General features: G+C 38.8%; 6 protein-coding genes across 25 annotated transcripts in view; 4 read left to right on the forward strand and 2 right to left on the reverse strand.

Moving 5' to 3' along the window:
* Window positions 1–28,005: 28,005 nt before the first annotated feature.
* On the forward strand, window positions 28,006–42,007 carry LOC308196077 (acyl-CoA (8-3)-desaturase-like). Its single transcript, XM_080594563.1, has 12 exons — window positions 28,006–28,395; window positions 31,861–31,971; window positions 33,666–33,863; window positions 34,611–34,712; window positions 34,876–35,004; window positions 36,369–36,429; window positions 36,754–36,830; window positions 37,629–37,726; window positions 38,342–38,438; window positions 39,404–39,483; window positions 40,165–40,290; window positions 40,474–42,007. The coding sequence occupies exons 1-12, from the start codon at window positions 28,105–28,107 to the stop codon at window positions 40,523–40,525; spliced, it is 1,422 nt and encodes a 473-aa protein (XP_080450689.1). The 5' UTR covers window positions 28,006–28,104; the 3' UTR covers window positions 40,526–42,007.
* A 17,764-nt stretch (window positions 42,008–59,771) lies between these two features.
* Window positions 59,772–100,578, forward strand: CPT1A (carnitine palmitoyltransferase 1A). Of its 5 annotated transcripts, none has more exons than XM_080594070.1 (20): window positions 59,772–59,949; window positions 63,049–63,236; window positions 72,599–72,753; window positions 73,839–74,025; window positions 74,419–74,590; window positions 77,781–77,882; window positions 78,732–78,869; window positions 79,717–79,794; window positions 80,436–80,543; window positions 81,891–81,978; window positions 84,039–84,234; window positions 85,234–85,422; window positions 85,666–85,771; window positions 87,541–87,657; window positions 88,505–88,669; window positions 90,131–90,265; window positions 92,705–92,857; window positions 93,820–93,924; window positions 95,966–96,058; window positions 97,480–100,578. In XM_080594070.1, the coding sequence occupies exons 3-20, from the start codon at window positions 72,726–72,728 to the stop codon at window positions 97,564–97,566; spliced, it is 2,247 nt and encodes a 748-aa protein (XP_080450196.1). In that variant the 5' UTR covers window positions 59,772–59,949; window positions 63,049–63,236; window positions 72,599–72,725; the 3' UTR covers window positions 97,567–100,578. The 5 variants fall into 5 exon arrangements, with proteins under 5 accessions (XP_080450196.1, XP_080450193.1, XP_080450197.1 ...); XM_080594067.1 differs by having other exon boundaries at window positions 59,775–59,949; window positions 73,886–74,025; XM_080594071.1 differs by lacking the exon at window positions 59,772–59,949 and adding an exon at window positions 61,277–61,399.
* Window positions 100,579–100,712: 134 nt separating this feature from the next.
* On the forward strand, window positions 100,713–118,405 carry TESMIN (testis expressed metallothionein like protein). The gene is made up of 10 exons (XM_080594072.1): window positions 100,713–105,243; window positions 106,455–106,513; window positions 107,398–107,518; window positions 109,297–109,373; window positions 111,137–111,222; window positions 111,883–111,954; window positions 112,588–112,690; window positions 113,724–113,861; window positions 116,099–116,274; window positions 116,997–118,405. The coding sequence occupies exons 1-10, from the start codon at window positions 105,210–105,212 to the stop codon at window positions 117,151–117,153; spliced, it is 1,023 nt and encodes a 340-aa protein (XP_080450198.1). The 5' UTR covers window positions 100,713–105,209; the 3' UTR covers window positions 117,154–118,405.
* Window positions 118,406–141,338: 22,933 nt separating this feature from the next.
* Window positions 141,339–149,146, reverse strand: GAL (galanin and GMAP prepropeptide). 3 transcript variants are annotated; one of them, XM_080593382.1, is made up of 9 exons: window positions 148,971–149,146; window positions 148,731–148,841; window positions 148,342–148,636; window positions 148,099–148,179; window positions 147,362–147,416; window positions 146,263–146,334; window positions 145,752–145,838; window positions 142,512–142,589; window positions 141,339–141,618 (listed from the first exon to the last, which is right to left on the reverse strand). In XM_080593382.1, exons 4-9 carry the CDS (start codon window positions 148,177–148,179, stop codon window positions 141,566–141,568), a joined length of 426 nt encoding a protein of 141 aa, XP_080449508.1. In that variant the 5' UTR covers window positions 148,342–148,636; window positions 148,731–148,841; window positions 148,971–149,146; the 3' UTR covers window positions 141,339–141,565. The 3 variants fall into 3 exon arrangements, with proteins under 3 accessions (XP_080449508.1, XP_080449510.1, XP_080449509.1); XM_080593384.1 differs by lacking the exon at window positions 146,263–146,334 and having other exon boundaries at window positions 148,971–149,117; XM_080593383.1 differs by having other exon boundaries at window positions 148,342–149,146.
* A 33,938-nt stretch (window positions 149,147–183,084) lies between these two features.
* PPP6R3 (protein phosphatase 6 regulatory subunit 3) lies at window positions 183,085–242,130 on the reverse strand. Of its 14 annotated transcripts, none has more exons than XM_080593850.1 (27): window positions 241,972–242,129; window positions 225,799–225,963; window positions 225,281–225,390; window positions 221,158–221,242; window positions 220,703–220,830; window positions 216,413–216,645; window positions 214,759–214,945; window positions 213,898–214,035; window positions 213,492–213,557; window positions 212,925–213,037; window positions 212,085–212,198; window positions 211,258–211,387; window positions 209,575–209,727; window positions 208,173–208,322; window positions 207,597–207,661; window positions 206,399–206,514; window positions 205,928–206,013; window positions 203,190–203,276; window positions 199,687–199,784; window positions 197,610–197,664; window positions 196,815–196,945; window positions 195,604–195,722; window positions 194,043–194,196; window positions 192,718–192,824; window positions 191,647–191,797; window positions 189,176–189,298; window positions 183,085–184,605 (listed from the first exon to the last, which is right to left on the reverse strand). In XM_080593850.1, the coding sequence occupies exons 5-27, from the start codon at window positions 220,712–220,714 to the stop codon at window positions 184,554–184,556; spliced, it is 2,640 nt and encodes an 879-aa protein (XP_080449976.1). In that variant the 5' UTR covers window positions 220,715–220,830; window positions 221,158–221,242; window positions 225,281–225,390; window positions 225,799–225,963; window positions 241,972–242,129; the 3' UTR covers window positions 183,085–184,553. The 14 variants fall into 14 exon arrangements, with proteins under 14 accessions (XP_080449976.1, XP_080449983.1, XP_080449970.1 ...); XM_080593857.1 differs by lacking the exon at window positions 221,158–221,242 and adding an exon at window positions 224,012–224,111 and having other exon boundaries at window positions 199,687–199,733; XM_080593844.1 differs by lacking the exon at window positions 221,158–221,242 and adding an exon at window positions 224,012–224,111.
* Window positions 242,131–271,517: 29,387 nt separating this feature from the next.
* MUC6 (mucin 6, oligomeric mucus/gel-forming) overlaps window positions 271,518–288,358 on the forward strand; it is an 82,113-nt gene continuing 65,272 nt past the window's right edge. The window contains exons 1-3 of the mRNA XM_080593831.1: window positions 271,518–272,288; window positions 272,519–274,294; window positions 280,324–280,465. Of these exons, the coding sequence (XP_080449957.1) occupies window positions 280,357–280,465 (109 nt within the window). The 5' untranslated portion in view covers window positions 271,518–272,288; window positions 272,519–274,294; window positions 280,324–280,356. The remainder of the gene's footprint in view (window positions 272,289–272,518; window positions 274,295–280,323; window positions 280,466–288,358) is intronic.

Below are 288,358 nucleotides of genomic sequence, written 5' to 3' on the forward strand. Positions count from 1 at the left end.
AGACAACAATGTGCCTTGAATACTAGAGGCTGGATAGTTGTATGCAGAAGTCTGAGACGAGCTCTGACTGAGAAACAATGAAACTGTTGAAAAGACTACAGATGCTTGTGCAATAGAAAGTGGCAACTTCTATGACACTGCTGTAAGAGCCAGCTGGAAACTAGTACGTGATGTCTTAGTGCTTCCACTCTTACACAGTACTCGTTGTGTCAACTACCTGGTAGACTCTGAACGTACAAGTTGGAGTAGAGGCTGAACGAAGACAACTTGCTAATTCCCTGGTTCTCAACAATGTGTTTGGTGCTGAACATGATGGCTTTGCCTGTTTGCAGCAAAATCAAGAGCCATGAAGGAGCTCTCTAACGAACTGTTGAGTGCAAGTGGTCGCATGGGCACAGGGGAATAAAGTGAGGAAGAGGCCAGAGTGATGATTTGGCATTTTGCATGATATGTCATGCAACAGCCAGAGGAGAAGCATTACTGGACCTGCTGATCACCATCAGGTGAACTGATTAAAGAGATCAAGATTGGATGCAGTCTGTGCTGCAGTGATTACTCCATGGGTGGAGTTTGTGACCTTGAGAGATAATGAGCCTGGCAAGGAGTCAGGACCCTGAATTTTAGGATAGCAAACTTTCAGTAGTTTAAAGAACTAGTGGATGGTATTCCTTGGGAAATCGTCCTTAGAGATAAATTAACTGATGGCAGCTCTTTAAGGACGCTTTTCACAGACCACAAGAGGTATTGGTTCCCATGTGTAACAAATCAAGCAGGGAAGACAGGAAACTAGTACGGCTGAGTAAGCACCTGCTGGTCAAGCTGAAGTGTAAGAAGGAAATGCATAAGTAGTGGGAGCAGGGATATATGGCCTGGGAAGAGTACATGGATGGGATCAGGAAAACCAAGGCACAGATGGAGCTGAACTTGGCAAAGTTCAATATGCAAAGAATAACAGGAAGGGATTCTACAGGTACATTAGCCAGAAAGGGAAGGGTGAAGAGAGCGTACCCCCTCTGATAAAAAAGATGGGATAATTAATGACAGCAGACATGGAGAAGTCTGAGGTACTTAACGATATTTTGTGATATGTTGAAAAATCAGAATGTTTACCTGAAAACATTTATAGTGAGCCAAACAGTCTTTTTGTGCCAATTAATCAAGTTGATTTATTTGAAGGTGTTGACACAAAGGTATTGACTAGATCTGTTATTGTGATCTTTGATGTGTTAGAAGACACTCAGACTACTGAATTTATTATCCAAATAATAACAGGGGCAATTTTAAAAAACATTATTCCTTTCCCTTTGGTTTTCTTTATTGTATAAAATATCCAAGAAATGTAATATGAACCTTTAGAATCTCCAGTATCGTACTCCAGTGTGAATTAGTCTTAGATCTGTTTTAGAAACCCCATTTCTTAAGGAAGCCATCCATGTATGGTGACTGGTAATGTGAGTTCTCTCACACGTAAGATCATGTTGGCTGGTCTGTATCAAACTTTACAGTACAGTAGCAATATTAATAATTGACAGATGAACACAAAAGAGACTGTGTAAAGAAAAGCTGCAACAGAAACTTTGTTCTTTATGTTATGCGATATCAAAGGATCTCTCTGAATCTTTAAGTTTGTGAGAGAAGCTTCACTCTGCTTTCATTTAAATGTCTAGAGTAAAAAATACTGTGAATTTATTTTAGAATTACCTATTTATCACTGCACAGTTCTTGTGCCAAAAAATGATATGCTGGTACACGCAGTTTTTTACCAGCACAGTATGGAGAGCATTGTGTAAGAACAAGCTAATTATGCAAATAAAGCCTATAAGCTCTGCAAGACTTGCCACATTCAGAAATCTACGTGACTGTAATTTTTGCCCTGACTCATAATTCCACTTTTGTGAATAGAATTGCGCTTGGTAGTTACATACCATTCAGTATGTAACTGGGGCTTGCTTACATGGGCATGCTTACCCATTTACAACCTGCTATATCAGCATCACACAGTCAGGTTAAAGCTTCAATTACCTATGTCTTTGGGGCTATCTGCAATGACATTTGTTCTAGACACTCTGAAAACTGTATCTAATAAAGGTAGATGCCTTAGCAAAGCAATACTGATAGCAGCTTTTCATTTTAATGTAAAGTATTTTACAGTTAGCATGTGGTAGGTGATTTTAAGTGCCTTATCTCTCACTACTACATAATACTACTATAAGGCATAATATACTGCTTTATACTTGTTACACTGTTCTTGACAGGGTCCTTTGAGTTTTACAGTGAACAATCTAAAGGAGATCTTTCCATAGTTGTTATACATTCTTAGCTGTTTAGACTTTTAATCCACTGAATATATTCTTTAGAAATTTAGGTATACACCCAGTTCTAATATAACTCTGGTGCAGCTTTGTCCTATGCATGCATGCATCACTCATAGAATTTAGGCTCATATAGGAAGATATAAAATCAGATTCAGTACTGATTAATTACAATGTCTATTTTATTTTCATACTTGGACTGAACATGCAGTGACTTATCTAGCGGGGAAAGAGAATAGCAGCAATTCTGGCAACTGAAACTGTTGTTGGCGATGATTTAAATGGTAGGTTTTCTCAGAATTTAGTCATTCCTCTTCCATCAACCTACTAGGACCTTTGCAATCACACCCTCTCCAAGTCCTAGTCTTTCTTCTATTCCTCTTGAACTATGAATTAGCCTTAGCAACTTTGGCTGGTTACAGTAGATATGACTTTACAAGGCTCTGGGTGCTCATGAAGCTGAAAAAGGATTTGTCTTCTTTTCCTTTTTTTTTTTTTTCAACACTTGTTGAAATGGGCACTAGGGTTATGCACACCATAAGGAAAAAAACTCATAATATATATGAAAACTAATAATATATATGAAAAAAATAATTACCGCTTTGTTTCTGCATGATTTTTCCTTCCTGTGTTTTGAGAGAATTCACATCCTGTTAAAAATGTGACTTCAAGCTGATTCCCTTTTTTATCACCATTTTGTCAGGATGAACAGAGTCAACAAATTTCAGAATGTTGTATCTTGCCTTCCATTGGGGCCTGCTGATATTTCTGATGCAGTGTTTCAACACACCATTATGAAACTCCAATTTGCTGAATCATAAATGCTTTTATACATCACCCATACACATGAATGAGCAAAGGAAGGGAGGCATGTACAGATCGTAAAAATATTCATTATAATAGCTTTAAATGTCAGTTGTGGGACATAAGCTAAAAGTTTGATATTGCAGCATACGAAATTTGCTCAATCTATGGGATTATGTAAACTAACCCTACGAATATAGTTGCAAACTGTGGGTGTGTGAAAATGAAAGAGAGGTTCTCAGGGTACTTTCTAAACCTTTTTTTCTTAATTCACTTCTTTTGACTGCTCTTACCAACCTTGAAATAAAAAACAATCTTCTGTAAGAAGCTGTGACAACTGATAGCCAGTGCGGTAAAACTCAGCCTTCCATCATTGCGTATATTAGTTTAAAAAGTGTGTACCCTGTTTCTTTCTCTCTGATCTTTAAAATGTTTTGCTAGAACAGCATGGCAAGATTATTTATTTATTTACTGGGGAGTGGGTGGGTAAGGGAATGGGGTAGTGGTGTGGAGAGGGTGCTGTTGCTACCTTTTCTTTTTTTTCTGCTCTCTTGAAATCTGTGAAGGTCATGGCAGAGAGAGGAGCAGAATACCTGCTCTGTCGTAGCGTATTAGAATAATAATTCTCTTGAGAGATGTGAAGGAGAGAAGGCTTTGTCCTTCTTGCATTTCTTGGATATATGCTTCTGCTCAGCCATGCTGTCACCCAACGCTACAGAGGCTAGAGAGGTTCTTTAGGGATTGTTGGCAGAATGAGGGCTGCCCACAGGGTTGTGATTATAGTTAGGGATGTACTATTACATAAAAAGTTAGCAATCACTGTAGTGAATCTTCTTTTTTTTTTTTTCAGAACTTCTAACACTTACCACAGCTTACAGTTACAATGAATTTCTAGAATTCTCGGTTACGTGGAATTTTCAGTCACCTGGACCTTCTGCAGATTGGGTCAAATCCTTATTTATTAGCATGCAGTACAGTAATCATAACCTAGATTCCAACTTTGCCTAAAAGAACATGAATTGCTCCCTCAGTCCTTGGAGGAAACAGACAACAGTGGAGGCATCCCTGACCTCTGGCAGGTCATGAGTTTTGCCATTCAGCAGCAGTTCCAGTCCAACTCCCACTTTGGGCTTGGAGCTGCCTAATTGTAGAGGCAGCAATTAGTGTATAGCATAACAGCACTGTGTACTATTATGCCTCCCAGTTCCATGATGGGTGTTACTACAACCTGGTGACCCAGCACCTGAGTTTTGGTAATGCTATTGGATTTACAAATTACAAGGGGTCAGGAGAAGGGATATCCTGCAAGCTCTAGGTAGGACTTAGACACAAACTGGAGTAACATGTTGCAGTTGTTAAGAGATTAAAAATCCATCCAGCAGCAGTCATATTGCTAATGGTATTAGTGCTCCTTTTATATCTTCTTTCCACAGAATGAAGACAATGAAAAACCAAAATTTAGACTTTGAACTTTACTTATGTTACTCATAATTTGGGACTAATCTTTTGAAAAGAAAAAATAAATACATATCCATTTTTTTCTGACTCAAAAGGCAAAAATGCAAACACTGTTCAGCTCAGCCCAACCACCAAGCACAGGTGAACCTATTTTTATTGTTATTACTTCCTGGGACTGTGCCTAAATATATCTGGAAAGGTATATACTATATCAATTTTGGTGGAGGTAGGACGATTATAGCATTTCAGATTGTAGCATATGATTGGTAAAGATGATTGAACAGCTGGGACAATCATAATTAAGAAAGGAGATTTAGATACAGTGTGAATACACATTTAAAACTGTCTCTCATCTCAAATTTTCAAGTAATTTAGTTTCAAATATAATCAACCAATCTTCAGAAGATTAGTCTAGGAAGGCTATAATTGCTGCTAAGTTCTGGTTAGCTAGCACTTAACAGTCATGATAATCAAACCTTTACTTATTTAGTAAAGTCACAGCATCTATAATTATACAAACATGTTACAATCTAATTTTTGAATTTAAGAAATCAGCTCTCTAGTCTTGCTTTTATTTTCAGGCTCTCTTGCTCAAGTAAAGTTTAAATATAACCCAGAGACTTACAAAGAAGGCAGCAGATAAGAACACGAAGCTGGTAAAGTAAATGTCTTGGTATATTTCTAGTACAACCACTATTTAACCTCCCCCTTATTCTCTGCTCCAAGCTAAATTGAAATTTATTTATCTATCTATCTTAAATGAATAGATGTAGTAATGGTTGGAGATTAGCCACTGGTACTTGTTCTATACTCAGATCTCAGAGAGAGCTGAAATAACAGTGAGTTGTGAATTTGCAGCACTGGCCAAGAGTGAAAAGGGCTGTAACATAATAAGTTCAGTGGTAAACAAGGATAAATGGAGCTTGTTTCCTTGTAATATGAACAGTGTATAACTTATTCATTCTTCCTTTTCCAGTCTTATACACTAAAAACTAGTTTATTTAATATATTGTTTTAAAATTATTTTTATTTTTCAGTTTACCATTTACAGTAAGAAGCCACTATTGGCAATAGCAAGACAAAATATTTGAAGATGGTAGGCTGTATCACAGTGAAATAATAGATTTGTATGTGTAGCTTTGTTTATAGCTTTCTTTGGCTTGCTGGTTTTGTAACGACATGGGTTGTCCCTACTATTTGCCTCCTGGCAGGTTAAAACTTGCATTATGATGAATTAAGTGTGTTTGAACTTTATTTTAGATTTATAAAATAAAATGAAAGATGAAAATCATCCAATTAAAATTGTTTCAGTCCGTGCTTCTTAATCCTTTCTTAATCCACGGAAGACTCCACTTGCCATTAGCTGCTTCTACGACATGTTGCATGACAGATGAAAGGAGGTCAGTGGATTGAAAGCATGCAAGTTCAGCGTTGACATCTCAGCTTCACAGGTGTTGCATGAGTTTGGAGAATTTTACGTTTTCTATCAATACCTATTGTTTGCAAGCCTAAGCCATGTATATTAATTTTATTTAGTGTGCAGTTACACTTGCAAGCAGGGTTGTATGCACGTTGAGTCCACAGCAATTACCTTATTTATAGTCTGTCTAATGCACGCAGTAAATGGCCAGGATCAGCATACTGCTAGGCAAAGCACCATACGCTCACCAATGCCAGTGAATGTCATGGCCATGCAGTCATTATCTGGGTGGGGAAATGACAACTGCTGCAACTCCTTGGAATGGGCAGATCCCCAGTCCTACTGAGCTATTGTCTTCTTTCTCCCTGCTTTTATTCCACAGGTCTTTATTGTCTTTAATGTCAGTAATTTCCTCTTGAGTCCTTGAGGTACTTGCTGCTACTGATTCAATGAATTCTTCACTTCTGCTTCATTTTTAGTTTTCTTAGTTTCTATGAGTCTACTTACATACTTGCTTGCATCATCAGCATTTTATTTATTTATTTGTTAAGCAAAATTCTACAAAGAAGAGAAAACTAAGGTTCAGCAAACTGGGGCCTACATCACAGACTGCTCAGTCTCACAAAATTGAGCCATGGGCTGCAATTTCCTTCCTTGGTCTCAACATTTTTTTTGATCCTTGACAGCATGCCCAATCCTGGACTCCAGTATCTGTTGTAAGCCTGCAGAGTAGGTGGATGGTGGTCACCAGCAAGATCTGGTGTTCTGGAAGTAGTAGTTATGCTAAAATCCTCTCTTTCCTCTCCGGGTTCACTCAGAATATAACACTGCTCTGTTCTAACAGCATAAAAGGACTGTTGTCTATACTTAGTAAGCAAGCTACATCAAGGATAGAAATAGTAGAACATGTAATGGTAGAAGAACTACTAGAGGATAAACTACAAATATGAACAATGTGCAAGTCCTTGGGTGGTGTTATCAAAAAGAGTTATTTCCAGTGATGACTAGCTGTAGAGTAACTTCAGGTATGACTTTAAGTTATTTTGGGAATGCTGTATAATGACTGAAGTTTCTCTTTATTATTCTGCAACTATGGCAGCTTAAGGTATTAAACATGCTGCTACACTGCACAATGAAAACTGAGATCTGTACCTTAAGGTTTTAGCAAGTCTGGCTTTGCGTTTTCTTAGGTCTCATTGTGAAGCTTTGCTTTACTAGTATCATACTGTATTAATAACCTTAAAATACAAAAGGTGATTTCATTAGGACTGAACATTTGCTCTTCTTTAACTTGCAACATTTCTGTACAACATTCTAATACATATTTTTGTCACACCAATAATTAAAAGTTATAGTATATTGGAGAGCATATTGTTATGTATCATTCTTCAAGCATCAGTGGTTTGTAATGACATTAGCACAGGTACTAACTGCCAAGGTTTCAGCACATAGAAACATCTGTTGTTCGATAGTGATTAGGTTTGGATTGATACACCTATTGCAACTGAGATCTGAAACTAATATACTTTTTTTTTTAATCTGTTTTGCATAGGGTTAATAAAAGGCTGAACCTTATTATCAGCTCAAATTTTGCAGGGGGTATGACTTTGATGTTGTTTTCCAAGACTGGAAAGTCTGTTGCGTTTAATTTGTCAACTGGTTTAATTGTTTTGTTATGTTTTTAGCAACATTTTTAAAGGTTAGCATTCATCCATCTATAAACTCACATGCCACCATCATCATGTGCCACTGCTCTTTGTTACAAGCTGATGTAACTGAGATATTACCACACATGAAAACAGCAACATTCAATGTGACCTATTTCTTGTATATGATGAAGTTACCTTATGAGATAGCTTTTTGCATTTTGTTCAGTTTTATAAGTTCTCTATTACACATGATCTACTTCTTATAAAAATATCTTACTCCATGTCAATTACTAGTTAATCTTCTTGGCATTCACTAACCTTAAGCTCATTGCTCCTAGGTGACTGGACTTCACTGCTGTTGCTTTGACTGGTTTCTCTGATTTCTATGTTAACATGCTGCTATTAATTAATCTGTCCTGTTGTTACTGTTTTCTAGTCATTCAACAGAAGGGAGAAATAATCTTTCCCATTTTTTCTACGTATCTCAAATTAGCAGCCGTCAAATCTAGGTAACGTTCAGTATAGTGGAATTGAGATCAGCAACTGATAGAACTGTCACATCTCTTAACACAATCTGCCTATCCTGTTGCATAATTTGCTAACATTGTTCTTTCATTCTTTGCCCCAGCTTACCTGAAAAGTCTTCTCCTATCCTCGGGAGTGTGACCAATGGTCTATGATATAATTAGAGGAAGTATTTGTAACTACGTGAATAAGAATCTCTACTATTCTTTCTCTTGCTGTAGAGGACAGGTTGTTTCTTAGAACTCTATATTTTATAGACTTAGCCCTTCAAAATGCTTAAGTGTTAATAGAACTTACTATTAACACTTACTATTAACTCCTTACAAAACAGGTGTTATAATCTAAATAATTATAGACATCTCCTTTCCTTCAGGGTAAGCTTTGCACATTTCAGTTGCAATACTTATCTGTTCTCATATTGAACATCTGACAACATGTTCTTGTCCTGTGATTATCTTCTCAGTCAGAAAGGGAAAAAGCAAAGCTAATGCACTGAAAGGTTGCTGTAATAAATGGGCAACCGAGCTATACATTGTGCTCACTGTCTCCTCTAACACTAACTAGTAGCTCACTGAGTTTCAGCATTCTCACTGGAATCTCGCTGTTGATTCATCCCCGGGGGAAATGGAGGTAATTTATGGTTTGTTGGTGGTCCCCAGAAATGATCCTCCCAGGTTTTGCTTGGTGGTGGTGGTCAAGATTCTCCTACCTACGACAAATTTCACTTAAGTACTAACAGCACATAGAACAAGGGCTTCAGTTTCAACTGTTTTTCATTCTGTGATTTTTTTTTTTAAGGTGCTGTATCTGTAGCAAATCTATGATTTCCTCTTGACTTTTATTCACACCATTTTACTTGTATATATTTTTAGTAGCATAGCCTTACTGCAGCTAACATATAAAGACAGACACAGTTTGGTGCTATGAATTGTCCTTGCCTCCTAAGTGATAAAACGTATTGTATGATACATTCATCAGGAACAATTACGGTCTTTGCATTGAATTAAACCTTTAATTGATGACCTGCAGTACTCTGTACTTGTTTGGTCTTTTTCTGTGCAGTTTGTACCTTTTGCTGTACAATGCCAGCTTTGTTAGAGTGAAAGAGACTTCTTACATCTTCAACTTGTGAGGAAGTGCGCTGGAAAGTGAGGAGACAGCTTTGAGTGAGCTATTTACTTATGAGGCTATTACACACATCATAAACGGCTTCTCTTTCTCTATGCTTTTTCTAATAAAGATGGAATATGTGAGGGCCCTGAGTACACTTACAGGCCTTAATGACCTTGGCCAGCTTCACTTTTGACCTTCACCCTGCCCAGGGGCTCATATATTTGTCCCTGCACAGTTTGTCCCATATAAGCTTAGTGTTCACTCTTCTCTCTCTCCCTGAGCTGCATATTAGGAGTGCTGGGCTTCAGCTCAGCTGGCCCTAGCCATGCACCCCCTGTCCCTGACCTGAGGACCTCCCTTATAACCACAAACTATTTTTCTGGTGATCTGGCCTCAGTTGAACTTGGCTGTCATCCCAGGTCTGTCCTGCTCTTGGCCTTGAGATAGACCCTGGCTGACAAGACCCTGCTTGGCTGTGGCCCTCCTGGCTCCCCATCACACGGGGAGCTGCTGGACTTTGCTGCATCCTGACAGACTTCTATTCTATTTCTTGATCTGCAGCTATAGCTTGCACCTTGAGTGCCACCTAGGTTTTTCTGTGATTAGCCTTAGCAGCTTCACTGAATATTTGCAGACTTCTGAGCTGACTTATGTCCTGTTGTTGACAGGTCATTTAACCTTTTTACTTGCTGAAGTGTCAGAACAGGTGGGTGATCCTGGCACGAATTCCACAGGAAAGTTTGGTGGTTTTTTTTTGTTTTGTTTTATTTTGTTTTTCCAGTCTGAATAGAATACTATATATAGGTCCATCCCGTATCAAAGAAAAGCTCTAGGAAAAATATTGCTAGTTTGCCCCCTTGTGGTACTGTCGTGCTGTTAGTCCTAGAAATGGATTGACCTTTTTTTTTCCTTTTTTTTCTTCTTTCTTTTCTTATGTATGTATGAACACCTTTCTGTTTACTGCTCAGGCTGGACCATCTGTGTTCATAACAGATAGCTTAGTTCATCCTTGGCCTTATGAACACTGTCAATGCCAGCCAGTGTTATTCAGCCAGGACAAAGACAGAATGCAGTTTTACCTGCCTTTGAGACACTGATAATACACAATACTAGTAGTCTTGTGTTGCTTAACATGGGAATGTTATCCAAAAAATGTACTGACCATCAAAATAAGTGAGAACAAAATACAGTTCAGTTGGAAGGGACCTACAGAGATCCAATTCCTTACCACATTAGTGGTCAGTTAAAGCATATTAATGAAGGTATAAGTGCCTCTTGAACACTGACAGGCATGGGGCATCAACCACCTCTCCAGGAAGCCTGTTCCAGTGTTTTTCCACCCTCACAGTAAAGACATTTTTCCTAATTTTCAGTATGAATCTCCCGTGGTGGAGCTTTGTGCTGTTTCCATGTGTTCTGTCACTGATTACCAGGGAGAAGAGATTGGCGCCTCCCTTTCCATTTCCCCTTCTCAGGAGATTGTAGAGAGCAATGAGGTCATCTCTTATCTAATTTGGAGAAAAGGAGGCTAACTCAAGTGTCCTCACCCTCTCCTCATAGAACATGCTTTCCAGCCCTTTTGCCAGATTTGTTGCCCTCCTCTGGACACTTTCAAGGACTTTAACATCCTTTTTATATTGTGGAGACCAGAACTGCACACAGTATTCAAGGTTAGGCCACATCAATGCTATGTATAGTTGGAAAATCACCTCTTCTGACCAGCTTGCTATGCTGTATTTAATGAACCCCAAAATGCAGTTTGCCCTCTTGGCTGCCAGCACACAATGCTAGCTCATGTTGAGCCTGCTGTCAACCAGAACCTCACTTCTCTTTCTGCAGAGCTGGTCTCTAGCCACTCATTTCCCACTCTGTACCTGTGTCTGGCATTAATCCATCCAAGAACCTGGCATTTACCTTTTCTGAACTTCATGTCATTGTTGATTGTCCAGTTCTCCAAGGTATTTAGATCCCTCTGCAAGGTCCCTCATCTCTCCTGGGAGTCAGCAGCACCTCCCAGTTTAGTAACATCAGCAAACTTGCAAGTGATTCATTCAACTTTTGCATCCAGATCGTTGATAAAAATGTTGACCAGGCCTGGCCCTAGAACTGATCCCTGATGAATATCACTAGTGACCGGCTGCCAGCCAGATGTAGCCCTATTTACTACAATTCTTTGAGCTCTGCTGTTGAAATGACACATAGCATGAGCCTGTTTATCTCAGAGGAGGATAATTTGTCCAGAAGGATACTGTGAGGCACGGTATCAAAGGCCTTATTAAAGTCCCAAAAAATTATGTCAACTGCCTTCTCTTCATCCACTGAGTGGGTGACTTTATCATAGAAGGAAACCAAATTACTAAGGCAGGACCTTCCTTTCATGCACCCATGTTGATTATGCATCATAACAGCTTTGTTCTTTAAATGATTTTCATTAGCACCCAGGATAATCTTCTCCCTAACTTTTCCAGGGACCGAGGTTAGACTAACACATCTGTAGTTTTCTGGGTCTTCTCTCATGCCCTTTTTGAAGATGGTTATAACATTGGCTACCTTCCAGTCATCAGGGACTGGACTTCAGACTTCTAAAACCTTTGGTAAATTGTTGAGAGGGGTCCAGCTATAACATCCACCAACTCCCTCACTACACTGGGGTGAATCCCATCATCTTGCATGGAAAATCTATGACCCGCTTTCCACAGCCAATTGCTATGTGTAACCTCTGCATCAGCAGTGGAAAAAGAAGTGAATATTTTAAAAGCTGTGTGTAGTACTTCTGCATATGGGTGCTTAGCAGAAAGTACTTAAGCAGGGCAGTGGCTTGTGCTTACTGTGCCTATTCAGTGCTTGGCCTTCTGCTTCCAGGGTAGATGAAGGCTCTGGTTGCATAAGGAAGAACAGCAAGTAAAGTGAGGTGACAAGTCACTGGGTCATGTTAGGGTCCATAGATTCCCTATGGTGTGACGCTGGCAGGACATCAAAATCTGGTTCACTGTGGAAAACTAATGGCAAAATCACAGTGACTGCAGAAGGTGTTTCCTCTGAGGTAAAATTATAATATCTTAACCTGTTTTGTTCTGTCTCATGAATGATGTGCAAACACAGGGACACTGTCAAAAGTGGATTCCCACTTCCTCATGCAGGATCTTTTCTGGAATACTTCTGAAATCAGTTTGTCAAGCCCCAAGATTCAAGTGACAGAATTCAGCTAATAGCATAAGGCTTTTTAAAGCTTTAAATACTATAAAAATTAAGTGAATGTTTTAAGTACTGAAGTACTCCCACTCTGACCCCCCAAAAAACATCTTTGAGCTCTCACTGATTTCTGGGTTCCTCTTAGGCACTGAGATCAAAGTTTCAACATCATCTGACCATGCAGAAGACAGAAAATTATTGCATCTCTTTCCCTTCTCTCAATTCTATTCGTAAATACAGGATTCTACTCATTTTTGTGACTACTGAGGGCTGAACTGTTAAGAACTCAGAACTGCAGAGCTCACAATAGAATAACAAATGCTGATACCACAACTGAAAATGCATCCACAAGGAAAAAAACAAACAAACAAAAAAACACAAAACAACTCAGGGCAGTGCCTTGGGCTAAATGCCAAGACATTAGAAGTAGCAGGAGTGTTTCACCTCTCTCCCGATTAGGTTAATGTCTAGTGGCAGACTATGGAGAGAATGGATATGGTGTCATGGCCTTGGAGTAGTTTGCATCTCCTTTCCTCCCTCTGTATAATATACCCTGTGACACTCTAGTAGTGGTGGTTGGGACTGACTCCAGCAGCCTAGGCTAATGAAGTTCATTTCTTTGCCTCAATCTGCAGCTCACAAAACTGTTGTATGCCTCTTACGATGGAAAATGTAATTTATGTCTCTGATATATTCAAATTAATTTAATTATGTTGCCTGTAGCCTTCTGTCTAAGGACACTGGGAGATCTTGTTATATAGGTCTTACTTCAAGATTCAAATTACCCAGGTGTAATCCCAGCTGCTGTCAAGCTCTATGCTTAATGTCCAAAAGACAGCACTTGCAGCACTGGGCCAACCAATGTGTTGTGGAGTGCTTTGCTTGTCTGGCATCACCTCTTCCTTCGGTTTATAGTCTGTGAGCAATCAGTATATAAGCAACTAGTAGCTGCCCAGGGCTAAGATTAAACAATTAGTACTCTGCTTGGATTTTTAGAGGTATCCCCCAGGTGTAGTCCAAGGCCTCTGTCTGATCAGGCAGGATTAGGAGCAATTAAGAGAATTAAAATGAAATACCTGTATGATAGCCACTAATATCCATCATGCTGGGCTACACTTATGAAGACTAAGCATTTTTAAAATGCTATCAATTTCCTCCCAAGGTTAACCATCCAGGTGGATCACAGTACATCTGAGGAAAAAACATTAGAACATGGTGTCTATAGATATAAAAGAAAAAGAAAACCGTTCCATCTCATTAACCTATGTGACAGTAATCCACAAATCCAAGCAAAGATCTAGGGTTTATGCCTCAGTGAGCCAGATTCAGCTAGGATAGCTCTTGATTCATTGGTTTCAAGGATGTAGAACCAAAAAGAAATGGACTGCAGTCCTGTGCCTGAAATTCAGTGAAGGACTACACCCAAATTCTGCTTCATGTTATGTAGGAAGTAGCATCAGCTATTTTGTGAGTCTTTGCAGAAAATGAAAAAGAGGCACATAACAAGCGTGTTGTTGAGGACAAATTATATTCTTTCATAGTTATGTTGTTTCTCCCATATGTTTATAAGGAAGTTTACAGTGTCCCTTCTCTGTCTATGGCTATGTATGGATTCACCCTTTTTGAATCATACCAGAGCAGAAGAGCATACAGCTTCCCATGTTCGGTAATAAGGCTGGTCTGTATCATATTAACTCTATAGAGCATTTGAGAATGGTAGCACCTAGTTGCAGTGATTCAAAAAAACAGAGAACAGCAACAAGAAGAGCATGAGTGGCCTTGGGCCTTTTCAGATATGGAGGTCACAGGTTTTTTTTTGAATTCCAGTTCCCATTTTAATTGATTCAAATATCCTTTCAGAGATCAGTGGTCCATCCACAGAGGACTTCCAGCCCACTAGATGATGGCCTGTTGCTGTAATGGTTTTAGGTGTTCGTTTTCCTAACAATATCACTTATCTGTAATATTGACAAACCAGAAGGATAGTTCATCTGTGTGTTTCCTATGGCCCAGGTGTCTGCTGGACTAAATGGATCAGCCTTACCTAAAGCCCATGGATCTTGCCCAGTTCCATAGAGTTTGGCTGTATGTTCAAGCCTCTGTTTTACAATCTCACTTACAGCAACTGAAAAATGACAAATACACTGAAATCTGACCTCATGGAACCAATGCATATATAAACGTGGCATTGTAAAAATGCCACGTTTAAAACATTTTGGGACATAAGACTATGTATCCAATCCAGATACCCTCTATATCTGGTTTTATACCTTTTTTTTTTTTTAAACCATTCTGTGAGTTCACTAATCTCAATCATTTTAACACCTCTGTGCTGTTTCTTTTGCAACATCTTTGAGCAACTTCTATATTGCCTGTAGATGCTCAGGTGTGAGCCTTTCACCTTCATTGCTTGGGGCTCCCTTTTACCTGACTCCATTAGAGTATGGAGAGGGTCTTGTGAGACTGTTTGTTTCTAAGATATCTGATGAGCATCTTAAAGTACTATCCGTATTGCACTCTGGTATAATTGCTTCTTATCTTCATAGTATCCTGGCTGACAAAATGTGAGAAGCATTCTTCTGAGACACAACAACCTATCGCTAACCAATGCTCATTACACAACAGATATTTTCCCAGATCGTTTTTTGAGTCTGGCTTACCTCAGTAAGCTTACCTTTGCTTATCTCAGTAACAGCTTTGTAAACCTCTTTTTTTTTTTTAAGGTTGCTTCTTTTACCTTTTTACCAAAATCTTTTAAGATTTTTTTTTGCTTAGATATTTTCAGATTATGCAATACTGTTTACAGTACTTCTAAGAGTTAGGATTAGTGTGGAAGCCAGGCATAATATGGGGGATAGCATGTACCTCAGAGAAAATTTAACTGCTGCTATCTGCTGAGCCTCCGAGTCATTGCATTAGGACAAGTCTTTTTGAACTTCTCGCCCAACAATCTTATCTACACACCTTTGTGTTGTTCCTAGTTAGCTTTAAAAAAAAGAGAGACACATTGAGCAGGAGTCTGCTAAACATGTCATAAAACTTGCTAAGGCAATGCACATTGCCTTAGGGAGAAACAATTTTGGTTTAGAAACATAGTCTTTAGAAATAGTGGTGGAATACGTATCAATATTTTAGCTGTGCTTCAGCATTTGTTGTCACCTCTGATACACGGAATCAAAATGTAAATTGAAGCAAGACAGCAGAAGTACTGTGGATTTCTTTGGAAAGGTGATGGTATGTTGACTTCTGGTGGAACCATGTGAGTTCTTGAAGGCGTTATGATGCAGAGCAAGTATCTGAAGTGGCTACTCCCAAGTTTGGAATATGAGAATTAATAGAGAGTTGTGGCTAGGTACCTAACTTTGAAAAGAATATGGGTAACTTGATACATCTTTATTCACTGCAGAAGTGAAGGCTGTTCCCCAGATATGCAGGGAGTGAAGAATCTGTTTTGCTTGTAGTTACCAGTGTTTAATATAGATTTTCCCAAGATAAGATTCTACACGTGCTTAGTAACATGATTCTTCTATAATATCATCAGTTCTATTGGTTTGGTGGTCATATGCAAACCTAAGCCTGGAGTGTCTCACAGCAATGCATAAAGTCCTTTCAGAATACAGCTCCTAGCTCTACTTAGTTAGCCTTACATATTCCAGCATAATTGCATAAGAAGAACAGAACTGAGCTAGACAAATTAATTTAATAACACTCATTCCATACACAAACAAACCTTTCTTTAATGCTTCATTTCCCCTCAGATCATTACTCACAATTCTCAGTTGTCTTTTAATGTATTGTTGGGTTAATTCCTACAGGAAAAAGAAAAAGTATTTGCCATAATTTATTATTTTTTTTTCTTATGCCTGCTTGAGACCCATCAAACTTTCCATAAATGACCACTAGGACCAGAGAGTTGAGCTTAAACTCTGCATAGAACAGCATACAGTTAAACTTTATGATAAGGGGCCTCGTAGCACAGCCATGACATTAAAAAAATTACCATACTAGTTATGAAACTCATTATAAATACAATAAAATTGGAGCTATAGCTCTTGTATTATTGATTCTAATAGTAAATTCAATTTGCTGTGTTCTACATCCTCACTTAGCGGGGAAGCAGAAGATCTGAAAAGAAAGGATGAATTGTGATGAAATGTGGATCCAATCACTTTGGGTTACACCTGGCAATGAGGTAACCTAGTAGGTGCTAGGCAAAGGTTGTGCAAGAAACCAGTCCAGCTACAAAATACAGATCCTCCCTTTTAATCTTGATAGTGGCTCCAAACTGACAGAATGAATTACTTTGCACTGCTTTGCTCCCACTTGTTTCCCTCAAATAAAAGTGACTAAATTGTTCTCACAAAGTGAGTAGGTGTTTAGGATTTTGTAAGACAACTCTTAAGTGTTCAATGCACCAGTTCTCAGCTGAGTTTGACTGAATAATTGATCGTGATTTAAAATATTTTATTTTCCTTGTGGAGAATAAGAAGAATCAGACTCATTACTACAGTTGAGGTGTGATGAGTGCACATTGTAATTGTAAGAGGGCAATTCTGCAAAAGTTTGATTTGTTTGATTTTTCTATTTCTTTAGACTTTTCCTGAAATTTGTTTTGATCATTCAGGAAAAAATAAACAGGTGTGGTAAGAGCTGAAAGTACAGTTCCTTAAAGACCTCTGTAATTCCAGTTATGAAAACAAAGGTGAAGAGGTAAGATCACCTCTAGATCTAATTTATGCTCTCCATTTTTCTCAAATGATTACAGAGAAAGAATAAATAAATCATTTAGACTATGTGGTTTTAGGCAACTAAAGCTAAGTGAATGAATTCATTCTTTGTATCTGAATTATTCCAACACTCACCTTATCCTTTTTTAGACAGAGCAATGCCATGGAACACGTTGTATCTCTGTACCGCTATAGAGAAAAACTTTCCGATACTGAAGAGCTATATTCACTAAAGCACTAAAGGATTCTTTTTTAAGAAAAAAAAAAAAAAAAAGAAGAAGAAGAAAGAAACCACTACCACACACACACACACAAAAAAAAACCAACAACAACAACAACAAAAAAAAACAGATTTGTTCCCTGGATAATGGGGTAAAATTCATTCAAAATTAAAACTGGAAGTAGCATTCAGTCTGTAGCATGAATATTATCATGAAATAAGGTCATTTTGCCTTATAAAGCCCTTAAATCAAGTCCTACTTGAAAACTAGTCCTACTGGTATGCTTAAGTCTTCCTTTTTTTGCTATGACTTTGTGGTCGCATTTTTCCATTATTTCATTTTCAGGTCGTTCTGTTTCTATATTAGTCAGTCATAAAAAGGGCAAAGAGAGCTGCTCGAAGTACTTATCCGATGTATTTATGCAGTCTGCAAATTCACTATCATTCATATATTGCCTGAGCGCCCTCTAGAGGTAGAAAGTTATTATTATTATTGTTGTTGTTATTATCATTATTATTATTATTTGTAGTGTTGCCATACTGGATAAATTAGCCCAGGAAAATGTCATGTAGCTATACTTTTTCCAATGCCTCGATTATCTAAAAGAGTTAACTCCAGAGCCATATGAGCTCAGCCTCGCTCAAGCTAACACATTTTTATTCGTTTAGAGTATGCATACATGTACGCTGAGTTTTTCCTCTGTCAACATGATCTGTCTGGGATCACAGAGGAATTCAAAGTCTGAGGAAGAATGTAATAGATTTCCAAATTGGGGAATCAAATCCTAAGTGCTGTCTTTGTTAATGATATCTTAAGATGGACAGGGCTACAGTCTGATAATCACCTGGAAGCAAAAAGGGGGGAAAGCCTTGGGAGAGCAATGACGCCTGTGATCCAATACTGTGTCGCATCTCTGAAAAACAAAAATACAAACTTAGAAACTATCAGACAAATAATTATCAGCAGTGAAAGACAAATGCTAGGGCTCTTGTACAAGACTAGGAAAATCTCTTCTAGATGACTGTACAAACTGTTGGTTGCCAAGACCCAAGAAAGACTAATTCAAAACTGAAAAGGGGCCTCTATTAGGTAAATCAGAGAAATGCAGTGTTGATCATATGAAAGGAAACAAAAAGAACCAAGCACATTTTCAGGTAATTTTTCTTCAGTATTTTTCTTCAAATATTCATATGTGTGTAAGTAGGTATGTATTTAAATTACGTCAAAAACCAATATGATTTTCAGCTGTTCTTTGTAGGTGTAAAGAGATACTACATTTACTCTCACTGATGCAGTGCTTAAAGAAAGGTAACACCTTTCACGAGATCTAGTGAAAGAAGCATGTATTATGTCTTTATTGTAGCAGAAGTGACTTCTCATGAAGATAAATTATAGCGTTATGCAATGTGTTTTCACCTACTATTTGATGTGACTTGTCTGTACCTGTTGACATACCTCAGATGGGAAGGCAGGGTGGATCTTTACCTTGTGGGTCAAGTTGTAGTAATCGGTTTTCTCCAACTACTAACACAGTACAAGCTTTCTCCAAATAATATCTGTGAATCTATGCAGAATGTGGACACCAGCTATAAGCTCCATGTGCAGGAAATCTTTACTGGATTACTAGCATTGCGCTGTTTCACCTCTTGAAATTCACAATTCCTGTCCTTTGCAGGAAAACAAGAAGGTGCAGTGGCATGTATGTAAAGAATACTCCTCTTTTTTTTCTTTCTTTCCAGAAGAATATGCACAGTAATTGTGGACACTGTCACAACTTTCTCTCAAGTGCTTCTCTAAAGGCACGAATAATTCCAGGCTTCTTAGCACTTTCCCATCCCTGCCACTGGTGTGATGGCAACAAAACTATTATCCTCAGGAAGCTTCTCTGCTGACTGTCCTCTACCAGTGAGAAACATATTTCACCTTCTACACCATATCATTTGAGATTATTTTTGTTCCTTTCCTTTCATCATTTTTGTTATTGTAGTAGTTGTTGCTAGACTCTTTTTTTCAGCCTTTTCCAAATACTATACCCAACAGAACATCAATCTCTGAAGATTAGGAAAAGAAGTAATATGGTTATAAGACACATTTCTGAAAACTGAGGACTAAGAAAATAAGAACTATGCAATAGTAATCACTTTCTCCACAGACTGGCAGTGTGAAGTGGAAATCAGCTGGAAATTTTCCAGGTACACCTTCCAAGTTAATGTTATTATGATAATAACCCAATAATTAATCAATAATTAGTCAATAATCCAGTTAATGAACTGGATAATGAGAGGGCATCTTAGCGGCGCTGTGATAAAGGATTATGTGGAAAGACCAAGGTTTTCTATGTGATTTCAACCCCTCTCTCTGATACTTTGCTGAACAGATGACAGTGTTATGTGCTTCCTTTGAAACACTCGGTCATAACCCATATTTATGCTGCTTTGCATAGATTATATCAAGTAGCAGGAAATAGGGATTCTCGTGCTGTGGTGATTACCAGTTGTTTGGTCTGCATTTCTGATTCTAGAGAGGTGAAACTGTGGTGCCAGGATCATGGCCAAGAGGCTAAAGGTGTCCAAATTTTGAGTCAGTGTGTAGGGTAAGATACAGCCTGCCAAAAATTGAGTCACCCACTCAAGGCGTGTATTCTCATTGCACTAGTCAGGGAGAGTCTAACTGGCCTCTTAATGCGGGAAGTTAATTGAAGTAAGACACCTGAAGTTAGGTATGAGTCTAGACCTAAATATTTGTCCTGGTATGGAAAATATAGACAAGTTCTGTTCAATGTAATACAAAATTAAATTAAGAGTATGTGTGTATGCAGGGGTAGAGAGGGAGACAGAGAGAAGAGTTGGCAGAATAGGACATCATTCAAATAATGTAAAGATCTGGGTATAACTTTAACTCTTTAATTTTTTTGATTTTCAATCTTTTCAGATTTGAGTTAGAAATACTTCAGCATCTTCTTGATTTTCAGGTGCTTGAGTCTGTAAAACAGCTATTGTTACAGTGGGAAAAGATACTACAAAACAAAGTTATCTAGACTGATAAATATTTCAGTTGCTGAATTTCCTATTTGTAGTTCTACTAAAAAAGGAATGCTTCCTGTAGGAATAGAATAGATCAGTTGGAAGGGACCTTGAAAGATCATCTGGTCCAACTGCCTGACCACCTCAGAGATAACCAAAAGTTAAAGCATATTTTTGAGGGCATTATCCAAATGCCTCTTGACACTAACAGGAATGGGGCACCGATCACCTCACTAGGAAGCCTCTTCCAGTGTATGACCACTCTCACAGTAAAGACTTTTTTTTAATGTACAGTCTGAACCTCCCCTGGCACAGCTTTGTGCCATTGCCATGCATCCTGGAGTAAGTAAGTTATCATGCATGTAATTTTGTGTATAGGTTTGAGTAGAACTGGTATGTGATTCTTTATTATGTCTTCCTTTTCTATGTTCTTTTGTATTAGTAAGATAATTATTGTCATGCACTGTAAAGTTTGAGGTGTGAAAAAGAAAGCTGATAAGAGAAATCGTATCTCCATTAATGTTACAACGTCTGTTATCTTATGCATCTTTAAGCACATGACTACAATAATGTCCATAAGTTTTGGTACTTGGCTTTTTTTTCAGCATATCTTCCATTTATCGTATTAGCAGCACTAGAATTTATTCTATGTTAACATACCCCAGGAACCAGAGTGTTAGAGGAATGTCCATTTCCTTTGCCATGTTGCATGAGTTGGACTGAGACTTGAAAAATATTCAGACTGTTTGAGTACTCACTGAGCTATCCTTCCCAACTTGCAACATGTAGTGATAGTCCCCCAAACCACCATGCCACAAGGAATATACATTCTTTGTATATTTTATTCAAGTTCATCTCTTCTCCTATTCTGACAGTATTCAGAGTTTGGCTCAAATGAATTTTAAATATGTTTCTGAGTTTCCATCACCTTGAAATGCTTCTCCTTCATCTTGACATTCTTAAGTGTTTGTTCAGACATGTAGAGACACATATTTAGTAATTCTTCAGCACTGAATTTGTGACAGGGAACTTCTGGTCTGATTTAGATAGAAGTACGACAAGAACGTTTTAACTGATCACCTGGTGCTTTGACAAGCAGTCTGGAATGAGGTAAATGAGAGCAATGCAGGGTTTTCTTAAGAGTTTAAGAAGTTAAAAGAGAGGACAAAGTGTGAGAATGATCCTTATGATTCCATAATTTCTTCAAGGGGTTAAGGCATCCTCCCAGTGACTGTGGGTGCAGTTATCACCAAAACAGAGCATAATCAGCTGTACTAGCCAAAAAGGGTGTAGCATGGTGTGACAGAAAAGAGATGATATCACTCTTTCTATTCAGCATATGTTTGTACTGCAAATCTTGAGTCATACACTGATGCTTTTTGGGGGGCAGTAGATAAGATCTGTTATTATGAAAGAACACGTTGCATCACATGAAGATGCAAGGTTACAGTGTTGTCAATATAATAGGATAAAATAGCATAGCATAAAATAGCTTAGCATACATTAGTTTAAGAGTGGAAGAGACCTACAGAGATTATCAAGTCCACTGCCTGACCATTTCAGGGTTAACCAAAAGTTAAAGAATATTATTAAGGGCATTATCCAAATGCCTCTTGAACACGGACAGACATGGAGCATCAAACACCTTGATAGGAAGTTTATTCCAGTGTTTGACATCTCAGAGGAGTGGGCAGCCCAAGTTCTGTCATTACTATGAAAGACTGAGGCAAAAAAGGCATTAAATGCCTCTGCCTTTTCCTCATAGTTAGGTGACCGATTTCATCAAGTATCAGTCTAATATTTCCTTAGACACCTTTCCTATAGATGTCCCATGGAAACATGAGAACCATAGCACAACTGTGTACGTGACCATCTTGACTGCTGTGCAGCAGCAAGTTAATAGGTGTAAGCATAACAAATCTGTCAGTCAGAATATTTTGCATATGCTTTGCCTCTTTACTGACCCCCACTGGCTTACTTTATTTAGTCTTTCAGAAATTTCTGCAAAGTAGCACAAACAGAAACAGACTTTGCTGTGTCATTAGCAAGAGAACCTCTCAACACAGCGCTAGTTAACCAGTTGAGCACACCCAAATTGTGTCAAACATCTGCAAGGAATATGTCAGCATCAGCTCTGTGCCACATCAGCTGCTCTAAACACTTGCTCACTTGAGTCTTTTCTAAACCGGTGATCAGGACCATGAAAAACGCTCAGTGAAGAATTTCTAAAGATGTACTACAGGCCACTGCAGAAGTGGTGCAGAATGTGCTTCTGCTGTGTGGCTCTAGAGGAGCTGTTCTGATCAAGCTACATGCCACTGGTAATCTCTTCTCTAAAACACGATCTTCAATTCACAGCAGAAAAAAATAGAGTTCATGGTCAGCATTTTGAACTGGAGGGGAACATGGAGCAGCCCTTTTAGGACCTTCATGAAAGCTATGAAGAGTTTAAGAGATGTTCTCTTACACTTTTATATGAGTCCACCACTACTGACATTTATCCTCAATGAAAATGAAAGCTAAAAATCACAGGATAAGGACAAGCTGTCTTGAAGGTGAAGGACATAATTTTTTGGTGAGTTGTCAATGACAAGTCATATTCAGTAGATGTCAATTTGTGCAGCACTCAACAGGAAAGGCAGAGTGGTTCTTTCTTTGTAGAGATTTGTTCATAGAATCACTCACACTGGTTATTTACAGAGTTCATCAGCATTCTTCTAAGACTTAGAAATACTTTGAAAATAATATTTATGCAGCTCGAGTCCTTGATACTTGAGTAGCTTAGCTAATGAGCAGATCTTGCTGAATCGCTTGATAACAGAAAAGATTCTGTGTTCATTTGTGTGCTGCACAACTACTAGACTTTTTAGAAGCTCCTGGTGAGGCTACTCTCTCCTTCCCACTTAGAAATATTTCACAATATTTACGTTCTTACGTGCTACCTTGCCTGGAGCCTAGACACGGCGTCTTGTGTCTAAAGACATTAAGGCATTTAAACCTTCAACATCTCTTTCTCTATCTTCTCCCCACCCCGTAAAAAATCTGCTCTGTCCATTTCACATAAGCCCCTGGCTTTTTCCACGGGCACTCCTGGGGAAAGAACCCTGAGTCTGCCTCCTTGAATTACACTCCCTGGAGCTCCTGCAGCAGGGAAATCAGGCTACCAACAAACAATTTGATGCTGTCTGTGCAGACAAGGTATCCCGGAGGGCAGAAGGTCTTTATCTTAGTCTACAGACCCACCAGTTCCAGTAAAAACCACACTGTTATGGGCAGCCCAGGGCAGCCAGACATGACAGTATAGGCTGCATTGGACCTACTGGAGACAGCACAGGACACTGAAGCTGGCTCCCAGGACCAGGAGTGAAGCAACCTGGCTTCCATGCTCTACCTGGAGCTCTACCAGAAAATATTGTGACCTGACATTGCTGGCCAGGCAGAAAAGGCAGGTCTAGGAGGACAGCCCCCCTAGTGCAGACCACAGTGGTCACAGCAGTTCTAAGGGCTTTGAGCAGTGTTTCCTGCTGGCTAACAGGAACTGGAGCATGGGCGTCACACAGCTCCATGCCAGCTCCAGCCACCAGCTGGTGCAGGTGGAGTGAACATAGCAGACTTCCCTATGCTATGGGTAGTGAACAAGCTGATTTTCTGCCTGACTTCTACAGTTCAAGGATATCTGTCCCACTAACTGTCACTAATTAAAAAGAGCAGCTCCAACACCTTCCTGCAAGGTGAGAACCTGCTGCAGTGCTGCAGCACTTTTGTTTGTTTCTGTTGTTATACTTAAAGCTTTTTTTTTTTTTTTTTTCCCAGTTCGTGCATCATTTTGCTGTGTTCAGAGATCCCTGTTTATGGAGATTTTGGTGTCTGCACTGTGGCTGGCTGTTCTGGCTATACACATCAGTTAGTTGTGTTGTTGAAATTCATAGCAACATAGTGCTACTGAAATTGTTACCATTGCCCACACAACTGTAATGAAAGAGTAAGCCATCAAAAGATTTTACTCAGTTACAATAACAAAGGAAGCAGCCTATGCAATACATTGAATTGATTTTCTACCAGTCCAAAATAGCAAATGGAGGAAGGCACATTGAGTCCGATATGCTGATTATCAAGCAAATCAATACCTTATCTTCTTTCTTGTCATTCATAACAATTCAAAATATTTGTCATAGGCAAACTGTTGCAAATATATTGTCAGTTGCCCTTCCTGCCAGAGTAAAAGAACATCCCCCCAGATAGTGTGTTAGCAGGTAGGGATATATTTAGTCTAAAGCATAGCAGAAATGCAAGCATTATAGCTCGAATCATCTTGGATTACTTATTAGGACATTTTCCAAAAGTAGAAATTGATTATGGAGTCCATCAGTATTCAAGTCGTACTCTATGTGGGAATACAAGACTAATTTTTCAGCATTTGTGCATGCTAAAGAAGGCTAAAGATATGACTTTGGTGTCATTCATCTAGCTAATGTTTCTCTGGTGTTCAAGAATCTGCCATGTGGTCCATGGCCTGCAGAAAGGGAACTAACCGAGTTCCTCTGGGAGTCAGCAAGTATCTTAATCAATTATGAGGTGCAACAGTTCAGTCTGGAAAATCAATGTTCAAACTCTAGCCTGTATTCAAGATTCATTTAGCTCCACCCCAAAAACTCTTTTTACTTTTAGGCTTGATGATTTACGCATTGACATAACACAAGAGTTTAAGAGAGGACCATGATGCAGGTTTGTTCCACTTCACCCTGACGAAAGGAGAGGAAGAATGGATTACAGAACAAGATGTGGGATACGTGAGAGAACTGGATAGCAGGTAGGTAGATTCTCCAGTCATTATTTGATGTTTATCTTTTTAGCAGCTTGATCTGTTATTGTGAAATGACATTGCAAAATGTGAAAACAGACAGCAGCAATACTGGAAATACGTAAGTTTAGCTTAATGGCGGGTGGGAGGGTGTTCCAAAAAAAAATTGAGTAGCTGCATGTAATAGATAGCTGTGGTTCAGATTAATGACCTGTTTGTTACCAAATGTATTGTTCAATTGTATCAGTTGGCTGATACATTAGCTATTATTATTAGCATTTTTTTCAGAGTAATGTCTATAGACCGAGAGGAATGGTAAAGTCATGAGTTCCATACAAACCATATGACAGTTTGTTCTCTGACTGGATTATGTGGTGCATTCTGGAGTAATTAAAGGTTCAGTTATCCAAGGGTTCAACATACATACATACATACATACATATGTGAAAGTACTTAATAGATTGGCTAACTATCTCCTGAAAGAGGCAGGTTCTCAGTGCTGCTTAATACCTCTCACTAAAGTTTCCAACCAACAGTTTCTGACTGAATCATGTTTTTTTTTATTATTTTATTTTTTTGTTTTTTTACCTTACACCTGTAGGAGACTAAAGGCATACACATCTTCTACTCTGGTCTCATTCAAGAAGCTTACTAAGTGCAGCTAAGCACTTAGTAACACTGGGTACTCAGTGTACTAAAAGCCATAGTGTACAGGGGGTAAGGGGGGTCTTTTCCACACCCATCTTAGTGATCCAGTGGTACCTGCAGCTTTATGTAAAAGATTATTAGGGAAAAAAAGGGTACTTTCTCAGGTATTTTACTTAATAACCTGTGAATCACTAAAAAGTTAAAGTATCAAAGGGATGTGACCTTAATTCTCTTGTGTACTGCTAGATTTCCCTGGCCATCTCAGTATCCTCAGAGAGGTAGAGATAAAGATGAAATAGGAAAAATAGGAAATGTCTCAGTCATATTGTTGAAGCTATTTAAATTCCTGTGGAATTTATGGTCAGAAAAAGCAGATAAAGAAGTATCAGCATAGGGCAAGGGGAGCTGAATTCTGTCTTTGCTGAATATTCAACATTGAGTATTCAATGTAGGAGGGATGTTGAAAGGACAAGTCATGCTGTAGTCCCAAAGGTGTGTACTGGTGCACTGGAGATGGCTTATCTCAAACATAGTCTGTAAAAAGTACCAAAAGTAAGACTGAGGGATGGCAAAGCCCAGGAACAAGAAGAAAAAGATGTTTTCTGACTGCCTACTTCAAAAGGGGAGAAGAAACAAAACACACTGCAGAATTATTACCGAGTGAGAACTTTATTATCCCAAGCAGACTCAAAAGTAAAGGAAAACAAAATGCAAGTAAGTGTGTGAGAAATGTTGCAAATGTGTAGGAATTAAATCAAGCAAATTATGTAATGATAGTAACTCTGACAAATTAATTTTTCAGATTTGATAATATCCTTTGAAAATTATCTTAATTGTGTGCTTCTCTATCCTGACTGATGTTGATACGGGCTTTAACATGAGTTCTCTTTATATGGAACAATGAAATCATTGATTCAGGTGTGTTTTTACAATATTTTCATGACTTTATGGCCTGTTGCTAAATTAAAAGAGAAAATTACGTGAATGTTATGACTTTTTAAGAAACATAGGAAAAGCTGAACCAAGTGCTATTTTGTAATTAATTCTAATTTCCTGGAGTTAATAGTACTATTTTTCCCCCAATAGTTTACTTAGTAATTTTACAAGTGGGAGGGAAGAAAAGAACAGTTTCATAGCCTACCATCACAACCTCACGTAACATTTTCTGTTTGCCATCTAAGGCTTACCCAAGGTAACAAAAGCATAAAATGTGGAGGCCTGAGGAGCCTTTTCAGTGCAAAGGGCACTGTGGAAGCCTTCTCCTCCCTGCCTGTTCTTAGTATATAAATCATCTTTTTTACAAAGGGGTTCACAGGCTGTAATATCCCAACAGAGATGCAGAGGGATATTTTGGGGGAAATGTAACAAGTTACCTCCTAAATTTCTCTTTATAATGTGAAGCCCATGGGCCCAGTTGCTCTAGCCAAAGTATCAGTTCTTCAGCCATCCATTTAGCAACCGGGCTGTGGAAAAGAAGATCATCCTCAAATTCTCTGCCACTCCAGTGATACCTAAGTAGTACTACTGCTACAAGTTAAAGCTGTCAGAATGCCTGAGAAAAAAAAAAAAAAAAAAAAAAAAAAACAGGATTAATTCATCCTGTTTGGAGCTGTAGAAACCTGATCATTCCCATATTTTTGGAAGGTTGCAATGCTGTGTGCTACATCACTGTTTTGCTGAATATCTTCTTTTCTTTGTTTGATTGCATCAGAAAATGTGTTTTGATTATTCCTGGGAATATCCTGACTTCTCCGTCCCTGAGAAAAATGTTGATTTTGGGGAATCCTTCCCATTTTTCTCTGCATTCTGGACATTCATCCTTCTTGGAGGAGGTAACAAGAGGTATATTTTAAGCAAAATTTTCCCTGATTGTTGGAGAGCACAGTAAGCACATCTTGGGAACAAAATGAGCTAGGTGAGAAGAAACTAAGAGGTCTGACACTCAATAGTAGTGCATTTTTTTTTTATGTCTGGATTGCAATGCAGTGGTCAGGGCAGGGAAGAGGAGGCAAGTCTGTCTGCCTGCTTGTTTGGGGAACAGGTGAAGCCCGGAGGGGCTCTGCTTGCATCCAGGCACACTCTTCATTTCTCTCAGGGCTGAAAAACTGAGGGAGGCGTGGGCTGGGGGGCGGGTCGGGGCTTGACTCAGCCCTCATACACCTGGGGAGATACGGGGCAGGGTGGCTGCCTTTGAGGAGAAGCAACAGGAGGATGGTGCTGCTGCAGGGTGATGGGGACTGGGTGGCTGCGGACCGGGACCAGAAACGGGACCAGAAACACCAGGACCAGGACCCGGACCCAGACCCGGTGGTGGCTGCTTCAGCCCCGTGGCCCTGTCGCTGCTTCACCTGGGAGGAGATCGCACAGCGCTCAGGTCGGGGTCCCCCACCCCAGGACCGGTGGTTGGTGATCGACAGGAAGGTGTACGACATCAGCCACTTCTACAGGAGGCACCCCGGGGGTGCCCGGCTCCTCGGCAGCCACGCCGGGCAGGATGTCACGGTGAGGGATGTCACAGGCTGGGGGTGGATGGAGAGGGCAGTGAAGGCGGGGGGCACCAGGGTTGTGGTTGTAATCCAGACGAAGACTTCAGGATGGCTCTTATCTCTTGAGCTCACTTTGGAGCTACTGGAAGCATACTGCAGTGGTTGCACACGGTGAGGAATCTGCAAGTGGTACTGCAGCAGCCCTGTGGCAACTTAGGTAGTTGCTCTCCTTATATTAGTAAAGGAATCTCTTCCAAAGTGCTTCCCCGACTTAATTTGGAGGGGAAGTGAAGGTGGCATGCTCTCCCAAGCAGTTTTCCAGGAAAGTCGCTGCAGTTATTGCCCATAGTCCCTCTGATCCTTGGCATGAACAAAATTGGAAGAATCAGATGGCTAGCTGATGTCAAACTGCTGGTCAGTTAGTCTGGGGGCAAAAAGGCATCTGCTCATCACCTTTCCTGTCTGACCACTATCTTTAAAGCTATGGAAACCTGGGGGAACACAGAAAATTGTTCAGCAAATTCTCTGGACTTCTGGTGTTCTGGTGTATACAGGTTATGCTGAAAATAGTGGTAAATCGGCATCTATACAAAGATGCGACAAACATGATTGCATCCTTGCTCTGTATTTTGAAAAGCAACCCAAGGCAAATAGTTTCTGAATCTCTCACATGTAGGGGATGACTGATATTCATGAAAAAAATAATAATAATTTTCAGTCCACTGAGTTTAAACTTCAAATCTTGTATTAGCAACACTTTGCATTCCATATTTTCCATCATTCATTTGCTTTAGTTAGTACTGTCAGACTTCTTTCATCTTAGGATGCTGGATATCCCCAGATAACGGATGAACATGGAAAATACAGGCACTTTTTTTCTAGGATCTGAGCTGGTTCTTACTGGTTGATGCCATATCCAAACAAAAAGCCCTATCTGAATTCAGCCAGTTTCGTGTGACACAAGCTCAACTGTCTTCACACTTGCGCACGTGAAATAGGCTGCACACTGCAATGGGAAAACATGTGGCTCTATGTGTACAGAAAGAGGCAGGGGGGAATATTATGAAACTGTAGCTCGAGGCCTCCAAATAAAATTAATAGGAAGGGTTTTCCTTTTGCTTCTGAGAGGCTGAAGAACAAATATAACTGTAGCATCATTGTTTCTGACAGGGCAGAATCTTCAGATTTTTTAATTCCAAAGCTAATTGATAGATGTGATACTGGAGTATCTTGTCCTGCTTGAACTCTGTGTGCTTGCAAGCTGTGCAGCTCGGCCTCAGAAAAACCCATGAAAGCAAGTAAAAGACGGAATATTTGCTATAGGCATGCCTAGACTACAGGATCATGTAGCAGAAAAAGCCAAGTTGGCATTGGTCAATCTATAACAGAAGCAAGATAAAATAGAGTTTGTGGAATTCTGTGCTCTACTGTGTATCCTGATTATATGTGAACCTGAACTATCTTGTTTGGAGCAAACTTTATTTCCACACTGAGTTACAACCTGAACATTGTAAATGAAGTAAGAAATTCCTCTTCAGTATTCAGTGGAGTTCATGAGATGGTATGAATCTCACAAGCCCTTTAGTTAGCAGTGGATGCAGAGAGAAAAAGTGGAAGGAGCATTAATTAACAAAATTGAGAAGAGGAGTGGAAATACTGAGTATGATTAATGTCACAATATTAGCAAGGGTCGCACTGCACAGAACTGTAAAGAAGAGTCCTGTTAATGCTAATTTTGTTGAGGTGTTTTGTCACAAAGTGTAGAAAAGCAGAGTTAAGGATTGAAGTGACTTAGGAAACAGGAACAACTGTCTTGAGGTTGGGTTGCAGTTTAACCAAATTTGCTTGAGTTTTGAAGACTGTAAAAATGTGTAGTGTTGCAACATCATGAAGTACAGTTACTTGCTGTAGACTGTTTTGCAGAGACGCTTCTTGCTTGTTGTTAAAACTGGGATTTATTGCTGAATTTAACTGCTGGAACTGCTGGCAGAGATTCACCTGTGATAGCGACTGTGTGCTCGGTACTTAGTCTGAGGCATATATGCAGCATAGTTAGTCATGCAGTTGCCCAGGCCTGTGTTATTTCAGAATTATTTCAGAATATAGGACAGATTCTGTAGCAGTTTGCTCAAAGGGATTAGCTGAACAAATTTTTTTCTTTTTTTTTTTTTTTTTTTGTCACACAACCATTCTTAATACACACTTGCACAGGGTAGCCCTGCAGGGTTGGAATGCAGTAAAACACTTACTCTGGTCTGGTTAGACTGACAAAAATTGATGCAGATGAAAGATGGTGCAAAGGCAGGCATGTCAGCAGAGCAGTAAGTTGAAGGTGTTTGCTTGGATGTATAAAAGCAATTTTCCACAGCTGGAGAATCTTTGGGAGGAGTTTCGTTCCCACAGAGTGAATTCACAGCTCAGCTCAGCCTCAGCTGTGGCATATCAGCGCATACTCCTGTTTCTTTCAGGGCTCCAGCTACTCCCTACGTGCTCTCTCTGTCAGTGAAGTTGTTTCCTCCTCTGTATTTCTGCCCTTTCTGTCCCCAGCCCTGCCTGGAAGCTATCACACTGTTGTTTTTTCATGCTTATATCTTTGTGAGAGATCAGTAACACCTAACCAGGCCTGTTCATATAAATTGCATCCTTGCGTTCATTTCTGTACGAATATCTCCAAGTGCTAGAAAAAAGCTCCCTACATCACTTAGACCTCAATGAAACCCATCCTGTATTCGTTAATTTGGGAGTGGATTTCTCTATCCAGGGCTGGTTGGAATGTTGCTGTGACATGTTTCCTAAAGCAGGCTTCTCATTGCTATCACCTGTCCACCTCCTCCTCCAGAGCTTGTATTACTCGTAGTTTAGTTTTCCATCATTACTTAGCCTTAATATAACAGAAGTCTTGTTGTTATTTGACTAGTTGGGGAAAAGTAAGAATTTACTGTCTGAGAAGGGTGTATTTCTGAAAGGTGAAAATCCCTCATGTCTATGAATAAGAACCACCAGATTTTTTTTTCTTTTAAGCAGTTGGAATTAAAAGGCAAACAGTCTTCTGATAAATTTACAACAAATATGTTTTTAGTTTGCTGATGAAAGGTATTTTGGACACCTGACTGTAAAGGGTGATTGAAAGATCACTAAAATTGGGGTTAGAAGGGGAAGAAAGGCAAGGAAACTAAATTCCACTTTAGGCATGTAATTGAGTTAAATTCAATTTTGTATTATGCAGCTTGCATACCCATAGTAATTTCAGTCTTTGAAGCCAGACCTCCTCTGTTTGCCAGTTAAATAATAAAATCTCATTTAAGAAGAGATTAGGGTAAAGGTGACAGAGGGGAAGGTGAAAAAATGGGGAGATAGAAAGGTCTTTGTCACTGTGGTTCCTCCACCATGGATGTTTTAGCACGCACAGCGTATTGAGGAGATCGAGGTTAGTAACACAGTGGTTTTTCTTATCTCTATCTTTACTCTTCTGCATTTTCAGGATGCATTTGTAGCATTCCATGTTGACAAGCTGCTGGTGAACAAGTACTTGAAGTCACTGCTGATCGGGGAGCTGGCACCAGATCAACCCAGTATTGAGCCCACTAAAAATGTAAGTTTATCCTCATAAATCAAAGATTAAAGGCAAATATTCTGAGATTAGAACTTTATTTTCTAGATCAGTGTATTTTCTAGAACAATGGGATCCAGCTTCTTCAAAATTTTTTGTTACTACTTAGAAATCCTAAATGAGTATTAGTCTAAATCCACATTATTTGTCAGAGAATGAGATTCCTAAGAAATTTTTATCACAGCAACTACATAAATTATAGAGGCTTTTTTGGCTCTCATGAATATTAGTTACCACCTTTTCTTTCCCCTGCTTTGAGAAAGAGCTAACCAACCACTTAGTAGTTCTCTTCAACAGATAGTAACTTTTCAGGCTGTATTTCCTTCTGTTGTAGGTATCTGTAGGGATAGAATGCAGGTAGAGTGCATTAGCCTTGACAATACACTGTAAAACTTAATTCGTTGCCCTTTTGGACAGCCTATGGTAGCAGGCTCAGGGTCAAACTGTGACATCAACAGTGCCTCTGTGGATGATTACAATGTGTGAATAACCAATCTTGCACCCCTCTCCTTTCTTTGGCATGCAGACAATAGACCAGAATCACTCTTAGAGTGCAATTGTCCACAGGGTTGTATGCACCTAATTGCTCCCCTATATCCAAGACTGTTTTCTCCTGTTCCTCCTTGTCTGCCCTGACTCTTCCTTTGCATAATTCCTTGCTGAAGGGAAGCAAGGTAACACGTGGCGTCACGTAACCCAGGCATTAGAAACAATTCCCAGAACAGCATGTTCATAATTCCTATATATATGGGAACCTCATGAACTTTCTATCCATGTGAGGCTGTGCCTTACTGATTTCCCACAGCTGGCCTGCACTAGAGCCTGCATGTGCCTTGCTCCTTGCAAACTCCATTTTCCAGAAATGACTGGCAAACTAGTCTGGCAGTCTCCTTTGGGCTGGGCTTCGTGGAGACAGGAACTAGGCTTGTAAGGTATCTGCTGAGCTGGTAAAGACAAAGGTAGGTTGGTCTAGCACCTGTACTGTGGTCACTTCTTCCATATTACTTCCTCAGTGCCCAACGTGAGGTCAGCTGGGCTATGAGTTCAATTTTTTGTACAGATGTTTGACCCTCCCCTGTTAACTGTGGGAAGGGTAAAGTGAAGGCATGCATTGATCTGGTGAAAGTGATGGCAGAGGAGGAATAACGTCATCATATGCATACAGTATGCCTTCCAGTAGAGGTGCTTTACACACACACACACACACACTTTTTCCCCCTACTTTGACTCTTTGAGGAAAGGTTCTGGATGCCAATTCAATCTACATGTCTTCACTATTGCCTGGCAATGTCTGAGTAGTGCTGGGCTCTGGTGACTATGGACCAGTAGCATTCAGAAGATATTACAGCCTTAAACATCTGTTGCATGAGCCCTATATTATTGTCAAGGAGATGATGGAAGAAGCACAGGTGCTAGACATAGTCTTAGGGGGTGGGGGTACAGACATTTTGCTCTGTAGTGGCTTCTGCTTGCTCCTCTGCTCTGTGTACTTTATTGGGCAAAGGCATTGAGTAGCTGTAGGAGAGCAGTGATGAAGTTTACTGGTGTGCAAGTCCAGCTCTTGTTCATTTGAACAGACTGATCTTTCTTTCCTTGCTTGAAATGTTTATTAGCTTTTAAGGCTGCAGCACTACACTCTAGGAGCAGGGAATGTGTAACACTTGTGCTTTCCACAGAAAATGCTCGTAAAAGACTTCCGTGAATTGCGTGCCAGTGTTGAGAAAATGGGACTTCTGAAGCCAAATAAACTCTTCTTCTTCTTGCACCTTGCTCACATCCTCCTGTTGGATACTGCTGCTTGGCTCGTTCTCTTCTACTTTGGAACATCCTTAATGCCCTTTATTGTCTCTCTGGTGATGATGACCATTTCTCAGGTAAGCAATAGAGTCCACAACATGTATGCATGGACTTATGTCAACTTTCATACACATACTATTGCAGTTTTGTAGCTCTCCATTGCCTTACTTGGTATAGTTCTCCTTTGCTTAACATGAAAACTTCTACATGACTTTTGTTTCACAGAAGGTGCAAAGAGGAAATTTTTAATTGTGGAGAGCTCCCAGTATGCCTCATCTGTAGCTTTTTTTTTTTTTCCCCTCAAGATCTATTCACAGACTCATAGAGTGTTTTGGGTTGGAAGGGATATTAAAGGTGATCTGTGACTTTTTATACAGGCAGATAACTTAGAACCATTCCCCCTTGTCCTAGCACTGAAAGAGGGGAGACTTAGATTAGATGTTAAGAGAGAATTCTTTACTCAGAGAGTGGTGAGGCACTGGAATAGGTTGCCCAGAGAAGCTGTGAATGCCCCATCTCTGGAAGTGTTGATGGTGAGGTTGGATGAGGCCCTAGGCAACCTGATCTAGTGGGTGGCATTCTCCCCCAAGGAAGCAGTGCTGGATTTAGGTGGTCTTTAAGGTCCCTTCTAACCCAAGCAATTCCATGATTCTGTGATATGATTCTATGATCAGGCCATTGACCACAACTATAAGTGTGGCTATCCAACTATTTCCTTATCCAAGTGGTCCATCCATCAAATCCATGTCTCTCGAATTTAGAGGTAATGATGGTCTTGATTCCTCTTTTGTGCTACTCCCAAAATTTCCTTTTTCCTCTTTCAGGTCCAGGCTTCATGGCTACAACATGATTTAGGACATCTCTCAGTCTTCAGGAAGACAAAGTGGAACCACTTGCTGCATAAGTTTGTCATGTGCCACTTGATTGTAAGTGATTCATCCTGGAACAACTTACTTGATTTGATGGCCTTCATGCAAAAGTGTGTGTTCTGAAGATTCTGTAGAAGTGTGCTCAGCACTGGGCGAAGAAGGGAGAGAATCTGGCTCTGAGAGCGTTGTGGTTCTCATGCTCTGTTCTTCACTTAAACAGGGAGCGTCAGCCAAATGGTGGACTCTCTTGCATTCCCGACACCATGCCAAACCCAACTGCTTCCAGAAAGATCCTGATATTGATATGCACCCGTTCTTGTTTACTTTGGGGAAGAAATTCTCTGTGGAGGTCAGTGTCTGTGTGTGCATGTGCAAGTGGTCATGTACTAGCAACTGAGAAGAACACCCTACTCAACAAAAAGCACACTATATCATAAATATCTAAAACCGTGATTGTAGTTTCTGAAAAAAAAGACTTTCATCTATTTTCTTCAGACATTGCGAGCAGGTCATAATTTATATTATACTATTTAAAAATCGCTCAAGCATTTGAGAAGTTGCTGTAAACAAATAAGAGACAAATGTGCATTACATATGGGAGGGAAAATCCAGCAGGAAAAAGACTACTAATGGTTATAGCAACTTAATGACCTACTGGGTTTTGTAACAACTCAGTAATTAGCGATTATTAGGTAACTTGTGAACATTAATATAAAGCATGTATGCAGTTAGTCTGGGATTATTTCTTAATACTAATGTCTAAGGCTCATAGATGCAGGCTGCTCTGGTTTGTGTATGCCTTGATGTGAAAGGCAGCTGGCACAACAGCGCTGAAGATCCAGTGGCTGGCTGTTTCTGCAGTTTTCTGGGACTGGTTATTGTCAAGTGTCTTTCATGTGCAGAAGTCATTTGACTACATAAAATGCTCTCAGCTTGTACTGCTAGGCCACTGCCAGGAGCAACAGCAGAGGACAATGCTGCAGCCCTTTTACTGCACAAGTTAATCAGTTTTTGAAGCCTTGTCGGGAGAACTACAGCAGTGATTTTATTTTCTCTTCCATTAAATTGTCTCTTAAGTTTACGAAATCAGAGAAAAAAGTAGAAAATGAAAACAAAGAAAACAACTGGTTTTGACTGGTAATATAATTTAGTACTGTGGTATATAAGCTTGTGCCAAGTGACTTATGAATGAACAAGGAACACAAAACCAAGAGATTCAACAATTAAAATTCACCTCACTTTACTCTTAATTTTTATCATAACTCATGCTTATGTGTCACACCATCTTTTAATGGGTAAAACATTCAGGTATAGCGTTTACTACCTTATTCCTTTCCAACACAGATAATGGTGGTATCTGACAGTAGCTTATTTCCTACTATGTCCCAATGTATGTCTTAAGTATATGTAGACCTACTTTTCAGCAATCACATTTCACTTTTCTCCTACTGAAGAAAAGTCTCAGGCTTGCTTAACTGCTTATTTCTGAAGGACTTCACAGAGTAAAGCATTAAAGCAATCACTGGAGTGAGGATTTATAGCAAAAGCATATGTATGTAAAGTAGTAGGACAGGTACACAAGAAGGAGACAGTAATGATGGCTGTGGAAAGTGTGCAAGAAGGGTGCCTTTTGGGGAAGAAAAATGGAAAATGGCAAGCTATCTGTACAGATTACTTAGTTTCTACTCATTGTTTTATTGTTTATTTTCACAGCTTGGAATCAAAAAGAAAAAATACATGCCATATAATCACCAGCACAAATACTTTTTCATTAGTGAGTATCTTCATTCTCCTGCAACACTGATTACTAATGGGGCTTATATATCTTACTTTTGAGCTGCAGTCAAACTTCAGAGAGCTTCTCGTATTATCTCTGTTTTACCTCCCGAGACCAGCAGGCTGAAGGATCACTAAATGTTAGTCGTCTTTGATGCATGCTGAGATCATCCAGAAGCTTCTGAATGATAACAGCCCTAAAATGCTTCAGACTACTATCTATATTAAGTAGTTGTTCAGGGATCCTTTGCTTCCAGTTTGTGATTTGGTATCGGTCATTCAGGAAATGATATTACCAGTGATAATGATTTCTCCATTACAGCTCTTCCTCCGCTCCTGTTTCCCACCTACTTCCAGTGCCACACATTTTATATTGCATACACAAAGAGGTATTGGGTGGTAAGTATTGCTGTTTGTGAAACCACGGGGTTAGCTGTGGGCTTCCAATCCTTCTCCTGAACATGGAGTCAAGAGCTCAGGCCCTGCTGCGTGACCCAGCGTGCTTGTCAGTTAGGCCTAATAAGACAGTCAGGTTTGTGTAGCATTTTTCAGTGGTTATGTATCCTTTCTGCTAAATGCGTTATGTTCCCCAGCTTGCTGATAAAGGCCTGGAAACAATCAGTGGGCTATTTGACCTGCACTGCCTTGCCTTGCTTGCAAAATCATGAAGTGCATGTCCACAGTGTTCAGAAACAGGAGAATGTGGATTTGCAGGAACTGCTGTCCTCTGTTTGTCAGCAGTATGCATATAATTTGCATTGCTTCCTATGCCAGGCAGTGCTTATGCTTCATTTTTCCTTCTCTTGCATGTGTTATGAATATAGAAAGGTAGAGCAACTTCCAGGCAAAATGAAATAGCTGGTCTGGCACTTTGCTCACTGTGGAGTCATAGTCAATGATTTGATACAAGTCTTAAACTCGTGTTTCTGAATGCCTAGTTATTTGCTAACATATTAATCCATTTAATAGGAGTGAATGCTAAAATTTATTTCAATTACAGAATGAAAAAAAAAGTATTGATACCTTATTGTAACTTGTTTTTTTCTAGATCATTCAATTTAGCAAAAAACTACAGCAAAAACCTACAGAAGTGGAATGTAGAAAGTTCTCTTGTACATAAAACATGATGCTTAGAAAAAAGAGATAAGAAATGCAATTTTCAATGATTTTCTTTTCTATTGTTTTTGGGTTTGGTAGGACTTGGCCTGGATGCTGACCTTCTATATCAGATTCTTTTTTACCTATGGATCATTATTAGAAATAAAGAGTCTCCTGGCATATTACTTTATTTTCAGGTAACATCTTTTTAAAAGATTCTTCAGCCTTCCTTCGTGTATTCTTTCCATCTGTCTGCCTTTTCCTTATTCTTCCGTGTTCTCTTTTACCAACTCTTTAAAAAAAAAAAAAAAAGGGGGCAAAAATAAAAGTTAAACTCTGCTTAATCATTTTCTGTGAAAGCAAAGAGCCTTAATTGAATGATTACCAAACTGAGAAATGCTCACCTTATGTAGTGTTCAGTGCTTCGGGAATTGGTTCTGCTACTCCTTAGAGAACATTTAACAGGAAAAAGGGTTACACTGGGCTTGCAAATGTTTTAACTATCATCATAGCCTTCAGTGGATGTACTATGGTTAGATCATTTTAATGTTTCTATCTAGTTTGGTCCTTAGTTACAGATAAAACAGGATGAATGCAGGGCTATTTCAGTTTTATACCAAAACATATCAAGTAATGATGAGTTTTATAAGGAAATATGAAACTTCCAGGTGCTGGAGGTTCTTCCAGGTGCTGGATTAATCAGGCCGGTGTTCTCCCATGCATTTGTAAGCCTGGCTCTGCTGTCATTTCTATGGCTCCTCATTGACTCATTTACTTGTTACTGAATTCTGGCCTCTTGTCTGGTTGCACAGGATGCTGGAGAGCAGCTGGTTTGTCTGGGTTTCACAGATGAACCATATCCCAATGGATATTTACTACGACAAGAATTTGGACTGGGTGTCTACCCAGGTAAAATATTTTCACCTTAAGAGTTGTGGCCATACAGGTACAAATTCTAACCACAAGACAAGTAGCTACTGTATTGCACTAAGGGTGAATCCTGCTGGTAACTGGGAAGTGAAGGTTAATAGGATGACTGCAGTAAAAAAAAAGTTGCTGGAACACGTTTAGAGAAAAGCAATGAAGCTGGTGAAGGGACTAAAAAGCAATATGTGAGGAGTGGCTGAGGGAACTGGGCTTCCTTAGTCTGGAGGAAAGGAGTCTGAGGGGAGACCTTATCAGTCTCTACAACTACCTGACAGGAGGTTGGAGCAACGTGGGTGTTGGTCTCTTTCTCAGATGACAAATGATAGGACACAAGGAAACAACCTCAAGCTGGGATAGGTTTAGATTAAAGAAGAATTTCCTTATGGAAAGGTTGGTTAGGCCTTGGTACAGGCTGCCCGAGGAAGTAGTGGAGTCCCCATTCCTGAATGTATTTAAGAGACATGTGGATGTGGCACTTAGGGACAGAGTGGTGGACTTTTTCTCCTTCTGCAGAGATGGAAGTTTGTGTCCTCCTCTGGCTGAGCTCCTTTGCACTGATAGGATGTCAATGTAGTATCATGTCTTTGCACAGTGACCTACTGGAGGCTAGCAGTAAAGCCATCACAGAAGCACCTGTCCGTCTCTGCTTTTTCTGCAGATGTAGGTTTGAGAAGACTCAGAACAAACTTTTGACTGTGTTATTCAAATGCATTCATGGGAGCACAGAGCCAGCTCCTAGTTTTACCATGGTCTATGCTAGCTGGTCTGTATAACTCTGCTGGTGCGCAAGGGAAGGAGGATTATGATTCCTGCCTTGAGGTAGCTCAGCTTGGGCTGAAAGAAAACAACAGAACAGAGTAGCACAGTATAGTGTGCTCTTGAGACAAATGGAAAAGGCTGCAGTCACAAACATGTACTAATTCTGCCTTCCTTTTCCCCTTCTCCAGCTCCAGGCAACATGTAATGTTGAGCAGTCCCTGTTCAATGACTGGTTTACTGGGCATCTGAACTTTCAGATTGAACACCAGTGAGTATACATCCTGAGAGGCTGTTTTTTTTTTTTTAAACCCTATTCTATGCTCTGAATCCTACAAATTGTTGTTGGCACCGGTGAGTTTGTCTAAATCTAAAAACCATAAAGAGTATGATAGCGTTAATTCAAAACCTTCACTGTGGACCCACAGGAAGATTGTAATTATGATTGAAAATGGAATATGGGCAGGATCTGTTAATACATACAGGTAGCAACAAGTCTTATTCAAAGTGGTAGTTAATATGCATCTGTGAAATGGTAGTTCATATGCATCTGTGAAAATGTGCCAAGGCACCCTGTTTATACCCTGATGGAGTAGTGAGATAAGCAACTGAAGGATGGACCCATCTCCATTCCTGTGCTGATTAGCTATGGAGATGATTACTGCTGGAGAAAGGGGGCAAAAGTGGATTCTCCTAGTTTATGGGATCACTTAATTTGGAAAAAACAGATATGAGAGACAACAGTAGAGAAATAAGGGAGGGGTAAAGCAGGAAAATATTATGAGTTCCTTGGGCTACAAGCACACCATAGGGAAAGAGGAGACAGGAGCAGCAAAAAAAGCTCTGTTTAGTGTGGGCTGTAAGAGTCCTAGGAAGTAATAACGAACAGGAACATGTGAAAGGTAATATTTGTTGTGGGGCACTGAAAGAGAACTTTGTCTCCTGTTCACAGCCTATTTCCCACAATGCCAAGACACAACTACTGGAAGGTGGCTCCTCTTGTGAAGTCCTTGTGTGCCAAGCATGGCATTGAGTACCAATGTAAGCCGTTGCTCACCGCCTTTGCAGACATTGTGCAGTAAGTAACAGTTAACACATTGGGAAGAAAATTGCAGAAGGATATAGGAGAGACTGGGGCTTTAAGAACAGGGGTTGGCTTGTTCTTTCTTACAAAATAGCACATTAAAATGCTTGTTTCCCTTGTCCTCACCAACACTCCTTTAAGCACCTACATGTAATGTGTCCATTCTCTCTCTCTCAGCTCTTTGAAGAATTCAGGAGAGCTGTGGCTTGATGCCTACCTACACAAATAGGAAGACAAAGTTTGATGGTGCCACATACAGCCTACTATGTCTTTGCATCCCCAGTAAGCTGAGGAACAGGGACAACGAGGGACTCTAAGGAAGAATAAAATGGATAAGAACTGAAGGAAGTGATTCCAATCGATATGAAGTTATCTGAATATTTCTTTTGTTCTTTCCTGATATTTTGGTTCAGATATGTTAAAAGTGAATAGGACCAGCAGGAGCTGAATGGTTAGATCAGGGAGAAACTTTTTGTTAACAGTGTCTGAGTAAAAAAGGCCAAGAAGCAGTTCTGAGCATGTGTTCAGGTCAGATCTATGGACTGGTGTAGCTGCACACACAAGTTCATGCCAGTCTCCTCATGTGTAATGTTTAACACCTAATACAATGTTTCCTTACTTGAAGTCATTTGAAATTGCACAGGATTTTGAATTAGCACAGTGTCCCAACAATGCACTTACATCATAATAAACTACAAATTACACTTGGAGTATAGCAGTTGTAATATGTAGTTGAATAACATCAGCGTTGCTCCTATTATTGTTCTCTTGAGTATTCTCTTTGCTGTAATACTAGGCGTTCCCAGTTGCCAGGAAAAAATGCAGTTCAAGCTCAATTCTCTTTTCAAAATTTCTTTATTTCCTTTTTTTAGCCTCCTGTTTAGGTACTCTTTGGAGCATTCCTCACGTGTGTTTCTTTGATCTGTTATATTTTTACAAATCTGATCCAAGCTCTTTGATAAGTAAAATGGCTAACTTTCTTTTGTATTCCTTTTTGAAGGATTTTTTTTGAGGAATTATAGCAAAGGGGGCATTAGTAAGTAGTAAGAGCAGTGAAAGTCAGCTGCTAATATAAAATATTCAGATTGGTTTAGTGTTTTCTGTCCATGAGCTATATTTATGGTTATTAGCCATAAAGATAAAAATAACAGTATTATTATCCAGTAGCATGTATGAGTAATAAAGTAAGAAGTAACGCAACTGAATTCCTGGAACTGTGCACTTGCAAGCAAATGTGTACTAGTATTAATAATTTTCTAGTAAGAAATAATCCTAGTTTCTTTAGGGAAAAAATTCGCATTCTCTTCTGTTTAATGAAGGCAGAACCAGAACAGATTCTAGAAGCTGGTATGCAGCAATACTATATTTCCCTCTTGATAGAAATGCTGTGATTATTGGCATTCTTAGTCCCCAGTACAATTCCAATATATTTTCAAACTAGTACAAAATGAACTATGCATTTCAACACAATCATCTTGGAAGTGTGTGTGGGGGGTGGATACATTACATGTATCTACATGTACGCCTCTAGAAAAATACCATCTTTGGTTCTGTTCCTGGAAAGTCAGCTGAGAATTTCTTGTAATAGATAAGAATTGGAAACATGCCCTGTAAGTCCTCAAAGTGGCACTGGTTTGAGAAATCTAAGGGAGCCTTCATTTAGGGGTGGTAATGATGGTAAAATATAATAAAGGTATGGGCTAATTGAAAACACTGAAAATAAAATTATTTTTCCTAGTTCTTGGAAAAAAAAGCATTGATTAGCTTAGACAAAAAAAAGAAGTCTACAAATCAACTGCGCCTTCTGAATAGATTGCCTTCCACTCAGCTTTCCATGTTGGAATGAAGATAAGAGGTTTGTATTACAGACAAAGGACTTTGGAAAAAAAACGAAGTACAGAGATCATTTGCTTACTGCAACTCTGGGGATGTACAGGGGCTAACAAGGAGGGGCACACTGAAGGCCACAGAGTATGTGAAAAGGCACATGGGTGGCCCTTAGGTGCATCAAAAGGCAAATCAACTGCTCTGGTTTAGACCACCAGGCAAAACAAGGACTCTGGGGGAGCCAATAAAAGAGAGATTCTGGGATCTTAACCCAAGACTTACCAGAGCCTTGGCTGAGGACCACCCCCCTACCCTGATAGCATAGGGGAAAAAAACTTGGGGAAGAAACTTTTGCAGCCTTGCCCTTCTTCTGGCAGCTCCTTTGCACCTACACATCAGTTGGTGCTCTAAGCCCAACCCAACCCTTGGCATCAGTTGAGCTTTGTCCAGAAGCAGAAAAGAGCTAGCTGGGGTGAAAGATTTTGCAGTTTATCCCGTACTTCAGCAACGTGCAGATGACTCTAGAGTCTCAAAGACCTGTAGCGGACAAGAAAAGGCAAAAATATATCTGGGGTAAACTGAAAACTGCACAGAGGACTCTGGGTCTCTGCTGCTTTACCTGCATCCTCAGGGACAGGCCACCAGCACCTGCTGTCAGTACAGGTCAGGCAGGGCCAGAAGAGCTGCAAAAAGAGCAGTACAAAATGCCTGAAGAGTGGAAGTGGCCAAAGGAAGAAGAGGCAGCAATGACGTTGCTGAGGGATGGAAAGAATACAGGTGGTGCTAGCTGGAGGGAAGAAGCTACTTGCACTCCCTGCAGAGATAAAGCTGTTTGTCTTAGTGCCCCAGGTAGCAGAGGGGTGAGGGCTCCTGGTAGGCAGCAGCAGGGCCAGAGACATCCTGCTTAGATTGTTCAGCCCAGAGCAGGCTGAGGGTAGGCCTCATGGCGGCCTGCAGCTCCCTCACGAGGGGAGCGGAGGGGCAGGCACTGAGCTCTGCTCTCTGGGGACAGCGACAGGACCCGAGGGAACGGCATGGGGCTGGGACAGGGGAGGATCAGATTGGGTATGAGGAAAATGTTCTTCACAGAGAGTGGTCAGGCACTCGAACAGGCTCCTCAGGGAAGTGGTCACAGCAGCAAGCCTGACAGAGATCAAAAAGCATTCAGACAACACTATCAAACATGGTTTGATTTTTGGGTTGTCCTGTGTGGAGCCAGGAGTTAGACTCAATGATCCTTTTGAGTCCCTTCCAGCTTTGAACATTCTGTGGTTCTATAATTCTCTTACACTTCAAACAAATATTGGATCTTCTGCACAACAAATTACTCACAAAGCCATGGAGAACATCTGAAGGAACTTGTTCACAACTGCAAGTGGGTTAGTGTTAGGGTTAGGGCTGGTGTTAGGATTAGAACGGTGGTTAAGGTTAGGATAACGGGTTAAGATTTAGGGTAGGGAATAGGATTAGGGATAGTGTTTGGTTTAGGATTAAGGTTAGGGTATGGGTTATGATTGAGTTTTGAATTTGGGTTAGAGTTACAAATAAACATTAAGATGGGACTGGAGCACACCAAAGGCATTCAGAGGGCCACGGTGCTGCACAGAAGGCCCTCATAGAACACTGGGTCTTGACTATTTTTAGTCTGTGAGTCAGGGTAAGTGCTGGGTATAGTGAGAAGGCTTCATGTTAGGATAGGGGGTTCACAGTTGGAGTTCGAGTTAGGCATTGGCACTCGGAAGGGCCTGGCACCCACCAAAGACAGGTGTAAAACCATGCTGCACTTGAGCAGATACTTGTAAACCATTGTGGAGGGCAGAAATGTACACAGATGCCCCTCCTGCACTTCAGTGCCCTCTCATATTCATGTGAAGCATACCAGAAAGTACTCAGAGGGCCACAGATGGCACTTAATCCACCGGAAGTGGATCAGTGGCCTGGTTTAGGATTAGGTTAGGGGTTTAGAAGTAATTATGTTTGAGATTTTCCATAGTATTTGGATTAGTGTTAGGGATATAGTTAGGCTAAATTATAGGACTAGATATTGGTACTCTGAGACGCCTGGGGTGTATCAAAGGCACTTCCAGATTCCTTACTTCCAATAAAAGATACACAGAGACCCCTGTTGGCATACCTAAATGCATTTGGAGATTCCTGGCATGCCTAGAAAGTCACCTGAGATCCTGGTGCACATCAGAAAGCACCAACAGACCCGTCTGGAGCACAGAAAAACCCTCTAAGGCCACACATGTGCATCAAAAGATTCTTGTTGATCGCAGTCCCCTTGATGCAATTCAGAGCTCTCTCAGATTCAGGTGAAGCACACCTAAAAGCAATCAGAGGCTATGGTGCTCACGATAGAGATGAGGCACCTGGATTTGGTTTAGGGTTTGTAGTTTAAGGTTAGGGTTAGCATTAGTTGGGTTAAATTTAGTTTAAGGTTCAGAGTTTAGTGTTCCTTTTGAGGTTTAGGGTAAATTTTAGTATCAATTTAGGCTTAAGATAATTGTCAGGATTAGATTTTGCAGTCCAAGGCACCTGGGCAACACCAAAGACATTTCTGGGCTCTTTAATTCCAATGAAAGACACACAGAGGGCTCTGTTCCCATACCTAATTTTAGATTCCTGGCATGCCCAGAACATTACTTTAGATCTTAGTGAGCATCAACAAGTACTCATAGGCGTCTCTGGAGCACAGAATGTCCTTCCAAGTCTGCAGGTGCACATCACACGACACTTGTCTGTAGCAGAGAATCAAAACAGATATAGATACCCCTGCTGCTCTTCACAATCCTCTCAGATTCAGGTGAAGCACACTGAAAAGCACTTGGATGTCCACAGTGCTCATCAGAGGACACTTGAAAATTATTGGAAGTAGGTCAGTTTCTTGGACACAGGTTTAGTACACATTAAGGGTTTCATTTAGTAATTCAGCTATTTTTAGGGTTAGGATAAATAGTAGGTGTAGGGATTAGTACTCTGAGGCACCTGGGGTTTGCCAAAGTTACTTCCACATTCTTAAATTCTAACAAAAGACAAAGAGAGGCCCCTGCTGGTATCCAAACTGCATTCAAAGTTCTGGTATGCCCTTAAAGTCACTTCTGCTGCACGTCAAAATCTCTCCAAGGCTCCTGGTGTCCACCAGAGGGCTCACCTTGACAAAAACAGAGCTAAAACGAACACAAATTCTCCTGTTGCTCTTCAGTGCTCTCTCAGCTTCATATGAAGCACACCAGAAAGCACTCAGAGGGCCATTGTGCTCATCAGAGGGCACTTGAAGATTCCCAGAAGTGGGTCCATGTCTGGACTAGGGTTAGGTTAGGGGTTTAGAAGTAGTTGGGTATTTGAGTCTCATTAGGATTAGGGCTAGAGTTAGGGGTTAGGGTTATGATTAATGACAGGGCTAGGGTTTAGTACTCTAAGGCACCTGATTTTGGTTTAGGGTTAGAGTTTAGAGTTAGTGTTTAGTGTTAAGGTTAGAGTTTTGGGTTAGGGTAAATTTTAGGGTCAGGGAAAGTTTAGGATAATTGTCAAGAATGGGCTTTGGCACCTGAGGAATGCCAAATGCACTTCCAGGTCTTTTTCATCCAAACAAAAGCACACCAAAAGGCACTCAGAGGGCCATTGCGCTCATCAGAAGGCACTGAAAGACAGCTGGAGTTGGGATCTGTCAGGTTATGCTGCTGAATGCAAGGGCATGTGTACGCTGCTGCGGGTGAGGTGTCCAAGCTCCTGTCTCCTGGTCCATGCAGCCGGCCTGAGAAGGCTGGTGTGCAGAGTCTCCATGCCCAGGCCCTGCAGCTGCACTGAGCACACTGCAGAGGACGGTGTCTCCACAGACATGCCACTCACGCAGGGCTGGGCATGTTGCTGTGTGACTTCAAGTGCTTTTCTGTGCAGTCCGGAGACCCAATGATCTCTTGAGGTCCCTTCCAACCCCTACAATTCTGTGACTTCCTAGGCCTTCCAGTGAGGCCTCCAGGGCTCCTTCTGCCTTTCTGTGGTGCCCAAGGGCCTCCAAGTGCGTTTTGGTGCTCCCCTGAGGACTCCAAGTGCCTTACTTTGCAGCCTAGGGGTTGTCCAAGGAAATTTCTCTTCACCTTTTAGTCCTTGGTGTTACTTTCCTCGTGGTCCCAGAGCATTCAAATACCTTTCAGTGAGACCCATGAGCCTCCTTGGCCTTTTCTGTGTGGCCCAGTGGTTGTTTTGTGCATCTCAGTGAGGTCCTGTGGCCTCCAAGTGCCTCCTGGTGCCTGTCAAGAACCTCCAAGTGCTATTCTTTGCTTCCCAGCAACCCCTGAGTGCGTTCGTGTGTGGCCTGGGGACTTCCACATGCCTTCCTGGGTAGCCCCTGGGACCTCTGTGCTCCTGTGTGTCCCAGGGGCCTCCGAGTGCGTTTCTGAGTGACCCAAAGGCCTCCAAGTTCATGTTTGTTTGACCCATGATCCTCGCTCAGCGTTTCCTAGGACAAGACTTTTGAATGGAAAGCACTGAGCATTTGGGCTGCTTGTGAGGACAAGCTGGGCATGCAGCCTTGAGACTGCTGCACGAGATGGCTCTAGCAATTTGATTCACATGCCAGTCTTGCTCTTCTCTTTTCTAAAGCTTATTTTGTCTTTAAACTGTTGGATTTTTCTGTTACAGTCAACTGAGTTTAGTTAGAGTAAAGTAAGTATTTCTGGGAACACTTAAGTACTTCCAATAAGTAGATATGCTACTAACTACCACCTGTAGTCCATAAGCACACCTTAGTTTACAAGAGATTCTTGCACAATTTTGTGCCTTTGGTGCTGACTATGGGTTGCTCAGCAACCTGCTCTGTAACTTACACTGTGTTACTTCTCATCCCCATACCTTAATAATATATATATTTGTGGAGAGGATTGTCATGGTTTTGACCAGGCTAGAGCTAATGAGTTCACACACTTTTACCTTTCTGATTCTCTCACTCATCCCACCTGGGGAGAGTGAGCAAGTGGCTGTGTGATACTTAGCTGCTTGCCAGGGTTAAACTACAACAGTGAATTTGAGAAGTATCTGGTGGCAGCATCTATGAGAGAAGGGTATTTCAAATACTAGACATGCACCAAAAATACACATTCTTGGACCTTTCTGTCTTATTTGTCACTCCTGCTTAGGTGGTCTTGGAAATTGAGCCCTAGATCACATTGTTTGTTGCTGTGGAACACAGTAGGCTGCAAAACCTAGAAGCAAATTTTAATATAAAAACTACTACTGAGCGTGGTTGTTTAAGCGATCTGTTTTCACATTGATAAATTTGGAAACTGTCTTTTGGATGGAAGGTCTGAAAATCTTAAAAGTTAGGAGTTTAGATACAGTATCTTGTATTAATGCTTCTCTGGATGTTATATTCTTGGCATCCTCTCCAGCCACCATCAAAATGTAGGTTCGTCTTTAAGCACATGAACACTGTCACTTAATGCACATGTAAGTGGTTTAAGTGCCTTGTTGGATAGGAGCCAGGGATTCAACATCTCACAGAACAGACCTCTCTTTGGATTGAGAAGAGGAAGGATCTTCTACTGACTTTGCCTTTGTTCTTGATAAGAATCCATCATTACAAATGGCAGGGTCCTGCCCCAGAAGTCAGACCGGACTATGTACATTTAAATGTGACCAGGGTGCAGGTGTAATAAGGACAACTAGTAATTTTAATGAAATGCTGCTGTGCATGCACTATGATTGTAACTTAGAGGAACATGGATGGGTTTGAATGAGCTACTTGTGATACGCAAGGCAATCAGCTGTAGGAGTCAGGAGCTCAGCAGGCTAAATTAGCAGTCTTCCAGTGTGGGTGTACATAGAACCATGGAACGGCTTTGGTTGGAAGGGACCTCAAAGATCATCTAGTTCCAACCCCCTGCCATGGGCAGGATTGCCACCCACTAGATCAGGTTGCCCAGGGCCTCATCCAGCCTGGCCTTGAATACTTCCAGGGATGGGGCATCTACAGCTTCTCTGGGCAGCCTGTGCAAGGGCCTCACCACCCTCTAAGTGAAAAATTTCCTCCTAATCTCTAATCTAAATCTCTCCTCTTTTAGTTTAAAGCCATTCCCCCTTGTCCTGTCATTATCTGACTGAGCAAAAAGTTGTTCTCCATCTTTTTTGTAAGCCCCCTTTAAGTATTGAAAAGCTGCAATGAGGTCGCCCCTGAGCTTTCTCTCCTTCAGGCTGAACAGCCCCATCTTTCTCAGCCTTTCTTCAGAGGAGAGGTGCTCCAGCCCTCTGATCAACTTCATGGCCCTCCTCTGGACCCGCTCTAACAGCCCCATGTCCTTCTTCTGCTGGGGGCCCCAGACCTGGACCCAGCACTCCCAGTGCCTCACGAGGGCAGAGCCGAGGGCGACAATCACCTTCCTCCACCTGCTGGCCACTCCTCTGTTGATGCAGCCCAGGATGCAGGTGGCCTTCTGGGCTGCAAGCACGCACTGCTGGCTCATGTTGAGCTTTTTGTCCACCTGAACACCCAGGTCCTTCTCTGCAGGGCTGTTCTCAATGAGTTCTTCTCCCAGTCTGTGCTCATGCTTGGGATCGCCCCAACCCAGGTGCAGCATCCTGCACTTAGACTTCTTGATATCCAAAGAGCATCCCTGTACTCTTCCCAGGCCACATGTCCCTGCTTCCACTGCCTGTGCATTTCCTTCTTGTGCCTCAGTTTGACCAGCAGGTCCTTGTTCAGCCATCCTGGTTTTCTGCCCTCCCTTCTCGCTTTCTTACACAGAGGGATGGAGAGTTCTTGTGCTCTAAGGAAAACACCCTTAAAGAGTTGCCATCTCTGTTCAGCTCCTTTGTCCCTAAGGACAGTGTTCTAGGGGATCTCGTCCACTAGGTCCTTAAATTATGTGTCTGAGAGCGTTGTCCAGATGCTTCTTGAATTCTGGCAGGCTTGGTGCCATGACCACTTCCCTGGGGAGCCTGTTCCAGTGCCTGACCAACCTCTTGGTGAAGAACCTTTTCCTGACATCCAGCCCGAACCTCCCTTGTCGCAGCTTCAAGCCATTCCCTTGGGTCCACTTCAGCAGGTATCAAACCACTTCTGCCATGTCAATGGATAGTATTTGGTGGGATTCTGCTGAACAAGATGTGATTGAGCCACACTTGCCCACCCCCTCTGTCAGAAGTCTGGAGTGTAAACACCAGAATAGGTGATAGTGTCCTAGCACCAGTATTTACAGAGGGAGAGATAAATACATTGCTAAACCTTGAACCATATGTCTTGTCCAGTTCAGGAGTCCATTCTGGGCAAGGATACAAAGTGTTTTTGTGCCTGTGTCCTTTTTCAAAAGGACAGGCTATTTGAAAAAGACTTCCTCCCTCTATTTGTCCCTGCCATTTGCTTTCAAGGTCAGACTCAAAAGTATCCACCAACTCTTGACTGCAGCAAGCAAGTCTGGTAGGGAGGAGCAGGAATGGGAAACATACCTAATTTTACTCAGTAAAATCAGGTCATGCAGCCCTATACCTACTACTTACCCTACACTTATACTGCCTTATGCGTACCACACCTGCACAGGCCACATGCATTAATTAACATCCCTCCTTCAGCTGAGGAGGGTGGACAACTGACAGCACCCTACATGCATAATTCCAGGCAAGAACAGCCTTGCTCGGTGCAATGAGATGCAATACTGGCATCTCATTACACTATAGGTTGATATTTCCACTTGGAGGCTGCAAGTACAATGTGGGAAGGCCGATCATGAATTCACAGGGCTGATAGTGTTCTCAGTGTACCCACCCCATCAGAGGAGGATTGTGAAAGCATGCACCCTATAGAAGAAAAACAGAGATTGTGCAAGCTCATCTGTGTTTCATTATTGGTATAGCTGTTGAAAAGTAGTGATGGATGTGGCCAGGAGTCCCTCTACAAAGCCTAGCAATGAAAGGGGTGAGAAATGTTACCAAATCTCCAAATATTCCAATCACATCTGCATATATATTCATGTATTTTGGATACTTTCAAAGGAAGTTCAGCAGAACCACACATTTTTCTCTTTGGAAGGCATGTCCAGCCCAAATCCTGGGATGGGGTTGGGGAGAATGGACAGTGATAACTGCAGATATCTGTGGGGAACCTGCAATCTCTAGGAGTTTGTACAAAAATAAATACAAACAAACAAAAGCCTTAAATTTTCAAAAGGCCTAAGAGAAGTACCTTGTGAATAAGGATGAAAGAAGATCTCTGCATTTAGCTAGTTTCTCAAATACAATAATCAAAAACTATTTAAATAAATTTCAAGCTGGTCTTTTTAAGAACACTGACCTTCCTACAAGTAGTTCTGAGCAAATTAAGAAATAACAAAAGATTAGTCAGAGAAAACATTGGATGAAAAAAATGAATCCACAATTTGCTTCCTCTCTACAAACAGAGGAGCTAAAATACCACCTCAGATTTAGAAGAGCACAGAAATAGACAATATAAAATTGCTGGGTCATCTAGTCAAGAGCTAGGGTATGACAAGTCACAGCTGCTTCAAAGGCAAGATCAGGAAGTTTCACAATGAGAAAAATGTGCAATCTGTGCTTTGTGAACGCCTGTTTCTAGTAGTTATGTTGGATTAAATCCTAGAAAATAAATTTTCCAAGGCCTTTTTTTTTTTTATCAATAGCCACGCGAGGGCAGTAAGCCATATTTTCTATTGAAGAACGATTCTTCCCCGCTCGGGTACTGAACATGTTGCACAAAATGCTTGTTCAATAAAATAACTAGCTGGTATCTGTGCACTAAGGACCTACTGTGAAACAGTGAAATAACTCACTAAGTTTTCAAAGTGATAATTTCAGTGCCTTGAAATTTTCTGACATCAAATTCAGCATTCATGAAAATTAAAACATTTATGAAAGACCTAATATTATGGCCTTTTAAAAAACTGTACTGTTTTAGATGTACATGTAATTTTCCCATATGTGTTCTTTCTACAAAGTCATTTTCATATATTTATTTCTAAAACCAAAATCTTCCTGCATAAAACTCACAATTCAAATCGCATTAACTTCCTAGAAAAGCCTCCTAAGATCGGTCACAAGCAGAGTCATTAACACTTTGCTACAAATATTAGGATTGCATTAAGAAATCCTGAGAAACACTGTTCTGCTATTTTCATGCAGTTTGGTAGAAAGTAGTCAGTTCTTGTATTCTGTGATGTTTAGAAATATTACTTTTCTCCACTATTTGTCATTTAAAATCATTCTAAAAAATAATACACTTTTTGGAGGAGAGGTTTAATTTCAGTCCCTTCTCTGACAAATTCAATTACTTGTATATTGTCATATAGGAGAACACTAAGACTTCTTTGCACTCTGTGCTTTTAATAATTCCCCATTCTAATGGCTTTCTAATCTTAGTGATTTTTCCCTTGATACTTCTGTTCCTTCATTAAGGTACAGGAACATATTTATGTGTGGTGGTATTCTACCTATCCAGCATGTCATCTGTGCACTTCCTAAATTCATTAGCTTCCCAGGGACAAATGCAAGCAAAACTAATTCTCACAGACGATGAGAGTGCAAAGGCTCCAGCATGCAGAACAAGGAGTTTTGCAATAGTAATTCCCTGGCAGACAGTATTTTGAAAAGCAGCCTGGCAGATACAGCTTACCTAGGAAGCTGACCTGCCTAAAGGTCAGTAAATAGCCTACAAAGTCATGTATATTATTTTTCTTTAAGTTCTGAAAAGCTTGTTTGCAAAACAGGTCGATGATCTTTGCTTTCATTCACCTTTCTTTATTGTCCTCATCTCTTCCAGTGATTTGGATGCATATTTTAGATATGTATAGGTAGAATCTGTGCTTGGTGCATGATCACAAAACTCAGCAGATCTACACTGAATTGAACCATTCAGTCACAAATACGGACAAAGTCCACTGGATGCTTACATCACTTCAAAAAGTTAGCCAAACAGCACAGGAGTACTTCTGCACTGCTTGGTTTACTTTCTGTTGCCCATCTTGATAGGAGCTGTAGTTAATGTTTGTAAATAGGTCAAACACTTTGCTTTCTGTAGCAGTTTTTATTACTTATTAGAATGGTTTGATGAACACAACAAGACTGTTACACATGACTAAATACTTTAATTCCTCCAGAAACTGGAAAATATTAAGGTGCTTTTCTTAGCTATTTACCCACAAAGCCAATCTTTCACCAAAGATTATAGAGATTGGCCTCACAATCATGTCTGCCAGCTCCCTCAGCACCCGTGGGTGCAACCCACCAAGGCCCATGCACTTATATATGTTCAGTTTGCTCAAGCATTCCCTGATCTGATTCTCTTTGGCACATTTTCCTTGCTCCAGCATTTCACTCTGGTCTTGATTAGCACCACAAATCCGCAAATCAGTAGTGATATTTGCTTACACAACAAGCACACGGGATGACCAGGGAAGCTGAGGCTGTGTCCCAACAGCTGTGTCACAGCCAACACGCAGAGTATTACGGCATGCTGTTGCAGGTGAGGAGCTGTGTCTGTAACCTGGAAGTGCAGCATCCAGGTTAACTAAGTAGGGAGACTTTAAGCTGCTTTTCTTCCAGCACAAACATTGCCAATACTTAGCTAGCCAGAGTTTCTATTTCAAATTATTGTAGGCTTCTCCCTTCTGGGGCTCCCAGTGGAACTTCGTTTGAAAACTCAAAGCTTGGAGCTGTGCTGTTGCAACATTGCTATCATTGGCTTCACCTGTTGCCCCTTCTATAAGCTGTCTGGCACTTGCTTTCTCTCATCTTCCTCCAACTACTGAAGGTTTTTCCTCCCTTCTTACCACTCAGTACTCTGCTTCATTTGAGTTGGTGGTACTATGGAAGGTAAAGGAAGCATGTAGCAAATACATTATGTTTTATTATGGCTGCAGGTATAGAAAGATAAGGAAATTCAATAGAAAAGGTACAAAGGTAGATTTTAATTGTATGTGTGCACTCAGCCTTGACTGAAGATGAGACTTGCATACGTTGCAAATCTACAGGGCCTGAAAATCTCTTGGTTATGCATTATACATCTGAAACAAGGTCTGTAGAATTGAGTTCATATTGCAGCCTGTTTACGGAAACCTACTGGTGCAACAAAAGAGCAACTACAGCACAGATAGTTTTTATGCTGGCATGAACACTATAATGAAAAGGAGATCTCTTTGGGGACTTTGCATAGTAAGAATATCCCTTTCTTTCCTGAAAGAGTGGTTGGTGAACAATCCTTGTAAAGGGCAGCACTGTGAATTTCAGTTTGCTGACTGTTACTGTGATGTTCAGTACAGGATATTTTCTCTGGCTCAATTTGCAAATAGCACTGGCACTGGTAATAGATGCCAAAAGAGGCTCCATGGGAGGTGGGGTTGTCCTGGTCCACATTTCCTTTATTTTCTGGGAGGTATTCTGAAATGTGGAGCAATACAATCACAAAGCAATGGGCAGAACGATAAAATGTGTCCTCACAAAGCTCTACTGATCATTAAAGAAGGCATACCTGAGTAGGCATGATAATTCATAAGGAAAATGACATGAGGAATTGTGGACATGCTTCAGTTGCCTATGGATGAACTGCAAGCATTTAAAGGGAAAAGACTTAGACTGACATAGCCATGCTACATAAGCGATAGTGGTCTAGTGAGTGTTGCAATGCCTTTTTTGTTTTGTTTTGTTCAAAAGCTATGAACAAAGTGAAAGAATAATCTAATCCATTCAGCTGGAGGCAAGTAGTCTGCATTTTTTTATCCTGTCTAAAATGGTAAGATCATGGGAAATAAAGGAGTCTCTCTTCCCTGCTCCTCACCTGCACAGATTATTATTATTATTGTTTTTTTACATGGCGTTCCCATGGGTTCTGCTTACCTTGAACGATGGATAACATTGAGGAACTCAGCTGATGTGCTTTGTCCCTAAAGTCCATAGTGCAGCAAGGAATTGAACTCACTTCCTTTGATTTCGGCTTGGACTCTAAACAGCAGATCAATCTCCTTCAGTCTGGGAATTACTGTAAGGCATATAATGGTATACTAGAAATGAAGCAAATATTCACAGATACTTGACAATGCCATTGTCCTCCCAGACCTACGTGGGTAGCAAACAAGTAGAAAATAGTACATACAGTATCTCTTACCCTAGGAGCCCAAAAAATCTGCAGTACAAACCCCTCAAGTTATGCCTAGTATTTGAAACCGTTAAAGGAAATTATGCTATTAATTTGTGGGTGAATGTTAGTCTGAGAGGCAAATTTTCTAGTGACAGTGGATTACTTGAAATGTTTTCCAAGTGGATGTGATGTCTTCCCAAAAGTACCTGCCAGATTCTTCAATTTGAACGAATACACTTCTAAATGAAATTCCAAATAACCTCTAAATAAACCTCTAATTTTGCTAGAAATAATGGTATGTATTTTCAGTCCAGATGATTTTCTTTCTCAAAGTTTTGCAGAATTTAGGGAGTGTCCCAAACACAACCACTATTAGGTTGCGACATTCACTAAAGCTTTTTCTAATTAATATACATGGACCTTTGGTATTGTATTTTTGACTTTTCCCTTACTTTAGATAATGCCTGACTACATGCTTCCCTTTCAAATCTTGGCCAGGCTCCATTTTGCTACTGTCAATATAACCTTAGGCACATGCTGTAAGGCTGTAAGTAATGCCCTTTATACCTGGGATGCCATCCATTTTCTCACATCAAAGATAGTATCAGATGATCCATATTCCTCACCCAATGTGACTGTGAAGGACAAATACTCAAATTCAGGGAAAAGAAACATCAGAAGGAGAGTTATGAAAAACAGATAATTTAAAAATCTCTGTGTGTGGGAGATCTAACATGTGCTGTCAATGTTCCTTCCAAATAGGCTCTTTACGTATTTTTCTGAGCAGAGGAATTCCTATGAGCTTGTCCAAAAGGACAGTCTCATCTGTATGGCATGGCAGTGCTGTTCATTTTGCTCTCAGTGTTCAATATGTATTAAAAATATATTAGAGAAGCAGTGCGCTGCTTGGAATGTAGTGTTTTAAGCATGCAGATGTCATGATTTCTTTTGGACTTTTTCTCAAATATTCTCAGGCACTTTTAAAATAATCTCAGTGGGTTCTATCATCATTACTTGATCATAAATGTAACCCTTTCTGTAAAACTTCTGTCAAAAAAACTTCAATTTTGACTGAATTCAAAACTTCAATTCAGTCAGCAACATGTTAGGCTTACATTTATACATTTCTCAGTGGGTATTGATTAGCTTTTCTGTTCACTTGGTCCAGGTCATATCTTTGGAGGTCATGTTGCAAAAGGTAGGAATATCTCATACGTACAAAATACTAAGGCCAGGCACTGGGAGCACAACCCTGGCCATGGAGAATTCTTGGGTCAAATCTGGCGAAATTAGGTGGGTTTTCACCACCTGAAGTTATCATTATGAAATTTTTAAAGCAACACTGTATTGCTTACTCATTGAGTGGCATCTGCGAGTGTTGACTTTCCAAAGATGCCCTAAGCCTAGTTTGACAGCCTAAACCATGGGGTTAGAGTAGTGGAAAGGTACTCTAAACAAAACCTGTCACATGTTCTGAGCAACCATTTCACAGTTTGAATGGATTGTAAAATCAAAATTCTCATCCCACTCCAGAAGAATTAATATACTAGAAGTTCAGTTCAAACAGTGGTATTGTTTAAGAGAAGAAGAGCATATTTATTTTCTTAGAACTTCTTTCTGCTGTTGAAGTCACAGATACGCATCGTATGCCTTCTGCTAGGTCTGAATGTCACAGGATAGGCTGATATCCCTGTTGACAATGCAGTCAAGCCATGTCAGTAGTGTCCATTTTATCTGGTTTAAAACAAAACAAAAAAAAGGCAGGGTAAGACATGACAACTCACTCTTTTCTGTTTAAATATCAGTTGGACTGCTACTATATCCTCATGAGAAAGTATTTAAGAATGAAAAAAAACCAAGCCAGATCAAAGTCTTCCTTTCCATTACTCTGCTGGTAGAGTTTAGCGTTAGTCAGTATTAACAATATTGGCTAAGATGGTTGACTCATAGTAGTAAGGGCCTGGGAGTCAGGATTGGTCTGAAACATATAAGAAAAGAAGGATGTGGCAATGCATGGGCATTATTTCTGGTAGGTAAAATCATTCAGGGATTTTCACTAGTCAGTATATGTGCTGTATGCAGTTCTGCAATGGCATCACATTTGATTTTGACATAAAATCCTGTACCTTTTGGCTACTGTATTTTGTAAAGACCTCCACTTTTCCTACGTCACCTCTCAGGTAAATGCATCTATTCTGTGAGTGTGTACGTGTGTATACTGTCAGGACCCAGAGCAGGCTCCTCAATGCCTCCGTGGCTTTTGGGTGCAAGGCCTCAGATACAGGGTGCAGGTTTCTGGCCTTGATAAGAGCTGTTAGGGGAGGATCTAAGGGCCCCAGGGGGGCTCCCTGCTTCACTTGGAAGGAGCTTTTCAGCTGAGGCTTTTGTCCTTGATGCCCTGGCCTTGCAGCCAGTCCCCTACCTGGCCACGCTCCCTGTTGATCTGGACCCTGACCCTGACTCAGTTTTCCAGCTTGACAACCTTGGACTTCCTCATTGCTGCAGACGTGTCAAATGATCTGGCTGACCCTGTTTACTGTCACTGGACCTGTTCTGCTCGCTTTGCTCAGGTGCCATGGGACGGTGCCCTTGTCAGGGAGGGCACTGCCTTGCCTGCCTTGCTCTCACCCTTGACTCCTGGCATACAAACATGCATGCACTTACCTGTCTACAAAAGTTGTATTTTGGAGCTGTTCTTCAGTTCGCTTACTACTGATGTGTTTTGCCACTCAAATTATCAGTGGTAAATTGCTGTGGGATGCTGGGTTACCTGTGGCTATGTGTTCTAATTATGAAATGGAAACCTTCATGTTCAGATATCACAGGAGATAACACAAAGGAAAATAAAATAAAAAGTCAAAGTATTGGTGCTGTTTAAAATGAAACTTTCTGACCAGCAAGCAAACTGGGACAATATCTGGTGAAGCAACTAAGACTACACCCAGTAATTGTGTGCTGAAAATATTGAACAATTCAATTCCAATAAGCAGAATAAATCAGTTTCAACACAATTCAAGACAGTTGGTTGTCTATATTAAAATTGCTTGACTTGACCTATTTGAGAAACTGAATGAATAAAACAATAATATTAATAAAAACAAAACAAAAACAAACAAACAAACAAAAAACACCAAAAGGGAACAATACAAAATCATGTTGAGGATAACCAACTTCCGAACATGATCCAAGCTTAAGGTTTAGTGATTTGACATCATTAAAATCTGTTAAAAAATAGATAAAAGCAAAAATAATGCCCAGAACAGTACTAGATAAGAAAAGCTGCTGCAAAGAAGCCATGTTGTGTGTACAGAAGTGAAGAAATCTTGAAGAACTGGGGTAAGCTGATCAGAAGGATTTAATTCGAGAGGTACATATCTATAATGATACACTTAAACTATTTCAGTCTGCCTAGGCACAGATAAATGTGACCTGTCATTGATTATTTTGATTTCTTTGGATTGTAAGAATTAGACTTAAATACTAGGAGGTCTTACGGCACCAAGCACATGTGATCAGTGCTAATGGTACTTCGTCTTTTTTTTTTTCTTTTTAGGAATTCAATATGTAAATTATGGGAAAAAAATTGACTTATCTTTGCTGGGCAGTGAAAGGTTAGAATTTCAGGCCGCATTGCAGGCTTGCAGCTCACTACAATTCCAGTCATGAGAAGCAGAATCACCTTATGTCCATTGATGAAGAGAAAGCGTAGTTAGCAGAGAGGATGGAGCAGTAGCCACAGTAAAAGATGGACCACGTTCTGATTAGGATGATCTTACTCCAGGAAGTATTTGACTTGTTTCATCTGGGTTAATGGGTGAATAGAGCCTGACCTAGGTGATAGTGGCGGGACCACTGGCAACTAGTCACAGGACTATCTGTAATGTTATGTTTACATCTGCCAGCAAAATAGAGCCAAGTCAGGTTTGGCTAAGAGAGACACAACCTCATGTAATGCAATGCTTTTCATGTCCTTATGGAGGTTAGCTGCAGGGGGCTTAGAATCATGACAAGTTTATCTAGGTGTTCCCTAATTCATGAGAAGAAAATAAACAACACCTGTTCCCAGCGGACTGATTCCTTCCTGATTACCGTGTAGATGAACATGTTGGCTGGGGACAAAGATATGAGGAAACTCCTGGTAGAATGAGAGAAAGCAGATTTACGTATGTGTAAACGTGTGTTTTTTGCTTGTTTAATATTTCAAAGGTAAAAAGCACCTGGACGAAAAAACAATCATCAACAAAAAACATCAAGACATTTTAGGTTGTCTTTGTGCATAATGATAAATATGCAGATGATTTTTTATTTTTAATCTTCTTGTAGAACACATACACCAAAGAGACAAAAGTTATTAATTACCTTCTTCTAACTCTTCAAGTTACATTATATATTTTTTAGCCATACCTGTTATGGCTAAATACATGTAAACATGGATGCTGCTGAACTTTGGGGCATAGTTGGGTTTGTGGTGATTTACTTATTTTTTATTTTTTTCCCCTTCCTCTTGCTAATACTAGTAGATCTAAATCTCCTCTCCTTGTTTTCTTCTGGGATTTATGCTTCTTCTTGGGGTAGTAACATCTTAAAATCACATCATTAGGCATGGAACACTGGAGGTGAAAATTCTGACCAGTAGTGTTTCGTTTTATTGACGTTGCATGATCTTAAGGATATGGGAGAGGCTCAGTGTGCAGTGTCCACGCTTCTGGATTTCATCATATGTTTGTGTGCTTTGGAGCCTTCAGGCACATCCTGGAAATTCCAGCTGGCAGGACTGTGGGGTTGGGTGGATCTGCCCACAAGGGAAAGATTATAAATCCCAAATTGTCCTAGTTCAGAACCTTCGTGTTGACACCACTGTAGTCTGACGTCATTTCAGAAAGGACAGAGCAGGCTTCCTGCACCTGTCATACTGAAATCAAACAGAGCATCTGAGATATTCAAGCTCTGACCTCTTGAAACCCAAAAGCGACTAGCCCATTGCAAGCATAAAATTCAATCATTTCAACTTTTGCATGCCATTCTGCACCGTGACTGACACTTTCATTTAGATCACTTCCATGATTTTGCATTTTTGGAAGACTGCAATTACTTTTGGGAAGCACCGAGCGTACCTCCTTCAGCCCCCTGCATTTGGTGCGCCCCCGCAGGGAGCCCATCTTGGCACCACAGACAGGTCCCCCATGTGCTATGTTACCCCAATTTACACCCGTATCCCAACAACTCTACACCCCCACTGCCTCTCCTCGCAATCCCTGGGGTTTTATCGCCCGGACACGGCCGCCTCCATGCCCCAGGAGCCCTGTGAGCCCCCTGACACCGCTCCCAACAACCCCAGCCCACCTCAGCCCCAAGACCCCCCCCCCCCCCCCCCCATTCCCCCCCCCATTCCCCCCCTCATTCCCCCCCCCCCCCCTCAGGCCGCCATAACACCTCCCTTCACATCCCGCCCCCCGGGCGCTGCCCGCCAATCACACCCCAGCACCCCCCACCGCCGGCCTATCAGCCCCCGCCGCCCTTCCCGCCCCTCCGCCCTGCCGGCGAATCCCCGCCCCCTTCTCCACAGGCAGCCAATGGCGGGGCGGGCGGCAAGCGCGGCTCCGGCGGGGCGTGTGAGGGGAGCGGCCGCCGCCCTCCCTCGCTCCCTCCCTCCCTCGCCGCCTCCCCGCTTCGCCGCCGGTCTCCTGCGCTCGGCCGGCTCCGGGCCGCCCCTTGTGCAGCCGCTGAGCGGCGGCGGCCCTCAGCAGGTGGGTGGGGGCCGGCTGGGCCGGGGGAGCCTCTCGAAGCGGGGCTGAGCCGCCGGCGTGCCCTCTGAGGTGTTCCCGGTGTGGGTAGCGGGAGGCGGCTGAGGGGCGGTGGGGACGGGGTTGTGGTGAGGGGGACACCGCGGCCCCGTGGGGAGCCGGGGCTGGTCCCCCCTGTTTTGGGCTCCAGAGCCTCCCCCCCAGGCTTTTTATCCCCGGTGGTGTTGCGCGGTGCCAAGTTCTGTGCGCCACCGGGCTGCGCGCTAACGCGGCTAAAAGCTGTGAAACTTACACAGAAATACCGTAGTCACCGTAAAAAGTGCTTTTGAGGTGTAATTCCGTGCGCGTTTTGCTCACGGGGCCCGGGTTTGCTGGGTGGGCGTGCTGAATAGGCTCGTTGCGGAAGGGAGAGGTCAGGTCTAGCAGCAGCTTTTGGTCTCCGTTTGCTCGCCACGTTTTTACGCACCGCGAATGTTTTGTGCCGTGTCTTCAGTTTTCAATGGAAAAATCAGCATTAAGTGTGACTTTGGTTATTTATACTGGCTGTGGTACTGGTGGTGGGGCTGCAGCGTCGGGTGCCTTTTTTGGGGAAGGAAAAAGTGCAAAGTAGGATGGAGAGAAGCGGCCCATTGCTCCTCTCACCTGGCAATTTATCAGCACTTGAAGGACGATCGTGTTGAAACTCTGCAGTGTAGAGGAAATTACTGTACAGGGGACTACTCATTTCCTTATCACGTGTGTAGGAGTGCAGCAGTGAGACTGGGAAAGATGTTTTGTGCTGGGTTTCTCAATTATATTTTCGTGTCTGCCCTCTTCAGTTTCTGGATCTATGCGCTCGTCTAACGTGGTCGTGTGTCCTCTGTCCACTGTGAATTGTACAGTAAGCACCGGGAATGTGTTCTTGATTCGTCGATACAACTAATCATTACCGAATTGTAATATTGCAGGTGATGTTGTAGGTGAGTGACGCGGCTCTCCGTTGATGCAGAAGTGTAACTTTACCTGCTCACACAGAAATAAGGCTCTGACAGAGCCGTGACCTGCTGCAAGAAGCAGCTGCGCTGGGAGCTCGGGGTCGTTTTGGGGTGTTACAGCCTCCTTCAGAGCATCCTCCTGCAAGAAAACGCTACTCCTAGGTTAAAAAAAAACCGTGACATCCAACAGCTGAGGCGTGTGAGCTCTGAGCAAACCCGAACGTGCCCCGAGCTGAGGGCGCTGCTGCTGCCTTTGGGGCAGCCCTCGGCTGCCAGCTCGGGCTCGGCGCCGCGACCTTTCACCCACTTCCCGGCAGCGGTCACGTGGCCCGGGAGGCGTGGTGACGAGGTGGTCCCGCCCCCAGGGGGCGTGGCCAGGGTGCCGGCTGCGGGCGTCCTGCGGCGGGGAGCGGGTCGGGACAAATCGGATCAGGCGGAATCGGATCAAGTCAGCCGCGCGTGGAGCGGCCGGAGGTCTGGTGCGTGCGTGGCAGAGGGGTGTTTGTGTTGGCTGCATGCAGGGGTGGCTGGAACGCTGCATCCCCAGCGTGGTGTGTGACCGGTTCTGGAAAGTCTTGCGTAAAGAGTGACCTAAGTGGAAGCTTTTATTTAAAGAAAATACGCTTTTTTCTTTCTTTTTTTTTTTTTTTATATTCTGAAGATACTGACTTTGCCCTGCACAGTGCTGTATCATAGTCCCGAACTCCAGAAAAACAAGATATATGGCTCAAAAGCGTCCCTCTTTTCAGTGTCTGGATTAACTTTATTTTGAATGGTTGGCTTAAATATTAGGAAAATGTTTAGATGTGGCTCTTCAGTATTCCGGACTTACATCCTTACACAGTAAACGATCATTGAACTACTGTAATAGTAATTCCTTCATTTTGTCCTTGGTCACCTGACATTGTGGTCATGTTTTTGGACTTCGGAGATGCTGGAGGATGGACATCTTGTCGGGCTGCTGAAAGTCCTGCAGTTCTAGAAACGTTTGTTACCACAGAGGGGATAAACATAATTCTTTACTGCATGAGCTTAGAAGCTAACTAGTGCAAAGGGAGAAAGACGAGAGAAAACTACTGTAATTAAATGCCTAAGTGATGTCTTTTATAGCAGTATTTAAAGTAACCAGATCCTAGTGCTTAGGTTTTTGAGGGGGGAGAGAGGTTTCTGCATAGTACAGTAGCTGTTCAGTGGTGTGTTTTTGTTTTTTTTTTTTTTTTTTTTTGGTGTGTGTGCTTATCTCTTACTCAGCAAGATTATTGTGAATTTTGAGAAGGTCAGAAGAGGTGGCTTGCTGGAATGTGTACTGTATAACATATTGCAATGGAGACTAGAATTATGTAAAATGTGTAGGAACAGTACAGTATGTCCAAACCTATAATGAAAATGTTGTAAATAATGACAATTGTAAGAGTTTCAGTTTTGATTACAGTTGTGGAGTGTGACTGAGGTTTTAGTTGTGGTTGGTTTTGATGGAGTGTACATTACAGAACCATGTTGTATAGCAGCATGCTATTTGGGAGGAGGAGAGAGGCCATATGATCCATAAACTGTAGGGATTAGCCTGGTAATTAGCATGTTGTTTCCTATACTTTCTCTTCTTTGCCTGGCTGTTTCCTAGGTGAGAAGCCAGCTTACTATCCGTGATCTTTCTCGTGGAGGTGTCACTGAAAGCAGTCTGTTCTGTGAACATAGCTCCAAGACATCCTGATAGTATCTGGTTTGACTGTAGTGGGAGTTTAAAGCCTTTAAGCAAACACTTGCATTTACTTGTCTTAAACTGCAAGATGAAACTAGCCTTGGAGTCAGGCACCCGAGATCACCTCTCTTACTGCAGCTAGCCAGCAACCACTAAATTCAGCCCCCAGAAATAACCGAGAGGGTAGCAGAGTAGTGGATGAACTTTGTTCATCCCATGGTTCTTTGCCATCTCGGAGCTGTTACATGCAGACAGATCAGTCCAGTTTATTCGTCCAGTGTAGTAAAAACCACTGTTTCAGAGCTGTCGTTTGTGACAATTTTCTCCTTTGGCATCAGTTCTCCCTAAACGGTTCCAGTCTGATCCAGTCCTGAGCCATTGAAAGCTGTGTGTGATTCGAAGTCCAAATTGTTTTTCTTTCTGTTTCAGAGCTACAGTTAACTGTTTGCCATTGCTGTAGCTTAATGGATATTAGCAGCTGACAGCATTGGAATGACTCTGGCTCTGAGCGCGTCCTGACCTCCCAAGAGTCCAGCTGCAGTGAGCCTGTGGGACGGAAGACTTCTGTGTGACAAGCAGGTTTCAAGTCCTTTTTTGAGGCAGACAGAGCTGTTCAGGTATGTTCACATTTCATTTGTTGGTCTGTTTGTTTGTCTGTGGGTGTTTTGTTGTTATCTCATCCTTCCACATATGCCTTTCATTACAGTTTAGCACTTGGGAAGGGGATCAAGAAATTGGGCCAAGATTCCAGAGAAGTTGCCTGCAGAGGGTAGCTAATCTATACCCAGAAGTGATCTTGGAAAATGCTGGACAGGTCACAAGCTGATAGCTTGGTCAGTGGGGCAGTACTGCTGAGGTGTTCTGATTTCAGTCTGCTGTGGGTGAGGTTTGCAGTGTTTCTGTACCTGTAGAAGCACATGTACTCAGGTCTGCTAGGCTTGGATCACAGCATTTGTTCATTTTTATATGTAAGGAATCCTTTAAAATATTGCAGTGTAAGGGGACCTCAGCCATAAGTGAGGATGAGAGAGATTAGAGCCAATGATTAGCAGTAACCAAAAAAAAAAAAAAAAAAAACAACAAACAACAAAAACAAACAAACAAAAAAACACCACCCTGCAAAACTTTCATAATGGGTGGTGAGGGAAAAGCTCCTTTTTCTTTGATGCTTTGGCTAAGCCACTTCACACGTTGGCCTAGTAGTCATATTTTGAGAACTTTGAGAGAGCTCATGCATAAATAAATATCACCTTCAGCTTCTAGGAGACTTAAACTGATTTTAGCTTGTTTCAGTCACAACTAACAAGGCATGAGAGGGCCTGTCAGTTTAATTTACAGATTAACATAGCATTCAATCGATTATCATTTAATGCAAATTCTAAAGGGGAGTGATCATTTGGTTCATTTTATTTCTATACAGTAGCCATTAGGTTCACCTGAGATGCCCTGCTGAGTGACTTTAATCTTCATGACTGTTTATTGCAAAGGCATGGCTTGGCTTTACTCCGCTCAGATTTCTCTTAATGATTTTGTGTCTGTAGACCTGTTAGAGTATGCTTAATCACTGTAAGGTAAGTGAGTTGTTGGTAAGACTTGGGCAGGAGTCTCAAGCATGATTAGTTATTACTGAAAGTTGGTATTCAAGGAAGCTAGTTAGAAATAGAGATTCTTAAGTGAATAACAGTGTTGGTTAATCTTTACAGCAAGTTCAGAAGTCAGCTACTTGCAAAATATCACGTGGCTTATGAATAAGCCCTCTACTCTTTCTAAGCTATTTTGTTACATTTTTGCAGAACTCTAATCTACACTGCAAGAAAGTGGCATTAGCTAGTAGAATATTCAACAAACAAATGTCTTTTTGGTCATGATTAAATGTTTCAGCTGTATATTTGATGCTGTTTACTGAAGATAGATCAAAAACTTAATTTCCTTTGGGAGGCGTAGTGACCTTTTTGGAAATTTTAACGCATGTACATTTAGACAACTTTTATCTTTGCGTGGATTTCTGTTGAACTGGATGCTTTATGTGTCGTTTTGAAGTTTTTTCAGCTGTGCATCAAAGGAGCACCAGATGCTTGTGAGTAAAAGTGTCTTTGGCATCCTCTGGTTAGCTGCCTGCCCTACCAAAATTCTGCCCTAATGCTAGAGGATAGGTTGTGTCAGGTGATGGTACGGAGGCACTCACATAAGAGCAGATGTGACTGAGTTACTGCATCGGTGCTGGATACTGCTGTACAGCGTATACTTCAGTGACTAAATCTGCTGTACTTGTAGCAAACTGTGAAAACGCCTCACTGAAGTCACATGAGCTTCGTTGTTGAACACAGGCTCTTGATTTGATAGGGCCAGTCACTGTTTTCCTTTCCTCTAGATATATACGTGCAGCATTAAGTTCTAAGGGCTCACTTTTTAGTAGGAGTTTGTATTGTTTCCCACCACTTGTATCAGAAATCTACCTGCTCTAGACTAACTAACTCTCATTCAACAATGTAGTGGTGTTCAAAATGACTACAAAAGTGTATAAACCTTGTATACTAACACACTGGTGCTTTTAGCGAGGACAAAGTTAGTGGAATAATGTTTAAAAAAAATCAGGTGAAGAATTGTCTGAAAAGTTCATGTAAAATCTGTGCGAAACGTACTGCAAAATCCAGCTGCTTTTGTTTTCCAGACTAATGCTATTCTTTTGTCAGTTGCAGAAAACTTGTTCCATTTAAACATCTGTTCCCAATTTGACTTCCAAGGTGTGCTGTTCTTTTAAAGCAATTGAATTGTTTATGCATAAGATTTCTTGTTCAGCCCTTATTTTTTTGAAGTAGATCTACTAAAAAAATCAAATTTCAGGAAGAATCTCTGGTAGCTATACAGTTAAAACTCTGTTTTTGAGAAAGTTTTTGTATTTGTGCTCAACGTGAGCAGCACTAATGGTGAACTAGGAGTTTTGTTCTACGTGCAGGCTCCGCTGTAAATGGGATGCTACAGATACTGACTGCTGGAGTTTGGATGCTTTGTGTTGTACTCAGGCCATCCCAAGGGACTTTCTAAACATCATTAAGGGGATAATGAACTTTGCACGACTTGATTGAGAACTTTGTTCTTCTTCTATATTGATGTTTTTTTATTTTCTTCTGAACCCAGCATTGAAATTCTAAACTTTGTCATTCTTTTCATGCCTTTGAAGGCGTTCTTCCAGCTCTCCGTGTATTCTTTCCTGAAATGCTATGCCTGGTACATAAATATGTAAAAGGAAGATTAGAGAAGAAAAGCATGGTATTTGTAAGGCACTTTGTGCAATTGCTTCTTTTTTTCTATTCTGCTCTGTGCGTAGTGCTTGTTTTCTTCTCCCTGACTGCAGGACTTGAGATCCTTGAATGCCAAGTGTCCCCTTGCTAAAAAGAATACAGGATTTTTGTGTTATTTTGCTCTTATGCCAACAGTTCCAGAATGGTTGAGGCTGGAAGGGATCTCTGGAGGTCCTCTTATCCAACTGCCCCACCACTGAAGCAAGATCACCTAGAACTGGTTGTCCAGGACCATGTCCAGAGATAGCTCTTGAATATCCCCAGGGACAGAGACTCCACAGTCTCTCTGGACAAGTAGCGCTGGGCCCCATCACAGTATAAAATAATTATATAAAAAATAAAAAATAATCCTCATGTTCAGATGGACCCTCCCGTGTTTCAGCGTGTGTCCAGTGCCTCTTGTTCTGGCACGGGGCACCACTGAAAAGAGCCTTACTCTGTCCTCTTTGCACCCTACCTTTCCGATATTTATACCCTTTGATAAGATCCCTCCTGAGCAAGCCTCTTCTCCAGGCTGAACAGCCATAGCTCTTTCAGCCTGTCTTCACAGGAGAGGTGTTCCAAGTCCTCTTAATCGCTCTTCGCTTAATGACTACTCTCTCCAGTAGCTTCATCTCTGGTACTGGGGAGCCTAAAACAGAATTCCAGATGGGGCCTCATTACCTCCCTTGACCTGTTGGCAAGGCTCTTCCTGATGCGTCCCAGAGCTCTGTGAACCTCCTCTGCTGCAAGGGGCCCCTTGCTGGCTCCTTGTGCAACTTGCAGGGTTGATTCCCAGCTGGTCTCCAGCATGTGGTAACGCACAGGGTTGTGATGCAGGACTTTGCACTTCTCTTTGTTGAACTTAATGAGATTTTAACCTGCCCTTTTCTTCAGCCCATCTGAACGGCAACACAACCCCCTGGTCTGTCAGCCACTCCCACTTGTATGTCCATCTGCTGAATGGTGGTTCATGCTTTCTCTTTTTTTATTTCAACCTTATTTAAGAAGTTGGAAAGATACTACTTTTTCTGCCAAACGTCTGGGAGGGTGCCAGTTTGATAAGGCCTTAGAACTTCTGCAGAATGCATATAGGCAAAGACATCCATGATGAATGTTGCCCAGCTACACTTAAAAGGTTAAAGTCTTGCAAAAAATGTCTTTATGTTTGTGTAAGAAGAAATCCTGCTTCTTAATGTAAGTGTAACTGACAGAGGAACATCAATGGCAGAAATCTAAAGAGAAATAAAGAATAATCCAGGAAGAGGATTAGGCACCTCATTTTTTATGATTATCTTGCTTTTAGTATCTGGTATGAAGTGATCAGTTTTGGTCACAATTATTGATTTATATAAAACAAATGCACTCATAGTTTTGACTTTTCAAGGAAGTAGAAAATGCGTATTTATGTATTAATAAGAGCTTAATTGGGAGAGACAATATACTTGATAAATGTCTTTTAAAACACATACAGTGCAGGTGTTTTAGTGTTTTAACCCAGGGCTCTGATTCATTAAGTCTGTCCTTAGACTTGGCATTCAGGGATCTATCCTAAATCACCAAAATAATGTTAACAAATGAAGATGCAAATGGGATTTTTTTTGGATGACCATTTCTTCTAAAAGCTGTGGCAAGCTCATTTCCTGAAGGAAGTTCAAATTGTTTTTCTTCCTTAGAAGAGATGTGTGCCTCTGTGTGAGATTATAAAGGTTTCCAGGTTCTTCTGAATCCAGTAGCATATTTTAACTCTTAGCACAGGGATATATAATGCTGCAAGTCTGCCCACCACCAATGAGCAACAGTTTGGATGTCAAAGATGTCTATTTGGGAACTGTGGTAGTGTTAAACCTAGTGCAGGGTGGTATGTGGCAGCATTCTCAGCAGTCACTGTTCTTCAAGAAAAGAGTCAACCATTGGTTGCCAAAGTAGAATCGTTGGAGGGATTTGAACTGGGATTTGAACTGAGTTTGATTCCTGACAGATGTATGCACCATGTATAAAAGCTAACGTACAAGGAGATGTCAAAATACTACAAAGAGAGCTTCAAACTAAATTATTAAGATTGCTTGAAGTGGGAGTCACAGAATCCTTTCACCCAAATTTTAGCTGTTCAGGGCTGTATGAATAAGATTTCTCTTAGTTTTTACCCTGCACTTGTTAATTTGCTTCCTTTGCAGGAGAAGGATCTGTGGATGTGAAAACTGCATTTAAATAATGTCTCTTCCTGGTGACTGTTTGGACTATATCTAAGGAGAAATGGCTGGATTTTTCCCTATTCCAAGAGGAGTAGGAATTAGAGAAAATGTATTGTATGAGCTAAGCAGTGTATGGGAAGCAAGGGGCTCGGATGAGCTCTGAGATAAGGGGCAATATGGATATCCCTTTAAAGGGAGAGGAATTGCTTTTTGTGATGGGGAGGTGCTGGCTTTCCTTAGTTGTTTTTTTAACACTCTCATTTTATCCATGCAAAGCCTATGAAATCTGCAGAAACATGTAAAAAGGTTCATACTCAATAGCATTTCCAAAAGTAACTCTTTCAGGAATTAATAACTTGTTTCATTCAATGTACACTAATATATTTAACTAGTTTGTATGATGGCCTGGTGCTTTTTAAGATACACATGAAAATTCTTTCACTGTCTTTTTAGACATTGCGTTTTGTATTGTATCTCTCAGAGAGACTTTACCGACCCGAAGTGACTTCTTGCATGTCTGACTAAATGGAAGTTTCCTGGACATGGGATCTCTTGGAGCTTCAGAGTTCCCAGAGCTGAGACCAACATCTCCTTGGAAGTAGGAACATGTAGGCCCTAATATAAAGCTGACTGTTTGGTGTTTGCACCCTGAAATCATTAGGACTGTGGGCATGAGAAGCTAAAAAGTTAAACCTTGGTCTTTGGAGTGACAATGTCCTGAAATTGCAGAAACAGCACAGTGAGGAGGCTTTATGTGTAGTAGACAAACCAACATAGTTTTTCCATTTTACCATTTTCAGACCGTTAGGTCTATCAGGGCTTGAGCCTCACGGCATGCTATGTGTTTTCTTGACTAAAAATCCAACTTCCAACCTAGCAGTATTTTGTTTATAACAATGGAAAAAAAATTGTGGTAAGTTTTGATTGGCTCAAGCTGAGGTATGAGAAGGGAGGAAGAGAAGCATTTGCAGCTGTTACAGCATGTTCGAATTGAACTAAAACCAGAAAAGAGCAGGGAACAGACAGTTTTTCTCCTTCAATAAAATAAAATCAAACCAAGTTAGGGGGCAAATGTGTCTTTAAGATATGTTAACTCTATAAAGGAACGCTCAAAATATGAGAATAACTGTTTAAATTTACTTGTAGAAATTGTGTTCATCTTTCTCTTTTTTGCCTTTAAGTAAGACTTGGCCAAGCTTCTAAGGCCGTAAGCTCTTCGTTATGGCTCACTGCTGGGAATGAGGTTAATTAGCATATGCTGTACAGAAATATTTTGCTGACCAAAACGCCTGAAGTTAAAAGAAGTTATTGTTTCAGTCTTAGCTAGACGATTGATGTGGGCTCTGCCTTACCAGCAGTGGTAAGTGAAGTCTAAAATCTCGCGCATGCTCCTCCAGCCTGTGCTCTTTCACCTACTTTGTGAGCAAGCACGTGATGGCAGAGGAATGCAAAGGAGGGGAAGTGTACAGCAGCTTATGATTGAATTGGCCTTTAAGAACTAAAAGAAGTGTTCAAAGAAAGGCACTCCAGGAAGTCTCTTTGGTACTTCGCCATCATAATTCAGAACAAACAAAGTAGTCTTAAAGACTTATTTTCCTTCGGAAAAGGAAAAGGATATGAAAAGAAACAAGCCGTTTGATGGCTTCGTATCTTTCAGGGTCGAGTAATACAGTCCTATAACTAAACCTGCCTTTGTTTTCAGGGCTTGTTTAATTGATTCAGGATTAGTTCTTGCTGGATTAATATTCTTTCACTTGTGCTTCATTTGGTAATAAGGAATCTTTTCCCTATTGAAGCTTATTTAATGATCATGCTAAATTTAATGTCGTTAATATATCAGGTTGACTGTTTCTGATGAGTGCTATTTATAAACTTTTTCTACATTGGACAATAGAAATGCATGCACTTCAGAGGGAGGGTTTCCTGAAATCCTTTCCCTTCAGAAACCGGGAGGAGGATTCCCAGGCTGAGAAGCCATAGGGGACTTGAAGGGTAACAGAAACTAGTTCATCTGTTACTTGTACGTTCTGGGATGCCAGTGTCTTATTCTATGTGTGATCTGGAGAGCCAGGTGGCTCTTTCGAGATGAGTCTGGGAGCCTGATTCTCCCAATAGGGATATGGTGTGTGTGTCTGTCTTTGTTTTTAACCCTGGTCTTAATAGTAGCGCCAGACTTACGATGAATTCTTTGATTGCTCTCTCCTTTTTCGAGCCCTGTTGTGTCCAGGGTGTGCCGTGTATTACTGTTGCCTGTCTGTTTAATCGCTCACACAATTTTGGTCTCAGTGTAGAGCTGATGCACAGTTCACATGAATGAATACCCAGCTGACTGACTTCCTGATGCTTGCCAACAGCACAGCCCCTGTAAATGGGTGGTTGTTAGTGACTGAGTCATGAAGTGCTACAGATTGCAATTGTTGCTACGGCATACAGGACCTGAGACTTAAAGGTCCTGAGACTCATGTTACAAGCTGATTTGGTTTCTTTGTTGTCTTAATGAAGCACTGTACAAGCATAGATCAAACTGTGTTCTATCTGTACGCCATCGTGAGCTTTAACTACTCTTCTGGAAGCCAAAAGTCTGATTCACCAGGATTTTGAGCCTCTAACACTTGAGCAGTGACTGATGGGTTTGGGAGATCTCTGAATTACCATCATGATCAGAGATCATCTGAATTACCATATTCAAATCTCTGAATAGCAGAGTAAAACTGCTGTAGGAGCAGTTGTATTGCAGAGGCATATCATTAGAGGCTGGCTGAGGGACAGGTACTTTACATATATTGCAGTCACTACTTGTTGGTCAACTACCTTATTAGATATTGGGAAACAGCACTTACCTTGTTCTTCTCTGCCTAGTGCTCCTTCTTTTTCTATATAGTGTATTTATTTCCTAGGCCTGCTATTAATGTAGCATTCTCTTATAATCCTTACCATACATAGACCTTTTTACACCTTCTGTCCTCCAGATGATTTTCACATTATAGGATATTTCCAGCAAAGAGGAGGTGCATTATAACATAATAGACTGCTTTTGAAGTGCCCAGCTAAACTGCACTGGTTAGCTCTGGCATGCTGTTTTACAAGGAATGAAGGTCAAGCAGAATTTAAGTTTTACTAAGAAGTCTAAGCTTCAGATTTGTGGAAGAAATGTAAATTTCAGCCTTTAGGATTCAAAAGGTATGAAGCAGTTGTACTTTTCTGCTTAAAGACAAATGCCAGTGCTACTTTAGAGCACTTTGTGTTGATTACGTTGTATTTTGTACCAGTAAAATGTGAAGTTAAAACCTGCCCTTGAATCCTGACCTACAAATGGGAAGATGGATTCCTTAACCTCCTTGCTGTACTTCTAAGAGGATGTTGGTTTTAAATTTATGCACAGAATTTCTGGTAAGCTAATAAATCCGTGTGTACAACAGGCTTTGAAATCACAATAGTCTCCTCAGGAATATGTGGACTAAACAACTTCAATGTTATTCATAGAGCCTGCCTAGAAAAATCTGTGTTTTGTAGACCATCTATGATTGTAGATGCTCAAACATTACTGTGAAGTGATGACAAGTAGGGGTAACTTCCAGGGTATCTCCGTGGAAATGCTGCTTATGGAAAGAAAGAAGCTATGAAGATAAGTTGATAAAGAAGAACTTAAAGTTCAATTCAAATTTACAGTATCCTCAGAGTTAAGACATGCATGTGTGAACTGCATCTCAGTCGCATTTCTATTCTAACTACTGGTGGTTTTTATTTTAGCCTGGTATGCCTGCCCATTATGATGGTCTTTTTTCTGTACTTATGTTATTTTTGATTTTGTTATATTTGCATAATTAGTTCAATTAAATTTCCTCTTTACTTAATTTCAGATTTATTCATGTGAAGGTTGCTTTCCTGATAGTTGTGATTTTTTTTTTTTCCCTGCTTGGCTTTAATTTTTGCATTTATTTGCTGGTGAGAACTGGGGCTGTGATGTCATATTGTTTTGACCACTCAGCTTGAAAGTAAGGGAAGGAGACTAGTTCAGAAGAAGGCATGGCCCAAAGCCACTTTGTTTTGCTAGCTGAGTTGAAGACTTTAAATACCTTTTGTTTCTAAAATGTTGGAAGAAAAAAAAGATCCTTTATCATAGCAGAATGAGGTGCTACTTACCTGCGATAGACTTCTTCTAAATATTATATCTTTAAATTTTTGCTCTGTGCTGGGGATTTGTATATTGTGTGTATGCACAATATTCATCTTACTGCAGTCCTGCCAAAAGGCTGAAATTACATGAGAGTGTTTTGTCTCCATTTTCAGCAGCTGTGGTTAGGAGTAGTACCTTAATTAACATACCGGAGGCTCAGACTGAAGTGCAAGCATAGCCTGTGAAGAAGAGGGAAGTGCCATGTGTAAATTTGTCATGCTTTGAAATGTTTTCCAAAATGACTGTGGAGAAGATTTCTTGACAGAAATGGGATAGTTCCTAGTACCTTTGAACAAAGTCTAATTTTTTAAAACTTTTTTTGACAGAACTCTCTTCAAAAATGGCGGAAGCCCATCAAGCAGTAGCATTTCAATTTACGGTAACTCCAGAAGGGATCGACCTGCGGATGAGCCATGAGGCACTCAAACAAATTTATCTGTCTGGTGTCCATTCATGGAAGAAAAAGTTCATCAGATTCAAGGTACTTCAAATTAGCCAAGCCTACTAAATGTGAAGGTTATTTAGTGTTTCATAGATTTATTGAAGTTTTGTTAAAGCACAACTTAATTTTTATGCATCTGTGGCAAATAAAGTTCCTTATTGTGAATGACTTGTGTGGATTTCAGTTAACAAGGGATAGTAAGGAAGGTAGCACTGGCTGATGCTGTGCTAAAATGACAGTGTCAAGACTGAAAGGACACATCTTTTTGATCTATTCTATGGAAAGCAAGACGAAGTAGGTGTAGAAATCAATAATAGCTTTAATTTACTTATCTTCATAATAGGTGATGTAATTATGTAATCTTTTAGCACAGGTCAAAAATATAATTGTGACTTTAAAAGTTATGTCACTTAAAAAGGTTAAATATATATATATACACTCTTGATTTATATATTCTTTACCAAAATTAAATCTTTCAAATTACATAAAATGTTTGGTATTTGGTATATAAATTACCTGAACATCTATCTTGAGTTAGTTATACTAAGTAGTAATGTTTCTGATCTGTATTATGGATATAAATGAAACTGATAGTTCATACAGATTTCTATGAATTTATTTGTTCATGGGATCCTAAATGGTATCTATTTTATTAGTAAAAAGCTAGGTAAACTACAGGTTTATTTCAGCATCTTTTTAACATTCAAAGACTTACATATTTTAAAGTAGTCTTAATAAAGATTTCATAAAGCTTTGAGAAGGGCTGCTTCAATGACAGAAATTTTCCAGTTTTCAGTGTATTGTTTAGTAGAATATTTTTTGCCATTTATTCATTTAGAGGGGCCTGATCCAGAGCTAAGTGAGAATTATTGAAGTGCCATTTGTTCTAAGGAAGTTTGCTGATTTCAGTATTTTTAGTAAGACTTGGAGCACTGTCCGTATCATCTGCAAAGAAACTTTAAGTTCCTTTAATTATTGGTATTGTTGTGTCAAACTTAACTAAAATCTGTTCCTTACTCATGAGTTAAGCACGTGTAAGAAAATGCTGGATAATCTTAACTTCTTGTTTTAAACTAAATGACTTAAATGTGTTGATTTTTGTTTCTTTCCATGGTAATATGAAGTCAACCACTTTGGTATGAAAAAATTATGTGAAGGCTTTTCTTTCCAGAATGGAATTATCACTGGTGTTTATCCTGCTAGCCCATCTAGCTGGCTTATTGTAGTTGTGGGTGTGATGTCAACAATGTATGCCAAAATTGATCCTTCTTTAGGAATAATAGCTAAAATCAACCGAACCCTTGATACAACGTAAGTAGTCTGAAAACTTACTGTTCTCTAAACCAAATCAGTTTGACGGGATTTAGATTAAGAGTAGTTATACATAACTTCGTAAGTTTTTGAATAGTGTGTTTGTGATAGAGTAAGCATAAATCTTAAAGCATAAGGGTATGAAACATGTAGGTTGTTGTACCAGTATTACTGCATTGTTTTATGAGTGTTTGGGAAGCACAGTTAGTAACTTCTGTTGCCTTTGTTCTTTGTGTATGAGAGGATGTTTGTAAAGGAGTTTAATGAAAAGGGGCAAACAGGCTTCTGGAATGTCTGCCTGTAGTACCATGGGACTTAGGTTTGCAATATTAAGTTCTCTTTAAAACTTAAACTGCTATTAACTGACAGATACTGCCTGTTTTCTTTAAATAGTGGCTATATGTCAAACCAAACACAGAACATCGTCAGTGGAATACTTTTTGGTACAGGGCTTTGGGTTGCCCTTATTGTCACAATGCGGTACTCTCTCAAAATGCTGCTTTCCTACCATGGTTGGATGTTTGCTGAACATGGCAAACTTTCTGCAGGCACCAAGTTTTGGATGGTAAGGATATATTGTCTTTCTATTTTATCTTAGTGTGCATCTGATTTTTTTCAAGGCCCTAAGATGTATAACTTTTAGGGTTTTTTTCGTTCTTGTTTCTGTATCCTAAGACAGGAGGCTGTTTAAATATTTCTAATTACTATCATCTTTTTGATGCTATAATTAAACTGTTCAGTATGGCCTTGTAGAAGGAAGAGTAAACACTTTAAGAATAACTTCTAAATTTGCCAACATCTTGGGACTCTGTGACTCAAATACCTACTTCTCGTGGTACGTGGCACCAAAAAATCTTTCTTCCCCACAAAGTGCTACCCTAATTCTTTGTTGAAGTTGAAATGCTGGTGTTCCTAGTCATCCACTCCGAACTTAATCCCACATTTGAAGAAAGTAACATTGAATGTCCCTTCAATCAATTTTAGTGGTATGACTCCAAAAAGAGTAGGAGGAAAAACATGAGCTAGGTAGCTCGTCACGCAATTTACACATGAGATTTGAGTGATTTGGCTCCTTGATAATTGAGGTGCTTTGGAAAAGGATCTAAGAGGCCGTCATCTCCCTGAAAGTCAGTGATAGGTGTCAAGTGAGGGAATGTACGTATAGGTGCTCCAAAAATGGAGTGACTTTTGTTACTCAGACTTAGTCGTTTTAACTCTCTTTCCAATATTAATGTAGAAATAATTCAAGTGCTCTACTAAGATAAAATCAGCCTATCTAGCCTCAAAAATTAAATTACGTGTAACAACATGTAATGATTTATTATGGAAGGTAATCAACAACACGTATCCAGAATATACATTAAAATAAAATTTCATTTGTAACAGATGGATATTAGATTTCTAGTCACTAGCTTCTCCTGGAAGCACTGTCAAGAGCCTCATGACTCGAGTTTGTACAGTACAGGCTCTGAATGGTAAGGCTTTCTGTCAGTTGCTTGAAGCTCCTGCTGTCTGGGTTTTCAGCATGTCTTACCAAACAGATGTGTTAAAGCTGTTAATCTTAGCTTATAACGCCAGCCTTCAATAGTGTGAACTGTAATGCTACTTACCATGCTCTGTTGTGTATTATATTTATATACTTCTGTATATTATAGGTTGCATACATTTTTTTCTATTTTCTTGTGTATTATATATGCTTTAGAAACAGGTCACTGTATAAATATATGCCCAACAGTGTGTCATCTCTCTTTAATACGAATCTTTATTTTAATTCCTTACTTCTTCTTTAGCTAGTTCCAGCGAAAGAGAAGGCTGGTTTCCTTAGTAAAAGTACCAACTACTTTAGCTTTCTAGATCTTTATCATCCAGGAGAGGTTTCTATGTGTATGTGTGAGTTTTTTGTTTGTTTTTTTCAGCTGCTTTTCATGCTCATTAACAGCATGAAAATAATAGCGTGTGTATATTGTTCTCTGTTCAAATAGTCATGCAGATAGAAAACTTGAGCTGTGATTCGGTCACTGTATAAATTGATTTGCAGGCTGGATGAAAATTCCAGCATCTAAATAAATCAAATTTTCTGATCAGCATGAGGGGAAATTCCAAGTATTAGTTGCAGTTTAAAAATAATAAAAAAAAAAAAAGACAAATATTCTTAGAACAGATGCAACATGTGCAAGAATGAGATTGTTTGCTGTATCTGGATATGAAAGCGGAGAAGTAATCAAGGATGCGTGTCTGTCAGCTCACTTTAATGGTCTCAAACTGTTAAATTCTCAATGAGTTTAAGAGAAATAGTGTGAAATGTTTGCTGTCTGTCAGTTGAGCAGGTACTCTCTTTCTGTCTGAAGAAAGTGTCAGCCTTGCCTGAGTTCTAGAATAAAATTGTCTTCACGTATGGAAAGTAGATTTTCCTGTGAAAAGCTGAGTTTTTTTCTCACCCAGCTTTAAATTTGTCTCGTCATGAAGCACGTTCAGATTTCATTGGGCTGATCACTGTGGCACATCTAACAGATCTGTTTGTTGCAGGGAGGTCTTTTTTGTTGCTAACACTGAAACTCTTAATGGCTGTGCTGCCTGAAACAACCTCCTGTAGCTGTGCTGACCAAGGAAATTGAGAGGAAAGTGGATATTTTAATAAGTAGCTTTGTCAGTTGTTTGTAATTTGGGTAGAGAGGCCAAGTTCTTGCAATTAAACAGTGAAAGGAAATCCTCAGTTTTCTTCTGTCTTCAGACTATTGGACCATTTAGTATATTGAACTGTGTGCAATATGGTATGTAATCTGTTAGGCCCAGATTGGATTTCACAATAAAGGCTCCACTGGATCATTGGTTTAATGCTTGATTTTACTTTCACGCTGAAATGGGTTGATGGTTTCAATATCTTTCTGTGTACAGTCTAGAAGCTGCATGGTCTAGACTTTAAGCCTAGTGCATGTCACAGCTCAGAGGCAGTCACGGATAGAAATGCTGCTTCTGTCTTCAGTCTCATGGAAAAATAGGGACTGCTCTAAAATCTGAAGCTGAAATGGTAACACTTGGCTTTTGGTTGTTTTGTTTGGTTGTTTTTTTGATAACAGAAGGACTGAGTATAACACTGGCATGCTGACACAACTTGATGTGTTCAAATTGTGCAGTAGACTACCTGGGACAGTCTCATGCTTAAAGAAACTCCCTGTAAATCTATAATATCGATACTGAGCTCTAACTGTGGAAAATATAAAATCATGATTCCAAAGCATTACTATTATTTTTAATGATGGCTGTAGTTATCTAAGATCCTTAGCTGAATGAGAGGCTTGATAATGAATCCTGTTTTAAAGTACAATGTAGGGTGTTTTTTTGCACTGCATATTATAAAAGTGAAATATCAACAGGTACACTCACTTCTTTAGTCTTCACAGAGGAAATGTTTGAAGAAACAAAAGCACTAAGTAACGGTCTCTGTTTTTCTTTGAGATCAAGGCATGCCACACAAGAACAACAATATTGCTTAACAACTAAAAGATTGTGCGGGAAGACAGGAAGACTCCATGACACAATTTCTTCAACTGACATAATATTTTAACCTTTAGGAAGTTAGTTTCTGTCAGTGCCTTTTTAACTTCGTGAAACAATGATAAAGATGGTAGTTTGCTAAATGTATCACTTACTGATGAAAGGAACTCAGAGCTATGTTATTCCTTATTACTCTTGTCATTTTCCTTTGTGGAACCTAATAATTTGGGGTGTGTATTTTGGTTTTGTTTTTTCTTCAGACACTTGTAAAGCTCTTCTCAGGACGTAAGCCCATGCTATACAGTTTCCAGACATCTTTACCACGATTGCCGGTTCCAGCTGTTAAAGACACAGTCAATAGGGTATGTTGAACTTAATTCACTTTCCTTAGTAAGATTTAATCTGTATTTAGATGCCATTGTGATTTTGGTTGTCTTTTTTGTTTTGGTTTTTTTTTGCTATGCCTTATAAAATCACTGCATGGTAGCATTAATGTTGTCTAATGGATTAAAACTTCTCCATAGAAATTAAAACAAGGCCTATGACAAACCACTAAAACCAACGACAGTTTGAAGCTGGCTTGCTTCATGTTGGATGATATGATATCTATTGATGTAACACTGTCCAGTGAAGTGTGACTTCCAGGGCTTCTGATACATCTTGGTTTTGTTACATTCCCTAACACACATACAAATGTGTTTTATGAAACAAAAATCTTGCAGCAAAGTGTGTAAGTAGGGCAGTATGTCATAGAAGCTGAAGATTTGATTTTCTTAGTTTTGAGACAAAAAAACCTCTCTGCATCATGCTAAAAAAGCAGTATCATAATTTTTAAGGAACAAAAACAATTCCAAATGTTTCCAACTTACTTTGAAAAAGGAAAAAAGAAATGAGTTAAAGCTTATATACTGATTTCTTTAATACAATAAATACTTTATTTGAAATATGTTCTGCTCTTGAGGGGAGAATGTATGTCTCAGAAAAGTGACCTTTTTCACTTGTAATTTGCTGACAAATGTGTGGAAAAGATCTTTTATACTTCACAGTCAAACATTTAGAAGAGAGTATACTCTTACTGTAACAACATAACATTTGAAGCCTTATGTATTCAGTCTGAATACCCTGTCTACTGTTCAGATGTTTTGTGTAGAAACTATGAGAAGCTACATGTCGGTGACTACACTGATGCTGATTCTTTTCCTGTATTCTAGTATCTGGAATCAGTCCGGCCACTTATGAATGATGAAGAGTTCAAAAGAATGGAAGGTCTTGCCAAAGACTTTGCATTTAATTTGGGACCAAGGCTTCAGTGGTATTTGAAGCTAAAATCCTGGTGGGCCACAAACTATGTAAGTAGATAAACAGGAGACTTAACTATTCAACTGACCTTATTTTATTTGTTCTTTGTTGCATTTTTGGCTTAACATTTAAAAGAAATTGAAGTTGAAGAAAGCAACTGAAATTGACTAATATTTGTGTAAAGTGGAGACCACTTTACAGAAATGATTTGATCTGAGATTTAGTAAACAGTGTCGCAAATGAAACTTGAAAGAGTGGATCTTCATTTCTATGTTTATTCTTCTGGAGTTGGTAATTTAGCTATAATGATTGCTTTTAAGCTGTTCGTTACCTTGTTAAGATTTATAATTCAACACTGTGTGGCTGACCAGGTAGAAGAGGGATTTAGGACAATTTTTTTTATACAGAGCAGGTAAAGCATATGAAAGTGAGGTAAAGAATCATAACACATGTTTTTGTTTTCTTACCAAAAAAAAAAAATCCAGACTCCAATACCACAGTGAGAACTGTGTAATATAATTCCTTCCTGAGGTATTATCTAAAATCTAGCTGTACAAGTTAGCCTGAGGTAAACTATGATGTTCTACAGTTACCCTGGCATACTTCACATTCAGGAGATCTGTTGCGTTTTAAGCATTAAGAAGATGATGACTTCTTCAGAAGCTTGTGGTCAGAGAGCTATAGCTGAATTTAATTTTTTCACCCTTTGTTGTTGTTTTCCCCTAAATATTAACAGAATTTCGTGGAGGATTTTGGTCCGTTTGCTTGTTTCTAAGTAGAAGGGCAAGCTAACAGTTTCCATGCTGCTTCTGCTTGGAGTGTTGTGGAGTCATTAACATAAACGCAGACTATGGAAATGATGAGGTCTTACTCATTTTCTTGTTCTTCATGCTGCAGGTTAGTGATTGGTGGGAAGAATATATCTACCTTAGAGGACGTGGACCAATTATGGTTAATAGTAACTATTTTGCAATGGTAGGTAAATGTTGTGAACATCTTATCTGTCACAGAAGCACTGTAAAATTTCTGCCAGTGTTTTTTTTCATTTCTTCTGTTTTGGAACTCCATTATGTGGTGATTTTCTTTCTTGAGTATAACCTGAAACTAATATCTTAAGTACAGTGCTATTTCATAATAAATTTAGCACATCTGTCATTTAAGCAGACTCATGCAGTAATGAGTTGTTATCCAGTTCTGTACTTATTGCAACAAGCAATCTTTAAAATCTCAATGTAAAACTTCATTGGTAACACAGCTGTATGTTCTTATTTACAATTTTACTTCCTGTACAGACATTTGCAAAAGACCCTGATATTAAAAACAAAATTAGGAAATACAGCAATCTTGAATTTAAATTTTTAATAGTCGTATTTGGGATGATTAATAGCAGTCATGTAGGTTTTCAGACTGATGCTGTTTAAGGAGATTTTGACTACTGAAGAAATTTAAGTTTGAAGTCATCAAGTCACTGCACTAGCATACTTCATTATATTTTAAAGCCTTTTCTTTACTGACCAGAATAAACTGTAAGAAAAAAATGAATGAGAAGTACTGAGTATTTTTTTTCCCAGTGTAGTATGGTGATAATTAACTTAAGATTCTTATGTGTTCTACAGGACTACCTTTATTTATCACCCACAACCCTACAGGCAGCTAGAGCTGGTAATGTTATCCATGCCATCTTGCTCTACCGGAAAAAACTGGACAGACAAGAAATCAAGCCAGTATGTATATAAGTTTAAATGGCTTTTGATCTCTTCCAGCACAGCCTATAAGAAGTTGATCAGTTTTTTTGGAACAGGAAAGGAGAGGAATGTCTTATGCCAGAACAGATGCAGCTAGATCTGTGATCTCAAAACATATTGGTTATCACCTGAATTGCATGTGGGCAGAAAGTGCCAGCTGTCAAAAATGCAGGCTTCTGTCATGCCAACTAACTTAAGTATTTGAAACTGATGTACCTATTTGCCCAAAAGAAAATAGGATCTTCCACTTCTGTATGTTAAGTATACCACCTCACAAATTATTGGTATGTACCAAGCACGTAATGGTACTTCCAAGCCACTGAAGTCTGAAAATCTCCTAGGAAAACATTTCTGTATTTCCTGCTAATACTGGCTTTAAGGATGAGTTTTAAGTGGAGTAGCATTTGAAATAAGTTGTATGCTACATTGAATGCCATACTGCTTGCTGTATTTTCATGTTTTTTTGGATTTCTGCTGATAATTATCTAGCTTAGTAAATTTGCCAAATATAAAGAATGTATTTACTTGATTTATCAAGGTGGGAAATAAAAATCTGCAGTGTGTAGCTGAATTTATTCGTTTCTTAACCTGATGCAACAATGATGCTAGAGAAACTTAAAAAAAAAAAAAAAATCTCTGAAAAGAAATGTAGCAACACTTGATTTACACTAGATATGTACCTCATACCATTCTGACTCTGCACACGCTGTCAGTGCAAGGGGTGGACCCTGAGGCTAAGAGTGAGCCAGTGGTAGCCTAAGTGTAGATGACACGAAAATCCTATGGAGAGTTGTGCTGACTTCTAGGCAGCAGAGATAGGCAAGATGAATCCCATTCTGAATTTCTATTCTGCTCTGTGACTGTGTTGTAGTGAACAAATATTTTTAAAGCAATTAAGGAGTTCTGTTGAAGATCATAGCAGGGGCGTAATTGTATGCAACTGCATGTCTGAGAAATTGGAACTTTTTAAACCTCCTTCTGGCTGTATAGGAACAAAAGAAGTGAAGAGGTAATGCTTGATGCACGTGCATCTTTTGCATCCAGACTGACCATAGAGAGATCCTTGTATTTCTGTTGCTAACTGGCTTTCGTTATGCCCCCTGAAGGGAGGGCTTTGATAAGGTGAGGGGGGATGTGGAAATGCAGGTGCTGGAATCTCAATGAAACTTTCCACATTTAGTTGAGGTCAAGATGAGGAACACGAAAAATAGATGCATTATAAATCTTATCGTTCTACAGCCTTTCTTTAACCAGACCGTGTTTTTCTTTCCTTTTTAATATGCTAACTGTATACAAATTACAATTTAATGTGTATTTGTGGTGCAGATTCTTCTGATGGGATCAACTGTTCCACTCTGTTCAGCTCAGTGGGAGCGGATGTTTAACACGTCCCGTATTCCAGGAGTGGAATCAGGTAAGCAGGACCATCCAAGGAGAAAAAACATCATCATGGAATTTAGTTTGGGGAGAATTTTCTGCTAAAATCTTATTTTCCCATGTAAGGATCTGAAAGACTGGACACCAATAGTGTTATTTCTCAAGAAGTAAGGAATTTCCATAAAGTGTATAGATGTTTTTTCTTTCAGAGTAATTTTGAAACTTCAGTGGTTTTTTGTCTCTTCTTTAAAAGCTGACGTCAAGAAATTGTCTGCCCCATGTTTTTAATTTGTACATAACCTTTACTTTTCTCCATTCTGCTCTTTCAGGTTCCTTTTGATATCTCTGTTTTTCTTTGTGAAAGTTGTGTTCTTTTATCTAAGTTATTTTAAAGTCTGCCATATTTTTTCTTCTTTCCTTTGTTTATTATTCACAATAACATTCTAATGCGTTCTTTTCAATATGAGCAACAGTATTGTTTACATGGTTTAGAGGCAGTCTTAGTCCTGTCAGTTTTTTTCAATGCCAGTATTATCTTGACACTTTGTATGCACTGTAAGATACCAGGTAAGTGAAATCACCTATAATAAAGAGATTGTCCAAAACTTTCTCTGTTATGCATTAAGAAAATGTATGCGGTGGTGGTGGTGAGCTCCTGCCCTACCCTAACCCTAACAATGGTCTGATTATCCTAAGTGATGAGTAACTAAATTTTCACATCTTAGTTTTGAATAGAGGGAGGCACCTGTTGAATTACGACAAGGTCATTTTCACCTCAGTCTGCTTCTGCAACTTCTACTTACTGAGGGACACTACTAATATGTTTGTGATCACCACAAGCAATTATGTTAGCTCAGCCCCAAAAACATTTGTATCTGCAAGTGATGGTTCATATGTACATTCTCATTGCAGGTCTATACATGCTCTCATTACAGACAACAGAAGTTGAATACATCTTGAGGGAATGCAGATATGTGCATTCATTAATACTGTCTATAGATTAAAAAAAAAAGCAGTGTTTGTCACATTTCACTTTCGGTCCTCTCTCATTTTAGGCCCTCTCATTTTCACTTTAGGTCCTCTGCCTGTTGAAGTTAGTCATGTAACTCTGGGGTAACTCCAGGTCCTCATTTTTTATTTTTATTTTAAAATGCCTTTCATGACGTGATGAATCTGCATGTTAGAGTTTGATTGCTGTTTCCAAGTGATAGTGGTGCTCTTTAATAGTATCATAGGCTCACAGAAACACGAAAATACTTTTCATCAATGGATGGAGCATACCTGTCTAAACTTTATTAAGTGTTCTATACTTTATTAAGGGTTCTATACTTTGAGTGCTCTGAGCACTCTTTCCTGGTGCAACATTTCTCAAATTTCTCAGAATCGTGACTTAGGCTTTCCTTCTTTACCATCTCATTAACTGGTCTCCTCAGATGTATAAGAATGTAAACAGTTCTTTGGAGTAGTGAAAGAACTGAATGAACAGTTTTCATCAAAGGAGGACTTTTTCTGGCTGCTTACAAACCTTCTCTTGAGGTTTGACACAGTGCCTTCATGGCATAAGTTTAGGCCTATCCCAATTGGATTTCTATTTATAATTAAAGTGGGGACAAATTGTGGCCTAGGTTTCTGCTTCACTGACTACTGTAACATGACACTTCATGACTATAGAGGTAGTATTCCATCTGCATGTGCCAGGGTAAGCATGAAAAAAAGCTTATGGACATGGAAGTACCTTCTGCCGGACTTACCCAGTATGTTCTCTTGCTGACTGCTTCATCAGGCTTCACTGGTACTGCTTACTTTTCGGATACAGAAATGCAGATGTAGTTGCTTTAGTTGTCTCCACCATGGAACTGTTACATGATTACCAAATCTGGGTATTTGACTGTTTCGTGCAGCAATCTTTGTGTACTAAAATCCTGAATAAACGTGTGGGAGTGGTACTGTTTATTCCACATGTTATTTATTACTTTGTTAAAATAAGCAAGCTGTGGCTAACTGGTAATACATACAGTAGGTGTTTGATGTTATATAGTGTGTTATTGGTATTTTGAGCCTTCAGCTTTCTTTTCACGTAAGCGATTACAATTCTAGATACTCTCCAGCATGTGAAAGACAGCAAGCACATTGTTGTGTACCATAAGGGGCGTTACTTCAAAGTGTGGCTGTACCATGATGGTAGACTGTTGAAACCTCGAGAAATTGAACAGCAGATGCAAAGAATTCTTGATGATGATTCAGAGCCTCAGGCTGGTGAAGAAAAACTAGCAGCTCTTACTGCAGGAGATAGGTATGGCTATTATCATTTTTTTTAAAAATTAACATATTAAGAAGTATATTGCTGACTGCTGTAATAGCTGTACAGTCCTTTGTAATGACAGGGAGTTAAAAGTAACTTTGCAGTGTTGGTGCTGTATACAGGCTCCTTATACTTAGCTGGAGAGCTGGGGAACTCTAATTGTTTGCTGTAAGAATAGTAATTTGAAGTTTTACAGTATTAAGCAGTTGAACTAAAGCTTAAATCTGCTCTGGGGCTTGCTGGCATCTTAAAGAATATCCTAAAATTTAAGATAGAGGATGTAAATTCAGTAACTGCTATTCTATATTAATGACTTGCACCTACAAAATAAAGCAGGATATACTTGGTTCTAGGTGCAAGATCACTTATTTGTTCAGTTATTAAATGTAGATGATCTATGCTATACATTTTGGGTGCAGCAGACATGTTGAACTTCTGAAGAGTAAGCTTTGCATGTGTGATGATATCATAGGATGGTTTGGGTTGGAAAGGGCTTTACAAGTTCATCAAGTTCCAACTCCCGTGCCATGGGTAGAGATACCTTCCTCTAGACCAGGTTGCTCAAAGCCACATCCAGAGACGGAACATAAACAACTTCTCTGGGAAACCTGTTCCAGCACCTCACTACCCTCTGAGTAATGAATTTTTTGCTGAAGTCTAATCAAAATCTACCCTCTTTTAGTTTAAAATCATTACCATTGTCCTATCACTATACTCCCTGATCAAGTGTCCCTCTCCAGCTTTCTGTAGGCCCCCTTCAAGTACTGGAAGCGTGCTGTAAGATCCCTTTGGAATTGATATTGAATTGCTTCCTAGGTTTGCATTATATCTGTGTTCTTAGAACTTCCCCTTCTGATGTAGTTTAAATGTAGTGGAAGTAGTAGCTTTGAATTTGATAGAAGTAGGAGAAATGTTGTGTAGTGATTTTAAGGGTGATAAAACATTGACTGATTTTTTGTAACTTGGCTGTAAACCAAATTCTTTCTGCAGAATACCATGGGCTAAGGCTCGACAGACTTATTTTAGCCGTGGAAAGAACAAGCAGTCTCTAGATGCTGTTGAAAAAGCAGCATTTTTTGTGACATTGGACGACATCGAGCAAGGGTACAGGAAGGAAGATCCAGTGAGGTCACTGGATGCATATGCAAAGTCCCTAATACATGGCAGATGTTATGACAGGTACAGTATCAATTCTGTGGAAAACCTCTTCTTATTTTTAGAATTTTGCTAATTCATTTGGCTAATATGTTGAGTTAGTGACTTCTAAGCCAATAAGTTTGTCTGTTTATTTAAAAAAAAAAATCAAACCCAAACAAAAAAAACATTATGCATCTGAATGTCTTTTTGACAGAGATGAAGATACAGTCTAAAAATGTTTTTGAAGTATAAAAATCCGTAACGTAATCTTAATTTTGTTTGTAGGTGGTTTGATAAAACATTTACTCTTGTAGTATTCAAAAATGGCAGAATGGGTCTGAATGCAGAGCATTCTTGGGCAGATGCTCCTATTGTTGGCCACCTGTGGGAGGTAAGTGTTTTATTTAAAAAAAAAAAAATAAATAAATGAATGTAGAAGATAATGTTATGTGGTCCTTGCAATAACTCTGAAGATTATCAGGTTTGTTTTCAGTCCCTTGCATTTATTGAGCTGATGAGTACTTACGGACCTGTTTCAGTTTTGTCTATTTTCAGTTTTACACAGCAACCACAGATTTTTTTTAAAAAATGCTTAGAAAGTTGTTGTGCCTTAAATTAGTCTTAATTGCAATTTAATGACAACAGATGCATTCACAGAAAAGCGATACAGCTTTCCATCCAACTTGTTTATAATATTTTATATAAATGAACTGTTGCCTGTTTGACACAGCATTTTATGGTGCATGTATGCATGCTCCTGAAGCATTTAAGCTTCCTTGTGCTATCCAAACCCCATGCTTATTTTAAAAACTTAGATATAAGCTGGAGTATAAATTTTCCTCTAAGCCATTTTTTATGAGGTGTAGAGTGATATGTTGTTTTAATTACCTCATTTCACTGAAATGAATGGGATGAAGGCACTTTTTGACAGATTTCTCCATCATGAGCATAGTTTATTGCCTGAAATCCTATTTGAATGTTTTTTTTCTCTTGAAGCTTAAGCCTATAAACAGTTATGACTCAATCACTCATAAATATTAGCTAATTCTGATTTCATTATGTATTTGTGCAAACGGGACTCAGGCCTGAATGATGCCCCCAAGTCATGTCCTGATTTTATTATCTGAGTATCTATTTGTAAGAACAAAAAGTCCTAATTGCATTCGCTAACCAGGGGAGAATGTCAAAACTCGTTTGAGGTTGACTGGACTGTCTAGTTCAGCTCTTCTGGGCAATGGAAAAGTTACTTTTCAGTGAATCGTTAGATATACGTAGTTCATTTGTTTGTACTTACTATTAGTTGTTCCCTTTTCTGCTAAGAATTACAAAGCCCAAAATAAACTGAGAAGAATTCAGTTTCCTAGGAAATTATCTATTGTTAGGTGTTTATGCATTGTATGTTTTGTAGAATATAACAATTTTTTTCATAGTTGGCATGTTCTGTCAGCTAAGTGAGAAAGTTAAATTAAGAGGCTGGAAATATGTATGCACATGTAACAAACTTTTGCCAAGTTTTTTACTTTCCATGTTGAGTAGATTGAAATCTGCTTTGTGTTTTTACGTTGAGGATGTCATTTGAAATCATGTAAGGTAGAAATTTTTTATCCTGTTATTCAGGTTGTATTGTCCATCTTGAAAACACTCCACGTCCTCACCCAAGAGGTCTAGTGCATGTATATAAACACTGAGTAGGATGCGAATCTTAAAGAGAACGAAATGTTTCTGATAAAATTTTAGCAAGGATATGCACTTAATCTGAAATAAACTTTTTTTTTTTACAAACAAATTTTGACAGATAACAACCTTGCAAAAACTCTCTCAAAATCAAAATTGAACAAAGTTTGTGAAATAAGACTCTAAGACTTTTTTTTACTACTGCTAAGTTGAAGGTGGGGTTTTAATTAAAACACTGATTATTTTGGTACCCTCTACTAAAATGCACTGCAGCAGTCAGGTATTTTGTACATATCTCACATTTTCCTGCTAAGAAGACAGGCAAGAATCCCTTAAAGTAATAGGAAAACATCTATCCTCACTCTTTGAAAATAGATTGCGTACTATACTTCACTATGTATTGGAATTGTATTATACTGACTACAAAATTAAATCCTAATTTCATAGTAATGTTACATTTACAATTTTGAAAATGTATCTTTGCAGAATGTAATGGCAACTGAGTATCTTGAACTGGGCTATTCAGAGGATGGACACTGCAAAGGAGATACCAATCAAAATATTCCTATTCCTACCAAACTACAGTGGGAAATTCCAGAAGAAGTAAGTACAGAGCAGATAGTGATTTGGGGAAGGAGCTCCTTTTTTTTTTTCTGAGCAGTCAAATCAGTTCAGTAATTACTGGTAACTTTATAAATAGCTTGAATTTCCTTGAGCCCTGTAAGATGATATTTCACATTACCCAGTTTACTTAAAATGATATCAGAGTTTTTAACACCCCCTTTTTAAAATTCTGGCCAGGAAATTTCAACTTTTTTAGAAATGTTCTTTCTTGGCAACATATCAAAAACAAGTGGCCATCCATTGTAAACAGTAACTGTACTACCATATAGTTTTTTTGCTGTGGTTTCATTATTGTGCTTGTGTAACGTTTCCTTTTGATGAGCTGTCTTTTATGTATTGAAAGTTCTGTATAAGAAGGCTTTTTCTTTATTTTTTTTCATGAGTTCAAAACAAACTGCCATAACCCTATTTCATTTTAATTTAAAAGGTAATGGCTGGTGATACATTTAATTAAGCATGTACAGTAGGTTGGAGGCTGCACAACCATTGTCATTCTGTCTCTTTAGGTCATTCTTTTATATTCTAGTGATCTGAACAATCTTATAATGTGGGTTTTTGTTTTGTTTTCTTTTAAGCCCAGTTTTGGGCTCTAAATGAGTATTGGCTTAAAACTCTTTTAAAGCTCTTTGAATCTTAACTTTCAGGCAAAGATAGCTTCTCCAAAGGAAGAGTATTTAGACAGTGGTGTTCATGGCATGCAGAAAGGCAACATTTCTTATGTCAGTTAAAAATGCGTGCTCTTCTTCAACGTTACTCTTAGATGCCATCTAATGCATGCATATGTACATATTTGCATATAGGTAAGCAATTTCTTTTTTTATTGTAGTGCCAAGAAGTGATTGAGAGGTCTCTGAGCACTGCCACAGCTCTGGCAGATGATGTGGACTTCCATTCATTTTATTTTGATGTTTTTGGGAAGGGACTAATAAAGAAAGCAAAAACCAGCCCTGATGCCTTCGTTCAACTTGCCCTGCAGCTTGCTCACTATCGGGTAAGAAGAACAGACTGCTTCTGGCTTGTAGAATCATAGAATCATTCAGGTTGGAAAAGACCTCCAAGATCATCTAGTCAAACTGTCAAGATTGGATGTCTAGATTATAGAATCTCACTAAAATGGGAATGGTATGTTTGTGTACTATTAGTACGCAACTGTTTGTTGTGGTTAAAACACGTGGCTGTGTAAAGTACGCTGTACTTTAACTTCGCACTTCTTGTGCAAGGTCATTCAGCGGAAGTTAATAGAAACGCGAAACAGATTACTTGCTGGAAATTCAGTGTCCAAAGGTTGGCTTATTGATGCTAATGCAGCTTTTTCTCTTCCCATTAGTTGTTCTATCTCTAGATACTTTGTAGATACGAAAATTCTAGCGGGTGTGTTTTCCAGTAGTGTTATTATCTAAATGGTATTACACTTATCTTTTAGTTAGAAGTTCCCCTTAATTGGGTAGTCATGGACATTCCCTAAGAAGATTAATAGAAGTGCCTGCCTGTTTTTTTTCCTGTTAGCTCACTTTTTCTACCGTCTGTTTTCAGAAAACACCAATGTAGCAAAATGTGGGGCTTTTTTTTTTTTTTACATTCTAGCTGTCAATGTTTGTTGTTTATTTTCATTAGCTCTTCTAACTTTCTTAATGGCATTCCAAATGGAATGTCTAAGCATCCAGATTCCCTTGCTGCAATCACCATTTATGGTCTTTGTTACCATTGCTTAGGGTGGCTGTATGGCAAATAGTTTCATTTCTTCCCCCCTTTTCCCCCCTTTTTCTTTTTTTAACCACCCATCCTCTTTATTTTAAGCTGAACAGACTTGTGGTCTGTTCTGATGTATGTTTTGATCAGGAAGAGTTGCTAACGTGTTAAATAAGCTTTTACAATTTGTTAGCTTCTAATCTGTATGTTGGGCAGATCTATAGAAAATATGGAAGCCACTCTTTGGATTTTGCAGATCACTTTCAGTTTTCATATCCTTGAATCACATTTTTTCACATGCTTTTCATCCCCATGCTGCCATGCATCTACATCCTATTAAACTTTGGGTTGAAAATATTCTTAAGGATGTCACAGTCTTCTAATTAACACAACCATGGTACATAATCTAGGAAGCCACTGAACTTTCTAGTAGGTTTTTGGTAGTTTTTAAATTGGTTTCTGTTTATAACAGACTGAAAAAGACTGGATATAAAATGCATGGTGTAGTCCTTGTTAATCCTTGCTGGTTTGGTTGTTCAACTAGTGTTTATCAAATCCCATTATTAATCTTATTTTTTTATTGTCTGTAGATAAGACTGTTAATGGGCTACTAAAAACTTAATTTGTTTATATATTTGTTTTAATTTTGTTTAATTTGTGGAATGATTTGTATCCTGTGTGCTTACCTTGAACCTTATTGTTGATTAAGAAAGAGGGGCTACGTTTGACTAAACCTTTAAGTCCTTATTTTTCAAATTTAAAGGACATGGGAAAATTTTCTTTAACATACGAGGCCTCTATGACGCGCTTGTTCAGAGAAGGCAGGACTGAAACCGTCCGTTCATGTACTGTTGAATCATGCAATTTTGTTCGAACCATGGAAGACCCGAATGAAAGTGTAAGTTTACTGTGTTGTTTCCTAATACAATTCGTAAGTCACATGGCTATCACTACTTATTCATACAAGCTCCTGAATGGTTTTAAAAGATTTAAAGAATGAGCTACGCCTTTGTTTTGAGGAAAAAGTGTAACATCAGATAATTGTCTGAATCCTCCATTAGTATGACAGGAATTGAAGGCTACACCAAAGGTGAATGGCAGTAACCACCAGAATGCCAATGTTCACAGATCCTGAATTCCAGAAAACTGAGATTATTTGTGACTTTTTGTTACTTGTACAAGTAGTGCCATACCAGTTAGGCTTTCCTCCCTGATAGGGAAGCAAACATTATTCATAGGAAATAAGTAGTTGCTGTCCTATCTTGATTTCAGTGGGCTTTTTAGTCTTTCTTGTGATCTCATGGCCTAGAGGAAAGCTGCTTGGTTTGGAAAACTTGAGCAATGCTGTTAAAGATGTTTGCTGTCAAAATGGAAGGATGCAGGACAGTGTGTGTGGATAGTCATCTTGATGGCAGTCTGTTCTTTAGTCTACTGATAGTCTACTCTACCAGTGAAAACCTTGACTAAATAAATCATTGCATTTGCAGGTTTTTCTAAGCTAAAGGGAGTTTCCATCTGCATGGGTAGAAGTTCTAATGAAAAAGATCTAGGACTATAATAATCAGTAACTCAGCACTGATGTAGCATGCTCAGTGTTATGCCATTGTGAAAATGTCAGCCCTCAGTTTAGTTTGTCTTGCCCTCTTATTTTTATTAGTCTTTTTTTCCCCTGTATTTTTTCCTCTCCCTAGTATGGCCTTAGCTGGCATGGTATGCCCAGCTTTGGACACCATGCTTGAGTTATGGATGGACTGGAGAGAGTCCAAACAAAAGTAACAAAGATCCAAACAGGATCTGTGAGGAGAACTTAAACTTCTTTATTCTTGCTTAGTCTAAAGAAGTGAACTTAGTGGGAAGAGGTTAGGGAGCCAGGTTGTCCTCAAGTGGATAAAAAAGCTGATGCAAAGATGATGGGAACAATCTGTTCTCTTTCCCAAGAAGTAATGGACTTAAATTTTGGCACGAAACACATTAGGGAAACATTTTCTGCTACTAAGGATAATGAGTAGGGAAGTAAATAGTCAGAAGCCCGAAACGGATTTTTTTTCTTTTAAAGTAAGCTACATAATGGTCCTTCAGGAAGGAGCTTTAGTTGATCTGATCTTAGTGCAGAGAAGTCTAAGTAGATGAACAGTTGAGGTTCTTTCCAGCTCAGTGATTCCATGAATAAACGTTCATGCAGGAAAACACTATATTGTAGTTTAACCTTATATTTTCTTATTAGCCGATGTGTATATATTTAGAAGTGAATATTTGGAAATGACTGTTATATGTTGTCAACAGTGGTAATAGCCAAAAATTACTGAATAGTCATATACCATTTCATTAGAAAATTAATTTTAAAAATGTCAATTATTGCTACTGTGGACCTGGATTAAAAATAGTTATCCTGGATGATCTTTAATGTGTAACTATTCCTTTAAAATGGAAAGAAAACACTGTTTAGAGTTTGAAGGTACTAACTCTTTATGTATAATTTCCAGCTTATTGCTAGCAACCTGCTAATCTTTATTTTGCTGCAGAAAATTAAGATTGGGATCTGCTCTGATCTCCACTTACCTGAATGTGGCCAGTTACATAGAAATTACTTACCCTCTCTAGGAGGGAAATTAAATACTCTGGGCTCTTTGTAGTTTAGTGAGCCAAGGAAGTAAATGAACGCTTATTTTCAAACCTTCCATATGTCTTACAGGTTTATGCTAGTTGTTTTCAGGTAATTGTGGCATCACTCTGAACCTGAACTCTTGATTCCCATTAAGGAACTTTATTGGGGGGGTGATGGTTGAATGCCTTGTGGCATAAAATACAGTGGTGCTGGACATAAGAAGTGACAGGTTGCCATATTTTCAGTATTGCATTCCATATCTTAAATCTTAAAATAGCTATCTAAAAGTGAGTTTGGAACTGATATTTTCTTTCAGCCTGTGCATTACGTTCATACGTTGTTGTCAGTTAGCATTCTAAAATAGCTGTTGAAATTCCTGCTGTTCTTAAGTTGTGTTGAGACTTGCTTTTCTGTAGCTTTCTAAGAAGCTAAATATACAAAGTAATAAACTACAGTTGTAATCATGTTTGTTCCTATGGTTATATCACTTTTAAAATATTGATTTATTTTCATTTTGCACTGCTTACAGCACGTAATAGCTAATACTGAAATAAAATATGTGAGGTTGAAAAGTGAGCGAATTCTAGTATTTGGTCTTAGTTGCCTGCATTGTCTTGTATTTTGTCCTTAAATGCTCTAGGCTCAAGAGCCGTTGCTGTAACTTAATTACTGTACCTCCACCCTCAACCCAGTTCACTTACCTGATTTTCTTCATCTTTATTTCATTTTTAGAATGAAAATAAGCTTAAGTTCTTCCGGCTTGCAGCTACCAAACATCAGCACTTATATCGTCTTGCCATGACTGGTGCTGGCATTGACCGCCATCTGTTCTGCCTCTATGTTGTTTCCAAGTACCTTTCTGTAGATTCTCCTTTCCTTAAGGAAGTAAGTGATCTTTATTGGTGTCTATTGATTTCAGTAAATAATCTGTGTTTACTTAGTGTCTTCTGGTATCTGCTTACATACTCATATAATTCCAGTTTTCCTCAGAAAAAAAGGTAAGCGTTTAGATAGCATTGCCTAATGTTTACTGGTAGATATCAACTTGGTTTCATTTTGCTTTGTATCTACACTTACCAATGGGCATTTTGTAATGCTATATATGTTACAGAGGTTTGCAAGAGAGATGTAATATGTATTACAAAAAATACTGGCTACTTGTGGCTCTTAGCATGTTTTCAAGGTATTACAACAGAAGACATGTTTTCTCTTAACGTTTTATTGGAATTGTGGCAAAAAAAAACTTCGTTATAAGTTAATGTAAGCTAAATCACTAACTGTGATTTTTTTCCACTGTTTATTACAGTGACAAATGCTTTACTAAACCAGGTTTTAAGGTTGGGATTTATTTTAAAAAAAAATGTTGTTGTACATTTTTGGAAAATAAGTGTATTCCTGCTTTAAGTTAAGAAAAAGCAGCCTTGTACAACTTATGCAGCCTTTCAAGAAACTTCTATATATTGTTAGAGATTCTCCAAACTTAATGACTTACTATAGTATTTCACTGGGATTTGAACGCTGCCATTCTTGGTCTTATTAAGAAGACCTGGTATACAGGGTTTACCAGGTTATAGACCAGATTTTTCTGTTTTGTAGCATTTCTGCTGCAAGAAATGTTGTTATTTTTTGAGAAATTGACATCAAGACCTCATATATGGCCTGCATATTGGGATAGGTTCAGTTGTTTCTTTTAACCCTATCGATTGATTGTTCCATTAACGTGAACTGGAGTTATCTTTAATACTGGCTTATTGAATGTTTACTAACTTATCTTGATTATTTCTTAAACTTGCATGTTCTTAAGCAGTATGTTGTACTTGATTGCATCCCTTTCATGTCTAACAAAGGTTTTGTCGGAGCCTTGGAGGCTGTCAACAAGTCAGACACCACAGCAACATATTGATCTGAAGAAGAACCCTGAGATGCTGGCCAGTGGTGGAGGATTTGGACCGGTATGTTTTCTAAATAAAAGTATCCATTTTAAAAACAGTTTCATTTCAGTCTAAAAATTTCAGAGATGTAATACCTTAGTGTTGCACACTAAAATTGCAGCACATGCTTTTAAATGTATGTGTTTAATGTTTTCCAAGATGTGGATGTGCTTAGAAAAAACATCTTTTTTTTCCTTGTCCCAAGGGATTATGGAATGGATTATTCCTAAGGAAATGCACAGTTGCCAAATGCGGTACAGGGTTCCATGTTCTGATAAGCTGGGGGCTTTTATCACATCACTTAGGCCCAGAGTTTTATTATGCCAGGCTATTATTACAGACAAATGCTTTATTACTTAAACTAGATTTTAAGGTTGGCATTTGTAGAAGTAATTATTTCACTTTTTTTATTTCCCGATTAATTAAAAACATGTTCATGCTTTGTTTCCAAATTAAGCTAATTAAATTGGTATGCTAGCCATCCTAAATGCGAGTAGTGGCTAGGTTTAAAAAAAAAACTTTCTACAACTTTCATAGCCTTTAAAGAAACTAGTGTATTTTTAGAAATTTAAAGAGCTGCTGACTTTGCTGTAGTATTTTTTACCAGGATTTGAATGTGACAGTTGATAATATGTCAACACTGTCTGTTAAGTAGATTTTACCAGGCAATAGACTAAATTTGTCTGTTTCCAAAAGCGTTTGTATTAAAAGAACAGTGAGAGGGATCACAGGACTGCTCCTAGAAATTAAGATAATTAGTCAATTTTGGTTGGTTTTTCAAGATGGAAGCTAGTTTTATGGTATCTTTTTGGTTGGTGGTGGTTTTTTTTCTTTTTAATTTTAGTTTTTTTTCTGATACTTTTAATAGCTCTTGAGAAGTTGGAGTTAATTTAAATGAATTGTGATGTTGCTCCTCCTAGTAAGCATCCATTCAATCATTGTAATCCTGCTTGCTGTAGTAGATTAAGTCCTTATTAGAATGTCTGAAAATGAGGGGTTGTCCAACAGTAAAACAGTTTTTGACTGCTACAATTTCTAACAGTTATCTTCTCCATTTGCTTTTGCTAATGCTACATTGACTTCTTCTTTCTTACTATTTCTTCATTCTTTTTTTTCCTCCTTCAGTTGTCAGCCTTTCTAAATATCACTGTTTATGTATTTCCTTTCGTTTCTTGCATCCTTCCAAAAACTCTGCTTTGCTATGCTGGAATAGTCCAGTGATTCAGTACATCAGACTTTCCTCAATGGCTGTTTTATTTATTTATTTTTATTAGTTTTGTTGTTTTTCCCTGTTCTTTTGTTTTGGTTTGGTTTGTCTTTTTAAAGTGTTCAGAACAAGTCCTTGTACCACTGATAGCGAGAAGGCTTATCGGACTGCTCAGCAGCAGCAAAGAGCTGGAAGGATGAGGTTAAAGACCCTTTGGTTTAGGAAACAGAGGGAGGAGGGTGGCAGCAGCATACTTCATGTTTACTAGGTATACATAGTATAACATCAGGCTGAAACTTGGGACAGGTAATGCTGTTAATATTTAAATCTGACCGGAGCTCTGCTCATGATATGGGTGTTCAGAATTGTACAACTGCTGTCATGTTAGATGACTGCCTTTGAGCAAGTTCTTGTAATACAAAGGCTTTATACTCCATGTTTATATACTATATTTTTTTTACATCTGCAGAGTGATTCCGTGAAACAGGATGTTTAGGTGTATATATATTCCTTTGTACTTAAGAACTGAAGCTATATAGCTGTTTAGGACCAGACATTGATAGAAGTTCTTTGAACAACTACTGTATTTCAAAATCTGAAATTTCAAAATGTTGGAAATATGACAGTTCTGTTAATTCCATGTTCTTCAAACTCTTCAGATGAGACCAGAGCTGTTTCTTTAAGTGGAAGCAGTCTTCAGAAACACTGGATTAAATGTTAAAGCTTAATTTTTGCTTCAGGAAAAACTGCAACTGATGTTAAAAACTGCATAGTGAGAGTTGTGTAACTATGTATAAGATTGTGTAGAAAATGAAGGAAAAAATTTAGCACTTGTTTTTGTCTTTCTTTCTCTAGGTGGCTGATGATGGTTATGGTGTTTCTTACATTATCTTGGATGAAAATTCTATCCATTTCCATGTCTCCAGCAAAATCTCTTGTTCCGAGACAGTAAGGGACAATTCTTTCCTGTGGTTTAATGAATTTGTCCAGTTGTCTGCTTGTAAAACTACTCATTGTCTAAAAATTTTAGTGGTACTTGCAATGTTGTTACAATGTGGGTTTTGACACCTGTTACACCTGTTTTTGTGGTTGACATATGCTGTACGTTAATTTTTTTTGCAACTTTTATAAACTTAATAGCTTTATGAATCAAGGAAACCGTATGCTACTTCACTTATGCTTTCAGGCATAAGGAAGGCCATCTTTACACAGGTGTAGTTCCTGGAATTTATGTGAAATGACTCATACCTGTCCCATAAACAGTAATATAGATGTCTCCTGTTTTTTGTTGTTATAGTTTCAGTTTGATTTGCCTCTGGCTGCAGTTGTAAAGATAATGAAATGTATGCTCTTTATTCTTTGAATTTGCTTGGTCTAAGTAGTTCTGAAAGATGTTGACCCATAAATTGTAAACTCTGCTTGGGAAACATAATTATCATAATTTATCAGAGTAACACCCATCTATTAGAATGTCGTAGATGTCATCTGTTTACTATCCTGCTGATTCAGAAGCGTTTATTGAGTGAGCTTTGATTCATCCTTCCTCTTTGTCTTATGATATGCTCGGTTTTGGCAGGATCACATGGCTGAATTAGTTTTCCTCTTTTGACCTTAACTTGTCCGAGAGATCTCGATGTCTTCAGTTAATCATTAAAGAATAGAAAATACGACTTTGTTCTTACATACTTCAAATTGTTTTTCAGGTGCCTTTTAGTTTATACATTAGATTTCCCTGTAATTTTACTTATCAGTCAAGGCAAAAGTCCATACAGAGAAGGCAGCACTTCATGTACCTGGCCTTGATATTAAGCTGTCTCTGCAGTAGGTTTTATAATGTAGCTAATGATTTATATTTGTAGTTTTAGTTTCTTCCTTGTACCATTCATCTGACAGCATGAAGAGTTTGTTTGCACTTAAGTAAATGTGATTTCCATTTTCAGTACTTTATGTAATTCTTCAATGGTAATAGTTTCAGGATTCTGGTAGAAACTCAACTGAAAAATGTTTTTATGCTTTTTCACAACTACTAGGTTGTGTCATACACTTTCTGAACATTCTTCTGTCTTCCAAAAATCAGCTGTTACATAATCTTCATGTATAAAATAGATGTCTCTTTTTGAAGTCATAATACATAGTTATAAGCACATGTTTCCAAAAGGAGATTCTGACTTCTCTGTATAGAAACAAATACATAATGAAGAACCCATCAGTCAGTAATAGCATAAACCTGAATTAATTTATATAGTATTAGAATTTTTGTGGTTTAAATCCTGAAGTTCTAAAATTACACAATGTTTAAATTCCTTCTTTTGCTTAAAAGATAACTGTTCCCTGACTGTACTCAGTTTTTTTCATTGTTTGTTTTTAAGGATTCTCATCGCTTTGGAAAGAACATCCAAAAAGCAATGGTTGACATCATGGGTTTATTTAACCACAGTAAAAACTGTACAAAGTGATTTGCCGTATTGGTGCAAAGCAACCTCCTGTTGTCGGAATGGGGACTCTTCTGAACAGTGAATGAAAGCAAGGCTTGTCAAACAATAGCTGGTGAAGAAACTGAGTCACAATCCTATTGATCATCTATGAAAACCTTAGCAGTGGCTTGAATGTTTCATGATTTTTTTCCAATATTTTGGAAGAATTTATTTCCACAAAGGGTGTCTTTTGAAATCTTGTATGTTTCTAGGGATGAAGTATAGCATTATTGCATGAAGGTATGTGTATTCTAACTCCTGCAGTTTTCCCTTAATTAGTATACCCCTGCTCTTTTTTTCCCTTTCTTATAATTGAGTCTACTTCCCTTCCTGAATGGAAGGGATAAAACATATCAAGTCTTAAACTCAAATCCTACGACAGGTTTGATTTGGTATGTATTGATAGTAGAATGTTCTTCAAAGTATCTGCTGCTTTATGTCAATGAATGACAAAACTTGTGGCTATTTACCTTCATTGACTTCCTTAAAAGTAATTTCTTCAAAAAGTAAAAAAAAAATATATTTATATATATATATACGCACACACAGTGAATCACACCCCACTAGTGTAATATAAACCCAATGCATCACACTCAACTAGTGTAGTGGAATTTTTCTTTTTTTTGGAAACTATGTGCTACAGTGAGTAGTAAAATATTATGTAAATTAGAAGGTATCACATTTTTCTTACTACTTACAAGCACGTTTGCCACATTGTTGATTTTTGTTTCCATATAAATGGACCTGTGTGCTTGTTCATGCCAGTGCCTTAGAAAAAAAAAAAATTCTAAACCCAGGAAAAAAATCTTATGCTGGGAGTCAGTTTTACATTATTTTAGTGGTGGGTGAGGGGAAATAGTAATGCATATCTAGTTCTGAAATTATGACTAGGTGGGTATGACATAAGTAGACTTGAATATCTTCGTGTATGGTGCAGCTAGGTTCAAAGCTCTAATGAAATGATTTCATATTAAATAGCAAAGATCATTCTCTATAAAATGCAGGAGTAACTGTTTCAGAGCTACAGATACTCATCAGCTTATTTTGCTGAACAGTGTCAGTGCTCAGCTGAGGTAAGTTTGAGTCCCAGGGAACTGTAAATTTATTTAAACACAAGCCTGTTGGATTGTCTGGGAATCAAGGCTGCCTGTAGAGTTTGAGCAATTGCAGTCTTCCTTCTTTCAGCCTGGAAGGACCAATACTATGTGTGGCCAGCTATCTACATGAGAAAAGCTGTGAAGGCAGTAGAAATCAACTCTAGAATGGGGAAATCCTAGCCTTATCAAACCCGTCCTGGGAGATGCCCTTGATCAAGCAGTTTCTGGAGGATACAACAAGAAGTTAGGGTAGGGAAGTAGGGTGGACAATTTCACTGAAAAAGGGGGCATAATATTTCCAAGTGCAGAAGTAAAATGGTTACTATAAAACCGAAGTAACTTGGTGTGTGATGCTTCTCTTCCGCAGGCTTTATTGGTGTCATTGCTTTTTAGATCATGCAATGCAGTGTACCTGGTAGGGCAACAAATTCATTTTTCTGGGAATGTAAAGTACACAATGTTTAGTAATACAGTAAGTACTGCTCCAGAGCTATGCTAATTTTGAAAGCACTCTGGGGAATGATACAAAACGTCTCACTAGATTTTTGGATGTTTTCTGGCCAGTATTTCTAACTTTATATGCCTCTTCCTGTGTTTTTTTTGCAATGTTCTAGATATTAAAACACTTGTGTGTATGTCTGAGGTAGGAAACCTCAACAAAGATCCAGTATGCATACTTAAGCAAGTATATGCTTACATAAAGGACCCCCCATAGAAATTGGCCAAAGACTCTCATTATTCGATTGGATACAGTGTGTGGGAAAGGAGATTTTGGAATAATCCTTACTGCAGCTGACAGGCCTGGCATTTATCAAACTACTGCAACAACATTATTAGTGATATATTCTTTTGGAGCTGCAGAAATAATGCACTGTTTTTGTATTGACCACTGACCAATCCATACGTAAATTAACATAGGGCATATTAGCTTGTAGGATTTCAAAAAAAGAAGTTTAGATTTGACTCTCAGGTTTTCAATGTTTCAAGTCTAATTGTAGTTAGTGCAGTTATCAATGCAATTTTACATTCTTAGAGAGTAAGTATAATTGGCACAAAGTTGTTTTTGTAAATGTAAATGTTTAAAAGAGTGGTGTTAAATGTATCTTTTTTTTAATTTGGGATAGATCATAATTCCTAAACAGGATTTTATTTCATTCCTTAAAAACATCAACAGTGTGTAAATAAAATATGCTTTTTGGATGTAAATCTTAGCAATCCACAGTGAATGTAGGCTATTAATAAATAATTAATTTAAATCTTGATGTTCAATATGTGTACATACAGTAAAACTACTTGCTTCTTTGCTCAAAAGCCATAGGAATGTAATTGAAATTACTTAGAGTTGAATGAACTTTCTAGTACAATGTACTTTATTGTTGGAGTAACATGTTTTAGAAAAATGATTCATCCATAACTAAACCTTGAATCCCTTGAATCACTTCTCGATTAGTGATAAGAGTTCAGGTTAGGATTGACTAGGTAGTAAAAGTCAGGTTGAATGATGATAAATTAACCTGTTTATTAAATAGCAGTATGGAATTGATTGAATACCTCGAATATGCGTTTTCAGAATTTCTTGATTCAGCTATTTAATGCAACAGAGTAGGAGAGCTTTGGTGCATTTAGAGGCTACCATTGTCCAGAATTAAAACCATTCCAAACTGAATATTCCTTTAAGGGTTGAGCTTCTGAAGGACGAAACAGGTGTGTGCCTGACCTTGAAAATCATGATTCTAATTCAGCCCTTGTACCAATTGCTTTCTTGTATAAAATGTATTAAGCTGTTTTTTTATCTTGTTCACTTACTCTACTGTGGTTGGTTATTTACATTCAACACTGTGTCAATGTTCTACCCTCTTCTGTGACTTCAAAAAATAAAGTTTCACAATTACCACTACTTAGTAAAATGTTTTTGTGTCTTTTGTATCTTCTTTCTGGCTCCCTTGCTCCCATTTCTGGGCTTGTGAAATAATTGCTGTTAAATCCAGTTAGGAATGGTAGTAGGAGACTATTCAGTGTATTTTTAGTAGTTAAATTATTTTAGTAGTTTCATAGATGTTTTAGCAGTTATGTAAATACTTTGCTAGGTAATGAACAATTTTTCAGGGTCAGTAGAAAGAAACAACATAAGTCTTTAGTCCAGCTTTTTTATGAGGTACAAATGGCTGCTGGAAAGTTTCTGTGAAACTGTCTACAAGCCAGTAAACAGCACTGGTTTTTGCTTTACAGTTAATACTAATCCATTATAGTAGTGAGTTGTAGAAAGGGCTTTAGGAGCAGAAGCTGGAAGCCAGCTATTTCACAGAATCACACAATCACAGAATAGTTGAGGTGGGATGGGACCTCTGGGCCCATCTGGTCCCACCCCTGCTCAAGCAGGGCCACCCAGAGCAGGTTGCTGAGGACCACGTCCAGGCAGGTTTTGAAGATCTCCGAAGTGGAGACGCCACAGCCTCTGAGCAGCCTGTGCCAGGGCTCCATGCACAGCACGGAAGGGCTTCCTGATGTTTAGAGGGAACCTCTGTTGTTCCAGTTTGAGCCCATTGCTTCTTGTCCTGGCACTGGGCACCACTGAAAAGAGCCTGGTTCTGAACTCTTTGCACCCTCCCTCAGGTATTTATAGACACTAATAAAATCCTCCAGGCTACCTGCAGACTGAACAGGCCCAGCTCTCAGTCTCCCCTCATAGGAGGGATGCTCCAGTGCCTCCATCAGTTGTGGCTGTTCTTCAGGCACTCTCAGTAGCTCAATGCCTCTTGTATGGGGCAGCCCTGAACTAGACCCAGTATTCCGGGTGTGGTCTCACCAGTGATGAGTAGCAGTCTTCCACATAACAAATTATACCTTTGGCTATAGCAAACAATAGCTTATCTAGTACCAGGGCTTTGGGAATCTTTGACTTCTTGTAATGTGAGATAATTTCTGAGAGAGGAGGAAGAGCAGCTCCCATCTGAAAGCCTCTGGCTCCACGTTGAAGGACATCCCCTGAAACAAGAGTTGAAATTTAAATAGAACTGCCATCAAGTAAAGTGACAGCCTTTGCTGTTCCTCCATATTTAACAAAATTAAAAAAAAAAAAAAAAGGTAAAGAAAAGCACTCTCTAATGTTTATGCAGTGTATAGTAGAAGGAAAAGCAGTTGCTGGGTCATAATTTGTACAGCTGGAGAGTAACTACTGCTCTTCTCAGGACACAGTAGGAAATTTTAATGTGCCTGCAGTGTTTTGGTACCAGATGCCCTGAACAGTAGTGAACTAAGGTTTACTCTTTCGGCATCTGCCTTGAAATACTTAATAGTTTTGGTTTGTTTTCAATTCCAAACTGCCTTGAGCGCCCTGCGTGGGGGCAGAGCCTTCCCTGTGTGGAGAGCCGGCGGCCGTTGCCCGCGGGCGGGGCGTTATGGCGCGTGCGCAGCACCGGTAACGGCAGGGGGAGTCCGTGTGTGCCCCGCGCCCTGAGGGGACGGCGGCGGCCCCCGGGGGAGGTGAAATCGCTGGGGAAGGGGCAGGGTGCTCCCACGGCCGTGGAGGTGGAGCGAGGGGCGAGTCCTGCCCCGGGGGTGGCCCCGAGGGGGTCGTGATGGGTGCCTGTGGGGCTGAGAGACCTCAGCCGTCCCTGTCTGGCTTATCCTAACGCTTGAGCCTCCCCGCGTTGGTATGGTCTGAATCCAGAAATAGGAGCGATGGCAGCTTAATGTTGGCATTGCGGTACATAAAGGGCAGGGAGGAACCTTGCCTGCTTCTGGCAGTAGTGACACGAAGAGCATTTGCTCTCACTGGGCTGCTTCGGGCTGTGAACTCGAAGCAGTATAATTATTGCTCTGCAAGCAACACCTCTGTCCAGGCACTGTGCTAGGACAGATTCGATTGCTATTTGGCTTTAGTCAAAAAAAAAAAAAAAAATCAAAATTCTGATTTAAGCCTGAATGCTGTTAACATGTTTAAAAGTTACAAGGACATGTTCTTATGGTACAAAGCAGCTGTTTGTGTTGGAGTGGTGGCCTGTATTTTCTAAAAAGCAGATTCAGGACCCTAACAACCACTTGCAGTGTTATATTTTTCAGTTTCATGTTAATTGAATCAATCTTTAGTATTGCGTGTACTTAGTCTATTTCATTCAATTCTAGATATAAAAGCTATTCAGAAGAATAGTGAAATAGAAAATGTAATTATATTCAAATAAATGAGAAGGAGCTGATGGACTGTCTATGACTATGGAGAATCAGATATTGCTCGATATAAGATCGGTTATCGATGGCGGACTTGTAACTGAAATATTTAGTCAAAATAATCCTTTTATTTCTGAAAATTTTAATCTGGAAACTGCAGTAATAAATAATCAATTCGAAGATGGATTGTCATCTAGTCAAGGCAATCATTTATGCACTGTAAATGTGGGAGAGACTCTGTTGGATCACTTCAAGTATCCTCCTACCATTGAAAATCAGAATGCAATAGCAAAAGCTGAAATATATCCAGATGGAAACAACAGCTGTGGTAATGAAGATCTTGGAAATTACAAGGACTTAAATCTTCCAGAAGAAGATGAACATACATGTTCACCTTATCTGCCTTCAGATGGTGTCCATTTTCTTTCTTCTGCTATGACACAGCATAAAAATTGCAGTGTTCCCAATTCAAGCGTTTTGTCTTCAGAAGGAGCAGTCGATCAAAATGTCAGAACTATACCAGTAAGATTAAGTGAAATAGGAATTTTGTATGTGCTTATTCGTGCTTGAAATGAGGGGAATTGCCACATTAAAACTTACTTGGGATCCACATTATATTTAAAGTTACATCTTAAATTTTATACTATAACAAACTTAGTAGTAAATACAGAAATAAATTTATGTTTTGTATTGCCATAAATAACATGCAGTGAACATACAGTTCTGAGTGTTGTTTTATATATTACCATTGGTATTAGCAAGTATTAGGTAGTCATAGAAATTACAAATAATATGTTAACTTTTAGTTCTACAGGTGACTCACTTGACATCTTAAAAAGTATAGTCCAAATGAGCTAACAATTAATTAATTTGCAACAGTAAATTGTGGTCTGTCTTGTTAAATCTCTGTAGAGAAAGTAGTTTTGTAAGTGGTGTAATTTCTACATTTGGCAAAGTTTTTCTGTGTATTTTGAAGGTAATATATATGTTGGTTCAGTTACTATCTATAAAGTATTATCTATCATTAAACTTTCTGTGATGCTCACAGGACCAAATCCATCTACTTTATGCAGACTAATCATATGTAGAATACTTTTGTGTGCTGCTATCTTTCTTTATGGTTGTAGAGTATCTACAGAAATCTTTCTGCAGAAATCCCCTAATTTTGTTTTTTGCTCTGTGGACTGCTATTAGAGGAGCACCGAAGCTTTGTCTGAGAAACTGTCTTGAAATCCCAGCAAGGTGCCAGTCTGAAGTCATGTGGCAGCTGTGGGGCTATCTGTGCAGGAAACCTCCCACCACAGAACCCATTGCTTACACTACTCAGCCCTCTGCATTTCACAGTGGCATTTCATCCTGAGATGCTCAAAGTCTACCATGACATTTACCTTACATGTTTTAGGTTTCTTTCTGATTTCAGGTTATGGTTTAAAAGGATCTCTGGCTTCGGAGTTTCTCTACGCTCATGCTCAGTATTATCAATAGTTCTTTAATAACCAAGAAAATAATAATCATCTTAAGTCTTTTGACCTTTTGATAAGATTCAAATTTCTCCAGAATATAGAGGTATCAGTAAGGCACAACGGTTCCTTTATTCAAAATCAAGCTGCAGGTAACAAACATTTGTTAGCCTTGGGTCTTCTATACAAAGGGTCTAAAAATGAGATTTAGAAAGAATCTTTCTGACCAGCTGTCTTCCTATTACCCTCAGAGTTTACCACACTAAATCTGTGTTTCCTTAATCTGTCCTGTTTCATGAAGGTATTAGAACAAAATTATAATTGGGTTATGAATACTTTTACTGAAATGAAAAAGCTGATTGGTTGTGTCTATGCTGCTTGCTCCCAAACTGCTGTCTATATTATGTGGAGGAAGTAGAGAACATAAAGACAGACAGCAAATTGTCCAATTCAAACAATTTCAATCCTAATCTGAGACTAAGAAATAGTTGGTTTTTATCTTTTCCATTTTCTCTTTAAATGCTTTATTACTGAAAATATGAAAGTAGGTATTAGGTATGATGCTATTATAGTTACAGGTATATTAGATCTGAACCATTACTGCATGTTGAACAGAAAATGGAGAAATAATATTCACCTTTCAGTGGTAGCTGGTAATGCTGGATGCAGCATTTATGTGCTTAATTATATCTTGAAAATGTAAATAATTTCTAGTTTTGAAGGCCACTATAAATCATTTTTGTTTATTTGTTTGGCTTTTTAAAAATGGGACATTTAATATATAAAATAGTTATAAATTAAACATTCTTTTCTTCAGGTGTTTAGACCATTAATAACTCCAGCTGCAGGTGAGAATAACTGTATTTGTTATGACCAATACAAGGGAATCCAAACCAGTCCTATGCAGTCAAAACACTTGCCAGATTGCTTAAATGGTAAGTGCCTCAAGTGGCTGAGTGGGATTTTTTTTTTATTTTTTTTCTCCAACAACCTTAGAAAAGCATTTAAATAGCTAAATAACATAATTTCTAGATTTGGGAAATTGCAGTATGAGCCATTTCTGAAAATGTTAGTAGAGCTAAGAAGGCTTGGAAGGAAACAGAAGGTTTGAAATGGATCACCATTTCATTGTGTATGTTCATGTTGCTTCAACCATGTAGTTGTCTTCCTTTTGATTTTTTCCTTGCTCCTATACCCCTTCTCCATTCATTCAGGGGAGTGTGAAGAAAATATTTCTTCTTGCAACAAAATTTCCCTTTTGGATTTTGTCGAACAATGTTTTTATTTCACTTTGAAGTCTGACCAGAGGTGTTAAAACTGGGGTTTGCACTGATACTGCTGATGATAGTAAGCTCCGGAGTTGATGTATTCTGCCTGTTCACAACCACACTCAGGGCTAAACCTTGGTCTTGTAAGTGTAGTTTTTCCTGAAGTCTGAGTGGACCAAGAACAGTGAAGAAAGTTGCCTTCTTTTTTGATGTGGAATGTAGTCCGCTCTCTCTAATGTTATCAAGGAGACTTATTTAACAAATACTCTGTATTTGCAGGGTGATACTTCAAATCTGTTCTTTCTGTGATATATTGTTGTGGAATTCACCTTTTACCGGATGTTTGAAATTTATAATACCATGTTGGAACGATGTAATGTGGCCCGTGTTGTTTTTTGTATCCCTCAAAAGAATGATTGAGTTTCCTTTTTGTGTACCAAGCCTTGTATGTCAGCCAGTGTTAAACAGACAGCGTACTATCATGTAGATGTTATCTAGCAAAGCAAGTGTTCTCAAGTTGTTCTTTCTGGCATATAATGTCCCTTATAATGCATTTAGTCCCCCAGCCATTTTTTGTATGTTAGCAATATACAGTCTTTACAATGGATGCTGACATATTCATCAGCCTTGCTAATGTAATGTCATTGCTAAATGAATTTTACCAGATGGGCACAATAAACCTTTTAGAGACATCAAACAAACCCATACTGAAGTCTTGTTTTTCCCGAGTCTGTCACAAGAGAATATTAAATATTCTTTTATAAGACTGTAATGCCATAGTGACATGAAAATCTGCCTTTATTAACACTATAAATGATCTCTTTGTATAAAAACACTGATTTCTTAGTAAACAAAATATTCTTTATTTTATATACTAGAATCTTCCAGCAATATTTGTGGCTTACCTCAGACTAATGCTTCTGTCTATGATGAAATAGTAAGTATGCATTATTTTTTTTAATTTATTGTATTTGTTTGGAATTCAAAGTAGATTTTAAAGCATGGCTATTAAGATGTAATACTTGATGTTTCAGTCTGAGGTAAGAGAGGCACTTAGAAATGTTATTGAGAATTACCAAGACAGAACAATTTTTTACAGTTCAAATGTTGGCGAATCTGGCTGCAAGTTATTAGCATTGCATGGTGTAGTGGAGGAACCCAGATGTTTACACAGAAATGGTTCTAACTCTGTGGTGATTGTATTCTGTAACTGATAGCAGAATTGTATGCTAAAGAAAATTTTTACCTTATTTATACCACACATGCACCAAAAAATCCCACTTAGTAAGCCCTTTGTCAAGACTAATAAGACTTCCTCAGACTCACAGTCTAAATTTTATCAAGTACAGTGCTATTTTGTATATAACATATTATTTTCTACTTACCTATACTTGCTAGAAGCAAATATGATAATATGAAAATTACCTCACAAAGGAATCACTTCTAAATAAGTGAAATGAAACCTTGAAACAGAATGTGGTTTTCTGCTTAGGGAACCGAATCTTAGACCAGCATACTAGAAAACTAGAGTAAAAAAAAAAAACAAGAACACATACAAAACATGCAAAACACTCCCCATGCAACAATTTAGAGAACCGGGAGTCCATCTCAACTAGCTTGAGGAGATACAGTATGGTACCTCAAGAGCTGCTTCCAGAACCAAACAAAGTGAAAGGGTCAAAAAGCAAAAAACTTAATGCATAATGAGTTTGTCTGAGAGACTCCAGTCTGTGATTATGCAGCTTTATGAAAACCTTCATATCTTTATGTTAAGAATTAAAGTTTCTTAGATGAAAGCTAATCATTAGTTATTTATTCCAGGTAATCTGTCAGTTGGAAGGAGGTACTCAAATACTCTGCATAAAAAATTGTGCCACACAGGAGCTAAAACCAGTTTATCTATTGCCCCAGTATCAAGACCAACATAATTATCTTCAGTCTGGTAAAATGAAAGTTAAAATTATCTCTTAACATGTCAGATAGCAAGCATATCATGGTTAATGTGCAACTGCATATGTTTACGTTCTTACACAGCAACAGTGGGAGATGAGCCAAAGTTAGTATAGCTATCACAAGTTATTACATTATAACTGAAAAATGCTAGGCACTTCAATGTAATAAGAAAGATGAAATGAATATGTTGAATACAATGCAAGCATAAATATTTGCATACATTTGCATTTACCCTAACTTGCCACCAAGTGTCACTGTTTCTGTATAAAAGAAGAGCAGCTTTGAGGGCTCTCAGGTATACTTTAGCCTTGGGATTTAAAATGTCCCACTGATTTTTGCATCTTGAACTTGAATTACCATCCATTTTTAAAGAAGGTGCTTTCTGAGGCCCTAAAGTTAATGGTTGAGCTATTCCGATGTTTAGTGGAGTAATACATTTTCATCTTAGAAGCAATACAATACTTGAGAATATTTCTTTACCGAAATATAGCTTCCTCAGAAACATAAACATGGCTTATTTCATTATTTATCACTGCCATTTTATTTATTTAAATTGTTAATAATTATGTATTATTTTATTAACTTTATTACAGTGCTGTATGTTGATGTCAATGTGAAAATAAAGCCTTTTAATATTAAGCACCATACAAGCACAGATACTGTTCTCAGTATCAATAGATGCTGAGTGTTTACATCTCAGTAGGTGCTCTAAGTGTAGAGCATTTTTATTTATATTTATCAAAGCGATAACCAGGCACATTCAAATTAAAGGTAAAGTTCCTATAAAAGAAATTCAAGCTCTTGTTCATTTGCTGTAATATTAGAGAAGAAAAAGCTGAGGAGAACACTTTTTTTTTTTTAGTTTTTATTTGTTTGAGCTTTTTTCCGTTTTACTGATCTTCCTAGCAAGGAAAAAGTGTAGGTCCAGGAATTATATCTAAAAATTTCTAGGAACTAATATCTTCAACTTTTTAATTAAGCTGTCTTTTGACTTTCTTTTTTCTATCTTTCTTAATTTAAATGGGAAAGAAGTAAATACAGGCCTAAGATTAATCTTGTAATCTCAGTATGACTAATATTTGCTTTTTACTACATAGGCCAGGATACTCATGTACTTCAATGCAGTTCCTCATCAGGGCTTACACAAAGACTTACTCTTACAGCTATGGATTTCTCCGTGGATTTTTAGTATTTCTTTTTTTCATAAGTTAAAGCTCTCCATTACAGATACACTGTCAAAATTCTAGAAATTCATAAAATAAGAACTTGGGATAAGCATGTTTCAGCCATTTTTATTATCTTATCAAAATATTATAACTCTGTGCCATTATGCCATTTGTATTTTAATGTTCTTGATGTCATAGAGTAAAAACAACCTGTGCACAAATTCCTAGCTTACAAATTGGTGATGGATTCTTGAGGTTTTTTTTGTGTGTGTGTGTCTGTGTGTGTGTGTGGTCAGCTTATTATTCTTGTTCTTTGCAATGAAAAAAACATTTCTGGAGAGAGAACTTCTAGGCCACAATTCATTCATTCATTCATTGACACAATTGTAGAGTAAGTTTGGTTTCTAAAGTAAATTGTAACAGGAGGTGCAGACAGAAGACAGACAGTGTCAGGAAAGTAATATTTTTTTATTTGTATAAGAAGTTCAAGCTATTTGCTACCTATTTGCAGGTATGTTTAATTAAAAAAAATATTTATGCAAAAAATAAACTGTATACACTGAGTAGTTCTGCAGTCTTCAGGTAAATATCTTCTTTTCAGATGTCGGCAACCCTATAACAGCTGTATTGGGGCAGTATTTGCCTGTTTCAGGTAAACTGGATCTCAATGAGCAAGAGGTAAAGAAGCTTTACTCTTTGCATTTATTAAGTAGCAGCATACATTCTTTTTACTTTTCTTAATATGGGTCATTATGTCTATGTCAGGAATAACAACTATGAATTTTCTAAAGACAGTTTAGTTAGTCTGGACAGATTAGTTCTGCATCCAATACAATTTCTGTATATAAAGGTATCACAGAATCATGGAATAGCAGAATGGTTGAGGTTGGAAGCTTCTGGAGATCATCCACTCCAGCCCTCATGCCAAGCAGGGTGACCCACGGCACGCGGAGCAGGATGGCATCCAGGCAGGTTTTGAATATCTCCAAAGAAGGAGACTCACAGCCTCTCTGGGCAATCTGTTCCAGTGTTCTGTTGTCCTCACAGTAAAGAAGTGTTTTCTTGTGTTCAGATGGAACTTCCCTGTGTTTCAGTTTGTGCTCGTTGCCTCTTGTCCCAGATTCAGAATTTTCTGGAAATAATACCAAAATTAAATATATAGTTTTCCCTGAGAAAAAATAAATGTATTCCAGTTTTCAGAACTTGAATTTTGTATTTAAATAGATCATATTATTTCTCAGAACTGTTATGCAACTCTTTTGGGGGGAGGGGGTAGGAAGGCATATTGGCTTTTACAGAAGAAGGGGACTGTTTTCTTCCAGTAGAATTCTTTACACTCTCCTCTTGATTAGGATTTAGTAGTCATTACATCTGATTAAATCATAATTCTTTCACGTTTCTTTTTTGCTGACGGAGTAAGTGGTAGAAAAGTATTTCAATTTATTTTTAAAAATGAAAACTGAACAGAAGACCAGAAATCTTTGCAGATGTTTGATTTCTAGTGTGTTACTTCCAACAGAGCTGTTAGCAAAAATCACTGCAAATTTTTACCTGTTAACTTCTGATTTATGTGAAATGAATATGTGATGTCAGTACAAGCACAGCAGATGGGTTGTGAATAGCAATCACTGTCATAAAGGAGGGAATTGAAAACCCAAGGGCCAGAGGGAACAATCAACTATAGAGTTTTTCAGCACTAGAAGTAGTATATCAGCATATTTGTGCCTAAACATTCTGGCATAGTGATATAGGCAGGACAGCTATTCTTTTCTCTTTAATTTTATACTCACTCTCTTGTTCCCTAAATTTCTTCTCTTGCTTTAAATATATTAATTTTCCTCTTCCTTATGGTCAGCTAGATTAATCACCAATTAAAATAACCGTGATTTACAGTTACTCACAGCCCCTCATTTTACGTGTATTAACAGCATAATCCTATTTGTTCTTCCCTTCTCTCTCCATAACCAGGCTGTTATTAATCGTATATCTGAAGAGACAACAGATCTGCAGTCTGTTTTGTTGGCCTGTGATCTAATTCTTTTTTAAAAATTTGCTTAGTCTTCAACCAATTAGATGTCATATGGTAGATTAACATAATGTAAATTATCAAGTCACTAGCCAGTTTCAGTTGACTACTGGAAATAAAAGCTTCTGAACCTAGAATTATCAGTATGTTGAAAACAGTAAGCTAATACTGCAGCACTGAAAGCTGTTCTTGGTACTTCGCGCTAGGGGAAATGGGGATCCTGACATACTGAGCAGTTTCACAGAGGAAATGCATGCAATTTTAATGGCTTTGTATTTCTATGAGTTTTATCACTATTCATGGCAAACAAAGCATCCTTGGAGCATTTTCTCAGTGTTACTTTATCTCTTCTAACTCATGGGAGTCTTTTTTAAAACTTAACATAAACTAGTTATATGCATTTTATCTTGAACAGTTTGAACATGGATCCTTACAATCGGTAGCTAGCACTGCCACATTCCAGCCAGAATCAAACCTGCAAGTGAATGTGCCTTCAGCTGGGTAAGATGAGTGAAACATTTAGTCCATGATGACTTCTGAATTTTATACTGGAAATGACTCCTAGACATCTTTGTGTTACATGGCTGCTTCTCTCTTGTAACACAAATGCAGTTCTGTACAAATGCTTTCTGTATATATCTTGGTGGTCATGAAGCCTGTTGCTGGTGGTCAAGGCTGTCTAGCATGGTTCCAGGGTTTCTTAGGATCAATGCAATTGTGGTGTCCATGTGTCTGAAAAACAGTTAATTTTCTGAATTAGTGAATATGTTTCCAAATGTAAATAATGTGCTTTGCCCATATTTCGAGCACTAATGGAATTCTTTTAATAATATTTAATTGGAGATCATTGTTAAATACAAGGCAGATGCAACCCCAAGGTGAGAGGTGAGAACACTTTGCAGTTGCTCAGCCATCACTGGATTCTGTGACTGGGGGCTGATTTGCCCCAGGTAGTGACAGCTGGCGGGTAGCAGGAGATTACAGGTTATTTAGTCTTCTCTTTTTGTCACCCGCTCTGTGACTCTACATTCGTTAAGTAGCTCCAATAGTGCTGAGGGAAAAAAGAAAAAGGTTTTATTGTTTTAAATGTATAGACTAAATTTCATAGTAGCTGTATTTGTATATTTTTTTCTATTTTTTTTCCTTTTTCAACCTGTGTAGGCTACCTTCTCATTCAGGGTTTACAAAGTCTAAGAAACCATGTAACTGCACAAAATCTCAGTGTCTTAAATTGTAAGTAATAGTTTATCAACATTTAATAAATGCTAGTAGCAGTGTATATATGAAAGGATAAACATACAATAAATGTATTCCACTGAACAGTCCATAGGTCTCAAAAATTACTCCTCTGATCCTGAGTTAGAAAGATCAATAATTTATGTAAACTAACGTTCACACAAGCTCAGAATTTAGTGCAGAGTTTTGGATGACTGAATATAATAAAAAATATGGAAAATACAAAAAGAAGCTAGAAGGTACTGATCAGTGTGTATCCAGAAAATAATTTATAGAATGTAAATTCTGTATAGTGAAGGATCTATCTTACTGCTATATATAAGAATATATGCATAAATGTTATGTACACAGTATTATTACATTTACATGCATAAATATTATGCACGTAAGATGCATGGAGCTGTGCACATAATGATTACAATTTGATTCATTTGTGGAGTGGGCATGTTTTACAAAATGTAAAATTGAATGAGAGAGAGAAGTTTTTTGTACAGGTTTGGGTATGATTAAATGACAGAGGAAGGGGACATTTTTCATGAATAGAAACCATAAATTCTGGCTCGAAGTAGAATAACATTTAAAAGCAGTTAATCTTTTCATTTCTTATTTTGTCTTACATGTTAATCACAGATATTGTGATTGCTTTGCCAATGGTGATTTTTGCTGCAATTGCAACTGCAATAATTGTTACAACAATCCACTTCATGAAACTGAACGATTTAAAGCCATTAAGGTAAAAAAAAAACAAACAAATCAGACCGGTATCATCTTTGTGAAAAATATGTATGAAAAATACAGTAGTATTGTTTTTTCTCTAGTAAAAGTCCTTGAAATGTTATTTTTATATTAACTAGCACTCTATATTTTTCTTACGTAAATAAATAAATAAATATACGTATTTAATTTCCTTTTATAGAACTTCTGATACTTTGGATTAAAACCATTCAGATAACTGAATGATAATTTTCATTCTTGGAAGGAAGTATGGAACCCCAAATTTAATTTCAGAAATGTTTTCACTTGAAGGAAAAGTTATTGTGTCCCCAAATTAGAAGTATTTAAAGGAAAACAAATTATCATTATCCAAATTATTATTCTCATTGACAGATCTTCTGCAATTTTCTGTGCCAGTCTTTCTGGTTGATTCATCAGCAATGCAAAGGTCATGCTTATCACAGCAGCACTGAACCCTGCACTCCTGAGAAGTAGTTTGCTTCTACATTTGGAAACTCTGATTTATTAATGAAAGATAGAGTACTATGGGGGCTGATTTTTGTGTGTGTTTCAAACTGCACAATCTGGGTAATAATTTAATCTACTTTAGACATATATATGTCTGTTATGTTTTGTAAAGTTTAGAGTGAAAATGAAAGGTCTTATTCTACTGCTGATACTTTAAAATAAGGATATATTAATGGCTTTGTTATTCTTGCATGCTACTCTCCAGAACCCTTTTGTGTCACTCAGATCATCTCTGGATTGTACAAGAATTTGATCTAATTAGATTTATTACTTTGCTACATTCGACCAGTGGAAGCTACAGCAGTTTTTGGGATCAATGTGCAACAACTGATTTTCAAATCAAATGCTCTTCAGTAGTTGTACTGATGGGGTTGTTGATTTCTGTCGATGTCTGTCTTTCACTGCTGCAGATGGCATCCTGGTAGAGCATACGAGATCTTGTCTGTCCCTGAAAAAAGCATATTAGCTTCTGTGCCATCCATAAATATTGGACATAAAGTGGACATAAACACTTCTTGTTTCAGGTTTGTCTCGATAGAAACCCAGAAGCCTTCCTACCAAAGATTGGGCAAACAAAACTGGGAGAAGTTAAACCCCACCATAACAAAGGATGCAATTGCAGGCGTTCAGGATGTCTCAAGAATTATTGTGAGTGCTTTGAGGTGAGTCAGGTGAATCTTCCTGTTGTTGGTTATTACTTTAACATTGATTTTATTTTGTAACTAGTTCTTTCTTTGAATTGTTGATCATAATATTTTTTGAACATAGGGGTCACAGTCTCATTCTTGTCATGTCTTTGACTTCAAAGAACTGAATCTAGCTGAAGTTAAAACGTTTAGTATCATGAGCTCTCAGCCGATGCCTTGCTCCAGAAGAAGTGAGGAATGGTTTTCATAGAATCATAGAATGGCTTGGGTTGGATCTTAAAGATCTTCTAATTTATCAGTGGGGATACACCCTCCTTGGCCTTTCTTTTCTGGCTGAAATACCTATAGAATCCCTTCTTGTTATTTTTTTTTCTATCCCTTGCCAAGCTCAGTTCCATTTGTGCTTTGGCTTTCCTGATCCCTTCCCTGCACATCCGGACAGCATCCCTGTCCTCTTCTCAGGCCACATGTTCCTACTTCCACTTCCTGTGCATTTCCTTCTTGTGCCTCAGTTTGACCAGCAGGTCTTTGTTCAGCCATCCCGATTTTTTGCCCTCCCTTCTCACTTTCTTATGCAGGGGGATGGAGAGTTCTTGTGCTCTAAGGAAAACACCCTTAAAGAGTTGCCATCTCTGTTCAGCTCCTTTGTCCCTAAGGACAGTGTTCCAGGAGACCTCATCCACTAGGTCTTTAAATAGCTGGAAGTTCACTCTTTGGAAGTTCAGGGTCCTGACTTTGCTCTTTGCCAGGCCTGTATTCCTTGAGATCATGAACTCAACCAGGGCATGTTCACTGCAGCTCAGACTGCCTCCAATCTTCACCTTTTTAATGAGTTCCTCTGCATTGGTGAGCACCAGGTCCAGTAACGCCTCTCCTCTGGTTGGTTTGTCTAACACCTGGACCAGGAAATTATCCTCAATGCACTCCAGGAGTCTCCTGGACTGCTTACAGCCTGCTGTGTAGCTTTTCCAGTAGACATCTGGGTGGTTGAAGTTCCCCATCAGAATGAGAATGTGTGAGTGTGATGCTTCTTGTAGCTGAAGCAGGAAGGCCTCGTTAAGAGGATCCCCTTGATCACAGGGCCTGTAGTAGACCCCAACTGCAAGCTGTCCTTTATTGGTTTGGTCCTTAACTTTTATCCACAAGCTCTCAACTTGCCCATGGCTGTTTCTCAGAGGCATCTCTTTGCAATCAATCCATTCCCTAACATACAGGGAAACATCCCTGTTCCTCCTTTCCTGCCTATCTCTTCTGAAGAGCTTGTAGCCCTCTATTCCAGTGTTCCAGTTATGTGATCCATCCCACCAGATTTCCATGATAGCAAGCAGGTCATATTTGTCTACTTGCACCATTGTTTCCAACTCCTCTTGCTTATTTCTCATGCTGTGTACATTTGTGTAGAGGCACTTCAGCTGGGCTGTCGGTCGCATCACCTTTTCAGATGAACCTTTCCTAATTGCTTTGGGACAGCTCACAGTATTTCCCTGCTGTTTCCTAAAGTGACAATGCTCCCAGGTTTGCTTCCATCACTCAGAAGTATATCCCCTTCCCCTGCCACATTTAATTTAAAGGCCTTTAAATAAGGCCAGCCAGCTTGCTGCCCAGAACACTCTTGCCCCACTTGGCTAGGTGCACACCATCCTGTGTCAGCATTGCCCTGTCTCTTAAAAGTATGTCTGAGATCATAGAACTCAAAACCTTGAGCACGGCACCAGCCATGCAGCCAATTGTTCACTTGGTCTGTTCATCTCCTTCTTCTTGGGTCCCAGCCTCCAAATGGGAAGATGGAGGAGAACACTACTTGCGCTGCTGATCCCTTTAACATTTTTCTGAGGGGCATAAAGTGCCTTTTGATATTTTGGAGTCTCTTTGTTGCAGCCTCATTTGATCCTACATGAAAGAGTAGGAATGGGTGGTAGTCTTTAGGCCCCACCAGGCTTGGAAGACTCTTCATAATATCATGAATGCAGGCAATCCTGCCAATCCAGGGAGTTTCATTGCTCAGTCCACAAACTGAGGGGAGCAGTCTGTGGTTTGTCTGTGTACAGAGGAAGGGATTATCACTATTCTCCACAGAGAATCCTTGGAGGGAACTGATTTGCTTCCTCAAATTGATACTGACAGTCTCACTCTGGGAATATAAACCAGTATATCTAGAATAAGTCCCTGGTGATATAGGTCTAGTGGTTCTTCGGTTGTATGTTTAATTTAAGTTTTATATAATTTTTATACAAATATTCTGTATTTGCCAGGCTAAAATTATGTGTTCCTCTATTTGTAAATGCATTGGTTGCAAAAATTATGAAGAAAGTCCAGATAAAAAAACAGAGCTGACAGCGCTAAACTACATGGACATAGGAAGTAATGAAGGAAATAACCCAGTTTTAACATCAGCATTGGAAATATTACCAAAATTGGAGAAAGACAGGTGAATAGTTGGAAATAGTAATGCATAACCCATTGGTCTATCTTCAGTAATCTCTCATGTAACCAGTATCATATTTACCTAAGAAATAATGACTAAAATGACAGGTGGCTTATATAAAAGGAATTACCTTCGCATAGCTTTTTCCCTCTTAATTAAATAAATATCTAAAGGGGAGGCTATTCCTATCCCTGAGGAACGTAGTATGGAGACTTCAAGGACTTATGTATTAGTTCTGCTTTAAAAACAGAAGTTAGTTTTGTGTTGATCACATAATTAATTCTCTTCATAATCCACTCCAGTCCGTTCATTTCTAACAAAACCTTTCCCAAAGAAGTAGTAAGAAAATTGTTGTTATTATGTTTGTGGTGTTCAGACAATAATTATTTTGAAAATGTTTGAATAATTTCTGCTGTAGATAATGTATAGATTGGGTAGATGATGCCAAATTATGCCTTTATTTGAATTGCATAACAGAAAGAATAATGTTAATAATGTAGCAGAATACAATGTTAACAACTGGTAGTTTCAAGAGTTTATTCAAAGGAAGGGGTAGTAAGGTGCCATTTTGGGAATCCTTAAGGGACTCGGTGCTGTTTTCTTTGCCAGCAGTAGGCTGAATTTACTGTTAGTACCTTAGTTAAGAAGTTTGCAGTTTGTGTTTTAAATTATTTTCTGTATTTAAAATGAATATATTTTATACTAGCTTATTTTTTCTCTGTCAGGCTGAGATGTCTATCTTGGGAAGAAGTGAAAGCAACATGTACTTGTCTCCTGGTGCAAGCTGAAGAGGCAGAAAAACGAGGATACTCTGACTATCTAGGTGAACGCATGATCATGGAGGAATTTGGGAGGTGTTTATCCCAGATTTTACATGCATAATTAAAATCTGCAAGACTGAAGGTTTTCAATAATTTTCCATGTATTATAAAGCCAATGAGTATTAATATGGATATATTGTCAGTCTCCACAATTCTGCTCCTTAATGGTCTTACCTTGATCTTTCATAGGACTACTAATTTCATTGACTTCTCATGAATTCTTTCTGGATTATGCTGGTGTAAGTGAAATCCATGTAATATCCAGCATTTTTTAAAGTAACTTAATACAAAAGAAAGCTTACTACATTTTCTACTAAAAAAGATTTTCTCTGTACTTATGATTTTCTGAAGAATTGGCCCAGTCTTTACCCAGACTCTAATTAAAAGTAAGTTTAACTTAAAATGACTTTGGATGTTTGTGAGTAGACATCCAGTAAAAACTGAGTAAAAATTTCCTATCTTATTTTGGTTATTATGTGAATGGTGAAGCAATTTAATTTCCAGTGGTAGTAGGTAAATCTGCTGTGTTTAGCTTTGGATCTTCTCTGGTTTGGCAACTTATTTCTCCTGTCAGCTGATGTACTATTTTTGGAAAAGAGAGCAACATTGTCAATTGGTTTGGTATTCATTGTCGGAAAAAAACATCTAAAACAATACCGGCATCCTTTTCTTAGTGCCACCCTCCTTCCTCCCCACTCATCTCGTACTCCCTCCCCCTAACTTTTTTCCAACAGTAGCTTTAGTAGACATAGAGCCTGTCTGATAGAAAGTAAGAATTTGACATCCTTTTTTCTCCTATCTTAAAGTACAAGAGTATGTGACAGAAAAATCTTTTATGAATCTTTTAAGATTATGAAATCTTATGAAAAGATTTTATGAATCTTTTATATAGAATTAAAATTTGCTGAAACCTAGATTTGCAATCCAGTTTCCCTAAAAGTTTGGAATAACTTTTGTTTTTTTTTATTTATTTTTGGTATGTTTAAAATCTAAAATGCTACACACTCAGTATGTATAAAAACTAAAATGTGTAAAATTTTCATATCTTCTCTGTGATATGTTTTCTGCTTCTCATTCTCACTGTTGTTCAATTTTATTTTCTCCAGCAGGAGTAAGCTATTTGCTGCCGTATTGTTATCTAAATGATTTGACAGAATATATAAAAAATAATGCTGTTTGGTTTTAGATGTATTTATGCTAGGTTAATAATATTTACTTGAATATTTCTGACTTTTGTGCTGAAAAGAATAAAGATATTCTCCATGTCGTGTTGATTCATAAAAAAATTCTTGCCAGAATAGTAGGTAAGAATGCATGCTGTTTAAAAAATAATAATAACCTTTATTTTTGTGGGGAATATTGGAAAATTTTAGTAGACACAGAAAAACATTTGTGTCATTTTATAAAATGCTGTTAAATTTTCATTTGGAGTACCAAGTACAGTTCTGGTCATCTGTGCTCAAGAAAGATAAAACGTAATTTGGAACAGGTGCAGTTCTGAGAATTGGGATCAATGTGTGTGTGTGGAATATCTATCTTTAGAAACAAACAAAGGAGATTTTCTGCTTTACTCTAGGCAAATGAAGGCAGAGAGGAGATACGATGCCTCTTTATAAATAAATCCAAGGTATAAATATCAAAGAGGAATAGAAGCTGTTTAAGATAAAAGATGTCAGTACAAATCACATAAATTTAGAATGGAAGATAAATTCTCCTAACCATTCAAGGAGAAAGGGTTAGAATACTCTTCTGGATATAGTGTGGGCCAGGAATATGAACAATTTAAAAACAGAACCTCATAAATTTATGGAAAGAATTGCATAATTAAAACATATTTCCTGGAGACAGTATATTATGTATGTTGTATAAGAGCTTAGGTATCTGTACATTCGCATATTCAAGGGACTTCTGAAAGCAGAGCCAGTAGATTATATTTGCTTTGCATGAATCTCATACTTACGGCTTCTGCTACTCAACTATGGCATCCAGAAAAATATTTCTTCTTGCTATTTCATTCTTAGAACCCCTCAGTACTGAACATGAACAGATGTTGAGGCAAGAAGCAGGCAGACTGTATTCACTTTCTCAGAGGTATTAAAATGTTTAAATGTGCAGGCCTGAATTAATCACTTTGGGAACATGAAAGAATTTTCATCCACATGAGACAGGAAATTCAGGGGAATTTGTTTTGTTTCTTATGTAATTTAGGTCTTTTTTTTTTTTTTTAATGTTCTGCCAGTTCAAAGACATTTGATATTGCTGGTGCCCTCAATCTCTGACTCTTTCTGTGGCACAGTACTGTTTTGAATCTCTTGATTTATGTGTGAAATGTACAAGAAGTTGCTGGCAAGTTTGGGAAATGTAACGTGAATGTTCTGTGGGCCCTTCTAAACCAAACACAGACATGACTCATCAGCAGCAAGGGACTGTGTTTGAAGATCCAGCCCTGTGTGCCTACAAACCGCACCAACAACGTGCATGGTACCTCATCAAGAAGAGCAGACGAGCTCCTGTGTCTGTAACAAAATTAGCCTATGGTCCTACTTGTTGCCCAACAAGTCCATAGTGATGAAGTAAATACGATGTCATAACAGGAATTTAAATCAGTGAGTCAGCATCAACATGGTATATAGCTGGGCCCAGTTGTATCTGTGAAGTAGTTCAGGAAGGAGCAAAGGCCTCAGCTTAAATGGAGCTCCTGATTGATAATGGAGGCCCCCATCAAGGCTTCTCACAGCACTGGGGTCTTAAGAATACAGTCAGAACAATAGTTTTATTGTGCTGTTCCAGGTTGTTTTGATTAGGCACAGATCTCTTCAGCAGGGACGCATTTTACTCCCTCTCAAATAAACAGTCCATCACCATTTTATTCTTTATTCTCTATTCCCAGTTTTGCTGATTTTTTTTTCCATCCGTGTTTGGTAGTTTCATCCTTGCCAGTGACCCCAGTAAGTCAGCACATGTCTTTTCACTGTCTTTTCAGTTTTCACCCAAAGGGAGTTCCTGACTCTGCACTTTCAGTATTTTACATCTAGAAATTTGTCCTGTTATTATCCTATTAGTTTAGCCCAGGTTGAGGTTGGTCTGCTGACTTTTAGCCCTTCCCTTGTCTGCAGTATCTGGCAATTTCTCACGCTGTTGCCCTGTTGGGTTAACCCTGGACAGGTCTGGGTATCGGTATGCATACTTAACAAGTAATGAGTGTTACTGAAAGTGATGAACTTTGTACACGCTTAAAATTGTTAGATACATTGCATTGTATTTTACCGCACTGATAGCAGTAGCTTACTGTATGATAGAACTCTAGTATAGTGTCATCATTTGATCTCTGTCTTTAGGTGATTGTTCTTAATTTTTTATTTTTTAGTTTCAGGAATTAAAAAAAAAAGAAAGGAAAAAAAAAAAAGAATTACAATAGCCATTGCAGTGAGAGTTGTATAAAGTGGGAGTTGTATAAAAGTTTGGTATTTGGGGCATGTCTGTATTTCTGTTTCTGGGGTAAAGCAATTAAGTCACTTCATTCTGCAGAGCTGCTTGTAATCTATGAGTAGGGTACCTGTACACAGATGGTCTCCATCCCAAATATTGCAGCATGGCAACCTGCTGTGGCATACTTTGTTGTTTACTCATTAGAGTTCTTTTTTACAGTCCTTGTCAGTAACTAATGAAGCTATGTCAGACAGGCCTTCTGAGAAGTGCTAGTAGTTAACAAATGTTATTAATTCATTGCACAGCACAGAGCTCTGTGTTACAGAAAGGGCATGGTTTGTGGCTAAGGAGCAAAACGGAGACTTCAGGGACCTGAGTTCTCTTCTTAGCTCTGCTCTAGGCTTCCTGTCTGGTCTTGAGAGAGATTCACTGAATTTCTGTGGCTGTGATTTAGGGAAAAGGGCCTTGAATTATAGCTCTTGTCTGTTCTGTAAAGCAGGATAACAGCCCCCCTTACTGTTTTTCTTTAGTCTGCCAGTTATTTAGGTCTCAGTCCATAACCCTTCCAAAGTCTCTCCATTTACTTCAGTAGGATCTTAGGCCTTTAGAAAGAGTCAGGAATATCAGATCCTGAGCACGGACCTAACACAGTGGGGCCCAGATCCCAGTTGAGGTGTCTACTGTAGTAAAAATTACAGCAATACTGCTAACATGTGAGGGAGAGGAAGAGGTATATGGTGAATTTGCAAAAAACAGTAGCATATCCTATAAGCATACCCCCCCAAAATAATGCTTCCATAAATCTTCATTGGAGTGTGGATATTTGCCATTCAGTATTACCCACTTCAGAGACCAAATGTGACTCATTATTAAATTACTACAATCTGTGCTGATGTAGAAGCACCCCTGACACATCTCATTGTGAGTCATTTTTTCAGAGTAATTGCATTAGTAATAGCCGATTACACAGCAATCTTATGTTCCTACAAAATTAAGGTAATTACTGCAGCTAGAAACACATCCCTCTGTATTCTGTCCTAGCAAGGAGGCTGGTAAAAGGCAATGTAATGCTTCAATTCTTTGTAACAAGAGAAACATTAAGGTATAATTACATTATTTGGGTGGGGGAGGGGAAGTTTTCACATTTGGACAGAACATGGAAACAAAGTCATGGTTTTTAGCCACAAATTCCTGCTACCTAAAGGTAAAAATAAAAATAAAAATAAAATACTAATAATAATAAAAAAAGGATCTTTTGTGTTCATGTTAACCAGTATGGAGGAAATGTATTTGAAACAAGTGAATGAGGTTCTGTTCTGTACTTTGAAAATCATGGTTTTCTGTCTTTGAAGTAGATTCATTATGCAAAATGTGCATTTTTCTTTAAACTGGATGGTCCAGAGAAGCTGGTATGGATTTATTTTTACACTGAGGTAAATAGGTAAAAACTTGTTCACATGGCAGACCTCCTGAATACCAGCTTCTAATTAGTCTGTGTGCTACAGAATTTGTGTTTGAGTTTTTACCTTTCTTTGTGGCTTTGGGGAAAATATGAGGTTTCACGTTTTCTCTTATACAGTATTAGATATTTAATATAGCAGGTGAGGAACAATGGACAGGCCATTCCCTGTAAACTTAGCTAAGCAATTCAATCCTAAATAGTCTGGAAGGGTTACTGAAAAGCTGGTATTATGCAGCGTCAACATTCATAGACAAAGGGTGCCACTTGGTTGTTTGAGACCTGCAGCTTGGGTTGGTGATGCCTGATGCAAGTTCTGCCTGCAAATTTTACTTTCTCTTGCCTTAATATGTCATGTTTGAATCGCTCAGTGCAAGCTGATAGCCCTGGAGTAGGAGAGAGGTTAAAAAGAAAAAAAAAGTGGTGGAATATACAATGTAAAAATCTAAAAAGAATAACCTGGTGCTCCAAATTGCTTTGATTACAAAGCCCAGCAACTGAGTACAGATTGCTCAGTTAACACAACAGGTGGGAAAAGTGTCATTTTAAGCTAAATTCCTTTGATGCAAGCATCTTAGCAAATGTTGTATGTAGTTGTCATTTATTAGCAATATTTATGGTGAAAAAAGTGGCTCCTTTGAAATGACTAGAAATTAAATAGGGTCAAAATAACTACATCAAAAACAATTTATTTTATTAATTTATTTATTTTTAATGATGAGAAGTAATAGAAGAAAATATGATATCTCTCTGATATAGGACTTCTCCCAGCAGGACTGGGGACAATAGAAAACTACTTTAGTGTGGAGCTGTCCCTACTTACATGTTTCTCATTTTCATATCATTAATCCAGCCTCATTTCATTGCTTATCTTTTCTTTTATGCCTTGTTAAGAAGCCTATTAAGATTTACATACTGTCAAAAGAAGAAACAGGTCATTCATGAGAGATTCTGACTGCAGTGAGTATAATAATAATAATAATATTCAGAGGTTGCTGCAGGTCTGCCATGATTTGGAAGCTGTCAGTGCTAGTGCTGATATAATTATGGAGAGGGTATAGGTTATGTATTGTCAAAGTCTGGTAATAATATCTGAATTGTTAATAGAGCTCTGTTAGTCACCATTATTTGTAAAAATTAGAGTAGCAACAAAAACATTGGTATTTGAGATTATCAGATTTATTTATTTATTCATATTAAGGGGAATGCCATAGTTCTTCTCTGTCTCTAGGAGTAAGTTTATGTTGTTGATCATTTCTTTTGTTTGTTCCAATCGCATGTACACACACACACACATATATATATAGAGAGAGAGACATGGGCATGTGTATATATATACAATTTATATATTATGTACACTTTTTTTTTCTAGCTTTAGTAGAAATGCATAGGCATACATCTTTTTTTGGTCTCTTCTATGTTTTAACATTTTTCCTTCACTTAATAAATTTGTTTGAAAATCCTGAATTGAAAAATCCCAGCCTTAATCAATCTATTTTCCCTAAATTTAAGTTGGTGTACCAAACCAGGGAATAGGTCCTCTGCAGAGTATATAATTCCATGGAGTTAGAACTACCAACACCAGCAAACAATATTCCTGTTTTTCAAGGATTTTGCTTTTAATATGATGAAAAAAATCAACAAAGATGTAGCTATAACTAATACACACTTGTAAATTATGAATGTTTTTCTTTAAAAATTACTTTTTAAAATACATAGAAGTCCTCTAGATTAAGATTGTAATACCGTTCATCATTGTCAGAGGCATGTCTCCTGCCATCTAGTGATAAACGAGAGAAACAAGTCAGAAAAACTGTTCCAACACAGCATCCAGTGCAAGGCAACAGGCATAAATTGTATGAAAGAGACTGGGTCCAGACAGAGGAATTCTTGCCTTTCAGGTGCCGCTCTCACTTGTGTATGTACAATAGAGATGAATAACCCAGAATGTATCTTCCAATATCATAAAATGAGCAACAATTACAACATCCACATCCACCACACTTGCTTATTGACAGCTCCTTTTCATCTTCAGTGCACAATCACTACTTCGTCTGGTGTGATTTGGAGAAGAGTCTTGGTTTGCAGGCTGTACTTAGATTGCAGATGAGGTCAAGCTAACTATTTGTCTGAGGGTATTTTCAGACTGATGTATGGTGGGAAAGGAGTGGTACTTAGCTCCGAGGGGTCAGGATCTTTAGAAGTTATTATATTCCTCTGAATTGATTAAATTTTGTGAATTTGTGATATAGTTTCTCGTGAGGAAGTAGCAGGCACCATCAGCTATTTACAGATAGAAACATGAGATGGAATTCTTTGGCTAGGAAGCACTTATGAAAGCTAAGTTTGTAGATTATACGATCTTATGCAAGCTAGTAAACTAAAACTTAAGCTCCAAGTTTTTAGAAGAAGGGAACATCCATATGGTGCGTTTTGTTTGTTTGTTTGTTTTGTTTTTTTTTGTCATGTGGCTCTTGCGGCACTAGATTAATAATTCTGAACTACGCATTTTATTGCAGGGTTTTAAATGCCAGTTTTCATTATTTTTAAGGCTAGCTAGTGCTAGCCTTGCTTTAGCGATACTTAGAGGAATCTTCCTAGTAAGCAATCGTCTCATTATATTAAATAACCAGGCAAAGACAAGTGCTTGTAAGTAATAACTGAGAAGAATGTGAAGTTTTCTTCTGTTTGCCAACAGTATGTCACTGAGTAGGCAGCCCCTCTAAAAATACCTTTGAAAACAAGACATTTGAATTAATAATGTACTTGAAGAAGCAAGGCTTAATCGTCTACTCAGTGTCTTTGGATCTGCTTTAGAAACTGAGGACTACATCTGACCTACTCTTTTGACTTTAAGGGTTTATGTACAGTATTTCAAGAACATTTCACAGTGATTGATGGCCCAACAGTTACTGCTGTAATGCTACCTGCCCTTTGAGTTCCAATGTCTGAAGTCTGACTTGCTTAAGGAGTTTTATTCTAGGCTAAGACATTACTAGAATGACCTTTAAGTGGTTCAGCTTGAAATAAAAATATTTTTGAGGTGCACACACAATAGGCCTGAGGTAAATTTAACTGGTCACAGGATTATTCTTCAAAGAAGGATAATCTTGGGCTAGCATCGAGATGTCATAATGCCATATGCCAGTTGCCTCTCTCTCATTGGGACGATGAAAGGCAAGATGAGCAGCAACTGCTTCTTCCACAATTATTCCAGGCTTCCTCAACTACTCTTCAGGTCCAGAAAAAACAGGCAAATGCATTCCTATAAAGCAAAAACCTTGTTTAAATGTAATTTCCTATGGTGAGGCAGGAAAGTGTTATTTTCAAATCTGGTACCAGCTCAAGGCCTAAATGTATCAGTACACATGCTCTTTAGTTCTCAAACTGGTAATATTCTGACAAATTGAATCCGATGTTATTTTTTCTCTAGCAGTGATTACAGTGCTTTTTAGGCTTTGTTTTAACCAAATGATTTTCTTTATTATGTGTGTTCAATTACAATTTCAGAGAGTTACCAGGTAGGTGATAAATAAGTTACTGAAACTGTTCCAAGAAAAATGGGCAGTTTTACAACTATTTACCACTCTGAAACAGTGACTTCATCTGAAAAGACCCGATTGTTTTAATGACTTCACATCTTGCTTTAAAACTTTAAAGATATGCTGGTGTTTTGCTCTGCAATTCCAAACATTACTTTAAGCATATGCAAAATCCTGAACTTATATCTGAGCTGCTTTTAATTTCTATGTAAAACCTTTGCTTCCCTAAGAGCACAAGATTCATTCTGAGTCATCACACATAGCATTATGTTGTTTATAATGGCTAGTTGTAGATATTTATAGAAAACTGTGCGAGGAAAAAGGCATTTAAGGAAACAGACTTCTCTATCCTCTGAGTCTCAAGAGGTCACCAGTGTTAAAGAATGCATGTAGATAAGCAGGTTTAGTAATCAGACAGACTCCATCAGGGATTAGATTTTAATCTGTCCATATATTTGTTGTAGTCTTTTGTTCAATGAGCTCTTCAATGTGCTATGACAAAGTATTTCCATTAGCTTAACTTGACCTCGCTAACTTTTGCATTATGAGAAATGTACAAGTATTGTTCCATATTGACTTTTTCTCCCTATTTGTGATTTTGTAGAACTGTCAAATTTTAATAATCTGTTTATATTCCTTCTAAACAGAAGCTATCTGTTGTATTTAATTTCTCCTTCTAATGGAATCTACTCCATACTTGGCCTTCTCAGTACCTGTTCTACATCCACCATTTCCTTTGCTATAATGAGGTGACCAGACCTGCATAATGTTAAGCAGTGATAATCACATCAGAGATGTCTGCAATGCCACAGCAAATTCTTTTTTGTCTCCTCCTCCATTTTATTCCCCAGCAATCCACAAAGGTGTTAAGAACAAAACAGTTCAAATCTCCATATACATAACACATTCTTAAAGCATCAATTGTGAGGGAACGCTAAAGCTTAGGTTCAAGGGAGGACTACTGATATGAGTAGGTAAATACAGACACTTCAAAGAATCTTAATTTCAGGGGACATCACATTAATGCTTGTCACATTGAGAAATCCACTCCTTAGGGCTTCACAAACTTCTTTTTAAAAGTTAAGTCTATTGGTGGAAGTTAGTTACTTGAGCAAAAAGCAAGAGAATCTCTCAAAATTGGAGAGTGGTTGAGATTGGAAAGGACCTCTGGACGTCATCTGGTCCAACCTCCCTGCTAAAGGAGGGACACACACAGCAGGTTGCCCAGGACCACATCCAGGTGGCTTTTGAAGATCTCCAAAGAGGGAGACTCCACAGCCTTTGAGCAGCCTATGCCAGGGCTCCATCAACTGCACAGCACAGAAATGCTTCCTGATGTTTAGAGGGAAACTCTTGTGTTCCAGCTGGTGCCCATTGCCTCTGGTCCTGGCACTGGGCACCACTGAAAAGAGCCTTATTCTGTCCTCTCTGCACCCTCCCACAAGGTATTTATAGACATCGATCATATCCCCCTGAGCCTCCTCTTCTCCAGGATGAACAGTCCCAGCTCTCAGCCTCTCTTCATAGGGGGAATGCTCCCGTCCTTTAATCCACTCAATGGCTTTCCACTGGACTCTCTTCAGTATGTCCACAGGGAGCTTGTACTTGTACTGGGGAGCCCAGACCAATTACTGCAAGCGTGGCCTCACCAACACTGAGTAGAGGGGAAGGATCGCCTCTCTTGTCCCACTGGTGATAATTTGCCAGTTTAGTACAGGAAATCATCAGTTTTCTTTGCAGCAGTGGCACATGGCTGACTCATGTTCAACTTGGTGTCCACCAGGACTCCACTGATCACCACCCTTTGGGCCCAGCCACTCAGCCAGTTTTCTGTCCACTTCACTGACCATACAACAACAGCTGCATATGAGGATCTCATTCCAATAAGACAGCATTGAAGACCTTCCTAAAGTCTAGGTAGACAATATCCACTATTCTTTCCTCATTTACCAAGAAGTCTTATCATAGAAGCTTATCAAGTTGGTCAAGCATGACTTGCCTATTGGTGAATCCACACTTGCTACTCCAGATGATTTTCTTCTCCTTTGTGTGCCTGGAAATGGTTTCCAGGATTAGGTGCTCCATCACCTTCCCAGGGATCAAGGTGAGGCTCACTGGCCTGTAGTTCCCTGAGTCCTCCTTCTTGCCCTTCTTGAAGATAGGAGTGATGTCTGCTTTGCTGCAGTCTTTGGGCACTTCTCCCAGTGGCTGTGATCATTCGAAGGTTATCAAGAGAGGCCTGGCAATGACATCTGCCAGCTCCCATGGGTGCATCCCGTCAGGATCCACACACTTGTGTATGTCCGATTTGTTTAAGTATTCTCTGATTTGGTCCTCTTCCTCCAAGGGTTAATCTTCCTTGCTCCAGCCTCCCTGGCCTCTGGGACCTGGGATTTCCTGAAGGCCAGTATTGCTGGTAAAGACTGAGACAAAGAAGACAGCTTTTCTCAGTCTTTTTTTTTTTAATTATTATTATTACTTTCTTTTTTAATAATATCATAAAAGGGAATTGTTTTATTTTCAAGTTTGAACCAGAGAAAAGCATTGTAATTTCAGTTCCATCACTGCAGAAAACTTCACGTCTGATTTTTAACATTTTACACCATTTGTTTTGTCCATAGCTTGTAATGAGAAATAAGTAAGCATTTTGGAAACCAAGCTTTTTATTTTTTCCATGAACCAGTCTGGTCAAGCTATGAGATCTCTTCTGTTTCTAGTCTGGACTTTATTAATTAACTTATGTTTTCTTCTGTTACAACAGACTTTGAGAAGCACTCCTTTTAATGATTTGTCTGTCTCACTCCACTGATCTGTATGACGTGTTGTTAGGAAAAAAAACAAAACACACACACAAAACAAACAAACAAAAAACCCCTAACGCAGAGAGGTTTTAATGTTTATTAGTTCTTTGCACAATTTCATTTCAGGAAAGCCTTCCAATTTACTGAGGGTCACATCACGCACATAGTGTTTAATGTGCTATCTAAAATTTATTCTTTGAGGGAAAAAGTGAAAAGGTTCATTTGTATGTCTTTCAAGGTCATGGCTGAGATAACTCATTGCAAGAAATATCAGGGTCCCACATGTGAGCGTGCTGCTTCGATGACTATTAAATACCATGCTTGCTATAAAGGATAGAGGGGTAGGGTGACTTCTCCCTGAGGCGGTTAGCTTAAGCTATCCATTTGCTTTATAGACAGAAACCTGCACTGCACTAATGTGAATTGTATTGACAATGAAGTGAAATTAACTGTTCTCCCACATTTCAGAAAAGATGAACTCTAATGTACAAAATATCACTGTGTGCAGCGATGTACATCTTGCAAACAGTGAAAATAGGATCGCTTTCTATGTCTGGACTGCTGCATGTTAAATTCAGCATACCTTACATTTTCATTTTTCTGCTAGCAGATCTGCTAACACAGAAACAGTAATAAAAATGTTGGGAATACAGAAATAACTTTTCTTTCCCCAAAATGGTCTAGCTGAAGTTATAAAAATGAAAGAAAAAAATTAATTTTCCGCAGCTGGTCTGCTCATGCTTAGTGGCAATATGAATTCAGGAAATTTAGAAGAGAAAAATCATATCCCCAAGGGGAAACTTTGGTTCATTTTAACTAGCTAGAAGGATCTAGAGTTCCAGGAGCTGCATTATGGACAAGAAACATAAACAGACTGACCCAACTCTGTTGTGTAGAAGATTATTGTGTGTGTCTGCTGATCAGTTGTTCTTTTTTGTTTGATTTTTTATTTTTTTAAATTGAACAAACCCAGGATGATATTTCATGAACTAATCCCCAAAGTGATGAAGTCTGGTCTCCGACTTTCCTATATTATGGGTGATAAAAAGAGTTTTCAAGTACTGTGCTGCTTCTTAAGGGAGGAATAATGTAGGTTTGGAAGCAGCTGTTACTGGTATTATAAGGTGATGTGATAGCAAGAAACACTGGAGAGTATTTTGCATAAATCTAGCATGAGTTAGCTCATTAAAACTACAGCCAATTTACAGCTATGAAGATCATGGAGCTCTCTATTAACTCAAGCATCTTTCTCAAATCAGTGAAATACTTATCTGTCCATGTTCTGTTTCACTACATATCACATCAAAACTAGGCACAATCAGCTTTCATATTCATTCTGGTCAGACTCAGACTCCACTGAAATCAGCAAGTTTCTCACTGGCATCAATCTTGATAAAGGCCTCTGATTTTCAAACTCTATCTGTTGTGCCAGCTCTCATGGTTTTCCCTGAAGTCGTGTCTGCTGGAACCATCAGATTGGGTAAAATCTTTTATATGTATTTTTAAACAACTTTTGGCTTTCATGACTGTGGAGGATATGATGAAAAGTGTAACTTGCTGTGTTCTCTCTAAAGGAAGGATCTAGAATACCACACCAAGTTTATTTATTTTTAATTTAATTTCTTTTTAACAAAAGTCATGTTTGTGTATGCAGTATACGTACTACATATATGTAGTGGCTGGAACAATAACTTTTGATTAGGGTTAGCAATAAATTGGTTTATTTGATATCTAAGCTGCCAAATCCTGGAAAGTAGGATAGTGATGATTCCCTCTGTGTTAACTGTCTCTTGCTTTCAGTTTAGCAGCAGGCTATAATTTTCTTTGTCCTTCTCTGTAAACACAGAAGTACTTTCTCTTTTTGGCTCTTGCGTTCTTTCCTAGTTGTGAACTCTTTCTCACTGCAGACCTTTTCCTTCACGAACACCCCACCCCCATCTTTTTTTTTTTCCCCAAATTTCAGATATTTAAACTACTGAAGTAGCAAAAATGTGTTGTTTGTTTGTTTTTCTGTATAAATACTTTTCCCTTGCCTTGCGATAATTTGCTCCTGAGAATTTAATAGTGTTCGTTACTGCTTGCTTGCTATCTACTGCCCTTTATGCCTTAGAGAGTATCCACAAGTAACTCCACTTACCAGATCCCAGGGGAGCCCAATACCGTTATTCTGCTTGGTCTTCTGCTTCCTCTTGTTAGAGGAGTGGTTGCTTTTACCTTTGCTACCTTCTAACTGTCCCTCTCGAGCTGTATCAACCTGAACCACCTGCTCCACCTGCTATTATTTTTTTCCCCTTTTGAAATTGAAGTCAATCTCCATGCTGTCTAGCTGTCTGATGGATTGTCATGTGTTTTGCCATGATTATCAGGTATAGGCCTCAATACTATAGTGTTCAATCTTTTAAATGCTTCAGTGAGGTACTGCAGAAAGTCCACTGTCCTTGACCAATAGTTTTTTTTAACGTCCTACTATATCACAACTCCCTTTCTCTTCCTGGGCTTGCTTTAAAAAAGTTTTCCACTCACCTCCTGCGGAGTTTCAGGAGCAGACAGATGAACTCTTGTTACAGACAGTCCGAAATCTCCTTTTTTTCTTTCCCATCTTTTCCTAAGCAAACTGAAGCAATCTCTAACAATTTGCTCAAACAAGCGCTGATAATGTAATATCAGTTGTAGCTTTGATCTTTTATTAATAATTTAATCCCATTCACATCCACCTCACACACTAATGCTAGCCTAATTGTTAAAGAGAATTGGCAGGCTTTTCCCCTGCGCCCGCTCATTAATCCTTTTCTGCCTACTTCAGCTCAGTCCTCTTTTGATACTCTTAATGCTGGATTGACTGGATTTTGATTATCTCTCCACGGTAAATACAAAAGGAGTATCAGATGAATTATGACAAATTAAGATGTAACTTTCTAAATTGGTTTCTGTGAACTAGCTATTTCAGAAGATCTGTATTGTGATGACCATTCAGGACAATAAGCACTCTAATAACACTAATAATGCAACAGAATATGAAATGTATTCACTGCACAGAAGAAAGATGTGGCATTTGCCTATGCTGCTTATGTAAAGAAAGAGCTGAGGGGGCACCCACAGCTCTTTTAATCTCTGTCAGAATGATCCTTGAAGAGCTGTTAATCTTTTCCAGGTAGACTATCATGAGTATGTATGGCCATAGTGAGGAATAGAAAGCAGGCAGCTCTGCACATTTGGATTCTGCATTCATCTGTGTACAGCACTGATTTCTGGGGACAGCGCTAATTCTGCTTATTCCTCTTTAGCATACTGCAGGACCATGCTGAAATCCTTGGTCTGAGAAGCAGGTCCAATTGGCTTGTGAGGTGTAGATGTCTCTGTACAGCATTCCATTGCACAATGCTGACAAAATTTTAGTGTAACAGGAGGTCAGGATCCCCTCAGAATGCCAGGGACCAGAAAGTACCTCCCCAACAGCTCCTGGGGATTTGGCTGCTTAGATGTGGCACAGGCACTCGCATGAATAGCAGATGGTTTTTGAGTTTGATCCCTGTGGTAAAGAATGTGTGAGGAGCACTTATTAACCATGAATTGGACAGCTAGAAGATAAGTGAAAAATTAATCACGATACAATCATTTAATTATCACAGATAATTGATGCAGTCATTCAACTTCATTTGGTCAAGTTTAAAAGGCCTGACTTATGAGTGTTTTTCTCTTATTGCTTCTCACTGAAACATAAGTAAAGCATCCAGACAATCACTGTACAAGATTTTTGTGTTTTTTATTACCCGCCTTTATTCCACTGATATCTTTAATTTTTGTCATTCTGATACAGAGACAAAATTTTGACAATTTTCAGTAGATATGACATTTAGCCACTGCATTTCTCTCTAATAGTAAACATGCAATGCTTTATTGGTTGTTTTCACTTCCTAGTTTGTAAAGACTCTACTGGCGTTTGTAATTACAATTCTAAGTAAATGAAACATTTGTATTGTTTAAAATCTAATGCATGGGTTTGCTCAAGTAGAGCAACATTACCACCTTGTGGCTATTTGCTATCACACTCAGACGAACAGGACTTCGTATTGATTGCAATGTCTTCTCCTAAACTGGCAGCCGTATCTGCTTTATAGATGTTCTTTGTTTTCACCAGAACACACAAACGTTAGGGTGCTAAGACATTAAGAAAAACCAACCCTAACACATTTTACAAATTGCTTCCTCAAAGGAGGAAAAAAAAAAAAAACAACAAAAAACTATAACCCTTGACCCTGCAAATACTTGAACCTTTTCTTCTGGGAACCCTTACCATGTTTCCTTCAAATTTCAGCAAGTTGTGGTTATTTGGCTTTAAGAACAGAATCCAGCAGAGCGTTGTGAGAGAGGACACAGTAACTTGAATTATAAAGCCTGCAATAGCAAAGGGAAAAATTATTCCTGTGTCCATCTGTGGTGGTTTTACTCAGCTGGGCAGCTGAGCTCCACCACAACTGCTCTCTCACTCCCTATCCTCAAAGGAAAAGGGGGAGAAAACATAATAACGGAAAAGGTTCAAGAGTTGAGGTAAGAACAGGGAGATCACTCAACAATTATTGTCACAGGCAAAACAGACTCAGCATAGGGAGATTAAAGAAATTTATTACCTATCACTAACAAGCTAGAGCAATCAGAAACTAAAAAAAAAAAAAAAATTTTCCCTATCTACCCTCTTCTATGTTCTCCCCCTGAGTGGCACAGGGCAATGGGGGCTGTGGTCAGTCCCTGACACTTCGTCTCCACCGCTCCTTCACGGTCACTCTGCCCCTGCTCCTGCGTGGGCTCCTCTCCACGGGCTGCAGCTCCGGCCCGGGGCCTGCTCCTGCGGGGGCTCCCCATGGGCCGCAGCCTCCTCCAGGCCACATCCACCTGCTCCACCGGGGGCTCCTCCACGGGCTGCAGCGTGGAGATCTGCTCCATGTGGGACCCGTGGGCTGCAGGGGGACAGCCTGCTCCACCAGGGGCCTCTCCACAGGCCGCAGGGGAACTGCTGCTGCCTGCCTGGAGCACCTCCTGCCCTCCTGCTGCACTGACCCTGGGGACTACACGGCTGGGTCTCACTCCTCTCTCCCAGCTACAGGTTAGTTTGCTTGTTTGATTTTTCATTTATTAAATCTGCTCTCACAGAGGTACAACCAACATAACCAACATGGCTTCTTGGCTCAGCTCTGGGCAGTGGCGGGTCCCTTTGGAGCCGGCTGGAACTGGCCCGTAACTAACATGGTGCAGCTGCTGGATTCTCCTCACAGAGGCCACCCCTGCAGCCCCCTGCTACCAAAACCTTGCCATGTAAACCCAATGCGCCATTGTCAATCAAAAAAAGAAAAGTGCTAAGTAGAAAAGGCAGAAGGAAAATTCTAGTTCTATATCAGAAAATGCTTTCTGATAGTGAAGGACAGTGAAGCGCTCACTGACTAGTTTCTTGTAGGGATTGTGGAACCTTTAATTCTGGAAACCTTAAAAGCAAGAACTCTTCAGATATGGTTTACAAGTAGCTGTCCTGTCCAAGAATATTATGAGTTGAGGGATTATTACACTTGCAAGCAGAAAAAATAAGTCATTCTCTGAGGAATTCCTGATGTTCCCTGTTGGTTATTTGACTTTTGTCAAATAACATGGTTTGTTTGTTTTGTTTTGTTTATTTATATTTATGTCAGGAAAGGATATGAAGATAGAAGTAAACTCTTGTCATGCAAGAACTGAATTATAGAAGTTTTATCTAGAATTTTTCCATAGAATTCTTCTTTTTCCTTGAATAAATAACTAAGGCTACAGCTACCAAAGCAAGGAGAGAGAATTACCAGAGACCATCTTCTTCATTAAAGCCATAGAGATCATCTCATGACACAACTGTAGTAGAGGCACAATATCTCTTCTCTTTCTAACACCAGCATGTCTCTTCAAGATTTCTCTTTGGCTCACTTAAAAAAAACAACAACAACAACAACAACAACAACAACAGTCAGCACCAAGGTCAGAAAAAAAATAAAAATAAAAATCACTGCAGTCTAAAGCTTATATGTGGCTCTGCTGTTGAAAGAACTATCCAGAAACCACAGGTATGGCCATCTGCTGTTGTTGGTTCCCAAAATCCTGGCAGGAGAGAGTGTCTTAAAATTTCAACTATGGTGGCATGCCTCTGTTCAGAAAACAAAACAAAACAAAAAAAAAATGATTTAGGTAGCAACATGAAGCATTCTGTTTAACAGTTGTTCTAACTCACCTCTGCTCTTATATTACCTTTTTGGGCTGGCTTTTCTGGTATAAATCCATGTTGTTTCCCAGAAACAAGTAAATTATTTCAGTTTGTACCAGTCCAGACTTTGGCCTTTTAGCTCAGCAGCACTGAGCTACCAAGCTCTTTTTCAAATAATGTTTCCAAACTGATGATGCAGTCATCAAAGCTTTTAAAGCCCTGTGAGCTGCAAATGCTATTGGGATATGTGAGGAATTCATGGCTGACTTAGAACCCTATTTATGAATACTGCCTCAGAGCTAGCATATTGAACAGAAAATGTTCCCAGGAAAATATGGTGTGCTCCCTCTGTGATTTTGCAGGGAGGTGGCACGAGGGAGTTTAGAAGCAAAGTGCCATGATACTAGCGAAAGATGAAAGATTTACATATACGGTGTATCAACCCCAGGCAGCACTGCACAGGCTGTGAGGTCTCCTCCTTGGAAATCTCCAAAAGCCACCTGGATGTGGTCCTGTGCAACCTGCTCTGGGTAGCCCTGCTTGAGCAGGGATATTGGACCAGGTGACTCCAGAGGTCTCTTCCAACCTTCAGTTGAAACCTTAAGCATTCTGTGATTCTTTGATTCTGTGAATCCTATATGGTTTTGATTTTTCTGAAAAAAAAGTATTTCAAGTCTGTCTGCAGATGTGATGCCGTTCTGAGTTTACAAAAGGTAAGATGTCAAAAAGGATATATATTTTTTTTTCCACAGAGAAAAACAGCCTTTCTATGTATCTGAGGAAAAGAATAATGCCTATACATAATAGTTACTACTAATCATAAAAGTGTTAAATCTGGTTCCCTTAAGCCAAGAATATTTGGCTTGTCAATGCTGTCACAAATATGACTCACTGGTAATCGGTGTGCGTTATGCCGGTAGATACGTAGAGTGGTGAGAAGGATACTAAAATAATGGTTAATAAAACTAAATTTTTATGTTTAATCAAACTTAGTTTTGGAAATAAGTGTTTGAGAGCAATGATGAGAGAGAAAGTAGTCTATAATGTGCACTGAAAAAAGGAATTTAAATGAAAATGGTACCAAAAAGGCAAAGAAAATGTAAATATTTTGGGGAAAAAAAGTCATCTAGTCTGAACTATATAAAATTATTTAGGATTTTATGGATATGAGGACATTTCTAAATAATACACAGCTATGGTATCACTTCTTTAATGGTTTGAATCAGATGGTTCTGAAGGCACAAAATGACAACGATTTAATGAACAATCTACGTTGCAGAAGACAGGATGTAGAAGAACTGTTTACTGAGTAAGGATTACTATAGGTTTTACTTCTGAAATTGTATCTAGTATAAGATATGAAATTTACAAAATGAGATTTTGTTTATAAAATTGCTCCAGTAGATGGGTCAGATCTTAACTGGTATAAATAAACCTACTTCAAAGTCACCAGTATTGCTATGCTAAATTTCAGTAGGTCAGATTGGCACTAATATGTCGACTTTGTAGAAATGCATTTTTAAACATTAACTAAATAGGTAACCAGCGTAAAAGCCAAGCAGGCACAATTTGCAAAAGTGTGCTTAGAATAGTAATACAAAAATGTAATGCTTAGCTTTGAAAAAACTGATTTTTTTTTTCTGTCTGCTTCTGCTGATTTTCTAAGTGTTTGGACCTGGGCTCATCCTGCTTAATTTGAAGAAGCTAGCAAAAATACCTAATTTAAAAGGTACTCTGAATTCAGAGCCTGGACTTACCCTTTTAGCTAGCTGAGAGCAGAATGTGATTCAGATCTTCACTTAGCAGAGCTGCCCTCAATCACTTTAAGTGCTTAAAAGTGTGCTTAAAGCACTTAAAGTGCTTAAAGTGTGTATACAGTTCTCATGCAAAGTTTTGGAGTCTACATTGTGTAGGGTTTTAGTAGCTGCAGAAATCAGCTGGTGTGAAATCCACTGAAAAGAAATGATTCCTGAATATAATATTTTTTAGAACAGGAATTCAAGGGGAATAAGACTTCCCTCTGAAACTGCAGAAGGAGCTTAGGAAAGCACGACATAATTCTGAAATCAGAATAAATAGCAAGGAATGAATATTTGTTCTACAGACGTGGCATAGGAACTTATATTGACTTAAAGGACCAAAGTTTCACTTTTAAATCTGAAATACTACCTTTAAGATTGAAGCAATCCATTTTGAACTAGTTATTTCAGTGTTTATCAGTGATAAATACTCAATGTATATGTGGGAAAATATAACAAAGGCAAAAAGAAAAAAAAAACAAACAAACAAAAGAAATGATAACTTTTTATCCTTATTTGAGTTATAATGTATTTTATAATTTCCTCTCAGACAGGCATTCGATATGAGACTCGTGTCTCCTAGCACTCAGAAAGGCTGTATGATTTATATGTACTTAATCAGTGGAAAATCTGTAGAGATCAATTCAACTAGGAATACCACAGGTGGTGAAAAATACATGAGTTGAATCTCAACTGCTCTGAAAATTAACTAGTTTGGAATACTGCGGTGCTTTACAAGCAAGGAGATAAAATAATTCTCATCTGTAACTCAATCCTGGCTTTTTAAAGCTCAGTCGGTAAGGTCTGCAAGCTGAGTCCTGCACACAGTGACAAATGACCTCTGCTCTGAGATATTAAACATTGAGCCCTAAGTATCGCATCTGAGCAACTGACATTTGTATACCCAGTTACTGAGTCTGAGTAGTCGATCGACCTGTGAGTTGCAGTTCTCTATGTTTGGTCCAATTACGCATTATCCATACCCAGTCCATACTCAGTCCTTGCAAAATTAAGTATCAGCATTATTATTTCTTTTTATGTAAAAATAAATGATAGGACACAAAATAGGGACAGTAAAAGAGTTGTAATTTTTTTATGAACTTCATTAATGGGTAAAAGTTTATTTGTTCTGTTAATAAAACTTAGTTCTAAGCTTTCTTTTAAACATTATGTCTGCTTTAGAAATCTCCTGAGGTAATTTATATCCTCAATAAATTGCAAACTGTTTCCTGGCATCCATTTCTAACTTGTTTCTTTTTTGTCTCATGTACTCTGAAATCATATAAGAATAGTTTTGTAGCTTTTCCTGTGAGTTATTAATGTGTTACTTCATGTACTGTCTCATACCGTTATCTCCTTGTCTTGTTCGAAAGGCAAATGAGGAGCTAAGAAATTGTTAGAATCCTTTGTGAACTAACTCACGCTGAGGTTCTCCATTACCTTAGGAAGTTAGTGCACTAGTCGTATGAAAAACGGCAGTAGTTTATTTTCAACTATTACAACACTAAACTTGAGAGCAGAGTTACGTCAATCCCAGTATGAAGCTTCCTCCAACTTCGTCAGTATTCTGAGTCCCCATCTAATTTTTGTATGCTAATTTTGCAGTCTGACCTTTGCATTAGTAGACAGGTGGGAAAATGCATGTATCCTGTCAGCTGCTTAATGGCTTCCTAATCTGAATAGGCTGTTCTGTGTCAGCTGTGCCATCCGGAAATACCCTCTTCTACACCAAAGTGCTTTGCATTTAAACAAATGTCACTGGGACTATCTGACAGGTGCAGTACTATATTAAACTACACCTTTTGGGTTAACTGTAGTAATCCTTTCTGTATAACTGTTAGCCCCCCAAAAATGTCGAATTTCTAGGTTTCTTTTGTAAACTAACATCAGATGCTGTGCGGATGAAGAATCTCTGCTTAATTAACCCCTGAATCATGGGTCAGGCTCTAAGGGTTGTATAATAGGTCTGTGCACACACATGTCAATAATGTGTTCCAAGAACCAATTCAGGTAGACTTTTTGAGCTGGAGGTTTCATTTGGACAAATAGCTTTTGAAGCATTTTTCTTCAGAATGTAGCTGTTTCCTTCGCGAACCTATGGCCTCCACAATGTCCTCTGCCTGCCAGTACCACAATTTCACTATGAGGTGTATAGGAAAGGACTTCTTTTTTCGGGGTGGGGTTTATAAAACGTTGTCTGATCATTTAATTAGGTAATTTTAATTCCTGGATTACAAGACGGAATGAATTCACTAGGTACCTTTACCATGACTCTATCATTTCTCACCCTACTAGTCTCTTTAGCTAAAGTGTCACAGCCTATTTAGTCTCTCTCTTTATAAAAATTGCTCCCTGCTGCTGAGCATATTCATGATATTTCTCTCTAGCTTTTCTGTTTCTACAGTACCGTTTGTTTTTTGCAATGAAGTGACCAGAAATGCAACTGGTGTCAAAGTTGGGAACAGTGGTAAAATGATGTTTTCTGGGTTGTTTTGTCTACTTTCATCGTGATTCCTAACATTCCATTTGCCTTTCTGACTGCTGCTGAAGTTTAAAATGATATTTTACAGGACCATGTACAATGAGTCTAAGCTATTTTGCTGGAGATAATTTAGACCGTTATTATGCGTATGTAAAATTAGAGTTGTTTCTCTGTGTATATTCCTTTGCTTGCATCAGCATTTAATTTCATCTTCCTTTTTATTGTCCAGTAATTCAGCATGATGCAAGCCTTCTCTTCATTTTCAGTATTAAATTTGTATGCCAAATAATTTCATAGCATTGGCAAACATTACAGCAAAGTTTTACTCATTTTCTAGACTTTGGCTTTTGACTTTGTGCAGACGTGGTTGATCTAATCCTGTGTACACAGAAGTGAGATATGATATATGGAAATGAGCAAATAAATGAAATGTAGACAAAATGGTTAGGATTTTTATTTTCTTCTGAAGCCTGTGGAATCTTTTTGCTTTTGCTCTGATGAAACTAATGGCTTTCAAATGTTTAAAGGCCATTTTTTTATCAGGTGTTTGTTTGAGCAGCAGATTTATGGAGATGTCTTTCTAACTATTTGCACAATTTAGTTCTGAGATGTGGAGGTATAAGACACGCTTTAAATAAAATAAGAACATTAATGAAATAAGACTTACTGAAACTGACCACAAAGAATGACTGTTATTTTTTTTTTTGACCCTTTGTATTTGCAAAGGTTATGGTGTTATGGAGAGCAAAGAAACATTAAAATTTTACCTCTCTCTGTATTTTGGAATATTATTACCAATAGGTGTTTGAATGTGGTAATATTTAAGTAAAAGTATGTTGATTGCTTTAGGCAATTAAATGATTTATTTATTTATTTTTTAATAATAGATGTATATAACAATTCAGTGTAATGAGTAAGAATTTGTGGGCCTCCCTGCTTAGACACTTCTGGAAATCTTCCAAGGAACTCGATCCAATGAGATTTTTTCAGTTTTTCAAATAATCTCAAATTTCAGAATTTCAAATGAACATTCCAACAAGGCCATTCCAATTTTAATGAGCTTGGCAGTACGCTAATTTAAGTAATATCTTCTAATTTTAAACTCATTTCTTTTGCTATTTCAAAATAAAAGAATTTTTAATGCATAAATTACGTTCTTTTTAATTGATGATAGGTTCGGCTGCTTTTCCACATAAAGATGGATTGTTGCCTTTGCTGCAAATAACTAGTGGTTCTTGGCATTTCAGAACCAAAGTCCATGGAAGTCAATGGAAAGAATTCTTCTTGATTTTAGTGAGTTACGGTTCAGGTTTCTGACTGGAAATGTGGGTATTACTAGTGAAAATGAGTTTGAAATTACTGGATGATGTTAATGTACAGAAGTTACATTTCACTAAGTTTTTTTTTTTTATGTTTTGGAAACCCATAAATTTTAGAAATAATGTAGAACTAGAGGCAATTTCAATGTACACTTTTTGTTACCCTTTCAAAAAAAAAAAGCAAAAAAAAAAAAAAAGCAGTAAAGCAGTATCTGAAAGACTCGCCCAGAAGCCTACTGAATCTGATGGGAAAAAAAAAAAAAGTATGCTTTGGGAACTGTACATCAGACATTAGATCAGAGGCTGAGTGACTACCATAAGAACAGTACAGATGGGTTGAGAAGGTGAGAGAGCCTTGTGGTTTCAAATTAGCCACTAATGGCTTGGCATCTAGAATGTATTCTGCTACGATAAAAGTGAAAAACAGATTATGCAATAATTCTGTAAAGTTTCTGTCTGTGCACTCTAGAAAATGATGTTTTGAGAGGACAGTATTTCCTTGTGCTAAGCAGAGTGTCAAAGTCATCTGAATGTGAAGAACCCTTATAAGATTCTTTATACTCTAAAACATTTCTTAATTTCTGCTATGACATTCATCCTTCATTGGACTAGCATACTGGTCTTGCTACATCAAAACTCCTAAGAAGGAGTCAAGCATGTCTTGAAGCTCTTTGCTGAACTCAAACTAAAACACCTCCTGAAATATTTTTTAATCTTGGAGTAGACAGTAGAGTCTCTTCATAAAAGAATACAGATCCAGTATTCTTGATGGCATAGGAATAAGAAGCCTGTACATACAGTTTGTGTAAACCCATTACCTGTGCAGAGCAGTTACATTTGTAAAAGTAAGCGTCAGTCCATGGGCTGATGTATTACAGGTGAATAATATGAAATACCAGATGAACATTCATGTCTATGAACATATGAAGAGTAAGAATGTTTACCATGAAGTGTCGAAGTATAAATAGGTCTATGAGACTTTATAATGGCTACAGTATGAAGCTGAAATTCTTCTCCTGTGTCTCAGTTAGCTAAAAAGCTCAATACGTAGCATTTGTTGTCTTTTTTTTTTTACAGTATTTTTTATGATTATAGGTGTAGCATAATCCTACAATTTAACCTGGGGCTTATAGCTGATATATGGTTTGCTGTTTTATGTTTAGTTTTAAAATGCTCTTTAAAGGGAAATGAAACAACGTAGTTGCTGTTTATTTTTATTTTATCATTTACCTACAGAAAAATTTCACCAAGGCAAAATTTTACACCATAACATTACAGGAGAGAAAAGAAAATCCAAGAGGCAAAACGTCATTTACCATTTTTCAGATTAATGCAAACAATACTTCTCATCTTCTGGTCTTTTGGATCTTTTGTTTAGAATTCAATCTGAATTTACACTACAACAAAATAAAAATGTATTCTTCTTCAAGACTGGTTTGTTTCCTCTGGTGAAGGTAGATTGTCAAGTGCTCCCACCTCTTCAAAAAAGAAAAAAAAAAAAGAACATGAAGTATGTGTATTAATCTTGGAAAATAAATCATAAAATCCAATTTCAGCAGTATACATTTTTATATTTTTCTTCTAGCTGCAAGACTGTAAGATGCAAATCCTTGAACTTTTGATGATTTAAATTATAAACATTTTTTCTTCTAAATGTTAAGAACCTCTTCCTGATATAATATCACTTTTTTCCTTTTTTTTTTTTTTAAGAAACTGCAGGGATAGAGTGACAGAGTCACAATTTTGTAATTTTGTGGCTCCACATAGTTTTACTGGCAGCATTTTGAGCTGTTTGCTAGCATCCAATTTTATGATGTGACTTTATTGTAGAATACATGCATAAAGGGAGATGTTTTTCTTTTATTGGTAAGAAGCGTTTCTGAATTTCAACCAACTGCTCTTGGTTGCAAACTCAGGCTTTACTTAATTTGTTATCAAATTGTGTTTTGTTTTTTTGTTTGTTTGTTTGTTTTTATAACTCCCATGTAATCAGAATGTGTTTAGTTTGCTTTCAGCTATTCTATATGCCTTGTCCATAACATTTTGGTAGCAACAGTTATTTTTGTCACAGTACCCAGAGTAATCAAATAGTATTAGGACCCTGTTGTGCTGGATATTCATTGACCTGCAGTTTGACAGGACAGCCTTTGCTCTTAAAGTCAGGCATATTCCTAAATGCATTAAAGTGGAATTGACAGCTCATCTCCTTCCACCCTTACTCCCAGAAATGCTGTCCAAAGGCAAATCTGTAGCAGGCTTGTACACGCATGACTGGTCCTATCTCAGTAAATTTCAAACCAGAAAGGCCAACAGAAGCAGGATCTTCAGTGATTCTGATAGGTATAGTCAGATTTAAAAAGTGTTCACTAACCTTTAAGATGCAAGTAAGTCAAAAATTCAATTACTGTGCGCACAATGTTTTCGTCAGCCAGTGGTCTTCCAAGATTTCCTAGAAAACAAGTTGATTGTTACTTAATGTTAACATGGTGTAAAGATCTATCCATTTTATGTTGTGGCTAAGTTTATAAGTACCCTGAAAAAGTTATCTGGAAAAAAATAAAATAAAAAAACCTTGAATGGAAAGCCTTATTTTGTGGAAAAGCAAAGCAACTTTGAGGTAAAAAGCTACAATTCTCAGAATCAAAAATTGTCCAATTTTTTATGCCACTGCTGTATAGGAGCTACTTTGACACCTTAATTGTCATGATCCTTAAGACCATACGAGTACAATTGCAGAAGAGAGATATCCTCTGTTCTCTTTTGTGTCTGCTAGCCTGAGAAGGAAGGGAAAGGTAAATTTAGCAAATTCATCAGCTTTACCAAACAGATAAAAGTTCTTTATGTAGTCTGACTTTGTTCCCATTAGGCTGCTCATGTGTTAGAGAAGTGATGTGTAGTCACAGGAACTAGGCCTAAGGCTCAGAAATGTGTGCTTTTGCATATATATCAAGTGCAATATACTCCCCTTTAATCTTGTGCCTTTTGATACTTCTTAAATGGCCCAAATTATCAAGCTCCCTGGAAGCTCATTATTATACTCAGGGAAAATGAGTAATACTTTTGCTGTGTCTATAAATAAAATAAAATGGAGACAGCTTGCTTTTTATCAACAAGGTGGAAGCTTGTTCGATACTGGAGAACAAACAGCAGGTAATTTTGGTGAGGATTTTAGTTCTGTGGATGTAAAAGAGATGGCTACCAGAATCTGACTCACAGTCCATTATTACACTGGTGAAAATACCGTCTCTTGATGTTATCACAGAGGACATGTTTCATCTCAGAATATAGTCTGAAAGACTGACTTTGCAGCACATAACTGTTGTGGGAGTTCTGTGACAGAAGAGATGATGCAGGTCTGTAGTGATGCACGGATCAGACTGAGCTGTGTATCCCAAATTAAAAATATTTAAGAGGAATCGTAAGGGATATAAAGGTTTCTGGTATACAGAGAGTCAGCATTCATGAATTGGTGTGGAAGTTCGTGTCTAGATGTCTTATCTTCTAGTCTTTGAACGGACACAAACATGCTAATTCATATATTAATAATATTAGTGTTTTCATTTGAAGTTTCTTAATTTAATTTTTATTCTGATCTCATTTGTTACGGATTTTTGTTATGATTAATATCATTACACTTGTAGTTAATTGATCCATATTTTATTCATAATATGATAATTATTGCATAAATATTTTTTAGGTATTTGAGAATATTATACACACATATTCCTATAAGTATATGGGTCCTTAATTCAGTATAGCCAATTACTTTTGGACTCCAGCAGCGAAAGAGTTATGCTCTTGAAATTTAAAAATTTTCCTGATTATGTTCACAGGTTATTTTATTTTATTTTGATCTTGTGTAATGCAACTAACATAGCTTACAAGTTCTAGGTTATCTTGAGAGCTAGTGAATTTTGCAGTGTTCCTTCAAGGAAACAGAGCGGTTCTTTGCAATGAATTCTTCTACAGGAACACTGTAAGAAGTAGATCACTGTTTTAAGGCACTTTTGTAAAGGTCATTTCAACTTCGTTTACAATAGGAGCTCTACTTCCTTAACCAATTTTATATTAATATCTCCTTTGGATAGGAATTCCATCAGAAATTTCAGCTTCAAAGGAAACTTTTGATGAGAGAATAGCATCTAAAATGAGTTTCATAGTAGAAGCAGTTGTTTAATATATATGTCCTATTCAGACTAGTTTGGTTGGTTTTACTTTTAAATGTGGATATGCAGCAGTACCAGCAGAAGAGTTCCATAATTCCTAAAGATCATACTTTTGTAAAAGAGCTGGCACTTTATCTGCAAATGGCAATGTGTTGCCGTGTGAGTTGTACTGTTAGATTACAAATGCTGTCTTCCTCTCACTTTGTTTATGACTAGCAAAATACTACCTTAATACCTATGTTTGAGGAAATAGTTTTAGTTTTGTTGTTATATGACTACATACCAGAACCAAAACAGCACTTATTCTGAAAATGCAAAAACTCATGTATATGTTAATGCGACTCTTCTATTTACAGAGTAATTATTTCCATGAAATTATAATGAAGCACATTTCCATTATGTATGAACTTATTTACTGTTAGGTACACTAGTGTTGTGTTGGGTGGATTTAAAATAAACTGTATGATCTCTGGGGCTGAGACTTTATCTTCCTCCATTTGTGGGGTGATGAATGTAACAGTACACAAGTAAGTACCATTTTCTGTGATTGGAGTGAGAAACGTTGCTTTTTGACAGTCTAAAGATGAGATTCATTCTATCTCATTTTAGATGCCTGCTGCAGATTTAGTTTCTCATCAGGTGAAAGAAACAGGTTTTTCTAGAAATTCCTAGATCTTATCCTTGAAATAGGTGTCATCTTCTCTTCATTGGTCAGAAAGAGGGTTGAGGCATGTGTTTTAGAGGACCAGATTTGGATGATGAGTCTAGACAACCTAACAGAAATCCAGGCTGCATCCTATTGATTCCCATTTGCTAAATTCTCATACACGAAACCTCAAAAAAATACGTTGACTTGACTTAGTTTTTGGACCACGTTCCCAATCTTTCAAAGAAAATAATCAAGGTTGTTCAAATATAGGAAATATTGTGATACATGGAGAGTTTTTTGTTTGAACTGGTGAAGAATCTTCTAACATAAATAGCACCATACAGTGCTGATGTCTGGTTTCAACTCTGTAATATCAGAATAAAAATTTATATATATTTATGCATATTTATATATTTTTTTATATAACCTATATATATATATAGGTTTCCCTACTGAAAAAAAATCTTTATGCTTTCGCTTATTTGCTGAAGAAAGGGAACTCTTGAGTATCTGAAATACTGATTTGAATATACAGAAATTAAAATAGGATTAAAGTATAATAAATAATATTACTTTTAAGTAAATATGATTATGGTACTTGTCCTGAGGCATCAAGTTGTTTAAGTGTGAAAGGCCAAAATCTAAATTTTATTCCTTACATGTCTTTAGTGGGATTTTTGGTAGAGTGCAAGAGTAACCTTGTATCTAGGTAGTAAGTTAACTCAATGACAGTAAGTAATTACTACATAAAAAACTAAAGTCAAATCAACAATACTGGCATTCAGAATTTCATTACCTGCTTTTATATCCTCATCAGGCTGTATTTCACGTTTACCAGTGAAACCATGTTTGTCATTAAAAGATCTGTGGTTATCTACTGCATCTGACAAATAAATTAAAAATCAGAGGAGTTAATTGGCTTGAAAACAACCTTTGTCATGTTGCTTGCCTTTCATGGATTCAAAGAAAAGACACAACGAACACTTTTGATGGATACATATACAAAACAACAACAAAACAATTAATGTGTCACTAAATAAAATAGCCTTTCTTCTGAATTTGTGCTTATGATTTATATCATTTAACCAGTCCTGTACTACCATACCAAGTCCTGTACTACATACTTGTCAAAGTTATTATTGAATTAAGTGGAAGTTGTAAATAAAATGCAAGATTGTACATTCATATGTAATTTGGAAGGTTGTTTTTGCTACCATTTTTCCAGTTGTTAGAAAGTGCTGCCAATGAGTTTGCTTAAGAATAAACTGCAGATAGTTTTTGAAGATTATTCATGTAAACTATCTTACATGCCCCTGGTGCATCTTCTCTCCCCCTTGCCATGGGCATTTCCTTTATCAGTAAAAGCTGATCAATACGACCTGCAACAAAGGATGACTCCTATTACCCAGTCTTAGATAAATGACACTTGAAAAGCACATTTCGATTCTAGACAATTTGTTCAGATCTGCTTTGGGACATAAATTTACAAAACTAAAAAGGCTAGTGGTCCATAAATGGGGAGTCACAGTAAATATCTGTAGTATTTGTCATGTATCTGAGACTGACAGTAAACAAACATCAGTAATGAGACATACTACATAAAGAAAAAATGATGGACAGATATGAGACAGCTTAGCACTTTATTTCCATTTCCCTTAAAATCTATGTGTATTGAGTCATATATATATACACACACACATATATAATCTACCATTTTTCTTTAATCTAATGATTCTTCATCTTTGTAAACCAATATGTGTTCCTGTATTTTAAACACCATGAACATTAAATATTTTTCACATGGTGAACTATTTGTCAATACTTCACATTTTTATGTCATTTTAATTTACATTTTTTTCATTCCTTTTTTAAAATAGTAGTATCATAAAGCCCAGTAGTAAAGGCATTTTCAAATAGATTTTAAGTGAAATCTGAAATGAGTGGTGCCAGAATTTCACATTTTGTCAGTCTTCTTTTGACATCATAACATTTCCGTGCATAAAAAAAAAAAGACAAACACAGCAAAAAAAAAGAGAGCAAAAAGAGAAGGAAGAAGACAACCACAGACACACACATACTCCCTAAAAAAAGAAAAAGGTGTGTGGGGGGGGAGAGGCCACATAAAAGCTATTTGCAATATGGAAATTCCAGGTCAGTAGCACAAGAAGTGACCAAATGTGTACCTGGATATAAAGTCTCACAGCATGATTATTCTTTAGAGAAGAACATTTATTGTCTAAGGCAACTCAGTTCTATAATAGGCATGTAATAAATAACTAAACAAGTATCCAGTTTTTGCAGGTTTAATGTAGTCATCAGAAAAGTGAGTAGCATACTACAGTAAACTGTTTTTACAAGAAAAAAAGATGAATTTTGAAATAATGCAAGAAAGAGTGCTTGACTTACGTGGCCCAAGTAGGTAACCAGCACTGTTCAAAGTCCAGCCCCTTTTTTCTTTTGCCTTGAAGAAAAAAGGCAAGTAGGTTAGTGCATGAACTACACAGTACTTTCTGAAGGCAAGAAGCAAGCAGCACCCAAATGGATTTTCTCTTAATAGAAGTGGTCTTCTGAAGGTTTGAAATAAGAAAAAAAAAAGTTAAAAAAAAAAAAGAATAATATATAATAATGTCAAAGCAAATACTGTTGTTGCACTTCTGCCCCCTTCCCATCTAGTCAGTAGATTTGCTGTTAGCATCCACGTACAGCAAAAAACTTCACACCATATGAATGAAACTGCAAATCACACTTTGGAAGGAGCAATTTTGACTTTATACTCCAAGTTTATATTATTAAATTAGATAATCATCTTAGCAGACAGCAATATTTCCATTTAATTGTTTGGATTTACATGAGAGCTTTACAAGGTGCACACTACCTTTTCTGAGTCAGACGGGGATATCCACTGAATTTCGCTCTGTCAACTAGACCTTCTTTTTTCTTTTAGTTACATGGGAGATATAATTCAAAAGCCTAGTATTCCAAATTAAAAGCCCATTTACTGCCCAAAATATTCGAGCCCTGCATCTTGTCTTACCCCTACACCTAAATACAGGGTAAATAACTGCTGGGATTTCTGTCATTTGTCAGCTGAGGCACGGATGCTGCCCAATGGAAAGGACCCAGAGTGGGAAATAAGTACTTACAGATAAAACCAGTCCAAATGTTTCTGACAGGGCGGCGCAGAGGATGAAAGACAGAAAGAGGAAACTAGCGCACCTCTGCATCTGTAAGGAAACCGTACCGGGGTGAGTGCTCCGAGTTACCCACCCCAGCTGCTGGTGGGAGCAGAGCCGAGCATCCTTTGGGAGGGACAGGATGGTTGCAAAGAGTCTGGCACCCCAAATCCCCCTGGGGGGGAAAAGGGCGAGGGGTGGGAAGGGCAGTACCTTGAGCCGGGGCGCGACGGCCTCTTGCTCGCAGCGCTTCACTGGGTGCTGGCGGGCAACGACGGAGTGGACGTGGTGGTCCGGGGGGGCCCTCAGTGCATGGCCCCAGAAAGCTGGCACGGCTCTGAGGGCACGGCACGGCACGGCAAGGCTCTGCACACCCGTCCCCACGTCCCCTCCGCTCTTTATGGGCTGCGGAGCCGCCGCAGTGGAGGGCCACTCTCTTGGGAGGGGAGGCAAGAGCCGCCCACCGCCCCCCTCCGCCTCCCCTGGGTCATTTTACCTCGCCAAACCACTGCATTAGGAAGGGTAAAAAATGATAGCAATTCAATTAGAGGCATTTGGAAGCACGACGCGGGCTGCAGGGAGATAACGGTCCCGGCAATTACCTCTGATTACGACAGCCTTGGGTAGGCTGGGGAGCTGGGAGAGGAGCTCTGCTCTGGGCAGCCTGGCCTCCCCCCGCTGCAGCTTCGCAAGGCCTCGGGTGCTGGTGGGGACTAAGGAAATATAACAAAATACAGCTCACTTGTCAGAAAGGCTCAGAGCTAAAAACAAAAGTCTACATGGGATGCCCGCTAACAAGATTCACGGTGCTTGGGCATTGCATTTAGGAATGCCATGCTCACCTTTTCCACTTGCTCTCCCTCGAGCTCCCTGCAGTCCCTTAAAATCCCTTTGACTCATATGCCCTTTTCTCTAGCATCACAGCGAAATGAGCTTGAAGACAAACTCCGTTATTGTGCTGCCCCGCAGCTTCCAAGTGCTCAGAGACGCAGGAGTCCTTTAGAAACCTCCCTTGTTTGTTTGTTCGTTGCCTAGGCTGTAAGCCAGCAATGTTTTGATTCTGAAATATCTTTCTTTTTGTTTTGTTTTGTTTTCCTTAAGGTCTTATGTGAAAGGGTAGAAATGAAGCTCTCACCAATTATTAGACTAACCCTAACGTGTTAATTACAAGCAGTAAATTTTCACCAGTTTGCTTAGCTTAGCTGTGGTTACAGCCAGCATGGGGACGTGCAAAATTGAATTACAAGGCACGGGATCCAGTATTGGTTCCCTTTATTCCCTGCTGAACCGTACTTTTTCTGCAGCAGATGAACTTAGTACAAGTCCCCCAAATCCCTCTTTTAGTATGAAAAACATATAACAGGTGTTGCATAGAGTAAATAATACTTCCAGCTCCTTTTTCTGAAGCTGCTTAAGATGCTTTGCAAACTTTTATACAGTGTGTGTGTGAACATGGATGTGGAGTAAAAGCAGCTACTGGACAGTGCAATATTCCTCCCTTTCACTGGTTTTGAAGCAAATAGTAGTTTTATTTCAAGTAGCAAGTTTGTAAGCCAGGCTAGAAGTGTAAACCGTGTCTTGTAGTTCTGTTTTCCACTTTCTTTTGTCAGGAGCCTTAGGGCTGTAATAATCTAGCTACATCACTGAATTTAAGATTTATATCTGCTTGAATAAAGTTTATTTTATATGATCCTTAAATGCTAATGTACTTAAATGGGAAGCAAGCAGCTTGCTTTGATATTTTGCATCATTCTTGATGATGTTCTGTCAGGCACTGCATTACCTTTGCCATTCTGACTAGACAGAACTGGAAAACAGCAAGGTAATTTTTGCAAAGTGTGGTTCTGTACCTTATGAAAGATGCATTTCTGGATGAAATTTCGTAGCTTTCAGCTGTTAAATCCCCTGCAGTCTTCTTTGAAACTTGAAGCTTCACTGTGACAGAAAATGTTGTTGTTCTTTTTGTGTGTGTGTGTGTGTTATTTGAGCATAATCACAGAAATTATATCAAGTGAGGTCAAAAATTGCATTCAAGCAGTATTATAAAAATGTATTCATTCTGTTTTCATTGACTTCAATTTATTCTTAAAGTTCCTGTAAAAAGTATTTAAAACAATGTATTTTAACCTGTATATTTTATTCCAATTTTGCACCACAATTCTTGCATTTTCTTGTCAAATTAAAGGGGAAAATTACCACTTCATCTTCATTGGAGTCAGATAAAAAAAGGAAGCGTCTTTGTGTACTAAAATGGTTAATCCATCATTTGTCCATCATACTTTTTGTGTAAATCTATCTTTAGGTTAGTGTCAATTAAATAATTTTATCAGTCATTTCTACAATTGATGATCTCGTTCTCTCCATTTTCCTTATCAAGAATGCTATTTTTTTTTTCTTCCTTAGGAATTTTAACATCACTGCTCAGAGAGAAGAATTAGAATTTAGTCTGAAGTCTGCCTTTTCCAGCTTAGCTTGAAAAATGGCTATGTGCTTAACTACATAGCTTATTTTCCTGTTGAGGTGGCTCTTCAACATGCTAATTCTTCCATTGATTTATTTGTTTTTTGTTTAATTGGAAAACACTTAATGTATTTTGCAGTAGCTGTTAGATTATGCCCAGTTCTTACCAGAAGGCCACCATCAAGATCACAATGAAATTCACCTAAAATTTACTGAAGTCAATTGAACAATAAGCATTGATTATAAAACTCTTTCTAATATGTCTAAATCAATACTTGAGAGACACTTGAGAGACTGGAACACCGTTGGCTGTCTGACACAAGAACATGTGTTCTGTTCTATAATTGTAAATGCATTTCATAATAATTAAATGAAAACACAGGGGAAAATATGGTTTTCAGCCAGAGTAAAAACCTTTAAATATTTGAGGAGATGATTATATAAATTAAAAAAAAAAAAAAGTGTAGAAATATTGGGCTTGGGGAAAAAAAAAATATATATATATATATATAAAACATATATACATGTTTACTGCACTGAAGATTTCATTTTGAGAACAAGTGGTAAATCCTAAGATAAATCCTAAGGACTGTACTATGAGCTTAATGGTGAGAATTTCTCTTTGATGCAATTTGTGAGTAGTATGACATATTTTATTTTTAATTGTCAAAATCCATAAACAATAAAGAATGACTGTTTTATAAAATGTTCTGGAAAAAAAAAAAGCATTGAATGAAAGTGGATTTACGGTATGTTTTGGAGGGGTCTGGAGATGCAGTGGCTCCCTTCACTGTAGAGCTTAGTAAGAAATAATAAATGAACCAGGAAAAAGTGTCTCTACTATTTCTGTATTGAAGTTGTATAGTCATGTTTGTGTACAGTAAATAAAATAGTGAAAGCATTCATGAATTTCCAGTCTCATGAAAAAAAGATTGAGGCTTTTTTTTTTTTTTTTACTTTCCAGGTAACATCAAGTGTGACCACACTGTTTAAGGCCATCTTCAGGTACATATACAAAATCTCTAATATTATATGAGCAATGGAAATGAATTCTAGACTTGTGAGGTAACTGTGAGGTAACTTACAAGATAAAATTGTCTCCCCTATGCTGGAGTAATGCCAGTGAAACATCAACATTACAGGAAGAAAATTCTTTATTAGAGGGAGGTCATCATCCAGGTAACTAGAATTGATTCTTTGTAGAGCTTTGGAGATATCTAGCTTTGCATCTGGTTCAATATTTACCAGGGGAGCGCTAACATGGGTTGCCACCAACAACTTGTGTTACTGTTTTCTGCACTGGAAACAATTGTAGATTTTTAAGATCATCATTTTAACCCCGAACACAGAATTTTTCCATAAATGAGCATGGAGGTCACGAGTGCAAGGCTTTCTGTGGCTAAATCTAATTCTGAGTGGGAAAGGCAGAAATTTCTTTCCAGTAGACTATGGACACTGGCAACTCTGAGTATCCAAGCACAATGAGAATTTCTGGCTGCCAAGAAGGCTGTGAACTGTTCCACTGATCTAAAGATTTAGTGATAGCTCAGTGGCTAACAAAGACAGTGCCACAGAGCTGCAAAGTTCTTTGGAGTTTTTCTAACACTATTACCCCACGCTCTGATATTTGCATTCTAGTTGTTCGTTGTTAACCTAAGAAGAGGCAAGTTGAACATGACACCGCATTTATCTGAAAATCACATAGAACTTCAATACACAACTGTATTATTACTAAAGTAGTTTGCTCTTTAAGTCTTTGAGAAACCTCTTGATTATTTTCCTTTTTCATGTATATAGAACTTTCTTCTTTAATGGATGTAGAGCTGAGAACATGGTGGCTTTTTATTATTTTTTATTTTTTAAAGAAAAAGAAAAAAAGTAATAATAATTGAAGGGTCATTTTCTTCATCCTTCCAAAGCCTTTACTATTGTTTTCCTCCCATTTTCCCATTTTGTAATTCCTGCAAAATGTAGACAATTTTCACTGAGTGAATCTTTTGCCCATTTTACCACCTGCAGCTCAGTGTCAAATAGAACTAAATATTATAGATACTTTCTGAATGAAGGGCTATTTTCTGTTCTGAATTACCCTTGTATCAACTAATAATTTCCTATTATTATATCAATCAGTGTGCTGCTAGTGCTATTATTCGCACTGCATATATCATTACAACAAAATTGTGATCATAGTATATCTTTTAAAATGTCTTTTGGTTCAAGAAGCACATTGATCTTAGGCTGATTGTGTATAGAAAAAAAAACAATAGAAGTTTTGGAGAAATATTCTAACAATGAATTGCTATACACACCAAAAATATTGTGAAAAATGATAACAAAGAGTCTTAATTAGTCTTTCATAAAACTTCCAGGAAAATAAAATATGTCAGATTTGATAAAAATAAGCCAACAGTTTCAAACCTATGAAGGACAGGTTGCCAGCCCGTACTGCTGCATAAGCTTCATATCCTAAAGAAGTCAGACTAAAATAGAAGCTCTCTTGATGAGAGTTTTTCTTTTAATCTGAGAAAAGCCCTGAGAATTTGAAATATTCTAAGAAATACCATTTGCCGGGGTTTCCTGTTCTCATTGTAGCGGATCAATATAGGTTGCACATCCTACTGCATTTTCTAGTCTTGTGCATCCACAGACCGTTGCTTTTTGGGCAAAGTACCTATATGCAGAAGCCTCACTGAAATTCTGGAAGAGCCACTACTCCACGAGTTTTCTTTACAGGACCATCCATGGTGGGGGATGGCTTCAGAGACACTCCCTCCCTCAGAAGCAAACACGACCTCTCTGATCTGTTTGTTTTATAGCACGTGAAATAATTCATTTATATATTACATGCATTTTAATGTTAAACAATCTGAAGATTCACGGCTTATAAAAAATGTTGCCTATGTTACAAATCATATTAGTTCCTTATCTGAAAACAGATTCATCATAACTCAGTTGGAGTTTCTGCAGGATGATATTGCATAGCCTTCATTATCCTGCTGTAAATGCACAGAATTAGTCTTTTTCTGCTTTGATAAGAAATAAGCTATTCCATCTTACAGAATCGCTGTGTAGTTCAAAAATAGGTTAGGGAAAAATTCGTGTTTCTTATTGTGGAAAGTCTTGAGCACACTTGATCTCTTACAAGGAAGACAAAGTGACAGCTGAACAGGCAGTTCTCCCACTTCTTCTCAATGAAAAAAGAAATAGGAAAACAACTTCTTTTCTCACCTGGAAGTTTTTTCACCTCATGCCCTGGTGGTAAGAATACGCTAGGAGTAAATATGAGGTAAAAGTTGTTCTCCCCAAGCCTCCAGAAAATTTTCAAAAAAGCAAATCAAATCAAACCACTCCAAAAACAAACTAATTTGATACCAGGCTTAAAACAGTTCTCAGTAGTCCAGCTTTCAAGTGTAGAATTTAATCTCCGAGAGAAATCAAGAATTTTATGACCTGTTAAGATAAATGGTTCAAATGAGGTCATGAAAAGCTGAAAATTGCTTTAAAATTATCATTGTTCACACCTGTAATGCATGTGGAGGCAGAACTCCTGTTATATGATAGGATTTATGCTGAGATTCTGATGTACACTGACCACTCACAACATTTCTAATTCTCAGTGGGATCACAAGTGCTTAACAGCTTCCAAGATTCTAGCATCTACCAATACATATATAAGGTGGACATACTGGTCTTTTTTTTCTTTTTTTTTTTTTCCTAAATTTGAAAACCTTTTAATAAAACATTTACAAATTTTCAGTGGAATAAGGGGGAGAAATGTCTGTATGCCTGTGTTGCACCTGACCTTTTCTGGGTCTTTGCAGAATAAAAATGTCAATGGTATCATGCACAAGATAGGTTAAATAAGTTGCCTGTGCAGTGGCATGTATTTCCACTGTAAAATGAATGTTTATTAATTAAATACAAAGAAAAATCTGTTTACTTTCTGTTTAGGTAAGTTGTGGGGTTTTTTGTTTGTTTTGTTTGTTTGTTTTTTGCCCTTTATAGGCACAAATAATGCTTATTCTTTCCAGTGGCTACAGAGGGAGCCCATGCTCTTGATTTAGACCAATATTGAGACAACACAAGCTCTCAGGCTATTTGCATTTGGAGACAATAAGAGAAGGCTGAAAGTTTGGGGCAAGCTAAATCCATTATCAAAAGTTATTAAGGTGTAGAAAATCTGTTAAAATGCCCTGGAAAGACTGAAGTAAATACGGGTAGAGGGAGGACACAATTTTCTGTGGCTGTTGTGCACATGCACACAGGAGGGATAATTCCCTTCAAACTCACTTCATTTATTTAGCAGTGCCCCCTCACCCCTGATTTATTATATTACAGAAAAGGATGTATTTAAGGGGTGGAGATAATCACTTCCCCCACAGAAAAGGCTTGAGAATAAAGAAGTAAGGGACAGATAGGATGGGATTCAGCTGCTTAGCTGTAGGAGCTTACATATGACTCAGGTAATCAAGCTCCTATGATAGTCGGTGTAGAGGGAATCAGAATGGTCAAGAGTGACTCCACTTAAACTGATATAGCCATCTACATGTTGTTCCAGTTACTCTTGTGGCTAACTTTTCATTGGCTGTTCTGGAAGATTAGACATAATCAGCTGTAGGAACCTAAACTAATATCAAATAATTGCAGGCATGATGACACTCTTTAAAAAACAAACAAAAAAAAAGCGTTCAGTTATTAAACCCGCCTAATGGGTTAGAAGAAGGTAGGACTGGATTAACCTGTAAGAAAAATGTTGTGGTTAGTTATTAGGAAAGACATGGTAACTATATGATTAGAAAACAATTGTTATGAGAAATCTAATAGTAGAGGATTTTTGTGGAGGCTTCAGTAGAGAACACGTTCGGTGAATGTGTCAGGAATAATGGAGGTACGCTTAATACTCCAGAAGAGTAGCATTTCAAATAGATGATCTCTCCATTCCACCTATATGTCTCTATCTGTGTCAACAAAACCTGTGCACAGTGCATTTCTTAGAATTGCAGACCTATTTATGCTATGACATAATCTAGATTTTTACTGTTGTGATTGATTTCACATTTAATCCTTCTGTACTCTCCCAGTGCATTCATCATTTTTACCACTTAGCTTCCTTCACTTCTTATAATATTTTCTTATGTCCCTTAATACTTGCTTTGTCATTCTTCTGCTTTGCTGTAGGATCATCCCTCATTTTCATATTCTCTCTGTCCTTGTCTCATGTTATTTCCACTCTTTTTATTCTGTTTTCCTGAAGAAATAAAGCTTATAGTGTTATTCTGCTGTCTACTCTTCCCTCCCTGCCCCTCCCACGATTTTGGAAAATGCTAGAAATGAAGCATGCCACAGACCATAAGGTATAATTTGTATCAAACCAGGTTAAATTAACTTAATGCTTACCAAATAACTGATTTTCTTTTTATTTTCATGGACTGATACAGTCATTAAATTGCAAAAAACCTCTCGAAGTCATCTAGTTCAGCCTCCTAGTGGCAGCATGCCTAACTAGATCTAGCTCTTCAGAGACTTAACCAGCCAAGTTCTGAATATCTCCAAAGGCAGAAATTACCCCACCTCTGTGGAACCCTGCTCCAGTGTTTGACTGTCCTCAAGATAATGATTATTTTTTTCCTTTTTATCTAATTGGAATTTTCCGTGTAGCAACTTGTGTCTGTTCCCTTTCAGCCCATCATTGTGCAGCACAGAGGAAAGTTAAATTGCTGCTAGTATTTTTCATGACACAGAGTTTGCATGAAACACAATATACAGCCTCCATTAAACTCCTCTTTTCAGAGGTCTTTTCAGATAAATCTCAAAAAAAAAAAAAAAAGGTTTGCATAATCAAGACATTGCAAAGACAGTCAGCAGTAGTCTATTTTTTTTTAATTTTAATTTTTATTTTTTGTCTTAGTTGGAACCTGAATCTGGACCATAAGAAAACAAGTCCTTTGATTTAACTCTGGAGCACTTTGGCTTATGACATATGAACATTAGCAATTATCCTTATCCCTTCACTTTCTAACAACCATGATTATATATCACTATAAATTAGGAGCCCTTTAGTGAAAACAGCAACTGTATTTTGAATTAGTGATACTGGATCAAAATTTATTCCAAACTATTATTCAGAATTTCACGGAACTGTCTGTCATCATGTTCAGCATTATGCCTTATACCTAATCATTACAAGTTGAAAAATAGACACTTATCTGCAGAATAAGATCTATGTATTTAATTGAACAGAATTTTGAAGAGTTTATTCCCAGTGTAATACAAAGTAAAAAGAAAAAAGACCAAGGCACTATGTGCTATTATGGAAGCTGGCTATATTTTACCAGAAGTCTCACTGCTTTGTGTGCAGCTCAGTAACGTGCTTTAGCCTCTTAGAATCTAAAATTTATTTATTTATTTATTTATTTATTTATTTATTTATTTTAGTTTGCTATCGTACTTATATGTATACATCATTACTTATAAAATTGCAGCAGGTATAGCTTAGGCCTCTAATAACAATATAATAAACAGGAAGATAATTATGTTTGCAACTCTTCCCTAATCTCTTTTCTAAACTCTTTCTCACTGCAGTACATACCACCTTCTCTTTAATATAGCACATTTACAATTTTTTTGTGCTTACGACACTAATCTAGCCAACTGTGCAAGACAAAAATATTTCCTATGTTCTTAGCTATAAATATTTTCTTCTGAAAAATATTGTTTGCTTAATCAATCAATCCTTGCTTCGGCACGAGAAATTCTTACCAAGTAAAAAATCAACAGAAACAGACTCAAGTTATTTTAAGGGATTTTTTTTTTAATGAAAGTAGCCCCTTTTGGTATTCTGAGAAGGGTAGTTGCTATTGTCATGTGCAAAGAGCAATGAAGTCTTACCAATCCTGTCAAATATACAGTGAATATTCAGTAAACCTTTCAGCATTATCAGCCAAGTTATTAAACCAATGATTATATGCCCCAGTGGCACACAAGAAATAGAAATTAATTCTTATTTCATTCATTCCTTAAAACTTATAATAGGTGCATGTTACAAGTGTGCATACGTTTCCAAGGCCTACATTTCTAAAATCCAGAATGATAACACTTAAATATGCATATTTCCCCATCTATGGTTGAAAACTATTCCTATCACATACAGTGCAATTACTAATGACTTTTTTTTCCTAATCTACTTGCAAAATCTTCAGTATTAATAACTTTCAGAGTTATATAATACTTATATAATATAATATAATACTTACATTAAGTTCAGTAATACTTGCGGTAAGATCAGTACTGAATTCCTTTTATATGTTCTTATGAGAGTAAATATGTCTTCTTACTTTCTTTTGAATTTCACTTGAACTTTTTAGCTAGTACTTAGTCATTGTTCCGAGGGTTACACATTAACGGGGGTCTATTTTTTTCTATTAGCAGTGAAGGCAGTCAGACCATGATGGTCCATTTTCTGTTATCCAGTCCAGGAAAAATCATACTCTCTGTTCTTTAGCTTACAGATTATCACAGATTTATACAGTTTGATTTCTTTTTATCATCCCAGGAAACAGAAGTGAAAAGGCCTTCTAGGCCTTCTAGGCCTCTAGCTTGAGTATTAGATGTCAACTCTTTAGTATCAAAACAGAAAGAGTTTAATGGAGTCTACTCATTTCTGTTCTGTAGTGTCAAAGAGATAAGAAATTTCAGTCTAGTCTTAGATCTTCCATGGCTCTTCTTTCATCAAAGAGAAAATTGAGGGAGAAGAAGCCCAGACTGGTAATCAGGGAACCTTGAGAGTTTATTGCACCTGGGGGATTAAAGGCCTCCCATGGGGACAAAAGCCTCATAATCCATGTATATATTATACAGAAAGTACTTGTGCACTGCTTTGGGTCAGGTGCATTTGCAAAGTTTGGTTAAACTTCAGATTTTAGGGAAACCCCACGAGTTTTTATAAAGTTAACGTCAGTAATGGATTTATGTCAGTACATTTCATACATTTTCCTATTGAATTTGCAAGAAAATAAAGGAAAGCTTCCTTGTGACCTGCAGGTCATAGAAAAGTGCTGATATTATACATATTATGAAAAATGTTGTAGGTTCCTTTTATCTTCTGAATGTAAGGGCTCATTCTGTGTAAGATCATATATATTTAGTAGGTTGATGCATTGTGCTCGTCTTTTCATAAAGCCCCTATTTCTCTAAACTCTTAGTTTTCACTCCACTTTGCTAACTTTTCTTATGATTATTTTGATCAGATAGATTATAGAAGTGACAGTTCTGTAAATACCCGAGGTTCTTGAATAAGAAGAAAAGAAGAGATAAGTGGCTTCTCAAATTAAGATATTCCTTCTAGATTGCTCAGAAAATTATCCCCATCAGTTTTTTTTGTCTTCTTTTAAATTCTCCAAGAGAAGTTTAGAAAAGCACTGAATGTGATCTAAGAGCTGACTTCTTTTCTATAGAGAGGAAATCAATAAAATTAAACTTTTCATTAGCTGTAATGACCTCAAACATTTATAAAAGTAATTAAATGGTTTAAGTCCCATAAAATCTCTGCATATAAGACTGCTAGATTTTCTCTTACTAGGCAATGGACATTAAAAAAGTGGAAGATACGAAGGACCATTACTCTTGCAATTCTTATATCTTATTTATTAGATGGCATGACTTCTTTGACCTTTAAGCCTCAGTAGATGTCAGGCTTTAATAGGTGATACAGTTCAATATCATTTTTTAAAGGTCGGTCTCTTTGCCAAACCCTCTATGACCTCTTCTTTAGAGGCTCCTTGTTGAAATTTTTCAAGTAGTTAGAACAGAAGAAATACTGCTTTGTAGGGGAAGGTAAACCACTTCTGGAATTTATCACACAAACTTGTGAGTTTGGACATCAGAAGAAAGTCTATTAGTCCAGATTTTTGAATACATTATTTTGTATATATGAGGGTGTTGTTATTTCACACCTGTAGGCAGCCAAGCACCACACTGCTGTTCCTTCAGTCCCCCTCCTCAAAAGAACAGAGGGAGAAAAGGCAATGAAAAAAGGCCTGTGGGTTGAGATCAGGACAGGGACATCACTCAACAATTACTGGCACAGGCAAAACAGACTCAGCATAAGAGAGATTAATGTAGTATATTTCTTATTGATAACAGACATGAGCAGAGAGAACTAAAAGCAAACTAAAAACACCTTCCCCCCACCAACCCTCTTCTAGCTCCTCTCCCCACGTGGCACGGGGGAAGGGTAAATCAGGGTTGCAATCAGTCCACATGCTTCATTTGTGCCACGGCTTCACCCTCACTCTCTTCCCCTGCTCCAGCATGGGGGTCCCTCCCACAGGATGACATCCTTCCAGAACTGATCCTGCATGGGTGCTTCCCACATGCTGCAGGTCTTCAAGAACTGCTCCAATATAGGACCATGCCATGGAGTGCAGTCCTTCAGGAACAGACTTTACAGCAGATTTTCAGAGATACACAATTTCAAAAACTAGAACTGTCTTTGTGAAAGTACTTATATAGTTTAAATGTAACTACAACAATATACAGTGGAAAATGCATTATTTAACTATCAAGGTATTCTAAAGTTATCAACATATTCTCATAGATTTGTATTAAACGAAGTCAAGAATTAATAGCAAGTAATTGTTACATTTTGTAATGATTTTGATTCAATATTTTGTGTTTGCAGTAGTTGGGTGGAAGGAAGCCTTTTTACTTAGGCCGCCTTTTCTCAACTCCTCTCTCTTTACTGAGTGAGGAGAATTACTCACAATTAATTCTACATATAAGAAATAAGTAAATGGCCTATAAAGGAAATTCTGCTAAGCATAGTTTGGAAAACAAGGGAGTCACTTGTCATGCTTAAGATTCTGTAAGACAAACCAATTCTATTAAAAAAAAAATCTATCTGCTTGGCTATCAGCAATCCTAAGGCGAAACTATAGGATCAGATTTGGGAAATGTCTTAGATATTTGAAGCTGGATGTAGAAAGACTTCAGAATTTTAAGAATCTTAGCATGAAGCTGACATTAAAAGATTTATTTTTATAAAGCAGCAATCACTGAAATTTCAGGTTTTGTTTCCCATCTTTCTGGGCCTGAAGTCCTCTGTTCACAAAAGACCTTATGTCTAATGTAAATGGAAATTGGATAGAATGTGAATCAGTAGTCCCTGCTTGTCATAGCCTGTTGTAATAATCATTGGAAATTTACACCAAGCGTTTTATGAAGAATTAGCCAGACAGCTTACACACCTGTGGACAATGAAGGTGAGCAGCCAGAGAAGACTGCAACTTCATAGAGAATGGCATTGGTATTCCACAGAAAGGAGGCACTGCACTTACTAATGTTATGCACATTAACTTATCGCCCACTAATGTAATCTGTAATCGGTGCAGTGTCCTGGAACGTAGAGAACAGAGTCCAGTGTTCAAAATGCAGTGATGATCACAGAATCATAGAATGGTTTGGGTTGAAAGCAAACTTTAAATATCTTTTAGCCCAACCCTACTACCATGGTCAAGAACATCTTTAACTAGATTAGGCTGCCAAAGCCCCATCCAGCCTGGTCTGAAATACTTAGGGATGGGGCATCCACAGCTTCTCTGGGCTATTACCTATTCTAAACCTACCCTCTTTTAGTTTAAAGCTATTACACCTTCTCCTATAGCTACACTCCCTGACAAAGAGTCCCTTTCCTGCTTTTCTGTAGGCCCCTTTATGTACTGGAAGGCCTAGAGATCTCCCTGGAACCATCTCTTCTCCAGGCTGAACAACCCCAGCTCCCTCAGCCTGTCTTCATAGGAGAGGTGCTCCAGCCCTTTGATCCTCTCTGTGGCCTCCTCTGGACTCATTCTAATACTTCCATGTCCTTGTGCTGGGGGCCCCAGAGCTAAATGCAGGGCTCCAGGCGGGGTCTCACAAGAGCAGAGAGGGAGAATCCTCTCCCTTGACCTACTGGCCATGCTGCTTTTGGTGCAGCCCAGGACACAGTTGGCTTTCTGGGCTGCAAGCACACGTTGCTGGCTCATGTTGAGCTTCTCATCAAGCAACACCATCAGGTCCTTCTCAGGGCTGATCTCAATCCATTTCCCACCCAGCCTGTGTTCATGCTAGGGATTGCCCCAGTCCTCCTGCAGGACCTTGCACTCGGCCTAGTTGAACCTCATGAGGTTTGCACAGGCCTACCTTTCAGGCCTATCCAGGTCCCTCTGGATGGCATGCCCTTCCCTCCGGCGTGTCAGTTGCACCACAGAGCTTGGTTACATCTGCAACTTGCTGAGGGTGCACTCAATTTCACTGTCCATGTCATTGACAAAGATGTTAAACAGCACCAGTCCCAATACTAACCCCTGAGGAACACCACTTGCTGATCTCCACCTGGACATTGAGCCCTTGACCACAACTCTTTTGAGTGTGACCATCCAGCCAATTACATACCTATGGAGTGGTTCATCCATCAAACCCATCTCTCTAATTTTAAAGGCAAGGATATTGTGAGTGACAGTGTAAAATGCTTTGCACAAGTCCAGATAGATGATGTCAGTTGCTCTTCCCCTATCCAGCAATGCTGTAACGCCATGGTAGAAGGCCACCAGATTTGTCAGGCACTGTCTGCTCTTAGTGAAGCCATGTTGGCTGTCACCAAACACCTCCTTATTTTCCATGTGCCTTAGCATAGTTTCCAGGAGGATCTGCTCCATGATCATGCCAGGCACAGAGGTGAGACTGACTGGCCTGTAGTTCCCTGGGTCTTCCTTCTTTCCCTTTTCAAAAAAGGGGGTTATGTTTCCCAAAACTCTTCCACTCAATGGGAACTTCACCAGACTGCCACAACATCTCAAATATGATGGATAGTGGCTTTGCAGCTACATCTGCCAGTTCCCATGGAGTTATCTCATCAGGTCCCATGGACTTGTGCACCTTTAGATTCCTTAGTTGGTCTCAAACCTGTTCTTCTCCTACAGTGGGTGGTTCTTCATTCTCCCAGTTCCTGCCTTTGCATTCTGGGGCTTGGTGTACGTGGCCGGAGTGCTTGCTGGTGAAGACTGAGGCAAAAAAGTCATCGAGTACCTCAGCCTTCATATCCTAGGAAACCAGGTCTCCTCTTTCCTTCTGGAGAGGGCCCACAATTTCTTGGTGCCCTTGATATTCCTGGCCAAATTTAATTCTAACAGGGTTTTAGCCTTCCTAACCTAATCCCTGGCTGCTCAGACAATGTCTCTGTATCCCTCCCAAGCTATCTGTCCTTGCTTCTACTCTCTGTAGGCCTCCATTTTCTGTTTGAGTTTGGCCAGTAGCTCTTGTTCATCCATCCAGGCATCCTGGTGTTTTTGCCTGACTTCCTCTTTGTTGGGATGTATTGCTCCTGAGCTTGGAGGAGATAATCCTTGAATATCAACCAGCTTTCTTGGGCCCCTCTTCCCTCCAGGGCTTTGTGCCGTGGTACTATGCCAAGCAGATCCCTGAAGAGGCCAAAGTCTGCTGTCCCTAAGCCCAGGGTAGTGAGCTTACTGTGCTTCCTGCTCAGTGCTCTCAGGATCCTAAACTTCAACATTTCATGGTCACTGCAGCCGAGGCTGCCCTTGAGCTGGCACATTCACCAGCAGCTCTTTGTCAATGAGACGAAGTCCAGTACAGTACCTCTCCTTGTTGGCTCCTCTATCTCTTGGAGAAGGAAGTTATCATCAAGGCAGTCCAGGAACCTCCTGGATTGCCTATGCCCTGCTCTGTTGTCCCTCCAACAGATATTGGGATGGTTGAGGACCAGGGATTGTGAATGTGAGGCTGCTTCTATCTGTCTATTCTATGAGGGCCTCATCTGCTTGGTCCTCTTGATCAGGTGGCCTGTAGCACACTCCCACTATGATGTCTCCCGTCTCTACCCTCCCTAAAGAGCTTATATCCTTCCATTCCAACACTCCAATCACGGGGACCATCCCACCATTTCTCCGTAACATCAGTGAGGTCATACCTCTGCAGGCTTACATACATCTCTAACTCCTCTTGTTTATTCCCCATGCTATGTGTGTTAGCATAGAGACATATGAGTTTGGGCCCCTGATGAAGCTGACTTACTGGCTGGAGTGGCTGAAATATGTTACCATGTTTCTGCTTTCTCTCTTCATTCTGTGTTTCCTAGGAGTTACTTGGGGTTTTTGTTTTTTAAATGGAGGAAATAAATTTTTGTTCTACATGTCAAATAGAGAAAAACACTAATTACCTGGTTGAACAATCAGCTGAATCGTAAAGTTTACAAATACTGTTCTATGGGCATGTTTTATCAACTTTCATCTCGTTGCTAACAGTGTAAGAATGGCATCAGAAGGTTTTGGGATTCATGTTTTTGCAGAGTTTGAGCCAGCAGTCTCATTTTCAATTTACCTTGCTTAGGCATGTAACAGGCAAAAACGATCAATTTAGTACTTTCCCAGTCACTCCTATTGTATCATTTCTTTTGCATGTTGCAAATCAGAGTAAAATGATTGCCATCCTAGTTTATGATAATGTATTCATTTGGAAATAGAAGGAAAATAAAAATGATTCCTAACTCTTTTGGAACTACTATTTCAAGATCTTTATAGGTTCAAGAAAAGATCACTGCACATATCTTGATGCCAGTATTCAGAACCACAATATTTCATTTTTTTTCAGGAAGTGATTTTCATACTGTCTATCTTCAGGTTTGTAAGTACCTAAATTAGGAATCAGCTGGGTCTCAAAGAAGTGATTCTGAATACTTAAGTTAGTCTCTCTCCTTCTGACAATGTGAGCAGCTAAAATCCTGTCCTAGGAGCCTTAGATAAATAAAGGTAGATAATGTTAGTGCTTCTACATAAATAAATAAACAAACAAACAAACAAACTTGCCTAATAATTACCTAGAAGCTTTAAAAAAATTATTTAAATGTTTCATAAAAGTATGTGTTTGTTCTTCAGAATGTCAGCCTCAAATGCCTGGTTTCATAAAGCAGTCTCCATAGCAAGATTGTACTTTTTTTCCTTTTATATAAAATATAAAAATATATTCATTCTTCACCTGAATTGTAATACTTCAAGTCTACAAATGTTGAGGTAAAACAAAAGGGTACTTTTTTTCAGGTTAGTTCAATGGTTAGGTACTTCCCTGTGTGTTATCCTCTCTCCTTCCCTCCTTCCTTCCTTCCTTCCTTCCTTCCTTCCTTCCTTCCTTCCCTCCTTCCTTCCTTCCTTCCTTCCTTCCTTCCTTCCTTCCTTCCTTCCTTCCTTCCTTCCTTCCTTCCTTCCTTCCTTCCTTCCTTCCTTCCTTCGCAGCAGTTCAATTATTACTGAAAATTTACAGGCTACTTTTTCCCTAAATAATCAAATAAAGCAAATTAAATAAACCAGAAAAATGCAGAAATATGTCTGGCAGACAGCTAGCCTACTAGTTTTCTTGTGTAATTGAATAATATTTATCAAATAAGCTTTGCATATACTGGAAAAAAACAAGTAAAATTATAGACTATTAAAATACTTACGCCTGTTTTTCATTAGATATCTACTGGCTTGAAAAGGTAAATGGTGTGCATTAGCACTTCAAGAAGAAAACAAGCAATTTTATAAATGTTTCTGTAATAAAACACTCTTCTCAAGCTGTATTTTTCATAAAAATGGGAATAATTATGTTTATTCTGTTTCCAGTTTATTTTTCTTTATATGTCCAGAATAATTGGATATATTGGAGAAAAATATATATTGGAGAAATATATATTGGAGAATATATATTGGGGAAAAATATATATTGTCTAGAATAATTATGTTTATTCTGTTTCCAGTTTATTTTTCTTTATATGTCCAGAATTTCATTAATACATCTTTGCGAAGAGAATTGATATAACTACAGAATCTGGCATCACCCACACGTGATTCAACAAATAAATATTATGGGTGGTCAGAAGGACTACCTCTGCTATTGGGTAAAGATTTCCATAGATCCATAAAAATAGACTATTAGTTAGCTATTTATTGCTTAAATTACTTTTTTTTTTTAATTCCTCCTTACTATGTAAAACAGTGTCTTATTAGCATTTTTTCTTCTTTTCACACCACTCTTTTCCATAGACCTTTCTATGTTTGTACTACCAAGTGGTCAAAAATGTATCTTGTAACATGCCAAAGCCAGTCACTTTTATGGAAAATTAGTATAACATTCTTGTTTATACGGAGAGGACTTTTGGGTTTCATCAGCTTTCAGTTGTCTGACCTGACTTGTTTACAGCTTTAAAAGATGGGTTCTTTCTGTGACTTATACAGAGGTTATTTCAGGCATTTTTAAAATGTCCATTGAACACAGGCAACTCTTTAACATTATATCACTCTAAGTAAAATCCAAAGGCTATTGCTCAATAAGTTTCAATATTCTTATAAAAATATCTTAATATCTTGACTGGTATGGCATATAATCTGCACCAATTTTCTGGAGAACTTTGTCAATTTAGTGTGTATAAATGTAGCTTCCTTTCAAAAATTCTCCTGGTAATTGATATTCTGCTCCAGTGTAATATCCTATTGCTCTTAGGGGTCCCTTTAAGTAGGACTAGTAGAGCTATCAACTGCTGTAGGAAGTACAACCTAATGTTTTATAAGTAGGCAGTTATTTACACTCACAAATTCAAGAAAAACATGAAGTTGAACTACAGCTAAAGGTGCAAAAAGACAATGGGTTATGAAATGTGACATCTGAAAAGGATAGTTTCAAATTTAGCTTATAATCTTTCAAGTTTTGTGCATTATAATCAAACCAGTATATAAAGCCTCCCTGGCAAACAGCTTCCAGTAAGAACTTGCTGAAATTCTTGGTATTTTGAGAGCTAAACTGGGAGCATAAGCAGCTGGAAAACTTCGTTGTAGGGGAGCATTCACCAGCCAATGCAGGGGAAACAATGCAAATCCTTCTGCTGCATTATTTAGCAGCAGACACCTTCTGAATTTATCACAGAAACTTCTTTGAACATGCTGCAAGTTAAAGTACGATATGTGCTTTTCATTTTTCATTATTTCAGATAAACTGAGATGCCTTATTTTTAAATGAGGTCACTCCAGGTTTGTTCCATATTCTATTTTCCCATGTTCCACTCAGAAAAATAGACTCCTCAATAAAATGAACAGAATAGAAGAAAGATAAATGCCCCGTCTGTTAAAGGACATTTATGTATTTCATTTGATTCTATGAATGACCACTTTTTCCTTCTTTTATTTATTTACCATATAAGTAAAATAAGACTGCAACAATAAATATATTTTCAAAATAAGTCTGAAGAATGTTAGTGTTGACTAAATCTTCTGGTATAGACTTCAACCTGAAGAAAACACGCTTGTTAAAAATATTAATAAAAAAATTATAACCATGAAGGTGAAAAAATTCAGTTTGTGCTGTCCTAAGACTGCATTGAATTGCATCTCTGAAATAAATATCACAGACGTGCTTTCAAATTTTAGACCATGACTGTTAAAAATGTGATGTTTTCTATGGCCACATTTTCATTTGTAACTCAAGTACGAAAACATCAGCTAATGAAAAAAATGCTGGAAGATTCATTGTTGACTGCATAAACAGCAGGGACTTGCCACATATTAGACAGTTTCTTTAATTGCAAAGGTCCTATAGATCCCGTGTGCGTAATGCTAGTAATTACAGCAGTTTTAGAACAGTAAGAAAAAAATCTTATCCTTTGAAGTGGCAGTTCTGCTTTTTTTCTGACCTGAAGCTCAGATGTTAGAAATAGCTAGATCATTTTCTTTTCCATGATTTCTCTCATAACAGAAATCTTGATCTTGGTTTCAGAAATTGTTACCGCATCTTTAAAGAGCATCACATTTATCTGTCAGTTATCACTGTACGGTCTACTGTTAGAAAATGGCATTCACAGTTTGTATAAATGAAATTTACTCATTTTATGTATATTTATGGTTAGCTTGCTTATTTTATTTGCTTTTTATTCCTGCATTAACTCCTATTTGAAGAATGTATGTGATATTTAGGGATATTTTAATGATTTCAAAACCATTTCAATATTTAGAGGCATCTAAAATGTTTTTTATTAGAATTCTGCAAATGAAGACCTTTAAAATGCAATTGGTGTCAACCATGAAGCCTTGTGAGTCATTCTGGGTTATTAAGAAGCACAGTAATCTTTTCTCAAGACAGCATTTTTAAAACAAAGTACTAATTCATAGACTATTTGGAAAACATTAAATAGTAAATTAGCCCTCTTATCCGCAGACAAATTCCACTGTAAGCAAAGTGAATTACATTTGTCTGTATGCACATCTATGTATCCTTATCATTCTGTTTGCTAGATTCTGTTTTATTGCTCGGTCTGGTTCCTCTGGCTCCTTCACATTGAATTTTGCTGAAATAGTTATAAAGTTATATAATAAAAAATATTTATGATAGTAAATATTAAACACGTTGTTTGTGAAATAGTTTATAAAATCAGTGTTCTTCCATCACCTGGTTTAAGGATGTAATTAGAGCACCTTGGGCTCAGATAATTCATCAGAAAAAAATGTGGATGGTATTAGTACTTAAAAAGAGAAAAAGAAAAAAAAAAAAGGCAGAGGGAGATTGTCAGAATCTGTTAGATTGCCATCCCTGACTTCAAGATGATACAGTTTTCTCCATTCCTTTCTTCCCTTCCTTTCTTCCCTCTTCCCTTCCTTTCCTTTCTTCCTTCCCTCCTTCCTTTCTGCCTTCCTTTTCCTCAGCTGATTCCAGCACTTTACAGACCATAGGTCAAATGCTGACCTACTCTACTTTTTCATTTACCTATCATCTGCTATTGTACCTGTTCTTGATAGCATATTTTCTTTTCAGCCATAGATGTAACTGAAATTTTCCTTTTATTCTGTAGCTATGTCTTAAAGAATTACGGTCATTTTAATAAATGATATGAAGGTTTCTAGAAACATTTTTTTTTTGTAATTTGTGATTACGCTTTCACTTAACACAATGTTATGCAGTATGTATGCTCTAGAAAAAAAAAAAAAAAGCAGGACAAAAAAGAAGGCCAATAATTTAAGCTGTTGTGGATGTTGAAGGTTTTGATATGCTGTTGATATTAAAGAATTAGGCCTACTGCCAAGTCCTTCTCCCTGAAAAATACTTTCTACTCCCCAGAAACATAGCTTCTAGTAAAAAAGAGAGAATGCTTAAATAAAGCTTTTGGGAATTCTTTCAACTGCTCTGTGAGTTCATCTTCATAAACTACAATCTAACCTAACTATGAATGTTCCTGTGATATAGGTAAATATGAGTTATATCAAAATAACAGGGTATTCTTGGTAACAGTGTTTGGCAGTTTGTCATATAATAAAGAAATATTTCATTTCAATTACACATCAATATATATTACTTCTATGGAGATTGCATCACAGATCAAAATTTAAGAAGCAATTTTAACAGAAAGAATAAAGAATTAAAACCCGCTTGCAGGGAACATGCATTGGGGAAAAGTAATGAAATTAGTGTTGTATAAAGATCAGCCTTGTGTAAGTGTTTTTGTAATACAGAATAGAAATCAATAGAAAAAGAAAACAGTTCTTGATGTGTGATTTGCTCTAAAGCAGGTCTCTGTTATAAAGACGTAGGATGTATAACTTATTTCAAACTCTAACCAGTATTTAGAGTCTCAAAGAGGACATAAAGAAAGGGTGAACTTTCTTAAGGGGAAGAATCGGTGTTTTTGAAATAGCTTTAATGTCAATATTTCCAGATTTTGGCACAGTTAACTTACTATCATAATGGTACTACTTAGACTAAGTAGCTATTAAACTCAAGTGTAGGGAAAGTGTATGAACTATTGGCAAGCTCTAATATTCCAACTAAAATATTTCTTCAACTGCAGTTGGCAAAAGCAACTAACTGGCATAAAAAGACTGTATCTTAGTGATGAATTAGATGACTGAAGTCAGTCTCCACTTTCAAAACAATTTTTAATCCCTGTGGACATACTATATGAAAATATAGTCATAATCACACACATTGCTTTGGGACTCACTCCCCTTAGCTGGAGGCACTGCTGGAGTGCAACTAGTATCTCATCTAATAAATCTGAAGCTAGCTGATAGAAAATTTCCATTTGTACTTTAAAATGTCTGATTATGCCAGTATTTCTGTGATTAATACATAAGTCTGTTTACATGAATGAGAAATGTTTTACATTTTAATACCTCCTTTTAATACAGATTCTGTTCAAAGCTTGCTTTTTCAAGCAGGCATCTACTACCGATCTGACTCAGAGAGACAGTAATAGATGGCTGGGGAAAGAAAAAAGAAAAAGACAAATAAAGTGACATTGCTGCTGATATCTCCCCTTTTACAACAGTCTGTGGCATGTGGACTTCCTGAGCTGAGGGGTGCTTCAATACACTGAACAGTCCTGATGTTTTTATTCTCTGCCATTAATTTCTCTAACCACTTTTGAACCTGTCCAAGCTTTTTCCTCCACAGTAATTTGTAGCAGTGTTCCAAATTTAGTTATGTAGTTCCTTTTCTTAAATTTGTGGCTTGATAATTTAGTTCAATGAACTTCTTGTGGTGTAGAAAACTGATCATTTTCTCTTCATGGTTTTAAAACTCTTCATCATGTTCTCGGTCACTTTTTCAGCACAGAAGGCAAATTCTATTCATCTTTTGTATATGCTGTTTCTTACCTTTGATCATCTCTGCTGTTGCTCTCAGTACCTTTTATTGTTATTCTCTATTCTTCAGAATAGTATTCTTCAGAATATTATGTAGAATATTATTTATTGTTTAGAATATTGACTGTTTTTATTCAATATTGTGAAGTCATTTTGCAACGTGGTGCAAATTACTTCCATTTTTGCTCTCCTATTTCTGTTCAGAGGGCAAATTTTATCCTCTATGTGCAGCCTTTTCCACATCAATAATTGATAGCCATGTTTTAAAAGTCAATGGAGAAGTGGGATCCCCTTCATCAGGGTGAAGGTATCTTGAGATGCCCAGAAACACAGTTTAGGTTACAGGCTTGTATCCAAATGTTCTACCAATGATAAACTCATTGCTTCCTAAGATGGGACTATAATCAACTTCTGTAATTAAATCAGGACAGTTAAAAAACGGGGAGGGAAGACAGAGGATGGGAATTTAGACAGTCTTACAGAAGGTTAACATATCTACCCACTACAGTTAGATAGGAAATCTTTTATTGAGTACTATCTGGTGGTCAGGTTGGCCCTGTACAATACAGGCTGAGACAGTAGCTGCTGTCTCATGGGAGTAGCAATAAAGTTCTGCATATTAAGGAGCCAACAAAAGTTGAACAGGGCTTGGACTCTGTTGTTGATCCAGCATGTTTAAAGATAGTTTGACACTGACATGGAATGAGAATGAGATCATTGGATGACTGAACAGCTAGCACAGAATTACTCAGTTGCTCTGAACGATATCTATATGCTTTGCACTTAAGCTCACTTTTTATATATTTTTGCTGGGAGTTACATATTTTTGTTTACTCTGTGCTTCTGTTTTGCAAGCATTCCTACTTTTGCAGCTCCCCTTGAAAGCTGGCTTGAGATAAGATATTTCAGACTGTTCTAAAACATACAGGCTTATTTAGATTTTTTTACTTTAAGAAACTAGGCAAAGAAAATTGTATTAATAATATAAAGGGTTGCAGAAGACTCTGGAAAGATCAGCACAAAGGAAACATAAGAAGCATCAGTATTATGGAAATATAATTACGCTGAATGCTCCTTATTTGCTTCATGAGCAATGTGACTAGGTGTGATAGAGTAAAAAACATTTGTGAGTCTCTAATGTGAGCGAGGTGGGTAGTTCACCACTGGGAAATGCATTCATTATAGAAATTATTTGCATAAGGTAAGTACAGACTAACGTGCTGCTGACTACTGTAGTCAGCCAAAATAGAACCTCAGGTCACGAAACAAGCACAAAAGCCAATTCTGTCTTTTTACATTACTTCTTTCTATCAGTCTAAGCCTGGAGATCACACAGTGACTTCTGTCTTTGAAAGAGCCCCATAGTCTGTGTAAATGCAACCTGACAAAAATTAGTAATTTCCCAGGGCATGCCAAAGAATAATGGGATAGGATCAGGACTAGCAGAGTTTGAGCCTGTTCTCCACACTTAGCAGACAGGGATATCTAAATTCCAAACTAGATAAATGCAGCGAGAGGACTCTGCCAACAATTTGAATGCAGTAGCTGGCAGCATTATGGAAAGAGCCATCAGCAGTGACAGAGAATAACGCTTGCTTGGGATAGCTCTAATAGCTAGTCTTGGCCAGATCAGAGCAGAATACCAGTTGCATAGTAAATATGCTTTTAATTGTACCTCATCACAAAATATCAAAAACATTGGCAAGGTCTTTTTCCTCCCTATTGAATTGTATGTTTACGAACAACTTAAACTACAGTGGTATGATTGCCCCTTTCTTTCTTGCCTCCCCCACATCTTATCAAAATGTGAATTAGATTATTAGAGTGATGCAAACTAGTGATCAGGGGTTCACTGGATTCCTCACACACAGCACTGCATCTTCACGAGTCATTAAAATTCCTATGCAAATGACATTATTTTAAATAGTAACATGTCAGGAGAATTGGTGAGTGGAATACTCTTTGTATAGTCTAGGCCAGTTTTAGCCTTTCAAAGGCTAAAGTGTCCAAATGTGTGCAAAGCTGTGTTTCATGTCTGGGATGCTCACAGTGAGTGAAGAACGATGTTGAAATGAATATGCTGCTCCACATTTCTCTAGAGATTCTCTTTTCTGCAGCCAATGGCTCAATGCCCTTTCCTACACAGCAGCCTGAAGTGCTAATTCTTTCTCCTTTGGGCTTTGTTCCTTGAATAACACTGGCCAAGTCCTTCTTTCTTTGAAATAATTTCTGTGGCCCAGAATTGCTCACTGGTGATGCAATGGTATCTCCATGGCTAAAAAAAATCCAAACAACAATGGAAAATGTACTGCCCACCAATGTTTGCTAATAGGACTGTCATTTCAAATATGCCTTGTAGTTTTTGTACCCTTCAGGCTGCAAACACCACAGGTGGTGGTGTTGTCGATATTGATATTTTGTTTTGTTTTTTTAAGTTTATGCAAAGAACTCACGAAGAATAAAAATAACTTTCTGCAGCCAGGAAAATACAGCAGTCTTCACATTTACTCTTCAACCTCATCCTTGTCTCACGACTATTTTGATAGTGTCATCATAGAATATCAGATGTTGTGATCCCAGTCTTTGACAAAAGCATCATAACTTTTCAGGCAATATTGCACTCTGTGTGCACCCAGAGCAAAGAAACTCTTAAGTGGTGACCTTATTTTAAAAACAAACAAACAAACAAAAGCAAAACCACCAACAACAAATCAGCAAGCCCCTGACAAGCCAGACAGAATTTGTCAAATGCCTTCATTTTTTGAAAATCTTACAATTTCACTTGGATTGCTGCTGTGTATATACCTCTGCCCTTCAACACTTTGGTATGCATTGCTAGAGATCTTCACAGTATAGTCTTCAGCACAGAAATGAGAAAGGAGAGATCATTCTGAACAGAAATATACTCATCCTGAGAACAAGCTGTGGCAGTCTGCCACAAAAAATCACTGCTCCAGAAAGGGGGAAAAAAGTTCTTTCCACGTGCAAAGGAACTGAAGCATGTGCAGATGACTAACAAAATGGAGTGCATCTTCATATGATAAAAGAGTAGAAAATAAGTTCTGGGTTTCTTTTACAGCTTTTTTTTTTTTTCCCTCTAGATATGTTCAGCCTTATTTTTTTGCTGTACATCTTCACAAGATTTTTTTTGCATTGCTACCACCTAATGGTCATAATGTCTTGCCTTAACTCTAATGGTAGCAATTTTGTCCCACTCGTACAGCTTTCAGACAGAAATCATACAATAGCTTTTGTCTTTTTATCAAAAAATAAAATAGTAGTAAAATACTAAAATTACTGTCAGACTTTCATCACCCAATTTTTTTCTCTTTCCATGGTAAAGTCTTTCTTCCCTCAGTTTTCCTGAATTTCTAATGATGAAGAAGGTTATGATTAATTTGTAGATAGAGTAACCCTCTTCTAAATGCACACTACTCAATAAATGAACAAGCTGCTTACAGTAATTAAAGTAATGTCATCCTGTGCTCAAATTGCTTGTGCTAATAAGTCTAATTGGCAACAGCAAGCATTAACTGTGATTAGTCATATGCGTCTAATGTCATCACCAGTGCCTATAATTTTCTACATAGAGGGAATTTCACATCTGTTTTAAATCACTTGCCTGTTGTCTGCATTGGTGTTCTTTCCTATATTATTTTATCAAAGATTATTTTATTACAATAAATGATAGAAAAGTTTATTTTCTTTATCAAAAATAAAGAACTGCACAGTAGAGAACATGACATCAGGCATTTCCAAGTCACTTATTCTGAAATAAGTATTTGATTTCAGATAAATTAAAAAAAATGGATTTTCCTTCATTTGCATATAGTCTGATAACCCCATCTACAGGATGTAGATTATTTGCAACAGAACATTCATCTAATCAATTTAGACCACAAGCTGTATTTCACAGTAAAACAGATGACTCAAAAGATCCATGTTGTATTTGTTTTGGAAATTTGCAAGGAATTGTTATCAGGAAGACAAACTTTCCAGGCTTTTGCATAATTTTATTGTAGGCAAGCTTTAACTGTAAGTAGAACAATAATTATTTTTTTTTTGTCAATATAAGTGGACAGACAGTATGTTATCAAGAATCCAGTGGCTGAAAATGCAGCTTTGGAGACCAAGGTTTTCTATTTTCTTGCAATAGTCTTTTTCCTGTCTGAACATTTACTTCTCACCTCAGTTATCTACCAGCTAACCAAAAATTTGTAGAAGTGTTTTTCATAAGTTATACTTACTAGATCTCTATAATTCACATAGCTTTCTATGTTCTCTGTCCAAATGGTTACATTTTTTTTTTAAACACAAAGCTGCCCTCAAGTTCTACAGCTGACCTTTTCGTGAATACAGGAAATAGTCTGGTAAATTTCTCAGTAATATGTTTGCTTTTATCTGACTCCTCCAACTACTGATTTATGTTCAGCTGATGTATGACCTTATGCCTCACAGCTTCACCGACTGCGTAAAAATGTAGAGCTTACGTATCGTATCAGGATCAGTAAAGGACAACGCACCCCAACTTGCACACAGAAATGCATAGATAAACTAAAGGGAATGTCTGGTCTTTGAACAGCTCTGGTGGTCCCTTCTTGTTTTACAGCACTTCAACAGGCTTTTTCCCCTTCAGATTTCAGATATACTCCTATTATTCAAAAACTTACCTATTTAGGTTTTTTTTATCCCATTTCAAAGTATTATTAGGTCATGGCTATTGTTCATCATCAACTAAGACTAAGTTTCAGATCTACTCATAAGAATCTTCATGATTTTGGAATTTGCCATGATATTACTCATTAATAATTATCAAAGTAATAAATTTCAACAATTTATTAAATCTGTTAAATTAGTAAATTTCAGTAATAATAACTTATATTTCAATAATCACAAAAGAGCTTGTAAAAGATATAAACCATATTATTCTTACTCATACTAAGGCATCAAATTCTGAATCAGATTCAATTTCTTAGATTATTTTTGGCTGTGTGAACCAATAGTGTTTTTTTGTTTGTTTGTTTGTTAACCAGTAAAAAATCAAAGATCCAGTAGAAATCTGAAACCACGTCTAGACCTGCAGGTATTAATGTTCATTTTATCAGCAGACATCAGCTGATTTTACATCAACTTCATGACGTGTTCAAAAAATCTGAGCAGCTGGCTTGTGAGCTCAGAGGAGAATTATTAGCTCACTTTCACCTATGATTCAGTATTTCAGAAAATGTATTATTTTACTTCCAGATGGATATTTCTAAGAAGCCAGAATGGTCCAAATACCCTCTGCAGGTTTCTTTATTTTTTGGCAACTTGGATAACTTGATAAATACCTAACTCCTTTGCAATGGCAGCATTAATGTGTTTATAAGAGATAAGCCTCCTGTTTTCTTGGTCACATAAAATCAGCACTCCACCTCTCTGAACTCCAAATAAGCCCCAAGCTCTTGCCTGTGTATATCTGAGAGAAATACGTGGGGTTTTTGTTTGGTTGGTTGGTTTTGGTTTTGGTTTTTATATCCCAGCAACACCACCAAAAAGCAAAAATAGTTCATCTTTTCTAGTGTTTATGTTGAATTCAGATACTTTCAAACCCTTCCCAGATAGCACACATTTAAGTCTTAATTTAGGACTCGTGGTCTTGTGGATGTATGGACTCAGAAGATTTACAGGAATGTTTACAGCTGAGGATTTCAGGACCCAAGTTCAGAAGCTCTTTCATTTCATTTCAGTTACAGAAGTGTACTATTGCTATATGGCCACTGCAACTAATGGGCTGAGCATTTCCTACCACGGGAGATGTTTCTGGAAAAGGAGAGCACAACAGAGATGAAGAGAGTGGGTATGATGAAATTTATGATACAAGGAGCAAATATGAAATGGTGATATTGAGTTCTTATGTACTGATTATGAGGAAAATGATTTAGCCTGTAACTAAAGGAGGGAAAGCAATGAAAAGGAAAAATACAAGTTTTTCATGCTTGCCCTCAGAGATTTGGGGTGCAGGCTCTGCAGTGGTTAGTATAGTAGTGCTTACATTGTTTTATTTACCTCCAAAAGTTCGCACAAGTGAGAAGTCCTCAGACATCAGTGCTCCATATCAAGGGCAGAACAGAGAATAACTGCTCTTGGTACAAGATGATAAACACCAGTTTGTACTAGAGGAGTGGAAAACTGCAAACATCAGGCCTGCTCTGCAGATTTTTTTAAGGAGACAAAGACAACAACAAGCAAGCATAGATTGTAGTATAAGGAATAAAATTAGAAAATGTAGATAAATTTTATTTTTTGGCAAACATGGGAAATTAAAGTTAAATATACCTCAAAAGTCCATGAGACAGCGTTAAAAATGTGGTTTCACCCTGGAAAGCTTGTCCTAATAACTGAAATGGAGCATACTCTTTAAAGGCATGTTTCTGAAATTGGAACTGACATTCATCTGAAGCACTTTATACGGTTCAGCTTAGGATATTTACTAAGTCATAGGATAATTACTAAATTCCTTAGCATTCTTCTTGTCACTGCTTCTTTATGTTACCTTTCTCAGTTTGTATTTTTTGTCTGTCACTTAACAGAGCTGCCTGTTGAGCTGCCTAAGGAAGAAATGGAACATACTGCTATCTATGTAACTGTTGTCCAAAGTCAGAGATCACTTCAATTTTATTTATTTATTTACTTATTTATTTTCTGACTAGTAAATAAGAAACTTATGGATGTTATCAGAATATGCAGAGATGAGATAAAGAAGGCCAACTTGGAATTAAATCTGGCATGTGATGTCAAGGACAACAATAAGGGCTTCTTCAAATACATCAGTAGCAAAAGGGAGACTAGGGAAAATGCGGGCCTGATGCTGAATGGGGTGGGTGCCCCAGTGATGAAGGATACAGAGAAGGCAGACTTACTGAAAGCTGTATTTGATCTGTCTTCCCTGCTAAGATCAGCCCCCAAGAATCTCAGACACTAGAGAGTCTGAGAAAGGAGGACTTCCCCTTGGTCAAGGAGGATCAGGTGAGACATCATTTAGGCAAAATCAACACCCACAGATCCATGGGCCTTGATGGGATGCACCCATGAGTGCTGAGGGAGCTGGTAGATATTATTGCTAGGCCACTCTCCAACATCTTTGTGAGGTCACAGAGAACAGGAGAGGCGCATGAGGATGGGAAGAAAGTCAGTGTCACTCCGGTCTTCAGAAGGGGCAAGAAGGAGGACCCAGGAAACTACAGGCCAGTCAGCCTCACCTCCGTCCCTGGAAAAGTGGTGGAACAGTTCATTCTGGAGGTCATCTCCAAGCATGTGAAGGATAAGAAGGTGATCAGGAGTAATGAGCAGGGATTCACAAAGAGGAAATCAAGCTTAACCAATCTGATAACCTTCAATGGGATGACTGGCTGGGTGGATGAGGGGAGAGCAGTGGATGCTGTGTACCTTGACTTCAGCAAGGCTTTAGACACGCTGTCTTCCATAACATCCTCAGGCAAGCTCAGGAAGTGTAGGATAGATGTGTGAGCAGTGAGGTGGTGTGTTGGATTTATGTGGCAAGGTTTTGGTAGTGGGGGGCTGCAGGGGTGGCCTCTATGAGAAGAATCCAGAAGCTGCCCCATTTTAAATAAGGGCCAGTTCCAGCTGGCTCCAAAGGGACCCGCCACTGCCCAGAGCTGAGCCAATAAGCCACGTTGGTTGTGCCTCTGTGAGAGAAGATTTAAGAAAGGGAAAAAATAAAAACTGCTGCACAACAGCAGCTGGGAGAGCGAGGAGTGAGACCCAGCCCTGCAGCCCCCAAGGTCAGTGCAGCAGGAGGGCAGGAGGTGCTCCAGGCCTCAGAGCAGCAGTTCCCCTGCGGCCTGTGGAGAGACCCCTGGTGGAGCAGGCTGTCCCCCTGCAGCCCACGGGTCCCACACGGAGCAGATCTCCACGCTGCAGCCCGTGGAGGAGCCCCCGGTGGAGCAGGTGGACGGACCTTGGAGCAGTTGTTGAAGAGCTGCTGCCTGTGGGCAGCCCCCGCAGGCTCAGTTCGGGAAGGACGGCATCCCGTGGGAGGGACCCCGCGTGGAGCAGGGGCAGAGAGGGACCGTGAGGGAGCGGTGGAGAAGTGTTAGGGGCTGACCGCAGCCCCCATTTCCCATTCCCCTGCACCGCTCAGGGGTATGATGTAGAAGAGGGTAGATGGGGGGGAGGAGTTTTTCATTTGTTTTGAGTTTCTCACTGCTCTAGCTTATTAGTGCAAGGCAATAAACGACATTAATCTCCTTATGTTGCATCTGTATTGCCCTTGACAGTAATTGTTGAGTGATCTCCCTGTCCTTATCTCTGTCCTTAACCCTTGAGCCCTTTTCATTGTATTTTCTCCCCATTTCCCTTTTAGAAGGGGGAGGGAGAGAAGGTTGTGGTGGAGCTCACCTGCCCAGCTGAGTAAAACCACCACAGAGGGATTGATAATTGGCTGGATGGCAGAGCTCAGAGGGTTGTGCTCAGCGGTGCAGTCTAGTTGAAGGCCTGTAGCGAGCGGTGTCCCCCAGGGGTCACTGCTGGGTCCAGTCTTGTTCAATTTATTCATCAGTGACCTGGATGATGGCACAGAGTGCAGCCTTCACATGTTTGCTGATGACACAAAGCTGGGGGTGGCAGAGGGCTGTGCTGCCATTCAGAGGGAGATTGACAGGCTGGAGGGTTGGGCTGAGAGGAACCTCAGGAAGTTCAACAAAGGCAAGTGCAGGGTCCTGCAGGTAGGGAGGAATAACCCCAAGCGCCAGTACGGGCTGGAGGGTGACCTGCTGGAAAGCAGCTCTGTGGAGAAGGACGTGGGAGTCCAGGTGGGCAGCAATGTGCCCTTGTGGCCAAGAAGGCCAATGATGCCTTGGGGTGTATTAGGAAGTGTTGCCAGCAGGTTGAGGGAGGTGATCCTCCCCCTCTACTCAGCCCTGCCGAGGCTACACCTGGAGCATTGTGTCCAGTTCCAGGCCCCCCAGTACAAGAGGGACATGGAGCTACTGGAGTGAATCCAATGAAGGCGCTACTAAAATGATTAAGGGACTGGAGCAGCTCTCCTATGAAGAAAGGCTGAGAGAGCTGGGCCTGTTCAGCTTGGAGGAGACTGAGAGATCTTACCGATGTGTTTAAATATCTGAAGGGAGGGTGTCAAGAGGATGAGGCCAGACTCTTTTCAGTGGTGCCCAGCAACAGGACAAGAGGCAATGGGTGCAAACTGAACCACGGGAAATTCCAGCTAGATACGAGAAAACGCTCTGTTACTGTGAGGGTGACAGAGCACTGGAACAGGTTGCTCACAGAGGCTGCGGAGTCTCCTTCTCTGGACATATTCAAAACTATCTTGGATGTGATCCTGTGCAATGTGCTCTGGGTCACCCTACTTGTCAGGGAGGTCTTTAGATATGTGTAAAAATGGCTTTTATTATTTCAGTTACATCTAACCCCCTAATATATAAAAGATATGCCACATCAGAATTTTAGACCTATTATCAATTACAAACTAGATTACTAAAATGGTAGTTTTTGTTTTTGTTTTGTTTTGATTTTTAGTTGTTAGTAGTAAAGTATGTTATCCAGAACTATTAAAAGTAAACAGTTAATATAAGTAATGTTCTTTATATACAGTCAGAGGCAAATTACTGGGCTCATAAAGCAGTAGGAATGAAGTGAAATTCCGCATTCTTTGGTGTCGCATTCTTTGGTGTACAGATTCACAGAAGAGGTCTCTTTAAGCTTTAGACATGCATGCTTTTACTTATCAGCCTTCACCTCTAATTAGCTTCTAAATTGTATCAAAAAGGAATATTTACTTCATACAAGCCTGCAGCATCCTGAGCATGTCATTTTTGTAATTCTTACAGCACATCACTGTATCTTTGTGCAGTGTTCTGAATATTAGTTTTGTGCAATCTTCTATGAGACATCTAGCAAAAGAGCATGCCAAATACAACATAGCCAGGATTCTTAATGCACTGAAAGCCAGAGCTACTTTTACTATAAAAATAATTAAAAGCTGGAATCATGTATCTGTCACTCTGGCTGTAATTTTCTCCTTTTAAGTGTAGAAAAATTGTATCTCTAGCACTGTTCTCTTTTCTTAAGTTCTGCAAGCAATTATCCTGACAAAGCCCTTAGACAAAAGGGATACAAGTCTCTTTTACACTGAGCCGTATTTAGGCAGTATTGACACAGACAGCGCTGCCCCTCCTTTACTTCTTGCAGGAGGAAGTTTGTTTCAGGTACTCTACTATTTACTGCAGTGTTTTATCAGTTTCATCTGCAGACACTATAGAAGCTGCTTACGGCAAGAAGGTAATGGGCAGTCCTTGCACATATATTCAGTAAGCTTAAGACCTAGTAAGGCTGTCAGCTGAGTAGTAAACATTATTCCCTTTATATCTCTTGAACAGAAAAGTTGTAGCTCATAGAAAACCCTGTTTATTTTTGAGCTTCTAAACATTCTCAGGTTTGTAGAACACATTAATGCACTACATTAGTTAACAAAAATCATTCTTGCCCCATTACACTTAACAGTCAACCCCTCCAACCAAAGAGAATGAGTTTTTTTTTTAATTATTATTTTTGTTGTTGTTTTTGTTCTTGATCCATGCAAGACAGAAACCTGTAGGAGGAACATTGCACTTCCATGAGAAAGTACCTTAGACTACACCAAGACTGAAGTGAAATTCCTCAGAGACTACTTAGACCAAAATAGTTTCTTTCTGAAAACACAGTGAAGATGGTGAAAGGTTACAGTACCCAAGCAGAGAAACACTAGTTCCGATGAAAACTGGAGTAAATGGTACAGAGACCATATTAAGTCCTACAGCTAAGAGCCTGTGGCATATCTTCACAATATATAGTTGCATGTTATGACAGTCTCCAAAACAATCCTAAAAATTAACTATTTTTGGTCTCAAACATGCCACATCATCAGAGCCTGCATCCTTCAAGTTTAAACGAAGACTAAATGTGCAGTCTTTGTAAAAAGTCTAGAGAGAAACATTAAGTTCTTAAGATAGTAGATGCTAATAGAAAACTAAGAAATTTATTTTTTTGACTAGCAACAAAAATATTTGAGTTTCTGAATTTTTACATTCCAGAGGGTCAAATCTCAGTACAAAGTACTCATCCTACAGCATAAGTTCTATATTCATATTAGCAACTTAGAGGATTCAGTTACTGTTCACTTTCTTCTTTCTTCTAATGCAACTCTAGCCATGCCCTAATTTCATCTTTTTCCCCCATAAACAAGAAGACACAGCCATTATGGCCATGGTCTATTTGAAAAAAGAAATCTCTCAGGAGCGCAAGGCCACCCTGAGGTTCTTGTTTGCAGCACTCCATTATCTTGCAGCCAGTTAGCCATACAGAAAGATTTAGTATTTTCTCTCTAGTTCAATTAAATGTTGCAATGACCAAAAAGAGAACAAGAGATTGCCAGATACTAAGAATTACAAACCCACTCCCCCTCCTTCAAAACTTGTTAACTTTGTACACTTCTCTGCTTACTTCCTTCAAGCCACCTTTGGGAATTGCAATAGAGAGGGATCTTCCCTTTTTCCTGTTGTCTTCCTCTAACCTCTTGGTTACACTGCACATTTGTAAATATTAATAATTTCTAGCTCCTAGTAAATGTTCCGGTGTCACTGGGAGATCTAGATTCCATATGACTTTGTCATGCTACCCCGACACTACTTTCCTCATTCTTCACAGGCTTGGCACAATAGTGTATTTTGGAAGTAGCTGCTTCTCCTTTTGATGAAAGAACTGGTTACTTAGTCACTTAGAAAAGGCAGTTTATAGTCCACACTTTCTCATGCCACAGAAAAAGATGTAGAGCATAGCTCAAATGAGAGCACCAAGCACCCTCATATGCAAATTAAGACTTAATGTGACCATTAACCTTCACCTAAATTTTACAGTCAAAGCTTCTGTATAGTAATTGGAGATTCCCACTAGGTATGCCTTACCATATGAAGGTTTCCTTCAATGCTGTCATCTGCAAAGACTTTCAGAGTAACCTGCTCAGCTCTGATACCAGGAGGGCTGGAGGCAGAACATGCACATATGTAGTCTGCATGAACAGTTTGCAACTACTGTTCTCTGGACTTGATACAAATTCAAGTGCACTTTGTTCCTCCAGCAGAGAGCAAGGAAGCTCCTAATTAACAGTAGGTAACAACTCGTGTGAGCTTACTTCCTTTGGACTTCATTAAACCTGCACCAGAACACTCCTTTGAGGAGCTGGAGGTTTGCTCCACCACATCAGAGACCCGACCTTTCTCATGCAGAGTGTTAGGGCAGTTTACAACCATGGCTTGAAAAGCTAAAGGGGAACGAAGTGTGCAGCTTTTATCTCTTTCCTTTTTTTTTTTTTTTTTTAACTTGCTGGCACTGGGTAAAATACTGAGACAATCACATAAACCCGAGTAAATGAGTAAGTTGAATCTCATGAAACAAGACAAAATTTACTCAATGGCTAGGCAAGATTTGTTTCTTATTGTGGATGACTGGATGTCACATACAAAGTAAACAATCATGATCTAAATTAAAGTCTTCAGAATTCATGTTTTGAGATGCAAAGAATACATCACAGGAAAGCACTCACGGATCCGGAATGGGAAGGGAGAACATAGGTGATCTAGAAGCAATGTGAACAGAAGGAACAATTTAAACTGACTCAATTCCATGATATATAAAGTATAAATAAAGAGGCAATGTTTCCGATTCCACTTATGATAGTGTTTTTTCCCCTCCTTTTCCAGACAACTAATCAGTTTGAAACAATATGCAAGGGCAAATGCCACTGAAATTTGCTGAGAAAATGCAAGACAGAAAGCAATAAGGGCAATGCCATTATATATATTTTTTAATTATTTATTATTTCTGTATGCAATGTAATGTTTAGGCACGTTGCTTGGGACGCTTTCTAAAATAAATCATTGGCCATTGTTTAGAGTATCCTTTTGGCTTTAAATACTGGTCAGGAAAACAAATGATGTAAAAATAAATGAATATAACTATTAAGGAAATAAAAATGGATTTGCATCTAAAAGTGCAGGTGAAATACTTTAACCCTTTCACCAGACAATGTGGCAATATACAGTATATTGCTTCTGTTTGTTTGAGAAGGCTGTTGGAATTGTACAATGACATAGAAAATTATAAATTACACAGAATTAGTTTCCATAATCACTATATATATACACAAACCAGCTGTGAAAAAACTGGTTTAGAACATACAAATGAAAGCCTCACACAGATCAGTACAGTGAAAGTAACAATTAACATGCTCTGCTGCCAAAATTTGTATTAAAAGAACACTATATACTTTTAAAATGCATGTACTGTAATTACATTAGCAGCACGGGCATTTCATTTACTTGACTTGTCTAAGAGGATTATAGCGTTTTAAATACGCAGATTGTTCTGAAATGTTCCATTGTATAATGCTTGGTATTAAAGTAAATCTTGGTGAATGGGTTAAAAGGCAGGTGAACCACTTAAACACAACAAGCCATGTGCACTTCAAATATTCTAGTGTTTCACCTGTAAGGTATTGTTTCAAGCAAACAAGACTTAACAGAACATATGGCTTTACAGTAACATCAATTTGTCAACTAAGTTGTAGCAATAAATACTTAAAATCTCTACCAATAGACTTACATTTTTGATCTGTTTTAAACAATACAGAAAACAATTACCAATTAAAAAACCTGTTGTAAAATGTTGAACACCAAAAATTCTCATTTAAATCACTTTCGTAAGCTAAAACAACCAAAATAACATTTATAGGGCATTTCAGTTCTACAATTCTTCGCCAACCTGGAAGAAACATGAATTGTTTAGTTTTTTTGGTTTTTTTTTCCTTTTTCTTTTTACAAGGTGAAAAATGTATGAAAAACTGCTAAATACTTTGGTCACACTAATCGTCAAATAGTTATGTCTCAAATACATTAGATTTGTGTATTCACTTTTTTTTTATAAAACTATTCTTACAGCCATTTTTAACTATAGTAACACTACTGTCATCATTACATGGGTAGCAGGATCTTATTTCACAGGCCACCCATTATTTAGAACAATACAATATAAACATACGCAAAAATTATTGGTATTTCTCAATGTGCAATATTTTTACACTTATGAATTTCTGTACAATGTCTTAAAATCTAGAATATAAATGTTGCTGGTCCTGATCCCTTGCGAAATTAGTGCAGCAGTGACTGGCTTCAACAGGCTCTAGATGAAATCCTCAAGAAATGCTCAAACACCTGGGTATCAGTTCATTTCTTCAGCCAAGGCAGTAGACATCACGTATCATACAGGGCCATTAACAGACGTCTCTCCTAAAAGGGTGCGTTGATCAGTCCTAAGAGGCCAAAAGAGAATGTAAGTATACAAGAAAGAGGAAGCATCCAAAGTATGTTCTCCCCTCCCACATACCCTGATTGCAGACAACACTACATTAACTAAACTAGGAGGAGCTGTTGACTCTCAAGGATAGAGGCTTTTTGGAGAGATCTTGACAGACTAGAGGGCTGGGAAGTTACCAACCATATGAAGTTTTACAAGAGCAAGCACTGGATTTTGCACCTGGGACAGGGCAATCTTGGATATATGTACAGACTGTACAGGGGGACAAGAGGCTGAAGAGCAGTGCAACAGAAAGGCATGTGGGAGTTCTGGTTGACAGCAAGTTGAGTATGAGTTAACAGTGTGCCCTGGCAAACAGAAGGGCCAGCTCTATCAGGGGTACATTAAGCACAGCATTGCTAACCAGTCGAGGGAAGCGATTGTCTCACTGTGCGCTCTGCATCACCTCTAGTACTGTGTGCATTGTTGGGTGCTATAACATAAGGCTATAAAACTATTAGAGTGTGTCCAAAGGAATGCAAAGATGGTGAAAGTCTAGAAGGAAGTCATATGAGGAGCAATTGAGGTCACTGGGTTTGTTTAGCCTAGGGAAGAGGACACTGAGGGGAGGCCTCATGGCAACCTGCAGCTTCCTCATGAAGGGGAGCAGAGGGGCAGGCACTGAACTCTGCTCTCTGGGGACAGCGACAGGACCGAGGGAATGGCATGGAGCTGGGGCAGGGGAGGGTCAGACGGGATATGAGGAAAATGTTCTTCACAGAGGGTGGTCGAGCACTTGAACAGGCTCCTAAGGGAAGCGGTCATTGCACCATGGCCTGCTGGAGTTCAAGAGACATTTGGACAATGCTTATATGGTTTAATTTTTAGGTGGTCCTGTGTGGAGATGGGAGTTGGACTAGACAATCTTTGTGGGTCCCTTCCAGCGTGAGACATTGTTCTCTTCAGACATGGCTGGTCACTAGTGAAAGCTGCACTATTTCTTCCAAAATACGTACTGATTTCTACAGTTCAGATTACAAGGTTCTAACATTCATCTCACAGTGAAGCCAAGAAATAATGTTTTCTTGTAAGTATAATAAAACTCTTCAGAGTGGAATTCCACAGAGTTCAAAAAGAGGGAACACAAGCTAGTTACATGCTCATCCCATTCATTTTCTGGAGTCCAACACTTCTGGAGTCCTTATTGTCTAATTAGGCACAGCACTTAGTTAACTCAGCACACCAGTGAAATGTGATTGATCTTTATTGAGCTAAAAAACAATCTCTACAGATGCTGTTCTCTCCTCAAGAGAATCAATCACTGAGAAAAAGGACACTTCTGAGACTTCTCCACATCTTACTCTGTGAGACAAAAGATGACATCAGGAGTACTTAAGTTTGCATTTGAAAGTAAGAAAAGACGTAACAGGTAAAAACTAGAGTTGTTTTTTTTTTTAAAGAACTGCTTTAGTGACTAATCTAATCTATAAACTGATGTTTCAAAAATACTCTGAATTTCAGTCCATTAGCACAAGAGGTTCAGAAAGTATGGGGAAGATAAAGAGCAAACCTGCAAAAGTAAAAATCATAATAGTATATACAGTTCTAGGTAAGACGTTAGTGTAAACATGTGGATTCAATTACTCTGGATTAACACAAATGAAGAGATCAAATCAGTGCACAAGAACATTAAGAGTTGCAAACAACAAAAGCAAAAAACTCTCAACTTCCATTCAGTGCAAGTCTATTGAATACATTTGAAGATTCCTTTAGAGAATATAAATACCATTTGGAACTACACAAGAAAAGTTACCTGTAACTCCTGTTCTCTGATGGTGTACATCACAGAGAAGCCACTCTTGGGTCCGTGCTCTACATGCACATGACCAGCAGGAGTCCCCCTAGCTAAGTCTTTGGCTGCTAAGCACTAAAAACACTTTTTAAAAAAAAATATGTACACATTAGATAAAGAGAGAGACAGCACTAGACAAAGTTAAACACTTTAGAGAAACCTGGAAGGTAAGAAACAAGTGCTGCATGGACAGGAATTCTGACAGTTCAAAGAGCAGTAAATTAATTACTGATTGGAAAAAATCCATGACAGAACAGGGTTCCTAGCAGACATTGATATTGCTGGCCACCAGCCAAAGACCTACCTAGGTGACTCCTCCCACTAGTCATACATGCATGGAGCCCCAAAAGCACAATTAAATTTATCTAGACACTTGTTCTGCACTTATACGAGGATCTGCTGTGACAGCCACCTTTAGAGAAAGTACTGAGCTTCACTGCTTCCAGCCAGACTGAAGGAAAGGAGTTCCTTGAGATTTCCCATAATCAAAAGCAATCCAAGGAACTGCTAGCTCTGAGAGCCCTCTGTTGGTTTAGAGAAGCATCTTTACTCAGAAGGCAGTCACCTAGTATCCACATGCTGGCTGTGAAAGTCTTGAGTTTCTGGGTTTCCCGTTTTGACTAAGTATACATTTTTTTCCAATTAGAATTAATTTCTTGATTAAAGTTCATTGAATATATGCAGAGTAGAAAGTTCTGGCTTATGGAAAAATGTAGCAGTGTTTTAGTGTAACATCTAGTACCGGAAGTAAAACATACTAGCTCATAAACATGTCCCAAAAAGGCAGTATCTAAACTTAATCAAATAGGCTTGCACTCATCTTAGTTTGCAAAAGTATAGTCAAAACATGTAGCAGAGCTTTGTTGTATTATATGTAGAGCTATATTCTAAATCTTTGCTTATAAAACCTTTCAATTTTGTCTCGACTAGAAAGCTAAGAGCATAATACAGCATCTGCAGTCTTAAAAATAATTACTGTCCACAAGATTTCTGTAATATGTTCCTCTAATAACAGTTCAAAATCTATACAAGTCAAGAAACAACAGCTTTTGAACTATTATAACTATCAAAATGAATATTCATGTATTTACAGATTCAGAATCATTTCCCTGTTTATAATGCAAGGCAAAAGTAGCCCCTGGAATTGCTTTTAATTAAGCAAAATCCTCCCTCCTCTCAGAATATGCTCTGGGCACCCCTAAACTGTATCTAAATCAGGAAGTGTCAGCATACCAACCCTTGTCCTCAATACCAGTATTCTAGCTTGTGGCATTCTAACACCCTGAAGTGCAACAAGCCATTAGCTCTCATAGGAAGCCACTGAACTCTTGCCCAGAGATTAATTGCAAAGTACTACGTGAGTCTATGTGAAACCAAGAAATAGGAAACAAGGCTCTCCCCACCTTGTGCTGAGCTGTGTAGATTGCGTGGACTGGCTGAGTGACAACACTTCTGCCTTCAACAGGTCAAATCTAGCCATTTGTGCTGGTGAGACGTTTGGGAGGAACGAGGCTAAAACAGTGCAAAACCATCCTCACCTCCAAACAGCAGGAGTTGGAAAGTACCCCTTATCAGATACCGCTCTGACATTAAGTTCCAGAGCAAGGTTTTCACTGAATACTGCCTTCAGGGATGGAATTCTTCTCACCTGCTTTATGCTCCTCACTGATTTAGCTTTTAAGACCAAGTGGAATTCCGCCCCAACTTAAGCTTAGAATCAAGCTCATATACGAAACATTTGCATTAAGTATTTCTAGTATTTTGTAATTAATCTCACCCTATGTAAATTTGATTTTGGTAAAGCCATACTAGCATTACAGTTGATTCTGTATGTTTCATACCACTGTAACTTGTGAGGCAAAAAAACACACCAGAACAAGTACTTCAACAGGAAAAGGAACAGGAGAAACATCTTCAGACACCTTCTTTGGAGAAAGCGGTCCTACCTGATGATCTAATACAAATGTTTATGCAAGAACTTTCTCTGTTTGACAGTTGTCACCTCAGAATTGTCTCTTGAATGACTATTTTGTGAGACTGCAAGCACTATTAGCCAAGAAAAATGTTGTCACTTCTTTCCTCCAATAAATATGCTGAGCAATGCAGGCTGCTCCGTATTTCCAGAGAACTTTATTCAAAACAAATTATTTATGTACTTTGAAAAGTTATCTCCAAATCTACAAGTATTCAGATTAACACCTGATAAAGACATGGGTGCAAACAGAAATTGATCCAAAATTAGAGGCAATTATTTGACTAGCTCACAACCAAACAAGCATGACTTAAGGCAGCATTTCCTTTCCACGTAGCTGCACTGGTAGACTCCCCCCCAGCTGTCCTGCAGTATAAAATACAGAATCAAAAATGGTACAATTTTCTAATTTTGAAACATACTTTTGTACATTTTCAGGACAAAGTCAAACTTATTCCCCCCCTTTTTTTTCCACAGTTTTCATATCATCAAATTAGTACAATGAATCTGTACGTATCGCAAAACAGAAAGGGAATATTTACAATACCCTGAAAGGCAAATAGGTTTCAACTCAAGAATCAGAGTAAGGACAGACAATATAGCTTGTAAGAATCTTACAAACAGATGCAAGCACATGTTTATATTGATCTAAACTCAGCGCTGATAACTAACAGGAATTCAGTGGTCTCTTTAGATCAGTCCTATTATAAAAATATAAAAGCTGCTACTTATGTGATTGAAAGTATCTCTGAGTGCAGTTACCTCTGTTCTGGACTGCTGTTAGTGGGCTGCAAAGCTGAAGTAGCTTCTTCCACAACCTCTGCATTCTCCTCTACCACATATTTACATGAAGCATCCTGCGAGGTAGACAATTTTCCTTCCTCACTAAGTAAAAGGAAACAAGATATTTAATTTTTAAGTTTACTTAGAGAAAATTTCAGGCAATAGTAGAAAATTGGGAGGTTTGTATTTCACATGCAAATGGATTTTAAATTATGACTGAAACATAAGGATCAAACATGATTCTGGACTTTACAAACACCTAATAATGCACTGGTGTTTAAAACCATTGAAAATTGACTGGATAAGAGGGCAGGAAATACAATGATTACAAATATGATCAGAAAGAAAATAAGGAATGTGCGTGAAGCCTGAAGTGGTAGCAATCACAGTTACAATCCTTTACTATACATACCGATAGGATTTCAACACTCTGAAGCCAGAAGTATGCAAAAATAGAAGGAAGAAAGTATAAAAAAATTCAAGATTCCCTTAGAAACTGGCATTGATAAAGTTTGCCCATGAAACAAGTCAGCAGAATCACTAACTCATCACTGTCTGTATTAATGAACTACCTAATGACTATACAGTGAAGTACGATGTATGTATTATGCCACATAAGACCACAACTTGCTCTATTTCATCAGCTTCTTCTCAGACATGAAAATGAACATAATTCAGGGAAAAAAACAGTACTCTAGCACTAGGAAACAAATACTCGTGTTTTGCCACTAAACCATAGTTTTTATGCACCACTATCCTACCTTTTCCTGTCTCATCCACACTTATTAGCACATTAACATAAAAAGTTGACCATACAACTGCAAGAGATGGATATAAGGTAGCTCTACAGTAGACACAAACATCAACCTTCATCTGTAGCCATGAATCTATTTAAGAAGTCAGGAACATTTTTAAAGACACTATCCTCTGCTGATTCCTATCCTTACAGTTTAGTGGATCCTCTCTTTTAATGAATCCTTGTTCCTTCCCCCATGTCTCCTTATACCTGCAGAGCCTGTAAAAATACTGCTCACCAGGTAACGTTTCCCATCTGCTTTATCATCTTTTACCTTTAAAGTCTGTATTTGTTCAAAATACTTGTCACCACCGCCAGAACTGGTCTCCTCTTAATTTTTTTTAAGGGGTTGTCTCTGCTCTCATTGTCTCCTACTCGTTCAAAAGGGGGAATGAGAAAATTCAAGAAACACATTTGCCTTTTGCAGCTTTCCACAAATCAATTACTGTCCTCACAATGCTTCCCTTCTCCTCAACACTGACATCACAACTATATATTTTCTACTGGAAGAAATTTGTACTCTCAGACCTAAGTTCTGTATCCACCTTGCCAGGTATGCAGGCCAGAGTATGGCCTATTGAAATCCTCTCTCAATCTAGTTTTAGATCCCCCCCCCCCCCCCCAAATACTAGTTATTTGCTGTCTAGGCATATTTAAAAGTTAATTTAAGGAAAACCGTATGATATCTGGATCAGTATGAGGTGACACCTCTGTATCAGAGCTAAACAGTCTCCACATTTAAGACCTCACTCCTTCAACCTCCTTTTACACTTAACTTCCCCTTCCCATGCTGAATCAAGATCATAGATTCATTTTCCCTCCCTTACCACCTCTGTCCTTTTAACTACGAAGATACAAGTCCTTATTCCATAGCGCAAGCAGGTAATTCTATGATGAGAGGCAGTGACTGCCACGATATGCTTCCCCCTTGTATTAACTTTGTTTTTTTGCACTAATATCAGAAGTCACAGAATTAAAGCAGCTTATGTGTAAAAGCACCATGAATAACTGATCATCTACACTGGAACAACAGAAGTGTAGACCACAAAAAGCATTCTCAAAAGAAATACAGAATAAACTGGAGAGTAGGTACATCATCTACTAAGTCAGAAAGTCACTAAGGTTTCATGCTATTTAACTCCAGAGTCACATTCCTCCTCTAAACTGCTTTGGTTCAATTTCTCTAATGCCATTTGATTTCATAAGTGTTGTGCAGTCAAAAGTGCTCCTTCCTCCGTACTTAAAAAAATCAGAAGTTTCTAATTCCCAATGAGTTACTCTCAAGAGCAGTGCCTGGCTGGCCTTCAATCTCTCTCCTCCAACCTCCTGCACAGGACACTAAATTCCAATCCAGAAGTTCCGTGCAAAGTTTAAAAGGCTGTAGCTTATATGTACATTAAATTGTACATTAAAATTGCGCAGTAATGTGCATCAGGATCAAAAATAGAGCCAATCTTCCACTAATAATCTTCCAGTGAAAATTAAAGCTTGATAAGGACAATCCTATGTTCTAATAACTAATTGGAAGTAAAGTTTCAAAACAGGTTTCAAGTTAAGGCCTTACGAATTATCACTTGTAACTCTTTTTGATGAGTGTTCTATTAACAGCACTTGTAAAACGGGGGTGGAAGGACAAAAAGAAGTACATCCTCACCTTTTGAAAACAGCCGTTTCAGTTTTAGCATCTACAGTAAGGCTCAGTGTCTCCTTCATGCTGCCGTTCATTACTGTTTCAGTTACCTTGTCTGCGTTTTCTACATCGTCCTCTCCATCTGAGCTGGCCTCCATAGCAACACTTCCTGGGGCTAGAATAAAACTAAGTATTTTAGTATATGACTGGTTATGTTTCTATTTCATGAGCACGCACAGAGGCCCAAACAACCAGAATGTTTTTCCCCAGTTTAGAGTATTTCTTGAATCCTTAGGAATCATCTTTCTACAATCCCCGCTATACACATACGTAGAGCATTAACACTTTCTTTTTTACAGATTGCTTAAGGAAGAAGTCATATTCCATAATTACAGCTTTTGTTTTGCAAGCCAGTTAGTGATTTACATTGACAATAGATGCTGTAACAGGTTTGCTTGAACAAGCCTTCAGTAGGATTTTTATACTTTTTTTTTGTACAGTCAGATTCATTGCACCAGTCCATACTGTACAAATTTGCCAACAAATTGTGAAGTACAGACAAGCCTTTGGGAAGCCCAATCTTCCTGGACTTCCCATCTGCACTTATTCTGTCTGCTAATAAGATATATAGAAAATTAATTAACATGGGTTTAACCTTTAATTAATTCGCATAAATAGAAGTGTGTGCATATATACAGAGAAGACAGCTTGGAAAGCAATGAGCAAGAAGGGGAAATCTGAACACCAAGGCTACTGGTCTATTGCCACGTAGGAAGAGACTAGAAGCTACCACTTTTCTTGGGCATCAGCTCAGTTAAGTGCTGCCACATATAAAACTTCTCTAACAGAAGATATTTAGTGTGGATATAATGAACAAAGCAGCTTTTTTTTTTTTGAGACAAAAGTAGCACTGGTTCCTGTTTTAAATAGGAAAAACGAAGTTCAGAACTTTCGTCAAGTTATTTTCATCGCCTGGCAGAGCAGCAGCAGCGCCAGATGAGAGGTCTCTAGCTAGATACCTAAGTTCAGGGAGATCTTTCTTAGCTAAAAGTATCAAAATCAATCTACTTGCATTTCTGAACACACAGTACTTACTCTCTAGCTGTGTTGCAAGACCAGTTGCATTTGCACTCAAGGGATCCATTGGCTCTGCATTTGTTTCCATTTCCACAGGAGAATTACTTCTTAAGGAATCTTTTGAGCTTCAAATACAAATTAAAAAGCTTTAGAAACATAACTGAACAGCAGAATGAAACTAAGCATGGCTAAGGCACACTAAACAAGTTCATTAATGCAAAATCCACCCGAATTGAGCTGACTGAGGTTACGTTTGGCAGTACTGTTATTTTTATTTGAAATGGAGATGCCACAGATAAATGAGACTGCTGGATCCTTGCCGTCTTTCCAACATTTTGAACTACTTTTTAAATGTACTCTTTGCAACCTGGAAGATCTAAAATAGTTTTCTGCTGACACTGCCAACACAATCCTTAAATGTCAACAATGACAGAAGTATTTTACTCTAATTTGTTTGCTTAATGGCACATACAGTATAGCTACAAATTTTTCCATTCTGGATTAACTCAAAAGACAAATTCTGACCACTTGAAATACTTCCCACCACTTACAGAATAGTGTCTTTTCTATCCACTACTTGTGGCAAATTCAGGAATTCATTTTCTAAACCCCATAATCCTGTTATCAACTTACCTGCCTCAAACATGAAGCAATTCACTGCTTTATGATGGAAAAAATCGTAGTTTTATGTCAGAGCTGTTTAAGGCCCAGACAGAAATGGGGAGCAAGACAGACAGAAAGGGTTTTCTGATTGGAGAAGAAATCAGTTCCTGACTGCTACTATTTTGGCAACTCAAAATTTACATCTATAGGGATGATTAGATTCCTACACAGAGGACCTCAGTTATTCTTAACGCAGTGTTTAAGCCAAAAGAGTAAAGTGTATGTCAGGTAATGTCAAAATAGTGTAGAACTGCCTATTCCAACATGAGCTGCATAATCATGCAGGTTTTCAAGAAAGCCAATAATCTGTATTACACCACTGACGAAACAGAACCATCATAGACATTTTATGGCCTTCACATTCAACAGTTATATCCTTTCCGTGGGTTCAGCCTATACTAAAAGAAGTCATAGCGCAATTCTGGTCAGTGACCAATATTCAAGGGAAACTTTAGGGATCCACTCATCCTATAAAAGCCTATATTTTTGTATGGGCAAGTTACACCATACTACCCTAAACACACAGGATCCTTTGGACGCTATACACCCTGTATTCCACCAAAAACCAACCGACATAGCCTTGGGTAGAGACATACATCCTAATGATGCCAAACAGCAGCTGCCGGTACATTTAGTAATGAAGAACTTGCCCACTTGCCCTGTATCACTAATATTCTTACCTCAAAGAGGACGTGAACTCTGAAAATGAAGCCCAGCCAGTTTCTTTTGCTGGCATAGGTTCTTCCGTACTCCACACGTCAGACCCAACGGAATCCAGATTGGTGCCATGTGCAGTCTCCATAGGTACATCAAAGTTAGCTGACCAATTCGGTGCTAGAAAACCCATCAGCAAGTTCATTAAGAATAGATTTAAAGAACACGAATGTACATATGTCTAACACATTGATTCTATATAGGCACATTCCCAAAAGAGCAGCAAAACTCTTAACTAGACTTCAAAGCACATGCAAAAGAATTCTCTATATAGGTAAAAAGTGAATGAATTCCCTAATAGGGAAATTCTGCTATTAAGGCAGAATTTTAAAAACGGTAACTCACAGTATTCAGCTAAAAATCAATGGCACTTATCTGAAGAACACAAATTATATTTAATCGCAAGTGTTGTTCCACTTTATTCCTTAACCTAATGTGAACATTCGTTATTTTCAACACTAATTTCTATACTTAAAAAAATCTTAAGAGTTTTCATCCCTTTTTCAGTTTCCTATGCACATTTTCCTCAACATAGAAAATGAGCAAGACAACTTAATGGGCAATCTCTAATTTCTCATGCACTAGCAGCACTGCTAAGTTTCAGAAAAGCTTAAAACCTTTTACAACTTTAAAATATTAATTGGGATATTATGTTTTGGAGCAACTGGGACTTAGAAGCATCTAATTTAGGATAGGTCAACTCAAAATACTTCACCTACCCAAGGGAAACATTTTCTTCATTAACACTTACATACAAAAAAACAGGCTGAAAAGGAAGCTCTGACTAGCAATTAGAAATTCCAACCCAGGCAGATATGGGAGGAGACCCACATGGATCAAAACTTGTTTGACACACAGATGCCAACGACACCAATCTGACAAAAGAAAAGAAAACCCTTAACTTTTCCTTCTATTTTAATTTTTAATTCCTTACAGTCTAGATAAACACAGGGCTTTTACCTACAGATGTTGCCATTTTAAGTAAAGCCAATTTAGTCTACTGTGCCTTGAATGTGAACTCTTAAGCCAATTACAACAGTTAATTTTCCACATAAGAGTTTACTGACACACATCTTAAACAAGATTATTCACATATGAAACTAGACCAAACTAAGTTAGCTTGACTTCTGTAGGACGCCTTTTAGACCGTTGTTAGATAAAATGTTGGTCTGAAAGACTTCTAATAAAAAGGATCATATTTTATGTTTAGAGATTAACAACCTATCAGTTTTGCAGGCATTCAAGCTGTGTAAATTAAGTTTCATTCTTCACTTTTTGATTCCTCCTCATTTTTTCCTCTTGAAGAATATACACATGAATTTTAGAGAGACTACAGTAATTTGACTCAGGACATGTAAGGAATTCAAATTTTCAAATACTTGCATGTTCTATTAAAGCAGTCTTTACAGTGAGAAAGATGACTAAGATCATTAGAGTAAAAAATAAAAGAGGAAAACTCTTACAAAGTAACACTTCTAGATGTAACACTTTCCTGTAACTCAAATAGGTGGGAGAAAAGCTACATACGTTCGTTCAAGTCTACTTCCATTTTGTCCTCTGTATTGGTATGCGATTCAAACAGATCTTGTTTTGTTCCATCTTCTTCTTCGGAGTCAGTACTTTCTTCACTGTCTGTACTACCCGAACTTAAAATACAAAGAGAGAGTTTACATTCCATGTTTAGGATTAGACCCTTGGCACAACGAAATACTGGAGAGTTTGAAGCTATAGAGAATTACAACAGCTATCACTGCTGATAGATTAACTGAGGTATAATTTATTAGCTGTTGGCATGCCCCTCATTTCTCCCACAAAAAACAAGGTTTAAGGTTTTTCCACTTGATCATGTAAAGAGGGCTTTTTTCCTCCGTTTGCAAGTAAAAACTCCTGCCATTCAAAAGGAAGCAGAAAAGGAAGATAAGGAATCAGAACATTCATCTCTGCACACTAAGTGGAATCACTGAAATATAAAACTCTTTTAAAGACCAATACGACATAACTTAGTTTATTTGGAAATCTAACAACCAATCCAAGTATTTTCCAGTCTGTCCCCTTACGTAATGTTTTTGAACTTTATGGGTATCTCTCCCTTCCTGGTGAGCACAACCAACATTAACAGGAAAGCAATAACGGAAGGTAACCAACATACAACAAAGCTAATCACGTACAGAAGGTATTAGCCACACATGTTCTAAAGGCCACTATGGAAGGTCAGAGAAGCCAAGACTATCCTGGGACAAAATCCAGAAGACATTAAGGGAGATGGTGCATCCCCGAGAGTTTTCGGGATCAGCTCCTTCCCCTCAATGTAGCTGCCTACAGTTTTGTCCACAGCCGCAGTACAACTAAGGGCAACCATGACAATACAGCTGGATAGTCTGACCCCAATACTACCATAGAGAGGACAGCGAGGTCTGCGTAGTTGTGGAGCTGGACTGCCTTGCCCACAGCAAGAATGGCTAACAGGCTGACAGAGAAGAGGGGAAGAACAAGCAAAAGGAAACAAGCTACAAAAGGTGAGGTGCAGGAAGATCTGAGTAAGCAGGACACCTATTACCATCTTCTGCAAGTTAAGGCTGAACGAGACACTACTGCTATCCCTCTACTAATTTCTCCCCCCAGATGGAAATGGCTAGTTATGCTGGGCAGCCTGTGTAAATAGTCAACCTGAACCAGAAGACATGCGCAGTAATGAGGGCTCACTATAGTGCTACTTGGATGAAAAACACATTTCGTACCTGGAACGCCTCTGGGACTCTGGCGTAAATGCAATATGTTTTTCTTCCCAGATGTCTTCTTCATCAGAGCCACCATCATCAAACTGCTGTATCCTCTCCTTACAGCATGCCTCAAACAATGCTATATTGCCCTAAATATAGGGAAAAGATAAAATCTGTATTTATGATTAATCATTCTACTTCTGTTAGTCAACATTTTGGAAATATGTGATTTTGAAAAAAAAACTAAAACCAGAACATCTCAACAACATAAAGCTTGTCAAGAAAGTATACAGTGGAGCTTGTTTTACTCAACTACTAGCATGCTGAGAGTACACTATCCTCCAAGAATTGCTGGGAGGATCCATCACATTTAAGAACAGCATGTAGGAATGACATCGAAGACCTTTCCAGATAGCTGGACCACCAAATACTCCGGTTTTATTTTCCATAGTGAGGTTCATTTCAGCTCAGCTGACAAATATCTATAAAAACAGTCTGTCTAAACACCACCTCACTGGAAGTCTGAAATAGCTTCTATCCATAAAACAAGTGTGCAGTCTGCACAAATTAGACCCAAGCCTGTTCTTGAACCTGGACATACAAATTAGAAGCACTTCTGCTTAATATCAACCACAAAGAGCAGCAAAAAAGTTCTTCAGCTAGAAAATCCACATAATGCAGGAATAAGGTAGGGTAGTTACTTTCCAACGATTATACATCATAAAGGAATAAATATAACCACCATCAAAACTTTGAAATCACACAGAAATTTGAGACAGTAATTGTTCTGTGAGTACAGGAACGTACACTTACACTTTCATTTGTATTGAGGGTAAAGTTGATGTCTGAGACTCGATCAAAAGAAACACTGCAAAAAAACACAGATGTATGAAATAAACCAAGAAAAGACATAACAACATGAAGGCATTGTTTTCAGAAGTCTTTATTTATATTACTAGGAAAATGAGAAACCTGAGATTAAAAGACACACTAGTTTCCAACATGAAACAAAACGGTCAAATTCCACATTAAGGAAGCCTGGCGTTCACACCATTTTTCTAGTCGTGAAATATTTTAAAGAAAAAGAGATGCCTACTCCCTAATGAGCTGCGTGGATGCAACTAGCCTAAGCCAGCATAACTGAAGCGATATACACACAAACACTGGACTGCTATGCGCTAGAAAAAAAGCAGGCCTCAAGAATACCTGATCTATGGTCTACCATGATGCATTTTTAGATCCTGCAAAGATCTGTGTTAGTAGTTCTTACATCTGATAATCGATTTTGCTGCTCTACATACAGATGGACCTTCTCAAAAGGAAGAAGCAAAGTGAAAAATTGCAATATCAACCCGTTTCCTACAGAAAAAAAATCTTCAGTTTTTTAAACCAATCACTAAATGAAAGTTAAGATTTTATTTTTTTTCAAAACTTAACGCTAAGTAGTAAGGCTTTGCACTTCTTCATGTATTAGGCCATTCAGCAGTTTCACTGAACAAATTATAGAGATGTCTTAGACCAAAAATAGCATTAGGCAAACCAAATCCCTGAGGGGAGCAAGAACAAACAGAGAAAGAGTAGAGATATACTACCAGACTTTCAGAAGACTTAATATATTCTTTCTCTGGTCACTTATAGCACTGAACTCAGCAGTGCATGTATTACTGTCTTCCTCTAATCCTCACCAAGCAGGGAATGAGATAAAAGTGATCTAAATGAACAAATTTCAACTGTGACTGCATTACCATGGGACTTAGCCCCACCCACCACAGGCGTTACCAGGAAACAGGTAATTTAAACTGTAATTGATTCTTACACAAGAGGCATAAACTGAAAAGTAAAATGTAGTTCATCTACAGTTGAATTCAACTCACTGTACCTACTGCATATCTCAAGAGATCTGCTTGCTTAAGTCATCTTCTTTCCACCAAGATCATACACTACAAAGGAAATCCAACTCCCATTCTTGCCAAAATTCACTTGCTTCTAGCCAAGTTAAATGATCTCCTGAGCTGCTTTCTCACCTATCATAACTTCATCTATACTCCCAAATTACGTGGTATAATAAAGCAGCTGTGCATCTTGGAATGCATGTGCAAGTTTTGGTTAACCATCAGATACTGAACATGTCTTACAGAAGATACTTTTTTTTTTTTTAACCCTTCTAGAAACCAAGTAATGTTTTTACTCTGTTTTATCTGAATGTTCTTGCATCCCAAGCCATGAATTCTAACTAAATCAGGATCAAGTCTCCTTTCATTAAGAACTCCCATTCTTACCCTTTCTCATTATGGCATCAATTTACTTTGAACTGAAGAAACAGAGCAGTTTATCATGGTTTTTTTTGTTTTCTTTTCTTGCTTTTGTTATTTTTAAAACCTGACCAAGACATGTTCTCATATCTTAACTGCTTCACCCTTAAAAACAAAGGTATATTTATGACGTGCTTCTTTACTGTTCCCTACAGAAAAGAACACAGTCAAACTTAAAAGAAGAGCTACTCATCTGCTCTGCTACACCAATTCAGAGATGTGAATGACTTACTTTGTACCTCCAAGTGCAAGTGCCCCAAACAATGCCAAGTCTTTGGATAGACATGGCTCTTAAAAGCAGAGCTATAATTTATTCCCAAGCACTGTGTTTTCATGCTGGCACAGTCAGGACGTTAGAAGTAGAAAATTAGCTGTTACTTTCTGATGTAAACCGTTCAGGGAGGTTTTCTAAGAGCACTCTATCAACACACACAGTTGGTACAAGAAGACAGGACTGACTGGCAACTGCATCACATCAATAAAGGCTGGCATTTGTCATCACCAAGACCACAGCCAAATACACTAAAAAAGGGAGGCTCCAGAGACTATAATCAAAGCTAATATAACAATATACTCACTTGCCGATGTCATCTTGATCAGCAAACTTCTCATCGTTGAAGCCAAACTGGTCAATAAAATTGGACGTCATTTGTTGCATCTGATAATCAGAAAAGGCCTGGCAACCCCAGGACCAACGACAGTGATATAATGATTCTAATAATACTCTAAATCCTATTTGCCCATTTTGCTCCAAAGAAATAAAAGTCTCTCTAATCTAAACATAAGGGACAGGAAAAGGATGTCTCAACCTTTAAGTTTTAAATGGTAACACTGACTACGCATCTTACATTTACTGAATTGAAAGCCAGTCTAATAGCAGCTCTCGATAAGGAAGTTAAATCTCTAGTTTAACCATGTGCCAACTAGCACCTTTCCAAATGAACCCCTAAGAGGTCGGGGAACAGCACCATGTACCAAGTAAAAGAAAAAACCGACTTTGTTAATATTAAGTTATAAGCAGTAAAAAACAGTACAGAAAAGTACATTAAATATAGATACTTAACTACATGATAAACATGACCTGTGCTTATCAGGAGGAGTATCACTCAAGCATAAACACTAGCAGTCTCTTCAACATCCAGAAGAATTGGAGAGTACAGAAAATAAGTTACTGAACATCACAGTGCAGTGTCACAACTGTGGGTTCTGTTTTTTTTTGTTGTTTTGTTTTGAAAAGGATGTCAGTGTCAACTGCCATCAGACAGGTATAAATGGGCATTTCCTTCTATCCACAACCATAGTTTTTGTCCTTTATTTCTCACGACTATGAACTAAATTAGCACCCATTCTCTAGGAACTTTCAATAGTGTTATTTCTGTGTGCAATTCAGCCAAGGCTAAGATAATCTAGGAAATATGGCTGTCACATCAGCTCCCTTATTTCCTTGCCCAGGTAGCTAAAGGGACACAATACATAGGCAAAACCTATGAAGAAGGTGGTAAAGCAAAACAAGATGAACATGGAAAGAAAACAAGAGAATATTAAAAAAACACAACAGGTTTTGATCAAGGCATTATGAAAACTGGAGGAAAAAGGAGAGAGAACATAGAAGGATGAGACAAAAAGCAAGGCTCCAGCAGGGCTGTGAGTGAGTCTGAGAAACCCTCACGCAGGCACTAGTACGGTTATTGTGCTAAGCTAGGCCAAAAGAGGAGTTCCTGCATATTTTCATCTTAAATTTTAGTATCTGAGATGGCTTTTCAGAACTTCAGGATTTCATACCAACACAGTGTATCAAGCCCTAATATAGGACAACCACCAATACTGACTGTCCCAGTAAAACCATTACTCTTTTTTACATTGATTACTGAGCTCTTCTTCCTGTAAAGTATCTTCACTATTCTGGATTTTAAAAGTGCACATGAGCAAAAGGCAGTGAATTTCCCCTGTGTGAAGGAAAGCTAAACTGACTTGTTCTGCCTTACACAAGGTGCAGCCACTAATACCAGTCACCAGGATAAACAGAAAATTAAGACACAAGGTTCATGGCATCAGAATTATGATACTTAGGTGAAATCACTACATAGAAATTGTCTACAAGGGTATATAAAATGTAATTACAGAATGCTAGTCTGAGACAAGACAGTTCTGTCCTGTAGTCTAATATATTTTAAAAGAGACAAAGTGGTACTAAACTGGTGCATAGCAGAAAAATGTTTTCTTGAAGGAAAAGTTTCTAGTGCCACAGAAAGCACATGAAATACTAGAGGCACAAGAAACCTTCCCTCCCAGGATTGGGTGACAGAACACTTTTCCAAAGATGTCAGTTTTTTTAAGTGTTATTTAGAAATTTAGAGTCACAGAACTTATATAAAAAGTGAGGAGAAAAAAACAAACACATCCTTCTTGAACAAAAGGGCTTTACTAGAAGAAAACAGTATCAAACTAGATTTGAATGTCAGAAGGAAGAAGTCACAGCAGATGTAATTCTGACCAGACAAAACTTAAATTTGACAAAAAATAAAAAGTAAATTGGTTCCTTGGTATTTTCCTCCTTTACCTATTTCCTAATGGGTACCTCCTGTTTCCTCCTTGAAATACTGGCCCATTTAGAGCAGTCTAGCTGTAGAGCCAGAGTTACCTTTACAAATGAATTTGTGCAGCCGGAGAATGCTTTAAGTAATTTCAATGCATTTCTCATCAGTGATTTATCTTGTCTAGTATGTTGCTTTCTTCACAAGACAACTTTAAAAAGTATATTTCACTTAGCTTTGAAAAATAAATTAAGAAAACTGTGAAAAACTGGAAAGAAACAACAGCACAGGACCATTTGAATTTTTGCAGATTAACTATCCGGATCATTAAGGGGGTGCATGAAAAGCACAGGGTAATCTGAAGATCTTACTTTCTCACTAGAGCTGCTACAGACAGCGTCCAACCTATCGTGTTGGTATTCAGGTACACCTTACATGCACAAGATCAGTGGACCTGATGAAAATGCATTAGATTCTTAAAACTTGAGCCACCGCTCACAATTTAAACTTTGATAAGCAATTACTTATAGGAAAACTATAAAGATGCATGAAGTACCAAAGCCAGTCTTAGACTAGGTACTACATAGCTGTTAGTATGAGCTGAAAGATAAATAAGATTCCGGTTAATAACCCAGTCAGGTAGTGTATGCTCTGTATAGGGGAATCTATACTAAATAATATTTATTATGTTCTCTGGAATCACTCATCCCAAAAATACTCCAAACATCATCACCATATTAAACACTGTATCAATTAGTACACTATGAAAGCATTAAAACTTCAAGGTGAACATAGCTTTACCTTAAACTTTCAGACTGGTGGATCTGAAACTTCCTTATACATTCTCAGATTTCTTTTGTTAAACCAAATGATAAATAATTATCTTTGAAACACTCACAAATGAACTGCCAAAATCACATACTGAACTGCAAATAAGTGATCGAGTTGATTAGAAATTTAGTTCAGGAAAATTCAGCTATGTACAGTTGCCACATAGCAATAGGTATATAAAGTTATTTACATTGTGACAACTAGACAGTTTGGTATTTTGCCATAAACTAAACTAAAAGCATATAACAATGAATAGCCAGTCTTCCTCCTTTTCCCAAAGTAAGGGTCAACATTTTTAAAGCTTTTATTATCAAGACCAAACATAAACCCACATCTGCTTTCAAAGCAATTCATGTTTTCCAGAAAACAATTAGAAGCCATCACATACCAAACTGCTGCATCTAGTAAGAAAAAAAGTCACAAACTATGCCCAATTCAGCCAGACAACTAACATATGAAGTGTCTTAGGTATAATGATCAGAGTTCTGCATACAGAGCGTGATCAAATCAAAAAAAATAAATGAAAAGCACACTGAGATGCTGTGCCTTGTGTTAAAAGCCACACCTCCAATTTTGGCAAAATAGTTGTGTGCATGCACACATATCCAAGTTAGTTTAAACTTTCTAGATTTGTATTGGGTTGTGATAAAAATATGAGTTCCACTGAAGATATATATAAGAGAAGAACACTACGCTGTTAAAAGATTTCAACTCACCTGCTGCAAAGATGAATCCTGTGAGAAGCCAGTTTCTTTGAAGTCAATTTCATCATCACTGGAAGAATGAATGTGGCAGGTGGTAACCTATACAAAATAATTTAGTCATTTGCTTATTATATGACAAACTCAAATACACTTGTACTGCTTGGCTGAATCTTCAGTTTCATATCTGAACAAGAAGCTGAGTTATTTGCAGTTTTCTCAACTGCTATACCACATAAAAGAGTCCCTAAAATATTTCAGTAGCATTAACCTATATGTGTTAGGAACTAAAAAAAGCCAAAGCTTTTAATATATAAAAATCCAGACCTATAGCTGACAGTTTTTTTAAAATACTTGCATCTTCTCTTTTTACCACAAGTCACATTGAACAAGTAAATCGGCAGTCACCAAAATGATGGATTATACACAGATCTTCCTTCCCAAAATAGAGAACATAAAATTTAAAGGAAAACGTAGATATCTGCAGTATTTGCAAAAAAAGTTCATCAAAAAGAAAAAGGCACCTTCAAAATTTCATGATCAATATTTACTTGCAGAAGCGAACCTGGAACTGTTGCCATAACAACAGCTGTTTTATATATTACCCTTAAAAATAGATAATTTTGATGATCTGACATAGAACCAGTGGGAATGGTTTGTTCCTTAGCTAGTAGTGTGGCTGAGCAAGTTCTTGGAAGAAGTTATTTTCTATCAGAACAGCACACCAGAAGTAATTTTAACTGGAACAGCAACTAGGTGAAGTAACAGTAGTTAGAGCTGACGCCTTAGATATATTCTGTGGAAGACCACTGATACAAAGCAAATCCACAGATGACAATTTACTCTGGACTATGCTATACTGCATTATTCTAACACCTCTAGAACTCCCTGGTACAAATTCTCAAGTGAACATAATGTTTTTTTTTTTTTAATTTTGTTTTTGAACAAGAGACCAGGCTACACAAAAGGACAAGTTAAACAGAGAAAATGCAAGGCTTCACACATGACAGACACCCTCCTATGCTCCCACAAATACCATAGCACAATGTCACAGTAAAGACACACGCAATGGACAAATGAAGAACACTTTTTCCTGAGGTATACTGTGCTTTTATGTCTTTTCCTCTGTTAGTATAACACTTATTTAAAAGCCACACAATTTGACATGCTTTATTTTATACAGCCCTGCAATACAATTTGCAGCCTAGAAGCACCCCGACTTATTAGTGAATTTTAACAGTGAATTAGTGAATTTCTGAAGGAAACATGCCACAGTAAATTTAACACTAGGGCTGTCAGTAAGTAGGAAGAACAGTAATGCACCAAATGACCTCTGGGCTCATTCTGCCTGGAGAAGAACCATTGTACCAAATGACAGACCAAGTCTGCTGAAGGTTACTGCTCAGTGTATTTGCAAAAATATTCTTGTAAAGTCTGCACATTTCAATGTAATTACACGGTATTCTATACAACTTGAGCTGCCCTGGATACCCCCCAGGCATGCTTTCTGAGAACATGTTATATACTTACTCCTTCTACGATTGTACCTTGGGGTAGGGAACCAAATAAAATGTTCTTTATATAGTTTTAGCTGCTTCTTATTAACTATCTAATCCGTGGTAGAAGTCCTGCCACTGGTGTAACAGTAACAAGCTTGGGACTCTAGCTTCTTCCTCAAACTCTCCCTTTGGGAACCAACAGGACATAAAGTCCAAAACATGAGTTATTTTTCTTGTTTTTTGACAAATGTTGTAGTTTAAGCATAACCCTTAAAGAAAAAACTAGCATTACACCACCCTAATGAATACACTGCATAATTATGCCAGGGAAGGGGCTAAAAATGACTTCTGCAAATTTCAGCAACTTTAGGTAAGAAAACAAGCTCCTCGCTGTTCTGACTAGTCATTTTCTAACATGTTGTAATACTAAAGCAGCACAGGCACTTTTTGCAAATAATTAAATTTAGTGTATGGTATTTGGTATTTTTGGTTTAATTTCCTGAGAATATCCCTAAGGGGGATTTTCCTTAAGAGAAAGGAACTACATGGTGATTCTTAAGGCAACCATGGATAATTTGTCTTGCACAGTGTTGTTTTTAGGCTTAAAGGATGTATATTTTCCTACCTAGTCCTTAAGTACTACCAAACTTTTCACCTTCCTCCCAACCCTCAGGATCCTGAATTCCAGCATCTCGTGATCACTGCAGCTAAAAATAAGTTTTTAAAAGTTCAAACTAAGATGTGGTGATTACTTTTAAGCTGTACATTTAAGATGACTACATAAAACCTCTTCACACTTTTACTTAAATTTAGCTTTTAACAAACATGCAATCACTATTGTTGAATGCAGAAAAAACATTAAAACAGATGCACAACAAAAGTATGCAGTGTAACACACAGTGGAATGCAGGTAGCACTTTACCATTAGATCAATTCCTTATGTTTTTGTCCATACTCTTAGAGGAGACAGGAGCTTTCAAGCTAACTTGACGCTCTAAGAATATCTTCCTTTGTGGTGATTGCCTGGGATGAACTGTATGAACTGAACTACAGCAAAATTCTCATACGAAACGTCACTGATGTGGCTTTAGTTGGAAAGGAAACTAAAGAATGGGAGTCCCATAGCTCAGCAATTAGATGTACTTGACACTATCTCAATAGCATGGTACTTGGAAAGACTGCCTGTGCTGCTGACAAAAAATTGGGGCCCAAGTAAGCAACGGCAATTTTCAAACTTTATCCAGCACCACTTACCAGGTCCACTGTATTCCTTTTGTTAGTTTCTCCTAAAGAGCTTGTGCAGAATGTCTCCCATCGCTCTCTGACCTCCTCTGGAAGCTCTAGAGTAGGAAACAAAAAACAACGAAATACAATCAACAGTGAAGCATCACTTAATTTTTAAATGTTGTTGTTCTCTTGTGCTCTTAAAAAACACACAAAGCAATCAGAAATAAAGAACATACACATAAAAAAGACATAAGGATTAGTTCATCTTGTAAAGTCTAAACTAAGCAGTTCAGCATCTCCTTACGTTTATTTCAAAGAGCTCTGATACTATTCAGGGATGTTTGAAAAAGACAAACATGTTTAAGGACAACTAGTTTTAAGCAGAATATGTCAAAATATTCTTCTTCTATCCAGAAACTGCCTTTCGTTTTTAAAGTTTATTTCCTATAAACTTGATCATGGAAGACACAAAGAGAAACTTAAGAGTATTAACGTTACCTTTAATAAGCTGTTGGACTAGCGTACTGTTAGGCCCCTTATCTGTACTGTGCACGATACAGTTTGCTATCCTTGTCAGATGACCCATATAACCATGCCGTCTTCCTCCTTCAGCCCTGCAAGATAGAAAAAGAACTTAATTGCCTGTACTCTGAGCAACTGTGCTACTATATTTTGTTATAAATCATTCTACCAGGGGCAGGAAGTTAAATAAGACAGACCTATAACCTACCACTTCTTAAGTGTAAGAGCAGTATTCTAGAACTAGAGTTTCACAAAAATACTCAAGAACTTAAGGTACAGATGTCTAGATTACACTGAGCCAAGCTAGAAGACCGACAGGCATATAACTACCAAGGAAGTACAGAGTATCTGAACAAATTATTTCTGCTTTCACATTTGTGCATGAGGAAAAAATATAAAGCATTGCCAAGATGAAGACAAAATTAGCTCCTAAGCTCTCCTTCAGAGAGATGCTTTACCCCTTCAGGTGAAGGCTGAGAATTTTTTTTCCTGATATGAACAGTTCAGACAGGGTTGGCTGCTTGAAACTTCCATCCTTTCACAATCACACGTTTTCAGGAGGAATTCCACTGCTAAGGTGCTGGTTTTTACATGACTGTGTTGCTCCCCAGTATGTAAGTTGCTTTGATGTGTTTATTAAAAATTTTCAATTGCTTACTGGAGAAAACTATCTTCTTTCCTCCATTCTCTTAAAACTTTATGGTATGTTTCTGTACTTGAAGATGGGTTAACTCTACAGACTGTTGTAAAATCTTATACATTGCAAGAATTACAGACATGACTGTATTCTCAAAAGGTGATAGGGAAAAGTATTAAAGTGATACCAAAAAGTTGGCCTGAACTTCAGGCATTACTAAAAGAGAAACTCAAGAATTCTGGAAGATTCACTATGTGTGAAAGCTTTAATCCAAATATTAACATAAGTGTTTAGAACTTAATTATTCCATTTATTCCCAAGCAAAGCGTACTTCCAAACACCACTAACACTATTGTGATAAGTATTTCATATTCTGGATATTTCAGAAAAGAGATTCTTAAAGTATTTTCAAGAATATTATGCAAGAATATTTGTTGGTCAGTATTTCTTGGTCAGCTCAGTTCTGAATTGATTATACGTATCACAACTCAAATTGCATTTAGACAATTGCAGGAAATGAGAAAGCTAGTTACTCACTGTTTCTTCTCGTTCATCTCCCATGCTTCAAGTATTCGTTCTATTAATTGGCACTTAAGGAAGAGCTATGAAAAAACCAAAATATACTTAACAGCTGTAAAGCTAAGTGGAACACTACTATGCATTGCAGGGTTGATTTTAACAAATCCTGATGTCTTATAAGACAGTTGATTTCTGGTTTAGGATAGATACTTTCATTAAATGGTTCAAAGTTCAGAAGCAGCTGACAGATCCCAAACAGAAACCTGAAGGTTGAACCTACATCAATTCAACTTCTTTTTGAATGTAGCTGCTGTATTTTAGTAGCGTACAACTACTGAAATAGCAATTTTAATTCTTAACAAGAAGAGGAAGTACTTGCAACCTTGCATACTTGCTCACTTTGAGGGCAGCAAAAATCCATTCCATGGCACTTCTGGGTTTAACAGCCTGAACTGACACGTTAAGAAAACCCAAAAGAGTATTATTCTTCATTCTACATAAAATATAGCCCAATCTTACTTTATGAAAGAATAACTGCTATCATACCTTGGTGAGAGGAACATTCAGCAAACTCCTCCCGAAAACATAACTTACATGTTTCAGTAAAAGATTGTCCCCAGTGGAATCCTGATCTGTAATTGTGCCATTTTCTGTGCTTTCAAGAGGACTTGCAAGAATCAATGCAATACAGATTTCTACTTGAGTATGCAAAAAGTTATTCCACGTATACTTAAAGAACATGTCCTGAAAAACAAATTCAACAGGGTTCACTCAAAGCAGGGTCCTTTCAAACATAACTAAATCTTACCCCAGCAAGTAATTTGAATGGCAACACAAGCAAATTCTTCAAGTTTTACAGTAACTAGCATTGTACATAATAAAGCGTGACCTACACAAATTTTAATACTTACATTTGCTATTATCAGAACATAAGGACTATCATACAGGATGAGAAAAAAAAAAAGATTTATCCTGGGAGTAGCCAATAATGCACTTCCAGATAAAGACAAGTCTGCAATGATAATCCCCTCTTAATTCTTTCTGATAGCTGCAGCCCTGAGAGTTCCCAAGTCAGAAATGCTATTTATGACCTTCTTAGTCCTTAAGTTTCTTTTCTGAATTCACCATAGACTTTCTGCATCTACAATACCCTTTGGGAATGTGCTCCTCACCATAACGAGATGCCTTACGTCATCTACCAATTTTATTCTTCTACTACAGAAAGCTACCTCAGGTAATCTAGATGTAGTCTGAGAATACTTAATGTCTTACACAAGACAAAACTGAGGTTGAGAGACAAAATTTTGAGCTGAAAAAAGCTATTTTAGTTTTGTAACTATCTGCTTAAAAGCAGAAGTTTACATATTGTATTTTGAAACTACAGTATAAATTCCAGCATGTTTTGCTAGGTGTTTATTAAATGATGCCAACATTTGAAGATTTTGGTCAACCTAAGAATGTCTGCTACAGTTGAAGCCTGAGTTAGGAAGTACTCAAAGTGTAGATGGCAGGCTAGAAGTTTGCTGTGCAACAGTTTGCTTTCGAACAGTTTTTAAAGTGTACAAGCTACCAAGATAAACTGTCCCTTTATAGGGCAATGCTAAGATACCATTTAGTGTTCTACCTATTAAGAGACAGAAAGATTTTGAGGGAACAGCTTAGGAAAAGAATAAAAAGGTAGGGAAACGTTGAACACAGCTGAAAACTTGAGCATACAGATGAAAAATAAGCTTAAGAAAACCACTCCAAGAAAATCATGTATATTTATGAAGGTGCAGAAAATAAGAACCATTGAATCGATCACAGGAAAATGCTGGCCTCAGACATATGAATTTAACAGTAAAATTAGATATCTGGAGTTCTCAAACAATGCGCTAGAAGTCACAACACAAACAGTCTGAAAAGTTATGCTGGAAATGTATTACAAGTTATCTGCATCGACAGAGATAAGATCTTACTACCATTTCACAAAGATAAGGCAGCAGAAAGTTCTTACCAGTATAACTCCTATGCTGTTAAGCTCTATAAGTTCCTGATTCACACTGCTCATATTTGTCTGTAAAAGGCTAGATATTAATCTAATCACATTTAAACGTGTGTTCCCCACAGGTGGATCCAATACACCCCAGGTTGTCTTCATGACACTTTTCTAAAAAAAATGAAAAAAACATTATTTGTCAAAAAACTTGTTATTACTATGCACAATGAGAGAATAGTGCTTTAAAAATGTACACAGCCAGTCCTTGAACAAGATCTTGCAAAAACTGAAAAAGCAACTTAGTTCTGAACACCATGGTTTATTTTAATTCTACAGACAGGGGGCAATGAAAGACAGCCACATGAAACCAATGGCACTAAAAAGTGATTGGTAGCTGTAAGAGTTCAAAGTAGATGAATTCTATCCAACCTTAAAAGGGATTAAGAAATACTTACACTTCTCAGTGGTTAATCCAGGTACACAGCTACAGTTTACATTACCACAGTACTTGCGAAACAGCTAGGTAGACAGTCACTAAACATATTATGCCTCAACAGCTCTGATTTCATATTGCTTCATATACATGAAAGCAATTTCAAACAAGCTTCTTTAGTTCTGTGTAACATTAGTAGAACACACCGAAGCTCCAACTGTAGTCTCTGAAGGAGTTACTTCCAACAGCAAGAATCTCTTTCCATGCACTAATAGGTCCTTGTATTACAATAAGCACCATGGTTTTTACATCAAAATTTTAGCTGGCTGCCAGATGAGACCTGTTACCACATAACTAAGTATCAGCCAGTCAGAAAAGTCTGGTATTGACTACACTAAGAGCTAAAAATCTACCAACAAATATGCAAGGAACAAGGGAAAGTCATCACATAAAATGTCTTTCTTCCCATATTAAAGCACAAACACATTTTGACAAGGAGACCATCTAGAAATGTACTACCTTTCACAATACTGGATGTCATTTTGGCCTAACCAGTGCCACCCTTGTGTCAAAAGTGGCAGACAACCTGCTAGTTCACTTAGCCCGCTCTTTACCTAAGGCAAAATTTAAGAATATGGATAAGACACTCATTTAACTAGTGCTTAAAAAAGCAGAGTCAATAACTTCACTGGATGATTTATTCAAATGCTCAGTACTCCAATCAGAGAATACTCAAGTATCTTATATGACCTCGCTTTTAATGTATATCTTGTTGCAAGAAAGAGATTATTTGCATTTTTCATCTGTTCTGCACTTGAAAGCTTGAGGTCTCATCATTTCTAGGCTAAAATAGCCTTTACCACTACCTTGTTTCTACCACCACCAAACCTGTCTCTTATGTGACCTTTAAGTTCCTGATCATTTTCACTCTGACCCTCAGGTCCTTTACTCCTATGCATTAGGGCACCCTGAAGTGAACTATGCTTCAGCTGAAATTCTGCTGGTAACAATTGCTTGGAAAAAAATACATTATAGGTAAAATCCCTATTTATACAACATGTTGTATTTATCTTTTGCAACAGCATGACATGCATAAGCTGATTACCATAAAAAAATCAGTTAAAAAAACGTAAAGAATTCGGCATGCCTGGAGTGCATGGTACATGCAGTAGAGCTGATCTACTCTAAGTCCTGGACAAGTCCAGAGGAACCGTGCACACAATGAGAGTCTTGCTTCACTTTATTTGGCAACAAAAGGTTTCACTTACTTTTGGAGGCTCAAGTAGGAGTTCATGGAAGGATGAAAGTCGTGCTTTTATGGCTTCTAAAACACTTTTATTGACAGAATATGTTGAATTGCTCATGCCTGGAGGACAGATCTCTATATGGCCTTCAAATCTAGAACACACAAGTCTAGTATTAATACCCAAACTAGTTCTAGAACAACTCTAAAGCTATGATTCTCAGTGTCACAGTTCTAAAGGCATGAAAATAGAATTAAGAGGAGGGCAAAACCAGGAGATTTATATTTGTAATCAAGTGTGAGCTAACAGCAGAACAAGATTCTTCCAAACACTAGGCCTAATATATCTAGGTTTATCATGTTTGAAATCTCCAGTTTGGTTTTCAGCTATTGAGATTAAACTTTACAGCTGTTCTATTCCTTCCTTCATGCTTCATGGCAGAGAAAGAGCTTCACTCATCTATCAAGCCTCTGTTCACTAGTTTCTCAAAGTTATAAGAAGATCCCAAATTAAAAAAAAAAAAGTGAATATCCAGTCACTACACTGTACACAGGTACTCTATTCCTTGTGTCCAGGAAAAAAAAAAATGATGAAATGAAATTACTCTTATCTGACACGTAGCAATTAAACTAGGTTCTGGAAAACACCGCAGAAAGACCAGTCATCCGGGGGAAATGTAATAACACTGCTGGTAACAGCAATCACACGGTTTGCTCTTTTACTACTTCACCTGTAAAAGGCCACTTAAAATGCTTCAGTCATAAGTACATGGAAGGCGCTTCACTTACTATTGTTGAACAACAGTTTAGTTAAATTAAGCAGCCATAAGTACAAGCAATAAAAACACTTACGTCTGTCGTCTTGTCTCAAGTAAGGTCAGTAATATTTGGATTGCACTGACTATTGCAGATTCATTTTTTTCTTTATGAAAAATATTTGACAGCAGCTGCTCTATGATTTCTCGTCTGAAAAGAAAGCATTGGCATCAGACATAACACTTCTTTAGGATACAGCTGTTAAGAGAATTAACTACTGTTTGCCCATGTGAAATTAGAGAACAGGATAATGAAATGAAGTCTGTTATTTCAAGCCACCAGGTGCTGCTAGGACAATCACTCCCCTATGACATGACTACCCCAATCATATTTCCCTACTCCCTCTCTAGATCTATTTTTCTTTTGTTTTAAAAAAAATCTATCCTTTTTTGTACTGTTGGTTGTCAGTTTTCTGTCAGATCAAAAGATTGAGCAGGTCATACAGCCATGTAAACCTAAACCTAGAACCTGCAAAACAAAGAAGGTGACACAGAAAAATCTCTGGTAGAAACAAACATAACTTAAACAAGAGATCAAAGCTGAAGTCCCATATGTGTATTCTGCACAGTATCAAGCTAACCTCCACATGTTTACACATTTGATACCATTAACTTTGACAGTGCAAGTAATATTTTTAACATTCCTCATGCAGAACCAAGGTACTACAATGAGGAAATGTTAAGTGAAGCCAACAAGGAAGTCATCCAGGTGGGCTCCACGTACTTGCTGAGCTATTTTAAATTGCACAGATAACAGGTAACCAAGAAAAGTCATCAGGAGAAGGAAGCTTGCAATTCTAAAGGGTTTTAAAGGTCAAAAGTTAAATAATAGTGCTCTGATGAACTGAAAAAAGGTCAGAAATTCAAACTAACTTACTTCTCTAGACTTGCAAGCAGTGGATCTGGTTCTGAACTGTTTTGTATTTGTAACATCTGGTCTCTGCTTAGACGAATAATTTCACAGAGTGACTGTGATGCATTTGAATGTCTCTGGAACAGAAAAATGAAGCATTATAGATTAACAACATGCTGGACTAGAATCCTTCATTAAAAAGCTGCATTAAAAAAGCTTGGACTAGAGTCTCTCCTAACAGAAAACATTTTAGACAATAGCTTTGTGACATATCTAAACTTTAACAAGACAAAAAACCCTCAAGTCACGAGGCAATTGATTTTCACTATTAAAAAGGCAAAGCATTAGAGTTGAATCTTCAAACAATACTTAGTCTGCACTAGACTTTGACTACCTGATAAACTGTGCAGGTCCTGGGGGGGGACGGGAAGAAATCAGCTCTCCACAACCCCAAACTACCATAGTCTTAAATAACAAAATCAGGTATCAGGTTATTAAAAGCAAGCAGAAAACAGTAAGACTAAGAGTTCTAACACTATTTTACAGCAACCTGCTGCACAGATGTATCCAAAAGAGCAGACCAATACTTACATCTTCATCTTGAGATGGATGTACAATTTCCACAAGCCGCTGGATAATTCTCTCCTCATTTAGCCACTGTAAAAGTGTTTGTAGACGTTAGCAGGAATGTTAACCAAATGAATGAATTAAATGAATTAATGGCTTTACAAGAAGTAGTTTGAAAACTGCCATTAATCATACTGTTGATATTTCTAAACAAGGCCTAACAATACATCAGGAAAAAAGGATAAAAGCAAAATTAGCATTTCTGAGGAAACGTAAAAAAATAAATATTTACTGTCGAGAAGAAAACCCTTCCCAAAACACCTACTGGGGTAGCAGACGTGAACAATGGTACAAATTGTCTAAATATTTTACAAAGCATCTTTTTGACAGTTCACAAGTCAAACAAAGGTATCTGAGAAGTTTTACTCACATTTAACACTTCTTGCCTGGGCTGTGGAGGTTCTATGCAAGTCAGTAGCCTGAGCAATAAGTCCATGATAGCAGAGGTCCCTATGTGCTTAATAACGAGGTCTACAAAATCATGTTTCTTCTTTAAAAAATCCACAATCTAGAAATTAACAAGAAAGAAGCTTACAATAGTTTACCTGTAGTTTACATGGTAAACTACACCACATACATTTCAGTTTCTTTCAGTTACTAAAATGAGAAAAACAAATGAGAACTTTGTAAATACTTCTGCCACTTAGCCGTGCAAGGCAAGGTAAAACAGTACATAGCAGCTAAAGTGGCACAATACTGATCTGTCTACATGGAGTATGTCTTGGGCCTTCTCGCCAGTCCAGGTTGCTGACCATAAACTACTTAAAAATCTACAGTAATTTTTTCCTTTTTTGTATGAATTCCCACAACTCCTGGTTCAGGGATTGAAGCAGACATAGTAAAGCCTTAACATAATATACTTTCAAGGAAATACAGAGCTTGCTAAATTAAAAACACAGAACAGAGTCACAAATGATTTGCTCAGGTACCAGAGCCAGCCATACCGGCTGTTTGCAGGGTCACACAAACACAGAGGAGCACTGCATTTCTGGATGAGGATTCCAAATGTCTCTCACCTTTTTTTATGACAGTCTTCCTCAAAAGATCAGACCCACTCCCACTGATTCAATTCACTTATCTTCACCTCTAACAGTAATTTGATGAAGACACCACCAAGCAAATACTGAGCTAAGCTAAGGCAAAAGGTAAGCATTGGCACGCAGGCAGTTACTGTTGGACAAATAGCTCAGGCAAATCTGAAACTTAAACTGGAGAGCTTTTAAATATTTACCTGTTCTGGTTTTCTGCTTATAAGAATACTTAGCACCTTGCTGAAGAAACTGGCAAGTAAAGGGTTTAGAGGAGATTCATTTAAGAGGAAGCTGTACAGTTTCATAAGTAAGGATTCTTCTTCTCCCAGCCTATCGTTGATCTGTGAGACATCTGAAGTAAGCAGCTCACAGGATATGTTTGGATATCTGGGGAAAAGGAAGAAAAAAGTGTACATATGTATATCTCCATTCATCACTCGTACTTCAAAGAAGGTACACCTTCAACTTTTAAATCAGAATCTGGTAGGGTTTCTGACCAATTTTTCCAAGAATAGCAGCTCTGCACTAATAAAGAAAGGCAAACTACTGCAAGGTAACAACTACACATTCAGACTACAAGCTGCATTCTTTCATTTCAGAAATGGACTACTATATTCTTCAGTTGAAATAGGACAGCACTGGGGAAGTAGGAAAAAGAAAGGGCAGGCTTTTATTTTAAGATCCACTGTTAAAGCCAGCTGTTCAAATATTGACCTCTCATTTCAGAAAACTATTTTTTTTTGGAAGAGGAAGAAATTAGCTACCAAGAAATTAAGCAGGTTGACAGTACCAGATTGATACTGCTCCATCCCCAGTGTTTGCCCCTTTCCAATAACAGGGCTTACATTACGAAAAGTCAAAATCAATCTCTTCAGGATTAATATTTCTATACCTGTTGCAATTGTGTAGAGACTCACTAAGCTAGCCAAAGACCAACAAAGCCTGCAAAAGTAGTTAGTATTGCCAAATACAGGAACTTACTGGTTTTGATGGCCTCTTAATTACTCAGTGTTCTGAATTGCACTTCTGGCCCTGTGTCATGAAGCAGTACTATCACCCACTCACGCTAGAGATAATTACAACAGCATCAGCAATTTAAGGCTTTTAAGTGAAAGACACTGCTATTTTAAACTCAGCTAAAAACACTCAGTGGAGGTTTGGTTTACCAAGAACAGAGAAGTGCAGCAGCTAAGAGGGTACTCTATTTTTTCTTTTTACATACTATCACAATAAAAAGCAGCTTGCTGCACAGACAACTGTAAAAGAGGCCAAAAGTGGTAGAAGTGCTTGTATACAAACTCTTAGATTAACTGTGAGTTTGAACCTTCTCAGCAATGTAGCAAGAATCATGTCCGTACCCAATTTTTACGCTTCTAGCTCCGCAAAGGAAAACACCAGCAAAGAGGTGTTAAGTATATTCTTACAAGGTGTGCTACAGTGCTATAAAATGCATCTTCAAAACAGCTTACTAATTGTCAATAAAACAAGGCTAAGCACCTAACTATAGTACCCAGATAGGGGTTTTCACTCAACTATTTCTGATCACATGAAAACATAACAAAAAGACTCTTCATCTTCACACAAGTTCTGATTTCTGTACATTTTCTTTGGGCAGCAACTGGTTTTGGAGGCATTTCTGGATAAGAGGTTTCCACTCAAAAAATATGCAAGCATTAGAATGATTTAATTAAAGAGTTCTATAAAGTCCCTTCAAAACAAGCTTACTCAAAAGTTAACAGTAGTATACTAAGGAGCAGAATGCAGGAATTCAAAACATTATCGAATTAACACTGGAGTAAATCACCCCTCTTTCTACCTTCCTAAGTCCCCACCCACCCCAAAAAAAGTTCTTACTTGTATCGAACTTTTTCATCCATGTCTTGAGGCGGTTCTTCGATAATAAATGAAACTAAGTCTTCCAAACATTCTGACTTCAACAGAAACTCTATAAGTTTGCGATTCTGAGCCTTGCACTCTTGCAGGACATCCTCTTCATCCATCAACTCCTTCAGTGTTACATCTTCTCTCTCTAGAAGTGTATCGATGTGGGATGACGAATGGAGATCAAATTTCCAAAACATGCTGGTCTGGATAAGAATATACACAAAGCATTAAGCTTACACATGTATTTAAGCAGTATAAATACTTCATAGTAGTACTTCATAGCTTCTAACCCCAAAGGGAGCTGCACACACAGAAGTTTTCTAGAACTTGAACAACACAACAGTAGATACTGAAAGATCGTCACAAAGCTTCAAAATCAGACTTGATTAAAGATGACTGATATATATTTACTTGGTATATTTTAACACTCAAAATTAGCCAGCTCCAGGATTTTTACTTACATGAAAAGAACACTAATCGGCATTAAAGAAAAAAAGGTTAACTTTTAATAAATTTGTTCTTGCCACTCTGCTTCTGATCTGCACCCCAGTTCTCAGATTCAGAGCAACCTGTTCAGCAATTACTAGATCTGGCAGAATATAAAATGGACAAACTATAAGCACACTAGTGTACCACCTCTGTCGCTGAAGAGAACAGCTCTAAAGGTGTAGGAATTATAATCATTTAACGTGCAGGCAGCACATGCCAAAAGTGCTGGAGCTAATTTCAGAGCAGGACTTACTATTTTACCATACCTCCCTCCACAAACTTGGAAAATTGGAAAACAAGGGACAATAAAATTTCTTTTGCAGATGCTTGAAAGGCCAGTGTCCCCAAGTAAAGAAACATCGCAGAAGATTAACATCAGCATGAGCAATTGAACTTTTCTTTATAAAAACACTTTTAGCACCTCCATATTAGTTTTGTTTCTTTAAGACACCTTGCAAGCAGCTGCTCCTGAGACAAGTATGCTATCAGAAAAGAATATTTCAGTCTCAAATCCAATAAACTCCTGCTTTCCCTTCACTCTCGTTAAGGTCACTACAAGCATTTGCTCCATTCTCCCCTTTAAAACAAGGCTTTTACATGGCAACACTTAACCTCTGATAAAGCATCAGCTAGTCTTGTATGAATGTAGAATTTGAAAAAGTGGATTGAAAGAGATACCAGATATCAGTAAGAAAGAGTTTTCCCTACAGCTGTAAACAGCATAGTTTTAAGCAGTACTCAGAGAAAACAACCATTTTTTGCTCCTTTAGTAACCATCTTCCAAGTGTGAAGGATTTAGTTAGTGTTATTTACTGCTGAAAATTAGTAACATCATCAGCTGGGTGGACATTTGGTTACCAACAGAGAACACAGGTGAATTTGAGCAAGAACACTTCTGCAAACTGCTGTTTTATATGCAGAATGTGAGAGTTTATAGACAACAATCAAACTGTGCCTTTGTCATATCAACTCTTATGACAACCTACAGTATCTAAAACAGAAACATTTAATCCTTACTCAAACTAAGAGGCAGACAGTCCCCTAACAAGCAACTATGAAGAAAAAACATTTTTTGTCTCAGTTTTTCATGGCAATGACAGATCATTGGATATTAGGAAAAATTTCTTCACTGAAAGGATTGTGAAGTATTGGAACAGGCTGCCTAGGGAAGTAGTTGAGTCAACATCCCTGGAGGTCTTCAGAAAACATGTAGATGTAGAGCTCAGTGACATGGTTGAATGCTAGACTTAGCAGTGCTAGGTTAAAGGCTGGACCAGATACGCTTAGAGGTCTTTTCCAACCTAAATGATTCTCTAATCTTGGGCTGCCAAGCCCTCAGAGTTAGAGGACCATGACTGGGGGAGGAGTAAGCAACTTTCCGTCTGTGGCCACCAAAACTGTGAAGGACCAGTGTATCAGCTCAACATTAGTAAGTCCGTGGGGCCTGATGGGATTCACCCAAGTGCTGAGGCAGTTGGCAGATGTCATAGCCGGACCCCTCTCAACAATTTACCAGAAGTCTTAGGAGGCTGGGGAGGTCCCCGCTGACTGATAACTAGCCAATGCTATTCCCATCTAAAAAGCGTGCATGAGAGAAGACCCAGGAAACTACTGACCTATTAGTGTAATCTCAGTCCCTGGAAAAGCTAGGGAGATTACCCTGGGTGCTGATGAAAAGGCATTTAAAAAACAAAGCTATCATCAGGCATAATCAACATGGGCTCGTGAAGGGGAGGTACTGCCTTAGTAATTTGGTTTCCTTCTGTGATAAGGTCACCCTCTTGGTGGAGGGAGGGAAAGCAGCAGATGTAATCTTTCTTAATTTTAATAAGGCCTTTGATAATGTCCCTCGCAGCCTCTTTCTGGACAAATTGTCCAACTTCAAGATAAACAGGTTCATGCTATGCTGGGTGTTGAAATGGCTTGACAATAGAGGTCAAAGGGTTGTAGTCAATGGGACCATAGCTGGCTGGCAGCCAGTCACTAGCAGTGACCAGCCCTGACCCAGGGCTCAATTCTAGGGCCAGTCCTGACATTTTTGTCAATAACCTAGATACAGGACTGCAATGTAACCACAGCAAGGTTGCTGATGGTACTACACTGGCAGGTTTTAGGAAGAGAGGCCTTCCAAAGGGAGCACTGGGCAATTAGCAATGGCAAGTAATTCAGCAAAAGAAATTACCAGGTGCTGCACCAGGGACAGAGTAATGCTGGACATGGGTAGAGACTGGGAGACAAGTGTCTGCAGGGCAGCTCAGCAGGAAGGGATCTGGGGGTGCTGGTCAGCAAAAGGCTCAACGTGAGCCAGCAGCATGCCCTGGCAGCCAAGGGCAAACAGCATTTTAGAATGCATTAAACCCAGCATAAACAGCCAGTCAAGAGGTGATTCTCCCGCTATATTTAGCATTGGTGCAACCCCACCTTGAAGACTGTGTGCAGTTCTGGGCTCCATAATATAAAAAGGATAAAAAGGTCCCTGCAAGTATCCAGAGGAGAGCAGCTAAGCTAGTAATAGGGCTGGAAGGCATGTCCTACGAGGAGAGGTTGAGGACACTTGAGTTGTCTAGTTTGGAGAAAAGAAGCCTAAGAGGCAACCTCTTCTCCCTAATAACCAGTGAACATAAGGGAACAGCACAAAGCTACACTGGGGGAGGTTCAACCTGGACATCTGGAAAAACTTCTTTTATCATGAGGGTGGTGAAATACTGCAACAGGCTTCCTAGAGTGCTTGAAGCCCCTCGGTTGTCAGCGTTCGAGGCATTTGGATAATGCCCTCAATACCTTCATTATTACGTTTCAACTTTTTGACTAGTCCTGAAGTGCTCAGGCAGTTGGACTAGATGACCTTGGAAGGTCCCTTCTAACTCAACTATTCTACTAGGACAGCATTAAGCATTTAGTTAAGTTTAAGTGCATTCAGCATGCCTACCACAGCTACGTAGAATAGGGAAGCATCAAATTTAGCACTTCAATAGCCAAGATAACAGAGACAAATCCAAGGATCCAGCAAAACTCTTACGATTCTCTTCATTAGAAGACTTTCAGTATTTGGCTTAAAAATTAGAGTAAGCCTGGTATACTCACTACAGAGAAGTTGTAATTGCTTTTAGGGTTCTCCTTGTTGCCTTAATTATTGCATGCTGTTCACTTAGTACCACCTTACTTTGCTTTTGTCAGAAGGTTTTTTTTGTCAGAAGCTGTAAGCATACATAATTGCCCCCCGATTACATAGCTTTCTGTTTAAAGATATAGGAATCAATCAGAAATCATTCCAGAAAAGGTACAGATAACTTCAACTGCAGCATCAGTACTTACAATCATCTGAGAGCCCATGCAAGGATTAAGTGGTTAAAAAACAAAGAATCTTTTCTACTAGAATTATTAGTGAACTTACAAGCAGATTTGAAAACACTCGATTTCACACTATCTTAAATCAAATTACACAACGTTATCAAGAACATTGGCTTATGGTTATTTGGGCTACACACAGACTCACTGTGAGCAAGTAAAACTAGTGCATTATTAAGAGTCACAGAATATTTGTGTTTTTTTCCCCCCCTTACAGCTCTAGTAAGTACAAATACCTCCCCCCCATGTCCCATTTAGTACAAGTAGCACAGAGTGGTTACTTGCAAAGATGCTAATTCCAGATGCAAATCCCTCTGCACTGACTAAAGCTCACTTCAGTAGCTTCAATCTATTTCTCAATTACTTGTTTCAAGAGAAATTTAACAATGGAAAATAGCAACAACAACAAAAAAAGAGGCATACTACTGCAAACATGTTACTGCGTAATTTCGCAAACTGTCTCCCAGGCAAGCTCTTTTAGGGGGTGCTCCCTCAACATGTCAGGTGCCGGCCAGAGTTTACTCCATCACTTTTCAACAGGAGCCCAGGTCCTTTGGAATAAGGAAAAATAAACACCATAAAATGTGCCAAAGAGGAAGTCCAGGAACCCTGAAGAGAAGAGAATTTTCGTAGGCGTTATCACCGATGATAATCTAGAATCAACCTACCACAGTTCTGAATCAAAGTTTAAAAAAGTTGTTCTTCCCATAGACTACTTCTCCCCCCTCTCTCCCAAAACGTACCAGTTCTGAAGTTCTGAATTATTTTCATACTTTTTCAAGTTTCAACCCCATTAACAGAGGTAGAGAGTTAAAGCTTATATCCACAAATCAGGAGTGGACAACTTCCCTACTATATTCCTCCCAAAATTTCACTACCTGCTAACTTATGGTCAGCTCCACAGGTCAATTGGGTTGCGTTACTCCCAATGTTCAACTCCAGCTCCAATAGGGGCCTCAAAATCTCAAAACACAAGATTTAACACAAGATGCAATAGACTGTCAAATATGAACCACGATCAAGATTAGATACTACATGAAGCAAAGTAATGCAGGATAATACTAAAAGCTATCTGACTTGCAAAGAAAAATTGTATGGTAAAATTGTTACATATATTTGGCTCTCAAATAACATTTAGTTAGCTTTCCATAATCTTTGAAAGCTCCCACCAAGCAAGACTAACAGACTTCCAATGCACAGAAAGATTTCCTGTGACAGTTTACATTGACTTGATACAAGTTATGACAATCAAAATTCCTAATGAATATGTATCAGTCAGAAAAAAAGAAAACACATTTTCATTCCTTAGTTAATATTCTAACAGATTTTTCTCTAAATGAATACTGAAGTAATATTCCATATAGTGAACACCTGACTTAAAAGTGTAAGGAAAGAAAGCAGTTTGGTAAAATGAAGAAAACCTGTCACTGTTCTGAGATACAGGTAACTGAAATTCTTATTTTAACTGCTTGCTAAGTGGAAGAAATAAAGCTTAGAAGTGATTTCACCCCGGGGGGGGGGGGGGGGGGGGGGAAGTCTTCTTTCTCCTACAGATGAAGAAAACCACACTCTGTATTTTGTTTAACAGTAACTGGTCTGTGGTTGTCTCTAAGGGCCAAATGCTTAGTTGACATCTCCATAGAAAAAAAGCTGGTTACAGTTAAATGAACAACTCTTTCCACAGCTTCCAGTGGATGTAGCAGTTAAACACTTTTCCTGAACACAGACATTCCTGTTTTTAATCTATAGGATAAACATGTAAATTCTAGTCAAATGAGCCTACAAGGATAATTTTGGAGACCATCTCCTGTCTCAAATCTTCAAACAAAACATGCTTATTACTTTAAAGTCCCATCAGTAAATAAAACTAAGAGAGCTGCTTATTTCAGTTCAAGACTTAAGCATCTTACCTAGGTAAGAAAAATACAAGAAACATACTTTACCAGCAGTTAATTCCACCTTGGTAGCTTCTACCTAACAGCTGAGGGCCGGTAGCTACAAAGCAGATATGGTCATCTAAACCAGCACAGAAATAAAACTAAGGTGGTAAAACTTTAGGTAAAAGTACTGTTTTACTGTGTTTTACTTGACTGCTGGATAAATTAGAAACACATACACAAAACTTCCACCAGGAATTTCACTTTTTTTTTATTTTTTTTTTTATTTTTTTTTACAAAAATACCCGATTTCATTACATAAGCAAGAAAAACTTAGGAGTATATCAGATGTTAAACTGAAGCTTCTGTAATGTATTAAGTCTAAGAAATGCTACATAGGAAGTAATAAAAATTGAACTATCAAGCACCAAATTCAGCATGTAGCTCATTTTTCTCTATGTACTTTTATATTTTCTTCATATGGGGTTCAAGTGCACAGATGAACAGATCAGTTACTTTTGCACCAACAAACTTTTCGATGATCGAACATATCCTAAATTATACAGTCTATTACAGCCAAACAGGCTTTCGCAGCTCTTGGGTAGCAACTAGCAAAAGACAACTTAATCACTGGATACAAGAAGAGCAGCTACAACAGTAGTCCTTGGTGCCACCCGAAAACACTCAAAGTCTTACATTTCTTAGTGCTTTTATATAGATTTTTCAATGCAAACAATTTACTGCCTTCTAAACAGGAAACATGCAAGTATGCTTGGGGAAGTAGTGAGGAACACGAAAATCTTTTAATGGTAAAACTAAGAATTTAGCACCATTTTTAAGACCTTTAAGACTTATTAAGTGGTTTCTTTAAAACGCTAAGCATGTCCTTCTGCCAGCTCAACTCTATATCAATTGGTTAAGTACACTTAGTTTCCAGCTTATTTTCCCCCAAGCCAGGGCCATTAATTACATACCACACTAGCATTTATAAAGTCCTTATTTTGACACTGGAGGTGTACTATCTGTTCAAAACAAAGCTAAATATAAGTACGTGCCTGAAAAAATTTAGAGCTAGGCAGAAATATCAGTGACCAAAATTGACAAAGAATTACTCTAGCAGCTCCGTTTTAAATTGCCAATTTCACTCGGCCAGCATATTACCCATTGTAAACCTGTTGCCTACAACTGCCTGACCTTTCTTTGCAGGAGGCCAATTCCTCATAGCATAAAACATCTCCAGACCTATTATATAGGAAAACTTAGCACATATGCATTTAGTCTGGAATCAAGGGCAATTTAAACAACACAACACTACAAACATACGACACCTGCAATCTAGCTTGGACCAAAACTGTTATTTTCCATAAAATAATAGTAATTTATACTAATATACAGTTATGCCGTAACTGAATTCTACACTTTTTCCACTTGATAAAATGCAAGAAAACTTCTCATGCACAGGCACACACATTGCTTCTTCTGCATTAGGAGTTCAGGGCACAAATACAGGGACTGATGAAACATACTGTTTGAATTGGGTAGAAGATAAATGTTTGTGTGTAAAAACCTCTCCCTGACTATACCTTATTTGCATTATTCAAATTATTTTGAATAATGCAACAGACACCGGGCTTACCCAATAGGCAATTTTTACATAAATTTTCAATTAAACACTCAAAATGAATTAAATCGTTAGCTAGAAAGACACAAGTTATTGTTCCAAAAACTATATTCAACTACATTACACCTAACAATCAAAAATAAAAGCAATAGTACAGTAGAGTTTTAAGGAACGTAGGTACTGGATCATCAAACAAAACACAGTGTAAGGGGAAACATCTTAGTAAGACCTTACCATCATTAAGCTGTAAGATCCAGGAACTGTGGGGTAGCGTTCCTTGTAAATAACCTAGTGAGATTTCAGTGTTTTGAACCTTCGGCAGGTAGAGTTTCACCTACATACCAAAACAAAAGACTGCTTCTTCCAAACGCTATCAAGAATTCCTGTGTAACCAAATTATGTTTGGGAATACAATAGAAACAATTCAGCAAGTTCATTGACTACTCTACAATTTAACATCATGCTATGGATATGATTATGTCCAGACATCACACCCACTTAGAGCATATATATTTCTCAGCTAACAACCACACTTTCAAAAGGTAACTACATACTAGTGTGAAATTTGATCTAGTCTTCTCTTGACCAGAAGAGAAACACATTAGGAAACAGTACCAAGACAGTAATTTTCGTAACATTCTCTTAAACAGCTGCCTCCACCTCCTAATGAGGAGGAAAGTTATCTAACAATTAAGGACTTCCACTCCCTTCTTCTTAAATAACTCCACTTCCCAGGGGAAGAAGAGTCCTGCTATGGTTGCAGGGGAGCTAAGAATTGGGACAGACAAACCCTTGTTTGTCATTCCAGTCTCCCTTATTTATTATAGTAGCTGCACTTTTGTCTAAGACCAGAAGTGCAAATATATGAATTTTTACGTAATATGTATTATATCCGTCATGTGCATATATACACAGACACCTATTATGGCTTAACGTCCCAGTAGTCAGTTTCTATGACTTGAAGCATACAAACAACTCCCAAAGTAGTTCATTTTGACTCAAAGTCACCAATTCCTCAAAATTCATGAGGTCATAACAGCCCAGCTGAAATCTGCACCTCATAATGAAGTTACAAGAGCAATTTTATACCAAGCAACAACTGTATCCTTGTCAAATTCCTACAAGATCTCAAGACACTGGTTAACAAGTGTTAATCAATATAAATCTTAATCACCTACAACAATTACAAATTAGACACTGATCTCCCCTTCCCACATAGAAAAGATTAAGTGGAATTACTAGAAAACTATTCAACAGCCAAACATTTACACATTTAAAATAGTCATCAGTCAAGGAATTCAGTCAATTCTTGGTATTTTGAACTCTTCTGATTATCTTCAGAATAGAAATGAAGTTATGTACTGAGAAGAACGGGTTCAGCAATACTATAACAAGAAAACTAAATAATACTCAGAACAATGTAGTTTGATACCAAGAATTCAGTTGCAGAATACAGTACAATACTCTGACACAAGAACCTATAGTGCTAAATGTCATTCATACCTAATATGTCAGTTCATGAACACATTTGCTTTGAAACTCTTCAAAGAATTGGAGGCTGGGCAGCTGATACACTTCCTGGCACAAAATCAAAACACTTTAAAACATGTTCCCTGTAAAACAAATAGAATAACCACAACAGTGTGTCTAGATGACCCCTGATTCTCATTCTAAGACCAAAGGGAAGAGGGGGGGAAAAGGGGCAGTGAGAAAGAAGGTACTGTAACAGCAGGATGGATTAAAAGGCAAAGTTAAAAACAGTCTGCTAGAAAGTAGTCAGAAAAAAGCTGCAAGAAAAGGGAAGGAATGGCCACGAAGTCTAAACTGCAGAAAAGAAGAGCAGCTTGGAAGGTGGCAAATGTGAACCTACAGAAATCTGGTAAATGAATGCCTTTAGTGAACATCATAGATATGAAAAAAGTTAGAGCATTCAGGAACCACTTAAAATTTAAGCTACGGCTTTATAGATGCAAAAGCTAAATATACTGCTATAGATGAAGTTTAATAGCAATGTTTCTTACCTGTTAAACAAAAGCTTTTAAAGAGTTAAAAAAACAGAATTTGTACTCTCTCAGGCTCCTTGCCCATTACAGGATATCCTGGCAACAGCAAAAATCTTTCAATCTACAGTATTAGCAGATTAGCAGGACTGAATTAGGATTGAATTAGATGAAGCAGATTTCTTCCTACAACGACAAAAAAGACATTTTATAATTTAATGTTGTTAACACTTTCTGTTCAATAGTTCAACAACTGCATGAACAAAAGCGCTGCTTTGCAGGAAATAAGACACGTGAACTGAAGGAGGAAACAGTTTGCTGTGAAAAGTGTCAGTCCAGTGCACCGTACCCTGAAAGTAAGTTCAAAAACAGCTTTGTCATCTGAAAGAAAATTGTTATTAGCAAGTTTAAATATCCCCCTTCACTTCTGAGGGGCAAAGGAAGATGTTTGTGTCACTGAAGTAAAGCTGCCTTTATAATTTGCACTTGACTATGGAATCTAACATGAATCCAGACTTGAAAAAAACTATTAGCAATTTCATATGAAGTCATGTCTTCAGATACAGATAAATATATTAAGATCTGATTTATCCACAAAGTGGTAGAGAAATAAACATACAAGCATTAAGAATGCCAGTTATGTTGGCTTAAGTATATACAATTTAGCCAGTTTCAAAAAAACAAACACATAAAACAATCTACATAGAGACTTGCAAAGTAAACAGCTGTTTTGGGACAGCATTCGGTCACTTACAATTCATCACTAAGATGACCTGATTTTGACTTAATTCCTTCAGTGTAAAGCAAAGTAATGTTAAAGAGCATTACTAGGCATCCATAATTGGCCTCTGCCTAACGCTCACCTGCCTGTGCTTTAGTCAACACCAAATAGGCAAGAAAAAGCACCCTATCAGTTGATGCTTCTTTTTAGTGTGGCTGTTTCTGGCAGTAATAAGAAAAATTTAACACCAAAATTAACTTTCCCCCTCCACCAGTTACAGGAGGCTTTTTGATTTTGCTTTAAGAGGCAGGTTTCAAGGCAAGACCTGTTCCTTTTGGGAACAGGGTAATATTAATAGGTTCATTTAAAACAGGACAAAGTACTAACAACTAAAAAAATATCAAGTATAGTAACAAGTTCATTAGATCATGTCAATGTCTGCCTAGTATTTGGTTGAAATGCTCTCCTATCAGTTTGTCACAATTATATATTCAGCTAAAAAAACGAAAAAAGAGCACACCTCCAAACCACTCCAAATACGCTGCTAGCAAAGAAAAGAGAATGATCTAATTTTACACCTCCCATGTTAAAGAGTACGTGCCTTCAAAGGTGTTTCTTGAGCCTTGAAGATTATTTAATAGCCTATATCAACCTAAAGAAACGTACTAGAAATATTCCTTCTTAACTAGAATAAACATTTGCATTCCAGTTAAACAATCATCCAACAAATGTGGGGTTTTGTTTTTAGGGCTGGTTATGTTCCACTGCTTGCAATATCACCTTATTTGCTACCACCCTGCAGTTCTGGAAACAGAAGTCACCACATTTCCATTTTGTGGCTAACAGCACAAAGATTCCAAGCCCTGACATACACAAACACCAAACACAGCCTTCTCTAAGGCTATTTTAGTAACCAACATACACATGAACTGAAGGTCAGTGTAATACATTGACCATAATACTTTCAAAGGTCAAACATGTTTTTCATCCTTAGACCTTCAGGTCCAAATGTCAAGTAGATTTGCCAATCCCTTGTGAGTCAACTGGGTTACTAGCCCAGAAAAAGTAAACAAGTGTACTGAATTTGGCTTGCTTTACCAAAGTTGTCTTGGTTGTCATTTCTGGATTACAAATGTACACATATTCAGAAGAAGAGCTCCAGGACGGAACAAAACGTCACTTCCTCAATTATGTCATGTAAAAGCAAAATTAGAAGCCTGTTTAGCTTAATCAACTTTCAGAAGAGTTGGCACTGCCAACACAGTACAAATCTGCAAAGATTAATTTATCCAAATGAAAGCCACTATTACTACTCTCCTTATACAGATTGCTTTCTGATATTTCTCTATTCTTCTGTTTGAAAACTTTAGTCTAAATACCATTGTCTAGTTACCAGAACAATCAGCTTCTGAATTCAATACAGCAGGATTACACAGTGAAAAAAATGCTAGTGTAATCGAAATGAACAAGATACTGGCAGTGCAAATGTTACAGCATACCCTGGGAAGGGTGTTCCACAAGAAGTCTGCTCTAGTGAGTCAGGATGCTGAGTCCATCCCAGAATCTAGAATAGCAGAGCTTCGTTTAAGGAATGACTTCCACTCAGTGGTACGGATGGCTTGCTGACTCAGGCTGTTCCCCTCTACAAAGCAGATGGGATACTGAGAGGGGCTGTATTATGGATAAAGGGAAAAGAAACAGTTCTTTCCTTAAAGTAAGAGAAAAAAACTATCAATGAGGTGGGTCAGGTCTAAGACTTTGGCTTTCCAGGGATGGCTTACATCCAGTAACAATTCAGCCACTTTAACATGGCTCCATCACCATAACAATAGCTCTAACAAAGTATTCAAACATAAAACCATGAAAACTCCTCACCACGAGGACACGTGGTGATACGTTCATTTGATTTACCTGAGAAATAAAGCAATGCACAGCTACCTACAGTAGCATCACTGTTCACGTGAAACAACAGCATGGTACAGCCTGTCCTAAAGCATTACCTGATGAACTTTATGGTTGTTTTTTGTTTTTGTTTTAAGATAGAGAGGTTAAAAACTCTGCAACCAGCTGCCATGAACAGACTAAACAAGTTGTATTAATGCTGCATTGACTGAGGCATGGTCTTTCTGTAAAACGGTTCCCATACAGCTCTATTGACCACACAGCAAAACTAAAAAGGTCCCTTCAAATCTCTTCTTTGCTTACAGAAGCCAACGCAACATTTGTTGCACTTTTTTAAAATCAGGATGCACAACTGCAAGGCACTGAATAGTGCTGCTCTTGCAGTAATTCACCTCTTGCATTTAAAACAGCGACATATAACTTACTATACCCAAAGCATACCCTAGTACACTTGAAGTAAACATCTCTTTTTTGTGTGTGATGTAGGAAACATTCATAAATACATCATCACACAACATTAGCTCTTGTTCCAAGTGTTGGCATTTCCAAGAATTCCAGTCTGATTTTGTAGCCCCACCCTCACCGCAGGGGCAATCAGCCTGACACAACCAGCAGAGCCCCAGCATCAATTCGGGAACAATGAAGGTGTCTGGACCATAATTAATAATTAGTAATGTGCCACTATGCCATTTAGTTTTATTCCCTATTTGGAACATACTGCATTCAGATCAAGTGCAAGCGTTTTTAATGTAACACTGCACTTAAGAACAAGATTGTAAGGTACATTTTTCTCCTTTTTCCAGTGATATTACAGTCTATCAATACAAAACTGTTAAGTGTGAATGCTCAAGGCAGAGCAGTGCAAAATCATCATGTAAGAGACTAAATAGCATCATCATCATTCCTTACCACATCTCTCCAAATGTCTGGTGGAAAAAAAAATCCAGATATGTCCTCAGAGCTCTGGTATCATACAGCTTACTACAGAAGTAAATCAGCAACATCTCCTCCCCAGAAACCCACATTTAAGCAATCCATTGAAAAAGTCCTCAAAGAAAAGAGGCCTAAAAACTTTGTCCACCACCATGAACTCGGTAGGACAGACAGCTGAAGGGCAGAGAAGCAAGTACAATTGATGTAGCTAGTATACTAATTTGTGAACTAGTCAAGTTTAAAAAAAATCTACACGATACCTACGGTGACTTTTAAACAACTTCTTAAGAAATGGCTCACTTACGCCAGGACTTAAAGTGCTTTAGAATATCAGTTCCAAGCACTTTGCTTGAAGACTACATATATATGCTCACATGTCACCATTCACAACCAAAATAAGGATGAAAAATGCAATCCTATCAGGTCTCAGAGCAGTGCTGCAGCAGGCTAAGCAGTGCCACACTACCCCAGGCAGCACAGTCCCTCCCTGCTGGCTCCCGACACCTCACCTGTCAAACTTCCGCCAAGCCATTTCAGAGTGAAAATGCACTTTAAGAAGTGACAAATGAAGTTGGCAGAGGAAGCAGGGAAGGAGTTTTTCTGCCAAGTCCACATGCTGGAACAGCTCAAAGGGTCCGCCAACCACTAGGGCCAGCGTGGCCAAGAAGCAGAAAGCACCGTTACGGACAGGGAAACCAGGATTCATCTCTTCCATCTCTGCCCAAAGTTACATGGGCTTAGGCTACTGCAGGACTGCAGTACAAAAGTTCAGGATCTGGTTTCAAATAAGAAACAAGACATAAGGCTAAAATAAGACATAAAGTAAGACAACAATTTTGCATCAGTTCTACTGTTCTCTCCGATAGATGAAAACCCACAACACCAATCCTAGATTCCTGCACTACTTCTCCAAAAATGTACGAACCAGTACTACTAACTTACTGCTTCAGCAGTACCGCTGTTTGTTTGAACATTTAAGAAAAAAAATATTGTAAATTAAGGAGGAAGCCTTACAGTTAAATGTTGGAATTTTAGAAATGTTTTCTTAAATGCATTTATTCTCTTCTTTACCTGTAAGTACTCCCAACAAGCGCACGGGTTTCCCTGTTTGTGCTCCAACAATTTCTTAAACGTTGAACCATAGAATGGCTGGAGCTGAAAGGGACCTTAAAGATCCTCTAGCTCCAAACCCTCTGCCGTGGGCAGGGACAAAAAGGACTTAGAAGGGGAAAAATAACAATATATTTACCATCACGGTTGCACTGCTTCTGGGTCAACTTTTCACTTAATCTGCCTTACTCTGTCCCTGCTGAAAATAAGCAGGGAAGGGATGAGAAGACTATTGTTTGAACATGCTTACCAGTATTAGGCAACAGTACTAAACAAAGGTTTAAAAGGTTTAAGATAGTACCAAAAGCAGCATTAAGAGAAGACAATACAGTTGTGTCAGTCACTTTGCTGCATTAACGCTACTCAGACCTATGCTTCGCTTGCCTTAATTAACCTGAGTACAACTGCAGGCTACCCGGTCACAAAGCTTTTTGAAACGAAATCTGTACTTGGCATGGCACACTGTAAACATCAAAGCATAAGCCTAACTGGCTTGGCCATTTCTATCATGGCACTGCAGAATACAACGCAGACATGCCCACTTCATCGGGATAACCTTTAACTGGTTCAGTTAGTTCATCCTCCTTTTCACCTTGTTGATTAAACCTTTAAATTTGGATGCAAATCAAATTTTGAGGTGCATGAAAATACAGAGGCAGAAGAAAGCTGCTTTCTTCAGTAATTTCTAACCAGGGCAGCAAAAAGTATTCCTTCTGTATGGACATCATTACCAAGTATTACAAGTTTTCTTTTTAAGCAACATCTTGGTCTTTTTAATATTGTTAATATTGCTAGCAGCTCAGCAGCAGAAGTTAGCAGCAGCTTCCAGCACCGTGGCACTGCTTGCCTTCATGAAGCTCCAGTCAGCTGCCTTTTAATAAAGATATCAAGAACTGAGCCCCTGAGTAGGTTGATTTTTTTTTTTGATTTCTGTGCTACCATATCTTATGAGGACAGACAGAACTGACCAATCCACCCTGTGCACACACCCAGGCTAACACGACTGTATCACAACAAACATGTTTTGCTTTTCAAACTGAAGGCTGGAATCCCTAACACCCTTCAAAGGCTGTGCAGGTCTGATAGCATGACAAGAAGAGCTGAAGATATTTCCTCTTTTAATCTGCAATTTAAGCAGGTTAAAATAAATCCTTGATTTTTACTTCCACTTGAGGAAGCGGATTCCTAATCTGGAATTTATGCACCAAAAAGCTTGGGTCCTCTCTACGCTTTTTTCTACAATCCCTTCAGTTTCCTTGCTTATCAACACAGCCCCTAGTACAAAATTTAAAAAAAAGAAAGTTATTCCAATGTATCTGTCAAGCAAGGGAAATAAAATATAGTGATGGTCACCTGGATACAAGGAAAATGATGCTACTTTACCACATTTGCTTACCTAAACGTTGGTATCTGCATTTAGACAAATGCTTTAGCACCGTTTGGAATCTTTCCTAGTTTAGTGCTGACATTATAGTTTTAGTTCAACCTTTAACCCCAAGTACAAACACCCTCCTTTCCTTCACAGAACTAAGTATATACAGGGGAACAGTCTACAGAACTGTGTGTCAGTCTCTGTGGACATACTGAAGGTGAAGTAGTTGGAAGAGGGAAAATAATTTCACTGCACGCAGAATGTCAGTGAAGCACTGGATGCAAATAGATAGGTTACCTTACAACTCAAGGATTAACAACTGAAGAGAAGTTCAATATCCTCCACAAGCATTTTACCACCAACTTTTGTAACATAAAACTACTAGCACAGCCCCTTCCCCCACATTATTTAAATGGCAGGCATTTAGAACTACACAGTGAAAGTGCAGATAGAGGCATGATTAGCTTGACTTTGCTGAGATTCAGCTTACCAAACTAAGAAAAACTGCTTTGAATCAGAATATCTCACCAAGTCTCACTTACATAAGTTCATTGAATGGCTATTTTCTGGAGTATCACCAAAAATAAGTTCTAGAAGAAGTTTGAAAACCAGCAAAATAATGGACAATCGCTGAGAAGGCATCTTGCACAGGGTTTGAAGCGGCTGTTAAGTTCTCCTTCTTCCCCCTTGCCCCTACTCCCCAGGTAATTCGTATTTTAGAGCAAACCACTTCAGTATCTTGAGTTTCAGCACACCGTGCTTTTACAGGGTGTGCACATTGCAGTTACACCACATTTCCCAGACACAGGTGCAGTTGGTGCCTCCACTGAGGGAATGTATGCTTTCCCCATGCAACTCTTCCATTTTGACACCACCAGAAAAACTGTCATTGCCAAACAGAGTAAGGTACCTTCTTCTACCTGCAACACACATCCTACGTATAACGAAAAAGCCACATCGTAAATCAAAATGTAAAACCTACTGTTTCCTCAGTGGTCTTCAAAATCTTTTTAAGGCTGTTTCAATTCTTCTCACTGGATCATTAGAAGAGTTTAGTTGCTACATGGCACCTTTCAGAACTCCGTCACAGTAGCAACAAGCAGACTACAGGGCAAGTCCTCCTCAAACATGCAGTAGCGATTTAGAAGGAAAAGATTTTTTTTTTCAAAGGGAGATTATTTTCACACTCTCAAATCTTGACACAGAAGTGATCAACTGATCAATATCATGAAGTGCAAGCAGACAAAGTAGGCCCTTTCAAGCAACATGCCACGGGCTAGGGATACAAAGTTTTTCTTGCTGTGGCCCTAATTGAAATACTTGAGGAAACATTTCATTTGGCTGTCTCCTCTCTGATTTTCTCCAAGCTCCTCTCCCTCTCAAGACTAGGCTCCAACACGGTAACTAACTACAATACTCTATCAGCCTTCCCTTTCTCCAAGCCCCTTTCTCTCTAGCTACCAACCTCTCTGTTTCCTCCCAGTGTAAGAAGAGGCCTCAACTCCACCCTACAAGTGTTACTTTACACTCCGTAAGTAGGAAACACTGAATTAATGTTACCATTAACCCAAAGGCAGGGCAAACAGTTACTGAAAGCAGCACTGCTGCTTCTGGCCTATAGGCCTACTCATCCATTTGGGGAGAAGAGTCTCAAAGAACGCAAGCCATTTAAAATGCTAGCCCAGAACTTAAATACTTCACCATTTCATAACAGTATTACAAGATATACCCTCTCTCCCTCAAAAAAAGTATTTCCTGCTAAGTAAAAACTCAGAAGTCTATTTACTGAAGATCTAACCTTAGTCTTTTATACTTTCACACAGATTTTGGCAAATCTTATGACCATCCCATAAAGTTAAGTCACCAGTAGTACAACAAGCAGCAAGGCAACTTTGTTAAGGATCATTACAGTTTTGAAACTATCCTCAGAAGTTAACGTGAAATGCTTGAAAGCCTAAGAACAAAGCTTTGTAGCAGGTTTAGCTGCAATTAAAAAAAAAAAAGGAAGAAAAATACACCATCTATTTCTCTCCATATTTCATTTCTGTATTTTCAACTGCCACCTTGGATTCACTAGCTGTTCTTCCAGGTTTTCTATAATACAATTGAGACATTTCTCTACAAAAGACATGGACAGTAAAATGAATCTACCATTTTTACTTGCATCGTGCCACTTAGTAGATCCAATACGTAACCTCGGTCACCAATTCAGCGCTGCAGCATCAGGCAGTTGGACTGGATGATCTCTGAAGGCCCCTTCCAACCCAACTATCCTATTCTAATTCACATTTCCAAAGACCACCTTAATCACCACAATCATAGCGTTCACCATTCCCAACAAATATGTTACAGACACTGACATAACCTGCAACCTGCCCTGTCATGATGGTGAGGATCAGCGCTGTGGTTACGTTTCCTACATCCACTAAGAATTTAATTCTTGGCTGCACAGGGCCACCACCTCAGGGGAGAAAAAAGCAACTCCATTGCATTCTGGTCACCAGCCTTACAGCTTGCACGTTTCTCTGAAAAGCTGGAGGTAATTTTAAGAAACCTTGAGTGCGGAGTAAAGGAGGATTGGGTCAGTGTAGTTCAAAGAACAAGCTACCGTGGAAGAACTTCAGCATCACTGCATTCTGTTGTGCACTAGAAGGAAGCCAGTTTCCTATACTGCAAAACATGTCACACACACACAGGTGTTTCCTATACTACAAAGATAGGAAACAACCTACAGGGGTTGTGGAATTTGAGTCATTTTTCACAGACAACCACAGAGAGGTGCAGAATTTTATTTTATTTTTAAGACTGTTTACCTTTGATATCCCATCCCTATGAGTCCAATCTCAGGAACAATTTCCTATTCAGTTAGTAGAGAGTTAGGGATTAATTTGGATTTATAATTTGTGTTTTTGAATCAAAGCACCCAGGTTAGGTGTAGCTAGTACTCCACTCAGCCCTGGCAAGGTTCTTTTTTCAGGTATACATGTTTTGAGACGCAAGGACAGCAGAAGAGCACATTTGAACACACTTCCATGGTAGGAAAGTGTCCGTCCCCACCCATGACTAAAATCATACTAATAAGCAATGCAATGGCACCTGGCACATCTACTGACAAATAAAAGCAATCAAATATTTGTAACGGGCTGAGAACAAGTAAAGTTTTAAGTTCAGTCCCCAGTCATACAGTATTGTTCTTACAAAAAAAGTTTATAAACTTTTGGATCGTGACTCTAAGACTGTCTTGACCTGGACAACAATACAGCTAAAGAACTACAGATATAACACGACTTTCACGGTCTGATAGCAAAGTATATCCCCTTTTAAATGAAGAAAGACATCCCATAACCACTGGTAAAGTAACAGGAAGGACTTGGTAACATTAAAACAATTGTAAGGTTTTAATTTTTATGACTATCCTGCAGCTAAGTGCTAAATGCTACTGCCAACTAACAGCTGTGACAGCAATTACCTTCTTTCTTACAACCTGCAGAGCCCAAGCTGTGCAGTGGTCTTACACCACGCTTCACCAACTACCAGACCTCCATCTGCTTTGCCTTTAAAACTTCATCTCTTTCCCTGCTTTGAAGCCCCACTTGCTAAAACAAAACCAGCATGCTCATCACTACAGTAAAGGCAGGCAGCATCAAGAGCCACGTTTAGTTTCATGGTGACCATTAAGAAATGAGGACCTCATGCTAATGGCACCTTTACTACCCACTTGATTTTCGGGAAGATCGGACAAATTTAATATAAGCACAATGTTCAGCACACATCTTTTTGCCATTAAATACAAGGTGGTTTGAAGTCACAAAGAGCCCACTATCAGCAATAAGTACATGCATGGAAGGATCCTCTGATAAATGCTTGCTTGCCCCAGCCAAGAACTGCCTACTTCATAGCCAGGTTCAGCGTAACTCCTACGGCTGTCACTCACAGGCAGGAAAAGTTACCAAAATGCCGAGAGCCCACAGAGAGCATCATGAGCAGTGACAAATTCGGCCTTCATAGCAGCCAGAAAGAAATAAACAACGAAACACAGAAGGTGGGAATGCAATCCCTGTGCTGTTACAGTCTCCAAACAGACTTCCACCTGGAAGGTACGCAGGCAAAAGGTAAGGCAGTTGCTGTCCTGTAGATGCAGACCACTTACACCATCAGCAGGAAACCCACCCACCCAGAACTGGGTCTACACCTGCCACAGCTGCCACAGCTAGGGCTTTATTTTATCAGTCTAGAGACTTTCCATCGTTTTTCAAGGTGTTTGGTGAATAGCTGAACTTTTCAAGCAAATGTAATCCACTAGTTATTTTCCTGATGGGACAGGTTGCAAAGACACAGCCATCTGACAAGTCTGTCAAGGCAGTAGTGGAAGAAATAATGTCAACTACTATAGATGAAACCAGTCCTGAAGTTCCTAGCTGAGCATTTTAGATTTAAAACTGATCAAAATACCACCATAGGAGTATGAAGAACACGCCAAGACAACCCTTGGTCTATTTTAAAGGTAACTTTACAGTGTATTTCACAGGAAAAATGTGAAAATGTGTCATCCTCTCAATTAGGGCACTAACATAAGCGACAAGTGCACATCACCTGTCAGCAGACGAGGGTCTCATGCTTCACTCCTCTAGAGCAGCGTAATGTACACTTACAGAAAGCACCTTCCCAATATACGTGGTGTGGCTGGCACGCTGGAGGGAAGGGATGCCATCCAGAAAGACCTGGACAGGCTGGAGAGGTAGGCCTGTGTGAACCTCACGGAGTTCAACAAGGCCAAGGGCAAGGTCCTGTGCCTGGGCAATCCCAAGCACAAATCCAGGCTGGATGGAGAACAGATTGAGAACAGCTCTGAGGAGAAGGACCTGGGGGTGGTGGTGGATGAGAAGCTCAACATGAGCCAGCAACATGCACTTGCAGCCCAGAAAGCCAACCGTGTCCTGGGCTGCATCAGAAGTGCGGCCAGCAGGGCGAGGGAAGGGATTCTGCCCATCTGCTCTGCTCTTGTGAGACCCCACCTGGAGCCCTGCGTTCAGCTCTTGGGCCTCTGATATAAGAAGGACATGGATGTATCAGAGCAAGTCCAGAGGAAAGCCATGAAGATGCTCAGAGGGCTGGAGCACCTCTCCTGTGAAGAAAGGCTGAGAGAGCTGGGGCTGTTCACCCTGAAGAAGAGAAGGCTCCAGGGGGACCTCACTGCAGCCTTTCGGTACTAAAGGGGGGCTTATAAAAAGAGATGGACAGCAACTTTTAACAGGCAGATAGTGCCAGGAAAAAATGAAACAGTTTTAAACTAAAAGAGGGTAGGTTTAGATTAGACATTAGGAGGAATTTCTTTACTCTGAGGGTGGTGAGGCCCTGGCACAGGCTGCCCAAAGAAGCTGTGGACATCCCATCCCTGGCAGTGCCTAAGGCCAGGCTGGATAGGGATGGGGGCAGCCTGGGCTGGTGGGGGGTGTCCCTGTCCGTGGCAGGGGGCTGCAACTGGATGATCCTTAATGTCCCTTCCAGCCTAAACCATCCTGTGATTTTATAGATCGCAAGTTTGTCAAATTACAAGATTTGCTCCAAAAACCTCTCTAAGAAGCTAAGTTTGCACAAAAACCTCTTACTTGCATATAGGAATCTGGTTGGAGATTCTGCTTTCTCCACTGAAGGAGGCGACGGCGGCACTGTGTAGCAGGGATAAAAAGATATCTAGGATTCACTCAAGACATTGTAACAATGAGAATGCTTTAAACACAAGAAGTGCTATATTTTGGAATATATTTAATAACCTCATTATAAATGACCACTAATTTTTGCTGAAAACACCTGAAAGTTTCCATCCTCAACCCCAACCCCATCATTACCCCGCAGGCAATCACAGGGCCCTTGCACAAAGCCTCACCCGGGACCTTGGTCATCATAAAAAGGCTTTAGGGTTTGCTTTGCTTTTAGGAGCATCTTCTGGCACAACAAACAAGAGCTGGCCTACAGCCTTTCAGTTTCCAGAAGACCCAATGGGCACAGAAAGGAGACCACTAGGCCGTGTACTCTATCGCCCTGCATAAGTGTAACTTAGACTGTATACAAATGCTTGGAAACACCTACATCCAAAATGGAATAGGAACAGTCTCAAGACTTCAAGGAAATTAACCCACAAATCTCACTATCAGGCAGTTTCTGCTTTTTTCTTTTTTAAATCTGCCTCCTTTTACAACACAGCGAGGATTTGGTTAAGATTGAACTATCGGTTTCACAGATGCTCTTACCCATTTTGCCAACAAAGCCTAAAATAACCCTGCAGTCTTTTACTCGGTCCCTCACCCCCTGCAACAACAGATTGCTGCTACTATCAAATAATAGTTTCAATTCTTTCAGTTATATTTAGAGGCAGAGACAGCATACACTCTCATCTCTGTGCCATGTATTACAGCTTCACAGTTCATACAACTGTACGCTCAAGTCCTCTCGGTATTCTCTTCACCAAAGGCACAAATCCTGTCACTGAGCACCCCACGTTTTTAAGTCCCGTGGAAGAGGAACAGATAGGTCTGTTTAACAGGACTATGGGAGGACTACAGAAGGGAAGAGCAACACAAAACAACAGTCAAGGGCTGCTATATACTGCAGGCGCTTTCCCCACACACTCCAAATTACATACACCACTTCAAATATGCTTCTCTGCACCTTATGGAAGCTATTAAAAAAAAAAACAAGTTCTTGACAATTGTTGCATTCAACAACAGATTTTTTTTCCTCCAATTTAGCATGAAGCACTGTTACCAAAATGCTATTAGCCCTAGAAGGGCCATGAGCAAGCTGTTAGCAGCTTATACCAAACGTCACCCTGATCCTATCACTTCAGTTTACCCAGATTCCTGAAAAGTGTCCCAAGCTAGCTATAGAGCTGCACATAATATCCAAGGGCAGGAAAACATTTTACTTCAGTTGCTTGGTAGCATATGGTTTCTACAACAGATGCTGGAACGTTGACACATCACGAAAATGCTTAAACACGAGATACAGAGCTTCCAATGTTCTGTTCGTGCTCTCTACATATTTTCTGGTTGATCTTTCCGGTTTGCCTCCCACCCTGAAAATATCAGCATCTAACATGATCAATAACTTCCCAAGTCCCTTGCTCTTCTCCTCCAATCTGACAAAAGTTAGGACAAGAAACATACTATTTTTCTTCTACCCCTACTTGTTTTATTACTGGGGAAAGTTTTGCCAGAAACAATGGCTCCACATCTTGCTCTTGAGAAAATCCAACCAAACACGGTCTTCTATGAACATGGACATGGCGTTTATTTCATGATAACACAGGACTCCTAAACCTGCCACGTGAAGTAAAATACAATATACGGAAATCTTAACAGTCACAGATGAAAATGCTACTACAATAGCCAGACCTAGGTGACAGATGACAGGCTTAAAACATCCTAGCTTATGGAATTAGACCACTACACTCATAATAGCACCTCTTCTGCTGCTCTGAAGCTGCATAGAAGCTGCAGTTTCCATCACAGCTTCGAAAGACTGTGAATGAGCCCAGTTAGGTGTAAGAAATTAATCATCAAGCCTACTACCTGCAAGGATGCTGCATGGCGTGCTGGAAAACTGAAGCTAGAACACAAAATATCTCAATATAGTGATATAGTGATTTTCTTAACTACCTCCTGAGGTTAAAAAAAAAAAATTTCAAGGCTTTTTGAGGACTTGGACAAAAGAGGACATCATCAGTGGGGAGAAAGGCAAGTGGACCAAACAGCTCTTCAAAGCATTTCTCTCTTCTGACTAATGTTTCAGTCCCATACTGGTTGTTTTTGAGCCAGCTGTTTAGTGCATCATAGTACGTGCACTTTAAGCTTAAGCTGAGTAGAGAAGCAAAGCTATTGAGCCACAGCACTAGAGTTCACTCTCTAACCATCTGTTAATACTAAAATTACATACATCGTTTTCTGCTATAATACTGCTAAATTCAGATTCCCTTCTATTTAAGCCACTTGAATATCACTCTCTGATCATCATCTGATTCTCTGATTGCTTGCTCTGATTGCTGTGGAAGTACAATGAACAGTTTGTAGGCAACTCTGAAAATGCACACAAACTATTAAATATCTTTAATTCCATAATGGAATAACAATGACTAATTTATATTTAAAAGAATCCAGAGACATTACAGCCACTGCAGTTTACATATAAATCTACTTTACTTTCTAAGAAGTTATAACACTCTACCTTGCTTAAAAACATTACGATTAAACAGGCTGCTTTTACTGAATTTCTGAACTGTAAGTTTCACTCCAGCTTGGTGTTTTCCTTAATTTCATTGTTGAACTCTTCAGTAGTTCTTCTCTCCAAAATAGTCTTCTAGTAGCATTAGAAGATAAATTCCTTTAGTAACTCAGAATTACAGCATTCAATACTGCATAAGAATTCTGTTTTTCATACAGAAAGGAAATAAAAACATATTATCTATGTTCAACCAACATCATAGGTGAAGGAAACTAATCAGTAAGTGCATTTAAAAAAGTACTTAAAATTACAAACTGAAGAACTTACCACACTGACTGGTTACCACATCTGCATGGAGCCTCATCAACAAGTTATATATTGAAACAATTCGGTAGTGTTCTGTTAGATTTGCATAATAAAGACTCTTGCAAGCTACAGTTAGTCTATGCCTCATTAATGAGAGCACAAAGAAGTAACACGGAGCTAAGTAATCAGACAAACTCCTACTAGAATACACGCTGTACGGAAGATACACATTGCAGCTTAAAAACTTTGGGGTTCCAGGTAATTACTGTAACAGGGAGAGTTCCTACCTTTCAGCATGCCAGAAAAAGAAAAGGGATTTGGTATTTGTGCAGTTCACAAGCTACTGTATATGCTTACTATCTGGAAACTAAACCAGCTTAGCGTTCAGCATTTAAAAGGAACAACACATACTCTTACAGTAGGCTTAGATTCCTTCCACTGAAGTACACTTTATTAGTCTCACTACAAGCAACAAGTGATGCAACCTTCCACTTTTGAGCTGCCAACATGTTTCAAGGCAAATCTCCTAGAGCTTCTAAACCACCCCTAAGTTTCTTGTATTCTTCCACTCCCAAGACATTTCCTAAATTAGAACAGCAGAAAACTTTGAATGGGTGCGTTGCTACTTAAATAACATTTGTCCTGACAGGGAAGATCCTGACTTTCCTCCCACCTGTATTTATGTCACAGAGACACAAGATGCAACTCTAACCTCCTCTCGTGCTTACAGAAGATTTTAGCCATTAAAGTAACACAAAAATAGGCGAAGTGACAGGTTCATTTTAACCATTAAAGTAAAACAAAAACACCAAAACCAGCTGGGTCAAAGTCAGATTTTTGCCAGACGTATTGAACAGGAGCTACAACTTCCCCAAACACTGCCACACTCTTAGTAAATTCTAATTTAAAAAAGCTGCCAAAAAAAAAGAAAAAGAAAAAACAACCAACAACAACACAACATCCTTACAGGAATCCCGAGCAACTGAGTTTAGAGAAGGAAAGCGAATGCGAAGGTAGGTATCAGCAAGGCGTTTCTGTGTCAGCACCCACGAGTTAGCAGCGAAGCGAGAGGAAAGTTCTGTAATTCACAGCAGCAGGACAAGGGGCTGCAGGGGGTCACCGGACACCTCCCCCGCTGCTGGGGGCCACTTCACCCCCTTCAGAGCTGCGAGGGGTGCCGGGGGCAGCCGCTGGGCGGCCCGGGGGAAACCCCCCCGGCCGCCGGGTTCCCGGAGCTGGGGAAGCAAACCCCGCCGACCCCCTAAAACCACCCCTCGAGGAGCCGCTGAGGGAGCCCAGGGCAGCAGCAGGCGGCGGGCGAGCACCGCTCCCCCCGGCGCGGCCCGGGCCCTCCCCGCCGCGCCCAGGCCCGCGACACCCCCCGGCCGCGGCCCGCCAGGCCCGGCCTCGGCTCGGACACCCCAGCGGGGCCCGCGTGAGGGCGCCTTAGCGGCGCAGCGTGCCTGAAGGCTCCCGCGAGCCCGGCGCTGCCTGAGGGGCGCCCGCAGCCCCCCTCTCCCGGAGCGGGGCAGGCGCCAGGCCCGGGCAGGCGCGGGAGGGGCAGCAGCGAGGCGGCGGCTCCCTGAGGGGAACCGGAAGGAGCCGCGAGGCGCCGCCGGAGCCGCCGTACCTCGGCGAAGCGCGTCCCTCCGCCTCACGGCCCCGGCTGGCTCCGCTCAGGCGGGCAGGGCTCCGCTCGCCACCATCACCGCCGCTCCAAGATGGCGGGCATAGCAGCTCCTGCCAGCCCTCCGCTCCCTCCGCCCCGCCTGCCAATCATCCCGCCCCGGCACCGCCCCCCGCCGCGCCACGCGCTGTTGCTATTGGGCCCCGAGCGAGGCTCGGTCGCTCATTGGGGGATTCGCGGGTGTCAGTCGCTCGCTCACGGCGTTGTGACGGGGTGGGCAGGGGCGCGGGGGCGGGCTCTCGGGTTGTTGTCGGCCAGTCAGCACACGGGGCGGGTGCGTCTCGATTCCCACCTTCCCCACTTAGCAACACGGTGACGTCACAATGACAGGCGTTCCTCCCGCCCAATCGGAAGAACGGATGCCTCTTTTTTTTAAAAAAATAAAAAGCCCTTCCCGTCCAATCCGGAGCTGAGCTGCCCGGACCCGGCAGGAGGCCACTGCGGGAGGGGCGGGTGCCTGTGGTGGCGCTCTCCCTTCGGCCTTGCCCCCCGCGGCTCGCCATTGGTCGGCGCACGGAGCCACGCCCCCCCGGGCGCCGCACGGGCGCCAAACTGCCTGACAACAAGCGCACGGCGCGCGCACAGGGGGTGGGGCGAGAACCTGTGGGGAGGCGGGGAAGAGGGGGCAGCAGGGTTGGGGAATTAGCTCAAATGGTAGAGCGCTCGCTTAGCATGCGAGAGGTAGCGGGATCGATGCCCGCATTCTCCAGAAGTTCGTTTTTCTTGTCTCGAACTTGGTGAATTTCACCCGAGATTTAGAGGCGTGTTGTACCGAAGCGCCTCGGAATAAATCAAAGTGTAAAAAGCGGCGAAAAAGGGGGATCAGGGGGCTGGGCCCGAGACCAGAAGCCGTGTGTCACCCCCTGGGCATGGCCTGAGGCAGCAGCTTCAAAACCAAGCTTGGGGTGCTGTGAGCAGACAAGGGACCTCGGCTGGGAAGCCTGGAACAACAAATAACCAAACAAGCAGGCGTACCTCAGTTTTCTTGCCACAACTGAGACAAAAACAACGGTTTCGTGCCCTGACGAACTGACAAACCTTTTACCAGAAAAAAAAAAAACAAAAACCAAATGCTTTCTCTGAGGCACAAGCCCAGCCAGGATGCCTGCTGCCTTCCCTCACAAAGCCTCTCAAACTGCCTCTGCCCAGGCTGCTGGTGAGCACTGCTGCCCCCTCACCCCCCAGGGCAGCCCTCCAGTTTTCCAAAAGGCCCTGGCATGACGCCCCTCCTGGGCACCTTGGGCACTTTGCCTGTGGTGACACTTCTCGGGGCAAAAAGACCTGGGGACGGCACCAGTTGCTGAAATTGCAATGCAAGTGGTGTATTTTTTGGCAGCAGTAGCGGCCTGGTCACTACCCACGACTCTTTTTGGTCCCCCTTCTCTGGTTTGACCTCAGGTGTCCTGGGAATGAAGGTGAAAGGGGCTCTGCTGAGCCTGAGCCAGCAGGCTCGCCAGCAGATACCAGAGTGGCAGTTCTGTCCTTCACAGCTTGTGGGGTTTTTGTTGTTGTTTTTTTGTTGTTTTGGTTTGGTTTAGGGTTCACAATGGTGTTTATGCTCACAGTGCGTATATAAGATGTCTGCCTAGCTGTAAATGAAGGTGCACTGTGCAGAGAGGGTTATGTCCTAGAGCAAATGGGCAACCCAGCTGCAAGTCCCAGCTCCTGCATCTCCCATCTTCTTGACATCTCTTCCCAGCACAGTAGCAGAGCCAGGAAAGTCTGCTGTTTTCCTTTTCAAACGACATCACAGACACATAAAGCACCCCCATTCTCCTGCCTCTGTGTGCCAGGGCAGCCGGATCTATCTCCCACAGAGGCTCGTGGAAGTCTGCTCTGCTATTACACCGCAGCACTGTAACAGCACGGTGCTAGCGGGTCTTTGTCAACGGGTGTGAGCAAGTAGCTGAAGAGGGTATGGCAGGATCCAGGCTCACCCAAGCCAATTCCCCATCATGCTAGCTTTTGCCTTTCCTAGGGATTATGAAGGTAGCACGTGCTTTCTCTGAATGGAGGCAGAAAGCTGTGATTTATAATGAATGTATGAAAGATAGGTGAAGATGCTTGTTTCCAAAGAAAAGGTAGCCACCAGATTTGTATATAATAGCATATATATAATAGCTGCAAACAGGCTAACATGCCCTGACCTTTGCACTTCAGACAGACACTCATGCAGCAGAAACTTTTGCCAGCTGCTCAGGTACTTAGTTTCATAATTCTAGTTGCATAAAAGGCTGGACGCAGCGTCAGCTTTCTTCTTGTTCCTACATCTTTCCTACCAGCTCACCAACTTTTGGCAACAGTTTCCTGTGCTTTCTGTAGGCTTTGCTGGTTCTCCCAAGGATTGAGTCACAACATGCTTTACACTGCTAGGAGCCACCCTTGCTCATTTTAAACTTCAGCATATAGTGGTACATCATTATTTCACAAAACCTCTGTGAACAGAAGCCCTATCCAAGCTGTGGGGTTGGTGGTTTGCTTCTATTAGAAAGATTGGTGACAGCTGGGTCAGGCACACGATCATCTTATTCTGCCTGAGTAAGTCAGTACAGCTGCAGTAATTACAGATGCATGTGATCTTAATGTGTCACAAACATATGGTCAAAACACAGCAGCATGAAATGCATTTGCTCAGCCATAGAACTGTGCAGTTAGGCCTCTGGGCATAGACCCTTGTTTTGTTTTCTTTTTCATGCAAGCATATTTTCTTTAGTTAAATAAATAAATAAATAAATAAAGTGCATTCTCAAGACAATCAATGTGAAGTGGGTGAAATGGGACATTGTTTCTTCATTCATTATTTCAGCTGATGCTCAGCCCAGAAGGCTCTATAGACTGTTCCACGTTTTAACTGTGTCCTTTCTCTCTTCTTTCACTGTATCTATTTCCTTTGTTTGTTTGTCTGTGTCATGTTAGTGTTAGGTCATAGGTTGGACTAGATGATCTTGGAAGTCTCTTCCAACTTAAATGATTCTGTGATTCTATGACAATTTTTTATTCTAGCAGGGAGTACTTGTACAGAATACAGCAAATAGAGATTTCACCATATAAAGTGAGGCAGTGCTTGTTGTATTCTCAGTTGTTGATGAAAGTCTGTGGGAAAGACTCTGCACAGGAAAATGAGCAGGGAGATAATAGTCAGGAATGGTTTACAGGTATAAATAATGGATAAATGAGAGCACAATGTTAAATGGCATCCTTAGGATGAGCAACTAGATTGTTAAAAGGATGGTGAGGTCAAAACCTTTAGCAAGCACTAGAGGTATTATCCAGAGAGGGGATTAACTGTTTGAGTATAAAACATTTGTAAATTGCTACTATGCAGTATAGCTCTCCTAAGTATAAATTTTGACTTTGCAATAAAGTGGTGTTAAACTCTGCTGTTGTTGACACATCCTATATTCTGAACAAACGTGCCCTGAATGTAAGGGATGGATGAGAGCTCAGAAGGGGCAGAATGATGTTTACATTGACACACGCCTAATTTTCAAGGGCTTTATCACTGCCATCTCCATTCTGGAAAGGTTTGGGACATTAGCAGTAGCAGCTACTAGAAAGTTGCTTTGTATTTACTTTGCTTTCACATTACTTTGTAAATACTACAACTGACTGCTGTCAGGGAAACTCATAACTTATAGTCATGGTCTGTGACCTGAAGCTTTGTAGTGTTTTACTGAATGGGTAGTTCCCGATATTGTAAATGTCAGTATCTTAACTTTGTGATGGTAGCTGCCTGGGGCACTTTCAGAGGCTTCTGTTGGATCCCTCTAATCATACAACTTGGCCACTTCCTCAACATACAGTAGAATGCAAATTCAACAATGAACAGCCTGTTCAGTAACCATCACCCCATCAGCTGAAGCGGAGCACATTTCATCATCACCGTGTACCATTAACCCCTCAACCATAGCTCTTACCACATCCTGAAGCTGCCGGGGGCTGGCAGGCCCTACTGCACAGGTGCCACGTTTGCTGCCTGCCGCTGTGATTCAGCAGCTCTGCCACTCCTTGGAAAACAAGCTCGTCTTCCCAAGCAGCAGGGTAACCTGCCAAACCAGCTCACCCTGTGGCTCTCTGATTGCTAGATGTGACACCAGAAGAGGAGAGCAGGGCTGTACCCTTTCACCACAATTTGACACTAGCTCCTGCTGTTGCTACGTATCTATAATGTCAAGCTGTGCCTGGCATATGCCAGGAGCACCATGGTCCTGTCTTTATCAGCACATTTTCTTCCCTTTGTATTCTCCGGGAATCTAGCAACCTAGCTGAGGGACCCTACAAAGAGCTTTTCATTTCCAGCTTGCAGACTGGTTTCCCCCAGAGGAACAGGGAAGCACCAGCACCTGCAAGGCAGTGCTAGCACCTGTGCAGAGGTCTGGAGCTGAACCTCCCCACTGGCAGCATCTGGCCTGAAGCAAACCAGGCATACAATGAAGCTGTAGTCTAAACCAGTCTGAATTTGGTTGTAATTAACTCTTCTGGGTCCTGACAAGTTATACTTAGGAAACAGACCTAGAAAGAGTTGCATGATTGGGTGCCTTGCACCAAAGAAGTCCTGCAGCTGTGTTAATTCATCAATAAAGTAACAATTGTAGGGAAAGGTCAGCTGAGACACAAACACCTCTAATTTAGCCATAACACCATAACCCTTACAAAACCCTTTATCCTCCTCACAGTTCAAGAGAAGAAAGAAAAATCTTTAAAGAATTTTAATGACTTAATGTTTAGCCCAACAGCGTATTAAAATTGTGAAGACTAAGGAGCTTTAAGAAGAGGGAAGAAACATTTCTGAACAATGACTTCATGGTTATGCTGCTGAGGGGGAACGTGGATGCTTGGCTGTACCAAACCCAAAAGTTAATCCATTTAGTTGAAACAAAATGTTCAAATTCAGTCTTCTAATCTCATTTCTAACACTGATCCTATCAGCATTTCTCAGGAAAAGCTGCTGGGGACCAGGATGGGACCTCCATACCATCCCTGTGGTCCTGATGGAAAGAGCACAGGTATGGAGGGAAGCTCTGGCACCAACCCATTCAATTTTCACCTGGGCCTTTAGTCAGCCCCCTCCTATCACCATGGGAGGGTTATATCAGTACCGATCATCCTCCCCCTTCCCCACATATTTTTTCCCACCTCCCCAGCACTCACCTGGGAGCTGGTGTGAACAAATATGGCTCATCACCTAGGAGCAAAAAGCCAAGAGAATTTGTTAGCTTTGGTGATCTGCTGGCCCCAGAGTGTTGGCACAACATGTGGACTGCTGGGTGGCCAAAGGAGTGGAGAAGCCCCATGGTGGAGCAGTCCTGGCTAACTAACCCCAGCTCTCTCTGAAGGATGGTTCTCCCATCTTCTCAGAGGATCACAGAATCACAGAATATCCTGACTTGGAAGGGACCCACAAGAATCATCAAGAAAACAGTGATGTACATGGTTAAAAGCTATTTGTGCAGAACAAGGCAATTTCACAAAGTCTGTTGGAGGCTCCTTGTACCTTACTATGTGGTAAAAAGGGCACAGAAAAGGAAGCCTGATGATCTTGAACATTGTTCCCTGGTGCTACCACCAAACCCATGGAAGCGTCAGGGCGGTTTCCTTTGAGTAATGACTTGTTGGTTTTGTCCAAATAAAAGGCCAACACTTTATTTCCAATTGACAATACTTACAACACTGTTAATTAGAAATCAAGGGTAACAGGGGAAGACCTGGTTACATTAATTATTAACACCAGACACCAAATTAGGTCCTGGTAATAAAACAGGTTATACTGTAAGCAGCAGAAATAACTAAGTATAGCCTCCAAGCAACATGTACTCTGTCCCCTATATTCTCCCCTCCCACAGTAATTTCAGCTCCCTATCTCCTGTAACACTTACCCCCACACCCACTTTTGACAAGAGACAGCATGTGCTGTGCTGAACCCAGAAAGACCTGCAAACCAGCCCACCATATCATCGCTGGCAAACAGGCTCAGTTTTGTCCCTCCACATCAAGCTCCAGATGATATGCACAACTATAGTGGTGAGATTTCAGCCCTTTTTAATTGAGTTGAAATTGGTCAATATACTTACAAACTAACTTTGAGGGATACACGTCCATTGACGTGGACATGGATGCATTTGCATTGAGTGAAGCCAGACTGAATGAGACACCAGACTAGCCTAGGGAAACAGAACACAGCATGGCCCCTAATTTCTCAAATGACAACTTCCCTTTGACAGTCTGACAAAAATGGCCCATAAATGAAGTCCACCGAGGATGTGCATCTTCCTGCAATCTACAGTCATAAAAACCCATTATCTCAACAAGACGAGCCTGGCACTTCCCTTTCAGGATCTGCAGTGTACAGTGTAAAGCTTGAGCTTTTATATTCTGCTTCTTGATAGTCTTAGTGATATTTATCTTGCCGTCTCCTTCTGGATTAACCTACTGATATGGAGGAATAGCAGAGGGATGTTGTCATCTTTTGTTGCTGCCAGGGAGAGTTCCAATTTGCTGATTCTTGTCTATTGTCATTGTCTGTTCTTTTGCTCCATTGCTTGCTGTTTTTGACAAGGTACCTGAACCACAGTGCTGGGATGAATTTCTACAGAAATTCAGATTTCCATGGAGAATGAACACTTCTGGTATATCAAAGAGACAAACATGAAGTAGCTTGATTCTCTCCCACTGCTGGGCTGCAAGCAGCACATGCAGACTGTCTTGGAGAAGAGCGATAAAATGAAGGCTCTGGTTAGAGTCCTCCTAAGAAATGTTACCCTCTATGGATGACAAAATCCCTGTCTACCCTTCTGTGCAGCTGCCAACATTTCTAGCTTCCCTTTTGATAACTCCTGTAATGTAATATGTGACAATAAAGAAGATTTGCAGCGCAACAGATAATGCATGGGATATAGTGTATGGAAAGCAGAATGCAGTCTGGTATTAAATTATTACAGGATTTCGTCTGTATTTGTTGCAACTTCTTGTCTGACACCTGTCAAAAATATTGCAGAACTATCTTCAGCTACTTGCATAGTTCATAGGTTCTTGCTTCTTTTTAAGTTTGGAAGGCTCTTGGAAACAAACCACATGCAGTGTGTATTTATAATATGGCGATAGAGCCAAAAGGTTAGCTGTTATATGTATCATACAAATCAGTTAAAAGAGACATTCCCTTCTGTGAGAAATAATTAAGCAGTGAAGAAAAACTAGAGACACGGAAGTTTGGCCTTCCTTGCTGTGGATCACAAAGTAGCTCATCAGTTAGGCAAGTGTCCTGGCAGCACTTTTATCAACAAAGATTTTTTTTCTTTCCAGTTAACACAGACCCTTGTACTGTCAGTATGCTCCAAATCACTTCTCTGCTGAACAAAGTCAGGACTTTGCAGATGCAATTGCATGATGCCACTACTTGCATGAATTTTCTTATACTTGGATCCTTGCATTACTTTACATCAAAATCCTATTCAGAGTCCCACTGCAGTGTTTCTTTGCTGCTTGCATCCTAGTTCTTTCTATGGTAACTTCCCTTCAAAGTATTACTATTGTGATTGTGATGCTGATTAACCAGATGTAGGGGGGTTTGTTTGTTTGTTTTGTTTTTCTAGAAGTCTTGTGAATTCATTTCTTGGGCTAGATATAACACAGGAGTCACATAAAGTACTTCCTAGCATATCTGCATGTCGCCCCCCTCTCAGTCCCTCACCTCCTTAGATTATAGTTTTCTCTGTTCTTCAGCTCTTTGTAGCAATCTATTAATGTCTCTGGCATTTGAAGCTAAGACCCAAGTCACACTATGAAAAAAAGTGAACGTAATTTAATTAAATATCCATTAAGTAATCTCCAACAAAATATATTTGCAGCCGCCAGAGCAGACACAGAGGAATTGCCTTTGGTGACTGGACTACAGCAGTGCTCTTCTTGCTCAGAACCGACTGCCCTGACAGCTGGCAGAACCTGGGGCTCTCCACCTCAGGAGAGCTTGTTCCCTGGTGGTTATTATGGGGACACTTGAGAGGTGCAGGTTGAAATTCCCATGAGCAAAGAAGGGAATGGGAGCATGTTGCCCCACAACCTCACAGAGTGAGCTAAACCCTGGGCTGTTGTATATGAGGAGCACCCATCTTCATTTCTTCTCCCTCTGGCTGTGCTTCAAAAGCAAATGTAGCCAAGGGCTGGGAGTTGAGAAGAGTCCAGTGCCCTGGAAGCATGCCTAGGACTCAGGATACTGACCAAGCTGAACTCCTGGGGACTCAGACAAGCAAAACGGAGTTTCTGTGTTGTGATTCAGATGTGAGGTATCTGGCCCTCTCAGAGCCCTCCCAGGGATTTTTGACACCTTAAAGCTTACACAGCATCTGAGCAGAAGGATTGCAGGATTGCAATTTTAGACTGTAGTGTCTTAATCCCATTTCAAGCAGTTAAATGCTTTGGGTATACATACTAATATCACAGAGGAGACAAAAAGGAATAAAAATTCAGCTAAACAAATAATCGAATATTAATTCAAGAAGAGAGGGCCTTCATTTTTTCTTGCTTGTATAGATGTACAGTGGGTACTGCTTTTGTAGTTACCTATTAAACAACACCGAGTTCAACAGCAGTGCTAATTACCAGTACAACCACATGACCACTCTAGGCTAATGATAGTCCTAAACCCTTGTTATCTTTTAATAGCTAAGCTGATTAAACAAGCACAGGGGAAAAACAAGGTAGAGAAATTACCTTCATGGTACTTTTCCCGGGAAAAGAAACGTGCTTTCCAAGCATGCCAAGTGTATATATTGTGTCACTTTCCAACCAGCTAAGATACGGCTGCCCAGTAACTACTGATTTCATATCTCTGTGAAACTGCAGCATAGGACTGAAAAAGATGATTGAAATAGGCTAGGTAACACAGACAAACTTGTAAGCCCAGGGAATAATCATCTAATCAAGTGTATGTCATAAGCACCAGTTGCAATTTATTTTTGCTGCAAACCTTCCCTCTCCCTTCTCTTTCTTCCCTTTCAATTCCACCATAGAAAAGGGTGTCATCCCCAAAATGACCACAACGAAAACTTGTACGGTGTTTACATACTGCAACATTAAAACCAGAATTTGTCCCTGTATTTCACTGCCTTGTTTCAGACAGAAATGAACAGAGGAAAGAAGACATTTCTTTGTTCGAAGGCCAGAAAAGACCACTATGATCAACTCAAGTCCATCTTTTAGTAGCTAAGTTGATTAAATGAGCACAGAGGAAAAACAAGGCGGAGAAATTACCTTCATGGTGCTTCTTCTAGGAAAATAAAGATGTTTTCTGTATCCCAGCTCCCCTCTTTTCCCATCTGTCCTAACCTGCTGTCCCCATAGTATGGTGCGTATATGCAAACATGAGGAATGGCAGTGAAAGCAATTAGGTTCCTAAAATGTGATTGCAACTAATTGTTCATGAAGTTCCAACCTCTGAGATTGGAAATACCTTGCAGAGACTTCATGACCCACTTGGGCAGTCCTATTTAACCCTTTTTAAATTAGGAAAAAGAGTCAGGGTTACACCAAGGATGCCATATCGAGGGCAAAGAGACCTCAAGCTAACCAGGGGATGGACTAAGATAGAAACCAAAACATGAAGGGCAGTCTTCCACCCCAGATGAGATTTTCATGAGCAAATATTTCCAAATTCAAACAATCTCACTAAGGATTTGGCTTGTAGCAAATGTAAAACATTTCCTCACCTCCCTAATCTAGGTTTTAGCTAGCTGATTTAATCTGCTGTGCTAGAAGACTCCATCTGATAGATTCTTTCCCCAGAGTTATGCTGTTGATATGAAATAAATAGGAGGACACCAGTGGAAAAAGGTTTTGAAATTGGCCTTGGAAGATCCTGCCCTAGAGACCTCTAAAGAGTGCTTGATAACTGTTCTGTGGTATACCCCTCCCAAACAAACAGAAAACCACCCACGTGTCTTCTGCAGCATCTAAACTCTTTCAGAAGTTTCTCACTGATGCCTCAGCTACTGATAAAAACTACAGAAGAGAAGTTGAAGAAATATTTTGTTTGCTGAACAAATTGTACAAAGTAATGTCGTTGTTTTTTGTTTTTTTTTTTTAACCTGAAAGATCTTTTGTGTTGCAGCAAGTCCAATATTTTTATGATAATGGCATGTCAGGAGCAATTAGTATGTGCTGGAGACCTAGGCACACTGAAGCTGAACTGGTTAGAGAAGCTGTTTTTATGTCAGTCAGAATTTGTTCTCGAATTTACTTTTTTTTCCTGAATTAATTAAACACTGTAAATAGTTACAAAGTGACCCTATACTGACCTGGCCAGAGAAATCCACTTTCTGTGAATTAGCTTGCTGTGCTCCCCCTGCATTTCCTACCTTCCCTAACCTGCTGTCCCCATGTATGCAAATATGAGAACTGCCAGGATAAAGTTCCTAAAAAGTGTAAGTGATCACAATTAACAATTTATAGAGTTCCAACCTCTGAGATAGGGAATGTCTTGCAGATACCCCATGACATGCTTGGGCAATACTATTTAGCCTCTTTTATATCAGGAAAGAGACATGGGCACACAGCAAGGATCACAACCTCAGAATTTTTTGCCAATTTCTGGCTTCCCTGGCCACCGTGACAAAGGCATCAAACAGGGGCTAGTACTTAGCCTTGAGAACCTAGGGCTAAATACTGTGCCCAAGGTTACTGAGAGAAAACTGGAATTAAGCCCACATCTGTCAAAGCCTTGTACGTGTGCAATGAGAGAAATTCTGCTTTTCTGGGGTTTATAGGTTTCAAGGATATATATGTTTTTTTTAATTTCACTATTTGTTATTATTATTATTAGCCTTTCCCTCGTATGTGACTGTATATATGCACATGCAGGTAAAGTACATTTTTTATTAGATAGCCTTAATTAATAGCTGTCTGGTGCATTAGAGCAGCCCTGTGTACTCAGGGGATTTCTGACAAGCTTCCAACGTTCAGTTTTATTCCTTGACTTACTACTTGGCTTTGTTTGCACATTGATGGAGCATCGACTTTCAAATCCCTTCCCAGGCAGAAATAGGTGACCTACTTTCAGCCCTGGACATCTGCTAACTGGAGCCTGTCCCTCCCTCTCTTCCTTAACCCCTTCTTTCCTCCCCTCTCTGCAGGGCATCTGCCAGCTCTCAACCCTTCCAGGGAGCTGTGTTTAGCCTGTGTCTCCTACAAAGGCCTTTAGGACTCGGGGGACACCTTCCCAAATAAACGCAGGTTTATGTGGCAATGGGGATGCCTGGGGTGTGCAGGAAGCCTAAAAGAGGGTTGCAGTTCTGCGTCTTTGCCGCAGAAGGGCTCCCTGATCGCATGGGCGGAGAGCAGGGCTCTGGGACAAGCGGGGTGCCCTGGGGCGCCTCGCGCCATCCCACAGGCCCAGCCTGGCCTCCCTCTTCTGGCCAGGGAGCTGCCGGGCCCTGACCTCCGCCAGGAGATGTGGCAGAGGAACAGGAGCAGGCCCTGGGGCTGGCTGCAGCCTGGGGACAAGGGGAAGGCTCTGAAGAGCTTGCGTGGCTCAGAGTTGCCCCCAGGCTCTGAGACAGTCTCGGCCCAAGTTGAGGTTCCTGGGCCCAAAGCTGGGAAGGACTTGTACTCCCCTGTAAATCTCTGAGGGACCCTTTCCCTGCGCTGAACAGGGATGCTGTATTTGCTCAGCAGCAGTCCTGTCAGCAGCACCCATGAGGGAAAAATCAAATAGTCGTCCTGCTTCACAAGCCTCTCCATGAAACTGATAGGAACCTCACAAAGTTCAGCAAGGAGAAGTGCAGAGCCCTGCACTTGGGGACAAACAACCCCAGGCACCAGGACGTGCTGGGGGGTGCCCAGCTGCAAAGCTGCCTGGCAGGACAGGACCTGGGGGTCCTGGTGGACACCAAGTTCAACAAGAGTCAGCAATGTGCCTTTGCCACTAAGGTTAATGGTATTCTTGGCATTTTAGGATGCATTAAACCCAGCATAAACAGCCAGTCAAGAGGTGATTCTCCCGCTATATTTAGCATTGATGCAACCCCACCTTGAAGATTGTGCGCAGTTCTGGTTTCCACAAAGTAAAAAGGTCCCTGAAAGTATCCAGAGGAGAGCAGCTAGTAATAGGGCTGGAAGGCATGTCCTTTGAGGAGAGGTGAGGACACTTGAGTTATCTAGCTTGGAGAAAACAAGCCTAAGAGGCGACCTCTTCTCCCTAATAACCAGTGAACACAAGGGAACAGCACAAAGCTGCACTGGGGAAAGTTCAGACTGAACATTAGGAAAAACTTTACCATGAGGGTGGTGAAATACTGGAACAGGCTTTCTAGAGAGGTGGTTGAAGCCCCTTGCCTGTCAGCGTTCAAGAGGCATTTGGATAATGCCCTCTTTACTATACTTTAACTTTTGATTAGCCTGGAAGTGGTCAGGCTAGATGACCTTGGAAGGTCCCTCCCAGCTGAACTATTCTATTCTCTTCTATTGCCAGCAAGCTGAGGGAGGTGATCCCTCTCTGCTGCTCAGCACTGGTGAGGCCACACCGGGAGTACTATGTCCAGTTCTGGGCTGCTCAGGACAGGACAGGCATGGACATCACAGAGAGAGTCTGAGAATGGCTCCTAAGATGATTAAAGGACTGGAGCGCTCCTACCAGAGGGACCAAGATTGCTGGGACTATTCAGCCTGGAGAAAAGGCGGCTCTGAGAGAGGGTTTATCAATGTATATTGACACCTGATGGAGGTGGACATATGGAGGATGGAGCCAGACTCTCTTCAGTGGTGGCCAGTGACAGGAGGAGGATTTCTCCCAGAGGAGAAATTTTTAACATTCCATTTCCAACCAAAGCACCTCACTTCATCCTGCAGCTGGTACAGATGATCAACATCATCAGAAATCATGCTCTTTTCCAGAGAGAATTGTGTAATGTCACGCTCTTCAGTGCCCCCATGTGGTTACTCATGAAAAAGCATTTCCATAGCCTTCAAAAGGCCTGATCATTCCACAAACAGCATCCTGGGACCTACATAAACTCAGCAAGGTCAAAATGGGAAACTTCCTTCATCTGTCTCCTTGTGATCAGCAGTTTTCTGAAAAGAGGAAGAACAGCATCATTTACGTGGTGTTCAGAAGGCAGCAAGCACAGAAGTCAAATGGGACTATAGTAAAAACTACTTCAAATAAGGAGAAAGGGCTGTTTAGTGAATCCTTCATCTTATACATTTTCCTTGTAACATTTTCCAGTTTCAGCTGATCATCTGTTAGTACAGATGAACAGAATTTCAGATGTCCATCAGGTGACGTAGTACTCTGGTGCACACACAGGTTTTTCACTTTTTTCTGCAGTTCCATGAGTTATACTGAGATAGCAGTTAATATTTGAGGAAACAAGACGAATAGGACTACAAAATGGATCCAAGCTTATGAAGAAGAAATGAGTCAAAGCAAGAGTCATTCTGCAAAGGGCCTAAGAGAACGGATTCAAAATCTGTCTCTTCAAACTAGGGTGAAGTCAGTCTCAAGAAAAATTTCCCTCAAACTGAGAAGAGGAACGTGAACTGTTCTTCTAAGATATATTAAGAGAAACCCTCAGGATTAACTTGCCAGGTCCAGCATCTAACTTTAAAGTGTCAGAGAGATAGAGATGTTTTTTCTGTATCCTTCCAGATAATTCCACTGGTCAGGCATATATAAACAGCACATATTTCAATAGCAAAGAAGAACATGACAACTGCTTCTGTACCACTATCTTGTTCCAGCCCCCCAGCTCCTTGCAAAGAAGCAGCATACTCACAGCTTCCTGAAGAGTATGTTACAACATTCGTTAAAAAAACAAGTACTAAAAGAAAGAGCAGCAGGGCCTGAAGGATCTGTTGGCTTTGGTTCAAAAATGATGGCTCCTCTGCTGAGACCTCTGATTTAAGTCAGGAGACATAGAAAACTCAGTTTGTCATTCAAGTGGTGATGAAAAAGACGACCTGACTGAGGCACAGGGGTAGCAAGGGTGTAGATTGATTCTATTACTACACTTTTCCAAAGAAAAAATGTATTAACACCGGTTTCAACAATTACGTGACAACAAAGATCATATTAAATATTAATGTTTTGTTTTACTCCTTTGCAAGGCCCTGGTTTACTGATACAATTCTTCATAACCCATTGACTGCACACAGAAGTAATTGCCTCAGTGGAGTATTTGTGACAAAGATCAATGACTCAGATATTGGAAAAAGAGACTTGTAACTCACCAGAACACACAAGCTTCATTACCAAGTACCTGATCCCAGAAGTGGTCTGTCCTCGGCCAGTAGGTGGCATCATTACTTCTTTTTAGGAAAAGGATTCAAGGTAAAGATCTGTAACCAGAAAAAGCTATGGTCACTACGTACGTATTCTTGCTCTTTTCTTTTTGCTTAAAATAGAGTCCTTTACCTTAGGAGCTTTTGTTGCATTCCAATGGACAGCAACAAACACAGCACCATATGCAACCTGACCACACCAGGAGGCTGAAAGAAAGAGAAGGAAAATAATGAATCTCAGCCTAATGGTAGATCAAAGATCTGGTCATTTGTGACAGTGAACAGGGTGCATAGAGGGAATTTACAGAGACAGTACTGCATCTAATTCAAAACCTATACAAATTTCTACATGCAGAATAGTTAGTTATGACACTTTCACATACAAAAACTATTTTGTAAACTTTTTTTCTCTCAATCCATCCATGTTGAACAACTCAGGACTTGAATCACGGTATTTTTAAATAATTATTCTATTTCTAAAAATAGGTGTTAAGCCATGCAACAATTCATGAATAATCCTACTAAAGAGAAGGTTGTATCAATCTTCTAGTATAGGTTAAAAATAATGGGAAATGTGTTGGTTTGTCTCTGTATAAAACAGTATTTTAAAGTATTTTTGGTAATAAAAATAACACTAATGAAAATAGTTTATATGTATGTATCAAATAAAATCGGTTGGTTAAAAAATGGCCATGGTGCATAAAATACTTCATTGCCTCTCACTGGTTTGGAATTTTTGGTTTAAAAGGTTTTTTTCTACTACTTTAGAGAAGACAGTATAACTGCAGATTTCAGGCTAAAGACATTTGCCACTCAGTCTGAAACTCAAAGTTTTCTTCTGGCTGATAGCTAGAGATTCCTTAATATGTTCTAGGCCTTGTACATTGCAATTAAACAATGCATGGTATAAGGTTGACATATTGTACACAAAGCCATACTTTTGCAGCATTACAATATCATCAGTCTGATGCCTCCTGTTTTCTTCACTACACCAAATGAAGCAAACTTTAGAGATGTTCTGTACAACAGCTGTATTCGGTCTATAATGATAAACAGTGAAAGAGGAAGAAATACACTTGGTTTAGGAGAGCTAATACTCCTAAATTACTCTTTTAACCAATGGTTAGAGAAAAACAAACTATCTGCAAGTTAGCATCCCCTAAAAGGACCCTATTTTTGGCTCACACCCCATAAATTTTGCATCCCAATCCAGTGTTTCAGCTGCCTTATTTAATTTCAACAACTATTCACTGACTGCCAGCTGACATTTTTTCCCAAGGCCCTTAGACTTCAGGTGTTTTATCCTGTACCTCAGCAATGACAGACCAAGACCAAGCCAAACACTGGGAATAACTGATGTCTTGCCAGGGCACAGCCTCACTGCGTTCCTGCACTATTCAGGAGCTGTTCCACAGCACTGCTTAATAACAAACACACATTGCTTTTTCTTAGTGCCCTCCATCTCCAAGAACAGAACCCAGTGAAGATCAGCATGCCTTTTACTACCACATATCCAACTAATTTAGAGTTTCCTGTATTATAGATTGATCAGATTAATTTCTGGAACTGAGCCTATAAAAATACACAAAACCATCCTCAAATGACTGTTGGATAATACTGTCCTTAATCCATTCAAAGGGATTCAGATCCAGATCCAATCATTCAAATGGCTAAGAGGTGTGAAGATCTGGGGCTGCCAGATTTCCTGAAAGATAACATAAAAGCAAACTAGCAAGCCAGCACGGACAAAAAGGTGGCAGCAGAACTATGCTTTCAACACATGCGCTCCAGAATAATGTTTTATATTAATTCTTGCATCTAATTGGATATAATACAAACTACCAGAGAGCTGTCTGTTTTACAACACTGAAATAATTTCCTAAGAAGAAGCACAGGATGGTTGAGGTGGGAAGAGACCTCTGGAGGTCATCTGGTCTCACCCCTGCTCAAGATGATATAAGAGAAATTATGTTTTTAAGTCTGCATGTATATTTATACACACACATATTCCTGCAGAAATTTTCAGTGAAATCCACTTACATATTATCTTGTGTCCAGATATCTGGAATTCCTCCACTAGAACTATGCACAGCCATTATTTTTGCTTAGAAATATTAGGACAACTACCAAGAATGAAGAAAGTAAAAAGTTAAAAATAATTATTAAAAAAATACTTCATGTTGGGTATAATTCCTATATTCTAATACATCACCACTAACGTACAGTTAGATTGGGTATGAAGTGCATAAGCTACTCGGCCTGGTGAGCAACAATACAAAACAGTTCTGGCAGCAATTTGAAAATGTCTTGTCACCTGCAGGATTGGTTGACAGAAGAATATCATGCCCCCGAAGACAGAACCCTGTCAGGCCTATTTTTCACTGCACTGAAACACCAATTCAGTACTGGCTTAGAGAGAAAACATGTTATTTGTGATGTTTTCAGATCATTCCAGGCCAAAGGTGCTTGAGCAATCAGTTCCATCTGCCTCCACATACCAGAACAGGAGGATCTGCAGCTCCTCCCCAGACTTCCTGGCTCCAGAGCTAAGCTACTTAAAGGAAACCCTGGTTTCTCTCTGCAAACTCACTGGGACCCTCTGTGCAGGTGGAGGCAAGAGCTGGGGCTTCCAGTTGTGCTGAATAAGAACAAGCAGTGCCTCAGCAGCTGTGGCTGACTGAAGGGATCTTCCTGTGTAATTCATAACATCGGCGGGGTTCACTGTGATCAGCTGTTCAGTTCACTGATTCACTGCAGCACGATGCTTGCTGCAGCAGCTGCTTCCAGCTTCTCACTGTGACAGCGCTCACTCCAGAGGCAATTGGTGACTGATAAAGCTGCCTGTCATGCTCTTCCACCTCTCCCCCTCCCCACCACTGGCAAACAAAGAACTGATGCTAGGTGACAGAGTAAGTTGAATTAGTGGAGCTGTGGGTAAAACAAAGTAATTTATACAGTACTATCATTCAGATATTAAACTCTACAATTTATTCAGTCATTTAAGCTAACCCGTTTTACCTTTCATTGCTTCAGATTGGGAACATGATTTTCAAAGATCAGCTGATGTGGGGAAACACAATGAACCTCTGAAATCATATCCTTATTTCTAAGCCATAGAATTAAGAAGGATGTTTTACCCAGCATGGCACCCAAGCTGCCAGGTCAGGCAGCTGTCCCCTGGTGCACCCCTCCAGCACTCACATCTAGCAGCCACCTCCTCTGCAACGCACTTCTCCTCTCAGTAGATATAAAGCAAGTGAGCACGTGGGGCAAGCGATGATGGACAAAAAGGTTGACTGGAAGAAGGCAAATACCAAAGCATCACTGCAGACAGAAGCCCCAGCTTCAGCAGGGGATTAGCTGTGTCAGAAATTTGGGGATGGAACTGATCAGTATGGAGAGGAGGAGCTTGAAAAGGATATTCTAAGCAACTCTGATCAGAAGAACGCCGCTTTCCTACTGAAAAGGTGAATTCCTTCCATATAAGTACCATTCTCAGAGACAGTTTTGTACCGAGCCTTCTCTCTAGCAGTAATGCCAACAGGCTGTGCAATCTCGGATGAGTCACTTCTCCATTTCTTCACCTATACAGGGAAACTAACACCACTTCCTCCCTCGCACTGTGGGAAAGTGTAAGCAGCAGACAGCCTTTATACTGTGTTCCAAAGATGAAACTATTTGAATAAACATTAAGCAGCAGTATCCTGTCAAAATTTACTGCCAACATATGGTGGGGCTGAGAAAATAGAGACATTGCACAGAAAGTGGAAAATAATAAGGACCTTCTCCTGGTAGAAAATCACTGACCGAGGGAAGAGGGAAGGAGCAGGAAATCTGCAAATAGCAAGATCAGTTTCTCTGCATCATTATGTTTGCACCCTGTATTCCCGGGCAAGACCAATGAATACAGACTCAAGCTTGTTCCCTTAGGAGGGTGACAGTTGCCAGTCTCATGCCCTGTGTGACCTCTAATTAGCTCCTCTGTCAGCCAATTGTACTGCCCAAATTCCATAATCCTAAAAAAAAAAAAAAAAAGAAAATGAGGAAAAAAACAGCAATAAAACAGTCTGTGACCTCTCAAAGTTTGCTATTTACTTTTCTGCAGTAATGTACATGAGCTGCTGGTTTCCCATCAGCTTTTGACTGCATATATCCCACTGTACTTCAAAGTGGGCACCTGAAACAAGACGCTGCGAACCACTGCATTGTAAAGCACGCACCATGATCCAGGTCACTCACAATAAACTAACCTGAGGGCACTGTAACTTATTAACCAACTTTCTCTCCTGGCATTGTTCACAGCTCTACAGCCACAGACCTGCTGGGAGCCTGTTGCAATCACCAGCAAACAGCCTCTCTGGGGAAGCGTTCAGAGTACTACCAGTAGGAAAAGCTGGTTGGCACAGACTTCCTTGAAATGCGAGTGACAGGAGGGCTTTCAGATATGGCCTTTCCAAGCATCCGGAATCACGCTTTGCAGGCACTTCCCCACGCAATGATTAATCGTCCAGATTCAGTGCCATGAGACAACTAATTAGTGTTCATCGAGATCGTGTCCGTGATCTGATTTGGAGTATTTTCTTGAGAATTGCAGTATTTAAATTAATCCAGTTCATTTTTTGCCTCAGATAAATGGGAGAATAATGAGGACTGGAAAGTTTTAAGTTTCTCCTTCTGCCTGACATAGTAGGCAGATACATACAGGCGGTAACTGTTTCCCAGGAGAGGACAGCATGACTCAGAGAGAAAAAAAGGAGCCATCACACTGTAAAAAGCAAGTAATGCTGGTTGTGAAAACCCTCTGCAATGTTACCGCATTTGTTAAAGGTGAGACTGACTTTGCTCCAAAATAAAAACAAGCTGCTACTCCCAGAGGAAAGCGAACATGCATTTTACTTTCTGGAATCGTGACATGCCTGGAGCGGCAACACCATGGCAATCCCTGAAGGGCAGGAGCTCTACTACCACCCAGAGAAACTATAATTAGAAAACAAGAGATAATTAGAAGCAACATGAGCATGCAGAACTAGCTGAGGGAGTGATTGTCACAGACAGCGATGCAGCTGATCTCAAAGATGAAAAAAAAATGACATGAAGCCAACTTTGCACCACATCGTTGCGAGTACTGCTTGCCCTGGCATGGTACAGGTAGAAGTCAGAGACATCACGCTGAGACTAATTAAGACAAGCAAGATAACGTGTTACAAGTAACTATCAGGAGTAAGATTTCCCTTTCTTTCTGTCAGTAAAATCTGCCATGACAGAACTACAAAAAAAAAAAGTAAGATTTGCTTACACAAGTAATTTGTTATAATGTAATCCTCAGAAATATGAAGTTCCAATTTCCTGACCTAAGAATTGGTGGTGAACAGATACGCACACAGAAGTAAGCAGCACCCCCACTGAGAAGCAGCTACAATGAAAAAAATGAGTGTAAACTCATCTTTCAAGGTATAGGTTTCAGGTTTTAAGCACTGAGATCTGTCAGTGTTTAGCACTACTTGCTGTGCAAAGAAATGTAGCTGTGCTCTCTTGCTGATGAACCTCTCCAGCCTGGTGTTATGTGAAGTCCACTAGGACACACAATTTAATCTTTTTTAAGCTGACACCCAATATGCACGAGTTGTAGTAATGCTGACGACAGTGTAATACAGGCACAGATTCCAGAATTACTCCTAACTGACAGTGTGATATAAAATTGTTGAACCGTAATGCGAGCAGGGCCCAACACAGAGGTCTTTCCACCTCCCAGATGAGTGCCTGTCCCAAGAAGCCCCAGAACTGTGCTCCTTTTCCTTTGCTTCATTTCTGGTCCCACAAATCTCGCTGCACAGCATCACAATGGGAAGAAAAGGGAGCGATGCTGCACAGACTAGAGGCAGCCTGATGGTGAGCAGGGCAGAGATGGAGGGGTTGTATTCCCACAGACTCAGTAGGGAACAGAACTGTCTTTCTGATGAACTTCTCGGAGAAAACAGGAGTTCTTCAGATTTGCTTTCAGCCACAAGTCATTCAGTGGGCAGAAAATATTCGAGAAGCATAATGAGAATTTATCTGGTGCCAACATATGTATAGTCTGGCAACTGCAAATGCCAAATGTTCCCATCAGTAAAAAAAATAAAGAGTTATTCCCTGCCTCAGAACAGATTGCCTGGCATTGCTTGACATTATGAACAGTGATTCTGCTCATCTATTAGGAGTAATTATAAGAACTGCAGAAAAAGATCTTTTCTATCTTGTTCTGTGTTCTTTTTATTATTTCCAAACTGCTGTCACATAGAAAATACTATACTAATGTGTATTACTGGCCCTATTTGACCATAAACAGTTAAGAATGCCAGAATACTGTTATATCTTAGAAATATTTTTTTGCAAATAAAATCCTGTTCAGTTTTGATGAAATTAACATCAAAATGCTTTCTAGTTTATAGATCATGGGACAATTCATACTAGATGACAAAAATCTACATTTTTCAGGTGCTATAAACTGCTTTTTTGTTTGTTTGGTTTGTTTTGTAAATGCTCAGTAGGGATGCAGAGCATTTTGCTCTATTCACACAAAGCTTTCCCCATTTATTCCATGGACAGGGTACGCTGAGAAAAGTGAATGCACATCTGTGACCTGTCTCTTCTAGGACTAGCAGCAGGACTGCTCACTAGCCAATGCTGGAATTTCTTGCTGTAAGTCCTTCGCCTACATCTCAAGCTCCGAAAAATGAGGGGGTATTCGTGGAGCTGCTGTATCTCTTGACAAGGGAGAGGCTGTTCCCATTTTCCACAAAAGGCTGCCACGTAGAGCATGTTCACTCAGACTCTACACACAGAGAGAGTTTATCCACGAAATTTAATCACTATGAAAACGTGGACAGTTCTTTTTTATTATTATTTTCTTCTCTACATTAAACGATACTTTGCAGGCTAGATGGCCGTGAGGGTTAGGGGAAAAAGTAAAGAATCTTATCATGTTGGACTCCAAGATTACAGAATGTTTGCTATCTATTAAAGCAATAGAAATAAACACATGGGGAAAAGGTTAAAACCCTGTCTCAATATCAGCCCCAGATACCCAGTGTTGTTTTAAGCTCCTGAAATGACAGAAAGAAATGACTCAGCCATGAACTAGTAGCATATTTTTTGTAAAACCCAAGCCATATTTCTCGTTGACATTCTTAATGCAGCCTACATCTTGCAACAAAAGCCTTAATTTATGAACAATTATGAAGTTACACAAGACCTGACATTAAAAGTTTAAGAGTAGGTGTTTGGAACGAAGCCAGATATCACGAAAGACCTGCTCAAGGCATGAAAAGCCATAACACAGAACCTACCTGTCTGCTGCACAATGGCGCGTACAACTTATTACGGGCACACGGCTCTTCATTACTCAGAACTATCCAACTGCCTGGAACATACTTCATTCTATATAAACAGCATTATGCTACCATTTTCTTTGATTTTTAGCCAAGCACCTTCAAATTTCACCGTAACAGTGTTATTGTCCAGTTTTTGAGCCGTGAGAAGGAAAAGATGGTCATTTGGGCATTTTTTCCAGTGTTCATTTGGCTTTAACAACCGTTGTGGTAGCTCAGAAGCAGATTTCAGCTGAGTTCTGTAAAAATCACCTTGCTGCTCCCTATCAGAAACTTTTCAGGCACTTGAAATAAAGATATGAAACTTAGTTGATGAATACCGTTTGCATAAATAACATCATTTTGTCCGCAATTCAGACAGGTGTTTTTTTTTTTTTCCTGTCTAACAGAGATGGTCTACTAGCAGCGCATAATGCATCTCTGTAGTGTCTACAATATGTATCAGTTTCCCAGGGCACTCTCTGACCCTGTATCAAACAAATTAACACATTCTACCAGTAGTCACAGGCACATCCTTCCTGCAAAATGATGCTTCCTCAGAAACAGAAATTGCATAGGAATTTCCAGACTATAGCTGCCTCTCAACGTGGATGACTGATTTCCCATCCCATCCCAAATGGGCTTAACAGTCATCCTACAAAAAATATGCTACTTTAATTTGCTAGTAGATATAAAGTCAATAAATGGGTACATTGACATCCTTTCCTTTGGGCTGATTAACTATTCTAGAGAAAACAGAAAACCAAGATAATCTGTCAGTAGACGACTGACTAATTGATTATCTTTCCAGTATTTGTTTTTGCCCCAAGAACATGGAAAAAAAAAAAAAGGGTTTATATTCCTTCTACTACTGGTTTCTCAAAAGTATATCATGACTTCAACTTTTGCATTGATGTATTTAAGGATATCCTATTTATAAGATTTAAGGTTGCATGGTTAATAATTAGGCTATAATTACAGTTTTGGTTTTGGAATAACATTTTAAATTAGATCTTAATTTTACTTTTCATCTATAGTTAGTCCAGGAAGACAATGGACAAGATGTTAATTTTTAAAAATGTAAGGCTAGTTCCTCTCCATAAACGATGATCAAAATAACAGTCAGCAACTGATGATGATCCAATCAGAGCACTCAATGACAACACAGTTCTTGAATTAATATGACAATTAAAATACTATTATTGTTTATGATAACAAATGTTTCTTTAAAATTCACTTAGGTGTTGACATTGAAGTAAGCATACCACTACTATTTTTAACATTACTAGATACCAATGTACAGTATTTTATATTGAGTATATGCAATTTTCTCATTTTTTAATCAGCATCTTTTATTCGTGGTGGCATTTCATTTTGGTTTTTCCAAACCAATTTCGCTGTTTTTGTTTGTTTTCTGTAGGGTTGGAATATATTCCATGACTGTTTACAGCTTAAAATTGTTCTACTTGTCTTATTCACTATAGCAGTTTAAAGAATATCACTAAACATTTCAAAAATAGAAATATCTCAATGCAAACAGAGGAAAAATGTTTATTAAGTAAGATCATTATCTGAATGCTACTTCCGGCAAATTCTGGTCCTTTATTTCTGAAATTCGCTACTTGCTCCTTTATCATCACCACTCATCTCATCTTTCACTATTTTAAACTCAGTTCTCCTTTCACCAGCTGCGTCCCCATGCCCTTGATCACTGCCCCAAAGATGTTTAGTCTGATACTTCCACGTCACTCCTGGCAGTATCATTGGCACCTACACGGAAGAGCAGCAGGGCTTAGTAGTCAGAGGGCAAGGCAAGCTTTGGCAGCTTCTCCACAACATCCCAACTGCAAACCCTCATCAAACAGCAAACCTCCCTGAACAAGAAATCAGGTTGGCAGATCTTGTCTCCTTCAACCCCTGCAGTAAGGAGTCTTTACCCATGATCACTTGGCCCTTCCTTCCAGTGCCTCGGGGTGAGCCACTGCAGATGCTCCATTTGCTGGCACTCCCAGCTCCCCAACGGCTACGAGAGCAGTGAACCTATTCTGTGAGTGCAAATCACGAGGTGGGGCAAGAGCCTTCCTACCGGTGAGAAGTCACCAGCTTCCATCCTTTGTCATAACGGGAGGTTCCACCTTCCGAATGCATAGGCAGGGGCTGTCCTGCTCCCCCGTCGCAGAGGAAGGATCAGGCTCCTGAAGCTGCTAGCTCTCAGGGAAGATCCAGTTGCTCTCTGTCATCCTTCCTGATTCTGCACAGTCTGAACCCCTCCCACGCCTCCTTCATTTGGAGGTACAGCTCCACAACAACTATGGTGTTCCTACAGGAGTGAAGACTAAGTGCCCCTGCCCCAGGCGCTCCCTGCTGACTGAGCCTTACAGAGCTGCACCTTCCTTTTGAAGCTCCATCTGGGCCCCAGAGTACAATGCTGAAGGGACAGTGACTCCAGAACTGGAATGTGGATGTAAAGCAGGCCTTGATTCATTGCTCTTAAATTTTTGGTTTAAAATATATGCTAAGTAAAGAAACATAGGATTATTTAGAAGTCATAACAATAGACCATACTAAATATCTAAAATTAAAAAAAAAAGATAACTTGCACTGAAATTGTCTTTGCTTTTCTTAAAAAAAAAATAAACCCAGCTATTTGTTTCCTTTTCTGACATTTATTAACAATAAATAAATTTAAATTAAAGAAGGTAAATTCTCTGAAGGCAAATTCAATGATTTGGTGGTGAGATTTCTACAAAAAACTTCTTTGCTCATGTACGAGCAGGAATTCAAAACAATCCAAACACTTATCACAAGGCACAGCTGCTCTTCATCTCCCAGTAAGGTATACGGCAACCTATTGCTCAATACTTATCAGGAAAGTACGAGTCACGTTTTTGCAGTTCTTCCATCAACAACTGCAACATATCCATATGTATAAACATATATTTACAGGTAGATAAATGTCGCTATGCTAAACCTGTGATAATCCAGGGAATGACTCCTGCGAAGCAGTAGAGCTTGTCTAACATATGCCAGGTTCATTTTCTGCCTGTTACTTTCGAAGATAAAAGTGAAAACTTGCAAAACTCCCCTCCTCTTCCCTCACCCTCCCTCCCCCCCCCCCCCCCCCAAGTAATTCATTTGTACATTTGTACACAGATTGAAGAAAGAATTATTTGGCTTTCAGACTCAGAAATCCCCAAATCACTTTTCACAATTGCATATAAAATATGGGTAGTGCTGTAACTGTGCTGTCAAATGTGACAGCCATTCTGTACTCAGCAATATGTCACACACCATCCAAATGTAACCATACAAATGTCACCTCTGCCTACAGAATGTTATAAATGAAGCAATATTAATCAATTAAGGGACAGTAGAGTGCATGCAGAAGCAGCCAAGTCTCCGTGAGGATTTCAATAGGGAGTTCTGGGTGGGCGATCAAGTTTGAACTGCAGACCTGCCAAGGCACACGGATTCTCTCTACGATAAAACGGATTTCCGGACCCACAGCAGGAGAAACTGGAAAACTTTTGCCTACAGCCAGACAAGAGAAAATTTTGCTATATTACTGGCTGTCAGAAGCCACTTATCAAATCATTTTGACTTCTGATCACAGAAGAACATGATTAGAGGTCATATATATATTTACACCCCAAATTTCTGAAGACAGTATTTTCCCATGAATTACCATGACACAGAATGACACTCTCCTCCTAGGCTGCTTGGCAAGTGAAAGTCCTGCCCAAGACTTTCATGCAGAAATGAAGACCCCCAAACACATGAGCTAGCGTGAAACTGAAGTATCACTAAGTACCATTTTAATTACCTATTTATCTTGTACCCAATAAACCAGAACAGTAAAAATATATCCTCCTCCTTTACCTTGTAAGTGCTTGCTGTGCCTAATGAAAGGATTAATTTTTTCCAAATTGCTTCTTTGTTTAGCATAATAGATCACTTACTCCCGCAATTTTAGGGATTTCTTTTCAAGAAAAGATGCAGCTGAACAGTATTACATACTCTTCTGAGGGGATGTTCAGAGGGTGCAGTGCAAACCAATTTTGTTTCTTTCCATCCCAGCAATCGCATTTGTACATGTTTGTAAATTGTGCAATACCCTGATGATGCCAACCTTTTGTTATAAACTGACCCCAAAGAAACATGATAGTAGGCCACCATTCTAGTAGGCTTTGGGACTACAATAAATGTTGCTCTTCAGAATGGCTGCCAATCCTCCTTGTCTTGAAAGGCATAAATCTCAAAATGACAAACATTTCCTCAGTTGTTACCACATATGAAGATGCAGCATAAAGTTGTTGTCAGGAACAGGAGTTGTTCTCAGGCTGCAGATCTGTGGTGCCCACACAAACTACACAAAGGCCTACACAGCAGAGACAACACAGAAACCACGTGGACTGCATTAACAGCAAAGAAACAAGGCACTGGAAGAAGATGGCTGTTATATCAGGCTTTGCTTTTGGTGTTAAAAGCAGTCAGTCATCCAGGATGACAGGTTCTCAAAGTGAATAAAACAATGGTAAGCCTGTATCTAGTTTTTTGTATGACAGACTGGTGCAAAGAAGTAGTCACTTTTTGTTGGCAAACGGCTGTTATGGGTACCCTGGGAGACATACGGTCCTGCCATAAACTCTTAGCAGTCAAACAAACAGTAAAACAATATGTAGTTCTAGTGCTATCTTTGCTTCTGCTATCCTCATCGTTTGGTCGGCACACAAAACCGAGTAAGTTTCTTAATGCCCGGATTAATGTTAATTAAACACTGCTAAGGATGTGTAAAGAAGCAGGGTGGGTGGCAGTGGGAGTTAATAATGAAAGCAGGGAACAGAAGAGATTGAATGATAACATCCTACCCTAAAGGAGAAGTCAGCTTGCTGTGGAACTCAGGGGAAGGCAGAGAAACCAAATCTTGCAAATTAATATCAAGTCATATCATTTTAGCCCTTGCAGGAAAAGCCTGCATTAAAATGGAAATGGCCTCTGAATCACGTGATTTTAGAGCAGGGAATTTAGACCAAGCTCTGCCGATGATCCCTAGGTCTGGACCTTCTGCAGAATGCTGCCTAGCATCTCTGACTGCCGTGAAAGTTTGTCTGCCTTGCCCTACAGACATCAACTTTTTTCTAATCAGTAGCATCCCACTGACTACAGTCCTTTCTTCTGTCTGGCATCTGGGCAGTAGGAGGTAGCAGTGTGTCTAATATTTTTGTATGGTCCAGAATAAGGGAAGCCTTGGCACAGAAAAGAGATGAGGATAGGAGGTAGCTGAGGAAGGACTGCTGGGATCTAGGCCACAAGTCATGTCCTCAGACAGCCAGAAGAAAAGATCACTAGAGAAAAATAAATAAATTAGTTTTTAACTATTTGAACAACCAATGGTAATAATTCTCTTTAAAGAACTACTCCTGTTATACTTACTAAATACAGAGACAATTGTTTGGAATTGTAAAAACAAATCAAAATAACTTCGAACAATTAAATCTAACAAGAGTACTTGATATATAAGGAGAGTGTTCAGTGCTTTGCCTGACAGCAGTTTCCAGGGAATTCACTTTAATATCTTCATTAATAATATAGATGATGGGGCAGAGTGTACCCTCAGCGAGGCTGCAGATGACACAAAACTGAGAGGACTGGTTGATGCACCAGAGGGTCGTGCTGCCATCCAGAGGGACTCAGACAGATAATCTAGAGAAGGAGGCAGACAGGAACCTCACCAAGTTCAAGAGGAGAAGTGCAGAATCCTGCACTTAGGGAGGAACAACACCATGCACCAGCATATGCTGGGGGGCACCCAGCTGGAAAGCAGCTCTGCAGAAAGACACCTGGTGGTCCTGGTGGACACCAAGTTGACTGTGAGTCCTGGGCAACCAGCTCTGAGTGGCCCTGTTTGAGCAAGGGTTGGACCAGATGATCCCCAGAGGTCTCTTCCCACCTCAACCATTCTGTGATTTTTAGATGCTTTTATACACCTGCTAGCATTACTTCTAGCCCTTGTAAAAGGAAGGAAATAAAGTGAAAAATATGAAACCAGGAATGAATAAATGACACACTAAACTGAAACTCAAAATAGACCCCAAACTTTGAAGGTTGTTTAAGATTATTGAATAAGACATATGTGGATGACACTTTCTGTGGGAAATATTAAAAGATCACTCGCACAGCAAAAAGATATATTTTTTAATCCCACTGACAGAGAATGGCCCCTGCATATAAATTTACTGTCGTGCTGTAGGAAAAGAGTTTCCATCCTCACAAATCTCATACTAGTTATGTCCAACCACATAGCCTCTTTAATGAAAAGTAAATATTTAGTTGCCTAGATAATGCCTGATAACCTCCATATATATTATATATGTAATGACAGTCTTTCTTTCCCCACTTATTTTTAAATAAAAGTACAGAACCTGCTTGGATCCAGAGAGCACAAATTAACCAGCAAGATCTATTAAAAGTGCTAAAGAAAACAACAATTTATTTTACTTGGTTCTTATCTCAGGTAGGCAGTGCTTTACTCTGAAAGCTCTCCTATAAGCAGTTCAGCAACTGCCCCAAAAGGAGTACTGCCAAAACATGGCATGGAGATGTTCTCTCCACATTTATTCTGCTTCAGAGGCTTCAATTTACTCCTTCTAACAAAATCTGTAGAAGTGTCCAGGAAGTTTCTTCAGACACAATAGGTACAAGATGAGATTAAAAAATAATAATAATAAAAAAATAAAAGAACTGAATGGACCGTGCAGAGATGGTCCATTCCATTTTTAATCTGGCATTATTAACATCATCACTGAATGCAAATACGATATAGTGACTCACTGAGTACTAGCAGTATGTAAACATATTGTACATTGATTGCGGAATTGAAGTCCTGGAAACACGGCTAAGAGCAAACATTAAAAATTATATTGGACTCCTTGATATAAAGGTGACACTGGAGATTATTATCATACTCAGAATCCTGAAGTCCAGAGACAAAGTACATGTTGTCCCCCGTAGATTTAAAGCAACAATACTTATAGCTAAGAGAAGGAGGAAGGAAAAAAAAAAAGACTGGCCTACAAAATGAAAAATATCTTTTAAAATTTGTATTTTTTATTTTTCTGCTCTTTGCCTAGAGCTCAAACATACCTTCTTAATATGCTTGATTTAAATTACACCAAAAAGATGCTACTTTTAGACATCTCACAGGTAACTTGATTTTAAAATAGAACGTATATACTTTTGAATAAATTACAGCAAAGAACTTAAGGAAAATGATAATTAATACTTTAATAATCAAAATAGACTACAGCAATCCCATTACTGAATTGTTTGATACTCTGTATCTATATGCATTGCAATAGAAAGTTTCATAATTGCAAGCTACCAATAAAGAAGATTTAGGGTCAAATCAAACTGAACAAACATGGCTGGGTGAGGTTTTTGCTCACAAGATGGGTGTACTGTCCTTGAAATTATGGAAATACAGCTGTAAATACAACTAAACCTTTGATAGATGTCAGAATTTGTTTTCTATCAGGAGACACTTAATGTTTACCAAGTTTATTGGCTTTTTTTTTTTTTTTGAGACATCTCAATATTCTCATAGTTCAGGACCAATTTTAAAACCACATGAGAAAACTTTGGTGTTAAAATCAGTCAGGTTGCTGCCCTTGAGACGCAGAACAAACAGAAGCGTAACAGCTGTGGCAATGCACTCTGACTCAGAAAATAAACCCAGGCCTGAAACAGACTTCCACCAGCTCACACGGGCATCACAGACAGACATTTTTTAATCAAATTTAGACATTTTAGACAAAACCATGGTCTTGCCCAATGCTTATGTACTATTCCTACCTTTGCTTAAGCAGCCAGCCAGGGTACGCTCAGTGCCACTGCAGACTACTTGAATCACTCACAGCAAGCGTCCCCTCTGAGCGACGGCTTCAGGGTGCTCAGACGGGCTGACCACAGGCATTACAGACGGAATGATGACCCCTGACTGCAGAAGAGCCATTTGTGGAATACACCAGTGAGCTGCCGCTGAAAGGAGGGCTCAGCACAGCCGCCTCTGGCAACTGACAGGGGAGCACCTCGCTTGCCCTTCAGAGGTCAGGAACCTCCCTCAGGGACTGCTTGAAGCAAAGTCACATTCAGGCAGCTCCCCGTCCTCTGACAAAACACAAAACCTCTCAGCACACAGAAACAAGAGGTAGATTTTAAATCTAACCTTGGCATGTTTCCCCACTGAGATACACTATCAGGGATCCCTCTGGTATTTGCATGTGAAGCAAAAAGCCACACAAGGCATCTGGCAAACCGTATCAGTCCATCACCACCCCAATCAGTTTTTTTCAAAGTACATGGGACAGTACAGATCTTATGCACTTGTCTGCAAGTTAGCCTGAATTTTATAGTATGCAGCCCTAAAAGAGGGTGACTGGCTGGCAGAAGAAGAAATCAGCCCCGTTTCCTCAAGGCAGCTGCGATCCTCAGGAAGGGGCAGGGCTTTCCCTGAGAGAAACTGGGCACGTGCAAGGTGCTGGAAGGCTCTAGAAAGCCCCCGTGCTGTGAGGAAGCCCCTCAGAGCAAGGCGTAGGGCAACTGTTGGGAAGAGCAGGAAGCAAAAACGATCCCTGAGCCTCTGAGGTGAGAGACCTGGGAGCACAGAGGGAACTGTGCAGAGGGCAGCGGAGGCCAAGGAGCTTTCCTGGGGGGAATCATGCCTCAGGGAGAAAGGCTGGGCTGTGAGGATGCTGTGGGTGAGGATTTGTTGCAGTCCCCTCCAGTTCTTTTTAATCAAAAACACTTGGAGCCTCTCCATTTAAAATTGTAATTTTTCTAGTCACTTTTTTTTTCTTTTTTTCTTTTTTTTTCAGGAAAACTTGTTTTTAATAAGGAAGTCACAATGGCAGTCACACAGTCTGCTCACAACATCGACAGCTCAGACACAGCTGGTGCTGGTTAAATCCCAGAGCCCATGAGGTGAAGGCACTGCTGTTACCAAACACACCCCTCTGTGAGTCACTAACCATAGCTGAAGGATGGGGGATATTACAGCAGATGTTTGAAAAGATGCTAAAATTTAAGTTATGACAAGTACAATTCTAGGAATATCAGGAAGCTTTGGGGTTTTTGTTGTTTGGTTGTTTGTTTCTTTTTTTTTTTTCCTTTAAAAGGGGCCTATGAATTGTTTAGAATCAATAGAAGTCTTACATGATGAGGATTTGGATCATTTTCCAGAGAAATACTGAAAAATAAGTGACTCATACACAGTATCTTGGAAAGCTATTTTGTTGTTTATCACTTCCTCTGTGCTTGCAGTAGTTCTGACTTGGCAGGCATAACTTCTGGCTAACAATTTTAATTTGCATTGTGTTTGGATGTGCTGCTTTTAACATAGCTTAAGTGATTAGCCAACCTCTTTGATGATAGCCTGTGGTAAAGGTATTTCATTATGAGTTTATGGGTTAAATTGTTTTGAATTCACCTGATGTTTTTTTAATCAGGCACCCCCTTCACACCTGCATGAACCTATGTTACTTTTGAAACTCTGAGTCATTTTCAAGACTTAAGTCTGCTTGAATGTATCAGTAGTCAGTACAGTACATTCATGTCTGATTTTATTTATTTATTTATGGCTTGTAAGTAAGCATGCAGTGAAGGATCTGTATTTAGTATAATGTTCTATAGCATGAAGACACAACTGGAAGAGCTGAGTAGGCCTTGGGGAAAGAGAGATTTACTCTTTAACGCTGTATTTCACTCCACACTAACTTCAAACAAGCTCCCAGAGCCACAATTACAGTATTTATTTTAGTATTTTTGTTCAGTTCACATCTGTGTTCTTGGATTGTAAGCTTTAAGTGCATCAGGCCCATCTAGCTAGGAGAGGCTGAGAGCAGCTCCAATGTCAAATTGTCACAGATAGTTACTAAAGATCTTGGATTGTCATATTAGAAACAGCAGAAGCGTATCTCAGTCAGTTTTTGATAGTTTTGAATGCTTCTGCCTATTTTTGCATTGATATCCATAGAACTCTAGTGTCAAAGAGCCAGGGAAGAACTTCAGCAATTGTTTTAATTTGAAGTAGGAAATTGTGATAAAAATTGAGGAACACAAAAAAACACTTGAACTTAGTGTTAGGATTTTGACTTCAGGACATTACAAACTGAGTTTACCCAATCTACTCTCAGGTGAGTGTCATATATTTCAAAAACTTTCTAATGCTGTTCAGCAGTTCCATTCTCAGATGATTCCAAAGTGAAGATATCAACAAAGCATGGTATGACACAGAAGTTTTGAGTGCCCCATGAAAACTAATTTCCAATTAAAAAAAAAAATCTGATTTGGAGATATGTCTCCAACTCGTGATTTCATGAGCGTCATGAGTGTCTTTACTAAAAGTAAGTTGCTGGCATATTTGGACACTTGATTCTGGCAAAAACACCAGTTATTTCGTAAGGTCACAAGTCACAGATACTTCCAAACTACCTTGCTAATATAACTTGTGTAATTTCCCAGAGTTCTTGTGCTATCATTCTGCTTTTTTGTTGCTACGCTTGGGTACAATATCATTTTGTATGGGTGATCAAACAAAGGATCCCCAGTTCATTGAGGCATTCAACTGTACATCGATCTTCAGCCACCTCAAGGTAAGCTACTGGTCTTTATGTGGATCATCATTGTTGTCAAATCCAGAAAGTCTTACCTCGTTATTTTTCCTGTTTCTAATTCTGTGAAAGATAGTTTGGGATCTGTCTCAATCACTGTTCCTGAACAAAGTAGACATTTTAGATGATGATACATAACAGTACATAGTTTAGTGAGAGTTTTTCTTCCTTCACTCTTTGCCATTACCTATGTGTGAACATTTTTTTGGTAGAACCAAACACCTGACTGATTGAAAACTAGTATGCTTAAAAATGGACTCAATATGTAGAAAGGCAACATGAAAGGAACAGGACTGCATATCTTTACTGACAAGAAGTAATCCGAAGTTAACTTCCATTCTTAAATTCTTATATCTGTGCGCACTGGTGAGCATTGCAGTAGGTATTTCAAAGCCTCTAACACTTAAGGGTATTCTGATGAGATGAATTATGTTTATGTCACTGAGATATTTCTTGATTTTTATTCTTGCCTACAAGAATTTCAATCATGGTCATTTTCACATATTGTTTAAAAAAAAAAGACGTTGGGAGTTATAATCTCAGTGACGCAACTCAATATAGCAATACAATAATACAGTGTCCTAAGTCTACTGTTTTTATCTGTGAAATTGGAAAGAACCTTCATGCAGTGTACCTTCAGCAGTCCAGTGGTTTTATCTCATTCGGTATAAGGCTACCAAACATCTTTTCAGACAATAACATGGCCTTATCCCACTGCTTCCAGTGAAAGAATAAATGTATCTGGACATAAAGTTTTTAGTACAGGGAAAATGGCAGCCAATGCACAGTGCTGCAGAGCACCTCCTCAGCAATCTATTACAAATATATCCTCTGTTTTATATATATATATATATATAATGTGTGTGCGTGTCTATATTAGGTAGCCCTTTGTTATCTATACTGCCTTCCCATACAATTTAAAATCTGGTTCCATGTCCTAGTCCTTATCTTCAGCAGGCACCCTTATTGAAGTAAATATTCCTAAAAGTCTCTTGAAAGCTGTGGAAAAAGGCTGTAGTTACTAGCAATGCTCTTCTGGCAAATGTTGGTAGTCTTTTCAATAAGCTAACCTATAGGAGGAACAAGCTTATCCAAGAGCCTATTTAATATGCCAGTGAGAAGGACTGCCTGCTGCTTGTCGTGTATCATCTGCAAGGCCTTGACCTCAATGTTTCTATTACATTTCATGGTCTTTGTAAAACAGCAGCTCTAGACAAGAACCACGTGACATACATCTTTCTTGCCTTTGTGAAAGAATAGGATTGAAGAGTACCTGGCATACGTGTAGTTTTGTTTCTTGATGCATTGTAGGAAGAAAGTCAAACAAGATCATGAAAGGGATATAGCAGAAGATACGATAGAGCATTTGTGATTCATAGAAATGGAATATGCTGTTTGAAGCTGAGTTTGACTTAGTCCTCAGAATAAAGGTGCCTTCAAAGCCCAGCTGCCTATATGAAGCCTAACAGAAGTCAGTAAGGATGCTCTAAGGATTAAATTCCCTTGCATATATATTTGTGGTTCTTGCAGGAGAAGACAGCATAACACAGAGTCTTCCCATCCTTTTCTGGCTCTGTATAAAATGTACGCTTTACAATGTCTGCTTACTGAAAACTTAGAGGTTACCAAACCCCAAAGTAACCAGAAACATAAGCTTCCATAGTGTGGGCAAGGAATACACAACATTTCTTTAAATCCTCATGTTTACATAGGCACCACTCTGCCGCACACAGCGAGGGGGTAGTAGTAATTGGTGAGAGTATATGCAAACTTTGAGGTAAGATCAATGAAGCACAAATGAAATGGGTTCTGCTGGGAAATGTGTGGAAGATAGACAAAGATGATAAAAGGAATGCTGAAGTTCCCCCCCCTTTTTTTTTTGAAAATGGTCTTTATGTTCTGGTACTTTTCAGATACGAATTTTCCACTGCTTTTCAGACTTACAGAATAATATCTTTAAAGTGCTTGGGAGTTTTATCCCAGACTTCAACAGCTGCCAGTACTCCTTATGAGAGTATTAGTTTTGTTTAATTAAAAATATGTAAATACAGGAGTAGTTCAACTTGCCAGATTTCCCACAGGCAATTTCAAGTTCTCCTATACCACATACTCTCAACAAGCAAGTACTCTACTGACAGTTCATTGAGAAACTAAGATAAGTATACTGTATACTGCTCGGCAGTCACAGGCCTTGGAACAACTGTGATGTTAATTCAAATAGAATTGTGGACATCATACCAGAATTACATCGAGGCAACAAAATCTGCCTCTGATTTTTTTTTTTTTTCCACATGCTTTGTGCCACATTAAGCATTTGAATTGGTCAAGGTTTTCAGTCCTGTATAGAGCTGTCATCAAATCTGACTGCCGTGCTGTTCTTTGGGCTGGCCAGAAAAATCCAAAAGAGCAATATGTATGTGTGCATGCATACATATGCTTATTTATATAGCACAGTAAGTTTTAGCAGGTGGAAAATATGTTAAGCTTTGTTAAAATAGTTGAATTGATCTAGCTTATTTGAAAAAAATCTTAAGCAGATGAGATCTTAGATGCATTTAGTAATAGATGATCTGACTTCTTAGGGAAATAGCAGCATATTGCACCTTAGAAATCACATTTGGCAGATGCTTTGTTTGTATTGCATTTTAGTTATATAACATACAGGCATGGTTTTGTTATTCCTCACTCTCCTTGCTCTTACACTGAAAACAATGAGAAACTGGAGATTCTGAGTCAAGTAGTGGAGCATGTACCTGAAAGGAAAGCAAGTCTGGGCTAATATAGGTTGAGAACAAATCATTGAGAATACTTACTAGTTGTGTAACAATTACTTTAACAAAGTGTGCAAGGGAGTAGTCATACTCACAAATGCAAGGACTGTAATTAAGTGGATCCTACCTAAGCTTCTTGAAATACATTTTACATTTTGCCTGTACATATGCGTATGAGACACCCTTGATCTGAAAGGGAGTAGATCCAAGTTTGAGGAATTAGAGATATAACTTCATGGCACAATGTAGCAATTCAGTAATACATTAGGCACAGTTTAAAAACAGAAAAGTAAAACTGCCAAGCCAAGATAGTTTGATATTTAGGTCTCACTTTCCAACTGGTTCTTCCTACATCATTATGTTTAATCTGCTTTAGAAACCTCGGAATATTTAAAATGTATGTGCATTTACACTGAATTTTCAAATTGTGTTCTTTTTTGCCTGTGAGAAAAACTGTTCTTAGTATAACTGTGTGACTGATAATAGCATATAGATTATATTTCATCATACACAGAAACAAAGAGCTTTTAAATCTGAATTTGTTGCATGTGTTAAGGTGAAACATAAGAACAAAAATTGGCACATCTTTGTGAGAGGATGTGGTGCTGACATCCTTATTCTACATGAATACCAGCACAAAATGGCTGACAGTCTCTCCTTGCAATGAAGTCCTACTATGCTAAGTGATCAGCTCATGGAAGCAGACATGACAGAAACATAGCTCTCAAGACCAGGGGGTTAGGCAGCTGTAATTGGGAGTTGCCAGCTGATGTATTTGTCATTCTACTATTCAAAAGTAGAGAGATGTAAAAGTGATGTAAGTTGTTTGTTCTTGCTGCAGAAGAGCTCATGTTTGTATGCATGCATTCTCTTTACTTTTCTCCTTAGGTAGTGCTCTCATGGCCATAGAAAAATGGCAATGCTAGCCTTTGTTCTTGATGCTGAATGCGTGGAAACTACCTTCATTAATCCCTTTACACTTTTTACATCCTTAGCTTTGTTTCATTCTCTCCATAACTTCCTTTCTTTAGAACTGGAAAGAAGTTTCCAAATTTCAGAACAAGATATAAGTCATTTATAAGTGAAATCTGTTCCAACATGTTTTCATCATTCAAAGAGCTTTTACAAACTGAGCACCTTTTTTTTTTGTCAATCGAAATGCATATAAAACCAAAAAGGATCAAAATGTATCAAGTAAAGGGTAAACAGAAGTATATGCTCAAAGGTATTATCTTAGCAGATACATTATAATAGCATCAATTGGAGACTAGCTTTTCTAAAATGCACACACATTAAAGTGCAATGTAAACATGTGATTACCACTGACTTTGTGTTCCTGGCTCTTAATATTTGTATAAATACAAGTTTTATTTTACTTCCTTACCAGTAGAGGTCAAAGCTTGTACTTAATGGATTCCTAGTACACACAATATATTTATTTTTCATTCTTTATCTGATAATAAAATCTAATTATTTAATTAATAGAGTTGTGATGTAACAAGTAGCAAATAACTTTATTTTGTCTAAATCCAGTTTGAACATTAATTGCAAACTACAGATTTAGCTCAGCTGTATGGCAATTATGAGGCTATTGGTTAGGAGAATTTGGGCTTGTTTTTGTTCATCTGACATATTTAACTGAGTTCTAACTAAGCTAGAAACATTTGAACTGTACCTGCTTTCATGTTAAATGGCTTCTGTTCCTTTGCTCTGTTGTTGTATGGAATCAAAATGCACACTGCCCAGGAAAACTGCTGATACATGATTCATGGCGATCTCCGAGCTTCCCTTAGAAGAGGAGTACAGATTAATTGCTAAAGCCTAAAAGCTGAAAAAACATTTACCTGCGCCTTCCCAAATTTTGATCACAGGATAAATGTTCTCCATGCTAGTACGACCAAAAGGGAAAAAAATATGTTAGGAATTAAAAACATAATTTGTGACAACATTTTCTATTTGGGGAAAAAGAGGAGCACACCAAGTTCATCATAAACTCTAATCTAGCTGTAGAGTCATGAGATCATCACAAACAGTGAAGCAATGGCAAGGAGTACCTTTATTCCCACTGCTGGAAGTAAATGAAATGAGAGAATCAATGTCTTCTTCCACAGACTAGTTAATTGCTAGAAGATGAATTTGGTTTTAAGATATTCTGCACAGATTTTCCTCATAATGATAACGTTTGAAGGAAATTTAAAAAAGCCATGCGTAGGTAGCAGGAGAAAAAAATAAAGGTACAAATAATGGAGATGTTTCCTCTACAATTTCTCTTTCCACAGTTGTATCATTCATCCTGTGTTTTTCTGTCAGCACCATCACTAAATTGACTAGAGCTAGGTGTTAAAGAACAAACTCTGCAGCCCAGACTACTTCAGCAATCAGAATCCAAACTGCTTCAAGTCCATCATCAACAACACGGAGTTCGGGAATAGGGGACAGAGTGTGGGAGAAAAAGGAGCTTGCCTTGCCTGTGTTTCTGTGCGCAGGAAGGATAACATGGTGCCATTTGAGAGCTCTCTCTCACAGTGGCAGGCCTTGCTTTGTTGTTGGTGGGTTTTGGATTTTTTATTTTATTTTTTTCCCACGTGTTTTACTCAGGACTCAGAAACACTTTAAATATTTTGTCCAAGTTTGTCTTCGGGCCTGCAGATATGCTTCAGAGAGCTGTGGGAGTGGCAGGCTTTCTCAGCCTCTCGTGCTGGCAGGATACAAAGAGTGAATGACACCAGCTGAGGTCCCCACAGCTACAGTATTTGACATATTCATCAAAGTGAATGCCAGAGGCATAAAGCCAACACGGGGAGGTCTCTGGCCATTGTCCCCAAAAAGCTGTAATTAAAAGTTAAGTTCCAACTGATGAAGTCTTTACCACTTTAGAGGCATGTATTTTAAATGATTTTTTTTTTTCCTAAACAAGTATATGGGAAAAACTTGACTTTACAGTCATTGAAGTACAAAAGTACTTTTGGAACGGTGAAAGAACACTCCCTGTTTTTTCTATATGCACTCTGTATTTCTTAGTTTATATTCAATTTCCATCTACGTACACTTTGAAACAAGAAATGAAATCCTGCGCAACACCCATAGCCACTATATCTCTGTACATTGCAATAAATCATAACCTACATTATTATATGAAATTTACATTTAAATACTATAGTCAAATACTCAAGGACAGAGTTGGCTCCAGGTGAATGTCAGCCCTAACAATCCCCTCAATGGCATTTTTTCTGGTTGTAGGTGACGTGTCTCATCTGTTTTGAAGACTGACTGATGAATTCCAGAATTGCAGAACGTTGTCTAGATACCGAGGAAAAGAATTCTCGTGATTATGGTGACCAGAAGGAAAGCAGGAAGTGTGGATTTGTACTAAAATCAGAAGGTGGGTTATTTAGTCTCTGATGGTACAGTCACACTAGGCTTCTCTTAGGTGCTGCTTGGGTAAGGGAGTTGAAGGGTGCAAAGAGCACGAAGAGATGCGACTGGAAAGGCACAGAGAATAATCCGAAGTATCAGGGGATTCTAAAGCTGTGACAAAAGCTGATGATAAGGCCAAAGCTGGTTACGTTTTTTTTTGTGAGTATTTCTCAGCTTAAAAAAAAAATACAATTAATTACATATATTAATTATTGTATTAATTATATTAATTACCACTTTTGGAAAGTCCTCTGAACATGTATCTGTTTTAGTGTCAGTTTCTTCAGAAAGCAGCTTGGCAGCAGGGGCACCCAGCTGGCTATCTGCCTGCCTGATTGCCTGCCAGCTTTCTGAACAACCACACAGGAGCCTCTGAGGTGTGCAATAAGCTTAGCAGTATATGTGATCCTTTGCTCCCTGACTCAGCTTTGTGAAAGATGAGAAACAAGCAGACAAAATGGGAACTTGTCTTCTCCACCTATGCTGATTTTTTGGTTAATTTTGAAATAATGCATTGCTAATTAAATTCGTGTAAGGTAGAACACATAATACTTTGCCTTTTCATTCTGACATTCTTTGCATCCCTCTTTTCCTTCCTGTCATATGTTCATAATGTTGAATTTTCTGGTCTTTATTCAAAAAATCATATCTAAAGTACTTAATACACGCCGTTGACTCTTTTCCTGTAATTTTTCACAGTTATTTGATTTTATTCTATTTGATTTTATTTTTGTGAGAGCGGAAGATCACTTGTATGGCAATATGTTTTACAGTCTAGGAATATTTCCTTCTAACTCCTTTCCACTGTAGTAGAGAAGTCAAAAGTACCCCACCTTTTTCTACAACAACACAGAGAAACAGCAACTTAGTTCTTTTTGGTCGTCCATGGTTATGACAAATTTCTCATTCGTTTACTCTTTAAAGCTTTGTTCGGTCTGTAGCTAAATTCTGTTTACATTAATAATTTGCAAATTTTTCATGGCAAATGCAGTCAGCATATATTTGGTTGTCACAATAGGAATTTAGTGTTTCTGCCCTAGACAGCAGAATTGGCTTGAAGTCCTTTTCATGTGGCAATCCTATTTTCCAAGTTTGACATTGGAATTTATTTTTTTAGAAATATTTCAAACTTCCTTCCAAGTTTGTATTCATATCAGATATATTCAAACATGTATATATTTAAGGTATGAGAACATAGTGTTACCTTGGCAAAATCTATACCAAGAAAACCTCTACAAGTTAACCATTTCCATTAATTCTACACAGCAGTAGCATAGGAATGCCTTATGACTCTCCATAGCATAGTAGGTGCTACAAAACATTGCCAGATACTGAATTTTTCCCTGAAATGACAAAACTTCCTTGTCTGCCCTACCAGTCATAGTGAATGTCTCAGTCATCAAGAATAAATATAACCCTGTTTTATTCAAGAGCCTTATTTTACCTTATTCTGGAACTGCATGTCTAAGATATTAAAGGTTATGTTCATTGAGCATAAATGATGCTATCATCAGAATTCTAGAATATTTGTTTAAAGGCCAGTCATCTGGAATAATTTCAAAGTTAAAATATGTATGGTTTTAATAGTCTCATGTTAAACTGATATATCTTACGATGATTCAAAATTTGAATAATAAAAAAAATAATGCACCTCAAAGAAAAAATATAACAAGAACAACAAACAGATCAGCTGCTGTGTTGGATTGTTACCAAGCTGTAGCCAGTATCTATACATACAAAAAAGAACAATGGAATTTCACAGGCACAAGCTACCAAGTTGGAAATTACTTAAATACCCACAGTACTAGTACAGGTCTAACCACATGCTGCATATTGGTTTGACACTTTATAAAGATACATTTTTTTGTAGTTTATCCAAACATATGCAGGGCTGTTAAAATGATACACAAAAAAAGGGTGTATTACTGAAAGTGGAATGTTTTCTTAGGGATCCTAAAAGTAGACACATATAATTTCCTAGTTAATTTGTACTGTGCAAAATGGTCTGTTACTTAGCTAACTTGTTTTGACTTTCTCAATATGTATAATTTCTGGCTTAACATAAATTCTTTTGATATTTCAAAATATTGCAGAATTATACATCGTGCTGGAAAGTGAACTATAGCTAGCTACTGAGAAACACTTACTGAGCAATATATATGGCCAGTGTAATCTCTGCTCACCTGTACAACATTGATTACTGAGTGTTATGATATTAATAAATTAGTTACAATGATGACATGGAAAAAAAAATACAACATTAATTAAGGGTGTCATCCTCTCATAAAAGGAAAAAAAAACTGCCCCCCCCCAAATGGATAAATACCTCTAAAATAGCTTTTTTATATGCAACTGGATAGCCATTTTTCACATCTGTTCTATATAAAATAATTATCCTGTTATTGAGGACTTAGTCCTCACAGTCCTGCAGCAAATGCTATATTTTTGACCAATAGTCCTGACTTGACTGATGAAATGTATTTGTAGGTGCTGCTATAACCTCCGGCATCCCAGAAGGGAACTCCCTAAAAGTCAAGTACAAGATTTAAATATTGGAATCAAATGGTAATCCTCCCATTATTATATTTAATTTTGAAAGTTCAATTATTATAACTGTACTGAGGTGAAATCCGTGAAAAGGATCTGTAAAAAAAAAAAAAAAAAAAGATGGATCAGGTATCACAGAGTGAAAGGTGATGATATTATTCTTGCCTTCTAATAGGTGGATGCTTCTAATATTACAGGTTCACCATCCAGCTGAAATCACGGGATATGCTAATGATCTGTATATAGTTGTGGCCAAGTATAAAATTTTTTCTGAAATGCCAAAGTTTTGACTAAACAGATTTTCTTTCCACTGAAAATATTTTATGTTAATCTTGTTCATTTACGTTGTTTCTTCATAATGCAGATGCAGAATTTTTTCAACAGAAACTGGAATTTGGGCTTTCAATTCTATTATTAGCAGACATTTATTTTACCTTCCAGTTGAAAGGAGGGAAAGGGAAAGAAGGAGCAAGAAGATGAAGGCAGACCTTAATTTCAATTAAGATTTAATGCTTCTATTTTAATTACAACTAGGTTGAGCCAGGTTTGCAATTATATTAAAGGATTTTTACCATCTCTCCTGCACGTCTTCCCATCACTCAGAAAGGGTAACTCTAAGGACATGGTGAGGAGCCACTTTTTAAGCAAAGGCATAACACCAGAGGAGGACAGAACAATAGGAACCCAGAAACGTAATGAGTCGCATAAAGTTGCATAAGTATTGCATAGGTGAAGCAGGAAAGGCTGAAGAGATTCGTATGGAGAGGTAATCCATACCTTTTGTATTTTATGGGGAAAGTTATTTTTTCCTGAAATAATGACCGTGCTAGTGAAAAATGACAAGCAAGTAAAGTTACATCTGCATTCTGTCAGTTTGCGAGTGGCAGTCATACAGCAAACGTATTCAGAGCGTTCAGCATTTTGACTCTGATGTGGTGGGATCCAAGCATTGTAACTGAACTGGAACTGATCTTTTGGGATGTTGGAGAAGATGAACTTGTCATATGCCAGAGCACCGCAATGCAATGGCTTTCCCAGTTCTGTGATACGGGTTGCCCTCTGTCCTTGGCAGTGCTAAGGTGATACACAAGAACTTTCTTAGATTCCGCTGCTCCCCAAGCTCAGGAAAGAAGCTGTGCTTGTACCATGGACAGCCCATTTTACTGAGGCAGAGTTTATCATTCTACTTGAAAAGTCACACAAGGGAGAGATGAACACAACCAGTAAGGAGAATTAATAAAATTTAATGAAGGAAGAATTAATTAAAAAAAAGAAAAAAGAGATCTGGATCTCTGTTCAGTCATGCCATCTTTTATCCAAACGTTCTTTGCAGCAGTTCTGAAAATCCTGCACTTCATTCTTCCATTTTGTGTGCTTGTCCAATATTATTCCTGTCCTTATCAGATAGTGATCATAATTTGCGTATTATTGATCTCGATTGCTTTGGGGTATGACATCAAATTTGTTCAGTAAATGAAGCTAAATGTGTTTGAACTTTTACAAATAGAAGTCATTATAACAGCGTTGTAAGAATGATAACAAACTTGAGAAGGTTTGGTGGTTGTGGTTTTTTTTTTGTTTTGTTTTGTTTTTTCTTTCTAAATGCCATTTAGGTGTGTTGAGTTTGATAAAGAGGAGATCCTGTTTGGCGGGTACTCTGCTGCTACAATTTCTGAAAGCCATGGGAATGAGGGAGGGCATTGCAATTCTGTATATAAAGCATCCAGGCTTGAAGAGGTAAGCCTTGAGAGTGGCAGCAGCAGTACTGCCCATTTGGAACGAAGGAAGGTACTGGAAAAAACCTCTCCAGTTAGGGCATGCATCATGTTTCTGACAGAACTGCTGCTTGTCTTCTGCAGTTTTCTGCAATGTGCTGGTAAGTCTAAGATGTCTATCTCCTTCTCTGTATAAGATTTAAAGGAAAACACACGTGTTGAAACAAAGTGGGAAACTCCATTGTAATATTACAACATATGAGGTTCAAGTCTTGCTTTCCTTTCCCATGAGTAGCAGAATGAAGTTTACACATTTTCTTCTACCTCGCTGCATGTTAAAGTGTGACTGCATATTTAAGAAATTCATGACTGAAATAGAACAATTCTTTCCTAACTTTCCTTTTTTTTTTAAATACAGTTATTAGTGGTTCTGTTGGATCATGATCTAAAACTGGTACGAAATGCAGAAATTATAATACACTTCCTGGATACAGGAAATATTTTTAATAGATTTATGTTTTGTTTCCAAGCTGCAGAGTGCCTTCATCTTTCAGATGTTCATGATTCAGTGCCCTAGTGATGTCATTGGGGAAGCTGTACAGAAGAGACTGTATAGAATTATCAAGATCTTTTTCCTTTGTTATGCAAACTGCAAGAAGTTTTAAGTACGAGCTATGTGATGGCATGACTTGAAATAGTTGGAAAATAGGCAAATCATTCCATGTATTAGATTTTTAAATGACTCTAAGTATCCCTTCATATATTATTCAATATAATTCTTCAGTCTTTTAAAGGACTCTTTTTTTGATCCAACCCATCTGAGTATCAGATGACCATGTAATTTTTTACAAAGACTTGACAAGTAAGTTCACTGAGTCTGTAGCTACTCTGCCTTACTCATTCCTCTTCCTATAGTGTTTTCAATGGATTCTTTGAGAGCGAGCCGCCTTTGCCCATGGTTTGGCATTGTCTAAGATAATGTTGTTGGTTTTCTATCTCTCCTCTAAGTTCTCTGTAATTATCAGTTGTTACAGTGCTAATTTCAAGAACATGTTGCAAGCTGCTAAAAAGCATTCTTCACTTACTTTACTTTGAACAAAGTTAAATTTATTTCTTCCGTATTGTTTTTACTACATTTAATGGACCATATAGTTCTAATTGCTTGAGGGCATGTATTACTCTTAAATCACTGCAGCACTAGATAAAAAAAAAAGCAACTGAGCCCTTTTGTAAACTCTCAGAGCCAATTTCTGATCTCAGTCATATTGTTATAAATCAAGTTTAACTCCATTCACTTTATTAGCACCATTGTAACCAAGACCAAGTCAAGCACCTGAACTCTGGGTACTAGCCCCAAATGCCAGTGCCTGCAGGTTTTTAATGTACATGATTTCATGTATTAAGTGAGTGGATGTATTACTATAAGCATTAATCTTCACAATCGGCTGGAAGATTACTATAAACCCCTACTCAACCCCAAGCTTTCTTTATAAAGTTAGCAATTATAAATAGGGCCTCACCTTATAAAGGATTGTGTTGGCTAGGATGGAACTTCAGTTGAATTTAAACATAAAAATCTAGAAACAGGATGTAGAGTAGCAAAGCAGTTTTTTTACTGTGGGAACCATCAACATTCTTAGGACGTGAAATAGCATGCTATGTTTCAGACCGTGAAAACAAATAGATTTAATTCTGTTAAGTAAGCTCTGAAATCTGACCATTTTTGGAGGCATATATGGACCATAAGAGATTGATTTTTATGTTCTAAAATTTGCAAGCAGGCAGGATGGTCATTGTTTCCAACTATAGATCCAAGTCCTGTGTCTTTAGCATGAGTTAAATTAAAGCAAGATTTCCAGTTCTTCTCTTCATGGATCCAAATTCTGCATCAGGAGTCTAACTAGAAATGTAAAAATTCATTGTAAGAGCATGTATTTCTGATGTGAAGTCTCATGGAAGACAGAAAACCTACTTCATCTTTCCCTTGATAACTCAAAAAAGCAATAAACATGCATTAGACTAATTAAAAAAAAAAAAAGAGAAGACATTTAAAACCAGATTAAAGCTGTTAGTTTTAGTTTTTGTTTAAATAGATGCTAAATCATTGATTACGTTGTGACTTCATCATTTTAACTATTTCAATAGTTGAAACTGTGCATGGATCCTTAATAGATGTTTATGTACAGTCAAGGTATTTTTATGTACTAAGTATGTAACCAGAAAGTTACCTTAATTTATGCTACTCAGCCACTGTGCATTGCAAGAGACAATTTCATATTGAAGAGAAATAATCATGAACACATGCGGCTGATTATTGGTAATACAGCTATGACTTTAACACTGCTCTTGCTGTTAAATTTCATTTTAGATTTATATAATTTATTTTAAACCTCTTCACTTCTTTTCCAGAATTTCTGATATTTCAACATTTTATTTATTTATTTATTTTATGGTCAAGGAGATAATAAAAATGGAATCCTTTAAACAAAGGACTTCCCCAATTGTTTCTGTTTTGAGATACAAAAAAGGTTTTATTTGAATGTTTTTCATCAAATCAAAATGTTGTGTTTTCATACATTTAGCTGATATAAAATACTTTGATTTAAGTTATTACAACATCAAATTCTATTTTCCCGTAGGGATGTCTGATATTAACTGTTGGATAGGATCAAAATGTCTTATTTCTTCACAGTAGGTCAGGTTCCCTGTCTGGATTATATTCCTATAAAGAAAGAGGCAGGCTGCCTGCACAGAAACTGTGCTCTGCCAGACTGAAGTCTCAAGGAAGTCCAGCCAACTAGAAGAAAGTAGCAATTGAAATTAAAACTTCCTTTGCCTAGGAAAATTGAAGGTCTGTTTAAAGTTCTGTTGAACTAACTCAAAATGAAGTATTTAATGTCATCTGAAAATCATCCCCCTTCTCAAAGGACAATACAGTACTTATAGTAAAATGTCAGTAAGGATCATTTCAGTGGTTTGGAAATGTCATTTACTACCAGGAAAGCTTTTTCAATGGAAAATCCTGATACAGTGGCTAGGTGCATCTTCTACATGGGGCGATAGCGCTTTCTGCATCTATGCTATTCACCTTTTCACGTGGTTGTGAATGAATAATAAAATGCCAGGATGATTTTACTAATCTCCCCAGAGTTAAGTGTGAGAAAAAGAACATAAATGCTTAGAATAGTTACTGTACTGTAATTATTTTAATAATTGATCCGACAGGATGTGGACAGATTGGCAGGTAGTCAGCACATGGCTCTGTATTTGTTTTACTGGCCATTCTTTCAGCAAAATATTAAGGTGGATGTCATAGCCTTAGGTATTTTTAATGTAAACCTTGCACACCTACATGTAATCTGGGATAATTATTACATTCTCTCTCTCTCTCTCTCTTTTTTTTTTTTTTATATCTAAATACCAACCATGGAGTATTTGTAAAATTTTGCAACGGTTTGGCATGGTTAGACTTACAAATTTTATGCTTGAACAGCTAACAAATAAGCTTTGTAAATCAATACAATGCTTGTTCTCATCCAAAATATTTGCCCATAAAGTTTTAGACTTACTGTTTTACATCAAGCTCTTTAGTTAAA

Source organism: Anser brachyrhynchus, assembly GCF_964034855.1.
Source record: "Anser brachyrhynchus genome assembly, chromosome: 5".
Lineage (NCBI taxonomy): Eukaryota > Metazoa > Chordata > Aves > Anseriformes > Anatidae > Anser > Anser brachyrhynchus.

Coding starts and splice junctions, on each gene's coding strand:
- TESMIN (XM_080594072.1), top strand. CDS start 105,210: ATGCAGTCAAAACACTTGCCAGATTGCTTAAATG. Junction 109,374..111,136: donor TGGATCTCAATGAGCAAGAG/GTAAAGAAGCTT, acceptor TATCTTGAACAG/TTTGAACATGGATCCTTACA. Junction 112,691..113,723: donor AACGATTTAAAGCCATTAAG/GTAAAAAAAAAA, acceptor TTCTTGTTTCAG/GTTTGTCTCGATAGAAACCC.
- CPT1A (XM_080594067.1), top strand. CDS start 72,613: ATGGCGGAAGCCCATCAAGCAGTAGCATTTCAATTTACGGTAACTCCA. Junction 77,883..78,731: donor TTAAAGACACAGTCAATAGG/GTATGTTGAACT, acceptor CCTGTATTCTAG/TATCTGGAATCAGTCCGGCC. Junction 92,858..93,819: donor ATTCTCCTTTCCTTAAGGAA/GTAAGTGATCTT, acceptor TGTCTAACAAAG/GTTTTGTCGGAGCCTTGGAG.
- GAL (XM_080593382.1), bottom strand. CDS start 148,179: ATGCAGAGGTGCGCTAGTTTCCTCTTTCTGTCTTTCATCCTCTGCGCC. Junction 147,417..148,098: donor CATTTGGACTGGTTTTATCT/GTAAGTACTTAT, acceptor TTTTTCTTCAAG/GCAAAAGAAAAAAGGGGCTG. Junction 141,619..142,511: donor GACTTACTTGCATCTTAAAG/GTTAGTGAACAC, acceptor TCTTTTTTGAAG/AGGTGGGAGCACTTGACAAT.
- PPP6R3 (XM_080593852.1), bottom strand. Junction 195,723..196,814: donor GAGTCCCAGAGGCGTTCCAG/GTACGAAATGTG, acceptor TTGTATTTTAAG/TTCGGGTAGTACAGACAGTG. Junction 189,299..191,646: donor GAAACGGCTGTTTTCAAAAG/GTGAGGATGTAC, acceptor CCTTTTACTTAG/TGAGGAAGGAAAATTGTCTA.
- LOC308196077 (XM_080594563.1), top strand. CDS start 28,105: ATGGTGCTGCTGCAGGGTGATGGGGACTGGGTGGCTGCGGACCGGGAC. Junction 31,972..33,665: donor GTATTGAGCCCACTAAAAAT/GTAAGTTTATCC, acceptor TGCTTTCCACAG/AAAATGCTCGTAAAAGACTT. Junction 39,484..40,164: donor AACTTTCAGATTGAACACCA/GTGAGTATACAT, acceptor TCCTGTTCACAG/CCTATTTCCCACAATGCCAA.